Source organism: Gorilla gorilla, chromosome 1 (assembly GCF_029281585.2).
Source record: "Gorilla gorilla gorilla isolate KB3781 chromosome 1, NHGRI_mGorGor1-v2.1_pri, whole genome shotgun sequence".
Taxonomy (NCBI): Eukaryota; Metazoa; Chordata; class Mammalia; order Primates; family Hominidae; genus Gorilla; species Gorilla gorilla.
Genome location: NC_073224.2, coordinates 106,611,599 through 106,819,620, shown reverse-complemented (window position 1 = coordinate 106,819,620; position 208,022 = coordinate 106,611,599). Strand labels below are relative to the sequence as shown.

The 208,022-nt window shown below is 41.9% G+C and overlaps 2 protein-coding genes, 2 long non-coding RNA genes, 1 other non-coding gene and 1 pseudogene across 7 annotated transcripts; 4 read left to right on the top strand and 2 right to left on the bottom strand.

Annotated features, from left to right (window-relative positions):
- Positions 1 to 34,519: 34,519 nt before the first annotated feature.
- On the bottom strand, positions 34,520 to 34,590 carry TRNAA-AGC (transfer RNA alanine (anticodon AGC)). The gene has a single exon. It is a non-coding gene; the product is annotated as a tRNA-Ala (tRNA).
- A 79-nt stretch (positions 34,591 to 34,669) lies between these two features.
- On the bottom strand, positions 34,670 to 56,966 carry LOC129525817 (uncharacterized). Its single transcript, XR_010129736.1, has 4 exons — positions 56,230 to 56,966; positions 39,622 to 39,680; positions 37,567 to 37,663; positions 34,670 to 37,056 (listed from the first exon to the last, which is right to left on the bottom strand). It is a non-coding gene; the product is annotated as an uncharacterized lncRNA (long non-coding RNA).
- LOC101128881 (large ribosomal subunit protein eL6-like) lies at positions 43,090 to 44,252 on the top strand (annotated as a pseudogene).
- Positions 56,967 to 56,977: 11 nt separating the features above from the next.
- VPS45 (vacuolar protein sorting 45 homolog) lies at positions 56,978 to 134,512 on the top strand. 2 transcript variants are annotated; one of them, XM_063695357.1, is made up of 16 exons: positions 56,978 to 57,222; positions 57,902 to 58,036; positions 61,449 to 61,509; positions 65,858 to 65,937; positions 66,542 to 66,610; positions 66,720 to 66,857; positions 67,296 to 67,406; positions 70,948 to 71,082; positions 71,492 to 71,605; positions 72,329 to 72,496; positions 81,549 to 81,707; positions 81,914 to 82,021; positions 83,158 to 83,279; positions 99,626 to 99,757; positions 126,231 to 126,324; positions 133,894 to 134,512. In XM_063695357.1, the coding sequence occupies exons 1-16, from the start codon at positions 57,130 to 57,132 to the stop codon at positions 134,104 to 134,106; spliced, it is 1,932 nt and encodes a 643-aa protein (XP_063551427.1). In that variant the 5' UTR covers positions 56,978 to 57,129; the 3' UTR covers positions 134,107 to 134,512. The 2 variants fall into 2 exon arrangements, with proteins under 2 accessions (XP_063551427.1, XP_004026611.1); XM_004026562.4 differs by lacking the exon at positions 126,231 to 126,324.
- A 4,219-nt stretch (positions 134,513 to 138,731) lies between these two features.
- On the top strand, positions 138,732 to 148,833 carry PLEKHO1 (pleckstrin homology domain containing O1). 2 transcript variants are annotated; one of them, XM_019021645.4, is made up of 6 exons: positions 138,732 to 138,951; positions 140,071 to 140,217; positions 145,253 to 145,393; positions 146,098 to 146,202; positions 146,580 to 146,681; positions 148,020 to 148,833. In XM_019021645.4, the coding sequence occupies exons 5-6, from the start codon at positions 146,673 to 146,675 to the stop codon at positions 148,722 to 148,724; spliced, it is 714 nt and encodes a 237-aa protein (XP_018877190.3). In that variant the 5' UTR covers positions 138,732 to 138,951; positions 140,071 to 140,217; positions 145,253 to 145,393; positions 146,098 to 146,202; positions 146,580 to 146,672; the 3' UTR covers positions 148,725 to 148,833. The 2 variants fall into 2 exon arrangements, with proteins under 2 accessions (XP_018877190.3, XP_004026613.3); XM_004026564.5 differs by lacking the exon at positions 138,732 to 138,951 and adding an exon at positions 139,158 to 139,446.
- Positions 148,834 to 150,984: 2,151 nt separating this feature from the next.
- Positions 150,985 to 178,740, top strand: LOC129525823 (uncharacterized). The gene is made up of 7 exons (XR_008670319.2): positions 150,985 to 152,194; positions 153,402 to 153,508; positions 153,643 to 153,764; positions 154,131 to 154,278; positions 157,850 to 162,826; positions 162,956 to 163,039; positions 169,373 to 178,740. It is a non-coding gene; the product is annotated as an uncharacterized lncRNA (long non-coding RNA).
- Positions 178,741 to 208,022: the final 29,282 nt, after the last annotated feature.

The following is a 208,022-nucleotide window of genomic DNA, read 5'->3' as shown; positions in this document are numbered from 1 at the left end:
GTCCCTAAAGCTCCTGGTCTGGAGCATTCTTGAACAGGAGTTGGAGGAGTACAGGGTGGACTCTTAGGACTCTGGGGTAGAATCAGTTGGCTACAGCCGTTGGGAAGGAGCTGAAAGGGGTGGAGTAGTTGTAGAAAGGTGAGAGAGATGAAAATACTTCAGAATGAAAAGACTGAAATTCTAGTAACTCTACACAATCATTCTGGAGTGACCGGAGGAAAATTAGCTTCTTCTACACCAGTCTCCACCCAATTATATATTTCTCTTGTTCCTTCACTCTTGAAGTGAACATATCCTTCTCTGTAAACACTTAATATTTATTTACTTGCATAACAGTGATACCCTGTTGATACATCTGCTTTAGACTGCTAACAGTAAAAAAAAAAAACTTACATAGTGCGTTTGTTATGTCTTCTAGTGCGTTTGTTAAGTCTTTTAAAACATTATGGCATAATTCAAACATGTATTGTATCCCTGTGATGTGTATCACTGCACTCAGTGATACAGGGGGATACAAAAATTAACAAGACATAATCCCAGACATCAAAGGTTTTACAATTTAGTAAAATACATAAAACTATATTATATGTAGCAGAACTTGTATGTGTCCTACCTGAGTGACAATGAGCTATGGCTATGAGAACATAATAAGCCATCCTTGTCACATAGTAGACCTTCCATATTTGTTGAATGAATGAATAAGTATTAGGCCTGTGTGGACTGTTTCAAGAACGAAAGGCCATTTAATAAATACCTCTTTATGACAAACACAAAACGATGCCAACCCCGGCTATACTCTAACAAAAGACATTTGAAATTTTAATTCAGATTCCTAACATTATAGCACCTGGTCTGCATATTCAAAATAATGTATTGTCTAATTGTGCCCATTATGCCTATGTAAAAACAAATACTCTAGTCAACTTTTCTTTCCCCTCACTTCTTCCTCAGTTTCTAAAGGGGAGGCGTGGGGCATAGGCATTTTAGAATTGTCTAGCTCAGAATAGGAAACTGACACCTGAAACAGGGAAACTTCCTAGACAGCTATATCTCTTAGGGATACACCTGGGTTTACAATCGAAAATTTAGGGCTGGGCCCAAGGCTGTCCACACATACTAAGGCCAAACAAGTCAGAGTGCCTTGCATGGGGGCATATCCAAGACATACAATACAGGTTGACAAGTAAAGTCATTTGGCGTGGGCTTCAAGCGTATAGGGACCACAAATTTTAGCTACCGTTTAGTGGTAAATTTAAGGAGGAGAGCAGGATGAGATTTGGTCACCTAAATTGACTCTAACTGAACTGAACTGGAAGGGTACGGGGGTGGACGCTTGGGACTCTGGGGTAGAATCAGTTGGCTACAGCCATTGGAAAGGAGCTGAAAAGGGTGTCGTTCTAGAAAGGTGAGAGGGATGAAAATACTTTAGAATGAAAAGACTGAAATTCTAGTAATTCTACACAAACATTCTGGAATGATTGTGACAACAATCACTGACCACACCTAGCCTTTGCTAGTTAAATCTGAGATGGGAGCACAGATCTGTAGAAGAGGAGCCTCAAAATCTGAAAGTTGCCTTGTTTCACCACAGCTGTCCAGAACCAGGTTATACCCATATAAATAAATATGTCTTTCTAATCTTAACACCACTGCCACAGACTTAATAGAACCAGGCGTGGAGCTCAAAGGCACTCTACCCTCAATATAAGACAGACTTTTTCTTTTGGCAGTGACCATAGAAAGTCTCCAGATTTGAAAGCTGGGCCAAGTTGCTGGTCAAAGTCATTTAAGTGACCACACTTTATAGGCTTGCCTGGAAATTTAGGGGCCAGGAAGTGATGGGGTCACAGTTGCTTTGTGCCTATTTCTTGCTCTGACCATCCATCATTCATTGTTGTTTGTGCAGTTGCTCAATGGGCTGCTTGTCTTTGGTCAGCCCAGGCTGTGTGGGTAGCAGTGTGGTCAGCTGGGCTGGGAGCCAGGCCACCTGGGTTCTGGTCCCAGCTCAACCAGTCCCTAATCCATTAAGTGACTCCCTTCCCATTCCTGTGTCTCAGTTTCTCTGCCTAGAAACTAGAGGCTTCTTCTCTAGTGATATGCAGCCATTTAGGCTGGCACTAGGTTGGATGCTCAGAGGCAGCTGTTTAATGTAGACATTGGCAGCAGCCAGAACACAGTTGACTATTTCTTGCTGCTAGGTAGAATAGTAAGGGAAAAAAAGTAAAAGCACCAGACAAAATCCTACCGGTGTACACAGGGCCACACACCCTCAACTGCTATTCTGTCCAAAGTTCTTTTCCACCCTAGAGATCTGTTTTTGTTTACTCGTCTTAGCAATTCTAAGGGCTGCTTCAAGGAGCTCCCTGAGCTTTTACATCACTTTAAGCAAGAGCAGAAAAACCAGAGCTTTGCATTTCACCAGAGAAACTAAAAAGAGAGACTATTTCAATACTGGGGCTAATGGCTAGAGTTGGGGAAAATGTTCAGAGAAAGGTTGTAGCTAGGCAGGGAAAAAAATTATTTACATTTATATGCTTTTGTGGTGGAAAAGAAAACCAAACCAAAATAACTTCCTTTCCACCGCCACCAATATAATTTAGACCATTGGTTCTGGGGAGTTTTTAAAAACTACATATTATACATGCCTAGGAACCTCAGACTGACGCAGAATTCTTTCTTGGAACTGAAGACCATGAATCCATATTTTTTAAAAAAATATCTAGGGCTCGGCTGGGAGCGGTGGCTCACGCTTGTAATACCAGCACTTTGGGAGGCTGAGGCAGGCGGATCATGAGGTCAGGAGATTGAGACCATCCTGGCTAACCCGGTGAAACCCTGTCTCTACTAAAACTACAAAAAATTAGCCAGGCGAGGTGACGGGCGCCTGTAGTCCCAGCTACTTGGGAGGCTGAAGCAGGAGAATGACGTGAACTCGGGAGGCGGAGCTTGCAGTGAGACGAGATCGCGCCACTGCACTCCAGCCGGGCAACAGAGTGAGACTCTGTCTCAAAAAAAAAAAAAATATATATATATATATATATATACACACACACACACATATATATATACACACATATATATACACATATATATACACACATATATATACACATATACACACACATATATACGTATATGTGTATATATACGTATATATACATATATATGTGTGTGTATATGTGTATATATACGTATATGTGTGTATATATACGTATATATACGTATATATACACACATATACGTATATATACGTATATATGTGTATATATATATATGTGTGTGTGTATATATATATATAGGGCTCAGCCAGGCATGGTGGATCCTGCCTGAAATCCCGGCACTTTGGGAGGCCAAGGCAGGAGAATGGCTTGAGCCCAGGAGTTTGAGACCAGCCTGGGCAATATAGGGAGATCCCATTTCTACAAAAATAAAAAAAATTAGTCAGGCATGGTGGTGCACGCCTGTGGTCCCAGCTACTAGGGAGGCTAAGGTGGGAGGATCACTTGAGTCTGGGAGATCGAGGCTCAGGGAACCATGATTGCACCACTGCACTCCAGCCTGGGTGACAGAGAGAAAGTGTCTCAAAAAAAAAAAAAAAAAAAAGCTGTGTGAGGGGAAGTTTCATAATGTTAAACACATTCCTACCCTAAAACCTAGTAATTCCACTCCCTAGGAATTTACCCAATAGAAATGAAATCTATGTGTACACAAAAAACTTATACGTGAATGTTCACTATAGCTTTATTCATAATAGCTCCAAACTAGAACATTTTAAATGTTCACCATCAGAAAATTACTTATATTGTTCTTACAATGGAGTACAAATTTAAAAAACAAATGATCATTAAACACAACAATATGAATGAATCTTGGACTCATTTCTGGTGCAAAAAAAGCCATTTATGTGAAATTCAGGAACAGGCGAACGTAATCTTGAAGATAAAAATCAGAACTGTGGTTACCTATTAGGGGGAGGTGAAGATCAAATAGGAAGGGACATGAGGGAACTTTCTGAGGTGATGAGAATGTTCTGTGTCTTGATAAGGATGGCTGTTACACACAGACATCAAATTGTATACTTAAGATCACTATATGTGAATTTTACCTCAATTAAAAAAAAATCCAGGGTTTCTTGATAACATTTAACCAGGTTAAACATTTACATTTACTTGTGGATTATTTGATTGATATTTACTTCACCCATCAGATTCTGACGCTCCATTAGCTAAGTTTACCATTTTGTGTATAGTACCTAGCATAGTATCTGACCCACGACAGTCATTTATTAAATATCTATTAAGTGAATGAATGAATGAATGAATTGGCAGCCATTTGGCAATTGAAAGCATTGCTTTGGTAGATTATTATTTCATATTTAGTATCTTGTAATAGTATAGCTGAGCCTCCCTAATCCCAGGCCCTCTATCTGCTTGCACACCAGTGCTAAGATTATGGTTCCTAAATTCTTTTTTTTCTTTCTCTTTTTTTTTTTTTTTTTTTTTTTTGAGATGGAGTCTGGCTCTGTCACCCAGGCTGGAGTGCAGTGGTGCAATCTCGGCTCACTTCAACCTCCACCTCCCAGGTTCAAGCAATTCTTGTGCCTCAGCCTCCAGAGTACCTGGGATTACAGGCACGTGACACCACGCGTGGCTAATTTTTGTATTTTTAGTAGAGATGTTGGCCAGGATGGTCTTGAACTCCTGACCTCAAGTGATCCACCCTCCTCGGCATCCCAAAGTGCTGAGATTACAAGCGTGAGCCCAAAGTGCTGAGATTACAAGTGTGAGCCACCATGCCCGGCCACTTCCTAAATTATTTCATGGATGTTTTCTCTCTTTTCAAAAACTCTAGCAAACATGTTGGTTGCTTAACCAATGTCCATCCTCCTTCTTCCTCCATGCCTATAGAACCTTGATTAGGTTCAAGTAACCAGCCTGCTGTACATGGCTTCAGGGGAGATTGGCCTCAGTAGAGGGGGCGGGGGCTGAGTGGGAGGAACACAGGTGAAACACTAATGGATCATGGGGCTCCCTTCCCCTTGCCAGTGCTTGATCTAGGCATGTGATAGAGTTCTGACCAATTCGAGATGTGAGAAAATCCGCTGGAGGCTTTTGGGAAAGTCTTCTTTGCTCTTACAAAGAGATGAAAAGAAAGAATAAATTATTTTCCTCTGCTGCTGAAAGTTGTTGGATTTGGAAATGTTGTGCTGGTCAGAGGCCAGACTGACATACTAAGGATGACAGAGCAAAAATATTAAAAGAATCTGGGTCTTTGGTGCCCTGCTGAATTAACCAATCCCAGAGTGGTCCAACTTGAAATTCTTGTTATATGGGATAAATGCATCTTTCTTATTTTTTGAGCCATTTCAAATTTAGTCTTTCTATTGCTTGTAACCAAAATAATCTCAACGAATAAAATGTCATCAACAATACCTCAGTGTCAATGGATAAACTGAAAATTCCTTAATCTCCTTTGTAAGAGGGAACCCAGCCTGGTCTTAACTCCATTTCTACATTTCCATTTCTACATTTGTGTTCTACTTCCTTGACCACCAGTGGTGTGCTAGTAAATATTAACAACCGGTTCTCCAGGGTGAAAAAGCCCTGATTTGTAACATTTACTAATTTTCTTTCCCTTTTTTTTTTTTTTTTTTTTTTTTTGAGACAGAGTCTCGCTTTTGTCGCCAAGGCTGGAGTGCAGTGGCACAATCCTGGCTCACTGCAACCTCTGCCTCCCGGGTTCAAACTTCTCCTGCCCCAGCCTCCTGAGTAGCTGGGATTACAGGCACCCACCACCACGCCTGGCTAATTTTGTATTTTTAGTAGACACGGGGTTTCACCATGTTGACCAGGCTGGTCTTGAACTCCTGACCTCAGGTGATCCACCCGCCTTGGCCTCCCAAAGTGCTGAGATTATAGGAGTGAGCCACCATGCCCAGCCAGCAGTTACTAATTTTCATGGTGCAAATATTTCTACCACTGATAATTTCATGCTACCAATGTGATGTTGCTGAACAAGGAGCTGGGAAATGTGCAGTCGGCTCTAGCAAGTCAGTAAGAGACAGCTTGAGCTAACTCCAGCAAACCACCATGTTACCACCCAACTGTCTCCCCTGTCTCTAAGTTTTCTCTCTGGAGAGAGTTCAAGGCCCAATCTGTATCACCTCCTTTTAAAGTCTTCGTGTTAAATCCTAAACTATAAATGTGTTTATCAGTCAACTGGAATTTAGCAATTGCCTTGAATTGTTAATTTTCACAAGTATTTGCTCATAAGTGAACCGCTTAATCAATTAATGAAAAATACTTAGCAATAATAAAAATGTCAAAAGAGAGGAGTTTAGTGACACCATCTTACCTTCCTGCACTCCCTAAAGTGTTCCTAGGATTAGGCATTAGGAGAACTCCTAAGAAGAAAATCCCTGCCTCCAGGCCCTTAAAATCACTGGAGGTGCTTTATTGTAAATAAGATTTATCAGCTCCCAATTATTGCAAGTAACAGTTCCCAGGAGAGCTGGGTTGAGAGATTAAAAAACGGCCCTTGGCAAGATTGGGTGTGTTTCTAGTATGGTCCTGACAAATCCCCTGAGGATGTAAGAATGGGCTTCTAAGGCCATTACAGGCCTAGCAACAAGTAGGTAGAGAAAAGAAGCCAGTTCCTTAGGCTGTGAGGAGAGCAAGTGCTACCTTACCTAATTGGAATGCAGGTCAGGTGGGTCAGCTTAATCTCCACCTCACAGGTGACACACCCCAGGCTTGGAGGAAGCATGTACTCAAGACTACCAACACTTTAGCTCAGGCAATGAGGAGAGGCCTGGGAATGGAATGATGAAGTCACTCTGCCCCTGACTAGGTCAGCACTAGGAGGGAGGCCAAACTCAGGCTACTGGAAACTGACAGAGCATTCAGGGGATAGAAGATTGACACTACATCAGGCTCTGGTTATTGCTTTGGGGCATTTACTTGACACTGTCATTAACTCCCCTTTTTTCTTTGTGACTAATGGCCCAGGTTGACCTCAACAGGTACCACATACTAAGAACATTTCCTAAATTATAAAGACATGCTTTTTCTCCCCACATCAGGGAGCTTTGGGGTTCAGTGACTATATCTAATGGGCATCTACTAGAATCTCACTGACGTGCCCTCCATTTCCGTATTACTGTCCTGATCAGCACTGTGGCTGTTCCCATGTTGCTTATGGTCTATGGACGAGCCTGCAAAGCATAGCAACAACTCATAGAGATGTCAATGGAAGTCATTATTTTCAGTTGGAAAAAAATTTAGAATTGAAAAGTGTCACCATTACGTAGGTAACCTTCCTAGTTTAAAAAGAGATAAAATCCTGAGGTCCAAAGAAATTAGTGAAACAAGACCAAAACCTACGAAGGGATCCATGGATACGAGTAAAGTACTCTAGAAGCACCCAAGGAAAAAATATAAGAACTGAGGCACATTTAAAAATAAAACACTGCCTATAGCAGGAAAGAGGAAGGGAAACTGAGGGGCCAAATAATGAAACCGGGCAGAAAGAGGTCCCAAGCGCTAATCAAGGATGCTGGACCTGCAACACCTTTTAAGCAGACTAGCTGCCCCCAGGCAGTGCCCTTCCACTCCTTCCCCGGGCTACAGATCACACACAAGTGGCAGCTCTCCTCTTACTTGCCAATATATGATGCTGCAGCTAGTGTCATACTGCTTGCCTCCTTATCTAGACCCTCTATATGAGCAAAAAATACTCAGCAAAATGGGAATTAATGACGATTACATGAATTCTACTGATGTATCTAAGCACCCACTATGTGTAAAGCATGCAAAGATGCAATCATTGCCCTTAAGAAGTTTTCATGAAGACTAGCAGTTAGAGGTCCAAATCCTTCTCTGCTTGACATCTTTCATCTTATTCAGGAAAAAAGACAAAAGGTGTAAAGGACAAGGCAGCCTGTGACTGCAAACATTCATCCCTGAAAGGAGCTGAAAGGGCTGAGTCTTACTGCCCCAACAGTATATTCTGTTCTTGGTTTCCTACTTCCTACAAGACTTTCTTTTCAGTCTTTAGTTTCCTCCTCCCCTCTTTCTCTATATGAATGATATCTGCAGGCCTTTATGCAGCAAACAGCTTCTAACACTCAGCAAGACAGTATGGTGGCTACTCCTAAAAGTAAAGCACAGTCTAGTGAGTTGATGTTTCTCTAGCCTATTCCTGTGGAATACCCCAATGCTAGACATACACACATCTACAATAATTAGGTTACACTGTGGACACAGTTGTTACTAGTGTCCCTGCTCAGAATCTAGGTTAGCATTTTTGTTTTAAGGTCTGAATCCATTGTCAATACCTCTACATTGAATCATTATATCTATTCCTTTCTCAATTCTCGTTGCTACAATCCCCTAGCTCATTACCTCTGACCTAAACTATTGTAAAGTAACTCCACAACTGTCTCTTGCCTTTCCTGTCTCTCTTCTCCCATCTACTCTTCACACCCTGCCTGAAACTAAGATCTGGTCACATCATTTCCCAGCTCAAAAGCCCCCAATTGTCTTTGTTTTGTTTGTTTGTTTGGAGACAGGGTCTTGCTCTGTTGCCCAGGCTGGAGGTCAGTAGCACAATCTCGGCTCACTGCAACCTCCGGCTCCCAGGTTCAAGAGATCCTCCTGCCTCAGCCTCCTGAGTAGCTGGAATTACAGGCATGGGCACCATGCCTGGATAATTTTTGTATTTTTAGTAGAAATGGGGTTTCACCATTTTGGCCAGGTTGGCCTCGAACTCCTGAACTCAGTGATCCACCCACCCCACAAGTGTTGGGATTACAGGTGTGAGCCACTGGCGCCCTGGCCCAATTGTCCTTAAAGGGAAATTTATCTACTGCAAATAATAAAAATAATAGTAAATATTATTATCTTTGTTATCATTATTCACGTGGTTGGCACGATCCATCCCTAGGGGACTAAATGATTTCAGAGAGCTCATAGATTGCTCTGGGATCATTGTGTAACTGAGAAAGAAAAACTTGTTATTTAGAACCCAACCAGGCCAGGTGCAGGGGAAGCTGAAGCGGGAAGATCACTTGAGCCTAGGAGTTCAAGACCAACCTGGGCAATGTAGTGAGACACTGTCTCTACAAAATTTTTAAAATTAGCCAGGTATGTGCCTGCAGTCCTGGCTACTCAGGAGGCTGAGGAGAGAGGATCACTTGAGCCAGGGAGTTTGAGGCTGCAGTGAACTGAGATCGCATCACTACATTCCAACCTGGGTGACGGAGTGAAACCCTGTCTCAAAAACAAAACAACACAATCAACCCCAACTGTAGCTGCCTACTTTTAAGGTAGGTGATGTAATTCATACAGCAGGGAAAGAATTCTTCACACTGCCTCCTAATAGAATTGGAAGAAGGGAATGGCAGGCCAGGCGCAGTGGCTCACGCCTGTAATCCCAGCACTTTGGGAGGCTGAGGTGGGTGGATCATTTGAGGTCAGGAGTTCGAGACCAGCCTGAATAACATGGTGAAACCCTGTCTCTACTAAAAATACAAAGAATTAGCCAGGCGTGGTGGCGTGCACCTGTAGTCCCAGCTATTCAGGAGACTGAAGCAGAAGAATCGCTTGAACTAGGGAGGTGGAGGTTGCAGTGAGCCAAGATCATGCCACTGCACTCCAGCCTGGGTGACAGAGCAAGACTCCATCTCAAAAAACAAACAAACAAAACATTAAATATCTAGGTATATGCTGTATGGGCCTCTATTTGTACCCTTGCCCCAGGCCCCACAAAGTTAGAGGTAGTCCTATTTAAAATTAAAACTGCTTGAGACTAGAGACTATTAACAGAGAACTACTTAAAGGAAAATATGTTTCTCTGCTATTTCTGAAAAACTTTGATTACAAACTTAGATTTTTATTTAAAGCTACTGATTTATCTTGAAAATTTTCTCTGAAAGCCAAATAGGCCCCTATCATATAATTATGTGTCTAAAATCACATTTCCCCCCAAAATGTTTGGTGCACCTAAATAACGACTGACACTTGTTGATTGCTTAGTTTCCAAACAGGGTGCGGATCTTTGACCCTAACTTTATCTGGCCCTGTTCTGGTCTCTGCTGGGGCAGCGCCTTCCACCTTTTCTCCTCTGGTTGGTTCAGTCTCCATCCCCTTACTTCTGTTGGCTAGACTTCTAATACAACAAAAGCAATTCATTTTTTGAGTATATAGTTTTAAATTTTTTCTGTTATTTTGAAGATTTTTTTAATAGCAAATACATTGGCCCTTTTCTATTTCTTTCTCTCAAAACACACACACCCCTAACAATTGTTTTTAAAATGAGTCAGATTTTTCCCCTTTCGGGTCATATACTTCTAGTAGGAAACATGTTCCATTTTGCTATATCAGACAGTATTTTGTTAAGGCTTTTGATGTCTGTTTTTTTCCAGTGGCGGTGAGGAAGAAGGCAGGCCAGGTCTGGGCAGGGTCCTAGAGGCTGGGAGGACTGGAGTCAGGTTTTCACACACAGCAGCTGGGAGGGAACAAAGCCAGAGGGTGAATGTAAAATTATATTTGGGGAGGTGTGGCAAAGGTTAATATTAATCTGGAAAAACGAGATCTTGTCATCTTACCAAGTTCAAGGGTCAAATTCAGAGCCAAAAATAGGAGATGAAGTCAGAGATCAGGAACTCAGTAAACCCAAGTCCAGTAGTTAAAGCAGATATGAGGTGAAAGGAACCAGTGCTACAGAGTGAAACAGGTGGAGCCCCAGAGCTCCCTGTATGGGATGAGTGAACCTGAACTAAGTCCACATTGGATTTAATGAGAGAAGACACGACAGCACCAGCCCAGTGGAATCCAAGTTCTAGTGCTCAGTGAATACTTCTTGCATGATAAAATGGGTTTACTAATTAGTCAACAAGATTTATGAAGCATATATAAGATTCATTAAAATGTGCATATCACCAGCAAATTTAGCAGCTTTCCTAAAGAGAGGCAGAAGGGAGAAAAAAGGTGTGAATGTTAACATTTAAAATTCATTAACATTACAGATGCAGTGGTTACTCCAGACTTTCTCTTGCCACTGAAACAACATCTAATCCAATCATTTAGAATACAGCTTCTTATTCCAACATGAAGAATAATCTAAACTCTCTCTTTCTCTCTCTCCTTAATCATTCTTCCTGCTTCCCAGCCTGAGCCTGGAACTTTTAATGGAAGTAATGGGTCAAGTCAAGACTAGTTCCACAGTCTTTAGCTGTGTCAAATACTGTAAAATCTCATGCTGGGCCGGGCATGGTGGCCCACACCAGTAATCCCAGCACTTTGGAAGGCTGAGGCAGGTGGATCACCTGAGGTCGGGAGTTCGAGACCAGCCTGGCCAACATGGTGAAACCCCGTCTCTACTAAAAATACAAAGATTAGCCAGGCGTGGTGGCGCATGCCTGTAATCCCAGTTACTCAGGAGGCTGAGGCAGGAGAATCGCTTGGAACCGGGAGGCGGAGGTTGTGGTGAGCCAAGATCGTGCCATTGCACTCCAGCCTGGGCGATAGAGCGAAACTCTCTCAAAAAAAAAAAAAAAAAAAACTCATGCTCAAGGTCTGAGGCAGCTGATCTGGCTGAGAGAGCAACTCCAGCCATTGGTAACTGGGATTGTTGAAAAGAGCCGTAACCACATGTGATCACATGTGCAGAGCACACACTTCACGGATTCAGGGTGTGTTTCCCAGCCTAGCAGTAGTGCCTCACCTGGGAGCTCATTGGAAATGCAGACAGGAGACTTGTGGGCATCAAGAGACACCACAGGCCATCTAATGACATCACTATGTCTCGAAAACAGGCTTCTGCAAGCCACTACAACAAGTGGAAGTCTACCTGGGCCGATCAGTTAAGAGTCACTCTCCATTTACTTTTATTTAACTCTTTAGTATCCCACCAGATTTATCTTATATCCAATAGTATGTATTTTTAAGAACCCAAGAGAAAAAAGAAATATCTCAAAGTGCCCTATTTACTAAAGAGCCCAAGGAGTCTCTTTACCCAGCAGCAGCCACAGCAACCACAGCAACAAACAGCATTAGCATCCAGTAAGGTCATAGTGTTTGCCACCATTGTGGCAAGAGATTTATCACAATTAAATGATCACTGGCAGTGTGGAACTGGGTACTAGAAAAAACAGAAATCCCTCTCACCTGGTATATGTTCTGAAAGCAGAATTAAGAAGTATTGACTTCAGATGCACAAAGGTGAATCTTAGTCACTCGACTACCCAGAATGGCTTTTATCAAAAACATGAAAGGTAAGTGTTTCCAAGAATATGGAGAAAAGGGGACCCAGCCCACTGTTTGTGGGAATGTAAATTTGTACAACCATTTTGAAAAACAGTGTGGAGGTTCCTCAAAAAATAAATATAGAATTACCATAAAATCCAGCAATTCAACTTCTGAGTACATATCCAAAGAAATCGAAGTCAGTGCATCAAAGAGATATACGCACTCCCATGTTTGTTGCAGCATTATTCACAATAGCCAAGACATAGAAGCAACCTAAATGTCCATCAGCATATAAACAGACACAGAAAATGTGGTATATATACACAGTGGAATACCAGAGAGCCTTGAAGAAGAAGGAAATCTTATTTACAACATGGATGAACCTGAAGGACATAGGTTAAGTGAAGTGAGTCAGGTACAGAAAGACAGATACTGTATAATCTCACTTATATGTGGAATCTAAAAAAGTTGAATTCATAGACACAGAGAGTAGAATGGTGGTTACCAGAGGCTGTGGTGCAGGGATAGAGAAAGCAGAGATGTTGGTCAAAGGATACAAAGTTTCAGTTACACAAAAAGAGTAAGTTTTAGAGATCTGTTGTGCAGCATGGCGACCTTGGTTAATAATAAGGTTTTATATATTTCAAAATCGCTAAAAGAGTAGATTTCAAATGTTCTTGCCACACAAAAAAGGTAGGCTAGGTGATGGATATGTTAGTTAGCTTGATTTTAATCTTTCTACATGTATACATATATAAAAACATCACATTTTACCCTTATAAATATATAATCATTATTTGTCAATTTAAAAAGTTTTAAAGGTATTCCAGCTTCCTCCTGCCTATGTTAATGAGTAATGACATAATTGAACAAGCACTTTAATTGGCACCAGTACTATTACCTTCCTCATTTTGACACATCAGATAGTGGCCAGTGCTAAGGACATGAGAGACAATTATTTCTCAATAGAGTGCCACTATTTAGTTTATCAACAAAAACAATTTCTGAGCACTTATCTGCACAAGGTGGAATAAATATTCCATTCCACAAGTTAAATCTAGTTCCTCCTTAGCTTTTCTAAGAGCCTGTGATTTGTTTTAGATCACCAACTCTTAAGTCCTTTCAAATAAAGCCATTTTCATTTTTTGTTAAGAATGAGACCAGGGCATATAATAATGTCAAGGTAACAGTTTTTCTGGCAGGAGCTTGTTCCTGATTATCGCCTCTGCACTCCGGAATGAAGGATCTCACAGGCTTATGAGGGGACATTAGCTTAAATAGGAAGAGAACAATAAAGAGGATCAGGGATTTGAGTACAAGGTGATAAAGCCTAGAAACAGATGGCTTGATGAAGAATGTTAAATAGGGTTAAAGATAACTGATCTGCATGCTATTTTTAGTGTCCTTCTCAAAAACTGGAGAAATTAATATTTTAGGAGTTTAGCCTAAGATATACAACAAGAATTATAAATATATAAATACAGATATTGGAGAACAAATGCCTCAATAAATAGAACTAATAGCAGCTGCCATTTTAGAATGTGGTATATGTGTAGCACATGGAAAGCTAAAGAATTGATGGTTTCTCACTCAATCCTCTCAACAACACTTTCTTTAAAAGTCTTCAGTGAAGTTTTAGAAAACACAATTAGCCGGGCGTGGTGGCTCACGCCTGTAATCCCAGCACTTTGGAAGGCCAAGGCGGGCAGATCTCTTGAGGTCAGGAGTTCGAGACCAGCCTGGCCAACATGGTGAAACCCCATCTCTACTAAAAATACACAAATTAGCCGGGTGTGGTGGCACACATCTGTAGTCCCAGCTACTCGGGAGGCTGAGAGAGGAAAATCACTTGAACCCAGGAGGCAGAGGTTGCAGTGAGCTGAGATCACACCACTGCACTCCAGCCTGTGTGACAGAGTGAGACTCTGTCTCAAAAACAAAAACAAAACAAAACAAAACAAACAAAAAAACCCACCACAACCTTATCTGAACTGAGTTAGAGAAGATAAAATATAAGATAGGTCTCAGGGGCTGGGCGCGGTGCCTCATGCCTGTAATCCCAGCACTTTGGGAGACTGAGACAGGTGGATCACCTGAGGTCAGGAGTTCGAGACCAGCCTAACCAACATGGAGAAACCCTGTCTCTACTAAAAATACAACTGGGCATGGTGGCACATGCCTGTAATCCCAGCTACTTGGGAGGCTGAAGCAGGAGAATTGCTTGGACCCAGGAGGCGGAGGTTGCAGTGAGCCGAGATCATGCCATTGCACTCCAGCCTGGGCAACAAGAGCGAAACTCTGTTTCAAAAACAAGCAAACAAAACACACACACACACTCACACACACATACACACACAAATAGACCTCAGGAAAGACTGAAACCCAGGGCTAAAATGTTTCCAGAATTCTCTGTAGCCTCTATTACAACTTCTTTCTGCATGTGAGCATTATTCTCTCCCACTACAGACTGACTTCTTCCACACAAGAGGGGAATATCAACTTCAGAGCCTCACATCTTACAGTGCTCACCACCAGAAAGGACCTAAGACTACCCTTCTCTGTGTGAATTCAAAAATCTGATGGGAAGGCTCTGATCAGACCATATTGCGTCAGGTGACCATCCTCAGACAAATACATTATGTCTAATATAGGGGATAGTGAAATATTTTGTTTGGGTCAGTTTTCTAGCCCTAGAGCAATTATTGTGGCAGGGAAATAAGCCCCCACATGAATTACACAACTGAAAAAAGAAATGTGGTCAGGTGCTGTGTTCATACTTGAGACAAAAGAGCAGAGGAGACACAGAGCTCTGATAGTCTGTCAGGTTGCAAGAAGGATCTGCAGAGCTCTGGAGCATGAATGGCCTTGAGTGAGGGCACTTGGCGAACAGGACAAGTGACTACCAATATGAATTTTAGAAAATACAAGCATTCCTTGGAGATTCCTAGAATTTTATGGAGAAATTCTAGGCCTTCCAGTGTTTTCCAAAGGGAGCAGGAAGGACTGAGAAAGTGCATGACCCTTCAGTTTAAGAACACTTCCTGGAAGGTGCATACAATATTTTGCTTACATCCATTGGCCAGAACTTGGATCAGAACATGATCACACTCAGCTGCAAAGGAGGCTGATATGAGCATTATTTATTCTGGGTGGCCATTTGCCAGGTTAAAATTAAAAATTCTTTTACTAAGAAAGAAGGCCAGATGGAAATTAGAAGAAAACTAGCAACATATATCATAGACCATGCAATGAATATTTATTTATTATTTTGTCTCATCATAACAGTACTTTTATTCTTTGGAGAGAATGGTTCTCTCCTTCTGCAACCATGTGATTTTGAAGGGACTTGCCTATAACAGTATCGCACTTCCCTGATGGTAGAGATAAGTTCCTAACACAGCTTGTTTCAAGCATAATACCCCCATCTGCCTTATCCTCAGTGATTTGTGCAAAGGTAACACATAGTCCAAATGTGACCTATGAGAGCCCTTTCCTGGGATTTTCTAACTGAATTTTTCTCGGGTTACAAGGTCATAAATATATAAGCCCAGGGCTACTTAAGGCTATAGTTGAGATATGGTGACAGCAACTTAAAAGAATAAAGCCAGTACGGAAAGAGAAAAGTGAAAAGTGAAGAGAGAGAAATGAGAAATTTCTGGATAATATCCAAGCTCTTGGTGCCAGTCATCCATAAAAATAAATCCACCCTTACCCTTTCTGCAGATTGGCCATATAAACCAATATGTCTCCGATTACTGCTTAAGCTCATTCCATCTAGGATTCTGTAATTTGCAATCAAAAGTATATTTATATTTAGAATTTATATAAATTGTAGAAATACTTAGAAATTAAATTTCTAAACAGTTAAAGCTATACTATATTCATAATCAGTGGAAGCCATTAATCATGTGATGTGTTCCTGCTAAATAGTCTCCAACTTTCAGCCTTCAGATAACGTAAATCAAAGGTATTACATTGTATTGTATTGTGTTGTGTTCTGTTGTGTTGTATTGGGCTGTATTATATCAGGTGATTCTGAACAATCACCTACCGAACCTAGCACCTGTTAACTAGGCTCTAGGGATATAAGATTATAGCACTATCTCTAACTTCAAGGTCCTCATCTTCTATAGGGAATACAGAGAGGTAATAAATAATTATAATACCATGCAGAAATATAAAAGGTAAAGCCGGGCACAGTGGCTCACACCTGTAATCCCAGCACTTTGGGAGGCTGAGGTGGGTGGATCACCTGACGTTAGGAGTTTGAGACCAGCCTGGCCAACGTGGTGACATCCCGTCTCTACTAAAACTACAAAAAATTAGCTGGGCATAGTAGTGCACACCTGTAGTCCCAGCTACTTGAGAGGCTGAGGCAGGAGAATCGGTTGAACCTAGAAGGCAGAGGCTACACTGAGCTGAGATCAGGCCGCTGCACTCCAACCTAGGCAACAGAGTGAGACTCCATCTCAAAAAATAAATAAATAAGATAATCAATGGCACAAAAGCAGAAGTGATCAACTTGACATTTCTAACTTCATCTGCCAAAGAAGATTTCTTATAATAATCTGCTAGTATCCTTTAGCGCTAAAAGGATAACTGCTAAAAAAAAAAGTGTATTTTCTTAAAATTCCAAATTGGAAATATTTCTTTTCTTTATTATTTCCCTATGAAATAATTAAATTCTATTCTATTTTATCCTGAGATATTTTAAGTAGAATAATAAAAAAACTGACTAATTTGGTGAGTTCAAAATATTGAGATGATTAATTAGTCAAGACCATATGAATTTCTCAGACATTTTTAATACAAGGAAAAAATACAATTAAAAAAGCTTTCTGAAGTATCCAAAATAACATATCACTATCTGAATCACAAAACCATAATTTTAGGCTGAATTCCCTTAAGTAGGAAAATTAACTTTTTAGATAGTAGGTGGTATTCAATAATACTTATGTTTTCACTAGATCATCTGTACATAACTATTTTTCTCAAAAGAGTTATTTATTTAAATCAAACAGGTTTGACAAGGCTCTAGGATGCAGTTGTCAATAGTATCCTTAACACAACAGATACCATGAAACCAAACACATAGAGCCAAGCAAGCATTAACAAGTTCTGTAGAGCCCAGCTCAAGCTGAAGTGATCATTGGATTCAATACAATCAAGATCATTTGGCCTAATAAAAGGTTCGGGATTCTCAAGAGAACCTGGGCAAAGCCAAATTAAGAGAAAAGGCAATGTGAAAGAAAAATTAAACACTTCACTGTGGGGTTTTTTTTCCATTTTTTTATTGTGGTAAAATACACATAATACAAATGTACTACAGTATCTTAGCCATTTTTAAGTACCATATACAGTTCAATGGTATTAAGCACATCAATATTGTTGTGCAATCATGACCACCATCCAACTCCAGAATTCTTTTCACTTTGCAAAACTGAAACACTATATTCATTAAACAATAAGTCTCCATTCTCCCTGTTCCCCCTAACCGTTGGAAACCACTGGCAACCACCATTCTACTTTCTGTCTCTATATTTTTTATTGCTTTATGTACTTTGTGCTTTTTGAGATGGGGTTTCGCTCTTGTTGCCCTGGCTGGAGTGCAATGGCACAGTCTCAGCTCACTGCAACCTCCGCCTCCCAGGTTCAAGCGATTCTCCTGCCTCAGCCTCCCAAGAAGCTGGGATTACAGGCGTGAGCCACCACACCCAGTTGCTCTAGGTACTTTGAATAAGTGAAATCATACATATAGTATTTGTCTTTTTTTGTGACTGGCTTATTTTACCTAGCATAATGTCCTCAAGGTTCATCCATATTGTAGCATATGTCAGAATTTCCTTCCTTTTTAAGGCTGAATAATATTCCATTGTGTATATATAGCATATTTTGTTTATCAATTCATATGCTGATGAACATTTGGTGAACTGTACTGTTTTTATGAATTACAATTATATATTAATAATCTCTAGTATCGGCTATATTCAATAAATATACTAGAAAAATAGTTGAATTGATGGTGAGTTAGGAAATTCAGTTTTGTTTCCAAATCTCAAAAGATACCAGAGAGAATATATTTATCTATACAGTTAATTAGATGAATAATTTTTGTCAAAATTGTTATAAGTTTAATAGGAAAGTTTCAGTGATAAAACAACAACCCCTACTGTGGCATGTTGACAGAAGGACCCATCCACCCACAAACTGTTGCTTGATTAAACCCATTGTCCAGGGTTCTGATATCAGCAGGCTATGGAACACCAACAATTCTATCTATATTTGAATTGTGATTCAAGCGAGGTCATTCTTGATACTCAGAAGACTTATGTTTGGCACATAAGTAACTATAGTAAGTAACTGCATTTATGACCCTATTGCTTAAGGATGCTTTAGATTTGTAGAAGCAATAGCTCAAGAATGAACTTACTGGAGGGTCCAAGAGAAGTTTCAACAACTTAGCCCAAAGAAAGCTCAAGGAAAACATTTATTTGCCACTGTCTCCAGTAGAGGTTGTTCATTCTCTCAGAGTCCACAGTCTCCAGGACAAGCAATTTGGTGGTTGCATTCTCTTGGCTTCCCATTTTTCATATAAGAAACAGAGGATCCAAAATATTTCAGTAACTCACCCTAGGTCATATAGCAGGGAAGTTGCAATGGGTTCTCCAAAGATGCTGTCGTCTCTGAAATCTTAAAAGTCCGGTAATCCACAACCTATACAAATCTCCTGTCCCTCCATCTGTTTACCCCCATACTCTCCACACCCCTCTTTTAGCACCACAGCCAGCTCAAGTTCTAGATGTCTTCATTTTCTCTGAGTCTATCTAGGAGAGCCCAGGTCCCATAGTCAAACTGTTCATGCACTGGTTCTCTCTTGTCCTTACATACATAATTCATGAACTCCTAATGTTAGATCAGTCAAACTGATTTCTCTGCTACTGCATTCTAAGTACAGCTGGGGAAAATCACACCTGTGGATTGATAACAATACAAATTTTTAAATATCAAATTTAAGTTAGAAAACGCTTCTCTCATTCCTTCAGTCACGATTCTAAACTTTCACCACCATCTTCCTTTATGACCATCACCTTGCTCCTTCTCAAAAGATGACCTAATCTCCCAGTTCACTTAGAAAATTGAGGCCTTGGTGTGGATGGGAAGGAATTTCCTTACCCTCCAGGCCCTACATTTATAAGCCTGTTTACAGCTGAATCTATCCTTATCTCACACAAGTTTCTGAACAAAAGCCCTTCCCTCTAGCGTAGAGGAAATGCCCCTTCAAAATGCCCCTTCTGTTCAAGGTTAACATTCCCCATTATTGTTCATAGTTTTATCCCCTTCTGCTTCCTCAGGGAATTTGTGCCATTAATGTTTCATTTATCTTCTATATTTTCCATTTCTCTTTCTCTCCTGGATTCCTCCCTACAGCCCACAGCACCCTCATTTTAAAACAAATAAAGCAAAAGTCAGCTTCATAAAACATTTGTTGGAACCTGTGTCTCCTTTAAACTGCTGAGCTTCCTCACAAATGAGCTTCTTGAAATGTACACCAAATCTCTCCTCTCTACTTCCTCAACTCCCGTTTGCTCTTCAAACCACTTGAATTGGGCACTGAAACTGTTCTAGCAAATGTCTGTAGCAGCTGTACTTGTCACCCTTTCATGATTACTATTGTTTACCTATGCGTTCTGTTTTGTCATTGAATATAGCTTTGAATTCTTGTCTGTGCAGTTACTGCACAGTTTTTCTTGTTTTTGTTTTTTCAGAGAGTTTTGCTCTTGTCACCCAGGCCCGCCACCACACTGGCTAATTTTGTATTTTTAGTAGAGACGGGGTTTCACCATGTTGGCTGGGCTGGGTCCTCGAACTCCTGACCTCAGGTGATTCACCTGCCTTGGCCTCTCAAAGTGTTGGGATTACAGGCGTGAGCCATGGCACCTGGCCTCTATTTTTTATTTTTATTTTTATCCCCTTATCTGATTTTTCATTGTATTCTTGATTGTGCCCAGCAAGAAGAAATCTAATGAATATTTGTTAAATAAATTAAAGAAAAATTTAAGTAACATGAAAGAGCACGATGCCACCATATTTTAGATGAGGCACAAGGCTAGGCCTAAACAAAACTTTTCTCTGGTGACAACTACCTGCATTATACTCCTCATTAACCTCATCTTGCTGTTTCTGGCTCAGTGCTCTTCTGCTGTCCCACAGAGCCTGTTACTTTCCCTTCTACTGCCATAAAATTTACCTGTCCTATTTTTTATTTCCTCAGGGTCTAAGATTTCAGCCAGCAAGTCAGACAAACTAATTTTCATTAATAGAGAACAGTAATTGGAGAAGCCAAAAGAAGCACATGCCTAGGCAATAAATGTGCATTTTTAATAAAACGCTGTGCTTTTTCTAATTATAAAATACATTTTTATTATTGAAAAAATTTTAAGCACCAAAATATAGAAAATAAAAAGCACACACACACAAAAATCAGACAAGTCATAACATTTTGGTTTTAATATAGCATAGTAGTTAAGAGCCCAGACTCTGCTGCCTAAGCTTGAATCCCAGCTCTACCACCTTCCAGCTCTTTGACCTTGGGCAAGTGACTTAACCTGTCTATGTCTCAGCTTTATCATCTGTAAAGCAGAGATAGTGATAGTACCTCTTATTGCTATGAGAATTAAATGAGCTAACATATGTGAAGTGCTTAAAACACTCTCTGGCACATAATAAGGTCTATGTTAAGTATTTGCTATTATTGTTTTGGCAAATATCCTTCCAGATAGATAAGACAGACCAACAGAGAAGAGATATAACTATAAACACACATACTTTAAAAAGTATTGGAATCATTCTTTACCTATGTTTTCTTATTTGCTTTTGTCACTTAAAAGCACACCATAAGGCCAGGCGCGGTGGCTCACGCCTGTAATCCCAGCACTTTGGGAGGCTGAGGCGGGTGGATCACTTGAGGTCAGGAGTTCGAGACCAGCCTGGCCAACATGGTGAAACCCTGTCTCTACTAAAAATACAAAAAATTAGCTGGGCGTGGTGGCGCACACCTGTAATCCCAGCTACTCAAGAGGCTGAGGCAGGAGAATCGCTTGAACCCGGGAGGCAGAGGTTGCAGTGAGCCGAAATCACGCCATTGCACTCCAGCCTGGGCAATAAGAGCAAAATTCTGTCTCAAAAAAATAAAAGAAAAAAAAAAGCACACCATGAGGCCAGGCATGGTGGCTCAAGACTGTAGTCCAGCACTTTTGGCGGCTAAATTGGGAGGACTGCTTGAGCCCAGGAGTTCCGAGACTAGCTTGGGCAACATAGCAAGAACCTGTCTACAGAAAAAAAAAAAAAAAAAAAATAGCCAGGTATGGTGGTGCATGCCTGTAGTCCTAGCTACTTGGTAAATTGAGGTGGGAGGATTGATTGAGACCAGGAGTTTAAGGCTGCAGTGAGACATGATCTTGCCACTGTACTCTAGCCTGGGCGACAGAGCAAAATCCTGTTAAAAGAAGAAAAGAAGAAAAAGAAGAGGAAGAAGAAGAAGAGGAAGAAGAGGAGGAAGAGGAATAAGAAGAAGAAGGAGGAGGAGGAGGAGGAGGAAGAAGAAGAAGAAGAAAGTATACCATGAGTATCTTCCCACATTTTAAAATTCTTCAACAGTAGATGTTTCAAACTGGTAAACCTGTGGATAGAATTTAATCGTGTCTTGGCCAAAACAGTATTCTTTTATAATGTAAATTAATGCCTCCACGTGGAATATAAACTCTCCAGTTCACCACCGTCCTCACCAATCCCTAGTGTCTTCACACATATACTTTACTTGCTAAACAACTGAAGGCATTTGAGTTTTTAACCCCCAACATAATTTTTAGTAACTGCATATTATCTTATTACATGACTAGGACATTCTGTAATTACTCAGTTTCCATTGTTAGACATTTAACTTTTTTTGACCCACTATTATAAATAATGCTGGGAAGAACATCTATAAATCTTTGTTATACTTATTTTCTACATCTCTTTTCCTAAAAATAAAAATGCTGGGTCAAAGTCTGAATGCGTTTAAGACCTTTAATATGTATTGCTCAATTACCTTATAAAAAAATTGTACTGCTGTACATTTCTACCAGCCCACTTTTCTGAAGTTATTGATACCTGTATTATCACTTTTAAAACTTTTGCCCAAAAAAATCTAATAATAAAATAATATACATCTTTTAAATATGGCCTTTTGAGGACAAAATATTCTTCCCTCCAGCCTCCCAAACTCATTCTTTTCCCTGCTGCCCAGACAACTAAGTGAAATAGTTGGAGGAAGGCAATAATCCTAACTATAGCCATCAATATTATCCTTAACATCAACACTTCAATATTATCCAGTGTCTTTATGTCACAAAGAACTTGCCAGTGGTAAAAAAGAGGAGTTAAAATATAGGATATTTTTAGTCTCTGCTAATCTCTACCATGTAGTGTTAATAGTAACAGTAGTTATCATCTACTGCTCATTTTACTATGTTTAAGCACCGTAGCAAGCATTTTGCCTTCATTCATCCTCACAACAATACATACTAATATTATGACATATTATCAATATTAGTATGTACTATACATATTAATAATTTTTTTTGAGACGGAATCTCGCTGTCACCAGACTGGAGTATAGTGGCGCGAACTTGGCTCACTGCAACCTCCACCTCCCAGGTTTAAGCGATTCTCCTGCCTCAGCCTCCCAAGTAGCTGGGACTACAGGTGTGTGCCACCACACCCAGCTAATTTTTGTATTTTTAGTAGAGACCAGGTTTCACCATGTTGGCCAGGATGGACTCAATCTCTTGACCTTGTGATCCGCCCACCTCAGCCTCCCAAAGTGCTGGGATTACAGGCGTGAGCCACCGCACCCAGCCTAATAATATTATTTTAAGAATTATAATGGACAACACTGAGGATCACACAGGTTAAGGAGACTTGTTTAAAGTTACATGATAAGTGGCAAAGCCAGGATTCAAGCCCAAGCTAGTTTAACTCCAAAACCATGACATTAGAATGTCTCTAAGCAGTTATTACTAATAAATCTGTTTCATTTAGTACTTTTAATTTCTCAAAAGACTTTCATATACATAGTTTGGCCCTAATAAGTCTGTGGGATATAATTAAAGGTATTGGGATCAATTCTAGATTAGGGAACTAAGGCAAAGTCTGCTCCAATATAATAATAAACACATGTCCATTGCTGCCTATTAGGGTCATAACCAGCACCATACCTGCAGTTAGAACTCAAAAATTACTCACATAAGCACTTTAAGTTAGATGTAGATGACAGCCCTATAGATATCACACACACATAGTTTCTGCTAGCTGCAGCAAGAATGCCAGTGACAGAATTATGACAGGAGTTCTGGCCAACTCCAACCCATCCTCATTCAGCAAGCTTGTTCTTTCTCTGTTTCTGCTCCCAGCTGACAGAGCTACTTTAAAAAAAGAAATCATTTCTGCAAACATGTGAAGCAGCTCAACCCTCTGGCATTTAGCAGAATAGGACTCTGTCAGAATAATCTAGAAATCTGTTTTCTGATACTAGAATTAAAATGCCTGTGTTTTTAGTATTTTTTGGTATTGTTATGCCATTAGATTTGTCCAAAAATATAAATATATGCATAGGCTTTGACTTGTTCAAAATAGCATATTTTGAACATTGCGGTTTTATTATTTTATGTTTACTTATGGGCCTTTAAAAATGACATTATGAGCCAGGCATGGTGGCTCACACCTGTAATCCCAGCACTTTGAGAGACTAAGGCAGGAAGATCACCTGAAATCAGGAGTTTGAGACCACCCTGGCTAACATGATGAAACCCCGTTTCAACTAAAAATACAAAAAATTAGCCAGGCATGGTGGTGCGCACCTGTAATCCCAGCTACTCAGGAGGATGAGGCAGGAGAATCGCTTGAACCCAGGGGGCAGAGGTTGTAGTGAGCCGAGATCGCGCCATTGCACTGCAGCTTGGGCAACAAGAGCGAAACTCCGTCTCAAAAAAAAAAAGGTCAGTATGATTTAGAGTACTAATACAGTACACTGCATAACTGATTTTAACAGCTTTTTTCATAAGACCAACACCTGACAGCTTCCCAATACTTAAATATTTTCTGATTAGTGATATATTGGTAATACAGTAATCCAATCCAGAGCTAGGCTTGGGAGAAATTGAGCCCAAGAAACGAATGGGCATAACAGCAGGGGAGAAAAAGGCAGCCTGAGTCCGGGAGGCCTAAGCCTCAGAGACAGAGAGGGGAACACAGGGTTCAGGTATGGGTGGCATGGATGCCCTCACTGACAAAATACAGTGCTATTTAGAGCATCTAATGTCCTCTAACACAGAACCATCAGCTGCCTGGGTTCCAGTCTCTAGAAAAGAGAAAAACAATATGCCAACCACAACCCTAATGCAAGGGTTACCATATGTATATGTTTCTATTGTCTTCCTTAGGCTTACGTCATTTTTACAGTTGCAATAATAGTAGGTACTCAGTTAATATTAGCATTGTGTGCCAAGAACAGTGCTAGGTAGGGGGATAATCCTTATTTTCACACCAAACCTGCAGAGTAGCTAACAATATCCTCATGGGACAGATAAGGACACTGATGCCCAGAGAGTCAAGCCACACAACTGGTGAGGGGATAAAGTTAAGATTGGGACCCTAGTTGCTTTGGGTTCAAAGTCAGTATCTTTTAATGACATCACAACTGCCTCTCCCATAAAATATCTTTGCCTGCTACTTACGCATACATTGCTTTTTGGTGAGACTTTACCATGTTACTATGTGGTCTTCACCATTGTAACTTTTTTTTTTTTTTTGAGACATTCTCTGTCTGCCGTCCAGGCTGGAGTGCAATGGTGCAAACTCGGCTCACTGAACCTCCCCTTCCCGGGCTCAAGCGATCTTCCCCCCTCTGCCTTCCAAGTAACTGGGACCACAGGCACGTGCCACCACACCTGGTTAATTTTTTGTATTTTTTTGTAGAGATGGGGTATTGCCATGTTGCCCAGGCTGGTCTTGAACTCCTGGGCTGAAGCAATCCTCCCACCTGGGCATCCCAAAGTGCTGGGATTACTGGCAAGAGCCACCGTGCCCAGTTCATTGTAACTTTTTTTTTTTTTTTTTTTTTGAGACAGAGCCTTGCTCTGTTGCCCAGGCTGGAGTGCAGTGGCGCGAGCTTGGCTGACTGCAACGTCCACCTCCCTGCTCAAGTGATCCTCCTGCCTCAGCCTCTCAAGTAGCTGGGATTACAGGCACGTGCCACCACACTCAACTAATTTTTGTATTTTTGGTAGAGATGGGGTTTTGTCATGTTGGCCAGGCTGGTCTGAAACTCCTGGCCTCAAGTGATCACCCACCTCAGCTTCCCAAAGTGCTGGGATTACAGGCTGAGCCACCACACTTGGCCCATTGTAACTTTTTTGAAGTTCAGCATTCCAAGGAGTGAAGCTATCATTATTATGTGATCAACCATTTTTCCGTTGCTGAAATTTTTATGATCATAAATAAAGCTACAGTGAATATGAAAAATTTGTTTTAATAGAATGATCCACAAAGGAGTGGATCTAGAAATAAACATCATGACATTAAGAAAATTAAGATACACTTTAAGATCATTTCCATATTGATTAAAATCATTAGTTTTTCTTACTTAATAAAAAAAATCTTTGTCCCACAACAGCTTAATAACAACACATACACACACACAAAATTGAATAATGTGAGCTCATGTATGTCATTAACTCATTCTTAGAATTGAATTATTCATCTAGTAAGATCTAAATGGAAGCAATGTATAAACACTCAGCTGTCTAGCCCTTTTAAAATAATGGTAAACTGCTCTTTTACTGCTCCTATTCATCCTATAGACAAAAACTACAACTGTTAATTTTTAAATATGGCATGTCCTTTATTTAGGGCAATTTTCAAGCATATACGAGAAAATAAGAGCTAGCAAAAATTAGATCAGATACAGTCCGGTCAACTCAGCATTCTATCTAATGGAAGTGATGCTGAAGATCAATTCCTAAGAAAGCATGCTGGCTGTCCTTGATAGGAGAGATCACAAAATGTTCAAGAAGCCGCACAAAATACCCTCTTTTTTTTTTTTAAGTAAAAGCTTTTTATCTTATTGCCCATTCCTTAATCTGAAGAAAAGGACTATTTATAGATAGTGAATCAAATACAAGCATTTGCCTTGTATAAACCCCACTAAAATGGCAGTAAAGGCATACAGCTCCAAGAACAAAGAGAATGGGAGAAAAGATACACGGCATTTTGAAAGTTGGCTAATAAGTATCTATTTTAGCAGATGATACCTTATATAAATTTCAAGCCTCTTCATATATTTTCCTTTTTTATTAAAAATTGCTAATTACGAAAAATTCAAGACTCTGGTATAATCTGGACGGTATTGTTCTCTCACTGCAAATGAAGTTTGTATCTACTTTTCTTTTTTTATTTTCTAGATCGAGTCTTACTCTGTCTCCCAGGATGGAGTGCAGTGCCGCGATCTCAGCTCACTGCAACCTCCACCTCCCAGATTCAAGCGATTCTCATGCCTCAGCCTCCCGCGTAGCTGGGATTACAGGTGCATGCCACCATGCCCAGCTAATTTTTGTATTTTTAGTTGAGATGGGGTTTCAATCATTCTGATATCTTTTAAATAAAATATTTATTTTATATCTCTTTTTAAATCTAACAAACGAATATATTTATAAACTGGTGGCTTTGTTTGTTTTTTTCAGATGGAGTCCCATTCTGTTGCCCAGGCTGGAGTGCAGTGGTGCAATCATAGCTCACTGCAGCCTCCACCTCCCCAGGCTCAGGGCACCTCAGCCTCCCAAGTAGCTGGGACTACAGGCATGCCTTCACACCCTAATTTTTGTATTTTTGTTGTAGTGACAGGGTCTTGCTGTGTTGCCCAGGCTGGTCTCAAACTCCTATGCTCAAGCAGTCCACCCGCCTCAGCCTCTCAAAGTGCTAGGATTACAGGCGTGAACCACTGGGCCCAGCTAAACTGGTGCTGTAATCCATTTATCCTAATTATTGTGATTACTGACACATTTAAATGAGTTATTTTCCCCCACTTTATTTTTTTGCTTTTTAGATTTCTTTTCCATACCCTTTTCTCTTCACTTCCTGCTTTCTATTGGATTGACTATGTTTTCTTTATTCTTTCTTTCCTCTATTTAGTATCCAAGTTTTACATTTTATTTTCATTCTTTAAATTGTTCATTTATTTATTTTTACTTTTTTGAGGCAGGGTCTCACTGTGTTGCCCAGGCTGGAGTGCTGTGGCTTGATCTCAGCTCACTGCAATCTCCACCTCCTGGGTTCAAGTAATTCTCCCACCTCAGCCTCCTGAGTAGCTGGAACCACAGGCACACACCGCCACACCTGGCTAATTTTTGTATTTTTAGTAGAGACGGGATTTCGTCATGTTGCCCAGGCTGGTCTTGAACTCCTGAGCTCAAATGATTCACCCACCTCAGCCTCCCAAAGTGCTGGGATTACAGGCATGAGCCACCTCGCCCAGCCTAAGTTGTTATTCTTAATTTTTATTATGCATTCTTCAATTATAAAGTCTAAAATTACGGCACTTCATGATTTTGGAGTTTTATGTTTTGCTTAGAAAAGCTAATCTCAGTTTCAAGAATAAAAATTATTTTTATTTTCTGTAGTACTTTTATAATTTTTGTCTGTACATTTTAGTAATTAACTCATCTATAATTCTTTCTGTGTAGGGTTTCAGGGAGGGAATCTACCTTTATTTAGTGTCCAAATAAATAACTAATGGTCTGAACACCTCTTATACTGTCCATTTCTTCCTCACTGATTTGAAATGTAATCTTTATTATTAAGTAAATTTCCATATATATGGATCTATTTCGATACATTCTACTCTATTCCAATCTATTTAGCTTTCCTTTGCCATTACTAAACTATCTTAATTACTCTTGTCTTTCTAATATCTAATAGAGCAAGTTCTTCCAGCCCTATATGCTATTCATTGCTCTTTAAAAAAAGAAAAGAAAAAACTTTTACAATTGTCTATTCTTGTCTATATTCTCTCTTCATATGTCAAGTTCCTATCCTCAATTCTCTCTTCATATGTCAAATGCCTATCAAGGTTTTGATTGAGATTACACTGAATTTAATGATTAATTGAGAGATTGCCATAATCATAAGACTGAATATTATCCTAAGTTATATTATCTCTTCATTTATTAAAAAAAAATTTTTTTTTTGAGACAGAGTCTCGCTCTGTCACCCAGGCTGGAGTGCAGTGGCGCGATCTAGGCTCACTGCAAGCTCCGTCTCCCGGGTTCAAGCCATTCTCCTGCCTCAGCCTCCCAGTAGCTGGGACTACAGGTGCCCGCCACCATGCCCAGTTAATTTTTTGTATTTTTAATAGAGACAGAGTTTCACCGTGTTAGCCAGGATAGGCTCAATCTCCTGACCTCGTGATCGCCTGCCTCGGCCTCCCGAAGTGCTGGGATTACAGGCATGAGCCACTGCACCCGGCCTATTCAAAATGTTTTAAAGTGTCTTTCAGAAAATATTTATACTTTCTTTCTCATATAAGTGTTACACATTTCTTGTCCAGTTTAGGCTTTTGTTATTCTTATAAATGTAATTTTTTTCCTCTACATTTTTTCATTAGTTATTGTGGCATAAGGGCAGATATTGATTTTGTTTTCCTTATATGGAGCCACTTTATTGCACTCTCATTAATTCAAATTAGTGCTTCATTGGTTGTCTTAGATTACCTCTATTGCCTGTGTATATAATGATTTTTGTTGCTTCCTTTCCAGTATTTAACTCATTTCTATGTTTCTTTTCCATTGGCTAAGACCTCCAGAACACTGTTGAATAGCAGCAGTTATAGCAGGCATTTTTTGTGTTATTCATGAAAAGGCTTCTAACGTTTCATAATAAACAGTGATGTTTAAGTTTTTAAATAGATAGCCTACATCAAATTAAGGAAATTTCCTTTTCCTAGCTTACAATAGCTTTTATCAGGAATGGGAGTAAAATTTTATCAAAAGGTTTTTCAGTATCTTAGAAAGATGATCTTTTTTATTATTTTTCTTTCAGTATACTGAACATATTCCTTAATGTTAACCACAGTTGGATCAAACCTACTTGGTTAATTCAGTTCATTCAATTCAACAAATATTCATGTACTTAATATATGCCAGGCAGCTTTCTGGCCACTTAGCTTGTATTAAAGGAACTCACAATGATTCCTACCCTCATGGAGCTTATATTCTAGTAGATATCCATGATCTATTTTTCGTTTAACCTGTTGTTGAATTAAAATTGCTAATTTTTGATTTAATATTTTTATATTTACATTTATAAATGAGATTGATACAAGTATTTCTTTCTGTGCCATACTTGTTTGCTTCCCTTATTAAGATTTACCTTACAGAAATATATTGCAAATGTCTCATTATTTTCTATGCTATGGAAATGTGAAAGTAACAAATGAATTTGTCTCTTCTTTAGAGATTATCTATAACTTGCCCATAAAATCACCTAGACTTGAGACCTTTTCTTTTCCTTTTTTTTTTTTTTTTTTTGAGATGGAGTCTCACTCTGTTGCCCAGGCTGGAGTGCAATGGTGCAGTCACTGCTCACTGCAACCTCTGCCTCCTGGGTTGAAGCCATTCTCCTGCCTCAGCCTCCCAAATAGCTGGGATTACAGGTTCCCACCACCATGCCCAGCTAATTTTTGTATTTTTAGTAGAGACAGGGTTTCGCCATGTTAACCAGGCTGGTCTCAAATTTGTGACCTCAAGAGATCTGCCCTCCTCGGCCTCCCAAAGTGCTGGGATTATAGGTGTTTGCCACAGCACCTGGCCTCTTTTCCTTTTTTTAATTAAAAAAATTTGTTTAATCGTAGTTAAAAAAATACATGCAATTTACCACCTTAATAATTTTTAAGTGTACAGTTCAGTCATGTTAACTATATTGTGCTCTTTTTCTTCTTCAATAATTTTTTTTTACTATCTTAGATTCCCCACCTCTTTTGAGTCAATTTTGGTTTGTTATATACTTAGATAAATTTCACCCGAATTTTAAATGTATTGCTATAAGGTAATATGCAATACATTAGTATGCTTTTAAAATCTTCACTATTTCTGTGATTATATGTCCTTTTCATTCCAATGCTTTGTTGTTGTTGTTTTTGTTTGTTTGTTTCGAGACAGAGTCTCACTCTGTTGCTCAGGCTGGAGTGCAGTGGTGCCATCTCAGCTCACTGCATCCTCCGCCTCCCGGGTTCAAGCGATTCTCATGCCTCAGCCTCCAGAGTAGCTGGGATTACAGGCGCATGCCACCACACCTGGCTAATTTTTTGTATTTTTAGTAGAGATGGGGTTTCACAATGTTGGCCAGGCTGGTCTCAAACTCCTTGCCTCAAGTGATCCACCCACCTCGGCCTCCCAAAGTGCTAGGAAAACAGGCGTGAGCCACTGCACCTGGCCCTGATGCTATTTTTATATTTTCTCTCCTTCTCCATCTTTCTTTTTTTAATCAGACTTGCCAAAGATTGGTCTATTTTATTGGTTATCAAATAATCAGATTTTTAGTACACTAATTGAGTGTGCCTTTTATTGTTTGTTTTTTATTTCATTAATTTCTGCTTTATCTCTTTTAATTCCATCCCCCAACTTTTAAAAGAGTTGTTTGTAATGTTCTTTGCCTAGCTTATTGAGTTTAATGTTTGGTTCATTGATTTTCAATCTTTTATGTTCTTTGAGTGCATTTCTAAAGCTATACATCTTCTTTTGAATGCCACTTTCTGTACACTATAGGTTTTGCTTTGTAATGTTTTCAGTATTGTCTTTAATTTCCATTTTGATTTACCCTTTAACCCAAGAATTCTTTCTTTCTTTCTTTATTTTTTTGAGACAGAGTCTCACTCTGTCACCCAGGCTGGAATGCAGAGGTGCGGACCCTCCCTCCCTCCCTCCCTTCCTTCCTTCCTTCCTCCCTCCCTTCCTCCCTTCCTTCCTTCATCTCACTCTGTCGCCCAGGCTGTAATGCAGTGGCGCAGACTCGACTCACTGCAACCTCCATCTCCCAGGTTCAAGCAATTCTCGTGCCTCAATCTCCCAAGTAGCTGAGATTACAGGCGCCCACCACCACACCCAGCTAATTTTTGTATTTTTAGTAGAGATGGAGTTTCACCATGTTGGCCAGGCTGGTCTCGAACTCCTGACCTCAGGTGATCCGCCCCCGCTCAGCCTCCCAAAGTGCTGGGATTACAGGTTTGAGCCACCGCAACCGGCCCCAAGAGTTCTTTTTACCTTACAAGCAGATAGTTACCTTTTTAGTTACCTGTTGGCACTATACATATTTTTTTCCTCCCACTCCTCCCTTTACACTCATTTCCACCCAGAGAACTAGTCCTCCACTTTAGGGCTGAGACTCCCAAGACTGGCCCCATCCACTGGGCTAATGAGCAGCATGCCCTCATTTCACCCTGCTCCTTCTTGTAAGAGTCATTTTACACATTTGTCTTTCCCACTTAGCTGAGGCCCTAAGGTAAGGAATTTAGAGATCTTTCCCACCACTAAGGCCCTAAGGTAAGGAATTCAGAATGTATCTCTGAATACATTCAGAAATGTAAGAAACTCAGTTTTAAAGCAGAAAAATTATATATCACTACGTCTATATAGTAGTTATAGCCAATGTCCCTAAACAGAAAATTGTCCAGTGGTGCAAAGGAATTAGTAAGAATATCTAGAATTTCTAGATCCACATTTCAAATCTCATATTAAAATAGATAACATTATTTGTTTTTAAACTAAATTCTTCACATAAAATACATTCAGAAATGTATTCAGAGATACATTTCCAACAATGATTCTCAAAGCAAAGTCCAGAGACCTTTGCACCAGCATCGCCAGTGGTACTATTATAAGTATATATACTGAGCCCCATCTCAGATCTATTAAGTCAGAATCTCTAGGGGGAGGGCTCAGGAATCTCCATTTTTAACAAGCACCCGCAAGATGAGTTTATTCTAGCACACTGAAGTTTGACAACTATTTCTCTAAGTGATACCCTGATAAGCTTCAGGTAAGTACAGAGCAGGTCAGCTAGGTAAAAAGGTGTTAGGACCCGTGTCATATAAAGAATTTTAAAGGAACCTAGGATATTTAGTACTAAAAACAAACATAAAAAAGAATTGGTTGGCAGAACATGAGAGATGCCACTTATGTGAAAAATACTTTAGATTTATTCCATACAGTTTTTGGAGGGTAAGTTCAAAGGGTAGAAATTAGAAGGAGATAGATTTCGGCTTTAATGTAAGGAAAAGATTTCCAACAATTTGAGCTCTTCAAAAATGGAATAGACTTATTGTGAATTCGTGAGTTCACCCCTATTTGGACATAGTCAAGCAGATGATGAATGACTTTATGCCAGAGATGTTGAAGACGGACTTTTACATCAAACTAGTTGATCGCTACATTCCCTTGCAACTCAGGATTCTTAAGATTCTCTAATTTTAGGAATATGAGTTCAATATGGGTTATAATTATTATAACATTTTTCAGGTGATACTAGAAGCCCATTTCCTCATAGTCAAGGAGGCAGACACATTTAGTGATTTAACACAATGTATATAAAAACAAGCCTGAGGCTGGGCACTACGGTTCACACCTGTAATCCCAGCACTTTGAGAGGTTGAGGCTAAAGGATTACAAGATTACTTGAGCCCAGGAGTTCAAGACCAGCCTAGGCAACATAGAGAGCCTCCTCCCCTACAAATTTTAAAAAATTATTCAGGCATGATGGCACGTGCCTGTAGTCCAAGCTACTCAGGAAGCTGAGGTAGGAGGACCTCTTGAACCCAGGAGGTCAAAGCTGCAGTAAGCCATGATAGGGTCACTACACTCCAGCCTGGGCAAGACCCTATCTCAAAAATAAAATAAAATAAAATAAAGCAAAAACTGGTCTGAGTAAATAAAATCTCACCCAATTATATTTTTTTCAAATTTAAGAGTTTTTAAAGGTTTATTTTATTTTTTTATTTTTTGAGACGGAGTCTTGCTCTGTAGCCCAGGCTGGAGTGCAGTGGCATGATCTTGGCTCACTGCAACCTTCACCTCCCAGGCTCAAGTGGTCCTCCCTCCTCAGCCTCCCAAGTAGCTGGGATTATAGGTGCATTCCACAATGCCTGGCTAATTTTTGTATTTTTAGTAGAGATGGGATTTCACCATGTTGGCCAGGCTGGTCTCGAACTCCTGACTTCAAGTGACCCACCCGCCTTGACCTCCCAAAGTGTTGGGATTACAGGCATGAGCCACCTGTTATATTACAGGCATGAGCCCACCACCTGGGGTGGTGGTGCACACCTGTAGTCCCAGCTACTTGGGAGGCTGAGGTAGGAGAATCGCTTGAACCCAGGAGGCAGAGGGTGCAGTGAGCCGAGATCACACAACTGCACTCTAGCCTGGGCAACAGAGCAAGATTCTGTCTCAAAAATAATAATAATAATAATAATAATAATAATAAATAAAAATAAAGTTCAAGGATATGTAGCAAAGAAAATCACTTACAACAACCCAACATTATAGTCTGTCTATAAAATAAACACATCTACTCCTTCCAACTTCATAAGGGTGAAAAATAAGAGTTTAAAGTATATAGCAGAAACAAGATGTATTAGTTACCTGTGAAAATAGCTCTCTGATTGTGTGCCTTTAAATTGGCAGGGGAAAAAAAAGAAACTCAGTTTTAAAACAGAAAGCTTATATATCACTATGTCTATATACTTGTTATAGCCAACGTCCCTAAACAGAAAATTGTTCAGTGGTGCAAGGGAATTAGTAATAATACCAATAATTATTAGATTCAGATTTCAAATCCCATATGAAAATAAACAATATTATTTGTTCTTAAACTAAAATTTTTTTTTTTTTTGAGATAGAATCTTGCTCTGTCACCCAGGCTAGAGTGCAGTGGCATGATCTCACCTCACTACAACCCCCGCCTTCCAGGTTCAAGCGATTGTCATGCCTCAGCCTCCCAAGTAGCTGAGATTACAGGTGTGTGCCACCGTGACCGGCTAATTTTTTTGTATTTTTAGTAGAAATAGGGTTTCACCATGTTGGCCACGCTGGTCTCGAACTCCTGACCTCTAGTGATCTGTCCAACTCAGCTTCCCAAAATGCTGAGATTACAGGTGTGAGCCACCGTGTCCAGCCAGAAAACCTTTGTGGAGGTGCTGGGGATTGACCCAGGGCCTCATGCATGCTAAGCATGCACCCTACCACTGAGCTACACCCCCTTTAATTCTTAACATCAGAAATATTATTCAACAGACACATATCAGAGTTGAGGGAAATTATTGGAAAATTGAGACCAAAAAAAGCATACAGAAAGTTAATTTATTTTCTAGACAGAACTCTGCTAGTATTAGAATCAAATACTTTAATTAGATAGTAATTTACTTGCTTTCTTGTACCTTATGGCCATCTTCTCTAGTCTGTTTGTTACAGTCCTACATGTATTAAATAGCAAAAACAAACTATATATTTTGCATGATCAGTATGTTACAACATTAAGATCAGACTAATAATACAAGTCAGCTACTCCACTGCCAATTTTTATACTCCCTGCAATCTTACAGCACATCCTCATATGAACAAAAAGGCTTTATATTTATCTTACAGAGGATATAAACATCAATTTATAAAAAAGAGACACAAGCCTTATATAGTTAAAAGTAATATAATTAACATGATTACAAAAACATTTCTAATAAAGCAGAGGAAATAATTATATTGCTTGTAGTTCTAGTAAGAGTTTATTGAACCATTAAAAATAATTTCGAAACAATAAAATACAAAGGCAAATATCCAAATAGTTTTGTATGGATCTAGCATTCACTTTTCCTTGATCCAACCTAGTTTTAATTCCTATGGCCTACAGGATGGCTTAGATAAGGAAGAAGCTAAAAATTGGCTGTTACAGAGTTGCAGTTGTGTGGCATATGGGTGATCTACGTAACTGAAGTTGAAGGGAGAAATGCAATCTTCCCCCAAAACCTGCTTTTCCTTCAGTCCTCTGTCACAATCCTGAGTCCAGCTACTCTCTCAACATCTCCATCTCCCTGGCTAAAACCTCCCATCTCTCATCTGGGTTGTTGTAAAGCCTCCTAACTAACCTCACTTCTTTTGCCTTTGCCTGCTATGATTAATTCTCAACCCAGTAGCCAGACTGATCCTCTCCTCAAAGCTCTCCAGTGGCATTTTCTTTTTTTTTTTTTTTTTTTGAGACAGAGTCTTGCTCTGTCACCCAGGCTGCAGTACAGTGGGGCGATCTCGGCTCACTGCAACCTCCACCTCCCGGGTTCAAGTGATTCTCCTTCCTCAGCCTCCTGAGTAGCTGGGACTACAGGCGCATGCAACCAAACCTGGCAAATTTTTTTTTTTTTTTTAGTAGAGACGGGGTTTCACCATGTTGGCCAGGATGGTCTCAATCTCCTAACCTCGTAATCCACCCGCCTCATCCTCCCAAAGTGCTGGGATTATAGGCGTTAGCCACCACGTCCGGCCTCCAGTGGCATCCTTATTCAAAATAAAAGTAAATATCCTAGGGTGGGCATGGTGGCTCACGCCTGTAATCCCAGCACTTTGGGAGGCTGAGGCGGGCAGATCACTTGAGGTCAGGAGTCCAAGACCAGCCTGGCTAACATGGCGAAACCCCACCTCTACTAAAAATACAAAAATTAACTGGACATGGTGGCAGGTGCCTGTAATCCCAGCTACTGGGGAGGCTAAGGCAGGAGCATTGCTTGAACCCGGGAGGCGGAGATTGCAGTGAGCCAAGATCATGCCACTGCACTCTAGCCTGGGCAACAGAGCACAACTCTGTCTTGGAAAAAAAAAAAAGTCAATATCCTCAAAACTAGGTCCTACACCAACTATTCCCCATTTTCCATCTTCCGCTGTCAATCACTCAGCTACCCTGGCTGCTTTGCTGTCTTATGAACAGCCCACTCCCACCTCAGGGATTTAGCAATTGCTCTTTCCTTTATCCAAAAAACTTTCATCTGGATTACATGTATCTTATTCCTTTAACATCCTTCAGGTTTTTGCTCAATGTTCATTTTTCAGCAAATGATTCCCTAACCACCACATTTATAACTGCAAACCTTACGCATCTCAACACTCCCCCCAACCTCCTTCTTTAAACTTGTTTTTGCTCTATAGAACTTACTACCACATGATTACTATATATTATGCTTATTTTGTTTACTGTCTGATTGTCCTCACTAGATTGTAAGAGAGTTAGGGATTTTTGTCTGTTTTTTTCAATCCCATATTTCCATGGCTAGCACCTAATAGGTATTCAACAAATGCTTGTTGAATATATGAACATCCTCTGTAAATCCTCTAGTAACCAGTGTCGAGAACTACATGCCTATGTAGGTGACCCAAACACTTCCTCTAAGAACTGTATAGAAAAATAACTTCAGGCCAGGTGTGGTGGCTTATGCCTATAATCCCAGCACTTTGGGAAGCCGAGGCGGGTGGATCGCGAGGTCAAGAGATCAAGACCATCCTGGCCAACATGGTGAAACCCCATCTCTGCTACAAATACAAAAATTAGCTGGGCATGGTGGTGCATCCCTGTAGTCCCAGCTACTCGGGAGGCTGAGGCAGGAAAATCGCTTGAATCTGGGAGGCAGAGGTTGTAGTAAGACAAGATCGCGCTCCAGCGTGCACTCCAGCCTGGTGACAGAGCGAGACTACGTTTAAAAAAAAAAAATTCATTTAATTTAAACATCTTAATTAAAAATAGCAGCATTCAATTAAACATTCACATAATAACTACACAATTATTCTCTTTACTTCTTTCCTACTTTAAGCCTTGATGCCATCACTACTTCCAGAAAAAAAAAATAGTTCCTAAATATCCCACAGAAGAAAACAAGGTAATGTTAATATAAATACTCTGCCCCTACATTTATGCAGTCTTCCCTCATATTTTTGATAAATTCCACACCCTTCCACCAGAAGTTAAAGAAAGGAGACATATCCTCCCACTTTCGGAAATGCTTTAACCAAAATTAAAGAGAGAATGAACAAGCTATCCGTAGGAACCCATTTATCGATAGAAAGGAAAAACATTTCCTAAGAAATGTCAGAGACAAATGACTCTGGATCTAACACCATTTGGGGGGTTTCATACCATTGCTAACACAGAGACATAATATTATTAGATTTATATTAATAAGGCTGAGTGTAGTGGCTCATACCTGTAATCCCAGAACTTTGGGAGCCCAAGGCAGGAGGATATCCTGCTTGAGGACAGGAGTTCAAGACCAGCGTGGGCAAAATAGTGAGACCCCGTCTCTACACAAAATAAATAAATAAAATTAGCACAGTGAAAGGATTGCTTGAGCCCAGGAGTTCAAGGCTGCAGTGAACTATGATTGTACCACTGCACACCAGCCTGGGGAAGAGAGTAAGACCTTGACTCTTAAAAAAAAAAATTGTATTAATACACTACTTCCAGAAATTAAACAAGACATACACAGTATGTGGATATAAACAAAGAAAATGATTTCCATGTGCAAAACATAAAACTCATAGATTAATAACTCAAGTTTCCTAGTCTACTTTCTTATTTTGTTTCATTAAAAAAAAAAATTTGAGACGGAGTCTCACCCTGTCACCCAGGCTGGAGTGCAGTGGCATGATCTCAGCTCACGGCAACCTCTGCCTCACTGGTTCAAGCAATTCTCCTGCCTCCGCCTCCTGAGTGGCTAGGATTACAGGCGCCCGCCACCACACTCGGCTAATTTTTGTATTTTTTTTTCAGTAGAGATGAGGTTTCACCATGTTGGCCAGGCTGGTCTCGAACTCCTGACCTCAAGTGATCCGTCTGCCTCAGCCTCCCAAAGTGCTGGGATTACAGGTGTGAGCCACCATGCCCCGTCTACTTAGAGGTCTAGTAAACTTAAATCAGTTCTGAAGCTTTTCCAGACAGTAGTAGTAAAATACACTATAAATCAGATTACCTGGTTCTCAATTCAATGTTCTTTTCATTCTGTCATGCTACTCTCTAAATTTGAGTGTTCTCTTGACCAGGAATTAAATTATTCTCTATATCTGAGTTGAAACTACTATATCACCAGGAAATAAAAAAGTCTAACTTCCCAATATTATTCCTAAATTAAATCGTGGTTAGTCAGGATGTTGCTATATACTTTTAATAATAACTGAAAATTGAAGCAGAAAAAACCCCAATTCACTATTACTTGTATATTTTGTGCCATGAACAGAGGAAACTGTCATTTACAGTATAATTTTCTGGGCATAGGCATGGATTCCGGTGTTCACATCCCCAAGTTCAAATCTCAGTTTTGTCACTTATTAGGGGACATTATCTTAATGTCTCTAAGCTTTTATTTTCCTTCTCTCTCTCTCTCTTTTTTTTTTTTTTTTTTTTTTTTTTTTTTTTTTTTGAGACAGGCTGATTACAGGCTCGACCTCCTGGGCTTAAGCAATCCCCCTGCCTCAGCCTCCCGAGTAGCTAGGACCACAGGTGCAAACCACCACGCAACTAATTTCTGTATTTTTTTGTAGAGATGGGTTTTACCATGTGCTCAGGCTGGTCTTGAACTACTGGGCTCAAGTGATCCACCCGCCTTGGCTTCCCAAAGTGCTGGAATGACACGAACGAACCACCGTGCCCAGCCCTATTTTCTCATTTTTAAAAAAGAAAGGTTATTGTTTCAAAATATGTTGTACATGAGGCCAGGTGTAATGGCTCATTCCTGTCATCCCAGCACTTTGGGAGGCTGAGGCAGGAAGGTAGCATGAGCCCAGGAATTCAAGACCAGCCTGGGCAGCACAGTGAGACCCCCATCTGTACAAAACTTTAAAAAAAATTCTCCAGGCATGGTGTTATGTGCCAGTAGAGGCTGGAGGGTCACTTGAACCAGGGAGGTCAAGGCCGCAGTGAGACATGATTGCGCCACTGTACTCTAGCCTGGGCAATCCAGGGAGACCCTGTCTCAAAAAAAAAGCATGCTTTACATGATAAATATTACAATTTTTGCCAATTAAAAATAAATATTTATCTCTCATATCCCAGGAAATCAAGTAAAAATAAATAAAAGAAATAAATGAATAAAATTTAAACAATAAAAAGAAGATAGCACTACTACTTATGGTCTTTTGAGTTGTGAGAAAAATGCACAGAAAGTACTTAGCACATGGCCTAACACATATATATATTCATAGTGACAGATACACTACTGTCAATTGCAGTCAGACATGAATGGAAATCATAATCAGATTCTCACCTTTCAAACTTTAGATGTGACTTCATAGTAATTCAACAAATCTTCCAAGTCCAGAACACCTGTTGATTTGAATATTACAGCAATTACTTTTATCTAGTCTTTAAGAAATGAAAAAATAATGTAACAGTAAACTCATGCAGTGACTCAATAAATTTAAAGCCATAAACAGACTAAATCCAACACTAAACAAGCATTTTGCAATCTATTTTAGCCAAAAGAATGCATTTTCCCTCATTCACATAACAATTACTCAGTATGCCAGCTCCCAGTGTTACAGAGCCTGTTCTTGGTGATTCAAGGGCGCCCTCTGTCTGAGTGCTGAAAAAATCCAAACCCAAATTTAAAACTATGTAAAAACATGCTTTCTCAAGTAAATTCTTAATAAACAGTTCTATGAAATTGATCCTGTCTTTAATCACTGCTGGCAGATAGTCCTTAAAAAAAAAAAAAGAAAAGAAAGAAAAAAACGGCTGGGTGCGGTGGCTCACGCCTGTAATTCCAGCACTTTGGGAGGCCAAGGCAGGTGGATCACCTGAAGTTAGGAATTCAAGACCAGTCTGGCTAACATGGTGAAACCCTGTCTCTACTAAAAATACAAAAATTAGCCAGGCATGGTGGCAGGAGCCTGTAATCCCAGCTACTTGGGTGGCTGAGGCAGAAGAATCGCTTGAACCCAGGAAGCAGAGGTTGCAGTGAACCGAGATTGCACCATTGCACTCCAGCCTGGGCAACGAGAGCTAGACTTCGCCTCAAAAAAAAAAACCACCAACAAATGTCATGTCATTTGTTACAAGAGCACAAGAAAGTCATGTCTACATCTCTGTAATTTACCTGGAAATTTGGAAATTCCATGATATTTTTCTCAAAATTTATTCCATATTATTCAATGAAATTATTGACATGAGTCACCTAGATAAGTTTATTGCTCTCTTTTTTTGTTCTGTCCATGTAAAACTCTGTACTTTATTTAACATGTCATTGTAGCAGTTTGCTCAGTAGTAAGTATCACCAACATTAAATATTTATTGGGTATCTTCTGTATGCAGTACACAATACTAGGTGAAAAGGATGGAAAAAACCATTCTCTATCCTTAAAGAAATAACAATCTAGTTTCTAAAACAAGACACATAAAAAGGATGTGTACAAAAATATGTAGTGAAATGCCCACTAAAAAGTAGGTTTCTTTCCATCTGCTTCCACTTTAAGGAAGTTATTCAACTTCTCTGAACCTCAGTTTATCTGGAATATAAAAATAATATCCACCTTAAAGGAAAGTTGCAAAGGTTAATTCAGATATCTGTAAAGGTCTCAGCACATAGTAAAAGCTTAATGAAAGGTGGTCGTTATTATTTACTACTATTATTAAGAGAATAATCTTAAATAATAGTGTCCTACATTAAAGACATTTTATTTGCTTCAAATGGAAAGATATGTAAATAAAAAAGTTTATGATTTACTTTTACAATATTAAACAGTCTTTCTAGTTAAGAAAAACTGTGATCTTGATTAAACGCTTGACAGATCAGGAATGAGCCATTTCTAAAAGATTATTTCAATATAAAAATATTATGCTCTCTTCATGTTAAAAACTCTCAATAAACTATGCATTAAAGGAACATACCTCAAAATAATGAGTCATCTATGACAAACCCACAGCCAATATCATACTGAATGGGCAAAAGCTGGAAGCATTCCCCTTGAAACTGGCACAGGACAAGGATGCCCTCTCTCACCACTCCTATTCAACATAGTATTGGAAGTCCTGGCCAGAGCAATAAGGCAAGAGAAAGAAATAAACGGCATCTGAATAGCAAGAGAGGAAGTCAAACTATTTCTGTTTGCAGACGACATGATTCCATCTTTAGAAAACCCCATAGTCTTGGCTCAAAAGCTCCTTCAGCTGATAACTTCAGCAAAGTCGCAGGATGTAAAATAAATGTACAAAAAACACTAGCACTCCTATACACCAACAACAGTCAAGCTGACAGCCAAATCAGAAAGGCACTCTCATTCACAATTGTCACCAAAAAAATAAAATACCTAGCAATACAGCTAACCAGGGAGGTGAAAGATCTCTACAATGAGAATTACAAAATACTGTGCAAAGAAATCAGAGAAGCCACAAACAAACGGAAAAATATCCCATGCTCATGGATAGGAAGAACCAATGTCATTAAAATGGTCATATTGCCCAAAGCAATTTACAGATAAAATGTTATTCCTATCAAACTACCAATAACATTCTTCACAGAATTAGGAAAAACTATTTTAAAATTCATATGGAAATAAAAAAGAGCCCAAATAGCAAAGCCAAAAAGAACAAACCTGGAGGCATCACATTACCTGACTTCAAACTATACTACAGTGGCCAAAACAGCATGGTACTGGTAAAACAAACAAACAAACAAACAAAAACAAAAAACAAAACAAAAAAAAAACAGGCACATAGACCAATGAAACAGAATGCAGAGTCCAGAAATAAGGCCACACACCTATGACCATCTGAACTTCAACAAAGCTGACAAAAACAAGCAATAGAGAAAAGACTCCCTAGTCAATACATGGTGCTGGGATAACTGGCTAACCATATGCAGAAGATTGAAACTGGACTCCTTCTTTACACCATATACAAAAATCAACTCAAGATGGAATAAATACTTAAATATAAAACCCAAAACTATAAAAACCCTGGAAGACAACCTAGGCAATACTATCCTGGACTTAGGAACAGGTGAAGATTTCATGACAAAGATGCTAAAAGCAATCGCAAAAAATTGACAAATGGGATCTAATTAAACTTAAGAGTTTTTGCACAGCAAAATAAACTATCAACAGAGTAAACAGACAATCTACAGAATGGGAGAAAATATTTGCAAACTATGCATCTGACAAAGGTCTAATATCCAGCCTCTATAAGGAACTTAAACAAATTTACAAGAGAAAAACAACTACCCCATTAAAAAGTGGGCAAAGGACATGAACACTTTTCTTTCCCTTTTTTTTTCTTTTTTTTTTTTGAGACTGAGTTTCCCTCTTGTCACCCAGGCTGGAGTGCAGTGGCACACTCTCGGCTCACCGCAACTTCTGCCTCCTGGGTTCAATCGATTCTCCTGCCTCAGCCTCCCAAGTAGCTGAGATTACAGGCATGTGCCACCATGCCTGGCTAATTTTGTATTTTTAGTAGAGACGAGGTTTCTCCATGTTGGTCAGGCTGGTCTCGAACTCCCAACCTCAGGTGATTCACCCGCCTCAGCCTCCCAAAGTGCTTGGATTACAGGCATGAGCCACCACGCCCGGCTGAACAGACACTTTCCAAAAGAAGACATATATGCAGCCAACGGACATATGAAAAAAAGCTCAATATCACCGATCATTAGAGAAATGCAAATCAAAACCACAATGAGATACCATCTCACACCAGTCAGAATGGCCATTATTAAAAAGTCAGCTCTTTCCCATCTTACAAGATGGAGGGTGAACAAGTTGAGAAGCCAGATACTAAAGAGAAGAAACCTGAAGTCAAGAAGGCTGATGCTGGTGGCAAGGTGAAAAAGGGTAACCTCAAGGCTAAGAAGCCCAAGAACGGGAAGCACCACTGCAGTCAAAATCCTGTCATTGTCAGAGGGATCGGCAGATATTCTCCACCTGCTATGTATTCCAGAAAGGCCACGTGCAAAAGGAAGTACTCAGCTGTGAAATCCAAGGTTGAAAAGCAAAAGGAGAAGTTTCCTGCAACTATTACAAAACCAGCTGGTGGTGGCAAGAACGGTGGTACGCAGGTGGTTAAACTTTGCAAAATGCCTACATATTATCTTACTGAAGATGTGCCTTCAAAGCTGTTGAGCCAAGGAAAAAATCCCTTCAGTCAGCACATGAGAAAACTGTGAGCCAGGATCACTCCCAAGACCATTCTGATCATCCTCACTGAACGCCACAGGGGCAAGACGGTGATTTTCCTGAAGCAGCTGGCTAGTGGCTGGTTACTTGTGACTGGACCTCTGGTCCTCAATCAAGTTCCTCTACAAAGAACACACCAGAAATCTGTCATTGCCACCTCAACCAAAATTGATATCAGCAATGTAAAAATCCCAAAACATCTTACTGATACTTACTTCAAGAAGAAGCTGCAGGCGGGGCATGGTGACTCATGTCTGTAATCCCAGCACTTTGGGAGGCCAAAGCAGGCAAATCACTTGAGGTCAGGAGTTCAAGACCAGCACGGCCAACATGGTGAAATCCTGTCTCTACTAAAAATACAAAAATTAGCCGGGTGTGGTGGCATGGGCCTGTAATCCCAGCTACTTGGGAGGCTGAGGCAGGAGAATCTCTTGAACTCAGGAGGCAGAGGTTGCAGTGAGCCCAGAGCGTGCCACTGCGCTTCAGCCTGGGTGACAAGAGAGAAACTCAGTCTCAAAAAAAAAAAAGATGCTGCAGAAGCCCAGACACCAGGAACGCGGCATGTTCCACATAGAAAGAGAAATACGAGATTACAGAGCAGCACAAGATTGATCAAAAAGCTGTGGACTCACAGATTTTAACCAAAATCAAAGCTATTCCTCAGCTCCAGGGCTACCTCTGATCTGTGTTTGCCCCGACAAATGGAATTTATCCTCACAAATTGGTGTTCTAAATTTCCTTTTTTTTTTTTTTTTTTGAGACGGAGTCTTGCTCTGTCACCCAGGCTGGGGTGCAGTGGCCTGATCTCGGCTCACTGCAAGCTCTGCCCCCCAGGTTCACGCCATTCTCCTGCCTCAATCTTCCGAGTAGCTGGGACTACAGGCGCCCGAGTAGCTGTGACTACAGGCGCCCACCACCACGCCCGGCTAATTTTTTGTATTTTTTAGTAGAGACGGGGTTTCACAGTGTTAGTCAGGATAGTCTCGATCTCCTGACCTCGTGATCCACCCGCCTGGGTCTCCCAAAGTGCTGGGATTACAGGCGTGAGCCACTGTGCCCGGCCTGGTGTTCTAAATTTCTTAAGAAGAATCTAATTAAATAACTGATAACAAAAAAAAATAACAGATGCTGATGAGATTGCAGAGAAAAGGGAACACTTCTGCACTGTTGGTGGAGTGTAAATTAGTTCAACCATTGTGGAAAGCAGTATGGTGATTCCTCACAGAGCTAAAAGCAGAACTACCATTCGACCCAGCAATCCCATTATTGGGTATATACCCAGAGGAATTCTACCCTAAAGACACATGCACACAAATGTTCATTGCAGCACTGCGCACAATAGCAAAGACATGGAATCAACCTAAATGCCCATCAATGACAGACTGGATAAAGAAAATGTACATATACACCATGGAATACTATGCAGCCATAAAAAAGAACAAGATCATGTCTTTTGCAGGTACATGGATGGAGCTGGAGGCTATTATCCTTAGCAAACTAATGCAGGAACAGAAAGCCAAATACTGCATGTTCTCACTTATAAGCAGAAGCTAAATGATGAGAACTAATGAACACAAAGAAGGAAACAACAGACACTGGGGCCCACTTGAGGGTGGAGGGTGGGAGAAGGGAGAGGAGCAGGAAAAATAACTATTGGGTACTAGGTTTAGTACCCAGGTGGCTAAATAATCTGTACAACAAACCCCTGTGACATGGGTTTATCTATATAACAAACCTGCACATGTACCCCCAAACCTAAAATAAAAGTTTAAATAAATAAATAAATAAGAAAAAACTATTATACTCAAGACTCCTTTACCACCAATGAAATTTAAGGAGTTACAGGAATATGAATTTTCTAGTACTTACTTCATATGGCTTGCCTGTTCTCTTAAAACATCATCTAAGATGTTAAAAATAATTCAGTCACTTTTATGGTCATCTACATATCTAACACCAAGAGCAGCCCAAAAACAGAATAATGATAATAAAAGGGATCTTAGCAATTAATCTAGCTTGATCTTTTTTTAAGGAATAAAACTTATTCTGTATCTCCTTAACATTATAAGTTATTTTAAAATTCATCTCATGAATTGCAATAATTCTGGGAGGAGGCAAGCACAAGATAAATATTTTTATATTCCATTTGTTGATGAGGAAACTTATAAACAGTAAAACTAAGCACAGTATAAAATACTTGTTATGAAAAATTAATTATAGCTAGGCTAAAGACTACTTGTATTATCTCAATTCTCACATCAATCTGAGGTAGGCGTTATTTTCTCCATTTACAAATGAGGAAACTGAGACACAGAGAAGTTACATAACTTGCCAAGTTATGCAGCTAGTAGACACAGAATCAAATCCAGGCTCACTGATTCCAGAGCCTACACTCTTAGCCTCTATATTATATTTTTCCTAATACCTAAAAAGAACAATTTTCTTAAATATCCATGAGTCTATAACTGACACAAATAAATGACTGAATAAATAAGTAAATGGGGGAAGACAGGACAGGTCTTCTTTACAGAAAATTCCAATTAATACATACAGAAGGAATGAAGAAAATAATCACCATTAGATAAACACCAATTGTTGCAGGCAAGAACCATCAATGGATTACAGCTAAAATTAGGAGGTGAAAGTATGATGAGAAACAGAATATTTTCATAGCTTCAACACATCTCTCCATATGACATATGTTAATTACAAGGAGAAAAATAGTAATTTTACAGTGGAGAAAGCCTGCAGACACCAAGTAAACCAAGTGATCAAAGTTAATATCACCAATGATAAGATATATCAACATTATGTATGCCATGATATTGAGAAGGCTACATCACTTTTTTGATATTTCTGCCAAAAATGCACAATCTCAATCTAATAATGAGAAAACATTAGATAAACCCATATTGACGGATATTCTACGAAACAACTGACCTGTGTGCTTAGAAAGAGTAATTTAGTTAATAGTATTTTACCAATGATAATTTCCCGGTTTTGGTCTTTGTACTATGGTTATGTAAGAAGTTAATATTGAAGGAAGTTTGGTAAAGAGTATAAGGGAACTCTCTATTTTTGCAACTTTTCTGTAAGTTTTAAATTTCAAAATAAGAAGTTGAAAAAGTAACAATTTTCTTAAAATCTATAATCCAAACCTTATTGATTTATCTTCCTCTTTATTCTCAGAGAGGCCAAATTGGTAAGTTCTCCCATGAGTTGACTAGTGTCACTGGCAGAGGAGCTAAGAATAGTTCTCCATGGGTCAACTGTCTTCTCCATATACTACATGCTTCTATAAGGAGACTGGATGATGACGATACACAATAATCTTGTATTTGTAAGTAGTAAGAACAACTATTTTAAAATGAAAGGATTCAGTCTTTTCTCTTAGAGGTGTTCATTAGTTTTAAATCATGAAATAAAATTATTGCCCATGATTCTGAAGTTCTGTGTCTTGATACCCTAAAACATTATATACAGTGAAACAGCATTCTGTTAGGATTTGTCCAATAAAGTACTTTTCATTATCATAATGTTTTAAAATGTAGACTCAGTAATCCTTACTCTAAGAATGTAGAGATATGACTGTGCTAAGGCAATAAGTATGAATAAACAGAAATGTATAGCTAGCTAACATCACAGCTTAACTCAAAAGGTCTGAACCAAGCCTAAAACAGAAAAGTATGACAAGTGAAAGCACTGCCCAAATGCCCTTGGAGCATAATTATGAGCCCATTTTAAGGGGCAAATACTAATAGAATTGGATGAAGGATTGTGGGACAGAAGATTTAGGGGTAAAGAATAGTATTAAAGCTCAACGGGAAGAGAACAAAAACTACTCAATCTCCTTGTATTCGCTCAGCCCCCAATAATCTTGACCCTCTACTGCTTTGCTCCTCAAAATGTGGTCCATGGAACGCCAGCACCAACATCATCCGGAGCTAGTTAAAAACAAAGGATATAGGCTGGTGCCTTTAATCCCAGCACTTTGGGAGGCCAAGGCGGGGCCAATCACTTGAGTCCAGGAGTTCGAGATCAGCCTGGGCAACATGGAAAAATCCTGTCTCTACAAAAAAATACAAATAAATTAATAGGCATGGTAGCACATCCCTGTACTCCCAGCTACTCAGGAGGCTGAGGGAGGAGGGTCACCTGAGACCAGGAGTTTGAGGTTGCAGTAAGCCGAGTTATGATTGTAGCACTGCACTCCAGCCTGGGTGACAGGCTGTTTATTTTTTGAGACTGGGTGACCCTGTCTTGAAAAATAAAAATAAGTAAATAAATTAAATAAATAAAAATACATGATGTAATAAGACCTCATCCCAGATCCATTGACTAAAAAATCTTCATTTTAGCAAGATCCACATGTGATGAATCCCCAGGAGATTTGTACATGCACATTAAAGTTTAATCAACATTTCCCAAACACATTGAGTTTTAAGGAAATAAACAATAAGATATGTCATACCACATTAATCTCCAAATTGGTGGTTTAAGTAGCTTGGTATTTCATTAGACAGCCTTTCAATCTCACTTTAGAAGAGAAAAGCACAATAAAACATGCAGTATAAAAGGTATTTTAGGTATTCTTTATGCTTATCTGTCAGAGTCTAGTTAGGAAAAAATATTTCTTTTACAATAAATTTCTTATTTTATAATTTTCTTACAAAATATACCAAATCTGTGTTTTAAAGTAAATATATTATGTATTAGACATTTTTAAAGAATACTGACAAATTAAGGTACCGAATGCAAATACATACTTTCTTACTTTCTTTCTTTTTTTTTTTTTTTTTTTTTTTTGTGACGGAGTCTTACTCTCTTGGCCAGGCTGGAGTGCAGTGGTGTGATCTCGGCTCACTGCAACCTCTGCCGCCCAGGTTCAAGCGATTCTTCTGCCTCAGCCTCCTGAGTAGCTGGGATTACAGGTGCCTGCCACCACACCTGGCTAATTTTTGTAGTTTTTACTAGAGACAGGGTTTCACCATCTTGGCCAGGCTGGTCACCATCTTGGCCAGGCTGGTCTTGAACTCCTGACCTCATGATCCACCCCTGCCCCCCACCTCCCAAAGTGCTGGGATTACAGGCATGAGCCACCGCACCTGGCCACTTTTCATATTCTTTCTTTTTTTTTTTTTTGAGACAGAGTTTCACTCTTGTTGCCCAGGCTGGAGTGCAATGGCGCAATCTCGGCTGACCGCATCCTCCTCCTCCCAGGTTCAATCGATTCTCCTGCCTCAGCCTCCCGAGTAGCTGGGATTACAGGCATGCGCCATCACACCCGGCTAATTTTGTATTTTTAGTAGAGACGGGGTTTTTCCATGTTGGTCAGGCTCGGTCTTAAACTCCCAACCTCAGATGATCTGCCCGCCTCAGCCTCCTAAAGTGCTGGGATTACAGGCACGAGCCACCATCATATTCTTTCTTTAATGCCCAGTCTAGGTAGGGAAAATTAACATTTACTAATATGTTCATTAAAATAAACATAAAACTCGGCTACTCTGGGCACACTGCCTATGGAGCAGCCTTGCTCTTCAAAGAGAGGGAAAAAAAAAGAAAGAAAAATTATTTAAAAATTATTTTAAAACATAAACATAAAACTTAATAACAATGTAAATACAAAATATTTAGCTAAAAGTTGGAAGGGTTCAGACCAATATGAATTACATGATCCATTACATCTGTTTGCCATTGAAAACAAACAAAAAAAAACCAGCAGTCTTTTGATTTAGAATATTTTTAGTCATCTCAACCATTTCATGAAATAGAAGATAGTTTAAAAGAGAAAAAAAATCCAGGATAGAAGTAGGGCCATATGTTCCTATTTAATATTGGCATATAAAAGAGAAAATACAAGTAATATCAGCGTGACTCCTTCAGTGAGATTTCAATGCCTCATCTCACATATTTTCAGGCTATTAGGTGACATCTAGGGCTGAAGGATTTATTCACCAGTTAGCATCTGTTAGGTGATGAACTGTGTCCCCGCAAAATTCCTGTGTTGAAGTCCTGACCTTCAGTATCTCCGTATGGGATTGCATTTGGAGAAAGGGTCTTTAAAGAGGTAATTAAGGTTAAATGAGGTTATTAGGGTGGGCTGTAATATGATTGGTGTCCTTATGAGAAGACATTAGGACACAGACACCACATAGAGACCATGTGAAGTCACAGGAGAAGACAGCCATCTACGAGAGGCCTCAGAAGAAACCAACCTTTGACACTTGACCTTAGACATCTAGCCACCAGAACTATTGAGGAAATACGTTTCTATTGTTTAAGCTACTGAGTCTGGGGGTACTTCGTTATTGCAGCCCTCTCAAACTTACATAGCATCTGACACAGAAGATATGCAATAGGTATTTACTGAAGGAACGAAGGTTACAGTTTATCCAGCAATTAATTCTGCCCAAAGCTGAGGCTGAAGGTTGACTTTCCACCAGTAAAGTCAGATTAAATATTTATTATGCAGTAAGACAGGCAAAAAGCTATTATTAAATATGAGGAATATCCACATACCCTCTACCCATCTTAAGAAATGAAGCATCAGCATTATAGTTGAAGCACCTATGCTCTGGTTCCCAGTGGCATCCCACTTGCTCCCATGCTAGAAATAACCACTAATTGAATTTGGTTATCATTCTCATGTAGGATTTCTTTTTTCTCTTTTCTTTTCTTTTCTTTTTTTTCTGAGACCAGGTCTTGCTGTCCCCCAGGATGGACTGCAGTGGAACGATCATGGCTCACTGCAGCCTCAAGCTCATCGCACCCGGCTGACTAAAACAAAAAACAAAAACAAAAAAAATTTTTTTTTTTTGATTTGTAGAGATGGTGTCTCCTTGTGTTGTCCTGGCTGGTCTCAAACTTCTGGCCTCCAACAATCCTCTTGCCTTGGCCCGCAAAGTGCTGGGATTATAGGCGTAAGCCACTGTGCCCAGCCACATGTAGCATTTCTTCATACACCTATCTATAGGTTTGTAGCCCTAAACAATATACTATTATTTTTTGCATGTTTTCAAATGTTATATAAATAATATCATACTCTACAAGGACTATGTATGTTGTTTCTATACCCCTACCATCTTTTTGAGAGTCAACCATATGGATGCCCTTAACTCTGGTTTATTTGTCTTAACTGCTAAATATGAATGTAGTATTTTGTTATAAAATCATACCATGAGTTATTTATTTATTCTACTGTTGATGGACATTTAGGTTGTTTTCAACTTTTTTGCTGTTATCAGCAATACTGTTAAGAACATTCTCATACGTGTCTCACATACATGTGAGAGTTCTCTAGGGCAACGATTTCCAATTCCTTTCATGCCGCACATAGGAAATCTTGGAAAAGCATATAGGTAAAAAAAGGAGGCTGTTCATAGCCAGCAGTGACCTGCCCAGGGGCTCTGGCTGCCCCAAGACCTGCTTGGCTACTCCTAGCCTAATAACAAGTGTGGGGACAAGAGTGACTTTATTTTAAACGCTAATCTGCCACGTAACTTCTGACTAACCCCGAGTCTGGGAATGCCTCCAGAATGTCTAAATGATGTATTAGTCTTTATGTAAGAACTTCTATTCACTGTAAGTTTCCTCCTAAACCACACTTGATGCAATTGCAGAAATCATAGGCTGTGACGCCCACAGCCACCTACATACTCCTTCCAGATCACGTATACTTTCCCTAAGTTATAAGCCCTGTGTCTGGAAGGTTTCGATGCAGAGATCTACCTGTCATGCAGCTGCCCAGAACCGTATTTCTGTCTGTACATTCCCCTAATAAATCACTCAAAACTGACAAACTGGATTTGTCTGCCTCCTTCTTTGCCTTCTCAGCTCCTTCAGCATTTGCGGGCCACTTTGCACATATGGCCCTTTCACGGAACAAAGAAAGGAAGCTTCCTTGGGAGTTTCCATGGAAGGAAGAGGGATATATACCAAGGGGACGAATTTTTGAGTACAAGAGTATGTATAGTATATCTTTAGCTTTTTAATGTCCACATTGCTCTCCAAAATGTTATACCAATTTTTACACTTCTGCTGGCAATATATGAAGGTTGTTCTACATTTTCACCAACACTTGGTATTATCAGACATTTTAATTTTTGGATATGAAATGGTAATTCCATTGTTACTTTAATTTGCATTTTTTAGATTACCATTGAGCATCTCTTCGAATGCTTACTAGTCATTTATTTCATTTTCAGCGAATTCCCCTTTCTAATCTTTTGCCAAGAAATTAATGTCTTACTCTGAGCAACTATTCTTTTCTACCTGTGTTAGCTAGGAATCTCTCTTAAACAAAAGCACATTCTATTTTATATATCAGAGCAACTTACAAAACTACCATAGTGCACAGTCTACATTTTGAAAGCTGCTAATCTATAAAATGGTCTAGAACTGATTAAAAAGTGAAGGGGGAAACCTGACATACATTTGTTTTCTTTTTCTTCTTCTTTCTTTTTTTTTTTTTTTTTTTTTTTTGAGACGGAGTTTCACTCTTGTTGCCCAGGCTGGACTGCAATGGCGCGCGATCTCAGCTCACTGCAACCTCCACCTCCCGGGTTTAAGTGATTCTCCTGCCTCAGCCTCCCGAGTACCTGGGATTACAGGCATGCACCACCACGCCCAGCTAATTGTGTATTTTTAGTAGAATCAGAGTTTCACCATGTTGATCAGGCTGGTCTCAAACTCCTGACCTCAAGTGATCCACCCATCTCCGCCTCCCAAAGTGCTGGGATTACAGGCGTGACCCACCAAGGCTGGCCCTGACTTATATTTATAACAAGCTCAAATCACCAAAAATTTCACTCAGACTAGATCATTTCATCCTTGGGAATGCAAAGATCTTATTTAACTAAATTTTCAGTTACTCAGGTCTCTGAGTATATTACCTGTAGTTTCTGCAGATAGAAATGGTTCTAGGCCAGGCATGGTGGCTCATGCCTATAATCCCAGCACTTTGGGAGGCCAAGGCAGGCAGATCACTTGAGGCCAGGAGTTCGAGACCAGCCTGGCCAACATGGTGAAACCCTGCCTGTACTAAAAATACAAAAATTAGCCAGTTTGGTGGTGGGCACCTGTAGTGCCAGTTATTGAGGAGGCTGAGGCATGATAATCACTGGAACCCAGAGGCAGAGGTTGCAGTGAACCAAGATGGCACCACCGCACTCCAGCCTGGGTGACAGAGCAAGACCGTCTCAAAGAAAAAAAAAGAAATGTTTCTTGCTGTGGAGTGGTTGCAATACAGAAATCCAGTTTCTTTGGCCATCTCAAAATGCTACAAATGGTGAACTTATTTGTAATAAAAAGTATGAATTCAGGATCGTTATTTTAAAGGAGTCTGCACAGGATTTGATAGCTGGTTGGTAGTCATGCTACAAGCCAACTCAGCTATAATATTCTCACTGTGGCTATTATCAATTTACCTACTCAGAAAGGTGGAATCACTGAAATTATTGAATGTGCAGACAGAACTCTTCATGCAGATAATTTTTACTCAATGATTTAAAGCTATTAAATGCTTTTGCTACCATAAAGCTCAGCACATCACAGTTGGTGAACTGTGATGAAAATTTAACAAATTCTGTTTGATTTGAGGCTGCGTAGACACTAAGCCTCTGAAATCACTTGAAGCATATTTTTCCTGAGTTTTTTCTTTATAAAAATTGCATGTTTTACAAATTATGATGGAGCAGGTCAAATCTTCCCATTAGTATTTCTATTATTGTATAGTAATACAAGATCAAGTCTTAATGGAAATTATATTTAGAAGCTATGGATGACATTTTCTGAAATTGATTCTATGTTTAAATTTTCTTGTCAATGGGAAATACATATAACCATAAGTGAAAAATAAGCTAAAACACGTTTACCTTTTGATTTCTAATAATCGAAGCTGATATTTATTGAGCATTTACTATGCACCAGGCACTGTGTAAAATACTTTTTTGCACATTATTTCATTTAATTCTCACAAATTCATGAGGTAGGTTATGTTATTACCATTTATCTGATGAAGAAATGGTTAGAGAAGTTAAGAACACTACACAAATACTAGTTGTATGACACAAGCAATCCTTTCTTTCTTTTTCTTTCTTCTTTTCTCTCTTCTCTTCTCTTTTCTTTCTTCTTTTCTTTTCTTTCTGGCAGAGTCTCACTCTGTTGCCTGGAGTGCAGTGGCATGAACATGGCTCACTGCAGCCTCGATTTCCAGGGCTCAAGCAATCCTACCGCACGCTTCTCAAGTAGCTGGGACCACAGATGTACCCGCTACACCTAGCTAATTTTTAAATTTTGTGTAGAGAGAAGGTTTAGCTATGTTGCCCAGGTTGGTCTCAAATTCCTGGGCTCAAGCAATCCTCCTGCCTTAGCCTCCCAAAGTGCTAGGATTACAGGCATGAACCACTGTGCCTGGCCAATATTGCCATTCTTTATGCAAATATTTTTTTCAATTGTTATCAAGTAGGAAATCTAATTAACTTCAGTTTCATTGAATTTCATCTTTACTTCCTTCCTATCCATGGCTTATGAGAGAAGTGTTAACATGAAGCAACAAGGATTATAGTAAATAGAGAATTAATAATCTAAAATAACTGAGTTGGCCATATTGTTATTATAATTATGCTGAAGCTTATTTACATATTCTTTGTTTTGTGTTGAAGCCTTGAGCTCTGGTGGGGGAAAATCATGATTTTGATTAAACACAAAATGGGCAGTTAAACCTCTAAATAGTATACATGGAGAAAGCTGAAGTACATTTAATTATTTAGATAATCATTCCTGATTATTTAACTTACATATTTACAAGCCTAAATAAAATGTACAAATGTAAATAGTGCTTTTTTTTTTTGGAGACAGGTCTCACTCTGTCACCCAGGCTGCAGTGCAGTGGCACACTGTAACCTCAACCTCCTGGGCTCAGGTGATCCTCCCATCTCAGCCTCCCAAGTAGCTGGGACTGGAGGCGCTGGCCACCATGCCCAACTAATTTTTTGTATTTTTTTGTACAGACAGGGTTTCATCATATTGTCTAAGCTGGTCTTGAACTTCTGGACTCAAACGATTGGCCTCGCCTTGGCCTTCCAAAGTGTTGGGATTACAGGAGCAAGCCACGTGCCTGACCAATACTGCATTTTTTGACTTCCTGTTTTCTATCCTTAAAGCACTGATTTCTTGGACCCAGTGAAAACAAATTTTTCAAGTTGAAGATTTTAAGTTAATGTAGTCATTCATATTTGAAGGATGTCATGATTTATTTTTTAAATTTAATGTCCTTACTATTGAAAATATTTCTTGTTATTATAGTTTATTTATACCCTAAATTAAAAATAAGTAGGCACTTCATATTCTGGATTTGCTGTCACTTGCCTGCAACAAAACAAGTAACTCTGGGTTTATACTGGATGAGTCACAAAGCAAGAGCTTGGATTTTATCATTGGTTTCAGTTCTATTTTTAGAGGTATGGGGATACAAAAGAAGTTCTTAATTTGGAGACATTTAAAATGGCTTGTGTGGTTTTCTTCAGGAAGGAAGGATGCTGTCTAACTTCAGGACCGTCACAGCACCCTTTAAATATGTAATAATTATTTTGTTCAAAATGTTTATGTTCCATATCTTATCACTCAATGTATAAAATATCACTGCCACTGACATCAATGAAATTTTATGTGAAATGGAATGAGTTAGTAAGTGTCAAGTAGGTATTTTCCTCGTCCCTCAAAAAGTTATGTGCCCAAGTATAAATCATCAAAAGGATAAAGATTCTTTCCATCTATTGCTTACAGACTGACTATTGTTTAAAAAGGCACGAATTTCATAGACAAGTCTTTATCTCCTTCTTTCTTAAAAAAGCACAGAAAATGGGGAAAAAATCTTCTATACTGCAATCTAAATTATAGGTAAGAAAAATAAAAACCAAGTGACATGGGAGATTGGCAGTGAATTTTCAAATATCAGTAATTTACAGGATTTACAGGATTTTCATTAGCGTTGTTTCCATGTTTTCTGTAAGATACGAACATTTAAATTGGTAAGAATGGAATGTTCATATAACATTTCTTGTATCCATTTAAAGATTCACATTTTCACTTTAATATATAACTTAAGACTTTTCTTTCAAAACACATCTAAAAATTAGTAAAATGCCTAAAGGGAAGCTTTATTTACTTGGTAGAAAAGCTGAAAGAAAAAAAAACATATTCTTCACAATTTCAGAGGTGACAAAAATCTCTTATATTTCAGTAGTTTCTGATCTCCCTTAAGGGATTTGAGAATTATATATAATATTGTATAATCTTAAGCTGATTAATGTTAAAGTGCTATTGGTCTATTTTAACTGTGTACTTCTTACAATATAATGAAAGAATTTATTTGGTAATCCTGAATCTATTGACCTCACAAACACTGGTCATTATTTTGGTGGAAATATTCATAAGCATTTTTAGTTACTGATTTCTAAGAATTGTTTCTTATTATCTTCCTGATTTTACAATTCCCCAAAGTAAAGGTGCGAAAAACAAACATCTACCCTCCTTTTCGACAAATGCCATGATAGAGGGGAGACCTGTGTGGTGTAAAGACAAATGCAGACATTTGGAAGTTGATGGTTTTAAGATTCAATAAAAACTTGAGAGTTTTGGCTTCAAATCCCCACGCTAGTTTTAGTTCTACCGGATACGTGTCCCCTACCCATTTCAAAGGACCCAGTCACCTCGGCTCTTGCCTGAGTTTCAGAGTCCCGCCGGAGTTAGAGCTGGCAGAGTCCAATTGCTCAGAGCGCCGAGGCGGGGGCGGGGCAGGGGGACGCTTGCAGGTCCGGTGGTCCCGCGGGCTGCGAGCCCCCACGGCCGACCCTAGCTGCAGACCCTCCTGGAGAACCTTAGGCCTTTCCCCCAGAAACATCCCTAAAAGGCGTTCCCTTTGTTCATTGATTCAACAAATATTTGTTCAATTTCATATGCCCCTCTGTCTTGGGAAAACCAATTAGGGCCTCTGCAGCCTCAACACAGGGGCACTGTTCCCGCCTATTAATGACGCAATGAACCCGGGAAGACGAATCTCGACCACTGTTTCGCAAATACCGCGTGTGATTTATTAAATGCCGTCTCTCCGAGTCCCAAGCGGCCGGGAGCATTATGCCACCTCCCTTGCCCTCATCTCTCACTGCCATGCAAGAAAGCGTTAATGGCAAATAGGGCACGTAGCCACACTCCGTCGTTCCTGCTTCCAAGCAAACCTTGTGCCAGGTTCCTCATTTCGCGAGGCTCCACTCTCTTGGGCTTCAGGCTGCCGCTGGGCCTCCAGCACCAAAGGGCAATAGGGGTCTGAGAGTCCGGGCCTCAGGCATCTTCAGGCCGCAGGTGGGTGGAGAATAGCGCCCGCACGTGGCAGCGGCCCAGGCCGTCTCAGCCGGATTTTTCCATCCCCGGGGTAGGCTTGGTCCCCTGTACACTCCAGCGGAACTACAACTCCCAGCACCGTGGCGGCCCGGACTCCCGGAAGCCGAATCCCGGCTGGGAGGAAGCAGCTGAGACCCGGCCCACAGACTGGGGGTTAATTTAGCCAGAAAAGGGGGCGGGAAGGGCTGTAGGGTACTTGTCAATTCGCCGCCATGAACGTGGTTTTTGCTGTGAAGCAGTACATTTCCAAAATGATAGAGGACAGCGGGCCTGGTATGAAAGTACTTCTCATGGATAAAGAGACGGTGAGTTTGCTTTTGCTCAGCATTTGTGAAGGAACCCTCTCAACCTCACAATTGCTGGTCCCATTCCACTGTAGGACTTAGCATTTAATTAAAGATACGAAAATGAGGGTCGGTTTGTGTGGAATTGAAAAGTTGTTTATATAAAGCTTGCCCGGTGGGTTTTCAGTCTACATGGCTCCAGCCACTGCCCAGAGACTACTTCTACCCGGAACAATTTATTGGAATCAGAAATCCTTTTCTAAATGTCTCCACCAAGAAATCATTAATATGTCAGAGCACTTGGAAGACTTTGGGATGGGCCTACTGTTTCCACTCAACATTGTGTTTTTAAAGTAAAGCTGTTGGAGCTCAAGCTGAAATGACAGATTATTTGTTGGCCACAGACCAGAAAACAAAACTCTTTAAGGTGATAGAAAAAAATATTTTTGGAAACTTATGGATTGTTCCTGTTCAAAGAGACCATGTTTTTTGTTTTTAATCTTGAAGCTTCAGCTGAAAGGATAGAGCGTATTTTTCATTCTCGTATGTTACCTACCTGTTTGGATGTTCAGTAAATGTTTTCCGTATATTACTATTTAAGTTATCCAGCTAAGTATTAATGAAAAAAGAGGGTTAGATGTGCTACTTGTTTTTATTATTCCAGACTAGCATACTTTTAGTTAATCTTTTGTTTTTACAGACTGGCATAGTGAGTATGGTATACACACAATCGGAGATTCTACAGAAGGAAGTGTACCTCTTTGAACGCATTGATTCTCAAAATCGAGAGATCATGAAACACCTGAAGGCAATTTGTTTTCTTCGACCTACAAAGGTACTGCATAAACTGAGCTTCCATCTGCCCAGGCAGATGCAGAACACTCTGATCTGAAAGCATTAAGAAGGCAAAATAAATTTGTATTATCATAATTTGTGGCATCATAATTATCCTGGTTCATCAGTGTTATAACCTTCATTTTTCTTGTTTTGTTTCCATATTTCAGTTGACCCCTTACAGCCAGTTCTTCCTTCAAGATGTTTTTTAGGTTCACAGCCATTCCCATTGCCACTAATGAACTACTCTTAACGGAGACCCACATTACTTTATTCCTGGATTAACCTCCGTATCTGTCACATTGAACACCATCAACACTTAATTTTATATACAGCTATGAGTGTCTTGAATCTTTGCCACTTTATTCACATTTATGCTCAGGAACCTGTGGTGGCTTGATGTTACTTCCATGATTAAATCTATATTTAGCCCAGCAATTAAAGCCCTACTTTATTGGTTTGATCTGCCCATGTGTATCCAGCCTTCCTATGTCCTAGGTCTGCTTCTCCTCTATAGCCAGCTAGGCTACTGTTGGAATGAGCAATTCTACATGCTCATTCCTGTTCCTTGTTTGTTTGTTTTTTTCTTCCGCTGATTAAAAGTTCTTTGGCCATTTGTCACTTTTTATCCATCATCTTCTAAATCTAGCTTGAGTTTCTCCTTTAAAAAACCTTTCCTATTTTAATCTTATTTGTTACACTTTTTTTTTTTTTTTGAGATGGAGTCTCGCTCTGTCACCCAGGCTGGAGTGCAGTGGCGCAATCTCGGCTCACTGCAAGCTCCGCCTCCCGGGTTCACGCCATTCGCCTGCCTCAGCCTCCCGAGTAGCTGGGACTACAGGTGCCCGCCACCACGCCCGGCTAATTTTTTTGTATTTTTAGTAGAGACAGGTTTCACTGTGTTAGCCAGGATGGTCTCGATCTCCTGACCTCATGATCCGCCCGCCTTGGCCTCCCAAAGTGCTGGGATTACAGGCGTGAGCCACCGTGCCCGGCTGTTATACTTTCTTGATTCATATTCATGTTCTTCAACTCTAATGCATTTTATCATGCTTGTGCATATGAACTTTCCAAAATGCAAATTTGATCATGACACTCCTGCTTGAAATCCTTGAATGACTTCTCATTGCTTTTCTGATAAGGGCAAAACTCCTTAATTGTAGCCTTCAAGGTGCAGCATGGTCTGGTTTCTACCATTTTTCGAGCCTCATTTCGAACCATTCCCCTTTTGCACTCTGCACCTCAATCACCCTATATATATCAATCCGCTATATTCCCCTTGTCCCGTCATGCCACGGGACGTTTGCATAGTCTTCTTCCTCTGCCTGGAACTTAACTTCTTCAAGTAACCCTTCACTGTTTTTGCTGACCAGGTCAAACCTGCCCCTTATATGCGTTTACAACACCATCTTTATCTCACTATTGTGTGTAATGGTTTGAACTTTTATATGGTTTATGTGATTACCAGCAGTAAGCTCCATGAAAACAGATATGATATCTGTTTTTTCTCACCCTATATTCCCAATTCCTGTCACACAGTGGACACTCAATAAACAGTTGCTGAATTAATGAACACATGCTGTGTTATAATAGTTTCCAATTGTTTCATATTTGTAGCTCTTAGTGATGAAATTTTGGTTCAAGAGATATGTTAGAGATCATCTAGTTCATTATTTCCTAATGTTTTTTATTAGAGAAACTCTTTCACTGTTATGTACTGTCTCTCGAACTCTTTTAAGAATCTTTCCTTTTGGCCGGGCGCGGTGGCTCACGCCTGTAATCCTAGCACTTTGGGAGGCCAAGGCAGGCGGATCACGAGCTCAGGAGATCGAGACCATCCTGGCCAACATGGTGAAACCCCGTCTCTACTAAAAATACAAAAAAAAAAAAAACAAGAAAATTAGCCAGGCGTGGTGGCAGGCGCCTGTAGTCCCAGCTACTAGGGAGGCTGAGGCAGGAGAATCGCTTGAACCAGGGAGTCAGAGGTTGCAGTAAGCTGAGATCACGCCACTGTAGTCCAGCCTGGCAACAGAGCAAGACTCCGTCTCAAAAAATAATAATAAAATAAAAATTAAAAATAATTCTTAAAAAAGAATCTTTCCTTTTTCTTTTTCCTCTTTTGTATATTCTCTTTTGTCTTTTTCCACATTGTCTGAACTTTTAAGAATCTTTTAATTCACTTTGTTATTTTTGCCTAGCATATTACGAGGAAGTAATTGAGGTTTAAAAGATTTATTATTTAAATTTTTTGCCTTAAGATTATATTATAAAGTTAATTTGAAATCTAAATTGCATTTTAAAATCTAAATTACAATTTTTAAAACCCTTTCCCCATTAATAAGCAGTATACATTGCTTACTTTTTTTTAATTCTGTAAAGAAATGTGATTTTTAAAACAAATTAATATGTTTAGGGAACAATTTATATTGAAATTTAACCAGGTGTTATAGTATCAAAAATCAATAAAACCTGCATTATAATCTTATGTAATTGGAATCTTATATTTTGACCATATAAAAATCAACTTTTTTGTTTTAAACTTTCATACTTTATTTTAAAACAATGTAATTATAGAAAAGATCTTAGCCTGCTACTTGCAAATACTTCACAAACATTGTAGTTGTGGAGAGTCTTACATCCCAATAAATTAAAAGCCAAAGTGAATATAATTAACTTTATTTTCTCTTGAATGTTAATTTTTAAAGGAATAGACACATTTGATGCTCTATATAGGAATTTTGATCAGGCCAGGCGCAGTGGCTCACGCCTGTAATCCTAACACTTTGGGAAGCCAAGCCAGGTGGATCAGTTGAGGTCAGGAGTTCGAGACCAGCCTGGCCAACATGGTGAAACCCCGTCTCTACTACAATTACAAAAAATTAGCTGGGTATGGTGGCACAAACCTGTAATCTCAGCTACTTGGGAGGCTGAGACAGGAGAATTGCTTGAACCCAGGAGACGGAGGTTACAGTGAGCCAAGATTGTGCCATTGCACTCCAGCCTGGGCAACAGAGTGAGACTTAATCTCAAAAAAAAAAAAAAAAAAAAAGAATTTTGAGCAAATGAATACAATTTATAGACAAGCAGCTTGATGTGAGTTTGCAGAATTATAATCAATTTTATGTTGTGTTTCAACATCTGTGTCCTTTATATTCTTTATCTTAATTTGGCCAAAATGCAGCTGGTTAATATTTAATATTATACACATATTATTAAATAATATATGATTCCCGATCATTATATTTAATTTATCTCTTTTGTCTCCAGCCCTTACCCACCAACATAAGCACACTTAACCTAGACTTCAATATGCAGTAGACGCAGTAAATAAACAAATCAATGGGTGAATGCTTATTACTTTTTTCCTTAAGCAGCTCTCCTCATATTTTGTTTGCTTGTTCTTCATTTTCTAGGAGAATGTGGATTATATGATTCAGGAGCTCCGAAGACCCAAATACACTATATATTTCATTTGTAAGTATGTTAGTTCACTTTTTCAAACATGTAACAACGTATCAGTTAGTCTGTTTCATTGAGCCCTTCATATCATCAATAACTTCATTGAATCTGTCACTATAAAAGTCTAGTTTATTTAATGTCCTTCCAAAGTATTAAAAATCTTTTGACCTGCCGGGCGCGGTGGCTCACACCTGTAATCCCAGCACTTTGGGAGGCCAAGGTGGGCGGATCATCTGAGGTGAGGAGTTTGAGACCAGCCTGACCAACATGGTGAAACCCCATCTCTACTAAAAATACAAGATTAGTTGGGCATGGTGGTACATGCCTGCAATCCCAGCTACTTGGGAGGCTGAGGCAGGAGAATCGCTTGAACCGGAGAGGCGGAGATTGCAGTGAGCCGAGATTGCGCCATTGCACTCCAGCCTGGGCAACAAGAGCGAAACTCCATCTCAAAAAAAAATAAATAAATAAATAAATAAATAAATAAATCTTTTGACCAATATTCTGTTTCAGAGGGCTAAATGTGATTTCCATTCATCTTTGATTGCTTAAATTAAAAATTTTACATTTTACTTTGCCTTTCAAGATGCTTTGTAAGTCAAAAGTTTTAAGTAGACGAATTTCACATCTCACCCCTGCCAAAAAAAAAAAAGTATATACTTATCCCTATTTTACACTTAAAAATTGAGACATGGAAGCTGATTTATTTTTTGAAGTGGGAAGGTAATACTTGAGTTTGCTGGAAAAGCAGAAATTTACTTTACATACCAGATAAAAGCCTTTCACTTCTCTTTGTTACTATATTTAATGCACTGAAAGTATAAATCATCAGGTAGTGATCTCTTATGTGCACAACTTTCTTGGAGTGGGGGTTAGGTAGGGGAGGTCTGGAAATAAACTAGGTTTGTGTTTACTATACAATTTACATGGATTTTTTTGATCCAATACATTCGGCTGTAGAAGTTACATCCATTCTCCTCTAGATGTCATTATTTATCTTTATGTTAATAGTGTTAGTGTAGTCTATTTGGTAACATTTCCAAAACCAAGGACTAGATTTAACAGTAAGTAGGGCATTTGAGAAGTTTTAAAGCTTACTTAAAGGTATTAGAGTTTTAGGGTTTAGACTACAGTCTAAAACGTACATACTTTCTTCAGCATATACTAAAATAGAATAATGATACAAAAAATTAACATTTGCGAAAAGACTATATATATATAAGAGCTCTCTCATATTTTATTTCATTCAGTTCTGTGTAGAATTGAAAAGTTACATAAAGCTTGTCCAGTGGGTTTTCAGTGCACGACGCCCCAAGAGGTAAAAATAGGCAATTTTATTAATCTGTGGCAACTTAATTTTTGTTTGTTTTTGTCTGTTTGTTTTTGGCTAATAGTCACAGGTTTTCTTTTTAAAATTAAACTTTCTATTTTGAAGTAATTGTAGATTCATGTGCAGTTAAAAAAAACAACAACAAATAATAATACAGAGATCCCAGATACCCTTTACCCAGCTTCCCCCTGTGTAGTATCTTACATGATGATAGTACAGTATCACAACCAAGATGTTAACACTGATACAGTCAGGATACACAACATTTTCATCTCTATAAGGATGCCTTTTATTAGCTTATATGGACTTCTGTCCCACCCCAACCCCCTCATTAACCCTGGTAACCACTAATATATTCTCCATTTTATATTTTGTCATTCGAAGAATGTTCTATAAATGAAATCATACAGTATATAATCTTTTGGGACTGGCTTTTTTCACTCAGCATAATTCTCTGGAGAGTCATCCAGGCTGTTGTGTGTGTGTGTGTGTGTGTGTTTTTGTTTTTTTTTTTGTCCGAGAAGCAGTCTTGCTTTGTCACCCAGGCTGGAGTGCAGTGTTGCCATCTCAACTCACTGCAACCTCCACCTCCCGGGTTCAAGCGATTCTCCCACCTCAGCCTCCCGAGTAGCTAGGATTACAGGTGCACACCACCACGCCCAGCTAATTTTTGTATTTTTTTTTAGTAGAGACAGGGTTTCACCGTGTTGGTTGTCCAGACTGGTCTCAAACTCCTGACCTTGGGTGATACGCCGGCTTCAGCCTCCCAAAGTACTGGGATTACAGGCATGAGCCACCACACCTCACCTGTTGTGTGTATTAATAGTTCATTCCTCCTTTGAGCTGGAACTGCAAAAAAAAAAGTTTTCTTAATTTAAAAATAGTTCATTTCGGCCGGGCGCGGTGGCTCACGCCTGTAATCCCAGCACTTTGGGAGGCCGAGGTGGACGGATCACGAGGTCAGGAGATCGAGACCACGGTGAAACCCCATCTCTACTAAAAATACAAAAAATTAGCCGGGCGCAGTGTCGGGTGCCTGTAGTCCCAGCTACTCGGGAGGCTGAGGCAGAAGAATGGCGTGAACCCGGGAGGCGGAGCTTGCAGTGAGCCGAGATTGCACCACTGCACTCCAGCCTGGGCGACAGAGCGAGACTCCGTCTCAAAAAAAAAAAAAAAAAAAAAAAAAAAAAAAAAAATAGTTCATTTCTTTTTATTGCTGAGTAGTATTCCATGGTATGAATGTACCACAGTTTGTTTAACTATACACCATTGAAGGACATATGAGTTGTTTCCAGTTTTGGCTATTACAAATAAAGCTGCTATAAATATCTGTGTACAGATTTTTATGTGAACATTAAGTCTTCATTCTCTGGGATAAATAACCCCCAGGAGTGCAACTGCTGAGTCATATGGTAATTGCATGTGTGATCTGCCCACCTTGGACTCCCAAAGTGATGGGATTACAGGTGTGAGCCACCGCACCGAACTTTTAAAGACATACAAAAGTAGAATAGTATCATAAGTTCCAATGTACCTATCAGCTGGTTTCAACAATTATTGAGCCTCACCCAATCTTGTTTTAGCTATACTGTCACCTACTTCTCCAGCAATATTATTTTAAAGCAAATCTAAGACATTATATAATTTTATCCATAAGTATTTCAGTAGGCATCTCTAAAAGATAAGGACTCATTTTTTTAAAAACACATTTCCATTATTACATCTAGATTAAAAGTGAAAAATAATTATTTATTCTTTTTTTTTTTTTTTTTTTTGAGACACAGTCTCCCTCTGTCACCCAGACAGAGTGCAGTGGCATGATCTCGGCTCACTGTAACCTCAACTTCCCAGGTTCAAGTGATGTTGCCCAGGCTGGTCTTGAACTCTTAGTACCATTTTCAAATAACCATTCAGAGTTCAAATTTAAAATTGTCTTTTTTTTTTTTTTTTTTTTTACAGGTTTTTAAAATCGGGATCAAAGTAAGGTTCACACATTGCTGTTGGTTGATATGTTAAGTTTCTTAATCTTCTGTATAGGTCCTCCCACCCCTGCCCCTGCTGCCCCATGCAATTTATTTATTGAAGAAACTGTTAAGTTTTCCACAGTCTGGATCTTGCTGATTGCATCCCCAGGGGGTAGTTTAACATGTTCCTTGAAGTTTAAAATATTCCTCTGTCTTCTAGTTCCTGTAAATTCATAGGTGAATACAGAGCCTTAATTAGGTTAAGATTCGATTTCTTCTTGGCAAGAATACTTCATAGGTGGTATTGTGTGCTTTCATTAGCTGCTTATTCTTTTGATATTAGCAGCTGCTGATGCTCAATGCCTGGGTCCATTCAATTGATTCATTGGGGGTTAGAAAAAATGATGATATTCTAATTCTGTCATTAACATTTGTTAGTTATTGTTGAGCTGGAATGTTTTCACAAAGAAAAATTTTCCCTCATCTATTTGGTTACCTGGTAGTACAGTTTATATATAAAAGACAGCATAAAAGTTTACTTCTTTCTCCTTATTTTCAATAAAATGAGTTACTTCCCTAGTATTCTCATTCTCCAATTCCTCCGATGGAGTCTTGCTCTGTCACCCAGGCTGGAGTGCAGTGGCCTGATCTGGGCTCATTGCAAGCTCTGCCTCCCGGGTTCATGCCATTCTCCTGCCTCAGCCTCCCGAGTAGCTGGGACTAGAGGTGTCCGCCACCATGCCCAGCTAATTTTTTTTTTGTATTTTTAGTAGAGACGGGGTTTCACCGTGTTAGCCAGGATGGTCTCGATCTCCTGACCTCATGATCCACCTGCCTCAGCCTCCCAAAGTGCTGGAATTACAGGTGTGAGCCACCGCGCCTGGCCAGTCCTTTTAAAATATATATATATATATATATATATAATTATGAATTTGTGGATTAAATATATTTTTGCTACCCATTCCAATTTGAAGGTCACTTATTCATTAGGCTTTAACTATCAGGCCCTTTTACATATATTGCAGCAGAAATTATCTCCTTTGAGTCAACCCCAACTCATGTGTTTCAGATTTCAGTAATGTGATCAGCAAGAGTGACGTGAAGTCATTGGCTGAAGCTGATGAACAGGAAGTTGTGGCTGAGGTTCAGGTAAACATATTGGTCCTGTAACACATCTCGTATGTTGGCCCTTTTTAAATATTTGAGTCTAAAAATAAAAAATAAGGAAAGGTCTGTCTCAAAAGAAGTTTTATTATGAATACTTGAATATGTTCATCACATAAATGAGGAATATTGTTTTCAGAGGCAGCAAATAAACTAGTTTTGAATTTTTCAGAAGGATGTGATAGGTGATAAATGAATAAAAAGAATACCTGTTTTAAATTATATTCTCTCTCATGACAACACATTGGACAGCAAAGTTCTTTTTTATCTGAGTAGAACATTGTATCTCCTATTAGCAGTATTTTATTTTTACTAATTGATAAGTATACATAGAGGTCTCCAGAAATACAATGTGTATAACCTTACAACCTTTATTTGTTAGATTTATTATTATTGCTACTGTTTTGTAATTATTTTAATTCTCCCACGTTGACAGTTGTTACCCAATTATTAATTGAACAATTTTGTATCTCTTTACACCTGTATTTCACAAAGTTTGGCTATATCATATTATATCACTTATGAAAATATTACTGCTTGATACAATTGAAGTTTATGGAATGACTATTCTTGGTGCTTTAATTTGCAGGAATTTTATGGTGATTACATTGCTGTGAACCCACATTTGTTTTCCATCAATATTTTGGGTTGCTGCCAGGTATGGAAGGAAAGGTTTAATTTATCAGTCGAGAGTTAATTCAGCAAATAATTAGACTTGTAAGAGAAAATTCAAATATTTTCTCTGAATATATGTTTTTAACAAAAAGGGTCGAAATTGGGATCCAGCCCAGCTATCTAGAACAACTCAAGGGCTTACAGCTCTCCTTTTATCTCTGAAGAAGTGTCCCATGATTCGTTATCAGCTCTCATCAGAGGCAGCAAAGAGACTTGCAGAGTGCGTTAAGGTATGGCATTACCTATTCCTGGTTCCAAAACATAAAGGCCATTCATTTCTCTATCATATTTCAGAAACTAAAGGAATAGTTTATTTACAACCAAGGAGATGATTGTATGTTAGGTTTCCGAGAAAAGAGGTAGGTATATGTAATTTGAAACAAAAAGCAACAATTAGAGCTAAGATTCTTAGGTTTAACCCAAGAAACATTCACAAGCTATTTAACTTTTTTTTGGTCCAGTTAAACCACTTATAAAATAGGGTTTCATATCCTAACCTCTTAAATAGTATGCTACTAAACTTTGTGAGACTTTTGAATCCTTCATATGGAAGATCTATGTGGGTGTAGAGAACTATTGTTAAATGTAGCGTTTATTAATTTCCTATTTATATCATTTCTATATGTAACTAGATGGTTGCACAAACCATCTTTCTCTCTCACCCACAGCAAGTGATAACTAAAGAATATGAACTGTTTGAATTCCGTCGGACAGAGGTTCCTCCATTGCTCCTTATTTTAGATCGCTGTGATGATGCCATCACCCCATTGCTAAACCAGGTACAAAACCCTTTCTTGGCATAATAGAAGGATAATTTTAAGTGATATTCATCAAAATACAGATAGGGAAGTAAAAGCATGGTCCATTTATTTCCCTCCTTATTTTTAGCTATTCTTGGTTTTGCTTTGTATTTCCCGGTGTTTTGGTATCATGATTCTTCCATCCACTGTCATCATAACTCTTCTGCTTCATCTCTCCTGTACCTTTCTGCCAGTACCTCCACCCCTAATCAAGACAGCTTCTTAATTCTGTAGATTCTATTTCCCTGTGTTTCCTTCTGTCTCCTCATTTCCATGCTTACAGCCATTGCCTTGGTCTAGATCCTAACCTCTTGCAAGAATATTGAAATAGTCATCTACTTCATTCCCTACTTTTTATTTCTTCTCACTCCAAATGTTCCACAAATACGATTTCCTAAAGCACAGCTCTATCTTATTACTCTTGGCTTAAAAAACTTCATTGGTTCCCATTTGCCTACTAGGTTAAAAAGAAACTCCTGAACTTGGCATCCAAGAGCCTTCACAATGTGGGCTAAACCTCTTATAAAACCTAGAGTTCACCACTTACATAGATAATGCCACATGGTTTCCTGCCAGCATGCTTTTACTGTGACTGCTTTCTAAACTCTAGAATGTTTGGAATACCTTCTCTTCCCATCTTCATCTATCAAAATACTGCTGTTAAAACCACTCAATCTGGTCGGGCACGGTCGCTCACGCCTGTAATCCCAGCACTTTGGGAGGCCAAGGTGGCTGGATCACCTGAGGTCAAGAGTTCAAGACTAACCTGGCCAACATGGTGAAGCCCCGTCTCTACTAAAACTACAAAAAAATTAGCCGGGTGTGGTTGCACACACCTGTAGTCCCAGCTACTTGGGAGGCTGAGGCAGGAGAATCATTTGAACCCAGGAGGCGAAGGTTGCAGTAAGCTGAGATCATGCCACTGCACTCCAGCCAGGGCGACAGAGCAAGACTCCGTCTCCAAAAATAAATAAATAAATAAAATGATTTATATGAATAATAGCAAAGAGTAAAAAAAAAAGAGCCGGGCACGGTGACTCACACCTATAATCCCAGCACTTTGGGAGGTCGAGGTGGGTAGATCACCTGAGGTCCTGAGTTTGAGACCAGCCTGGCCAACATGATGAAACCCTGTCTCTACTAAAAATACAAAAAATTAGCTGGACGTGGTGGCAGACGCCTGTAATCCCAGCTACTCAGGATGCTGAGGCAGGAGAATCACTTGAACCTGGGAGGCAGAGGTTGCAGTGAGCCGAGATCATGCCACTGTCCTCCAGCCTGGGCAAAGAGAGCGAAACTCTTGTCTCAAAAAAAAAAAAAAACAACACTCAAAAGCCATCTCCAACATCCAGCCATTCTTCAACATCTCGAAGCCAGATATTGTTCTTATCTCCTGAAAATCCCTGTAGACTCGTAGACCTTTGTGTCTCTCTCATGTCTCATGCTGTACTTGCCATGTTGTAGCTTTGGTTGTTTACATCCTCTCCTACGTTACATATTTCTTCAAGGCAGACTGAGTCTCACCAGTGTTTTTTCTCCTTCAAGTATAAGAACAGTGCACATAGCAGGTGCTCTATTAATAGTGATTTTGTATGTATGTATGTATTTATTGAGACAGAGTCTCTGTCTGTCACCCAGATTGGCGTGATCTCAGCTCACTGCAACCTCCACCTCCCAGGTTCAAGCAATTCTCATGCCCCAGCTTCCTGAGTAGTTGGGATCACAGGTGCACACCCCCACACCTGGCTAATTTTTGTATTAAATATTTTTAGTACAGACAGGGTTTCGCCATATTGGCCAGGCTGGTCTCAAATTCCTGACCTCAAGTGATCTGCCCGACTCGGCCTCCCAAAGTGCTAAGATGACAGGTGTGAGCCACCATGCCCGGCTGTGACTTTGTATTTACAGAGAAAGGCACAGTCTGTGTTTCAGTTTCTTCCCAGCTTGTACTAATGTTAATGCTAAGGGAAATCTGTGGAGTGAAACTTCTCTGTAGTATAAAATAGCCTTGTATTCCTAAAATTCAAAGTAATATATGTTCACTGAAGAAACTTTTGATAATATCAAAAAGTAGAAAGAAAATTAATTGCCTATTATTCTGTCTCCCAAAGAAAAGCAACTATTTATCCCACAGATTTCACTGGGGACTTCTTTTGTGCCACGTACTAAACTAAGTACTAGAGATAAAAGGTTAAAAGTTACAATTTCTGCCCTCAAAGAGCTCATGGTCCAATTATGAGAAAAATAAACATAATTTTAATTATAGAGTAAGTGCTAGAAGCATGTACAAGAAGCTATCCATAAAAGCATAAAACATTTTGTTGTACTTTTTTTTTTTTTTGAGATGGAGTTTTGCTCTTATTGTCCAGGCTGGAGTGCAATGGTGTGATCTTGGCTCACTACAACCTCTGCCTCCTGGGTTCAAGTGATTCCCTGCCTCAGCCTCCTGAGTAGCTTGGATTACAGGCATGTGCCACCATGCTCGGCTAGTTTTGTATTTTTAGTAGAGATGGGGTTTCACCATGTTGGTCAGGCCGGTCTCGAACTCCCGACCTTAAGTGATCCACCCACCTCAGCCTCCCAAAGTGCTGGGATTACAGGCATGAGCCACCATGCCCAGCCTTGTTGTACTTATTTTAAGTGCGACTTAATGGAACTTGCTTTTTCAAGAATTCCTTTGGCAAATCTTTTAGGAAATAAGCACCTTCTTTTATAACCTTCTAAATTATTTCTTAATAAATCTAGTTTTCTTAAGATAAAATATGTATATAAACATTTCTAGCATTTAGATTCTAGATGCAGAAGGGAACGTGCTAGAAAATACTTCATTTTGTCTAACAGACCTATGACTGAAAGTAATCTATTCTCCATAATTGGTGAAAAGGGAAAATTTAGAGATTTCTCATTTCCAGTTTTACCAAATAAATTCTCAATTTGTGAGACTGGAAACCAGTCCTTCCTCTCAACTCCCCTTAGGTAAAAATATAAAATAAAATGGGTTCAAAGGTAAGTTTCTGAATATCCCAGTGTTTTGATCAACTCACAAGGTTTTTCTGATAATATTAGTGTTCCCAGGACAAATATAGTACCACTCAGATCTGCAAGAACACACTTCTCATGCTGCAGAAAACCATAGAAGCATACAGGAAATGGTACAGCTTGTAACTGCAGTACCAATATAGCTCTATCTGTGAAGCCAAAAATATGCTCTTAATTCACAGGCAAAAAATTGGAGCTAATGATAGCTCTAATTTGTTTTCTTTCTATCAAGAATATTAATCTTGCTGCCCTTTTTCCAAAAGTATGAAATCTAAAAGTATTTTGACTTTTCTTCAGTGTTTAATCAATTAAAATGACAGTCTTAATGCTTATAGCACAAAGTATGAATAAAATTTAACTCGAGAATCTTCATGTAAAGAAGACTAGTTAAAGAATGTTATCAGTTTTTATTTGTTTTCCTGAACGTTTACTATTTCCATATTCTGTCAGTTACCTTTTTTTTTCATAATTCTTTATTTAGTGGACATATCAGGCCATGGTCCACGAACTACTAGGCATAAACAACAATCGGATTGATCTTTCCAGAGTGCCGGGAATCAGTAAAGACTTAAGAGAAGTGGTCCTATCTGCTGAAAATGATGAATTCTATGCTAATGTAGGTGGTTTAAATTTTTTTAAATTGTCTTTAGTTGTTTTTATGTAAGAAGATCAATATTGGCTTGTTAGTATAGGGGCAGGCATGGGATTTCATGTGAAAGGATGATAGGGGCATCCTGTGCATAAACTGCCTCTCAAGGGAAGGCAGAAGACTTGGATTCTGACCCTTTAGCAATTTTTTTTTTCATAGAGATCACGTAGTTATTTACTTCTCTCCCCTCCAGTAGCTGTTTGTGAGAATAGTAATGGTATTCATCAACAGTGTCCCAGCTAATGTCCAAATTTGGTAATTAAAATAGAATTTCCCTGCCCTTCAATTCTGTGTTCCAAATTCTTTTTCACTTCTTTCAAGTTGTCTGAAAGTCAGACTAGTTGATGAAGTGTGCTTCCAACTTTCTTTTTCACAGAATATGTACCTGAACTTTGCTGAGATTGGTAGCAATATAAAGAATCTCATGGAAGATTTCCAGAAGAAGAAACCAAAAGAACAGCAAAAACTAGAATCAATAGCAGACATGAAGGTAAATTGAACATGTACATGAATGACAAACATGTGACAGTTTGGTACTATTCATGTAAGCAACACTTTTGGAATCTTCTGGGTCTAATTTCTACCTTGATTGATTTTATTTGGTTTGAGACTTATTTTCTGTAATGTCTTTAAACAATATAGTGAAAACTTTATGATAAGCCATGTGCTTCTTTCCATTCTTCAGTAATATCTGGACTATTTAAAGACTCAATCTATTGCTGGGAGCAGTGGCTCATGCCTGTAATCCCAGCACTTTGGGAGGCCGAGGCGGGCGGATCACCTGAGGTCGGGAGTTCAAGACCAGCCTGACCAACATGGTGAAACCCCGTCTCTACTAAAAATAGAAAATTAGCCAGGTATGGTGGCGCATGCCTGTAATCCCAGCTACTCGGGAGGCTGAGGCGGGGGAATCGCTTGAACCTGGGAGGCGGAGGTTGGGAGGTTGCAGTGAGCCAAGATCACGCCACTACACTCCAGCCTGGGCAACAAGAGCAAAACTCTGTCTCAAAAAAAAAAAAAAAAAAAACTCAGTCTACCAACATATACCAGTTCTTCTCTTCTTAAGCATAACAAAATGCCATGTGGCTGAAAGTTGTAGATGCTTTAATCTGGGCTGAAAAACAACCCCCGCTTTCCCCAACCCCCATTCAGTACATGCTTATCCTCAGTCAAAAAATAACAGAACCTCCCATTGATGTTTTTCCCATGGCAGGCGTTTGTTGAGAATTATCCACAGTTCAAGAAAATGTCTGGGACTGTTTCAAAGCATGTGACAGTGGTTGGAGAACTGTCTCGATTGGTCAGTGAGCGGAATCTGCTGGAGGTTTCAGAGGTTGAGCAAGAACTGGCCTGTCAAAATGACCATTCTAGTGCTCTCCAGGTCAGTCCAATTTGATGAGCACCTACTATATGTAAGGCACTGTGCCAGGCAGAGCAAGAGATAAAAAGGCAAGTAATCCTTCTTCATCAACATGGAATTTAGTCCGACAAGGAGCTGACATGAGAACACAAATTAATATTATTTAAGATAGATCTATAAAAAGAGTCACAAGAGAAGTGTAATGTGCAATTCCCAAGGGTTCAGTTAATTAGTATGAGGGCAGCCTAGTCTACTAGAAAGAGCACCAAACTAGAATCAGAAGATCTAGATTGGAGTGTTTGGTATACCACTTACAGGCTTTGTGACATGGAGCTGTTGACTTAATCTCTTAGCCAGTTTCATTACTTGTAAAATAGGTATATTAATACTCATCTCACAGAGTGGTTAGGAAGACTTTAAAAGATAAAACGTATATTAAAATGTATTATCTAAGTTTTTTCATTATTGAAGATCTGCTTTTCATCGCACCAACATATTAATGCCTGCTATATGTATATACTACTGCTGTGAGGATCTGAATACAAAGATGAATAAGATACCACATTACAGTAGGGGAGAAAGAAATTTAAACTAGCAATTGTAATACCAAGCACTATGTACTATATTAGAGGTATTTACAAAGGAATATGGAAATACAGAGGAAGGACAACTGTTTTCCCCAAGGATGAGGCTTCTTAGCACTTCTTAGGGAAAATAACATCAAACAGGGAAAAGGAAGAAACATCCTCAGCAGAGAGAATGCAGGCATGAAGATGTGAAGAAATAAATATTGATATATATATATTTTTTCTATATATATATAAAATATTTATATTTGAAATATACATATATTTAAATATATATATGGGAACAGAGAATAGTTCAGTGTGGCTAGTCCAGGGTACAAGATGACTGGTCTTAGACTGGAAAGACTGACTGAAGCCAGGTTATGGCCATTGGAAGGAAGTTGGGCTTTAATCTTAAAATGATGGGGGCTCCCGGAGGATTTTAGAAGAATAGCAACATAATCAGACTCTGGCCTCAAGAAATGTATAGTCTAGTTGAAGAGACAAAACTAAAGCACAAGAAAAAATTAGATAATGTTTCAAGATGAGAATTAAGTCATAATTGTAATACTGACTGTAACAGATTTTGAGGTTATTAGGAACAGTTCTTAGAGAAGGCAAGATTTGGATGGACCACAAAAGAATGAATAGAATTTGGGGGAGGAGTTCAGCCAGGAGCAGCAAAAGCAAAGATGTAGAAATATGCAGGAAGTAATAAACAGTTTGACCTGTAGAGAGTGAGTATGAAACAGAATTAGATAAAATTGAATTGGTAAACAAAAAACAGTTTACAAGTTTTATGAAGAGGCTTGTAAGAATTTATACCTGCTGAGATAAGCAAAGAGACCCAGTATAGGATCTTATGTAGAAAGTTGAGGTGAGGAAGGCAGTATTTTAGGAAATGTAACCTAGTAAGGATGCTTTAGAGGTGAAAAAACAGGTCAGAGAGACTTGTAGACTTACAGTGATAGTAGTAAAAATGTACAGCAAGGGGCAGAACTGAAAAACATTTCAAAGGGAGAAGAATTAGACGACAGGCTGGATATAAAGATAGAATAAATCAGAGGTAATTCCATGTTTCCTGAGAAATGACAAAGTATGATGTCACTGACAAGTAATTTAGGAATACGAGTCCTTTAGGAAATAGCCATTTCTAAGCCACTTATAAGAAGCACATTTCCCTGTTAATAGGGCCCTATATTCTAAAGCTTAGCTTCTTTCTTTCCCAGCTACAGTTCCACTTTATTCTATAAAATAATGCCAACCTGTTATATGGGAAACAACTCAGGTTTTGGACCCCGACTGGCTTGGCTTATATCCTACCTCTCCTTACCAAAGTTTCTTTGGGAAAATTACTTGATTTGCCCAAGTCTTGGGGATTATGATTTCAAACTTTCAGACTGTTATGATGATTCAATGAGATATGTAAAATGCTTCACATGTAATAGGTGCTTTGTAAATGTTAGTTCCCTTCCTCTAAGCATGATTTTTTTTTTACACATAGTGCAAACAAAAGAAAGAAGTCTACCTGTGGGTGCTCTAGTTATACCACGGTCTTTACTGGGATTTATTGTTGTTGGGTTTTGGATCAGAACCTAAAGTCGCATTCTTTTTAATCACTAAATAGTATCCTTTGTAAAGATGTATCCTAATCTATTTAACTTGGCCTTTAAACAACACTACTAATAGTATTTTATAGTTGTTTTGTGGGCCTAATAGAAATGTCCTGATATTTATCACAAAAAATGAGTTTTCTGCCTCTTATTAAATAAAAAACAAAATTGTGTCCCGTAACTAAATTTAAATTTCTTATATTTCTTTATCATTTGATTTTTCCCTTGAAAACAGTAGAACCAGACTTAATCACTAGCCAGTTTTACTGTCTTTATTTGTATCTCTCTACATGTGGAAAGCAATTAGAAAAAGTTCTTGTAATAACTTGTCTGAAACTTTATTTTTGTGTTCACTTTAAAAGAAAAATAGTCACTTTAAAAATATAAATTCTATTTGTGATCCACTTTTTATGTTTAGAACTTATCTTTTGAAGGTTTTCTTGTCTAGAGTATTGGGATTTTACAGTGAGCAGTTGATTTGGAGTCCCCCATCATAAACGACTTATTTGGCAACATAACTTAAATAGTCTATAAAGGGATCTTTTGTTTGATAGTAAGTGGATGTCAGGGGCCTGACTTCTAGAGGGATTATAGCATTCCTTGGCTTGACCTTAGATGATAATACGTCATGAAGCAATGAAATGAGGTTTGTGAGTAGAGATGGGGTTTGCTTTATTGAATAGTATCATGACAAGAAAAAAAAGTTCATGTATTGCTAAAAGTTAACTTAAAAATTGCTGCCATTCTAACCATTATTTTGTAGGCTAATGAAAATTTCATTTAGAAAGAATTTCACTAGAACCAAAGTGAAATTTACTACCACTGAAACATATACATATCCTCAGAAGAGATTTATTGATTAGTAATGAAGATTTGCCATACCATGAAGAAAAGCATCTTTAGAAAGTGAGCAATTCCACCCTTACCATCCTCCCTATACCCTGCCCCCCATGCCCAGCCTGTGTTGTCATATCACAGTTTTTCATTTGGAGAGAGGAACCAGTCTGTTTTATATTTTTTCCTAACCTTTCGTAAAGATCTCAAATCATCCTGTTAATGATACATAATAAGGACTCAATAAGTATTTATTAGAAAAATGAGGAGGAAGAGCTCTATTTGAAGCAGTATAGAGTAGTGGCTAAGAGCTTGGGCCTTTGATGGCTTGGGTTTGAAAATAATTCCTAACCACTCTAAAACTCAGTCCTTTTGTCTATAAAGGGGGAAAAATAATAGTACTTACCTCAAAATTGTTGTGAGAGTGCAATGAGCTAATACATGTAAAACACTTATGGTACTTGGTACTTACAGCTTTCAAGAAATATTAACTACCAACATTAAGAGTATTATTATTTGATGGTACATTTAATTTTCTTAATGGCATCCAAGACATGTTTTTTAGTTCAGTGATAGCCTTGTATCTCTCTGATTTCAGAAAAGTGTTTGGTTTTTTTGTGTGTGTGTTTTGTTTTGTTTTGTTTTGCCACTCATTAAAATTATAAGAAAAGTGGTTGGGATACATTGAACTGACTGACAATTTTACTTTGATTAATTAAATGTAAAAATGATCCTTTTACTCTAAAACAACATTTAGCCAGTATTTTAGAAACAGTATTGATCAGCAGAAGATCTACTGCAAAGCTCAATTTTATGTTGACTAGTCATTAAGAAAAGGAATACTGGCTCCGATGTATTTACCAGTCAGTAGAATTGGGTCTTGTCTGCTTTCTATCATTTTTCCCTGATAAGCTTTTTATATTCCCACAACACTGTTCTCTCAAACTGTTAGGCTAATTTTTGTCAGATCAGCATGTGGAAGACTTCTGCCAATTCCATCTTACTGTCCTAATCTGTTGGTTTATTTTGTTATTCTCTGACTTTACTACATTAATATAGTAGATAACAAAGAAGGGATCCTGTTCTTTAGGTTAAACTAAAACAAAAAAAAAATGGAGACTATCTTTATTACCAAGACCAACTATAATCTGTATAATAGTTTGAAATGTGTGTATGTCATAATGATTTCTTCTTGCTGTGCTGCTTTATCATAGTTTTGATAGAAGAAAACAGAAAAGTAAAAAAAGATTTAGCCAGAAACAATGGAAGAATCTCTAAATATCAGAAAAGAAGAATGGTTTTCTCGTTGATGTCTTATAAATGAATGTTAGTTCCTTTAGGAAACTTGATCTCCAAAGACACTATTTTTGCTTTGCTTTGCTTTGCTTTTCCTATTCCTTGATTAGGCCCACACAAATGTTAGAGTTCAGTGCAAGGTTTTCGAATCCTGTCTTCTTAAGTAGATGACAATTTTCTGTTTTGCTCTTTACTCAATCATTGTTATAATGTGACAGTGTTCTTTTCTAATAGTCACAAGGCTGATGGAAAATTTAATAAGAGAAACCAAAAAATTATGTAATTCAGTTAATTTCCAACAGATAAATACTACCGTGTAGCATATAACCTGCTTTGTAATTATAAGCCTCTCTGATTCTTTTTTCTCCTCTTCTCTGGTTAGTGCCCTGAAATCTCAATGTAATGTATGCCACTGCCAATCAAGTTGACAAGTCAAGTAGTTATGAGGGAAATCCTTCAAAATGAAGTCAAAGGATAAAGTGGGATCAAGGCAGACAAAAAGGTCCTGCGTCTCCAAGGACTGATAAAGCTGAAAGAAAAGAAAGAACTCAGCTTGTACCTACAGGTTTCTTTTCATGAGAGAATAGATGCCTCTAGCTAGAACATGGACCTGAGCCATGAGTTGGGTCCTAAGGGCTCAAAAGTAGGCAAAATAATTACTCGCAGTAAGCCTGGTCAGATCTGGGCCAAGTCCTCAGTAAAGAACTAAGAGTCAAGCCAGGCAATCTAAATACCACTACCAAGTCTTAAGGAATGGAAGTGAATTTTTTTTAGGATTGATGCATAATGATTGTACAGATTTATGGAATACAATGTGATGTTTCAATACATGTATACATTGTGTAGTGATCAAATCAGGGTAATTAGCATATCCATCACCTTAAACATCTGTCATTTCTTTGCGATAAGAACATTTAAAAACCTCTCTTCTAGCTATTTTGACATATATAATACATTATTGTTAACTCTATTCATGCTACTATGCAATAGAACACCAGAACATATTCCTGCTAACTGTAGCTTTGTACCTATTAACCAGTTTCTAACCACCCCTATCCTTCACCATCCCATCCTCTGGTAACTGCTATTCTGCTCTCTACTTCTATGAGTTCAATGAGAACAACTTTTTAGATTCCACATGTGAGTAAGATCGTGTACTATTTGTCCTTCTGTGTCTGATTTATTTCACTTAATGTAAGTCCTCCAGGTTAATCTGTTTTGCCACAAATGACAGGATTTTGTTCTATTTCATGGCTGAATAATAAATAATAAATATATATATATATATGCTGCATTTTCTTTTCCCTTTTTTTTTTTTTTTTTTTTGAGACAGGGTTTGGCTCTGTCGCCCAGGCTAGAGGGTAGTGGTGCAATCTTGGCTCACTACAACTTCTGCCTCCCAGGCTCAAGCTACTCTCCCACCTCAGCCTCCCCAGTAGCTAGGACTACAGGTATATACCGCCATGCCCAGCTAATTTTTGTATTTTTGTAGAGACAGAATTTCACCATGTTGTCCAGGCTGGTCCCCAGCTCCTGAGCTCAAGCAGTCCACCTGCATCGGCCTCCCAAAGTGCTGGGATTACAGACCTGAGCCACCGTGCCCGACCTAAATACTGCATTTCTTGATCCATTCATCTGTTGATGGACATTTAGGTTGATTTCATATCTTGGCTATTTTGAATAGTGCTGCAGTAAACATAGGAGTGCAGATATCTCTTCAACATACTGATTTCATTTCCTCTGGATATATACCAAGTAGTTAGATTGCTAAATCATATAGTAGTTCTATTTTTAATTTTTTAAGGAACCTTCATACTATTTTCCATAATGGCTGTACTAATTTACATTCCCACCAGTTGTGTGTAAGGGTTCTTATTTCTCCACGTCATCACCAACAACACTTACTATCTCTAATAAGAAACAGCCAAGAGTCAAGATCCAAGTGAAGGTAAATAGAAAAGGGCAGAGACTGATTACTGCAAACAGTCTTTGACTGTCATCATACCAGTTTTGTGAATTTATAGTTACTTGGATTTCTCAGATTTGCTTAAAAGTACAGAGACAGATCAGCCAGAAAAGGTGGTAAGAGAGTGACTGCAAGGGCAGGAAATGAGACATTGTGCCTATAAGAAAAGTAACAACAGAAATCCCAAATGGGATTTCTTTTCTTTTTAAAAAAATTTTTTAAAATTTTTATTTATTTATCTGAGACAGTTTCACTCTGTCACCCAGGCTGGAGTACTGTGGCACGTAATCTTGGCTCACTGCAACCTCCGCCTCCCAGGTTCAAGCAATTCTCCTGCCTCAGCCTCTTAAGTAGCTGAGACTACAGGCGCCCGCCACTACATCCTGCTAATTTTTTGTATTTTTAGTAGAGAGGGAGTTTCACCATGTTGGCCAGGCTGGTCTCGAACTCCTGACCTCAAGTGATCCACCTACCTCGGCCTCACAAATTGTTGGGACTACAGGCGTAAGCCATGGCACCCGGCCCCCAACAGGATTTCTTAATGTTTTAAACTTACGCTGTTGATTGAGATACATATATAATTTGTACCTGAAATTTCTTCATATTATAGTAGAAAATAGTGGAACATTTGAACAGATACCCTAAATGGGCTGTATTCCGTGGCTGCTCTAGGGGAAAGATCCCATGAAAGGAAAAAAATAAGAAAAATCTTACGAATTTGGGATCGAAATCTACAGAAGTTTCTCCCTTTTTGATCCCTTAAGGATGATGGTAGTGAAATAGTAACCCAAAAAATCAACAATAGAAACCTCTCTCAGAGAACTCTGTGCTTGAAAGCTACATGGGAGGTTCCCCATTATCATCATAGTCCCTAGTCAGTGTGAACAGAAGAGCTCTTAGACATTGGACATGGTTGTTGTCAGGTACAAAAGAGATAATGTATGTGAAAGCATTTTGTAAGTTGTAAAGTAATCATATAGTTGATAGTTATGTCCTCAGAATTCAGTGCCCTTCAAGGCTCTTGCCAACCTTTCAAACCAAGCCATTTCTTCCTCTGATTTCCATATTTATTTTGATAGTGCCACTGCTTTTGGTCTCTCACACTGGTTCCAATACTTACTGATTCTTCAGGACCTTTGGCAAGTGTCACCTCTGTGAAGTCTTTCCTAATTTCTCAACAACCCAATATACTTTCTCTTCCCCTTTCTCTCCCCTTCCTCTTTTGCACTGATTTTCAGCTTTTGCTTTTTGTTTTGTTTTTTGCATACATGTTTCTGTTATAACACCACATATTTGTTCCTGAAAAACCTCATATTCTGTGAAAACATGCACTAAAAAAAGGGTTATGAGAATATAGGGTTATAAGCAGACCACTTAAAATCTACATGACTATAGAAAGAAAGAAAAAATTCATATAATTTTTAAATCAGAGCCCTAATAAAAATAGTAACAATTATAATAAAAATACTAGCATGGTTAAATCTCCACCGGCATTTGCACCTAGAAATAGAGCCAGTCCATCCTCTGCAGCCTTATTCCTAGGGCTCATGTTTTCTTCAAATTATAAGGTCTTGAAAATACTCACTTCTCATAAAGACTACTTTGTCAAAATTAAAAATACCATATGGAGACAGCTTTCTTCATCAATCAGTGTTTGATTGTTATTTTGTTTTGTTTTGCTTTTTTACACAGTGCAATATATTTGCATCCTTTTTATTTATACTTGCCCTTTCCCCATATAGCATAACACAGTGGAAAGTGCAACAGTTCTTGAAGCTACAAAACCAGATACTTCTTGCAGAACACACTTCTGTAGGATTATCATCTTTTTTTCTTGAGGTATTGGTAAGGCTTCCCCTTTAATCATAAGAAAGCCTATCCATTCTGGAAAAATTACATGTGAACCAATATGCCTTCTGTGTTAAACTGACACCATTTCCATATTTATCCATCTCACAGAACTAAAGTACATTAAAGAAACATGTATATAGCAGAATAAATTATATTACTTTGATCATCCTTCACCCCATTGACTGTGAACTCACTGGGGACAGGAATTGTCTTTAACTTATCTGTGTGCCTGCAACAGTGCATGACATACTGCCTTATGGGGACTCAAAAGTATTTGTTGACTTGAATTAAATTATTTGTTCTGCTGCATAATAAATATAAATCTGTACTATATGGAAGGTCCTGAATATGAGGATTAAAAAATGTAAACATGGCTTCTCCTGGCCCCCTTTCCTATCGGTACCTGCCTCTTAAAATCATTAAGTACTAAATCTAGAGATTACATGCTATTACATACTCATCTCTGTCAACCATGTTGAGACATGTTCTGATGCTTCTTAGAGATCAAGCCCAGTCTGTGTAAAATTCTACCAGCTTGTCTCCATTTCACTGGTCAATCATTAATACTAAGAGAAAGCAGTAGGGTTTGCAAATCAACTAGTCAGTTTTGTTGTGCCGTATTGATTCAAGTCGTGGAAATAGTAAGTGTTCCTTCTTTCAGCAAGGAAATTACAACTTCAGCTATTGGAAAAGAAAAGTGGAACTATCCATTATTAAATTCATTTTTGTCCTAAAGCAATTACAATGGAAATATATTTCCTTATTTAATTCTTACCTTGGACAAAAGGCATTTAATTTTCTATAGTTGAGACAGTTGCTAAGTGTATGACTTATAATTGTCATAGTAGTGATGTATCACTACCATTCAATAATTATTAGATCTAAGGCATTGTACAACAGATGACTCAAGTGAAAGGGGGATAAATATAAGTTCTATCTTTCTTCAGAATATAAAAAGGCTTCTGCAGAATCCCAAAGTGACAGAGTTTGATGCTGCCCGCCTGGTGATGCTTTATGCTTTACATTATGAGCGACACAGCAGCAATAGCCTGCCAGGACTAATGATGGACCTCAGGAATAAAGGTGTTTCTGAGAAGTATCGAAAGGTAACCAGTTTCCATATTAGCTCACCAAACAGGAACCAACTCTGTTATTATATTCTTAGCTCTAACGAATGATAAATCATACTATTTTTATTTACAGAAATGTATAATTCTGTCTTTTCATTTTTGTTTCCTTAATAAAATTATTTTCTTATGAAATGGGCTTCCTGATGCCTAAGCAATCAAAATTTGCTTCTCTTTCTTAATAGCTCGTGTCTGCAGTTGTTGAATATGGTGGTAAACGAGTCAGAGGAAGTGACCTCTTCAGCCCCAAAGATGCTGTGGCTATCACCAAACAATTCCTCAAAGGACTGAAGGTATAGACATCTCCTCTATGCTCTCCTGAGTGAGAACAGTTGAAGTCCTTGAGGCTGAGAGTGAATGAATATGATCTTCAAAGTATCTTGAAGATTGCTGCTAATTTAGTACTGTGTCAGTTAAATGAAATTAAAACTGGCATCCTCTTGAAAGCTTTTTCTTTTAGTGCTGTCTGTCTTAGAGCTGTATCAGCATTGGACCAAATAGCTTAGCAGGAAATAACTGGAGATATTTCCAGGAAATAAGAAAAAGACAAACAGTTCTGTTAGTCACAGATATTTTACACCATTTGTTTATAATTAAAGATTTTTTAGGTAGTTTCTCTTTGAAGGAAATTAAAGATGAAGCAAACATTTGATCTTTTAAAAATACTAACCTGTTTTCTTAAAATACTCAAAAATTAATTCTAATCTGCTAGCCTTTCTTTTTTTTTTTTTTTTTTTTTTGAGACAGAGTCTTGCTCTGTCTCCCAGGCTGGAGTGCAGTGGCACGATCTCGGCTCACTGCAAGCTCCGCCTCCCGGGTTTTACGCCATTCTCCTGCCTCAGCCTCTCGAGTAGCTGGGACTACAGGCATGCACCACCTACACCCAGCTAATTTTTTTTTTGTATTTTTAGTAGAGATGGGGTTTCACCGTGTTAGCCAGGATGGTCTCGAACTCCTGACCTTGTGATCTGCCCACCTCGGCCTCCCAAAGTGCTGGGATTACAGGCGTGAGCCACTGCGCCCGGCAGCCTTTCTTATGTTTCCTGAAGTTTTTCTATTTTCCTGGGTATTTCCAGTCTTTTTTATACATAATCCTTTCCTTTTATTTGCTCTACCTATCATTTAACATTTCACAAAAGGTGAGAGACAATGAAGACATGATAAAGGATTTAAGCAATTCCATTTTTAAAAAATCCTTTACAATAACTAGCCCTAAATTACAGAGTAATTTTTATGAGATTAGAACATTTCTAGCTGATTAAAATAATTTTTAAATTTCCCACAGTTACTAAATCTATTTCCCACAGTTATGTAAATCTATCCCATGAAATCTCTATTGAGTGTATGTCCTTTTCTGATATGAATATTATTAATTCTTGTGTTGCCAATTTCCCAAAAATGACATAAGAACCATTTTCCCCTGTTTTAGGGAGTAGAAAATGTATATACACAGCATCAACCTTTCCTACATGAAACCCTGGATCATCTCATCAAAGGAAAGCTTAAGGAAAACCTATATCCTTATTTAGGCCCCAGCACACTCAGAGACAGGTAAGCTAACAAAGATATTAATAATAAAAGCCAGAAATACTGAACAAACAGAAAATTTAGAGTAATGTTAAGGACTAAAGCTGAGGTTATAGCATTCTGCTCCTCCTTTCTTCTGTTAAGATTCTTTTGGTTTTACATATGTCAGCATTAGATATGAATTCCCCTGCTAAGTCTGAAACATTTATTTCTTTTGTACTAAAGAAACAAGTGTTTTGGAGAGCCTCAAATCCTTCTGTATTTCAGTATCAGACCAGTTTACTTATGCCATTTAAGGTTCCGTTCGATGGCATCTGGCATTTGGTGTTTCAAACATTGAGGCCAAAAATAGGCTTGCTGCTTGATTGCCATCCAGAGCAGGTTGTTACTATTTTTGGTGAGAACTGGACTTTGCCAAATGTTGCCAGCACACAAACTGAGAGACCTAATTAATAAAGGCCATTTGTTACACAGGAGCAAAGGATGGCTTTCTTTTTGAGTATTAACTAAAGGAAGCAATAATTGTCATCTTAATCCAGTGGTTAATTTTTAATAAAAACAAAACTTGTCCAGAACAACTTATTTAGGCCAACCTGAAATTTTAAATACTGTATACATAAATTCTACCTAGTTAAAAATTATATTGTTATTTTTTTGTTGGAACACATGTTATCTAAGGGGCTAACATATATACTTGAATCCTATTGGATAGATTAATGTGAAAATTTTACTGTTGACATAACTCGTCTATTATTTCAGTTAATAAACATCTAAGAGCCTTGGAAGTATAGTGTTTTATAAACATAATGAGATTCTGAATGAGAAAAATGTTTTGAGATACATAGGTGATTCTTTTATGTGATAAAGTGTATTTTTTCACTTTGTCCTTTAAAAAATTTTTTTCTGTAATTTGGTACAGAACAGAAAAAAAAAATCATCTTTTAAAAGTCCAAGGTTGAGATGCAGAACATTTGGTGTTAAATTCAGAGAGTACACTCATTCAGATAAAATGTTTAAAGACCTTGGGATCAAGATTCAGAAATGTCAGCTAAGTGGGAAGAATGAACGCCAGCCCAAAGTTATACACCTATCTGAGAGGCTTTTTAAAAAACAACTATTCTTGAGCTTTTGCATTAATGTGATAAATAAAAACATTTATTTGCTTATGAATTTTTATAAGAATTACTGAACAAGGAATTATTTATTACCAAAGGGAAACCACAGGCCACCAGAAGAATATACTGTATATGATCAGTACACAGCAGAAAACCTTTCTAATTTACATAATTCATTCCCACACAAAGCTCAAAATTATATTCCTTGAACAAAATGCACATTTATCAGTTGTCAACATCTGTTACCATTTGTCACTATAACCTAAGTATGCATATAGTTAATAATTCAGTTGCTTTGTCCTTTTACACAACAGATGTTGATTGAATGCTTTCAGTATGTTAAGAGCTGTTGTAGATGCTGGCGATATAGAAGTGACAGGAAAGACAAGGTACCCGCCCTCAGAGAACTTACATAGAGACAATGAGTAAACAAGTAAACAAATGAAGAATATAATTTTAATAAGTGCTATCCAGGAAATAAATAGGGTGATGAGCTTCAAAGTAATTGTAGGGGTGGGGAGGACTACTTTAGATGGAGAGAGAATCTCTCTGAGAGGTGATATTTAAGATGAGCTTTGAGTCATAAGAAAGAACCAGACCAGGCACGGTGGCACACGCCTGTAATCCCAACACTTTGGGCGGCCAAAGCGGGAGGATCACCTGAGGTCAGTAGTTTGAACCAGGCTGGCCAACATGGGAAAACCCTGTCTCTACTAAAACTACAAAAATTAGCCTGGCGTGGGTAGCAGGCGCCTGTAATCCCAGCTACTCAGGAGGCTGAGGTAGAAGAATCGCTTGAACCTGGGAGGCGGAGGTTGCAGTGAGCTGAAATTTGCACTGTTGTACTCGAGCCTGGGCGACAGAGTGAGACCCCATCTCAAAAAAAAAAAAGCAGTCACATGATGATTAGGAGAGAAAGCATCCAAAGCAGAGGGAAACACCAGAGCAAAGGTCTTGAAGAAAGAGAGAATTTGGCAAGTTAATGGAACAGAAGGGAACCCTGCTTGGCTGGAGCATAGTGAATAAGGAGGAAATAAGAGGTTGAAAGATAGGTAGGGTTGGATCACATCGGTTCTCGAAGACCCTAGTAAAGAGATTTTTTTTTTAATGTCATAGGAAGCCATTGAAGAGTTAAGCATATGAGTAACATGAACTTAATTGTGTTTTAAAAGATATTTGTGGTGAGAATGGATTATTGAAGGCAAAAATAGAAGCAGAGAGACTACTGAGGAGATGACTGCAGTAGTCCAGGTGAGAAATGGAAGTGGTTTGGGTAGGAGGCTGAGAGAGAAGCCAGAATCAATAGTCATATTTAATGGCACAGATTTATGGAACAAGGGTAAGAGAGAAGTCAAGAATAACTCTCAGGCTTTGAGGAGAAACAGAGTTTTGTTGTTCAGTTGGAGATGTCTATTAGATAACAAGTAGAAATGTCACATATTGAGAGTTGACAAAAATATTAGTAATATTAAAACCTCTGGAAATGTTGAACTGCTCCAGATTAAACATGGAAAAGGCAACTAGTTGGGGAAATGGAAACAAGAGGAGAGTGTATTGGACCATGACAAAGGTATTGGTGAATGAATTGGAGATTTGATGAGGCCAAAGAATTATTACAGAAGAGTATTAGTATAGGTAAATTGGAAGTTGAGAGGTAGTTGTTGCATAAAGATATTTTGAATTCAAGATTTCATAGGGGGTTCAGATACTTGTAACGAAGAAGTTTAGATTGTAAGCATGGATGTGGGTGGTTGTAGTGGGTAGAAGAAAAGATCAGGATTGGTAAGGAGACCAGGACGTTAGATGAGTAATCCACAGTGATGTTAAAGTCACTGACAATCTTGAAAAGAGAAGGAGAAAAAGGAGGACAAGTAAGCCAGAGCTAAAGTCTTCATGGAATAAAAGTGACCAGGAAAGGAGGTCAGGAGAAAACGGTGCAGCTACATTATGAGCTTCTAAGATAGTGGAAATTTTGAAGGAAGAAGGCAAAGAAATGGTTACAAAACTACAGTGGGTGTCACAGAACATACCTATACCACCTCCTGGCCATACCTAACAGAAGGACTGGCTGGTCAGGCTGGTCTCGAACTCCTGACCTCATGATCCGCCCGCCTCGGCCTCCCAAAGTGCTGGGATTGCAGGCATGAGCCACTGTGCCCAGCCATAACATTTCTTTCGGGTAAAAAAACTGTGTAATCCTGGGTGCAGTGGCTTATGCCTATAATCCCAGCACTTTGGGAGGCCGAGCAGGCAGATTCTTTGAGGTCAGGAGTTCGAGACCAACCTGGCCAACATGGTGAAACCCTGTCTCTACTAAAAATGCAAAAATTAGCCAGGCGTGGTGGCATGCACCTGTAGTCCCAGCTACTCAGGAGGCTGAGTCAGGAGAATTGCTTGAACCAGGGAGGTGGAGGTTGCAGTGAGCTGAGATTATGCCATTACACACCAGCCTGGGTGATAGAGCAAGACTCCGTCTCAAAACAAAACAAAACAAAAAAAGTGTACATGTATATAAATATGTGCTTGACTATACATATGTATGTATATTATATATATAATATATTTTTACAAGCACATATATGTATAAATACAGTAACTCTTTTTTTTTTGTTTGTTTGTTTTTTTGAGACAGGGTCTGGCTCTGTAGCCCAGACTGGAGAGTGGTGGTGTGATTTCAGCTCACTGCAGCCTCCACCTTTTGGGCTTAAGCCATCCCACCTCATTCTCCTAAGTAGCTGGGACTACAGGCACATGCCACAGTACCTAGCTAATTTTTGCATTTTTATAGAGACAAGGTTTTGCTATGTTGCCTAGGCTTGTCTCAAACTCCTGAGCTCAAGCAATCTGCCTGCCTCAGCCTCCCAAAGTGCTTGGATTACTGGCATGAGCCACCATGCCCTGCCTACAGTAATTATTTCTGAAAGAATAATCAAGAAGTTGTTAATAGTCGTTACCTCTGGATATTGAGACAGTAGTTAGTTACATATCTATCCTTCTTATTAGTTATTGTATTAGGTATTGTAATCTTGAAGTAAGTATTATGTTTTGTTAATCTTTGGGGTTTTCACAATGTTTAACACAGTGATTTACAAATAGTAGGTGTTCAATAGATGTTTGGTAAATTCTATAGGCATCTCTTCTAGTTGATATGCCAATATTTATAGTTGGAAAATTTAAACCAGAGAATAAACTTAATTGATGCTATACAAAATTTAGATTTTTGAAGTTCATAAACAACCCTATAAAACATTCTGGCTCTGCATTCACTTGGCCACACTATCAGCTCTAGCCACTTTCTTGGCCCTGTATTATCATATTGAAAAGAGTCCTTGATTATAGTGGTATTTATTATTATTTGTCTCATCATAATAGAAATTCTAGGTTTTATTGTTGCTATAATAATAGAAAATATCAAAGGAAATGTGGCAAGAACACAACTTTGCAAAACCAGAACACTGGTGGAAATTTTTTTAGCCCTTAGCTATTAAATTAGTGTTTAAGCTGTTTGGCAGTATAGCTACATCCACAAACTGGATTTGATCATTCTGCAGATGGGATTCTTGCATACCCTATTTTTCAAGCTAATTTTTTTTCTCACTCTAGAATTGCCTCTTGTCTCTGATAAAGGCAAGCAACTTTTTCATTTGGTGAGGAAATGGAGCTATATGATCATGCATTCCAGAATCAGTCAATTCAAAAAGGAAGTACTTTTCATGTTTATACAAATGTAGTAGAATCTTGTTGCTACAGCTTATTTTTTGTTTCTGTGAAGCAGCAGTCATTTTTCATTGGCCTTTTTTCCTGCAGTAAATGCTCATAAGAACTGTACCATTTGTAAGTATGTTCAGAAATTACAATTTTAGCCATAAGTGTAATGCTCCACGAAATAGATAAAATGTTGCCTTTTGAAAGTTTGTGTTTCCATGTAACTTAACCACATATAGAAATAATGTTAAAAATTCTCAATAAGGTGGGCAATGTGTCTCATGCCTGTAATCCCAGCAATTTGGGAGGCTGAGGTGGGCAGATCAGAGGTCGGGAGTTCAAAACTAGCCTGGCCAACATAGTGAAACCTTGTCTCTACTAAAAAAAAATACAAAAATTAGCCGGGTGTGGTGGCAGGCACAGTGGCAGACGCCTGCAGTCCCAGCTACTTGGGAGGCTGAGGCAGGAGAATTGGCTGAACCCGGGAGGCAAAGTTGTAGTGAGCCAAGATTGCGCCACTGCACTCCAGCCTGGGCGACAGAGTGAGACTCCATTAAAAAAAAAACACCTCTCAACAAACTTGGTATTGAAGGAACATACCTCAAAATAATAAGAGCCATCTATTCCCAGTACTCTGGGAGGCCGAGGCGGGCGGATCATGAGGTCAGGAGATTGAGACCATCCTGGCTAACACGATAAAACCCTGTCTCTACTAAAAATACAAAAAATTAGCCAGGTGTGGTGTTGGCTGGCTGTAGTCCCAGCTACTCGGGAGGCTGAGGCAGGAGAATGGCGTGAACCCAGGAGGTAGAGCTTGCAGTGAGCCAAAATCAAGCCACTGCTCTCCAGCCTCGGGGACAGAGCGAGACTCCGTCTCAAAAAAAAAAAAAAAAAAGAAAAGAGCCATCTATGACAAACCCACAGCCAACATCATACTGAATGGGCAAAAGCTGGAAGCATTCCCCTTGAAAACCAGCACAAGACAAGGATGCCCTCTCTCACCACTTCTATTCAACAGAGTATTGGAAGTCTTAGCCAGAGCAATCAGGCAAGAGATAGAAATAAAGTGCATCCAAACAGGAAAACAGGAAGTTAAACTGTTTTTAGATGACATGATTCTATATCTAGAAAACCCCATAGTCTCAGCTCAAAAGCTCCTTCAGCTGATAAACAACTTCAGCAAAGTTGCAGGATACAAGTCAATGTACAAAAATCACTAGCATTCCTATACAGCAACAACAACCAAGCTGAAAGCCAAATCAGAAAGCAATCCCATTCACAACTGCCACCGAAAAAATAAAATACCTAGGAATACAGCTAACCAGGAAGGTGAAAGAGCTCTACAGTGAGAATTACAAAACACTGTTCAAAGAAATTAGAGAAGCCACAAACAAATGGAAAACATCCCATGCTCATGGATAGGAAGAATCAATATCATTAAAATGGCTATACTGCCCAAAGCAGTTTACAGATTCAGTGCTATTCCTATCTAACTACCAATGACATTCTTCACAGAACTAGAAAAAATTATTTTAAAATTCATATGGAACAAAAAAAACGCCCAAATAGCCAAGGCAATCCTAAGCAAAAAGAACAAAGCTGGAATAATCACGTTACCCAACTTCAAACTATACTACAAGGCTACAGTGACCAAAACAGTGTGGTATGGGTACAAAAACAAGCACATAGACCAATGGAACAGAATAGAGAGCCCAGAAATAAGGCCTCACATCTATGACCATCTGATCTTTGACAAAGCTGACAAAAACAAGCAATGGGGAAAAGACTCATTCAATAAATGGTGCTGAAATAACTGACTAGCCATATGCAGAAGATTGAAGCTGGACCCCTTCCTTACACCATATACAAAAATTTCAACTCAAGATTGATTAAAGACAAATGTAAAACCCAAAATTATAAAAACCCTGGAAGACAACCTAGGTAATACCATTCTGGACCTAGGAACAGGCTAAGATTTCATGACAAAAAAACTATGCATCTGAGAAAGGTCTAATATCCAGCATCTATAAAGAACTTAAACAAATTTACAAGAGAAAAACAACCTCATTAAAATGTGGAAGGCCAAGGCAGGTGGATCACCTAAGGTCAGGAATTCAAGACCACCTAGTCAACATGGTGAAACCCTGTCTCTACTAAAAATACAAAAAATTAGCCACGAGTGGTGGCTGGCACCTGTAATCGTGCCACAGGAGGCTGAGGCAGGAGAATCACTTGAACCCGGGAGATGGAGGTTGCTGTGAGCCGAGATTGTGCCATTGCATACCAGCCTGGGCAACAAGAGCAAAACCCTGTCGCAAAAAAAAAAAAAAAAAAAGTGGGCAAAGGACATGAACAGCTACTTCTCAAAAGAAGACATACATGCAGCCAACAAGCATATGAAAAAAAACTCTATCACTGATCATTAGAGAAATGCAAATCAAAACTATGGTGAGATACCATCTCAACACCAGTCAGAATGGCTATTACTAAAAAGTCAAAAAAATAGGCTGGGCGTGGTGGTTCATGCCTGTAATCCCAGCACTTTGGGAGGCCGAGGTGGGCGGATCACAAGATCAGGAGTTCGAGACCAGCCTGGCCAACATGGTGAAACCCCTTCTCTACTAAAAATACAAAAATTAGCCAGGCCTGGTGGCGCGTGCCTGTAACCTCAGCTACTCGGGAGGCAGAGGCAGGAGAATGGCTTGAACCCGGGAGGCAGAGGTTGCAGTGAGCTGAGATCGCATCATTGCACTCCAGCTCTGGGCGACAGAGCAAGACTCATACCTTGAAAAAAAAAAAAGTCAAAAATAACAGAACCTGGCGAGGCTGCAGAGAAAAGGGAACACTTGTACGCTGTTGGTGGGAGTGTAAATTAGTTCAACCATTGTGGAAAGCAGTATGGCAGTTCCTCAAAGATTTAAAAACAGAACTACCATTTGACCTAGCAATCCCATTACTGGGTATATACCCAGAGGAATATAACTCATTCTACCATAAAAACACATGCAGCTGGACATGGTGGCTCACGCCTGTAATCCCAGCACTTTGGGAGGCTGAGGCAGGTGGATCACCTGAGGTCAGTAGTTCGAGACCAGCCTGGCCAACATGGTGAAACCTCGTCTCTACTAAAAAATAAAAAAAATTAGCCAGGCATGGTGGCAGGTGCCTGTAATCCCAGCTACTCGGGAGGCTAAGGCAGCAGAATCACTTGAACCCGGGAGGCGGAGATTGTGATGAGCCGAGATTGCTCCACTGCACTCCAGCCTGGGCGACAGAGTGAGACTCCCTGTCAAAAAAAAAAAAAAAAAAAAACACATGCATGGCAAGGTGGGGTGGCTCATGCCTGTAATCCCAGCACTTCGGGAAGCCGAAGTGGGTGAATCACCTGAGGTCAGGAGTTCAAGACCAGCCTGACCAACATAATGAAACCTCATCTCTTCTAAAAATACAAAATTAGCGGAGCATGGTGGTGCATGCCTGTAATCTCAGCTGCTTGGGAGGCTGAGGCAGGAGGACTGCTTGAACCTGGGAGGCAGAGGTTGTGGTGAGCCAAGATTGTGCCCTTGCATTCCAGCCTGGGCAATGAACGAAACTCCGTCTCAAAAAAAAAAAAAAAAGACACGTGCACACAAATGTTCATTGCAGCACTGTTCACAATAGTTAAGACACGGAATCAACCTAAATGCCCACTAACGACAGACTGGATAAGGAAAATGTACATATACACCATGGAATGTTAGGCAGCCATAAAAAAATGAGATTATGCCTTTTGTGGGAACATGGATGGAGCTGGAGGCTATCACCCTTAGCAAACTAATGCAGGAAGAGAAAACCAAATACTGCATGTTCTCACTTACAAGTTGGAGCTAAATGATAAGAACTCAGGAACACAGAAGGAAACAGCAGACACTGGGGTCTACTTGAGCAGGAAGGGTGAAAGGAGGGAGAGGAACAGAAAAGATAGCTATTGGGTCCTGAGCTTAATAACTGAGTGATGTAATAATATGTATGACAAACCGCCATGACACATGCTTATGTAACAAACCTTCACATGTACCCCCAAACTTAAGATAAAAATTTTTAAAAAGAAATGATTTCCAGATATCCTATATATTATTTTTTTTATTTTTTAACAAAATAAGATATTATCCTTGATTATCCTTGTATATCTCTATACAGCATGAGCTAGCTGCTGTTTTCTAATGTTTGCTGTCTGCATTAATTAATGCTTTGGTTGCTATGGTGAATTACAAAGCACAGGAAGATGCATACAAAGAATTGAACTTGTGTATTCCACTTAGCTTCAACCATCATATGGAAAAGATTTGCTATGTGTTTTACCATTGGCCTCATCAGAACATCTACTTTTAAAATTTACTGGGAAAAGGAATGAAAAGGAAAAATGTCAGGGGTATTTAAACATTGTTTTTCATAGACGTTCTTCCTTAAGTCAGCTTGAATAAATGGTAGGAGGAGGCTCAGGAAAACATTTATTAATGTTTTCATAACCAAATGTGACATAGTCATCTTTGCGAGGTATACAATTGAGCCAAGCTCTAAGAGCCTATCCCTGTATCTAGGTTTTGTCCTTACATTTATATAACCTACACCCACAGTTTACCATCCGTGACATTTTCTTTCCTCTCCAGTAGTACAAAAATACCCTGCCACCCTGAAATGATCAGACTGAAGGACAGTGTTCTCTTACTATGCTAAAAGCCCACTTGAATTTGTTCCTTCCCAGTTCTTGCCTTTCTTTTCCGTAAGAGACAGATATATTCTCCAGGCAGGTGATGGTCAGAGGATAGCTATGGAGAAGCAACATCATTTTCCATGATGCTCTCATTTGTCTGCTCAATCGCTTTTTAAATTGACTTATCAGATCAGGAGCTCAAAACAAAGATGTTAACTATCTGATTCTTCCCATTAGTCACCAAGATGGTCACTGTACCCCTGCAAAGGAAAGATTCCCTCCCTTCTTCTTAATAAAATAATCTGCAATTCATTTATTTACTTAAGTAAATAAAATGTGTTTATTTGAGTAATCCATTATGCAGTTTATCTTGAGCAAATATATATATTACTTTCCTACATTTTTCATTTTTTTTGGTGAATATAATGTCCTTTCAGCCTTGAGTATTTTATTGTTTCCGAACACTTTAACTGCCTCTTATCTTCCAGCTTTTTACATAGTCTGTAACTATCTGGGTAATTTTTCAGTCATCTCCCTTCCTTCTTCCCCTCTTTTGGAGTCCCCCATAGTCTCTTCTCTTCATCCTTATGTCCATGTGTACCTGCCATGTTTAACTCCCATTTATAAGTGAGAATATGCTATATTTGATTTTTCTGCTTCAGATAATGGCCTCTTGCTCCATCCATGTTGCTGCAAAGGACATGATATCATTCTTTTTTATGCCTGCTTAGTATTCCATGGTGTATATATATCACATTTTCTTTATTCAGTCCACCATTGGTGGATACTTAGGTTGGTTCCATAGCTTTGCTATTGTATATAGTGCTGGGATAAACATGAGTGCAAGTGTCTTTTTTTATATAATGATTTCCTTTCCTTTGAGTAGATACCCAGTAGTGGGATTTCTGGGTCGAATTGTAAGTTGTTTTTGTTTTTTGTTTTTCCTTTCTTGAGACAGCATCTCATTCTGTTGAATGGAGTGCTGGATGGAGTGTAGTGGCAGTCACAGCTCACTGCAGCCTTCCCAGGCTCAAGTGATCCTCCCATCTCAGTGCCCTCTCCCTGCCCCCAGCCTCGCCAAGTAGCTGAGACTATAGGGGAAAGCCACCACGCTGGGCTAATTTTTAAAAATTTTTTTGCAGAGTTGGGGTCTCAAAATGTTGCCAGGTGGATCTCAAGCTCCTTGGCTCAAGCGATCCACCTGCCTTGGCCTCCCAAAGTGCTGGGATTACAGGCATAAGCCACCAGGCCCAGCCTTTTTTCGTTGTTGTTTTTAAGGAGGAAGAGGGGACATGAGCAAGGATGTACCCTGTGCATTCGCTCCCCTCCCTGTGGCTTAATTGCTAGTTCTATTTTTAGTTCTTTGAGCTAGTTCCATAATGTTTTCCACAGAGGTTGAACTAATTTACATTCCCACCAACAGTATATGAGCATTCCCTTTTCTCCACATCCATGCCAACATCTGTTGTTTTTTGACTTTTTAATAAACCAAAATAGTAAGAGTCATATATGACAAACCCACAGCTAACATCATACTGAATGGGGAAAAGTTGGAAGCATTTCCCCTAAGAACTGGAATAAGACAAAGATGTCCACTCTCACCGGTCCTATTCAACATACTGAAAGCCCTACCCAGAGCAATCAGGCAATAGAAAGAAATATAAGACATCCAAATTGGAAAAGAAGAAGTCAAATTATCTCTGTTCACATTCAATAGGATTATATACTTAGAAAACCCTAAAGATCCCTCTAGAAGATTCCTAGACTTGATAAGTGATTTCATTAAAATCTCAGGATACAAAATCAACATACAAAAATGAGTAACATTTTTATGCACCAATAACATTCAAGCTGAGAATCAAAGTAAGAGCTCAGTCCCATTTACAAGAGACACACAAAATACTTAGGAATATATTTAACCAAGGAGGTGAAAGATCTCTACAAGGAGAACTACTTAACATTGATGAAAGAAATCATAGATGACACAAACAAATGGAAAAACATCCCATGCTTATGGATTGGAAGAATCAATATTAAAATGATCATATTACCCAATGCAATCTACAGATTCAACACAATTCCTATCAAATTACCAACATCATTCTTCACAGAATTAGGAAAAAGAATCCTAAAGTTGATATGGAACCAGAAGAAAGCCTGAATAGCCAAGGTGCTCCTAAGCAAAAAACAAATCCAGAGTCACATTGCCTGACTTCAAATTATATTATAAGGCTACAGTAACTAAAACAGCATGGTACTGGTACAAAAAAAGACACATAGATCAATGGAACAGAATAGAGAACCCAGAAATAAAGCCACATACCTACAACCAACTGATCTTCAATAAAGTCGATAAAAATAAACAATGGGGAAAGAACACCCCACTCGATAAATTATGCTGGGAAAATTGGCCAGCCATATGCAGAAAAATGAAATTGGACCCCTATCTCTTAACCATATACAAAAATTAACTCAAGATGGATTAAAGGCCTAGATGTGAGACCTGAAACTGTGAAAGTCCTAGATGAAAACCTAGGAAAACTCTTCTGGACATTGGCCTAGGCAAAGAATTTATGACAAAGATCCCAAAAGCAAATGCAACAAAAACAAAAGTAGACAAGTAGGACTTAATTAAACTAAAGGGCTTCTGCACAGCAAAAGAAATAACCAACAGAATAAACAGACAACCTACAAATAATGCCTCCAACAAAGGACTACCATCCACATCCTACAAGGAACGCAATAAGTAAAAACAACCCCATTAAAAACTGGGCAAACGACCTGAAAAGACATTTCTCAAAAGAATTACAGGTGGCCAAAAAACACTTGAAAAAATGCTCAACATTACTGATCATCAGAGAAATGCAAATGAAAACCACACTGAGATATCATCTTACACTACTCAGAAAGTCAGATGCCACCACTCTGGTTTTACCTTCCTACCGGCTTTTCTGAAGCCTTTGTTATTTTCTCTCTCTTGCTCTCGCTCTTGCTCTCACTCTGGCTCTGGCTCCCCCCATCACCCCATTATTTTCAGCTTCTTCTCTGCCGACTTCTTTTCCACAGGCTATAATCACACTCAATTTTCTTTTGTTAAATAATAAATTTAAAGCCTTTGGTCCTAGATTTTCCTGTAAGTTATGTCCTTCCCTTCATAGCCAAGCTTTTTGGATAAAGAAGCCCACAGTCACTGTCTTCTGTTTCTCAACTCTTCAATCCGTGTAGCCTGGCTCCTTACTCCACTACAACACACTAAAACATTTCTTGCAAAATCACAGTAGTAAATCCAGGGGACTCTCAATTCCCACCTTATTTTCCCCACTGCTGCATTTCACACTATTAACCATTCTTTTCTTCTTGAGACTCAGTTGGCCCTCAACCTCTCCCTTCTGGTTCTCCTCCTACCTTTCTGAAAATGTCCTTCTCAGTTGCCAATGCTGGCTACTCTTTTTACTTGTTTTTTAGTTATTAGGGACTCAGCAAAAAATCTGTCTTTTGGTTTTCTTCTCATTCTACATGATCTCCCTAGATAAAACTCATCTATTCCCATGGCTTCAGCTACCACATATTCGGGGAAAGCACTAGACCTGAATATACAGATGTCTAGTGGGCATCTCCATTAGAATATTCCACAGGTATCTAAAACACAGCATGTTTTTGTCTTATGCACAGTAAATGTCCTTTTTCTCAAACCTAAACCACTACACCTAGTTACCAAAACCAGAAAACAAAGTTATGGACTCCCCCTTTACCCCTATCCTCCACATTCAGTCATTGACCAAATACTGAAGAATATGTATTTTTTTGTGACTGGACATCCAGTACCTCCTCTTCACCCTTTCTGGGATGTCTTTAGTTCTAGGTTTCATCATATCTTCCCAGAAGTCTTACACTAGCCTTTTATTCTCCAACTTTTCCCAACAGTTACACCCAATTCATTCTTGCACAGCTGCCAAAACTATCCTTCAAAAAAGCAAATTTGGCTGGGCATGGTGGCTCACACCTGTAATCCTAGCACTTTGGGAGGCCAAGGCGGGCAGATCACCTGAGGTCAGGAGTTCAAGACCCCCTGCCTGGCCAACATGGTGAAACCCCGTCTCTATTAAAAATACAAAAAGTAGTCTGGCATGGTGGCGCGCGCCTGTATTCCCAGCTACTTAGGAGGCTGAGGCAGGAGAATCGTTTGAACCCAGGAGGCAGAGGTTGCAGTGAGCTGACATTGCACCACTGCACTCCAGCCTGGGTGACAAGAGCAAGACTCCATCTCAAAAAAAAAGCAAATTTGATCATAGTAACCTGTGAGAACCCCATGACCTGTGAGATTTGAGGTGTGTGAGCTGGCTTATGCTTTTCCCTCTTTCTCTCACTATGTCCCCAACTTCACTTCTGCCCCAAAGGAAGAGTTAGGATGAGTCCAAAGTTTTTGGCCCAAGCAACTAGAAGGCTAAAGTGACCATCAAGTAAGATAGGGAAAGCTATAGGTAGAACAGACTTAGGGGAGATTGGGGATTTAAAACGTGTTGAATTGAGAAATAATTAAACATCCGAATGGAAATGTCAAGTAAACAGATATTTAAGTCTGGAGTTTAGAAGAAAGGTCTGGGCTGGAGATGGAGATTTGGGAACCATCAGCAGATGTATTTACAACCAAAAAATGGTGTGATTATCCAGGGAAGGAAATGTGCTGTTTCTCTGGTAACTAGTAATATAACCACTTGTCAGTGTGGCTGTTGAGCACTTGAAATGTGGCTAGTGCTACTGGGGAATTAAATATTTAATTTTATTTTGGTTAATTTAAATTTAAATAACCATAAGTGACAAGTGGTCACTATACTGAATGGAACAGATGGAGGGAATGAGTTTAGATTAAGAAGAAAGGAGGATCAATGTCTGGGCTCTGAGTATTCCACCATTAAGAGGTCACAGAGATGAAGTGGGACCATAAAAGGATACTGAAAAGTAGCAAGGGAAAAAATCAAATATGAAATTTTCTGGAAACCAATTGAAGAAGGTATATCCAGGAGGAGCAAGTGATCACCTCAGTCATATGTTGCTGATAAGTCAAGTAATATAAAACTGTTCTACCTCACCCATCATCAGGCAATAGTTTCATAAGGAACACACAACCTAGATCCCTCCCATGCGTAGTTCACAGTAGGATTTGCACTCCTATGAGAATCTAACGCCTCCACGGATCTAAGAGGAGGCAGAACTCAGGCCCTAATACTCACTGCTCACCTCCTGCTGTGCCCCCGCCCAGTTCCTAACAGACCACGGACTGGTATTGGTCCTCAGCCTGGGTTTGGGGACCCTTATCATAATTGACACTTTACCATAACAACCTCTTCATCATTGGTAGCTTGTATAACTGTTTTTAGGGGGAAGGTTTTTTTGGGGTGTTTTTGTTTGTTTGTTTTTGGAGATGGAGTCTCTGTTGCCCAGGCTGGAGTATGGTGGCACGATCTTGGCTCACTGCAACTTTCACCTCCCAGATTCAAGCAATTCTCCTGCCTCAGCCTCCCGAGTAGCTGGGATTACGGGCAGCTAGCACTACGCCCAGCTAATTTTGTATTTTTAGTAGAGCCTGGGTTTCACCATGTTGGCCAGGCTGGTTTCAAACTCCTGACCTCAAGTGATCCGCCTTCCTCGGCCTCCCAAAATGCATATAGGCATGAGCCACCATGCCCACCCTTGTATAAATTTTACTGGGAAATCTCTGCAATTTAGAGACTATCTGAACATTTTAAAATAGCCACAATAGCTGATTCTGTTTCAGTGAAGTCCCACAAGAACAAATACTCTCTCAGTTAATTCTTTCAAGGTATTTTAGAAAGAGAGAGAGAGACAAGCAGGAAGGAAATGTAGGGTTGGGGTTTTTTCATGATTTATACATAAGCATGTATATTCCTTGATTAAAGATGTTTCTGGTTAGTTTTGTGCAATAACATTCAAAACGGATGCTTCTGATTGATGTAGTTTTAGTGTCCAATGAGTGATTTAACAAAATTATTTGCCTAGTAATGGTTTTGAAAATAATTTGATCTCCTTCTTGGTGATATTTAAGGAAGGAGCTAATAGGAACATTCACTTTTGTTATGAAGCCATTTTGATAAGGATTGAAACAGGAAACAGTAAAACAACACAGTGCTACCCAAGTGAAGCTAGTGACTGAGCTGTGTTCGCATGTCCAGTATCAGCTACACTCATGGTTTTTTTTGGTTTCCATGGTTTCTTTTTCTTGGTTTATCAAAGGATTCAGAAAAAAGATTTCAAGAAAAGATAGAGTTCCTAGAAGCACCATTAATTTTTGTGTCCCGTTCTTTTTTTTATACTCAAAATACTAAATGTTTCTAGTTTCCATGTTTTGGGGACATCTAAATATGCTAGTTCTTTCAAAAATGCTTTGAGGTCCTTGGACAGAGGCCATTGTAATAGCACTGTATTAAGTATTTGACAAAGGCTTATACATGAAAGGAGATGTGTAGTATTAATACAAACATAAAATTCTGCCGTATTGATATCATGTCATGGTAAGGCACTCTGCACCCTCTTGAATATAAAAGAATATTTCTACATTTGGTTCCAGCAAACACTATTGTGCTATTCTGAAATCCACAGCACAGAAATTATAAGACATCCGCTCATAAACAGAAAGCAAATCACTATTCAGCATTTCCTGCTCTGTTTCCTGCCAATTTCAGATAATTAAAACTTTTTTTAAACCTTTTATTCTATTCTGCTTTAATTCTGCTTCCTCCACCAAAAAAAAAGATTTAGAAATTAAAACTCTGTGTATGTAAGTCACAGTCCTTTTTTTTTCTTATCCTGTGATAATATCTCATTCTTCATTACTGCAGACCTCAGGATATCATTGTGTTTGTAATTGGAGGAGCCACCTATGAAGAGGCTCTAACAGTTTATAACCTGAACCGCACCACTCCTGGAGTGAGGATTGTCCTGGGAGGCACCACAGTGCACAACACGAAAAGGTAAAGGAGAACATTCATTCTACAACTGTGTCCTCTTTCCCAGAGGATAAAGCTTAAATTCCCTTTATGTTGGAAAAATTTGGTCAATACTCACCAAACTGCTGTAGACTGAAATTCTCTGGTGTTTGCAGCTCCAGAATAATTTAAGAATTTGTGAGAGAAAGGATCTATAGTAGTTAAGTTCGTTAAGTTCATAAATCTCTTTATTAGGCCAAAGACCTAGAAAGTAAGAACCATCTTACACTGTTAACAATTTGTATTTCCTGTGTTCAAAAAAGGAGAAACCCTTGGACCTAATTCATAAGGAAGGGGGAAGAATTAAAAATTGGGTTTTTTTTAAAGAGGGAGAAACCTAATAGCCACAGCTTAGACTTTGAAAATACTTAAACATAATGGTATTGAAGTCTGTGAGTTTTTCTATTTTGTTGATTAACTTTATTCACTTAGCAAGTATTCAGTAAGAATACAAAGATGAATAATCTAAAGATCCTACCTCAAGTTATTGTCTATTAGGAAAGAACATTTAAAAATAAGAAAATAAGTGCCCAGAGAGGCAGATAAAAGGGCCAAGGATTCTCAGAGTGACTAAGGGAAATTAGCAAATGTTTCACATAGAAGATAGTATATTAGCTGAGCCTTGGGTGAAAACGGACATATGGAGGGAGAGCACATCCTAGGTAGAGTTAACCACATGAACAAGTTATAAAAGCTGTAGGCAACATACATACACAAAGAACAGCAAATAGTTGACTAGCTGGAATGTGTGTAATAAAGTGAAAGGATGATTGAATGCCATCATTCTGGAAGGCCTTGAGTGCCAGGCTTGGGAATTTCTACTTTTTTACATAGAAAATGGGGAATTATTGAAAGTAGTGATTACAAGAAACTCACGGTGTTTTAGGAGGATTAATTTGGCAGCTAAAGGTAGAAGAGGAAAAGACTGGAGAACCGTGACATGATTGTTGAATCTAAAGATTGGGGACCCTGAGAGATCCATGCTGAGCCATGTATTCTAGATAATTGGGAGTCATTAAAAGTATTTGTATACTTTTTAATTTTGTATGATTATTTGGTTTTTAATATAACTTTTCTCCTTTATTATGGAAGTAATATATGCATATTCTGAATATTTTTAATTCAGAAAGTACAAAGAGAAAAAAAGTTTCCATAATCTAACCACTGTTACGTTTTAGTGTTTTCAGGCCTTTTTTCTAAGCCTGTATAGACGTTTGTATGAGTGTGTGGGCAGAAAGGGATCTCATCGTACATTCTGTGTTTTAACTTTCATTTTGCAGTCTGATGTAAACATCTTCTAGTGTTAAAAATATTATCATTCATTCATTAAACAAATATTTACTGGATAAGATTTCTTGGGTTTGAATCCTGATTTCCCTCTTACTATTTTTGTAAACTTGGGCCAATTACTAACCTCTTTGTTAGTGTCCAGAACTCACTGGCTATTTATATATTTCTTTTGTGAATTGCTAGTTCATATTCTTTGCCCATTCCACAATTGAAGTATTCCTTTTTTTCTTAATAATTTTTTAATTCTATTTATATAAATAAGGTTATTGGCCATTTGTCTAGTATTTATTTGCAAATCTTTTTCCTCTATATTTTTGTTTTATACTATTCACAGTGTTTTGTTGTATAAAAGTTTTGTTGTTATTACTTTAATTTTATATGGTCACAGTTACCTGTGATTTCTGCCTTTGGTGTCATGCCTAGAAAGTTATTTCCTACACAAGATTATATAAATACTAAGATGCATTTTAAAAATTATTTTTAGGATACATATTTAACATGATATCTTTACAGTCTATCAGAATTTTAGTTTTGTGTAAACTGTGCTGTAGGGTTTCCTTTTATAACTTCTACAGAAATATTACAGTGAGGGGCTTTTTTCTTCTTGGCACCAAATACACCATGTCTTTCCCAACACCATTTTTCCAATTCTCCAGACACCGACTGGATATTTAGCAATTTGATTCAATTCTGACACGATTTACCTGGAGTTAGCATCTCATCTCAAAGTTAAAAGGGCTTAACCCCACAAGACCACCCCTACTTCAGATGCCAGTCACAAGTTCCAGACCACCCGTATTTCTGAGTGACTGGTTGTAAATCAGGGGTTCCCATGACCCCTTCCTCAGGTTTGATAATTTACTAGAACAGTTCACACAACTCAGGAAACCACTTTACTGCATTTGCCAGTTATTACAAAGGATACAACTCAGGAACAGCCAAATGTAAGAGATGCATAGGGCAAGGTATAGGGGTGGGGTGTGGAGTCTCCATGCCTGCTCTAGGAACACCCACCCCACCCCAGCACCTTGATATGTTCACCAACCCACAAACTCTTCGAACACTATTGGGTAGGGGTTTTTATGGAGGTTTCGTTATGTGGGCATGCTTGATTAAATCATTAGCCCCTGGTGATTGATTCAGGCTCCAACTGTTTTCCCCACCCTGGAGGTTCAGGGGTGGGACTGAAAATTCAAAGTTTCTTATTAAGGCTTGGCCTTTCAGGCAACTAGCCCTCATCCTGAAGCTATCTAGAGGCCCACCAAGAGTCATCTCATTGAAACAAAAGACACTCCCGTCACCCTCAGTACTCAGAAAATTCTTAGGGAATTAGGAGCTCTGTGCCAAGAATGGGGACAAAGACCAAATATCTTTCTGTGATACCACATACATACACTTACACACAGGTATTTCATTATGTACAGAGAAGTATATAAATGATAAACAGCTCAGTAAAACATTGCAAAGTGAATATATCTATGAGACGACCTCTGAGTGTAATGATCAAGAAATAGCACATTGCCAGCACCCCCAGCAGCCTTTCTTATTCCTCATGCTCCCTCCTTGTCACAAATCCGTGCAAAGTATTCATTATTATGACTTCTGTCACCGTAGATTAGTTTTACCTGTTCTTAAAAGATATTTTTTGAATAAAAGAAGAAATAGGCCAGGCGTGGTGGCTCCCACCTGTAATCCCAGCACTTTGGGAGGCCAAGGTGGGTAGATCGTTTGAGGTCAGGAGTTTGAGACCAGCCTGGCCAACATGGTGAAACCCCGTCTCTACTAAAAATACAAAAATTAGCCAGGCGTGGTGGCAGGCGCCTGTAGTCCCAGCTACTCAGGAGGCTGAGGCAGGAGAATGCTTGAACCTGGGAGGTAGAGGTTGCAGTGAGCCGAAATCATGCCACTGCATTCCAGCCTGGGTGACAGAGAGAGACTCTGTCTCAAAGAAAAAAAGAAGAAGAAGAAGAAGAAATAAAGGCTACACTTAATCTATTTCTGCCTTTCTCACAAATAATATAAGAATATTAAAATGTTTTAACTGTAATCACTTTCCTCCCAATTTGTACACTATCATTGTCCAGTGTTTTGGTTTTACCTTTTTAAATTCCCAAATTAATCATTATTTTCAGTAGTTAATGTTTATTTATATTTACTCACATATTTGCCCCCTTTTCCCCCTCCACTTTGTTTCTTTCCTCCTGGCTCTTTCTTCAATCCAATTTTCTTCTAACTAAAGAACATTCTTGCCTGAATCCCATGCCTGTACTCCCAGCGCTTTGGGAGGCCGAGGTGGGCAGATCACTTGAGGTCAGGAATTCAAGACCAGCCTGGCCAACATGGTGAAATCCCATCTCTCCTGAAAAATACAACAGTTAGCCAGGCGTGGTGGCACATGCCTGTAATCCCAGCTACTCAGGAGGCTGGAGAATTGCTTGAACTGGGGAGGTGGAGGTTGCAGTGAGCCAAGATTGAGTCACTGCACTCCAGCCTGGGCAACAGAGCAAAACACCATCTCAAAAAAAAAAAAATTATTGGCCAGTAGTTTAGGAGGCCATGGCGGGAGGATCATTTGAGCTCAGAAGTTTAAGACCAACCTGAGCAATATAGAGTGACTCTGTTTCTAAAAAAAAAAAAAAAAGGTAAAAATTAGCTGGGCATGGACTAGGCATAGTGGCTTACACCTGTAATCCCAGCACTTTGGGAGGCCAAGGCAGGCAGATTGCTTGAGCCCAGGAATTCAAGAGGAGTTCAAGGAGTTCAGGCTGGGCAACATGGTGAAACTTTGTCTCTACAAAAAAACACAAAAATTAGCTGGGCATGGTAGCATGTGTCTGTGGTCCCAGCTACTTGGGAGGCTGAGGTGGGAAGATCACAAGCCTGGGAGATTGAGGCTGCAGTGAGCCGTGATCATGTCACCACCCCCCAGCCTATCTGAACGAGACCCTGTCTTAAAAATAAAAAAAACTTTTTTTTCAGCTATTGTTCATTTTGATGCCTTTGTCTAAAAGTGTCTTAATTCAGCCAAGTTTAGAATTTCAGGTTGATAATTTTCACTTACTTAAAAGTAAGACAACAATGGAATGCTGTATTACTTGGTATGAAAAAGTCATGTTTGATATAATTTCTGGAAATTTTACAGTCTTTATTTCTTTGACTGTTGCTTCTCTTTCATCTCCTGTTGTCTATCCTTCTGGAATTACTGTGAGATATATGTTAAACCTTCATCTATTCTTCAGGTCTCTTAATCTCTCATTTATGTTATCCATCTGCTATCTGTCTGTGCTGTCTTCTGTATAATTTTTTCAGATCAGTGTTCCAGTTTAGTAATTCTTTCTTCAGCTATATCTAATCTATGTTTAATTTGTCTACTAAGTCCACTAATATTATATTTTTATGCTTACGAGTTCTATTTTGCTTCTTTTTCAAATTTGCCTGATGTTTTTGTTAGTATCCTCTTTTTTTCTCATGTTTTCAAATCCTTTATTTTTCCTAAACTACATTAACTCTATAATCTGAAGTATGTGGAGGTCTAATTCTGCTGTTATATCTGCTAACATTAACTCATGATGAAGCATTTCTGCATGTGTTCTGTGATTTTGACTTACGAGTTATCTTAAGAAGGATTTTATCTATAGCACCCATGAGGAGCTGACATTCAGGATACATCTCTCTTGCATATTTTTCTTTCATTTTTGCTAGGTACCCCAAGAGCATTGTCAGTCTGGAATCATTTTTATGTTAGTTTCTATACATAAGGGTTCCTGAACCTTGCAAAGCATATCTCCTTGTGCAGATAGATTTTTTTAGTCCACTTTTTCAGTGAGGGTCTCTATATTACATGGAAATCTCAATTTTGATTTATTTTCTTACCGAGGCCTAAGCCTTCTTTCCTGACCCTCTGTGGCTACTAAAACACAGTGCCCTTGTTTAATAACACTGGCACACACCTGTTAGATAGTTGTAGCATCAGTTTATACTTATCAAGCTAAGTTTTGGTTCCCTTTTTGTGCTGACCCTTAGCAATTCCTCTCACTTTCTAAAGAAGTTAGATATTCATTTAGAAGAATGTTTGTCATTTTTTATCCTGCATTTGTATGTGTTTTATTACAAGATAATTTTCACCTTATATAATCTGCCTTAATTCTAGAAATGGAAGTGTCAATGTGGTTATGATCTTGGGAGTGGATAAAATGGTAGTGACATTATAGAAACTCCATTTTGAACATCAGTAGATGATATGATTTGGAAGGATAGCCGTGCATCCTAAAATGTCAAACTGAGGGTTTTGTACCTAATTCAAGGGCACCTCTTGAATATTTTTGAGCACAGAAGTGACATAATATTATTAGAGCTACTTTTTCAAGTGTCTCCCTTTGCTGCTAATAAAGCAATAATAGTTCATACTTATTGAGTAGATACTGTATGCTAGGCACTGTACTGAAAGTACTTTAAATCTATTAACTCATTGAATCCTCACATAAAGTTTGTACTATTATTATCTTTATATATGGAAACTGAGGCACAGAGAGATTAACTTATTCAAGTAAACATGACTAGTAAGAGATGGAGCTAGTATTGGAAGCCAGAACCCATGCTTTTAACCACTATGCATTTCCTTCCTCAGTATTACTTGAATGCCTAATGCTGCATTATTCTCTAAATAATATTTAATAATTTAGGGTGCAAAAGGTTTTATTACTTGATGGTAGCCATATGGGATTTTGTCTTCTTGATCCAAATGAGTTCTTTCATGAATGTTTAGTTAATCATATGCTTTTAAATAGGCTTCCATATCAGAATTCAAAAAGATGAATTGACCCTTAAGTGATTCCTCTGAGAGTTAATATTTCTCACTATTTGTAGCCTTATGGCCAGTGACTAAGAATTGTAGCATCATCCCTTTAATCTGAAATATCAGCAGGTTAAAATTAAACATATATATCTCCATTTAAAAAAATAGGCCAGGTGCAGTGGATCACACCTGTAATCCTAGCACTTTAGGAGGCCGAGGCGGGCGGATCACAAGGTCAGAAGATCGAGACCATCCTGGCTATCACAGTGAAACCCCGTCTCTACTAAAAATACAAAAATTAGCTGGGCATGGTGGCGTGCACCTGTAGTCCCAGCTACTCAGGAGGCTGAGGCAGGAGAATCACTTGAACCTGGGAAGCAGAGGTTGCAGTGAGCCGAGACTGTGCCACTGCACTCCAGCCTGGGCTACAGAGGGAGACTCCGTCTCAAAAAATAATAAAACAATAATAATAATAATAAGTAGGGGGGCCAGGCATGGTGGGTCATGCCTGTAATCCCAGCACTTTGGGAGGCCAAGGTGGGCGGATCACCTGAGGTCATGAGTTTGAGAGGAGCCTGGCCAACATGGGGAAACCCCATCTCTACTAAAAATACAAAAATTAGCCGGGCATGGTGACAGGCACCTATAGTCCCAGCTACTCAGGAGGCTGAGGCAGGAGAATCGTTTGAACCTGGGAGGCGGAGGTTGCGGTGAGCCGAGATCGCACCACTGCACTCCAGCCTGGGCAGCAAGAGTGAGACTCTGTCTCAAAAATAAATAAATAAATAAATAAATAAATAAATAAATAAATAAATAAGTAAAAATAAAAAATTAAAAATAAGTTGGGGGCCAGGCATCGTGGCTCAGGCCTGTAATCCCAGCACTTTGGGAGACCGAAGTGGGCAGATTGCTTGAACTCAGGAGTTTGAGACCAGCCTGCGCAATGTGGCGAAACTCCATCTCTACCAAAAATACAAAAAAGTAGCCAGGTGTGGTGGCACCACCTGTGGTCTCAGGTACTTGGGAGGCTGAGGCAGGAGAATCGCTTGAGTCCGGGAGGCGGAGGCTGTAGTAAGCTGAGATCGTACCACTGCACTCCAGCCTGGGTGACAGAGCAAGACCCTGTCTCAAAATAAATAATATAAGTTGGATTTAGATAGAAAGATAGATTAGTAAAGATTTTTTTATATGTCTTTGTAATTTAGTCATAGTACATACAAAAATACATGTTTTAGATGTGTTTGACTAATTAATAGTGCTATGGGCTGGGCACGGTGGCTCACGCCTGTAATCTCAGCATTATGAGCACTGTGGAAGGCCAAGGCAGGCATATCACTTGAGGCCAGGAGTTCGAGACCAGCCTGCCCAACATGGTGAAACCTCGTCTCCACTAAAAAATACAAAAATTAGTTGGGTGTGATGGTGTGTGCCTGTAATCCCAGCTACTCGGGAGGCTGAGGCACGAGAATCACTTGAACCCAGGAAACAGAGTTTGCAGTGAGCTGAGATGGCACCATTGCACTCCAGCCTCGGTGACAGGGCAAGACCCTGTCTCAAAAAAAAAAAAAAAAAAGGTACTATGAATAAAACTTCATTTTCTGTTCAAAAAAGAAGGAAAAAGAAAAAAAAAATGAAACATCTAGGGTTTTCCTTAAATTAGTGTTCAAGTTCCTGACAAATGACCTTTTGTTTTTTGGGGGACGGAGTCTTGCTCTGTCGCCCAGGCTGGAGTGCAGTGGTTTGATCTCAGCTCACTGCAACCTCTGCCTCCCGGATTCAAGCAATTCTCCTGCCTCAGCCTCCAGAGTAGCTGGCACTACAGGCGTGCACCACCACACCCGGCTAATTTTTGTATTTTTGGTAGAGACGGGGTTTCACCATGTTGGCCAGGCTGGTCTCGAACTCTGGACCTCAAGTGATCCACCTGCCTTGGCCTCCCAAAGTGCTGGGATTACAAGAGTGAGCCACTGCACCCGGCCTCAACAAATCATCCTTATATAAAATTAAGAAGGTAAGGCAGTCCTGCGAAGGCTTTATGCTAGATTCTTCCAGCTATTGTCAGCGTTGGTATCTCTGTGTGACCTAATAGCATGCTAAGCAGTACACTGTATTACATTTGAGCAGATATCTTAGCAATAAAGATTCAATAAAATTTTGGACAGAATTGTTCACTGGCTTCCTGACCAAAGAAACTTTTGCAAAGAGGGAGTTGCTATGGCAATCACCAAACAGGAAAAAATATTAGTTGATTTTTACAATACATAAATGATTCAATATCAAGTGTTTATAGTTTACTTTTATAAATATATAGCCCTAGTCAATAAGTAAATAGTGAAATTTATCATACCAGTAAGAAGATTATGGAATTTATATTTCAGAGGCCAGTTATTGTGAAGGCTTAAGTAACTGAAAGCAATAGTTTCAGCTTTGAATGGAAAGGCTCAATTTTCATGATGAATGTAGGATATCTTGGGTATTACTAACATATTTAGTAAGTTTACAACTCTTAATACATATTGGAATCTTAGACTCTCAGTAATGGAAAGGCTAATATTTTTTAAAAATCAGTTTTATACCTGGATATAGTAGGGCTGCAGTGAACTAGCAATAATATGATATGGAGGAGAAAACATTGAATAATTTGTTTCTGTGAATTATTAGGGTTTAATTTTGTAGGAGTTTTAGTGTATAATTTTCTCTGTAATATATGGGTTATTTCTTAAGGAAACAGGCCAAAAGAATAAGTGACAAAAATGCAGCCTTGACCTCAAGAGCTCTGCAGCACAGAAGTCGCTTTTTGAGAGACTAGGGAGATTAGAAAATGGTATACGTTTAGATTTGCTGCGATATTGCTCTCCTTTTACACTTAGAATCATGTAAGTCATGGTATGGTTGGCCATGTCTTACATGTCTTACATCCAAATCCATGGATTTGGATTAGTGGGTACCCCAATAAACAGGAAAGAAATGATATCTTGTCACTGTGTGATGTATTAATACAGAAGCTACTATCCTTCCAGAATAGGAAATGTCTATTGTGGAATATTTCTGGAATACAGGTCACTTGGTTTCCCTATTACAACTCTTAAATAAAATCTGAGGCCGGGGGCGGTGGCTCATGCCTGTAATCCCAGCACTTTGGGAGGCCGAGGCAGGCGGATCACCTGAGGTCGGGAGTTCGAGACCAGCCTGACCAACGTGGAGAAACCCCGTCTCTACTAAAAATACAAAATTAGCCAGGCGTGGTGACACATGCCTGTAATCCCAGCTACTAGGGAGGCTGAGGAAGGAGAATCGCTTGAACCTAGGAGGCGGAGGTTGCAATGAGCTGAGATCGCGCCATCACACTCCAGCCTGGGCAACAAGAGTGAAACTCCATCTAAAAAAAAAAATAATAAAATCTGAGATTACTAAACAGATTTATTCTGCATGCAAATTTCAGAACTACCACTTACTAGTTTTTTTATTACTTAATCACTTAATGTAATGGGTAGATAGGTCAAAATTGATCTCCTGCATCCCAGAAAATAACAAGTACCCTTACCCGTCAGGTAGCAATTTTAACAACCTTAATCATGGTTTCTCTATTTTTATTTCTGACATATATCAAGATCGCTTTTACTGTAAATTGAAACAAAATCTTAGTTGTAAACAAAACTTAAAAATAAAGAAGAGAAAGCAATTATTCCTTTCCTCCCTAGTATATTTCCAAAAATGAACATAATTTTTAGTGTAAGAACAGAGCCTTTGTATAAGTAAGCTCGTCATCTTAAGCAAGAAGTTACCTGAAGATATAGGTCCCTTAGATCCTAATAGGAAATATACATTAGTTTAATCTGAAATTGAAGTTGCCATTCAAAGTTATCTTAAAGTGGCTCTTTCTTGCATACTTTATTTCTTTAAAACAGTTCTTTTGCGATAATATTTTTTAGTGATTCAGGCGCTGGTTGTAATGAAGCAGAGTTCTATATATGCAGGCCTTCCGTAGTTGTATGATTTGTTTCTATAGGGCCTGCTCTGATTAGCTGTAATTGTGATTATCTTTGTTTAGATTTAAACACCATTTAAAATAGAAGGCATGTATTTGCTGCTAAGACACCAAGGAACTTTGCAGAAGCAAATTATCTCCTTAGCAACATTTTTTTTTTTTTTTTTTTTGAGTCAGAGTCTTGCTCTGTCGCCCAGGCTGGAGTGCAGTGGCGTGATCTCGGCTCACTGCAAGCTTCACCTCCTGGGTTCACGCCATTCTCCTGCCTCAGCCTCCTGAGTAGCTGGGACTACAGGTGCCCGCCACCGCGCCCGGCTAATTTTTTGTATTTTTAGTAGAGATGGGGTTTCACCGTGGTCTCGATCTCCTGACCTTGTGATCCACCCTCCTCAGCCTCCCAAAGTGCTGGGATTACAGGCATGAGCCACCATGCCCTGCCCTCCTTAGCAACATTCTTAATAAAATTGCCTTCTAAATAAAGAGAGGCAGTCAATATTTCTTCTCTTTCCATAGCCATATGAAGTTTAACATGAATTTTGTATTACTTCCCTTTTTCATTTCATATATAATGAAATACACAGAAATAAAATGTAGTAACCAATTACAGAGACTTCTTTAAAGATATAACTGTTGTGCTTTTTTGAAGGCAAAGAACCTGCCCTGAAAAAGAATCTGACCTGAACACATGCTGTCCTAAGCAGTTAGTCTAGTGTGTCTCTGGGGTCTATGCAGGTTTGCAGTGTACAGACTGTTAACTCCTGTCTCAGTATTTGCCCTTCTTATGGAATTACTTTCCTTCCTCCTACTACCTTATTTCCTCCTCTTCATTTGTCTCATTAGTTGTATTAGCCAGATATATATTTACTTGTAGGGGAGGGGGAATGTCAAATTTCAGTTTCTAGGAATTATATATGGCATGAGTCATTGCTATAGCATCACATAAATTTTCATCAACGTCTATCTAGAACAGTCAGGAGTTCTAGTTACGAGTTCTGTAATAGATATTTATTGAACATGTGAGAACAATGTAAAGCCAATAGTTGGTTCACTCAAATATTTACTGAGCACTGGGATACCTCCATGAATAAAACAAAGATCCTAACCCTTGTGAAGCTTTCATTTTAATGCAGGGGGAGACAGAAATAAACCATAAACTTAACAAATAGGTATATTTTATAGTAAATCAGTATGTAATAGATGCAGTGGGGGGGCAGGGAATATGAAACTGTGTAAAGGGAAATTGATAGTGCTTGGGGACAGTGGCTGTAGGTTACACTACTCAGTATGGTATCAGGAAAGGCCTCCTTAAGAAGAGATGTGTGTAGGCCAGGTGCCATGGCTTACACCTATAATCCCAGCACTTTGGGGGGCCAAGGCGGCGGGATCACCTGAGGTCAAGAGTTCAAGACTAGTCTGGCCAACATGGCGAAACCCCATCTCTCCTAAAAATACAAAAATTAGCCGGGCCTGGTGGTGCACTCCTGTAATCCCAGCTACATGGGAGGCTGAGGCAGGAGAATCGCTTGAACCCAGGATGTGGAGGTTGCAGTGAGCTGAGATTGAGCCACTACACTCCAGCGTGGGCGACAGAAAGAAGAGCGTGCAAAGACTTAAAGGAGGTGGGGGGAGTAAGCCAAACAGATAGAGGGAAAAAGCATTCCAGGCACAGCCACAGCCATGTCCTAAGAATCATGCAATGCGTTGGAGGAGCTGCAAGGAGGCTGGTGAGTCTGGGTGGAGTGAGCAAGAGGAGTAGAAAGAAATGCAGTGCGAGAGGCATCAATACCTGGGGCTGTTCCTGGAGCACCTTATATACTGTGAGGACTGCTTTTCACTAGGAGTTAGAGAGCACTTTTGGGTTGGGGTTTTTTTTAATGTTTTTATTGAGCTAAAATTTACATACCATACAAGTCACCCATTTGAAGTGTAAAATTCAGTGGTTTTTAGTATATTCACAGATATATTCAACTATTACCACAGTCAATTTTAGAACATTTTCATTGGCTGGGCGTGGTGGCTCACACCTGTAATCCCAGCACTTTGGGAGGCTGAGGCGGGTGGATCACCTGAGGTCAGGAGTTTGAGACCAGCCTGGCCAACATGGTGAAGCCCCATTTGTACTACAAATACAAAAATTAGCCAGGCCGCACCTGTAATCCCAGCTACTCAGGGGGCTGAGGCAGGAGAATTGCTTGAACCCAGGAGGCGGAGGTTGCATCACGCCATTACACTCCAGCCTGGGCAACAAGAGCGAAACTCCTTCTCAAAAAAAAAAAAAAAGCATTTTCATTGTATCCAAAAGTCCCCCTCTCCAGCCCTAATAAACCACTAATCTAACTTCTGTCTCTACAAATGTCCCCATTCTGAGCATTGCATGTGAATGGAATCATATAATATGTATTCTTTTGTGACCGGCTTCTTTCGCTTAGCATAATGTTTTCAAGACTCCTCCATGTGTAACATACATCAGTACTTTATTCCTTTTTATGACTGAGTAATATTTCACTGTATGCATGTGCCATGTTTTATTTATCCATTCATCAATTGATGGACATTTAGGATGTTTCCATCCTTTGGCTATTATAAGTAATGCTGCTATAAACATTTATGTACAAGTTTTTGTGTGCGTTAATAGGGTTTTAAGCAAAGCCATGACACCTGACTTATGTTTTAGGAGGATCTATCAAAGCAATGTGAATTAAGAAATTATCCACCAAAATGAACATTTGCTTATTATAAAAATGCAAATTTCTAGATGTAGTTAAATAAACTATACCCATTATTTTATTCACCTGCAATAAACTGAGCCATTATCGTAGTTGGTTTTCTGAAGCACATGATCCTACCTTGCAAATAAACGAGCATCTTGGTTTGGATTTTGAGCTGGCCTGCCTTAGCACTTCACAGGTCAATCAATATTAAAGAGTTCTAGTCCCTGCCAGCAGCAACTGACACCTTTAAGTTAGCTGTGTGAGCTGAGAGGTCAAGAACCCAATCCATATAGATGGAATTGTTATCGTAATAGGCAAAAATACCTGTCTTCATGGGATTCAGGATAGGAGTAGAGGGAAAAAGGGTGGCTAGGTGAATTCATTAGCCAATAGCGCTGCCATTGCTTGAGCACTATGTGAACTTTATTTAGTCTCCAGTTCTTCTTAAAACTTTTGACAAATAGAAAGACATATCCTGCTAGAAGATGGCATGAGAGCAACAATTCTCTCGCTGCCAGATTCCCTTTCAAGCCAATAATAATTACTGCACATAGTATATTCTTTGTCATACTACTAGATCCAACTAAGCCCTCATTAGCTATAAACCTAAAGAATAATTAATGATCCCATTTTCAATTATTTTCCCCATAAGTAGCAAAGACAGATAGTGCTGGCAAACAGGTAAAGGAAAATAGGCATTCCCCTTGACCAAGTAATTCATGCTCATTGTTAAAAGGAAATGAGGCTGAACACGGTGGCTTACTCCTGTAATCCCAGAACTTTGGGAGGCCGAGGCGGGTGGATCACGAGGTCTGGAGTTCAAGACCAGCCTGGCCAACATGGTGAAACCCCATCGCTACTAAAAATACAAAAATTAGCCAGACGTGGCGTGCACATGTAGTCCCAGCTACTCAGGAGGCTAAGGCAGAAGAATTGCTTGAATCTGGGAGGCAGAGGTCACAGTAAGCCGAGATCGCGCCACTGCACTCCAGCCTGGGTGAGAGACCAAGACTCTGTCCTGGAAAAAAAAATGAATTATAAAAGTAAAAATCATTCATAATACCAAAGCTCAGAGCTAATCACTGTTAATATGTTGGCTTTTTTTCTTTTTTTCTTTTTTTTTTTTTTTTGAAACAGAGTCTCGCCCTGTCACCCAGGCTGGAGTGCAGTGGCACAATCCCGCCTCACTCCAACCCCCCCACCTCCCGGATTTAAGTAATTCTCATGCCTCAGCCTCCCAAGTAGCTGGAACTACAAGCCTGCAGCATCACACCTGGCTAATTTTTTTTTTTTTTTTTTTGTATTTTTAGTAGAGATGGGGTTTCACCATGTTGGCCAGGCTGGTTTTGAACTCCCGACCTCAAGTAATCCGCCTGCCTTGTCCTCCCAAAGTGCTGGGATTATAGGCATAAGCCACTGTGCCCAGCCCCTTCTAATATTTTTTTAACCTAAATGTTTTAGAATTTTGTTTATGTTTTGTTTTTAACATAAGATCTATAGAGTTTTTTCTTTAATCATTTGAGAACATTTTCCCATGTTACTAAAAAGTCTCTAAAACAATCTTAATGGCTATATAATTTTATTTTTAAGGATGGGTCTTTATTTAACTATTACCATTGGACATTTAGGTTGTTTACATTTTTTTCACCAGCATATTCAGCTGCAAGTTTACTTTTATTTTTTATTTATTTATTTTTTTGCTTTTTTAAATTTTTAATTGACATGTAATAATTTTACACATTTATTAGGTACAGAGTAATATTTTGATACATGTATACAATGTATACTGATCAAATCAGGATATTTAGCATAACAGCACATCAAACGTTTATCATTTCTTTGTATTGGGAACATTCAAAATCTTTTTATTCTGTATTGGATATGTATTTTTTATTTTTTTTACTTTTTTTATTTTTTTTAATATATATATATTTTTATTATACTTTAAGTTCTAGGGTACATGTGCACAATGTGCAGGTTTGTTACATATGTATACATGTGCCATGTTGGTGTGCTGCACCCATTAACTCGTCATTTAAAAAATGATGAGTTCATGTTCTTTGTAGGGACATGGATGAAACTGGAAACCATCATTCTGAGCAAACTATCGCAAGGACAAAAACCAAACACCGCATGTTCTCACTCATAGGTGGGAATTGAACAATGAGAACACTTGGACACAGGAAGGGGAACATCACACACTGGGGGGAGGGGGGAGGGATAGCATTAGGAGATATATTTTTTATTTTTTTTATTTTTTTAATCATTTTTGAGATGGAGTCTCCTCTGTTGCCCAGGCTAGAGTGCAGTGACACAATCTCAGCTCACTGTAACCTCCACCACCCAGGTTCAAGGAATTCTCTGCCTCAGCCTCCCGAGTAGCTGGGATTATAGGCGCCTGCCACCACTCCCAGCTAATTTTTGTATTTTTAGTAGAGACGGGCTTTCACCATCTTGGCCAGACTGGTCTTGAACTCCTGACCTTGTGATCCACCCATCTCAGACTCCCAAAGTGGTGGGATTATAGATATGAGCCACTGCCCCTGGCCAAGCTTACATTTTTAATATAAATAATGCTTCAATAAACATCTTACGTACTGATAAAACTTGGTCCCCATCTCGGTGGGGACAAAGGTTTAAGATAAACGTATAGTGAGGCAGTCTGAAATATTGCCAGTAGAAGGATAAATTAGTATAACTTTCCTAGAAAGCAATTTAGCATTATATATTCTAAGGTATGGGATTAATTTCATGGCTTTTGTTGTTGGGTTTTTGTTTTGTTTTGTTTTTTTGAGACAGAGTCTCACTCTGTCGCCCATGCTGGAGTGCAGTGGTGCCATCTCGGCTCACTGCAAGCTCCGCCTCCCGGGTTCACACCATTGTCCTGCCTCAGCCTCCCAAGTAGCTGGGACTACAGGCATCTGCCACCATGCCTGGCTAATTTTTTTTTGTATTTTTAGTAGAAACGGGGTTTCACCATGTTAGCCAGGATGGTCTCAATCTCCTGACCTCGTGATCCGCCCTCCTCGGCCTCCCAAAGTGCTGGGATTACAGGCGTGAGCCACCACACTGGCCTGTTTTTTGATTTTTAAGAAGCTCTTGCTCAAGTGATGGAAATGTTCTATATCTTGATTGAGGAGTTGGTTATACAACTGGATATATTTGGCAAACTCATCAAAGAATATCCTTGATATCAGTGAATTTTATTGTCTATGAGTTATAGCTCAATAAAAAAAATTTATATGTAGCTGAGCAGAGTGGCCCATGACTGTAATCCCAGCACTTTGGGAGGCTCAGTTGGGAGGATCATTTGAGGCCAGGGGTTCAAGAATAGCCTGGGCAACATAGTGAGACTCCATCTCCACAAAAAACGTTAAAATTAGTCAGGCATCATGGTACGCACCTGTAATCATAGCTACAGGTAGGACAAAGCACTGTAGTACCAAACTGACATTTTCTCCTTCAAATGTTCAGAAAGATAAAAAAGATAATTTAAAATGGAATAGTTTCTCACTGCATAATTCAATGTTATTTAATGCCATGCCCCAGAACCACCTGATGTCAACTGATGTTATGACTCACACACTTTGAGGAAAACTGGGCTATTACAATTCCTAAAGCAACGGGTATGATGATAATTTGGTAAAACACTTAACCAAATTTTAAAGACAGTACAACAAAATGTAAAATATCTCAGTACTTTTTTAAGTTGATTACATGCTGAAAGATAATATTTTGGATATATGGGTTAAATAAAATACACTACTAAAATTAATTTTACCTGTTTCATTTTACTTTTTTAATGTGGCCACGAGAACATTTGTGACTTGCACTGCTTTATCCATTTAATTTTGTTAATTCTCATAATGACTCAGTGAAGCAGATTTTTTTTTTTTGAAACAGGGTCTCGCTCTGTTGCCCAGGCTGGAGTGCAGTGGCACACACACAGCTCACTGCGACATTGATCTGGGTTCAAGCAGTCCTACCACTTCAGCCTCACAAGTAGCTTGTGCTAACTTTTTATTTTTTTCTAGAGACAGGGTCTTGCTATGTTGTCCAGACTGGTCTCAAACTCCTGGGCTCAAACAAACCTCCCAACGTGGCCTCCCAAATTGCTGGGATTACTGGCATGAGCCACCACACCCAGCCAAGGTAGATATTTTTATAATTGTTATCAACTTCCTTTTTCAGATGAGGAAATCAAAGTAGAGAGAAGTTAAGTACCTTGCCCAAAGTCATAAAGCTAGTAAGTGGTAAACCTGCAATTGGGCACAGTCTGTTTCCAGTATGAGTACCTAAGCACTCAGTTGAAATAATATTTTGGAATATTTATCTAGCTATGATATGTTTAAATCCTTTGTTTATAAATGTCACCTATAAGATAGGCAAAATATGTTTTTATCAAATGGATAATATGTGAAGCTTTCAGCCTACTAAGAAATATTGTAAACCAAAGCTGGAGAAAAAATAATACAGAACTGAGGGATCATTTACTTTTATTTTAAGAATTTTATCATTCAATGATGATTAAAAATGAGATTTAAGAGACAGTGTTGCTCTTTGAGTAAAAATGACTAACTTGGCCAGGCATGGTGACTCACACCTGTAATCCCACACTTTGGGAGGCTCGGGCGGGCAGATTGCTTGAGCTCAGGAGTTCAAGACCAGCCTGGGCAACATGGTGAGACCCTGTCTCTACCAAAAATACAAAAAAATAGCTGGGCGTGATGGTGTGTGCCTGTGGTCCCAGCTACTCGGGAGGCTAAGGTGGGAGGATAGCTTGAGCCCAGGGGGCAGAGGTTGCAGTGAGTCAAGTTCGCGCCACTGCACTCCAGCCTGGGTAACAGAATGGGACCCTTGTCTTAAAAAAAAAAAAAGAAAATTAACTTGATTAATTAGTGGAAGCTTTTAGTTTCATAACTATCTGAAATGATGCCTAAGTGTTATAATAATTTAACTTTGACATGGAGTAAGTGAAATTAATACTTTTTGTAGTGAATACAGCTAAGGGCCTAAAGATAGTTGGCATCTTGAATTTCTATACATAAGTTTGAGGCTGGTAGGGGGCTGATTCAATTCGTGTTATCAACAGGTACTTTATAGATTTCCACCTAAACAAGTAACACTAGAAACTTGGACCTTCTCCTGTAACCACCAGTAGGTTCAATCTCTGAATTATTTACAGAAAAATTAGGATACTATGACAGAATTTGCATTTCAAAGAGGCGGGAACCCAGAGGGGACTTTTCTTCACTACGGACGTTTCAGGATAAGTTTTGAAACTTTCCCAAAGAGATTTTCTTTCTTTTTTTTTTTTTTAGTGAGACGGAGCCTCGCTCTGTCGCCCAGGCTGGAGTGCAGTGGCACGATCTCGGCTCACTGCAACCTCCGCCTCCCGGGTTCAAGCGATTCTCCTGCCACAAAGTCCTAAGTAGCTAGGACTACAAGTGCGTGCCACCACGCCTGGCTAATTATTTTTGTATTTTTAGTAGAGATGGGGTTTCACCGTGTTAGCCAGGATGGTCTTGATCTCCTGATCTCGTGATCTGCCCACCTCAGACTCCCAAAGTGCTGGGATTACAGGCGTAAGCCACTGCATCCGGCAAAGAGATTTTCTTTGACAGCTTATTTTCCTCCAGTGACCAAAGGATTAGACATCATTGCAAGAGTTGTGATGGAGTGTGTCGCCTGTCACTGACAAGCATTTATTGAGTGCTGATTATGTGTAATGTTCTGTGCACGGTGCTAGAAAGATGAAGACATGTTCTGTATCTTTAAGGATCTCAATGTCTAATAGGAAAATAAACATATAAATGAACAACTCTAATAAGACGCCTTTTTAAAAGTTGAATTTAACCCAGGATTCAAATTTAGGCATGTCCCTTGATTCCAATTTATTTGTGCACTGTAACGTATATTTTTTAATTAAAAAAATAGCTTTTCATTTTACCTCTGAATTGTGTGTAAAAAAGAAATTTAAAAAAGAAAAATATCTTTTCATTACAAAATCAATATATAATTCCTGTAGGAAAAAAAATTTAATACAGCTAAGCAAAAAAATAGCCATACTGCCACCATAGGGAATGTTGTCAGCCTTTTAGATCTTTTGCTATGAATGTATACACATATTTTTTAAATTTTATTTATTTATTTATTTGAGACGGAGTCTTGCTCTGTCACCCAGGCTGGAGTGCAGTGACACCACCTCGGCTCACTGCAACGCCCGCCTCCCAGGTTCAAGCGATTCTCCTGCCTCAGCCTCCCGAGTAGCTGGGACTACACGCTACCACACCCAAATAATTTTTGTAGTTTTAGTAGAGACAGATTTCACCGTGTTGGCCAGGCTGGTCTCACAGTCCTGACCTCAAGTGATCCACCTGCCTCGGCCTCCCAAAGTCCTGGGATTACAGGCATGAGCCACCATGCCTGGCCAATTTTTTTTTTTTTTTTAAGATGGGGTCTTGCTCTGTCACCCAGGCTGGAATGCAATGGTGTGATCATAGTTCACTGTAACCTCAAACTCTTGGGCTCAAGCAGTCCTCCCACCTCAGCCTCCCAAGTATCTAGGACTATGGGCCACCAAGCCTGGCTATCTATCTGTCTAATCTATCTATCTATCTATTTATTTGAGATGGAGTCTCAAATATGTTGCCCAGTCTGGTATTGAACTCCTGGCCTCAAGAGATCCTGCAGCCTCGGTCTCCCAAAGTGCTGGGATTATAGACATGAGCCACTGTGCCCAGCACACATATATATCTATATATAATATACACACACACACTTTTTTTTTTTTTTTGAGAGACAGGGCCTTGCTCTGTTGCCAGGCTGGAGTGCAGTGATGTGATCTTGGTTCACTACAACCTCCTCCTCCCGGGCTTAAGCCATCCTCCCGAGTAGCTGGGACTACATGTGTGTACCACCATGCCCAACTAATTTTTATATTTTTTGTAGAGAGAGGGTTTCACCATGTTACAGCCTAGGCTGGTCTCAAACTCCTGGGCTCAAGTGATCTGCCTGCCTCAGCCTCCCAAAGTGCTGAGATTATAGGCATAAACCACCACACCAGGCCTAGCCCACATATATTTTTAAATAAAAGGAAACATACTCTACATGTGCTTTCAATGAAAATGCTTATCTATATCATTTTTAATAACTGAATTATATTCTATTAAGTGTAGCACAATTTCATCAATCCTCAATTTTTTGTTCATTCAACAAATACTTATTGAGCACCTACTATATTACAGGGGTTACCTTGAGACTGGAATATAGTGGTGAGCAAAACAAATATTGTTTGATATTGTTTGCAGTTTTTCACTCTTATAAACAGTACTGTAATAAACATCATTTTACATACATCTTTAAACACTTATTCAATTGTTGACTTGGAATAATAATTGAATATATACTATGTGCCAGGCAGTTGGTTGACTTCATTACATATATTATCTCATTTAATCTTCATGATCCAAGAAGTGAGATCATTATGATCTCAATTTTCAAACGAAGAAATAGGAACATAGAGAAATTAAGTAATTTGCTTTAAGTCATATAGCAGGGAAATACAGAGCTGGAACTCAAGCTCAGATTTGTGTGATGCTGGATTCCATGCACTGCTGGCAATGTTGGTTAGGCATCAGAGGGTGTAAACGTTTTTAAGATGCAAAATTACTAAACTGCCAGCCAGAAAAATTTTATTATACCTGTATAGTATATACACATAATAGTGTGTTTATATCTTCACATCATGCCCGTGCCAACCCTGAGGTTAGCTGCTGCTGATTCTTAAAAATAAAATTTAGGCTGGGCACGGTGGCTCACACTTGTAATCCCAACACTTTGGGAAGCCAAGGCAGGTGGATTGCCTGAGGTCAGGAGTTTGAAACGAGCCTGGCCAACGTGGTGAAACCCCATATCTACTATAAATACAAAAATTAGCTGGGTGTGGTGGCGGGCGCCTGTAATCCAGCTGCTCAGGAGGCTGAGGCAGGAGAATCATCGCTTGAACCTGGGAGGCAGAGGTTGCAGTGAGACAAGATTGCACCATTGCACTCCAGCCTGGGCAACAAGAGCGAAACTCCATCTCAAAAAAATAAAAATAAGGTAAAATAAAATTTAAAAATTATCAGCTAGGCACAGTGGCACATGCGTATAATCCCGATGCTTTCAGAGGTCGAGACAGGAGAATCACTTGAGGCCAGGAGTTCGAGACCAATCTGGGCAACAAAGCCCAGACTCTTTTTTTGTCTCTAAAAAAAAAAAAAAAGTCTTTTTAGCCATGCATGATGGCATGCACCTGTAGTCCCAGCTACTTGGGAGACTCAGGCAGGAAGATCACTTGAGCCCAGGAGTTAAAGGTTACAGTGAGCTATGATCACGCCACTGCACTCCAGCCTGTGTGACAGAGCAAGACTATGTCTCAATAAGTAAATAAATAAAAATTATCAAGTGTATGGAGAAGGTCAGTTAAAAAGCAGTTTACTTCAACCCAGATGCAGAGAAAGAAGGAAGAAACAGATTAATAGTGTGAAGCTTAAAGAAGAGACCAATGAATAAATGAGAAAGAAATGGAGGCAAGAGTCAGCAAGGTAGATGTTATCTAGTTTCAAAGCAGCCTTCCAGTTCCAGATTCCAGGGTTTTATGAAGCAATGATCTTCTTACATTAAGTCAGTGACAGACACCCCTGCCCTGTCAATGCCATATAATAATCATTTTTCTTTTGTGTAAGCTACTTTGAATGGGTTTGTTTCCTGCAGCCAGAATGTTGAGTTATGGGAAAAAGTTATTCTCTCTCACAAGTTTGTAGGATAGGCCTTTTTGTGTCATGTGGAAGATCCAATACAGATTTGCATATTTGTTTCAGGACTTGTGTAAAACTAAAAAGTTAAAAATGTAAGGAAAAACTCAAACATGCTTAACTCTGTATAGTGAGACAGAAGTGACCCGTTTACCTCGTTATTTCCAGTATTATCTATATTTCTGTTTTCATGATCAAAAAATATTAAAATGTTCTACCAGTTTTAAAGAGCCATCAATTTGATGCCACTGGAATTATTTAAATAATAAAGTGTCCAGTTGATTATATTCAACACAGCCCTGAGTTCCATTCCTCTGACAAAACGATACAGTATTACCTTCCCCAAATAAATGATGCATCCTTCAGGACATATGTTCTTTCACTAGGATTATCATTAGAGCTTCTGAGCCTAAGTGGAACCTGTTACTTATAAATCACCTTTTAGTACCCTTTGGTCTTGTAAGAAGCAGTGTAACATACCAATTAAGAGTATGGGTTTCAGTGCCAGACTACCTTGTTTAAATTCCAGTTTTGCCACATATTCACTTGTATGATCTGAGACAAATCATTTAGCCTCTTTCTGCCTCAGCTTTTTCAGCTGTAAAATGGAGGTATTAATAGCTCCTTCATACCATTGTTGTGATGATTAGATGATTAATATTTGTAAAATGCTTAGAGGTGATCTGGCAGAGGGTAAGCACTCAATGGATGTTACCTGCTGTTGCTGTTATTACTGTTACATTTTGGGGAGATAAAGTAAAACAGACTTTGGGTATTCATTATCACCACCTCTGTCATCACCCTTACTTCCAAATAAGTTGTCTTAAAAACCTTTACCATAATTCAAAGGCAGAATTATATTATTATTCCAAGTGGAAATATACTGAGGCAGTGATTAAAATGTACTATGAAGATAGTCCAATGTCAGATGACTTTGCAGTCTGTGAGAAGAAAAATTTTTAGTAGTTCCATTTCCATTTGTGTTCACTTAAAATTTCTCCTTTGGGGCCCCCCAGAGTCAGTACCACTATAATTAAAAGATGAAGGCCAGGCGTGGTGGCTCACACCTGTAATATCAGCACTTTGGGAGGCTGAGGTGTATGGATCACCTGAGGTCAGGAGTTCGAGACCAGCCTGGCCAACATGGTGAAACCCCATCTCTACTAAAAAAAAATACAAAAATTAGCCGGGCATGGTGGTGGGCGCCTGTAATCCCAGCTGTTCGGGAGGCTGAGGCAGGAGAATCCTTTGAACCAGAGAGGTGGAGGTTGCAGTGAGCTGAGATTGTGCCACTGCACTCCAGCCTGGGCAACAGAGCGAGACTCCATCTCAAAAAAATAAAGAAGACTTGCAAAGAGTCTTCACCATTCATGGTTGCTACAGCTGGGCTATTTGGGGCTTCGTTTCTTGCATTTTTTAATAGTGTTCACCATGCTGCCCCTGTAGTTGTGGTTGTTCTGACACATTGATGTGGGCTTGAATGTTCCCATACATCTACACCTCTTTTTATTCTCAGATGATAACTACCTTTCAGATATGTTCTCAGATGATAACCACCTTTCAGATCTCTGAGTTCTGTCCTTGAGGAGTCCATTTTTAACCCTGTGGACGATGAGGGTAATTTTTTCCTTTCTCTTCGCATGACATTCCAGTGAATGACACAAACAATGCTAGATCCATGCAGAATCTCATTGTTTGCTTTTCTTGCTGTTTCTTCTCAATAAGAGAGGAAATAGTGCCAAGGGCTCCTGTTTGCTTCTTTGTTTTGTTTTGTTTTGTTTTGTTTCGTTTCATAAATCAGGTGGCCAGTACTAAGGAGGGAATTCCGAAGGAATAGCTACATTTTTTAATAGGCAATTATATCATTTGTAAGAAAGTGTCATAGGGTAAAATAACCCCAGTGGAATTAGTTAGAATCAAGGAAATATCTTATACTTTAATTCAGTGTATTCCAAGACTTATTATATAGAAAATTTATTTGAGGAGATATTGATAGGTATTCCATTTTAAAAAGGGTTCTATAGCCAACTAAGTTTGGAAAACACTCTATCCTTCTCTTGAAAAGTCAAAACTCATATTAGCATATTAAAGATTCTGAGAAAATCTAGGGTAAAGAAACCCACTCCACTTTTGTGTTTTTTAATTGTATTTTAATATAATATTTGATAAAATATATGTAGCATGTAAGTTAGAAAGCGTAATATAATAAATACGCTTGAGCCTTTCACCTAACCCAAGGACTAGAAAATTGCCAGTAACATAGATGTATCCATGTGTTCCTCTCCAATTACATCCCTTATCTCCCTACAGCAGGTAAGTGCTAACCTAGATTTTGTATTTAATTCCCTTGCTTTGGTGGAAGAAGATTGTGTTTTTAGCACTTATCTATGTATTTCTAAATAACACATTGTTTAGTTTTGCTTGTTTTTGAGCTTTATAAAAATAGTATCATACTTTTTTCATTAAACTTTGCTTCTAAGATTCATCTGTATTGTTGCAGGTAACCTCAATCATTTTTCAGTGCTGTGTAACATTCCATTATGTGAACATACCACAGTTTACTTTTCCATTCACCTGTCCATAGACGTGAGGTTTTTTGTTATATTTTTTATTATTACTATTGCTCCTCTCAAGGAGAAACAAAAAGAAAATGTGAGCTAAGAATATTGACAGAATATTATGATTATATTGTTTGGGAGCATTAAGGAGTATATTTATTGAGTGGCTGCCTTTACTATTCAAGGCAGGAACTAAAACACAAACATAAATAAAACATCCCTGTCTTCAATGATCTTATGGTCCAGTGGAGGAGTCAAACAAATTCTGTATTTTTCATATTAGGATATGATTAGTCTCTAAGACTAATGGCACAAAATAAACATGATGCATCTTTTGAAGTGCCCAGTTTCTTATAATCGGGGGGATGTGCAGGGGTAGAATTAAATAATCTAACTGATAAGTACCTTAAAATATGTTTATGTCAAAATTTAAAAGGTCCTTTTATGAAAAATAATATAAAATTATTATGCATTTTTATTTTTTATTTTATTTATTTTTTATGACAGAGTCTCACACTTGTCACCCAGGCTGGAGTGCAATGGCATGATCTCGGCTCACTACAACCTCCGCCTCCCAGGTTCAAGTGATTCTCTAGCCTTAGCCTCCCCAATAGCTGGGATTACAGGTGCCTACCACCACACCTGGCTAATTTTTGTATTTGTTTTAGTAGAGACAGGGTTTCACCAAGTTGGCCAGGCTGGTCTCGAACTCCTGACCTCAGGTGATCCACCCTCCTCGGCCTCCCAAAGTGCTGGGATTACAGGCATGAGTCACTGGGCCTGGCCAGTTATGCATTTTTAAAACAAAATACTGAAAGTCAAAGAAAGATGTAAGCTGATATACCAATCTGGACTACACCCTTAGGACTCATAATTCATTTGCATCTTTTTGTCCTCTGTCGCCCAGGCTAGAGTGCAGTGGTGTGATCTCAGCTCACTGCAACCTCCGCCTCCTAGGTTCAAGCAATTCTGCCTCACCCCCCTGGGTAGCTGGGATTACAGGCACATGTAATCCCACCTGGCTAATTTTTGTATTTTTAGTAGAAATGGGGTTTCGTCATGTTGACCAGGCTGGTTTTGAACTCCTGACCTCAGGTGATCTGCCTGCCTCAGCCTCCCAAAGTGCTGGGATTACAGGCATGAACCACCACGCCTAGCCCTGCTTCTTCCTAGGTATAAAAATTTGAGGCCGGGTGCAGTGGTTCATGCCTGTAATCCCAGCACCTTGGGAGGCCAAGGCAGGTGGATCACCTGAGGTCAGGTGTTCAAGACCAGCTTGACCAACACGGCAAAACCCCATCTCTACTAAAAATTCAAAAATTAGCCAGGCATGGTGGTGCATGCCTGTAATCCCAGCTACTAGCAGGGCTGAGGCAGGAGGATTGCTTGAACCTGGGAGGCAGGGGTTGCAGTGAGCCAAGATCATCCCACTGCACTCCAGCTTGGGCAACAGAGTGAGACTCTGTCTCAAAAAAAAAAAAAAAAAAAAAAAAAAAAAAAAATTTGAGGCCGGGTGCGGTGGTTCACACCTGTAATCTCAGCACTTTGGGAGGCCGAGGTGGGTGGATCACCTGAGGTCAGGAGTTCAAGACCAGCCTGGCCAACATGGTGAAACCCAGTCTCTACTAAAAAATACAAAAATTAGCTGGGCATGGTGGTGGACTCCTGTAATCCCAGCTATTCAGGAGGCTGAGGCAAGAGAATTGCTTGAACTCAGGAGGTGGAGGTTGCAGCGAGCCAAGATCACACCACTGCACTCCAGCCTGGACAACGAGAGTGAAACTCCATCTCAAACAAACAAACAAAAAAAATCGAAAAGTGTTCATGTACAGAAGTTAAACAAAATGTATCCTAAATATAAATAATTAATTCTGACAGAGTAAACTAGGAAATGCCTCACAGAGGAGCTGGTTTTTGAACTAGACCATAAAGGATAAGTAGGATTTCCATAGGAAGAAAGAGCAGTCAAGGCTGAGGAAAAGCATGATTAAGGACAGGAGCAAGATTTAAAAAAAAAAAAAAAAGTTGTACCACATTTGAGAAATAATGAGAAGTTCTTCATAAGTAAAGTCTATCTCCAGTGAGGGGCAGGATGATCTCTGTGTGTGAGATGCCTGGTATTTCCAGATGTAGATTTGTTTGTTTGTTTTGAGACAGGGTCTCACCCTATCACCCAGGCTGGCGTGCAGTGGTGCCATCTCGGCTCACTGCAGCCTCCACCTCCCAGGTTCAAGCGATTCTCCAGCCTGAGCCTCCCAAATAGCTGGGACCACAGGTGCATGCTACCACACCCAGCTAATTTTTGTATTTTTTTGTAGAGACGGGGATTCACCATGTTTCCCAGGCTGGTCTCGAGCTCCTGAACTCAAAGTGATCCACCTGCCTTGGCCTCCCAAAGTGCTGGGATTACAGGTGTGAGCCACCACACCCAACCTCAGATGTAGATGTTGAATGCCAACCTATTCCCTTGCTCCTGATAAAACTGCTGTTGGATATTTAGAAAAAGTTTAGCATACTAGATGACATTTAAGCTTGGGTCTTCTTTTAAAAATCTGTATCTGAATCATGTTCATTTGGCAAACAATTCATCCACTTAATACTAAGGATGAAGAAGGTAATACTCAAGATGTGCACTAACTAGTAAGACAAACCATTAGAAGAGAATTAGGAGGAAGAAAACCCGCTCACTGCCTTCTGTCCTGTCATAGGGGATGAATGCTCCTAGCTGGGGCTAGCTCTTCCACTTGGGCACCAGAGCCCATCTACCTCACCTACACTGGGATATCTCTCCAAACTCCCCTTTCTTTCCCAAATCATTTTTTCCCACCTGTTGGATTATTCATAGAAGCATAGAAATATCCTGCTATGCTGGGCACAGTGGCTCACGCCTGTAATCCTAGCACTTTGGGAGGCTGAGGTGGGCAGATTGCCTGAGCTCAGGAGTTTGAGACCAGCCTGGGCAACACAGTGAAACCTCATCTCTACTAAAATATAAAAAATTAGCCGGGCATGGCGGCGTATGCCTGTAGTCCCAGCTACTCAGGAGGCTAAGTCAGGAGAATTGCTTGAACCCAGGAGGTGGAGGTTGCAGTGAGCCGAGATTGTGCCACTGCACTCCAGCCTAGGCGACAGAGTGAGACTCCGTCTCCAAAAAAAAAAAAAAAAAACAGTTTGAAATATCCTGCTATGTTCTGCATCTTTAAAAGCCCTCTCTTAACCCCCTTACTCTTTCAAGGCTCCATCTCATTTCTGTGTTCTCTTTCGTAGGAAAATTCTCCAAGAGTTGTTTACACTCACTGTCTCTAATTCCTTCCCTCACATATTCTCTTAAACCCACATATTCTCCTCAACTACTGCATTCAGGCCTTCACTCCCATCACTCTAAAATCGCTGTTGTCAGGGTCCCTAGGGACCTCCACATAGCTAAACATAGAGTCAACTTTCAGTCCTCATTTTGCTTGACCTATCAGCAGCATCTGACACAGTTCCTTTACTTATTTTTTTTAAAAAAATAGAGATGAGGTATCGCTATGTTGCGCAGGCTGGTCGTTGTTATCACTTAGCTTCCAGGAACTATACTGTCTTGGTCCTCCTACCTCACTGGCCATTCCTTCTCTGTCTCATTTGCTGTTTCTCCTATTTTTGGAATCCCTGGGACTTGGCCACCAACTCCCTTGGCCATCTCATTCAGTCTCACGGCTTTAAGTTGTATGTCTCGACTACTAACTCCCAGATTTATATTTCTAGTCCTGAGTTTCATTATTGCTATTTGGAGGCAGATAATCTGTTGTTGTGGAGGACTGTCCTTTGCATTATAGATGTTCAGCAACATTCCTGGCCTATACCCATGGGAAACCAGCAGCACTCCACCAGTTACGACGAGGAAAAACATCTCCAGACTCTGCCAAATGTCCCCTGAGACTAAAATCACACTCCTCACCCCATTGAGAACCAGTGTTTCTTGTCCGAACTTCTCCCCCAAACTCTGGACTTGTATATCCACTGTCTTTTTGACATCTCTACTTGAATGTCTAATAAATATTCATACTTAACATGATCAAAACCAAACTTCTGATCTTTGTTGCTCAATATAATCCTCCCTCCGACTTCCCACCTCAGTGGCACATCCATTCCTTTAGTTGCTTAGGCAAAAAAAAACTTGGCATTTTCTTGAATCTCCTCTTTCTCTCACACCTACATCCTGACTTATCAATAAGTCCTGAGAGCTTTACCTTCAAAATACACCCAGAATCTAATGCCCTTTCACCACTACTGCTCTGGTCCATGCCACCGTCACTTCCCACTGGGATTACTGCAGCTGCTTTACTCTTGTCCCCCAACACCCCCTTCTCAATATAGTAGTAGGGTGATCTTGTGAAAATGTGTCATTCAGGGTATGTCACATCTTTTTGCAGAACCCTCCAGATGTCTCTCATCTTACCCAAAGTAAAAACCAAAATTCTTACAATGACATGCCAGGCCTTATATGGTCTCTCCTTATAGCCCGCTCTACCCATTCCTTACCTCTCCAATCTCACCTCTTACTATCCAACACCTTATTCACTTCACTCTAGCCACACTAACCTTCTTTCTGTTCCTTAAACATACAGAGCCTTGATCCCTTTGCACTTGCTCTTTCCCAGATACATGCTCTGTTGCCTCATTCAGGTCTTGACTCAAATGTCAGTTTCTCAGGGAGGCCTTCCTTGGGTACTAGTTTTTGTTTTTGTTTTGGGGGGATGTTTTTTATGGTAGCATTTTATTCCTCTTCAAGAAAAGCTATTACCTAACATTGATGAACTCTCTTTTTTTTGAGACAGAGTCTCACTCTGTCACCCATGCTGGGGTGCAATGGGATGATCATAGCTCACTGCAGTCTCTAAATCCTGGGCTCATGCTCAAGTGATCTTTCCACCTCAGCTTCCTGAGGAGCTAGGACTACAGGTGTGCACCACCATGCTTGGCTAATTTTTAAAATTTTTTCTAGAGGGTCTTGCTATGTTGTCCAGGCTGGTCTTGAACTCCTGGACTCAAGCAATAGGATTAAAAATATCCTCCTGTTTCGGCCTACCAGAGTTCTGGGATTATAGGCGTGAGCCACCATGGGCAGCCAGTCACTAGTTTTATTTTATTTTTGTTGTTATTGTTGTTGTTGTTGTTGTTGTTTTGAGATGGAGTCTTGCTTTGGTGCCCAGCCTGGAGTGCTGTGGTGCAATCTCAGCTCACTGTAACCTCCGCCTCCCAGGTTCAAACGATTCTCGTGCCTCAGCCTCCCAAGTAGCTGAGATTACAGGCATGCACCACCACGCCTGGCTAATTTTTGTATTTTTAGTAGAGACAGGGTGTCACCATGCTGGTCAAGCTGATCTGAAACTCGTGGCCTCAAGTGACCTCAAGTGATCCTCCCGCCTTGGCCTCCCAAAGTGCTGGGATTACAGGCGTGAGCCACCGCACCCAGCCCAGTCACTAGTTTTAAAATCTCACACCACTACCATCTCCAATACTCCTTTTTTAAACCTGCTTTATCTTTTCCCATAGTATTTCTTCATCTAACATATTACAAAGAGGCAGTATAGCATTATAGTTAAGAAAACAAACTGAAGCCAGATTGCCTGGGATTATATCCCAATTCCATCACTTCTTGTGTGTGTGTGTGTGTGTGTGTGTGTGTGTATTTAAAGTGGAATGGTTTCTGTCCATTAGAGCAGTACTTTGCATATAGTAATATGTGTACACCATTATTATTGTATTATTATTATTAACTACTAATTAATTTTATTTTCCTTCTCTCCCATTGGAATATAAATTCCATGAGAGCAGAGGGGTTTTTTTTTACTTTCTTCATTGCTGTATTCACAGCTTCTAGAACAGTGCCTAGCACATAGTAGACACTCAGTAAATATTTGTTGATCAAATTATGTTATTTCTGGAGTGATGAGGATAAGGAGGGTCAAGGAAGATGAGGTATATGTTTAGAACTTTTACAAAGAGAATGTACAAAGAGAATGTATCCTTGTGCCACTAAAAGCTTCATAAGCTTGCATGGAAAATGGACATACAGACAAATAAATTACAACACAGTATATTTACAAGATATGGAAGAATGAGTACGTAACTCTAAGGGGAAAGCAATGCAGTTGAGGAAAGCTTCCTAGAGGAGTAATAATGTGAGAGTTGGGTTTTTAAAGATGCATAGTTCCACCAAACAAAGTGTGAGATGGATGGGACAGCCTTTGAATAGCAGGTGCAAAAGCAAAGAAGTATGAAACATAGCAGTGGCTCTGAAAACTGCAAGCCGTGGAAGTTGAGAGGTGAGGAGCGTTTTCAGTGTTTTAAGCTATTAATAATTTCATCTTATCCTTCTGCCTTACCCACTCCCATACTCCTAACATCTCCAAGTAAGTGTTTGGCTGTAATTAGGAGCTTATTACTCCATTAAGACAAATATCTTGGGGTTTTTCTCATTATTTTCCTGAAAGTCTTTTTCTATTTTTCTGCTCCCCACAAGTTCCATTTTTTTTATTATTATAACACTATTCAGGTTCTAGATTCCCCTTGGTGTCTTTGGTATAAGAAATTCACATGTAATTTTTACCTGTGGAGTATAGTGAAAAAGGAGGAAGACATATCCTTAAATTATATACACATACACACACATAGTTTTTGTTACAGTATGATAGCTTTGTTTAGGAATAGAAACACAGTTGTTCAGCTGAATTATTTTAGTAATTAATATTTTTAATCCTATAAACATTGGTCTCTAGTCCCTTACCAGTGATGTAAGTGGAGAAGCTTGCTTTTCAGTGTGTGACTCAAGACTTCTCAAGGTTGACTTTTTAAAATCAGGGTTGGGGTTCTGCTTTTTTCCACCCACCTTCCTTCTATACATGGAGTCAGGAAAACACCCTTGATGACAGCACAAACTAAAAAAAGCAGTAGCATTAATCCACTCTGTTAGTTTCTGGCACTGCCTCTGTTTATACTCATATTGGATTGTGATTGTGTATCTGTCTCTGAGAGTCCCTTAAGGTAGGAATCATAACTAAGGTGTACATTTGTACACCTAGCTCAACGCCTAGTTCATAATGGATGCTCATTAAACATTTGTTGAATTGGATTGAATTGAACTGAATTGAACTGGACTATGGCACCAATGGAGAAGGGGATTTTTGAGTTTGCTTTTAAGTGAGATTGATTTAAAATGAATTTAGAAAGAAAAATTATTCTTTTGTTTTTAAACATAGTATAAATTTGGGGTACAGCTAGCAATATGTTCATTCGCCATAATTTTTTAAGCATTCTGAGCAATGACTCATCAGAGTCCCCAAATAGTTTTTTTTTTAAGTCATAGTGGCCCTAGGAAACAAAATTAGGCTTGGTAAATATAAATAGTAAGTGTGTTCTCATTATAGTCAGGAATGTGGGGTCTTGTTGATATACAGAGGAGGATCTTTATTTCTTCCCTTTGTAGCAGAGTTGGAAATGAACCAAAGATCCCCTGATAAAATTCCTATAGGGCTTCCCAGCACATTTATTTCATTCTTTCTAGAAGTCATCGAGACTTGTTGTGTTATTGTTCAAAAAAAAATCAGTGCTACCTCATTTCCTAACACTTGTTTTCTGACCTCCAATTGTGTCTAGTCCAACTGGCCAAAAAGCCAGGCCAAAGATGTCTGTATTTCCATAGAGGAACAAATGAACTTAGCTTCTACTCCTTTCCCTCTACTTTGCAATTTTTTCTTTTGCAAAGGAGTTTGGAATTTAAATTCTCCAAGCCCAGAATCTTTCAATGCAAGATGGTAATAAAACTGCAAAACAATGGTAATAAGATAACTGGTCATTCCTCCAGTCCTCTGTCTTTTAAATATCTGTCTGCTCTGAGAGAGAGTCCTGAGCATCCAAATAACTTGTTGTTGTTGTTGCTGTTGTTGTTGTTGAGACAGGGTTTCACTCCTGTCGCCCAGGCTGGAGTGCAATGGCACAATCTTGGCTCACTGCAACCTCTGCCTCCAGGCTCAAGCAATTCTTCTGCCTTAGCCTCCCAAGTAGCTGGGACTACAGGCACCTGTCTAATTTTTGTATTTTTTATAGAGATGGGGTTTCACTATGTTCCCCAGCCTGGTTTCGAACTCCTGGGCTCAAGCGATCCACCCACCTCAGCCTCCCAAAGTGCTGGGATTACAGCGTAAGCCACCGCACCCGTCCATCCAAATAACTTTTATATTATAAAGAAGGCTGTCTTGCCAATGGGTAGCTATTTTATTCATTTACTCAGCATAACTTTATTGGATACCTCTGTGTTAAGCCCTGGAGATCTAAGGTGAGTAAGACTTCCCCCTACCTCCCAAGAAGCTCACAGTCTGTCTTGGCAACAATTATACAGTGCTAAGATAGGAGTGGGATAAAGTAATAACAGTAATTAGTTCAGCATGGAGGGGTCTGGAAGGGCTTTACAGAAAAAGTGACTTTTATGTTTATATATTTATGTATGTATGTATGTATGAATGAGACCATGCCTGGCCAGAAAAGTGACTTTTAATCCTTAGTATTGAAGAATAAGGTTCTTGCCAGGCGCAGTGGCTCACGCTTGTAATCCCAGCACTTTGGGAGGCTGAAGCAGGCAGATCACTTGAGGCCAGGAGTTTGAGACCAGCCTGGCCAACATGGTGAAACCCATCTCTACTAAAACTAACAAAAATTAGCCAGCATGGTAGTGTATGCCTGTAATCCCACCTAATCGGGAGGCTGAGGGAGGAGAATCGTTTGAACCTGGGAGGCGGAACTTGCAGTGAGCTGAGATTGTGCCATTGCACTCCAGCCTGGGCAACAGAGCAAGACTGCGTCTCAAAAAAAAAAAAAAGAAGATTTCAGCAGAGAAAGAATAGCCCTACATTTCAAACATAGGACATAGTAAGAATAACCACTTGAGGTAGGAAAGCTCATGATGTATTTAGGAACAGTGAGTAGTTGGGCATGGATGGCATAGAGGCTGCACTCTGAGAGATGGAACAGACAAGTGGGAAGCAGTATTGCAAGATGCTGAAAGGCACAGAATCTACAGCCTGGGTCTGAATCCCAGCTGAGCCACTTACTAGCTGTTGTGACCTTGGCAAGTCACTTAACCTCCCCTCTATAGCTTTGTTTCTTCGTTTTTTAAAATGAGGATAATAGTAGCATCTGTTTGACAGGGCCGCATGCATATATGCATATATACACACACATGGCTTTAAACAGTGCTCAGAACAAAATGAATATAAGTATTCTTTATTAGGGCACATTATGAAAGGCCTTGAACTGTACATTTCCATAAGTAAAAGAAAGGTTTTAAAGCAGAAGAAGGGAGAGTATACAACAGGATATAATCTGTATTTTGTTTTATTTTTTAATTTTTTTTTTTATTAGAGACAGGGTCTTGCTCTGTTGCCCAGGTTGGTCTCAAACTCCTGGGCTCAAGCAGTCCACCCGCCTCAGCCTTCTAAAGTGCTAGCATTACAGGCCTGAGCCACCGTGCCTGCCTGTAATCTGCATTTTAGAAAAGTAACTCTGGTGCCACTCTGGAGAGTAGATTGGATAAGAAAGAAACTATAGACAACATACAAGCTCTGAGACAGTTTCAAGAGTACAGATAACAGGTGCTGATGTAACATGGTAATGAGTTAATATAGTGGCCTTGCCCTTAAAAATTCTGGGATCCTAAATAGAAACTTCAAACTTGAAATGTTAGTCTTAATAGATCTTACAAATTTAATTCTAAAAAAAAAAAAAATGAAGACCCTGGGGAAGAGCACAGAAGGACTGTCCTTGCAGTATGGATGTTGTAGTGCTCAACTGATGCTTCCATTCTATACCCAAATATCAGACCAGTACCTCCTGCCTACTATTCATGATATATTTTCATCTGGTTAGATGTCCAGAGCAAGACATTCTATTTTTGGAGATGCTTTTGTTTTTTCCTTCAAGTAACCTCAAACTACTTATCAGTTTCCTAGAGGAAGTTCTGGCTTCTGGACTGCACAGCCGAAGCAAGGAGAGCTCTCAAGTCACATCAAGGTCAGCGAGCAGAAGATGAAACGATGGTTGGGGGAAGGGCACAGCTTCCTCTCTTGTCCCTACTACAGGCTTTCCCTACTAAACAAAGGTGTTGGAGAGCAGCTTTGGGTTCTGTGCTGGTTGTTAGAACTCATCTCCAGGTAGCCCACGGATACGTGGTTGGCACAGACACAAGACTCCCAGAGTTGTCCTAACAATAAGTCTGAGCCCATCTCAACCCACTTTTCTCCGGTAGTCTTTATGTATCTGTTAGCACAATCACTTCAGTTACTGATGAATTTTGTTGGGATCTGACTTGGGGAAAGGGTTATCAGAGCCTAGAGGGGCTTAAAAAGTGATCATTTGATGTACATACCACATTCCTTGGCTTCCTTTCTCTTCCCTTAACCCTTTCTGCTTTTCGTTAACCACATTCCTGCACAACTCATTTCTGAAAACCTACCATGTTTCTTTACAGAGCCATCCAAAAATTTTTTGTCCCTACATAGCAATTTTCTGTGGCACTGAGAAACCATGTATGACCACAATAAAAATCCATTTTGTGAAAGGATATGAGTGATTTAGTTTTATTTCTTTGAGGCTAATTTATGGGAATTTATGAGGTGGGACATGAGCTGGTTTCACACCAAACATAATGAAGGCATTACTTCTACCTGAAGGATATTTAAAGTATGTCAAGGCAAATAATAAATTCTAGTGTCAATTTCACCTCTCTTGAAAACAGGAGAAAGTGATAGTATCATTATTGCCAGGAAATTAAGGCATCCTCAAATCATCATAGCAAAAATACCAAAGCACAATCCCTCCCTGTTTTGTGTGTGTGTGTGTGTGTGTGTGTGTGTGTAAACTTGTATGTTGACAAATATTCTCTAGCATCAGACAGTAAGGGTCAAACCTATGTCATATTTATATGGCTTTGGGAATATTATTTAGCCTCTTTGTGGCTCAGCTTTCTCATCTATAAAATAGAACCTTCCTCATAGGATTAGAAGAATTAAATGAGATGAGATGATACATGAAAAGTGCTTAAAACACTGGTATACGGTAATCACTTAATAAAATTTGGCTAATAGTAAATAAGATTAATTTCTGTCTCTAAGTTAGGGTTACAGAGTCACATGTAAAATGATTGGACTAATCATTTTAATCATTGCACATCTAATCATTGCACTAATAAGCAGTTCAAAAAATAGAGGGAAAAGCTGAAAGGTCATTCTGTCCCTCTCTTTTCTCCACTCCTCCCAGCTCTCAGCTGTTGTTTCTTTTTTTTTATTATTTTTTATTTTTAGTAGAGATGGGGTTTCACCATCTTGGCCAGGATGGTCTTGAACTCCTGACCTCGTGATCCACCCGCCTCTGCTTCCCAAAGTGTTGGGATTACAGGCGTGAGCCACTGCACCCGGCCTCAGCTGTTGTTTCTTTACACGCACTCATGAAGTAAAATCCAAGTTCTTTTTTTTTTTTTTTTTTGCTTTTGTGGGTCCCTTTGGGTAATTTTTTCTTCATTTTTTATAAGTATTTAAGACAGCCTGCACTTGGGGATGGAGTATTTTAAATGCACCATTTTACAAGTTATATAGCCTTTTAAAATATGAAAAACTCCCTCCTCCAAGCAGGAATATCTGTGCTTCTCTTCCTATCAGCAAGATAACGCTGTGGAATAAAAAAAGCAAAAACAGAGACCTTCCTTATGTCATTTTCCTCATTATTCATCTGCTTCCATTGTGCCTACTCAACTGACAATATCAAGAAGTCTAAGAAATGAGCCCTACCATCAGGGTGTTTGATGTCAGAAGTTGGCATTTCTTTATTAAGAATCAAAGACACGTATTTTTGTGTAAGATTTACAGAGCTGATTCCATTTGTACTGGCCCTTTATTTTTGTGCCCTTTAAAAACATCACTTTAATTAAGGTCTTGTATGCTTTTAATAATCCTCTCCCCCATAGGTGGAAATGCCCTGGTCAAAACCTCTGTGTTCCATTTACTCCACAAAAGCCAAGGATATTTGTTTTTAGACAACTGTGTTTGAATAACAGTTTCTGTCCAGTAAACTTGCAAGCAGCAGTTGACAAGTTTTTATCTCTAATAGTTCCCTTCTTTCTCCCTTAAGTGAAGTTATAAAATATTCTGTTATAGAATACAGCTACTAGCAGTCGCGTCTTATCCTCAGATGTTGTTAGGGAGGTACCCCCATCATGAGGTCCTCCCAGTGTCTTATCTTCACCACAGACAGAAACTGGCTGAGAGTGATTTCTGTGGTTTATATGCGTGTAGTGTCAAGCTCACTGAGGAGCGCTGAGGAGACAGCGCTATAAAAATGTGTAAAGGAACACATACGTTCTCAGATTTCTCACTTAAGCATTGGTCTTTGGAAAACAGTCCCACCTACATCCCAATTCAGGTGCCATGAGGTTCACCTGGTGAGACAAACCAGCTTCAAGAATAGGCCAGGGGAAGCGGAAAGGGGTGAGTGACAGGACAAAGGGAGAACAGGTGAACGAAAGTAGGGGCAGGATCACAGGATGGAGCAGGGCAGAGAGAAAGAGAGGACACCAGAGATTTATGTAACATCTTAAGAGAGCAGACAGGCAGGGAAGGTTCTGCAGCCCACATGCATCTGCTGTGGAATCTGAAAATTACTTTAGAGGGTTTTTCTTTTTCATTAGCCACTCTGCCTGATGTTTCACAATGCTCTGGCACCTATCTGATGAGGCACGAAAGGAACCCTGGACCTTGCATATAGGAGGCACTCAAATATTTGTTTTATTTATCTATCTATGTATCTATTTTTGAGACGGAGTTTCACTCTGTTGCCCAGGCTGGAGTGCAGTGGTGCAATCTCGGCTCACTGCAACCTCTGCCTCCCAGGTTCGAGCTATTCTCCTGCCTCAGCCTCCCAAGTAGCTGGGATTACAGGCGTGTGCCACCACACCCAGCTAATTTTTTTTTGTATTTAGTAGATAAGGGGTTTCGACATGTTGGTCAGGCTGGTCTTGAACTTCTGACCTCAAATGATCCACCCGCCTCGGCTTCCCAAAGTGCTGGGATTACAGGCATGAGCCACCACACGCAGCCCAATATTTGTTGACTGATAGAAACTACTGGGAAAGGAGGAAGATGGGGCAAATGATGAATTACTTTTTTCCCATAAATCAGAATCTATTTAAATGATAACTCTAAACCACTCCTGTGTGTTTGTCCAGCAAGCCCTCAAAAAATCGTGCAGGCTATTTCCTCACCAGTACATTTGGACATTTTGCTTCCTCACATATGAAGACACCCTGGATTTGCTCATTATTTTTTCATCGCTCTTTAAACAGGGGGTTAGAAAATAGAGACGGTGGAAAGTGGACAAGATGGTTTGGGGAACGTGGTGTGTGCACACTCATGCCCATGGGAGGGGGTTACAAAATCTGAAGAGGAGACTGCAGTCAGGAAGCCTGGATTCTAATCCATTTAGCCAGTAACTTGATGTATAAACTTGGGCAAGTCAGTTGATCTGGCATGCCCTGTTTCCTCATTTTCCAAATGGAAATATTAATACTTACTCTATATACCTTATAAGGTGGCATTAAAAGTGTAAAGAAATGACATATAAGAGCATTTTGAAAGGATAAAGTTCTGTGTCAGTCTAAAATCGTGGAATTAATTGGTATGGTGAATGGAAAGAAGTTGAGAGGAATATCATTGGATTAGGAGGAAAGGTGGAACTGGAAAAGAGAGGGAGCCCCTCCTTCATTTGACAGACACCAGAAAAAGTCAAAAGAGCCTCCACTATTCAAACCACAAATTTAGCCAACACTTTTATCTTGAGACATCTCTGGAAAAATGATTTTTCCTTTTCCCTGCTCCTCAGTGCCAGGGATTTTTATTCATTTTGTTGTTACTGCATGCTTGCCATATGCCAGGCAATGTGTTTATTAGCTTATTATGATTTCAAAATTAGCCCTGGAAGACAACACATATCTTCAAAGGACTCTCAGAGGTCATCTCATATCTTCCCCTAGCTTTCCTTGTTGATAAAAATGGCAGTTCATCCCTCACCACTTAATACGTGGAGGGACACGGGCCTAAAGAAATTCAGTGACTTGACCAAAGCCCAGAGTGGATGAAACCAGTACCCGAGCGCGGGGTTTCTCACTCCCCTTTTCCATCACACGTATATATATTAAAAAGACATGAAGTTACTAAGATGTGTCCTGGAGGCTCTGAGGCAGATCTGCTGTAGGAGGGATCAGCAGAGGCTTCTCTAGTCAGGGTATTCTCTGGGCGTTCAGCCCTTCCCTCCACTGGGCTCCAGCGCTGTAGAGAGGGTGGGATTTTTACCTATCAGTATAGCGGGAAAAGATACCCAGGTGGCAGGAAGTTTAAGCCTCACCTGGAACTTATATTGAAAGCCACTTGGTATAAAGGATAATGGTTTGGAGACAGAGTTCTATTCCTGCCAGCATCGACACTGTGTCTGCAAATCCCTCAGCTATTCTGAGTCTCCGTTTTCTCCCTGTGAGATGGAGATCATAAAATCCGCCTCATCCTTGGGATTATTCTCCTGAAGCTACAATAAGGCCTGAGGCATTGTACGCTGGAAGAAACGTGTATTAATAGCAACTTCTGTCCCACCCCATCCCCCAACACGTCGATCCCCTCCGGAGCATAAAACTTTCCCCCAGCATCTGACCTGCCCAGGCCACCCTAGCACCTAAGAGCGTGAATTCCTGATGCGGGTTGTGGGTGGCGCGCCCTCCCGGTTCCCGCTCTCGTTTTTGTTTTTGGTCGGGTAAGGCGATGCTGTAGAGGCTGGCGATCTCCAGTCTTCACGAATCCGCACGTCTCTCCATTATCCACCGCGCCCGCCCACTGGGCCCCGGGGCGGCCGGCGGCCGAGTCTCTCGGGCTCCGCGTGTCGCCCGAGCCGCCGCCGGAGCGAGGGTCCCTGCCCCCTGGGGAGCGGTCTCCAGCCGCTTCGAGGCCGCCTTCTTCCCCCTCCGTGAGTCAGAAACAAAGGCGGGGGGGCGGGGGGAGCGCCCGAGCTGCGGCTCCGCGATTCGCCCTTTATTCTGAACTCGCAACGTCAGCGGCCCGCGGATGGAGCTGCGGGGTGCGGACTGGGCCGCCCACAGCGCACCGGGCCGGGGGAGCGGCCGCGCTGGGCCTGGCGGGCGGGTGGCGGGGGCGCGCTCGGGGACCCGGGCCGCGTGGGCGCCGGGATGGAGGGCGCCGAGGGGCGGGGAGCGGGCGTGCGTGTGTGTGCGAGTGCGAATGCGAGGGAGGCCGGCCTTGAGTGAAACCGGAGCTACAAAGAAGGGGAGAGTCCGGGAGCGGGAGGGCGCGAGGGAGGAGCGGCGGCGCCGGGGCAGCTCCGACGGCCTCCCGCGGGGAAGGAGCCCCCGCGGTGCCGCCGAGGCCCCGACGCGGGGCCGCCCCTCGGCCCGCCGCCCCGCTCCCGCTGGGAATGATGAAGAAGAACAATTCCGCCAAGCGGGTGAGTGCGCTTGCCCGCCCTGCGGCCGCCGCCGCCTCCGCGCTCTGACGACCCCCGCTCCTTCGGCGCCGCGGCGGCCTAGGAGACCCCCGGCCCGGCCGCGCCCCCGCCCCGGCGGCCCGGTCCCCTCGGCCTCGGCCCCGCCAGGCGCCCGCGGGGGCTTTTGTTTGTTTACTCGCCTAGGGGGGCTTCAACTTGGCTGAGTTTCCCCACGACCCGCACCTCCCCCGCCCCCGGGCGCCGGGCGAGCGTTTGCCTCGCGCTCCGCCGTGGCGAGGAGACAATGGGAGAGAAAACCAGAGAAACGCCGTTAGTCCCCGCGCGGCGAGGACGGGGCGGCGGGGGCGCAGGGCCTGGAGGGAACCCGGGAGCCTCTCCGCGCCCGGCCGGCGCCCCTGCCACTTGCAGCCCCGGTTGTTTATTCGGGAGCGGGGGAGGGGAGCGGGGGGAGTTCCTCGGAGTGAAAACCTTTCCGAAGTGGGAGCGAACCTGGGGCGGCCCCCCGCCCCCCGGCCGCAGCCTTCGGAGGAGACTGGGCCGCCGAGGCGGTCGTGAGAGACGGACGGAGATGAAGCCCCGGCTGGAATCTCCTAACCGCCCGCTTCTCATCTTGTCCTGGGGCAGGGGCCTCAGGATGGAAACCAGCAGCCTGCACCGCCCGAGAAGGTCGGCTGGGTCCGGAAATTCTGCGGGAAAGGGATTTTCAGGGAGATTTGGAAAAACCGCTATGTGGTGCTGAAGGGGGACCAGCTCTACATCTCTGAGAAGGAGGTGGGTGCCTCTTGCCTCTAACTCTCCGTTTTCTCATAGCCCCCACTTTGTCACTCCACAAGGGCTCGCCTAGCTTACTCCACCCGCGTTTTGTTCCAAAGGCAAGTTCAGTGGTCTCCTCTCTACCCCCATCTCATCTGCAGAGAAAGGCCACCCTTTAATGAGAAGACCAGAGTGAGAATTAGAAGTTGAGTTGGCCGCTTACTCAGTGTTTTTTTGTTTGCAAATACCTTTCTAACAACAATGATAAGCCCCTCCCAAGATGCCCCAGAAGTTCTAAGTGTCCCTTGCTGCCTCCCACCCTAACCTGGTCTCCTGCATATAGGATTTCTTTTCTATTTCTGCTGAAACAGTTTAGCCTATTCGCCACCCCTTCCTGTCCCCCCACCTTAACCCAGCCAGCCTCCCCTTTCCTGTCTGTGGCAGGAGCGTGCACAGGTCCTGTCCGTGGCGCATCCGCCCTGAATCACAGAAAACACGCACCCCGCCGTCAGGCCTCTGTGACCTCGGGTGTGTGAGTGGCAGTTATTTTCGTTGAAGCCATTGAAGCCAGTGTCCCTAACCAGTATGCTCTCTGTTCCCCACCCCCACCACATTTAAAAAAGGCAAGGAACCCATTTTCTACCCACTTCCTGCCCACCCCTCCATTTGTATCAGAAGGGAGAGAAATGGAGTTAAGAACCCCTGTATGTCTTTGGATAGCTTTAGCTGTGTAACCATGAAAACCACAGTCTACACTGTGTCAAGACCTGAGCTATGATAATTGAATCCAGACCCATCTCCCTTTTTTCCCTAAGTCTTGGGATCAATAACGTGTACTAATGTGGAGAAATCAGAATTGCCCCTACAGTGGTTAGAAGTCATTCCATTCCCTGCCTCTGTGACTGTCCAAAGGCAGTCAGTATAGCCTGGAAGACTGTCCTGTGTACCGGTTAGAGTGGCCCTTCCTCCCGCCCTCACGGGAGGTATTCTGTGTTCCCTCACCCAGGTCTAACTGGGAAGTCCTCCCTGAGTTCTAACCTCTTCTGCTTTCTGCAGTAGACATCCTTATTCAGTAGATTATATTTAGGTAAATAAAACCTTTTATGGTATTGAAACATACACACACACACCCTGAGACAAAGTACTCATCTAAAAGAACATCTACTGAGGCATCTAGGGAAGAACTAAGCTGTGCCACAGCCAAAGAGATCCCTCTTAAGGGTATTGAAACCTAGCTGTTTACACAAAACTAGCAAGTTGGTGATGGAAAGTCTTAGGAGTGAGGTGAGGGCACTTTTCTTGGTCTGTCATCCAGGCTGGAATGCAGTGGCTCAATCACAGCTCACTTCAGCTTCCACCTCCCAGGCTCAAGTGATCCTCCCACCTCATCCTCGGAGTAGCTGGGACTACAGGTGGGTGCCACCATATCTGGCTAGTTTTTGTATTTTTTGTAGAGACAGTGTTTCGCGTTGTTGACCAGGCTGCTCTCAAAACTCCTGGCCTCAAGTGAACCACCCGCCTCAGCCTCCCAAAGTGCTGGGATTACAGGTGTGAGCCACCGTGCCTGGCCAGGAGGATTTATTTTTAAGAGTTACCTCTGCCCAATCACAAATCCTCCAGAAAGTTTTCTCCACAATTTTCTGGCTTTCTAATTTAAAAAAAAAAAAAAAAAAAAAAAACAAGTGTCAAAGTGTATCTCCTGTCTTCCCCGAACTTCTTAATTGCAGGAAACTCTAGTTACGAATCAGGGAGAACTTCCTACACATCAAAGGGAAAAACATAATAGTGAAAGGGTAAGAGGAATAAGACATCCATTGCTTGTTTGAATTTGCCCAAAGAGCAGAGTCTGGGGGCAAAAGCGTAGTTGATCCTTGCTTTTAGGTACAGAGACAGAGGAAAGGATGGAATGACCTCAGCCTAGGATATCTGGTGTCCTATGAGTCAGGACCATCTGACTGGTCATGGAGCCAGCTGTCTCCTGCTGGGAAGGGCACAGGAAAGAGGGACTAGGCATATTGATACTATGCTTTTTTAGATTCAGTTTCCGTGCTACAGTGGGCCTGGTTAAAAAGTGAAATTGACAGAGTACTCTGGGCTTTATTTTGCCCACTTGTGAAAAGCTCCAGGGCCAATAGAATCAAGACACGGTGTTCTGTTTTGTTTTGTTTTTTAGAGACAGGGTCGCACTCTGTCGCCCACGCTGGAGTGCAGTGTCACAATCGTAGCTCACTGCTGCCTTGACCTCCGGGCTTAAGCAATCCTCCCACATCAGCCTCCGGAGTAGCTGGGACTACAGGCGTGCACCACCACACCCAGCTAATTTTTTTTATTTTTTGTAGACATGGGGTCTCACTATGTTTCCCAGGCTGGTCTCAAATTCCTGGCTTCAAGTGATCCTCCTGCCTCAACTTCCTGAAATTCTGGGATTATAGGCGTGAGCCACAGTCCCTGGCCAAGATTTTTTTTTTTAAGGCAGAGTATAATCTATATCATTTACTGTTAATGCAAGAAAATTTCTAACCCTATCTCCCAGAATTTTCACCAGTCTTTTTTGTTATTTCCTTTCTTAAAGGCAGGGTCTCCCACAACCACCTCTGCCGTAGAATTTCTTCTGTGTTCGATAGTAATCATTTTCTTCCTTCTCAAAGGGCATCCTCTCTCAAAGAGGGCTGGAGCACCTTATGATCACAGGCTGATGTGTAAGAACAGAAGCTAGACCTTAGGAAGACCTCATGGTGGAGGAAATTGGATTCGGGGCAACTCTTTGGACAGGCGTGGGAAAAATCCCTTTCTATAGTCAAGGACGAAGAATCAGGGGAAAGGAAGGGTTAATTTGGAAGATGGGTAGTTATAAATGAGACTCTGGGAATTAGATATGTGGGGAAAAAAAAAACAATATGGTGGAGAACAAGGCTGCTTGGCTTTGTCCATCTTCCCAGGCACTGGAATATACTTGTCCTACTGCTTGCCTCACCCCATCTCCCACCCTCTCCACCAAGGGCTAACCTCTATCAGTGTCTCCTGCTCCCCAGAGCTCCTTATCAGTCTGTATGCAAGGTAGAATAACTCCCTTTCCTTCCCTTCCCCTAAGGAAAACATAGTAAGTTAACTCTCTTCCCCTGGCTACATTCACACACCCAACACTTTCCTCTCCACGGTTTCTGGGCTCTGCTGATAGTCTTAACTCTGGAGAAGGAGGGGGAGAGGAGGGATGATGCATCATCTTGTATCCCTGTCCCGTGTTTCTGGGAATTGTTCTTGGACACCCCTTGCCAGCACCTTGTCCTACTTCCACCCGTAATCATTCAAGGCCTCTGGCCGCTTTCCAGCCCAAAGCCAGGGAACCCTGGAAAGTGGGAGGCCCTGGAGGAGCCAAGCCTTGCTGAAACAAATGGAGGTAGATGTATGAGGCGTCACTCACCTGAATGGGGCCATGTGGACATCTGTCCTCATCTGTCATCAGCCTCCAGGTCCAGCAGCAGTTCAGAAGGATGGGCAGATACAAGACTGTAGATGGTCTGGGTAATGGAAGGGAGAACCACTTCCCCACTTCCAGGTTTCCAGGAACCAGGAGGATAGATGAGTTCACCTCCATGCACACGAGTCCTATTTCAGAACTTGGGAAGTTGGGGACTGTTTTGGAAAATAATTTCAGTCAGGGTGGGTAGATGTCATCCAAGGAAGACGTGAGGCTACTTTTATCTGTTTGTTTAGTTTTAATGAGACAAGTGCTGGTGCTTTTAATTTCTCATTCCAGGAAAACGTGACCAGGTTTTTCCTGAGGTGTTCCAACCCTGGGCTCAAGTCACGGAGGGTGGACAGACTGCACGGTCTGGACTTGTAACTAAGTCTCCTCTCTGTAACTTTGGTCCTTGCAAGCCAAAACAAATCCATAAGCCACTGCTTCAGAGTCCCAGAGTTGTAGGAACACCACCTTAGGGGAAAAGAGAAAACATTGTGGTCAGTTTCAGATGGACCTGCGAAGAAATGTTCCTAGAGCTGCTTTGCAGTGCTCAGAAAAGGCTAGTTGGGGTTGGAGAATGTCACTAGGAATGCGGCCTCGATGAGACGTTCAGCAGGAGTGCTAAGAGCTAAATGTTGCTTAAACCTGCTAAAGGTGGAACCAGAGTGCGGGATGGAGACTATAGCAGGGAGGGCTAAGTTTAGATAGGAGGAAGAGCTTCCTGGCAGTAAAGGGGGCCCAGGCACTCAAACTGGAATAATGGCAAGAAGTCACAGAAGTCACTTTTTTCCAAGTCTAAAGTGTAGTCTTCCAGGGAGAGTCTAAGTGCATTCTTGCCTAGAGATAGGGGGATGAAATAAATGGCTTTTCAGGTCTGGAGGAGTTAGTTTGGATTGTCACAGTACCTTAGAGGGAGGAGGAAAGGGTAGGAACTGTAATTGTAGTTTTCAGCTTCTCTGGACAAATTCAGCAAACTGAACACGGGGCTGCCGTCCTGTGGTGGCGATGCTCCTGAAATGAACAAGGAAGATGAGTCTCTATAATTGTACATACCAGAGAAGGAAGCGAGGTGGGGTGGGAGAGCTATACTGCACACATGTGAGTGGGGAGGCCAGAGACCGCCCCTCGTTCCCTCCAGACACCCCGATAACTGGCCCTGCCTTGATCTTCTTTCTGTGGACCATCAAGGGCCATACAGGTCTGTCTTACTGAGGGCGATGGATCAACCATCTACCATGTCCCTTTAAGGACATGAGCCTTTTTAGAACATGTAAGCTGTGTCCTTAAGGAAAAGAGTGGGGCAGTTGGTAAAGATAGGCATAGTGGGACTCTGGAAATGGCAGCCTGGCTAAGGAGAGTGAAGAGAAGGGGTTTAAACAGAAACACACCTTAACATTCAAGACTTGGAGCTGCCCTAGCGTCCTCCTCGATGTGAGGACGTTGTAGGCTTTGGGCAGACGGCCCTCTCCTCTCCTGGCGTGCCTCCCTCTCCTCAGGCTTCCTCTGCTTCCCAAGATGATCTAAACTAACAGTCTGGGTGGAGGGGCTAAATAATTTTATCCTCCTCACCTCACCCCAACCCTCCCTTAGGTAAAAGATGAGAAAAATATTCAAGAGGTATTTGACCTGAGTGACTATGAGAAGTGTGAAGAGCTCCGGAAGTCCAAGAGCAGGAGCAAGAAAAATCATAGCAAGTTTACTCTTGCCCACTCCAAACAGCCCGGTAACACGGTATGTTTCTCCTGCCACCTTGGCCGCTGGAACATGGACAGGGTTGGAGGGGGCAGGGGAGAACTCCTTCCCCTCAGTTTCTCTCTCAGCAATCTTGGCTCAGAGTCCCTGAATTGCTCTCCTGCTGGCTTTTATCATTTCACCTGAGAATATTGTAGCCATTTCCTTCTTTCCAGGCAGGCCACCCTTTAACCTGTTCAGCCACAAAGATCATCTCTCTATATATCTCTTTATTTTTCTCTGTCTTATACACACACATCCACACATGTGCATATTTACATCCCTTAGAAGAAAATCCCTGTCCTTGTACCCTGATAGGTGGTTGAAGTTCTGAATCTAATTCATCTTGTCTGAGGGAACCCAGGGAAGTTATTCCTGTCACATTCTATTTCTTCAAACATTGAAAGATTTGTGTTTTAATACCTATCCTTCATCAGACTTCCTCTAATTATCTCTAATACCATACTAATATTCAGTATCCTTCTTAGCTCTTCCTTGGTCATTTCTAAAACAACCTCCTAGCTATGCATTTTGCAGGAATAGAAGCTGGGTTTCCTTAAGTTATGGATGACTCTGGAAGCAGAATATCTCTCCTTCCTGGAGCTGGGTCTAAGAAAGTGAGATTATAATCTCTTATTTCTTCATTGTCAAGGTGAGGCACCACCTCTAAAACCCTGGCTGAAACAGGAATCTTCCCCTCACAGGCACCCAACCTGATCTTCCTGGCAGTGAGTCCAGAAGAGAAGGAATCGTGGATCAATGCCCTCAACTCTGCCATCACCCGAGCCAAGAACCGTATCTTGGATGAGGTCAGGGGGCTCACTGTGGGGAGAGGGAGGGACGCTGGGGCAGAGGGAACAGCTGTGACCCACTGAAGGGGGAGGATTGTGCAGGCCCCGTTTACTCGCTCCTCCACCAGCTCTACTTCTTTACCGCCCTTTTAAAAGCCCTGATCTCTTTCTGCCTTCTCTCCAAATCTCATCTGACACCACCTCTTCCCCGCTTCATGATGCGGGAGCCAGCCTTGGGTCAGCTTAAAGAGCCCCCTTCGTGTCCAGTAAATCCCCTTGCCCATGGATTCATTCAGAAGCAGTGAATGGAGTGGGCACATGTTCAGGCCTCGGGATGCTGGGTTGGGACAGCGAGTCGCTGAAGAGCACTCATGACTCACAGTACATCTCTTCAGGTCACCGTTGAGGAGGACAGCTATCTTGCCCATCCCACTCGCGACAGGGCAAAAATCCAGCACTCCCGCCGCCCCCCAACAAGGGGACACCTAATGGCTGTGGTATGTAAGACTGTAATAAACATTGCCAAAGGGCCAATTCTGTGTCAGTCCATCTCAGACAGAACTGTATGCCACCAGAGGCATTTGTGGGAGGCCTCCTTGATGCCAAGATCAAAGGCGAGGGAAGTCCTTCCACCCAATGCTTCTGCCAGATCTAAATCAAAAGGATTTATTCAGCACCCATTAGGAGTTCAAAAGTCCCAGCTCCCAGTAATGTTACCCTCTTTTGGAGAAAATGAGTTATACTCACAGGAAAATGAAAAATAAGCTACTGTATGGTGGCTGTCTTGATGGGTAACAACATGTAGTACCGCGGGCGTTTGGAGGAGAAAGGATCACAATGAACTCCTGAAACATACAAAGTGCTAGTTTCTTTCATGCCTCTGAGCTCTTAAGTCTTTAGAGAGAGAGGCAGGCAGGTATAATGCAGAGAACACAGGCTTTGGAGTTAGAACCTGAGTTGGAACCTCACTGTAATCAGCTACCTGTGTGGTTCCCTGAAGTTGCATGTCTCCAACTGTAAAATGAGGCAGTAATCATGCCTGCCTTGAAGGGCTGCTGTGAGGAATGACTAAAACAACATATTTGGTATTGAATACTCATCATTTTTAGTATTCTGGAAATAAGAGAACAAATTTTATTATAAGGCAAGGGGGCTGAAGTGTGGGGCTCAGAGGATGCAGACGGAGGAGGACAGTCATTGTGCCATGGGGAGCATCCTGTGTGCGTCAGACGCAGTTTAATTGCTGAGAGTCCACAATACCGAGGAAGAGGACGCCCCTCAGGAAGCTTATGGTAGAGTGGAGAATACGGGAAACAAGTAACAGAAACTAAATCACAGAAGAAGAAACATTCAAGTCACTGTCAAAGGAATAAGAAACAGCACATTCAGTAGGAGGGTTCAGTCAAGAGCAGAGGGCTTTGCCAGGCAGGGGGGCTCACACCTGTAATCCCAGTACTTTGGGAGGCTGAGACGGTGTATCACTTGAGGTCAGGAGTTTGAGACCAGCCATGGCCAACATGGTGAAACCCTGCCTCTGCTAAAAATACAAAAAAAAAGAGCTGGGCGTGGTGGTGCGCGCCTGTAATCCCAGCTACTCGGGAGGCTGAGGCAGGAGAATGGCATGAACCCAGGAGGCGGAGCTTGCAGTGAGCTCAGATCGTGCCACTGCACTCCAGCCTGGGTGACAGAGCAAGACTCTGTCTCTAAAAAAAAGTACTTCTCATTCAAGGAAGGCTTGTAGAGGAAAATGACCACAGCTTGCATCTTTTAGGCAGTCATTCCGAAAATCCCTCCTGATGACAGCTCTCCCCACTCATTCCCCTCTTCTTCCACAGGCTTCCACCTCTACCTCGGATGGGATGCTGACCTTGGACTTGATCCAAGAGGAAGACCCTTCCCCTGAGGAACCAACCTCTTGTGCTGAGAGCTTTCGGGTTGACCTGGACAAGTCTGTGGCCCAGCTGGCAGGGAGCCGGCGGAGAGCAGACTCAGACCGCATCCAGCCCTCCGCAGACCGGGCAAGCAGTCTCTCCCGACCTTGGGAAAAAACAGACAAAGGGGCCACCTACACCCCCCAGGCACCCAAGAAGTTGACGCCCACAGAGAAAGGCCGCTGCGCCTCCCTGGAGGAGATCCTATCTCAGCGGGACGCTGCCTCTGCCCGCACCCTCCAGCTGCGGGCTGAGGAACCCCCAACCCCTGCGCTCCCCAACCCGGGGCAGCTGTCCCGGATCCAGGACCTGGTAGCAAGGAAACTGGAGAAGACTCAGGAGCTTCTGGCAGAGGTTCAGGGACTGGGAGATGGGAAGCGAAAGGCCAAGGACCCCCCTCGGTCTCCGCCGGATTCTGAGTCAGAGCAGCTGCTGCTGGAGACGGAACGGCTGCTGGGAGAGGCATCATCGAATTGGAGCCAGGCAAAGAGGGTGCTGCAGGAGGTCAGGGAGCTGAGAGACCTGTACAGACAGATGGACCTGCAGACCCCGGACTCCCACCTCAGACAGACCACCCCGCACAGTCAGTACCGGAAGAGCCTGATGTGAGGGCAGGGTGGGGTCTGGAACTTGTTGAGTTGGACAGACTTATCTCCGTGTTGCTGGATAAAGCTTTTTTATTTACCTCAATCAAAAAAAGAAAACAAAAATGAACTCATTGCTCTTGCTGATGCCTGACCCCACTACAACCCTTATTGCCCCACCTACTTTCCATATGCCCCTTGTATGCCTCTCAGGTTTGAGGAAGTGACCCCGCAGCAGTAGCAGGAAGTTTTTACCCAGCCAGAGAGAGAGAAGGCACGGTAAAGACACAGTCTGACCACTCCACACACCGCCCGCCCCCAAGACGGCATGGGGAGTCCACTGCTGCTCCCGAGGATACAGTGGGCTTCTAAGCTTAGAGCGGGAGGGGGACGAGGGTGTTTTCTGTTATGTCCCACCCCAGGCCTTCAGTTTGAGGATGAAGTTTCAGCTGCCCAACTCTAGTTGTAGGGATGTGGAGGCCAGTGTCACCTGTCCGTGCACATGGAAGTGAAATTTATCCCAGCCCTTGAGGAGGATTTGTGGAATTAAAATCTCCCCAGCCAGACACTGGCTTCTCATTCTTAGCAGTCTCTGATTGAGATCGAGCTGCCTGGATTTTCTTACATGAGGTGTTTCTTCCCTTCATCTTCCACACCCTTCCCAACCTTGACTCAAAGATCCAACCTTGTCGGGCGCAGTGGCTCACTCCTGTAATCCCAGCACTTTGGGAGGCCAAGGCGGGTGGATCACCTGAGGTCAGAAGTTTGAGACCAGCCTGACCGACATGATGAAACCCAGTCTCTACCGAAAATACAAAAAATTAGGCATGGTGGTGGGCGCCTGTAATCCCAGCTCTGCGGGAGACTGAGGCAGGAGAATCACTTGAACCTGGGAGGCAGAGGTTGCAGCAAGCCAAGATTGTGCCATTGCACTCCAGCCTGGGCAACAAGAGCAAAACTCCGTCTCAAAAAAAAAAAAAAAATCCAACCTTGAGTGGATGAGACTAGTTTCATTATTTGATTCAGGGCCCTAGCACAGGGGACCTAGAGACAGACCCCACAGAAGAACTGAACTAAGAATGAAACTGGTGTGTGATGCAAGCTGGGTAGGATGAAGGGGAAAACCAAACATCTGTCCAAGTTCCTCTTTCAGCCATGCTAAGGTTTCCTGTAGCCTCCCCCTCTCCTTCCTCAAACCTCTTCCATCACTAAGCAAGTCCCCACTTGAGAAAAGCATCTGGATGCCCACGCCACCACCCTCCCAGCCACCTCTGAAGTTGCCAGGCTTCCCAACATTCTTGTCTGTGGTAGGTCCCGCACAACTCACTGTTCACTCTTTCCTTGGAAGTGTGTGAGATCAGGTTTAGTAACAGTGGTGAGGTCCCCAGAAGAGCTATGAAGGGAATAATTTGATTTTGGGAAAGAAGGGGACAGAGTCTCATGAATCAAGTAAATGAGGGGTTAAAAACCACTTTGAAGTGTGCCTTGCTAGCTGCTTGATCCTCCAAGAGCAGCGGGGCTTCACTAGAGGTAAGAGGGGAGGAGGGGGAGGAAACGGGGCCAAGTTACATGTAGACCTGGCCATGACGCTGCCCCGATGTTATAGGAAGATGGGATAGGAGGAAGAGGGGGAAAAAGCTGTGGGAGAAACAGATTCTTCAGTCCGCATTCTTCTGCTCTAACGTCACTCCTACAACCCATGTGAGCAAAATGGGGGCCTCTGTCCCCTTTCCAGAAATCATCTCTTTCCTTCACAGCTCTTCTCTGGACCTTATCACTGCTGTTAAACCATCCCTAGGGCAGAGGAATTCTTGCTCTCTCTAGTCCCTTGCCACTCTGTCATGGAGATTGTCCCCAGCTCTAGACTGTAGTTACCTAGCCTCTTCCTTGAAGAATGTGTATCCCAGTTGAGTGAGGGAAAGCGTGCAAGAGTGCCACCTTCATGTCATTCTATGGTCTCTTGGGGTATGAGGTGAGGACCCAGGCTTCCAGACTTCCTGTCCTCCAAATAGCTGCACTCTCCACAGCCCTAAGCATGGTCAGCAGAGCCATCGGTTGTCACAAGTATTGAAGTCTAAGCTAAAATTATGCTTTCTTTTTACAAGTCTCTATCTTTGTATTTTACCAGCATTTTTCCTTTTCTTTTTTTCTTCCTTGTTGCTCCCACATAATGAAAAAAGACAAAAGCACAAATGACATGTGTATCCCAACATGTCAATTATCTGTGGCTCCCAGGGGAGCCAGAAGATGGAGGGAGACACTAGAGAGGAGAATGACAGGTGAGAGAAGCAGAAAAGAAAGATCGGGGACCTCACAACAGTAAGAGAGGAGCCGGGCACTGTGCTCCTGGGCTTCAGGCTCTAAAACCAACAGCTTCCAGTTCTCCAGCAGTTACTGGAACATCCAGGCCCTAGGGTGGTGAAATGAGCCCAGCTTTGAAACCAGATGGATCTGGATTCAAATTCTAACTCTGTTACTTCTTGATTATGAGGCTCTGGGCAAGGCACATGCTTTCCGAGTATCAGTTTTTTTTCATCTGCAAGCTGCAGAGCTATTGGATGGGTGAGGACAATATGGAAAATGCCTGTCAGTCAGAAAGTGACCACTGCAGCTACTGTTACTGGTTTGACTCTGGGCAGTGAGCTGCTAGCTCAGTTGGAAGGAGCACTGTGTGAATGAGGCCGCCGGGGTGGGGTCACTGTCACTTAGCTAGATCCAGGCCACAGGCTGTGCTGGACCTCTCTCTTCAGAGGAGAGAGCCAGAAGGGATGAAAGCATGGTCCCTGGTCTTCAAGAACTTTAGAGCTTAGCATGGAACCAGGCTTCCCACTAGAAAAATCGCTTAAGGTGCACCCTTGTGGTAGGCTGCTGGCATGAGTTCTGTTGAAGCATTTGTATTGAACCTGGGCACTGTGACAGAAGGATGGGAAGGTGCTTACGTTCATTTCCCTTCCTCCCAGTGCCTCTCTTCCCTCACTCCATCATTTTAGCCCCTCTGCCTGCAATATTTCCCTTCCGTGCCCCCGGTAACTGTGATGCATGGCAAATGGGCTGGCTCAGTAGCTGTGTGGGGCAACTTTCTCAGCACACAGCTGCCCCCAGACACTTTCAGGGTGCACTTATTCTCCCTCCCTTTCCACTCCCAACCGCTCTGCTCCCTTCTCTTCTTACACAGATGAAGCAAAGGGAAGTGCCCTCCGGAGGCCCTAGGTTGGGGAGACGGGGTAAGGGGTGGAACCCAGGACACAGAGTTGAGATGGGGTGAGGGGTAGAGGCAGGTAAAGAACGAAATCTTAATTCTCATTTCAGTGACATTTTCCTCAACTTTTCCTGTCCTTCCCCATCAGGTTGTTAGCCAGGGGCCTGAGGAGGGATAAAGGAACTGCAGTCCCGGCTCCCTCCATCAGGAAGAATGTCTGGGGTGTTGGCCTGGAACGCTGATGAGTTGATTTCCTTCTATCTCCACAGCATAGGTTTACCAGGGAGAAAAGAAAGGTGCAAATTTCTCTAACTCCTGCCCTGGTCCTCACATACCATGCGGTTCTGAGCCTAGAGCTCTGTCCCTGGGGAAACAGCTCTCACCTCCTTCCCCAGCCGCTCTCCCAACCCCTCTGCCAGTAATAAATTTGCCTCATTCTCCCAGGAAATGAGTCTCTAAGAATCTCTCTTCTATCTAAACCTCACAGGCAAGCAGTCCCAGCCCACTTCTGCAACCTTCTCAAGCTCAGCTACTGCCCCCACCCCCCACTTCGTCACTCCCTTCTCTACGCTGGGTTCCTTTCTCTTTCTGCTTTCTTACTACCTCCCTGTCTCCCAACAGGAGCAGCCAATCCCCAGCCTGCTCTAGAGCCACGCCATATATGGAGAGGTTGGAAAGAAACCCGAGTAAATGCAGGAGCGAACACACACACACACTCATACTCATGCACATACTCGTGCACACACAGCAGAGTTTGACCGCCTTTCTGCATGTGACCCTGTGTCTATTTGTCTCTGTGTGTGACACAAGTCCCACCCACAGAATGAGGAGGCTGTTTGCTATTCCCCACCTTTAGTCATGCCCCAGGAGACCATCACTCCAACCCGTTGCCTCTGACCTAGATTCCTTGCACTAATTACAAGCCTAACAAGAGCTAACAAACACCCCACTTAGAACAGCTGAGACCCTTGAGGTCAATTAGTGCAGCCCAGCTCTGCTCAGAAAATGAGAGATAGAGCCAGAAAGTCTTGTACATGGCCCACCCCAACCTCACCCCAACCCTGGGGTTGGAAGCAAGGATGGGGAGAATGCAAAAATTAGCAGGACCAGTTTAAAAACGGGATTTTGGAGGGTTAAAAAGTGTGGAGAACACACTTGTTAAGTGCATTAAGGTTGGGGAGCAATTGGAGAATACAGATTCCCAACTCCTCCTGAACTATCAGAAGTGTAGAGGCTGGTGCAGCTACAGAAACCATGGACATAAGGCGGCTTTCATAAGGACTTAATATGAGGAAAAGTAACTCATAGAAAGGCAAGTAGCACTAGAACTCTTGACCTGTGTCATGGTCTCCAACACCAAATCCCTTCTCCTCTTTGCTTCCTGCTGTGAACGAGTTGGGGTTATCACCCCTGTCCTTCCTGCTGGTTTGGGATGGCTCAGAAATCACCCCTTTCTTTCAAAAATATTAGGCTCATGTCCGTTCTTTCTTTCCCTTCCTCCAGATATTAAAGCCATGACAGCAAACAGCCCCTTTCTCCTAAGGTTCCTGATTTGAAGTGGCAAAACAAGGCAGTGGCATAGTCTCCTGTCCTATGTCCTTGGCATGCAGGTCAGTTGTCCTAATACCATCCCTAATGTTTTTGGCTCTATCAAGTGGGGGAGGCGGGGAAGAGAACACTAGTGGAATACTCTGTGCACAAATAGGGAAGTGGACTCAAAAACACAATGTTCCTCTTGCCCCAGCCTCCACCCAGCTCTGGCTGCAGAGGGCCGCACTCCGCTTGTACCGCAACTCATGCACAGTCCAGACTTATACAGCAGCCGGCAACCCTGAGGGCAGGATGATTCCGAGACACACCAAATCTGTATGTTGATGTGTTGTCCCAAATTTATTTCTCCAGCCTAAATTTCCCTCTCTGGCACTTAGAGCTAAGTGTCAACTTGACATCTTTACCTGGGTATCTAACATGCATCTTAAATGTGCTATAAATGTAATAAATGACTAAATAGTGATCCTCAGTGAACCAGCCCCACTGCAGGCTCCTTTGCAATATGAGTTTGCTGTTCCTCCCTTTTGAGAGGTATTGCTTTCTCTCCAACTGCTGCTTGAATCTGGGTTTGCCAGTGACTTGTTTTGCCCAATAGAACAAAGAACATGTGCTGTGTACGTTCCAGCGCCTAGGCCTTAAAGGGCCTTGTAGTTTCCACTCCTTTACTCTCTTAAAATTCAGGTGCTTCTAAGAAGCCTGGGCGAGCATCCTTACTATGAGCCCATGAAACCACATGGATCTGTCCCAGCATCCAAGCCTCCAGTCAGACACAGCTGGAGCAGCACACAAGCAAGACCAGAGACCAGCCGCTCGGCCAGCCCCCAGAACTGTGAGAAACTAACAAACCATTGCTGTCTTAAGTCACTAGGTTTTGGGGTGGTTTGTTACTCAGCAATAGATACTAAAACAAAGATTGTTTCTTGGAAGTGGGATGCTGCCCTAACTAAAACCTGAAACAAGTGGCATTGATCTTGGGACCCAACAGCAGACAGCCTAGAAGGGCAGCAAGGAGACTTACAGAGTCTGGATGAGCAGGGAGAAAACTGCTCTCAGAGAAAGCAGTTCTCTGCTATAGCACGGGAGAAAGACCACCCGTGTTATATGGCGGTAGAATCATTCACAAAACTGTCACCTGTGGTATCTTGGGAGCTAGAAAATATACCTAATAAATTTGTTGGAGGTAGCTAAAGAGACTTCCAGGCAGAATGTTAAAAGTAGCAACAGGCTTTTCTTAGCTGTGATTGGTAAGGTATTGCAGGAAAGAGGAACTAAAAAAGAAACTTTTCAGTTTGCAAGCAGAATTTGACAGAAAAATAAGAGACCACAACAGTCTCCAGCAAGAAAAACTTTCACCGTTGGTAATTTAGGAGAATGAGCTGATGGCAGGGACCACCTGGTCAGTGAAACGATTCAGGCTTTTGAAAAGTACAGAGATAAATTGTACCCCATAAGGATGGGCAATTACAGTGTGTCCATTTTTAACATTAAAATTAAAACACACCAAAAATGCGCAGGAGAACAAAGCACACAATGACAAAGGAATTGGCTGTTACTCAGCTGCACTGGTATCGTACAGAAAGATAAGGAAAGGCACTTAGCAAACAACTGAAACTAAGTGTGAGGGCCAGGGGCTTCTTTGGTAGCAAGAGATCGCCTGCAATAGAAGAGCCATAAAAGATAGACAGAACTCAGAAATTGATAGCAACCAGGAGCTTCAAAAACTAACACCCCACTGAGGCTGAGGCAGGTGGCTAGAAGCCTCAGCCAAGGTAGATCTGCCCCGTCAAGATCAAGGCCCTGGCTGAGAAAACCTGGGCTGGGATTCCAACACGCAGAATGGGGACATCTGGTACCTTGGATGGTGGAGATCCCTGAAGATTTTGGTTCCCAGATTCCTCTGACCCCACATACCCTGCTAAGAGGGCCCACCCCTCTCTATTAAGAGCTAGCACCACCTGCTGCCCAGGAAAGGCAATGCAGAGATCTCTCCTTGAAACATAACAGGAGTGCCCCGCCAGATCAGCCCCATCTCCTCTTCTGGCTACCAGAATAACTGGACATAAGTCACCACGTAATTCAGAGCCAAGAATGTGCTGGGCCTTACAAGGAAGAAAGGAACTAAACCAAGCATGTACCCGCAGGAGCAGGGGAGGTTCCCATGGACCTAGAATTTTTTTTTTGTTTTTTGTTTGTTTGTTTGTTTTTTGATATGGAGTCTTGCTCTGTCCCCCAGGCTGGAGCACGTGGCACGATTTCGGCTCACTGCAACCTCCGCCTCCCGGGTTCAAGCGATTCTCCTGCCCCAGCCTCCCGAGTAGCTGGGATTACAGGCACCTGCCACCACGCCCGGCTAATTTTTGTATTTTTAGTAGAGACGGGGTTTCACCATGTTGGCCAGACTGGTCTCGAACTCCTGACCTCGAGTGATCCACCCGCCTCCGCCTCCCAAAGTGTTAGGATTCCAGGCGTGAGCCACTGTGCCCAGCCGGACCTAGAGTTTTGAGAATATCAGAATAGAAACCTGGATAAGAAAGTTTATTAATTTAGGGGCACTTTCTTGGGATACAGGATTTACACTCCAGCAAGGACCCCATGTAATAGTTCAGATATATGAATATTATTGTGCTCCTACAAGCCTTGAAAAAGTAATGACCCACGCAGCCCAGTTGAAATGCTTGAACTTCAATGCTTCCTCCACATCAGCAGTGAGGAAGAAATTTAAAAGTTTAGGAAAGTAGACATGTTGGAATGTATTATTTGAGGTCTAAAGACTCACCGTGGGATTGTGTTCCATGGAAGACACACATCCTTTACCACAGCATTGGTGAGGGGGGCACCAGCATCAATAAACAAAATGGGAGCTAGACAGACAGTGGGCCAGGGATGAAGGTAGGAGAGGTCATAACAAAGCTGGGATTGTTGATAGCAATGGAAATAACCGACCCCCTCCCCAATGCCAAGCAATAAAGGCCAGGTGGTCACAGTTCTCTCAATGACCAGCAAAGTCAAAGAGCCAGTCAAGACCAGGTGCGGTTCATGCCTGTAATCCCGGTGCAAGGTGGGAGGATCACCTGAGGCCAGGGATTTGTGACCAACCTGGGCAACGTAGTAAGACCTGTCTCTACAAAAAAAAAAAATTAAAAATTAGCCAGGCATGGCCAGGCGCGGTGGCTCACGCCTGTAATCCCAGCACTTTGGGAGGCCGAGGCGGGCGGATCACGAGGTCAGGAGATCGAGACCATCCTGGCTAACATGGTGAAACCCCGTCTCTACTAAAACTACAAAAAAAATTAGCCGGGCGTGGTGGCGGGCACCTGTAGCCCCAGCTACTCAGGAGGCTGAGGCAGGAGAATGGCGTGAACCCGGGAGGCAGAGCTTGCAGTGAGCTGAGATCGTGCCACTGCACTCCAGCTTGGGCGACAGAGCAAAACTCCATCTCAAAAAAAAAAAAAAAAAATTAGCCAGGCATAGTTGCATGTGCCTGTAGTTCCAGCTACTTGAGAGGCTGAGGTGGGAGGATCCCTTGAGCCCAGGGGTTGGAGGCTGCAGTGAGCCTCCTAGGCTGGTGCCATTGCACTCCATCCTTGTGACAGAGTGAGACCTTGTCTCAATCAATCAATCAATAAAAAAGCCAGTCAAGGGGAAATTAAGTTGATTAATAGAACATGATATCCCTAGGGATAAAATTAACAGACAGCCAACAAGGGCAAATCAAACAAATGCAAGAATAGGCTGAGCACAGTTGCCCCCATAAAAAGTCTTGAAGTAGAGAAATTGGAAGCCTTGTGCAGTGTTGGTGGGAATGTAAAATGGTGCAGCTGCTGTGGAAAACAGTCTGAGTGTTCCCAAAAAATTAAAAATGGAATTACCGTATGATCCAGCAATCCCACTTCAAAAGTATTGAAAGCAGTGTCTTGAGATATTTGCACACCCATATTCACAGCAGCGTTATTCACAACAGCCAAAAGAAAGCAACTCAAGTGTCCATTGATGGGTGAAAGGATAAATAAAATGGGACATGTACATTATTCAGCCTTAAAAAGGAAGAAAATCTTGTCACATACTACAACATGGATGAGCCTTGAGGATATTATGCTTAGTGAAACACGCCAGTCACAAAAAGACAAAAATACTGTATGATTTTATTTATATGAGGTATCTAAAGTAGTCAGATTCATAGGAACATAAAGTAGAATGGTGGTTGCCAGGAGCCAGGGGCAGGGAGAAATTTGGAGTTGTTGTTTACTGGGTATGGGGGGGTCAGTGTTGCAAGATGAGCAGCTCTAGAGCTCAGCTGCACAACACTGTGAATATACTTAAAACTATGAAACTGTACACTTACAAGTTGTTAAGATGATCAATGTTGTTTTGTGTGTGGTTTTTTTCTTTTTTGGGGACAGGGTCTCGCTCTGTTGCCCAGGCTGGAGTGCAGTGGCAGTATCTCGGCTCATTGCAGCCTTGACCTCCTAGGTTCAAGCGATCCTCCCACCTCAGCCTCCCAAGTAGCTGGAACTACAAACGCACACCACCACACCCAGCTGAAAATGTTATGTTTTTATCACTATTTAAAATAAAATATATGTTTTAAGAACACTAAAAAAAAAAGTCATGATTCCTTCTCATTTCCTAGACCTGAGACATTTTTCAGACCTGAAATCTATTGAATGGGAAAATGTGACAGAGTCCCCGAGAGGAAGGTCCCTGCAACATCACAGCAAGTGTGCACTGTAATAATTCCACCAGTCCTGGGTGACTGTCGCCTGGGAGAGGAGGAATATCCAGACATGTTGAAGACTACTAGACACAGGGCCTGAAATGACACTGATATTCAAAGACCTGAAATGTCATTATGGCCCCTGTTACAATGATGGGCTATAGGTCAGGTAAAATGGGGATTCTGGCTGATGTCCAGCTTCAAGTGGGTCCACCGGGGCCATGGCTCCACCTGGTGGTCATTGCCCCAGTCCCTGAATGTATAACTGGGATTGGTATATTCAGCAGTTGGGGAAGCCCCGATATGGGGCCCCCTGCTTTATGATATAAGAGCTATCGTGTGGGGAAGGTCAGTGGAAGCCTCTGAAATTGTGTCCGTCCCCCTTCACCCAGCCAAGATAGCAAATACAAAATAATATCTCATTCCAGAGGGAAGATAGAGATCATTGCCACCCTTAAGTACCTCAAGGATGCAAGGATTGTGGTCTGTGTCATACCTCTGTTTAATTCACCAGCCTGGCCCCTGCAGAAAACACATGGATCCTGGGAAATAACCATAGACGATTCCTAGCTCAGCTCAAGCCCCGAGTGATCATGCAGGGTGTGGTGTCATTGCTAGATTATATAAATATGGCTTCAAGTACATGACATTTGGCCATTGATTTGGCAAATGCATTCTTCTTTATCTCGATCAAGAAAGAGAATCAGAAACAGCATTCACATGGACTGGATGACAATATTCATTTAGATTCCCCGGCCCCCAGGGTTGTTGTTAACTCTCCCAATCTATGTCATGATACATTCAGAAAAGATCTAGATCATCTGGACTTCCCACAGAATATCACAATGCTCCATTCATCAATGACATTAGGCTAATTTGGGAGAATAGCAAGAGGTGGCTGGCACCTGAAAGCCTCGGGAAGACACATGCACTCTAGAAAATGAGACATAAACTCTCTGAAGATTCCAGGGCTTGCCCCTCCCATAAAGTTTTTTGGAATCCAGTGGTAAAGGGTGTACTAGGACGTTGCCTCTGAAACAAAAGACAAAATGCTGCATCTTGCATGCACAAAGAAGGAACTAAAATGCCTGGAGGGTTCTGGCAGCAAACATATTCCATGTCTGGGAATAGTGCTCCAGCCTGTATTCTAGAGGGTGCAGCTTTGTGTGGGCCTGGGGCAGGGATATAGAGCCTGATCAACAAAAGGAGCTAGAACTGCTCTTGGACAATAAGGCAGGAATATGTGTGAAACTCAGGTCAGCCACTTGAGCACCTCTTGATGATACCCTTCATGCCCAATGGTGACCTGAATGGCAAGTGCAGCCCAGCCTGTGAAGGGTGACGTGATCAGGGACTCAGAGCCTCTCAGGAATCAGGGTTGTGCTACGCCACCTGGTAGGCTATCGAGACCAGCAGAAATGACAGTGGTGTCATCTCTAGCAGAGAGGGAGAGTGGAATTTAGAATGGATAATGGAGGAGGGAAATGATGTTACCTATTGCAAGACCAACTGCAGCAACAGCCTGTGGTTAACCCACTGACCTCCCTTAACTAAGTCCCTTCAAGAAAAGAGCCCATTGAAACCCCGGAAGAGCTACCCCTCAATGTGTGTGGAAAGTAGATCCACATGGTACAAAAGGAAGACTGTGGTAGCCATGAAGTTGCCCCACTTGGAATTGTCTTCAAGAAAGAACTTGCTGCTCAGCTGCAAGGAGGACAGTTAGCTGTCAGCCTCCAGCTGTTAGTGCTGAGGGATCTGTCTCAGTTTTCCAGCCAAGGCACACTGCTCTCAGCAGGCTCTGGCCAGTAACTGAGCAGAGTGGAGGGGTTCTTAGGGCCTGAACATTTCTGCCCTATGCGAACCCCTCTAATGAAATACCTTTGCTCTGGAGTTCCCCAATATGTTGCCCAAGATTCTATCTGCATTTCAGTCTGAGGCTCTCCTTGTTGAACCCTGCTTCCTGTCCCCTCTCATAGGCACTCCCTCTTAGGCCTCTTACACTCCTCATTCAGTATCTGCTTCCCAGAGGAGGCAGCTGACAAACGTTTCTTCCTCTTGTCTTCCCCATCCCCAACATCTAATCCATCAGCAAGTCTTTTTGGTTCTACCTTAAAGCATAGCTGGAATATGACCATTTCTCCATCTCTCCTCTGCCAGCTCCTTCCCTACATAGTCTGGTGATGTCTCTTTGCCTCCCCTCATCCCCATTCAGCAGCTGGAGTGTCTTCTTGTATGTGTGTGGGTGTTTTTGTTTTTGTTTTGTGTGTGTGTGTGTGTGTGTGTGTGTGTGTGTGTGTGACAGAGTTTCGCTCTTGTTGTCCAGGCTGGAGGGCCATGGTGTAATCTTGGCTCATCACAACCTCCGCCTCCCAGGTTCAAGTGATTCTCCTGCCTCAGCCTCCCGAGTAGCTGGGATTACAGGTATATGCGCCATCATGCCCGGCTAATTTTGGTTTTTTTTTTTTTTTTTTTTTTTAGTAGAGACGAGGTTTCTCTATGTTGGTCAGGCTGGTCTTGAACTCCGACTTCAGGTGATCTGCCAGCCTCAGCCTCCCAAAGTGCTGGGATTACAGGTGTGAGCCACCACGCCCAGCCTGGAGTGTCTTCTTAAAGCAGTTCATGTCACTTTACTTAAAACCATCCTAATTTCATGTCACTCTTAAAAATCCAAATATTTTCTTTGGCAAATAAGGCCCTTCTCTGCCAAGCACAGTGGCTCATGCCTGTAATCCCAGCACTTTGGAAGGCTGAGGCAGGCAGATAGCTTGAGCCCAGGAATTTGAGACCAGCCTGCACAACATGGCAAAACCTCATCTCTACTAAAAATACAAATAAATGGCCAGGCGTGGTGATGCATACCTATAGTCCCAGCTACTTGGGAGGCTGAGGTGGGAGGACCACTTGAGCCTGGGAGGTCAAGGATGCAGTGAATCAAGATAGTCCCACTGCACTCCAGTCTGGGCGACAGAGTGAGAGCTTGTCTCAAAAAAGAAAAAGGGGAAAAAAAAAAGATCCTTCTTCTTCTGACTCATGCATATCTCCAACCTTATCCCCAGGCCAGACACACAGATCTCTTTTCTGTTCTGTACACACGCCAGCTCTTTCCCACCTCAGGACCTTTGCCCTTGCTATTCCTTCTGCCTAAAATACCCTTGTTCTCTTTTTTAACTTCTTTATCCAAACATCAGTTCTTATGAGCCTTCTCTGGCTGCTCTGTCTTGAGAGGCACCCCTTCCAACAGAATTGTTACCTTATCATTCTGCTTCCATCACAACAATGACCACAGTCTAATTATTCTCCTCAGTTGCCTCTTTATTTTCTCTCTCCCTGGGTAGAATAGAAGCCCGCACAGGGCGGGGCCCTGACTTATCTCCCCAACACCTAAACTCAATCTTTATTTGTGTAATGAATGATTGAAGAAAGCCTTACCTAACACATGTACATCTCCACCACATTATCCCCACCATTTAGTTCCATTGTAATAAAAGTAATACCTTTTGATGGTCCTTTACAGTTTTAGATAGCATGTTCTTGTTTGCCATCAATAGCTCTCTCACACACACACTATTTAATTTTTGATCTTCATAATTAACCCTGTGAAGAAAATAGGACAAGTATGACCCCCAAATTAAGGATTAGAAAAATTGAAGCCGGCCAGGCACGGTGGCTCACGCCTGTAATCCCAGCACTTTGGAAGGCCGAGGCGGGTGGATCACTTGAGGTCAGGAGTTTGAGACCAGCCTGGCCAACATGGTGAAACTCCATCTCTACTAAAAATACAAAAAAAATTAGCCGGGCGTGGTGGCGGGCACCTATAACCCCAGCTACTCGGGAGGCTCAGGCAGGAGAATCACTTGAACCCGGGAGGCTGAGGTTGCAGTGAGCTGAGATCGTGCCATTGCACTCCAGCCTGGGTGACAGAGCAAGAATCTGTCTTAAAAAAAAAAAAAATGAAATCGAGAGAAGTAACCAAGCTAGAAAGTGTCAAAAAGTGTCAAAATCAAAATCTAAAAGCAGGCTTTGGGAAATGCAGTGATGTCTGACCCCAACTGCCTGGATTCAGGCCAGACTTCACAGGGTAAGGAACAGTCCTCCACTTCAGGCCACTCTCACTTCAGATACCAGTAGCCAGTTCAGGGGTTGGTTCCACTACCCCTGCAGGTTTGATAATTTGCTACAATGACTCACAGAACTCAGGAAAGCACTATACTTATGATAAATTAAACTTTTATTGCAGCAAAAGGGTACAAATCAGAACCAGCCAAGAGAAGAGATACAGAGGGCAAAGTCTGGGAAGAGCCACACGGGAAGCTTTGGGCACCTTCTCCTGTGGAGTTCCAGACATCACTGCCCCTCCCAGCTACGAGGTGTGGCAGTGCTTGCGAGTGCTGCCACCAGGAAAGCTTGCCCGAGTCTTTGGTGTCCAGAGCCCTTGCTGGAGCTTGACCACATGCTGCCTGCATGACTGACCTTTGCTCTCCAGTCCCTATGGGGGCTGGAACTGATATGGCGTGTTTCAGAGCCCCCATTATAAATCACATCATTTGAGCATCTGGTGGCCAAACTCCTCAGGCAAACAATGACATTCCTATTGGGCAGGACATTCCAGAGGCCTAGAGATCATCTCCCAGTAGCCGAGGGCCAAAGCCAGACCTCTCTTTGGGTAAAATCAATTCTTCACTACACAGGGGAGTTTTACCTTTTGTTTTTTTTAATTCGAGATCGAGTGCTATAACACACTGTTCTGTTTAACCTTTGCTCTCTTCTTTGACCTGTTTCTTCTCTTTCCAAGTTGGCTTCAGGTCACATGTTGCTCTGGAGAACCGGGAAGGGTGAGCAGACACCAATCATGACCCCAAACAGCAAGAGGACAGAAGTAAGTGAAGTCTTTATGATCAAGCAAGAAATATTCTGTTTACAATGGAAATTATTATAAATTATCTTTTTTTACATGACATTGAAATGAGTTCTAGTAAATGTATCTGTTAGTAAGGAAAAGACCAAAGCAATGCCGGGCAGTGATGTCAAAGTAACATAATACTGTAATCTACTTGACATTCTCTGATAATATACCACAACACTGCAGCCTATAATTTCCTACAGATTAATATGCCAAGAAGGTGCCAGTTACTTATTGAAATGTAAAATTCAGATGATTTCACTGGTGTGTGGTGGGAGCTTATGCACATGGGTATATAAACGTGTGGCTGCTTTCTCTCTTATTTCACAAAAGTCCATTGTGGGTTTTTTGTTCGTTTGTTTGAGATGGAGTCTCGCTCTGTTGCCCAGGCTGGAGTGCAGTGGCATGATCTCTGCTCACTGCAACCTCCGCCTCCTGGGTTCAAGCGATTTTCCTGCCTCAGCCTCCTAAGTAGCTGGGATTACAGGCATGCGCCATCACACCTGGCTAATTTTTTTGTATTTTTAGTAGAGATTGGGTTTCACCATGTTGGCCAGGCTGTTCTCGAACTCCTAACCTCATGATCTGCTTACCTCAGCCTCCCAAAGTGCTGGGATTATAGGCTTGAGCCACCACGCCCAGCCTTCATTGTGATTATTAATTTTGGAGTACAAGCTGTCATCACACTGTCATCAAAAACATTTATTAAGTCTCCAAATTGCAAAGTATGTTTTGTTTTTGTAACTGTTTGTTTATTTACCTTTCTCCCAACTAGATGGTGAGCAGTTTACACAGGTGCTCAACAAATGTATTTTAATGAATGTCTACAAGAGGTTAACTAATTTGAATTTTTAAAAACAAATTACCCGAGGCGGGCGGATCACCAGGTCAGGAGATCGAGACCATCCTGGCTAACACGATGAAACCCCGTCTCTACTAAAAATACAAAAAATTAGCCGGGAGAGGTGGCAGGCACCCTGTAGTCCCAGCTACTCGGGAGGCTGAGGTAGGAGAATGGCGTAAACCCCGGGGGGCAGAGCCTGCAGTGAGCCGAGATCGTGCCACTGCACTCCAGCCTGGGCGACAGCGAGACTCCATCTCAAAAAAAAAAAAAAATTACACAGCACAATAGAAACATAATAGAAGTATAACAACAATAATGAACCTATAAGAAGGCATTGAAGTTGCTGCCCAGAAAGTCAGTTTCCCGTTCCAGCTCTGCTCCTTGGTTGTTTGACATTGGGCAGGTCTCAATTCTCACATCTATTTCCTCATCTGAAAAACAGAATAACTCATGTTTGCTCTACTTACCCAGGAGGCTACTGTAAGAATCAAATGAATCCATCAATTTTAAGGTGTTTTACAAACGATGAAGTATTTTGCTGATGTTATTATTTCTTTTTGTTGTTGTTGTTTTGAGACGGAGTCTCACTCTGTCACCCAGGCTGGAGTGCGGTGGTGCCATCTCAGTTCACTGCAACCTCTGCCTCCCAGGCTGAAACGATTATCCTGCCTCGGCCTCCCAAGTAGCTGGAACTACAGGCACCCACCACCATACCCAGCTAATTTGTGTGTTTTTAGTAGAGACAGGGTTTCGCCATGTTGTCCAGACTGGCCTCGAACTCCTGGCCTCAGGTGATCCACCTACCTCGGCCTCCCAAAGTGCTGAGATTACAGGTGTGACCCACCGCGCCCGGCCTGCTGATGTTATTATTTCAACAGAAAAATTATTTTAGAAGTGGCATGCATTTTGCTAGGATGCAAAACATGATTGGGGAAACAGACTCAAGAATTCTAAACCTAGGCAGATTGAGGTCAGGGAAGGTACCTCTCACCTCTTTAGTCTTGAAGTAGTCTAGAAGTAATCTACTCCTGGTCTCTGCTCTTTATTATTTGTCTTCTTTGAGCCTCAGTTTCTTTTTTTTCTTTCTTTTTTTTTTTTTTTTTTTTTTTTGAGACAAGAGTCTTACTCCGTTGCCCAGGCCAGAGTGCAATGGCACGATCTCGGCTCACTGCAACCTCCACCTCCTAGGTTGAAGCGATTTTTCTGCCTCAGCCTCCTGAGTAGCTGGGATTAAAGGCACCTGCCACCATGCCCGGCTAATTTTTGTATTTTTACTAGAGACGGGGTTTCACCATGTTGGCCAGGCTGGTCTCGAACTTCTGACCTCAGGTGATCCACGCATCTCAGCCTCCCAAAGTGCTGGGATTACAGACATGAGACATGGCACCTGGATCTTTTTTTTTTTTTTTTGAGACAAGGTCTCACTCTCGCCCAGGCTGGAGTGCAGTGGTGCGATCTCAGCTCACTGCAGTCTCCGCCTCCTGGGCTCAAGGAATTCTCATGCCTCAGCCTCATGAGTAGCTGGGATTACATGCGTGTGCCACCACACCTGACTAACTTTCATATTTTTGGTAGAGACGGGGTTTCACCATGTTGGCCAGGATGGTCTTGAACTCCTGACCTCAAGTGATCCTCCCGCCTTGGCCTCCCAAAATGCTGGGATTACAGGTGTGAGCCACCGTGCCCGGCCCTCAGTTTCTTTATATCATTCTCTCTGAGCCTCGTTTATGTTATCTGTAACATGGTGATAAAATGTGCCTTGCCCCAGAAGGTTTGCTAGGGGGTTCAAATTAGATGATTGTTGCTAAGGTCTCTGTGACAGCTATAAAGTACTATACAAATGTAAAAAAATCTTGTATGAATTCCCTGAAAGTGATGAACTTTCAGAGACAGTTTCAGTAAAGCACACAGGCTGAGAGTATGGGAGGTAACATTGGCAGTCACACCCCAGGAAAGAATAGAACATTTTGGTATCTATTATCTTGGGTTGGATTACACATTGCCTTAGGAACTCCATTGTGACAAGGCCTTGCAAAAAAGTAAAATGAAACATAGGCCCTTTCACATACATTGGCTCAATAAATCTTCCCAACACTGTGCCAAGTGGGAATTATGATGCCCATTTGACTGATGGGGAACTGAAGCTTGGAGATGTTGAAACATACCCAAGATTATGCAACTGGCAGATGGCTGCATCAAAACAAATTTCTCCAACTCCAGCAGAAAAGTTAAGAGCATGCTTACATGAAAAGGAAGAGCTGGCCGGGCGCGTGGCTCACACCTGTAATCCCAACACTTTGGGAGGCCGAGGCAAGTGGATCACCTGAAGTCAGGAGCTTGAGACCAGCCTGACCAACATGGGGAAACCCCATCTCTAATAAAAATACAAAAAAAAGAAAAAAATTATCTGGGTGTGGTGTTGCATGCCTGTAACTCGGGAGGCTGAGGCAGGAGAATCATTTGAGCCCAGGAGGCAGTGGTTGCAGTGAGCCGAGATCAGACCGTTGCACTCCAGCCTGGGCAACAAGAATGAAACTCCGTCTCAAAAAAAAAAAAAAAGAAAAGAAAAGAAAAGGAAGAGCTGGTTGGGGGTGGTCTTAAACAAATGGCCCATTTATCATTCCTCCCTGACACAACTTTCTACTCAAGCCAGCAAACATTTTCTTTCACAAATACTTCTTTTCTCTTTTTTTTTTTTTTTTTGAGACGGAGTCTCACTCTGTCACCCAGGCTGGAGTGCAGTGGCACAATCTCAGTTCACTGTAACCTCCACCTCCCTGGTTCCAGCAATTCTCCTGCCTCAGCCTCCCAAGTAGCTGGGTTTATAGGCGCATGCCACCGTGCCCGGCTAATTTTTGTATTTTTAGTAGAGACAGGGTTTCACCATGTTGGCCAGGCTGGTCTCAAACTCCTGACCTTGTGATCCACCTGCCTCGGCCTCCCAACATGCTGGGATTACAGGCAAGCCACCGCGCCCGGCCAGTACTTCATATTTCTTACTATGGCTGGGGTTCCCAGAGAAACAACTATGACAACAGGTGGATTTAGGATACAACAGGGTGACGTCTGTGCACGGGCAGGAAGGCATTTTTACTGGAGCGGAGTATGATCAATGTTCACAGCTGTGGCAGCCTGCTCCCCTGAAAGATCTTTAATTGGAGAAGAAGTGGCTATAGCCAGCTTCACTCTGACCCTGTTAGAAATGCCCAGTTCTTAAGTCACATCCCAATTCTACACATAGACTCAAGGGTTTGCAGAAACACCCACTACTCTCCCACCTCCCTCCTCATAAATATGTTCATCCTATGGCCTAGGCAAGTCAAGAGTAGTCCGTCAGACACAAAGACACTAGTGGTCCCTATTTATGTGTAAATCTTTTTCACCACCTAGAATTCTTCCTTCATTATTTTGTGTCTCTTCCCTTATTTAAAAGCTAATTTTAAAAAATCTAACTCAAATATCAAAAATTAGAAACAGCCCCAATGTACATCAATTTGGAGACCAATTTGGCTGGACTCACACCTGTAATCCTAGCACTTTGGGAGGCTGAGACAGGTGGATCGCTTGAGCCCAGGAGTTTGAAACCAGCCTGAGCAACAGGGTGAAACTCCGACTCTAAAAAAAAATACAAAGATTAGCTGGGTGTGTTGGCACACACCTGTAGTCTCAGCTAATCAGGAGGCTGAAGTGGGAGGATACTTTGACCTCAGGAGGCAGAGGTTGCAGTGAGCCGAGATCACGCCACTGCACTCCAGCCTGAGAAATACAGTGAGACCCTGTCTCAAAAAAAAAAAAAAAAAAAAGGAGACTAGTTTAAATAAATAATGAGAGCACACATTCAAACAATGGACTATTAAAAGAACAAAGTAGACAGGACATGGTGGCTCACACCTGTAATCCCAGTGCTCTGGGAGGCCAATGCAGGAGGATCACTTGAGGCCAGGGTTTGAGACCAGCCTGGGCAACATAGGGAGAGCCCATCTCTATAAAAAATTTAAAAATTAGATGGGCATGGTGGCACACTCCTGTAGTTCTAGCTACTTGGAGGCAGGGGCAGGAGGAAGTCTGGGGTTACAGTGAGCTATGATTGCACCACTGCAATCCAGCCTGAGCAACAGACCAAGGCCCTGTCTCTTTAGAAACAAACCAAAAATAGATATAGCAAGACTGCCAAAATATAATGTTAAGTGAATTAGTAAAGGGAAGAGCAAGGTGTATAGTATGTTCCAATTTTTATAAAAAATAAATATTAAATATAGGCTTACAGTGGCACAAAAAGCTCTAGAATACACAAGAACTGTTAAGAATGGCTGACTCTGGTTAAGGAGACACTTTTTCATTGTATTCCTTTAGTGCTGTTTGAATTTTACCATGGCATATATTACTAATTCAATTCAAACAAAACAAAAACAACTTTAACTAAACATGTTTTTCTACTCAAAGCTTTACTTGTCCACCCTACTTCCTAAGTATCTCCCAAATCTGATTACCACCCCCTTCCCACTGCCTCTGCCCCAGCCCAAATACAGGAGTGGACTATGCTTTGCTCCTGAATTCCATAATCTCAAGGGGCATGTTTCCTTTAAAACATACTTGTTTAAAAAAAAAAAAAACACCTGGTTATCCAGACCATTTGGTTAAATTGAAAACTATCAAAAGGCATATTACCAGTCACACCTGGCTGTATCCTGCATTACAGAGCTGTTTGAAGGTCAATTTTGAGTTGTTTGCCCTGAGTGCCAACATTGCTACTCATGGTTTTGCCTCTACAGGTTCAGGCCATCAACCCCTCTCTCTCCAACGACTGCAACAGTCTTCTAATTAGTGTCACTAACTCTACTGTTTCTTATGTTCACACTGCAGTTAGAGTGATCTAAAATTTTAAATCTGGCTTGGCGCAGTGGCTCACGCCTGTAATCCCAACACTTTAGGAAGCCGAGGCGGGCATATCACCTGAGGTCAGGAGTTTGAGACCAGCCTGGCCAACATGATGAAACCCTGTCTCTATTAAAAATACGGAAAAAAAAAAGAAAAAGAAAAAATTAGCCAGGCATGGTGGTAGGCACCTGTAATCCCAGCTACTCGGGAGGCTGAAGCAGGAGAATTGCTTGAACCTGGGAGGCAGAGGTTGCAGTGAACCCAGATCATGCCATAGCACTCCAGCCTGGGCAACAAGAGCAAGACTCCATATCAAAAAAAAAAAAATTAAAATTTTAAATCTGATATTTATAGTCCCCACTGCCCTTGAGGTAGAGTCCACCTTCTTTAACACGGTTTACAGGGCCTCTGTGATCCTAGTCGCTTCTTTCTTTGGCCTTGTCCTTCCTCTCCATTCCCCTTATAGACACATCAGGGCTGCCCCATGCTCTAAACTCCAGCCAAACTGCATATTGGTGTACTTTATGCACTGAATCAGCATTGCTGTCTCTGGTCTCTAACACTCATACCTGCTGTTTGCTCTTTAGGGATCCCCCCTACTCCACAGCTTGACGGCAGAGCAGTGACCAGAATATATGCTCAGGAAGGCCAAAGAGATGAAGCCGCAGCTGCCTCTTTTTTTTTTTTTTTTTTTTTTTTTTTTTTGAGACAGTCTCATTCTATTGCCCAGGCTGGAGTGCAGTGGTGCAATCTCAGCTCACTGTAACCTCCACCTCCCAGGTTCAAGCAATTCTCGTACCTCAGCCTCCCAGGTAGCTGGAACTATACAGGTGCACCATCACACCCGGCTAATTATTTTTTGTCTTTTTTTGTAGAGATGGGGTTTCACCATGTTGGTCAGGCTGGTCTCGAACTCCTGGCCTCAGGTGATCCACGCACCTCCGCCTCCCAAAGTCCTGGGATTAGAGGCGTGAGCCACCGTGCCCAGCCAGGCTTGCTTCTCTGAGCCATACCGTTCTGTTGGAACAAGCATCCTTTCTATTAAAAGCAATAAATCTCCTCTTATTTAAGTGGCAGATGGTTTAGATTGTTACTTTTGCTTTCAGCAATCCTCTAGAAAAAGAAGGAACTTTAAGGTTGAGAACTAACTTCTAGCAGCTATGCAGAGGTTCTGAGAGGTGACTCGTGTTTTTTACATCAAGACCTCCACAAAGGCCCCTTCTGTCATTGAGTCAAAGTTCTAGCGACCTAGGTTCATCCTCAAATGTGTAATGAAAACCTGTGAATCACTTGGACTCCACTTCCCCTCCCACCCTGGGTCCTCCACCCCACCTTGCTTTGGTTTTGCTTGGGGAGAAAGTGTTCTCTACACAATATGTCTCTCTCCCTATCAGTCTGCAGGATGCTCAGCAGGGGCACTCCCTGAACATGCCTGCTCCCACAGCATGTGCAAAGGCTTCACACTTGGATTGAGGGTTATACATTTCTTCATGGACATCCCCAAACATCACAGAACAGAGACAAGGTTTCTGGTCGTTTTGGAATGTCCACACCATTCCCATTCTTCAAAATCTGTCACACTTCCAGATAGTTCCAGTGAACAATGAACTCTCCCCCTATGCAGTAACAGTTGATTATTCAATTTAACACTGAATTATATATTCTCTGGAACTGTTCTCTAACAACTATGAGGCGTTTTCAACGGTAGTTGAATGGAAAAATACCAAACTGGGAGTAAAAAGATCTGGCTTCCAGGCCAGGCGCTGTGGCTCATGCCTGTAATCCCAGTACTTTGGGAGGCTGAGGCGGGCGGATCACCTGAGCTCAAGAGTTCGAGACCAGCCTGGACAACATGGTGAAACCCTGTCTCTACTAAAAATAGAAAAATTAGTCAAGCGTCATGGTAGGCGCCTGTAATCCCAGCTGCTCGGGAGACTGAGGCATGAGAATCGCCTGAACCTGGGAGGCGGAGGTTGTAGTGAGCCGAGATCGGGCCATTGCACTCCAGCCTGAGCGACAGAGCAAGACTCCGTCTCAAAAAAAAAAAAAAAAAAAAAAAGATCTGGCCTCTCAAGAGGCCGCCACTAACTCTCTGTGTAACCTTGAGCAAGCCAATGTTCTGGGCCTTGGTGCTCCCTGCAGGGTAAGAGGAGGACTGCCGATCTCTAAGGATCTTCCGTGGTCTATGGGTTTATGACTCAAAACTCCTCAAAGTGCAGGAACACAAGCCACATCCCTTCTCAAGGCCAGACACATACTAGGAGCTCTATTAATACCTGAATAAAAACCACGGATGAAGAGCTTGCCTGGCCCTGGCATTTCTATACCAAACCAACACACCATGGATCATTGTGTCTTCCCTGGGACAGACCCTCAGAGCCTACAAGTGAGTCTACAACTTCACTGATATAGATCTATTATTCCTTAGCTTAGACTTCCATCTCTCCAGATCAGCCTTCAGGAAAACTAGGAAACTATCAATAATGATTTCAATTGTCGGCTTCAAATTCACCTTATTTCTTCTACCCCAGCATGCCTTTTTTGTGGCAGCACTTAGATTCTCATTCAGAAAACAAACGCATTCATGCCGTACCAGTGATTTGTTGGGGAAACTGCCTCAGCCCCACCACCCAGATCCCCCACGTTCCTACCAAGTAAGCCAAGTGACCATGTGAAGAACTGACTGACACCCAGAGGAAACTAATAAACAAAAACAAATAAAAGCAAATACCTTTCCAGGAATCTCACTTGGAAAACCAAGTATAATGGCAAAAAACAACCAAAAAAAAAAACCCGAATGTTTTCAGCTTTGGGGATGTTGGGGGTGTAGACATCTAGAGAGCTGGTTTCCGAAGGCACCGCACCTCAGACAATGTGCTACAAGAGCCTCCCGGCTGCTGTGTCAATGAAGCCTTTCAGGCCCTCCACACTGCTTCACTTGTTCCCTAAAGTAGTGCTTTCTGGAAGCTAAACTCTCAGCTGGCAAGAACAGTGAACTCTGTGCCATTTGTCTATCAACTCCTTTAAAAAGAAAAACCTCCTGTACGGCTCTCTTGTTTTGCATTTTCTATTCTGCACTCCAGTACGCATAACGACACACAGAAGAGGCAAGGGCCTCTTTTAAAACCGTGAAGAAAGAATAAATTTGAAAGCACCCAGAAGCCTCTGCTTTCAGCTATTAGAGAAAAGTTTGCATCCCATAGAAACCAGCACTAATTAAAAAAAAAAAAAAACTCAGTCCTCAACCCTGGGAATCAACAATAAGGGACTCTTCAGGGTGTGGAGTAACAAAAAAATTTAAAAACAAAAAATAAATGTGCACAGCCCATCTATCTTTTCCCAATCAAATAATACAGCCTTCCAAAATGTAAAAATAGAAATATTTTCACATGTGAATTTTACTTCAATAAAGTAATTTTTTAAAAATCTTTTTAGCCAGGCACAGTGGCTCATGCTTATAATCCCAGCATTTTGGGAGGCCGAGGCAGGCAGATCACGAGGTCAGGAGTTCAAGATCAGCCTGGCCAAGATGGTGAAACCCCATCTCTACTGAAAATACAAAAAATTAGCCAGGCGTGGTGGTGCACACCTGTAATCTCAGCTACTCGGGAGCTGAGGCAGGAGAATCGCTTGAACCCAGGAGACAGAGGTTGCAGTGATCCAAGATTGAGCCACTGCACTCCAGCCTGGGTAACAAGAGTGAAACTCAGTCTCACAAAAAAAAAAGAAGAAGAAGAAGAAAACAGGAAGTGCCTTCCATAATTCCAAATACAGTATTGTTAAATATTAATGTATTATATCCAAATAGTTCAGTGAATTTCAAGCTTTCATCCAGATGAATGGAGTTCTTCATATTCATTCAACTAATAAATATTCCTTGAGCATCTACTACATGCTAGGCATTTTTACAAGTAAAAACAAAAGTAGACAAAAATTGCTGTCTTTATGGACTCTATATTCTAGTAGAAGGCAGAAAAGCCAGTGACCGATAAAAGCCAGTGACCAACACTTGTGTTTTTTAGCTGACTTATTCTTGGGTATTTAAAAGAGATCTTGGGCCGAGCAGTGGCTCATGTCTGTAATCCCAGCATGTTGGGAGGCCGAGGCGGGCGAATCATCTGAGGTCAGGAGTTCGAGACCAGCCTGGCTAACATGGTAAAACCCCATCTCTACTAAAAACACAAAAAATTAGCCAGGCGAGTTGGCGCACGCCTGTAATCCCAGCTACTCGGGAGGCTGAGGCAGGAGAATTCCTTGAACCTGGGAGGCGGAGGTTGCAATGAGCTGAGATTGCGCCATGGCACTCTGGCTTGGGCAACAAGAGCAGAACTCCGTCTGAAAAAAAAAAAAAGATCTTGAAGTTCAAAAATTATACGAGTCTGTTATTTTCCTAGTCTTTTCTCCACTCCAAAGAAAGATAAACCTAATTGGTATTCCTTACCACTACAACAATCAGGACCACTGAAGTGAGAGGGAAGGAAGCTATACAAGGATGTATTTAAAGCTCATTACTTAAACAAAATGAAAACATAAGATCCAGAGAGTTCTTTTTATGTTCGTTTAAGAGCTTCAGAAAGGCTGGGCAGGCTGGCACATGCCTGTTGTCCTAGCTACTCGGGAGGCTGAGGCAGAAGGATAGCTTAAGCCCAGGAATTTGTATCCACCCCAGGCAACATAGTGAGGCCTCATTAAAAAAAAAAAGGAAAGAAAAAAGGGTTTTAGAAAATATAATCTGATGCACAGATTATAGAGTTTTGCATTTTTAAAAAATAGATCTAATTGATAAGACAGCAAAAAATGAATATGTGGAACCCAGCAATTTCATTCCACGTACACACTAGAGCAGTAATCAGCAAACATTTTCTGCATAGAATTAGATACCAGATATTTTAGGCTTTGCACGCCATCCAATCTCTGTTACAACCACTCACTAGGCCTGAAAACGGCCTTAGGTAATATATAAATGCATGAGCATGGCTGTTCCAATAAAACTTTACTTATGGACACTGAAACTTGAATTTTCATGTGTCATAAAATATTAGTCTTTCCATTTTTAAAAGCCATTCAGAAATGTAAAAAACACCTTAGTGTCTGGGTCATAACAAAAAAAAGGTGGAGGGTCCACGGGCCAGACCATGGTTTGCCAATCCCTGCTCTAAAGAACTCTTACAGGCCAGGCACAGTGGCTCGCGCCTATAATCCCAGCACTTTGGGAGGCCAAGGTGGGCAGATCACATGAGGCCAGGAGTTCAAGACCAGCCTGGCCAACATAGTGAAACCTTGTCTCTACTAAAAATACAAAAATTAACTGAGTGTGGTGTCGCGCATCCGTGGTCCCAGCTACTTGGGAGGCTGAGGCACGAAAACCGCTTGAACCCAGGAGGCAGATGTTGCAGTGAGCCGAAGTCGTGCCACTGCATTCCACCCTGGGTGACAGAGCAAGACTCTGTCTTAAAAACAAACAGACAAAAAGAACTCTCACATACACATAACTCAACTACACATGAGAATGTTCATAACATCATTATGTGAATTAGCAAGTATGCAGATACCAAAAATGTTGGTAGACAAAAACTGGAGTTACATGTATCAACCAACATGGATGATCTTACAAACCTATTTAAGAGAAAACACAAATTACAGAAGAACAGTTACAACGTCATTTATATACAAATTTTAAATATGCAGAAATTATATATTACTGAGCATATTTAACATATATAATAAAAGTCTGAACAGGCCATGCGCAGTGGCTCATGCCTGTAATCCCAGCACTTTGGGAGCTGAGGCAGGTGGATCACTTGAGGTCAGGAGTTCAAGACCAGCCTGGCCAACATGGCGAAACCCCATCTCTACTAAAAATTCAAAAATTAGCCAGGTGTGTTGTCACGCACCTATAACCCTAGCTACTCAGGAGGCTGAGGCAGGAGAATCACTGAACCCGGGAGCCAGAGGATGCAGTGAGCCGAGATTGTGCCACTGCACTCCAGCCTGGGTGACAGAGTAAGACTCTGTCTCAAAAAACAAAAAGGAATGTTCCACATCAAACTCATTTACCTGGGAATGATGTCAGGGGGAGGCAGGAGAAGGATACAACTGGAGAAGGGTGCACAGGGGGCTTCAACTGCATTGTTGATGTTTCATTTTTTAAACTGACAAGTCGATCAATGTCCATTCTTGATACCACTGTGTACCTTAAATATTTAATAATAAATAAAAAGAAATGTGCAGTTTTGGGGTTTTTTTTGTTTTGTTTTTTGTTTTTTTAGATAGAGTCTCGCTGTGTCACCCAGGCTGGACTACAGTGGCGTGATCTGGGCTCACGCCCAGATCCTGAGTATCTGGGACTACAAGCGTGCACCACCACGCCTGGCTAATTTTTGTATTTTTAGTAGAGTTTTACCATGTTGGCCAGGCTGGTCTCGAACTCCTGACTTCAAGTGATCTACCTGCCTTGATCTCCCAAAGTGCTGGGATTACAGGCATGAGCCACTACGCCCAGCCAGGAATGTGTAGATTTAATGTGAATTTAGCAAATGGTTTGTCCTATTTGAGGGCAGAGGTGAGGTCAGCTTATATTAACATATCCAAAAACTTGGTTTGAGCCCAGATTTCTGACACTAAAAACAAAAAATGCCCCATTTGTTTCTTTTCTTTCTTTCTTTCTTTCTTTTTTTTTAGAGATGGAGTCTCGCTCTGTCGCCTAGGCTGGAGTGCAGTGGGGCAATCTTGGCTCACTGCAAGCTCCACCTCCCGTGTTCACGCCGTTCTCCTGCCTCAGCCGCCTGAGTAGCTGGGAACACAAGCGCCCACCACCACGCCCAGCTAATTTTTGTATTTTTAGTAGAGACGGGGTTTCACCGTGTTAGCCAGGATGGTCTCAATCTCCTGACCTCGTGATCCACCTGCCTCAGCCTCCCAAAGTGCTGGGATTACAGGCGTGAGCCACCACGCCCAGCCTATTTGTTTCATTTTTTAAAATTGGACTGAACCTTAGGAGAAAACAGAAAATTGTACTACATTCTTGCATAGCTAGCTAATGTAAATAGCTTCAAGCAACAAACTAGATATTATTGATCCGTTTCAAAAGAGCTGAGTCAGGCTGGACACGGTGGCTCATGCCTGTAATCCCAGCACTTTGAGAGGCCAAGGCAGGCGGATCACCTGAGGTCAGGAGTTGGAGACCAGCCTGGCCAATGTGGTGAAACCCCATGTCTACAACAAAAAAATACAAAAATTAGCTGGGCATGGTGGCGCGTGCCCAGCTACTGTAGTAGTCCCAGCTACTGGGGAGGCTGAGGCACAAGAATCGCTTGAACCCGGTAGGTGGAAGTTGCAGTGAGCCAAGCAGAGATTGCACCACTGCACTCCAGCCTGGGCTGGAGTTTTTGTTTCCATCTCGAAAAAAAAAAAAAAGAACTGAGTCAGATTCTGACTTGTCTAACGGACTCAGTCGTGATGTTTTGCCTGTCTGCTCCAAGTTCCCCTGTTCCAGACACATCTCTCACAGCATTACAATGATCTACATGCCCTAGGAATAGCGACTTTCCATCATCTGCCTCATCAGAGCAAATAGTGTAAGTGGCAATGACGTTAGTGTTTGTGTGTGTGAAAACCTAGTGCGAATTTTCCCCTTTCTCTGGCAAAAGCTCACAAGCCATCATTATAGAAAAGCAGAAGAAAAAACTGCTTGTTCTGCTTTTCCTGACCTCAGAAGCAGTAGTTGTTAAAACTCTTTAAAAAAAAAAAAAAAAGGGGGGGTCTTGCTATGCTGCCCAGACAGGTCTCCATCTCCTGGGCTCAAGCAGAGCTGGGACTACAGGCACACCACCACACCAAGCAAAACTGTCTTTTGATTTAAAATTACTTAAATACTTCTTTAAGGGTCTCCTGTAGTCACTTATCTTCCAGTTACCTAAATCACTAACTTCTTTTTTTTTTTCCTTCAGAGACCCCCCCAAAGTCACATCCGTTGCAATTATCGGGCAGGTACTGCCCTCTAGTGTTTATACTTTTATAATAAAAATTTTACACACTACCCTTTTAACTGACCTCAAAGCATGGAAAATCTGTCAAAAACCTAAATAATATCCTATTAACCCAAGATTTTTCACCTTCACACTACTGGCATTCTGATCACCCTTTGTTGCGGGGCTGTCTTGTGCACTGTGGGACGTTTGGCAGCACCCCTGGCATCTCCCCACTTGATGCAGTAGCACTCCCACACACATCCCGGTGTGACAACCAAAAATATCTCCAGACACAGCTAAATGTCCCCAGGGGAACAAAATCACCCCTGCTTGAGATCCACTGTATTAGTCTAAAGGTTGTCCAAAACATTCACATTAGACCTGAAAATTGTAAGGGAAAAGGGCTTCTCTGGGCTAATTCCTTTGAATGAGATAAAGAACTTCATTTCTGCATGAAAAACAAGGAGGTAGAGAATTAAGATTTTCAGCTCCCCGCCTCCACGTACCCGCAAAGTCCTGGCCATTGGGACATTTTTTATGCCTTTAGCTTTCTGTTGCAGCTTTACCTCTTAGACCTCTTCACTTCCTTTCAAAGTGCATCACAAACAAAGCTTGCCCTTCTAGCCAAATGCAGAGAATGTGGTAGGGAAAAGGAAGAAGGGAGGTCTGAGCATTTGTACTCAAAAAAAGGGCTCTGGCTAGATGTGGTGACTCATGCCTGTAATCCCGGCACTTTGGGAGGCTGAGGTGGGCAGGAGTTCAAGACCAGCCTTGGCAACATGGCAAAACCCCATCTCTACTAAAAATACAAAATTAGCCGGGTTCAATGGCAGGTGCTTGTAGTCCCAGCTATTCTGGAGGCTAAGGCACGAGAATCCCTTGAGCCTAGGGGGCAGGGAGGCTGCAGTGAGCCAAGATTGCCCCACTGCACTCCAGCCTGGGCAACAGAGCAAGACTCTGTCTCAAAAAAAAAAAAAAAAGGAGGGGGGGCTCTAGCATTAATAATGCAGCCAACCAGGAACCTGAATTGATTGTCAGCCTAATATGAAAATTCTTATCAAATATCAAAATAAGTTTCAAATCTGGCTTTTAGAAAGACATTTAGGAGGGTTTATTCCAATCTGCTATGAATGATTATTCTTCATACAAATGCATTATGCTTATAAACCTTGGTTCTGTGATTTTTTTTTTTTTTTCCAGACGGAGTCTCACTCTGTCTCCCAGGCTGGAGTGCAGTGGCACGATCTCAGCTCACTGCAACCTCCGTCTCCCGGGTTCAAGCAATTCTCCTGCCTCAGCCTCCCAAGTAGCTGGGATTACAGATGTCCGCCACCACACCTGGCTAATTTTTGTATTTTTATTAGAGACGGGGTTTCACCATGTTGGCCAGGATGGTCATGATCTCTTGACCTCGTGATCCGCCTGCCTCAGCCTTCCAAAGTGCTGGGATTACAGGTGTAAGCCACCGTGCCCGGCTAGTTCTATGAATTTTAACACTTGCAAATTACTGAGAACTTGATATTTAAAAAATAAAAAAGGAGTTTGGACTGTCACTAACTTCCTCCCCTCATCAAATTTCTCACTGACTTAGTTGATTTCACTGAAGAACTAAACAAAAAATAAGAATAATCGGGCCAGGAGCAGTGGTTCATGCCTGTAATCCCAGCAGTTTGGGAGGCTGAGACAGGTGGATTACTTGAGGCCAGGAGTTTGCGACCAGCCTGGGCAACATGGTGAAACCCCGTCTCTATTAAAAATACAAAAAAATTAGCCAGGCTTGGTGGTGCATGCCTGTAATCCCAGTTTCTGGGGAGGCTGAGGCACGAGAATCATTTGAGTCTGGGAGGCGGAGGTTGCAGTGAGCAACCTGTATCAAAAAAATAATAATTTTTTTCTGTCTCAAAAAATAATAATTTTTTTTTTGAGACAGAGTCTCGCTCTGTCGCCCAGGCTAGAGTGCAGTGGTGCAACCTCTGCTCACTGCAACCTCCCTGCCTCCCAGGCTCAAGTGATTCTCGTGCCTCAGCCTCCAGAGTAACAGGGACTACAGGCACGCACCACCACGCCTGGCTAATTTTTGTAATTTTAGTAGAGACGGGGTTTCACCATATTGCCCAGGCTGGTCTTGAACTCCAGAGCTCAAGTGATTTGCCCTCCTTGGCCTCCCAAAGTGCTGGTATTACAGACATTAGCCAGCATGCCCGGCCTAAATACATTTGTATAATTAAAAATATTTCATTCTTTATTAACATTTTCAGACCTAATTTTTTTTATTATTTAGTGAAATTGAAAGTCGTATAGCTCTACAATTGTCAAGCTCTTATTAGCAGACCCTTGAAATGGAAATCTCTTTTAGCTACTGTAATGGTTAATACTGAGTGTCAACTTGATTGGATTGAAGGATGCAAAGTATTGATCCTGGGTGTGTCTGCGAGGGTGTTGCAAAAAGAGATTAACATTTGAGTCAGTGGGCTGGGAACGGCAGATCCACCCTTAATCTGGCACCCTAATCAGCTGTCAGTGCAGCTAGAATATAAGCAGGCAGAAAAATGTGAAAAGAGAGACTGGCCTAGCCTCCCAACCTACATCTTCCTCCCGTGCTGGCTGCTTCCTGCCCTCGAACATCGGACTCCAAGTTCTTCAGTTTTGGAACTCGGACTGGCTCTCCTTACTCCTCAGCCTGCAGATGGCCTATTGTGGGACCTTGTGATCGTGTGAGTTAATAAACTCCCCTTTATTCTCCCATTAGTTCTGTCCCTTTAGAGAACCCTGACTAATACAGCTACCCAGAGCAGTTTGTGATCACTGCCCGATCTCTTCTTCAGAGTCTGTGGCATTATTGACTCTGTTTTTACTGGGTTCATCCTATTCTCTTTCTCTCTCTCTCTCTTTTTTTTTTTCTTTTGAAACAGGGTCGTGCTTTGTCACCAGGCTGGAGTATAGCAACATGATCTCAGCTCACTGCAACCTCTGCCTCCTGAGCTCAAGCAATCCTCCTGTCTCAGCCTCCAGAGTACCTGAGACTACAGGCACGTGCCAACTCACCCTGCTAATTTTGGAGGGGGCACAGGGTGGGATGGATTTGGTAGAGACAGGTTTTGCCATGTTGCCCAGGCTGGTCTTGAACTCCTGGGCTCAAGCCATCCACCAGCCTCGGCCTCCCAAAGTGCTGGGATTACAGGTGTGAGCCACTGCACCTGGCCCCATTCTGATTAATGCAATTAGAAAGTCTTCTAATCATACAATAAAGCAAAGTGCAAATAGTTCTTATGCTTTCATCTTTAAAGGGCAACCAAATGATTTAGGATATATATATTTGCAACTATAACCTAGAAAAGTCATATGACTTGGAAGTAAAAAGCTAAAGCAAAACACAAAATCTGGAAATATATCATTCTGATCACAGAGAGATGAGAGGTATATGTCACCAGATATTAAAAGGATCTTTTTTCAGTTATATAAAAAAGTCAAGCTATTCTGGAATATGCAATTATTTAAAACATCCAGAAGTTTTTCTAAAAAACAAATTATGGTAGAAATTTGTTTATATATTCATTGCTAATTTCTTAGCGCTTTAAATCCCTTAGGTGAAGGAAAATTCCTTAGGTTTTTATATTAAGGAACTGTGGCAGGCAGAATAATCCCTCCTAACCCTAAGAAGTCCATGTCCTAATCCTCAGAGTGAATATGTTACCTTACAGGACAAAAGGGATTTTGCAGGTGTGATGAAGTCAAGGATTTTGAGACGGGGAGATTATCCTGGGCCCAATGTAATCACAAGAGTCCTTATAAGTAAAAGAGGGAAATGGGAAAGTCAGAGTCAGAGATGCTGGAAGTGGAGGTCAGCGTGGTGCAATAGTTAGCTTTGAGATGAAGGCGGGCCATGAGCCAAGGAATTCGGGCAGCACCTAGAAGCTGGAAAAGCCAAAGAACAGATTCTCCCATAGAGCCCACAGAAGGAACACAGCCCTGTGGACACCTTGATTTTAGCACCGTAAGATCCATTTCCATCATCTAACCTCTAAAACTGTAAGAAAATTAATTTGTGTTAAGTGGCTACATTTGTGGTAATTTGTTATAGCAACAATATGAAACTAATACAGGAGCATTTTATTAGTCTTTTAGTACTTTGACTATCCCGTTCAGTCAGAATTGTGGCATTTAAATAATTACATCTCGTATATATATGTATTTTTTTTTTTTTTAGATGGAGTCTTGCCCTGTCACCCAGGCTGGAGTGCAGTGGGGCAATCTCAGCTCACTGCAAGCTCCGCCTCCTGGGTTCACTCCATTCTCCTGCCTCAGCCTCCCAAGTAGCTGGGACTACAGGCACCCACCACCACGCCCGGCTAATTTTTGTCTGTGTGTTTTTTTTTTTTTTTTTTTTTTAGTAGAGACAGGGTTTCACCATGTTAGCCAGGATGGTCTCGATCTCCTGACCTCGTGATCCACCCGCCTCGGCCTCCCAAAGTGCTGGGATTACAAGCGTGAGCCACCGTGCCTGTCCAATTACATCTCATATTATCACGTTGGCTATAAAACTGTATGCACCCTTTTTATGGTTGCTAATAACAATGTTTTTGCTCAAATATACTTGCTATTTACCTTTAAGTGAATAATGTATTCCAGAATTAAAATCCAGGGCAAATATACACACAATAAGGAGCACCACTCTAGCAATGCAAGACACGTTTAGTAGACATGACACATGCATTTAAATATGTGGAAAATTCTAAGCAGCTACCTATCAAATCTCAAGAGATAAAGTCCAGCAGCCCAACCACACTGGCTGTCAAACAGGCTGAAATTTGATTCAGAAAATAGAATCTGATTCAGAAGACAAAAATGGTAACGTTAACAATGCTATTTTGATGTGACCCTTTAGCAGAAAGCTGACCTTTTCGACAGCTGTTAAAAAGCAAGGTATGTCTGTAGGAGAGAGCAGAGCTTGATAAATGAAGAAAACAGGTCTATCCCCATAATAGAGAGAGAAATCACTGACAATTTAGTCTCATCTTGTTCCACTGTCATTTTAACAGTGGAAGCTGCCACTGCGAAAGCTCGCTGCATGGCACCTGTTAGGCCTCATTCTCATCTCGCAGTTCCCAGAATTCCTCTTGATTGCAGCATCCATACACTCTTCATTTTCCTGCAAGGTATTATTTGGACACTCTTAAAGAATCCCTTTTTTTTTTTTTTTTCCCGAGACGGAGCCTCACTTTGTTGCCCAGGCTGGAATGTAGCGGCGCAATCTCGGCTCACTGCAACCTCCTCCTCCCGGGTTCAAGCGATTCTCCTGCCTCAGCCCCCCGAGTAGCTAGGACTACAGGCGTGCGCCACCACACCAGCTAATTTTTGTATTTTTAGTAGAGGCGGGGTTTCACCATGTTGGCCAGGCTGGTCTCGAACTCCTGACTTCAAGGGATCCACCCACCTCTGCCTCCCAAAGTGCTGGGATTACAAGCATGAGCCACCACACCCGACCCTCTTAAGGAATCCTAATTGCAACTTTTAAGGCTTGTAATTCCTCCAAATAACTAAAGCAATAGCACATACTCTAAAAAGAAAACTTTTCTTCCTTTGCCAATATATTGACAAATTTGGAAAAGATAAAATCCCAACATAATGTTCATTGTTCTTATGATTATGACTCTTGAATCTTTATGCAGATAACTCTGTACACAGACTAGTCCCTCATCTTTCCCAAAATGCTTAAGAAAAACAAGAATGTTTAATCCAGATGCTGTTTTCTAAATTGGCCAAAATGTGTTATTCCTTGATTTCAAATGCAAGAAATTATTTCAGTTTAGCACTTACATCTTAAGAAAGTAAGCTTCAAAAATTCTCCTGTTTCTCCTGTGATGCGTCAATATCATTTGGCCTTTGGCTTCGATTAGGACATGAGTTGATTTCTTCTTAGCCCTAACTAATGGTTATGTAGTAGACTGACTTTTCAAATAGTGTGTTTAGAATAAATTAGTTCATTACGGAACATTTTCTTTATTTTCAGCTGGCATCAATGTGGGCATCAAGGTGTCCTACTAAGCAGTTTAATCTGAATTGGTAACATGGATTATATATACCTATAGTAACTTGGAGATTTTACTGTATTTCTCTTTTGAGATGTTTTACATAATTTTTTTCTCCTTGATGTGCTACTAAACTGTCTGTAGAGAACTGTATGCTTTAAGTCTAAACATCAAGTACAATGTGGGTTGAAGGGATGATATCAAAAAAAGCAAACTCCATCCTTTTTTTTTTTTTTTTTTTTTTTTGAGACAGAGTCTCGCTCTGTCACCCAGGCTGGAGTGTAGTGGCACGATCTCGGCTCACTGCAACCTCCGCCTCCCAGATTCAAGTGATTCTCCTGCCTCAGCCTCCCAGTAGCTGGGACTACAGGCATGTGCCACCATGCCCAGCTAATTTTTTTGTATTTTTAATAGAGATGGGGTTTCACCATGTTGGCCAGGATGATCTCAATCTCGACCTCGTGATCCGCCGCCTCGACCTCCCAAAGTGCTGGGATCATAGGCGTAAGCCACTGCGCCCGGCCAACTCCAGCCATTTCTAAGCTATGCTTAAGATCTTTCTGTCTTACATTTCTGTAATGAGACAGCTAATCACAACTAAGCGGGTTGCTTATAAAGACCTAAACTGGCCGGGCGCGGTGACTCACGCCTGTAATCCCAGCACTTTGGGAGGCCGAGGTGGGCGGATCACGAGGTCAGGAGATCCAGACCATCCTGGCTAACAGTGAAACCCCGTCTCTACTGAAAATACAAAAAATTAGCCGGGCATGGTGGAGGGCGCCTGTAGTCCCAGCTACTCGGGAGGCTGAGGCAAGAGAATGGCATGAACCTGGAAGGCGGAGCTTGCAGTGAGCTGAGATCGCACCACTGCACTCCATCCTGGGCGACAGAGTGAGACTCCGTCTCAAAAAAAAAAAAAAAAGACCTAAACCGACATTGTAAGCAAGACAATGCTACAAAAGATGGAAGACACAAAGAGAGTTCCTACCCTCCAGAGAATTTCCCTGAGAGGAGTACTGCCTTTCAGTTTTCTCTGTTGTGGGGACAGAAAGAATAATGGTAAGAGGCTGAGTAATGGCTGCATCATGAGGGTAGCCAAGCAAGCAACCCATGGATATGCAAGAGAAAGACTGTCACCAGGGGTCCATGAAAGAGACCGCCTGAAGGTGGGTGGGATCTTGATGAGACGGAAAACATTCCAGGCAGAGGGAAAAGTGTGAGCAAAGACAGAGAGATTTGTGTATTCATTTCCCAGGGCTGCTGGAACAAGGTACCACAAACTGGGTGGCTTAAAACAGCAGAAATCTCTCACAGTTCTGAAGGCCAGAAGTCTGACATAGAGTTGTGGGTGGGGCAATACTTTCTCTGAAGGCTCTAAGAGAGGATTTTCCTTGCTGCTTCTTAGCTTCTGGTGGTTGCAGACAATTCTTGGCATTCTTTGGTTTGTAGACACACATCACTCCAATCTCTGCCTCCACTGTGATATGTTGTTTTCTTTATATGTCTCTCTGTTCACATGCCCCCCAGCTCTGCGTCTGTATCTATATCTCCTCCTCTCATAGGTACATAGCTTATACTGGATTAGAGCCCACCCACCCACTAGGACATCATCTTAACTACATCTACAATGACTCTATCTCCAAATAAGGTCACATTCATAGGTAGGCATTAGAACTTGAACACATCTTTTTGAAGGACACAATTCAACCCACAACATATGGTCATGAGAAGGTCAATGTGGTCAGAAAGTAGAGTATATCTAGGGAAAGAGTGGAAGTAACTCAGGAAGAAGGGGCTGGAGCATAGAGAACCTTGATGAATAGGCAATGAGGGTGCACAGAATATATATATATATATTTTCGAGGCAGAGTTTCACTGTTGTTGCCCAGCTGGAGTTGCAATGCACGATCTTGGCTCACCGCAACCTCTGCCTCCCGGGTTCAAGTGATTCTCCTGCCTCAGCCTCCCAAGTAGCTGGGATTACAGGCATGTGCCACCACACCTGGCTAATTTTGTATTTTTAGTAGAGACAGGGTTTCTCCATGTTGGTCAGGCTAGTCTTGCACTCCTGACCTCAGGTGATCTGCCTGCCTTGGCCTCCCAAAGTGCTGGGATTACAGGCGTGAGCCACCACGCCCAGCCATTAGGGTGCACAGAATATTTTTAAGTAAAGGAGTATTACTGGCCAGGTGTGGTGGCTCACGCCTGTAATCTCAGCACTTTGGGAGGCCGAGTGGGTGGATCCCTTGAGCTCAGGAGTTTGCAACCAGCCTGGGTGACATGGCAAAACTTCGTCCCTACTAAAAATACAAAAATTTACTGGGCATGGTAGTGCATGCCTGTGATCCCAGCTACTTGGGGGCCTGAGGTGGGAGGTTGCTTGAGCCTGGGAGGCAGAGGTTGCAGTAAGCTGAGATCATGCCACTGCACTCTAGCCTGGGCGACAGACTGAGACACCATCTCAAAAAATAAATTAATTAATTAATTAATTAATTAAATTAAAAGGAGTATTACTAACAAAGTTGTCCATTTGGGAAAATTGATTTGTCATTATTATTTAAAATTCATTATAGTAGAAAAAGAGAAAAGAATAGGAAAAGTCAGAGAGCTACTTCAGGAATAGAGGGGGTTCGTGATGCATCAAATAAAATAGTCCATAGATCTGTAAAGAATGGGACATACAAGACAGCCTGGTTATAAGAGATGAGGTATGACTGAAGTTGGGGACTAGGAGAATAGTGTTAGAATTATTATCATTGTTACATTAATCAAACTGCATTCTAACACCAATTCTTGGGTGTCAACTGGGTGTTCTACATTTCAATTCTGATACTACCTACTGAGAAATAAAAATGAAATCCTAAGTACTCCCAGCCAACTGAATGGGCCCCCTCTTGGTCAAGAGACCACTGTCCATGGACTTGTTCTGGCCACTTTACAGAGGCTGTGCACAGGATGCCTCTATGTCCTCCATTTCACTTTCTGACATTACAGCCTAATTTTAATTACTTTCTGACATTACAGCCTAATTTTAATACATTTAAATATTAAGTCATCACCCCAAAGTAAACATGTGACATTTGTAACATGCATTTTGACTTACTAGCATGTGCCCCCCTCTTTATGAATATTCACAGCTCCTCCTGTAACCTGTTGACTGTATACAAAGCCAATCCATTCAGCATAAATTCCTGCCTCACCCTCTCCTCCCTCAAAGTGCCTGCTTTCAGTTTCTACCAGAGGCTACACTTCCCAGCCTGCAGGCTGCAATCCTTCATAAAAAATAAAACTCTTGTTTCCAAATTTATGAACCTTAAGTGCAGAATCCACAGGTTAAGGACAAAGTCCTTCACAAAATTGCATCTTGGGTGTCCCCAAACCACCCAAACTTCTGCCCACACAACTATAAATTCGGGGCTTCCCACAACCTCCTCAGGTTCAATAATTTGCTAGAACAACCCAGAACCCACCGTTCTGGGTAAATAATACAACTGTTATTTAACATCACATTTGTATCATAAAGAATAGCATTCACAGCCAGGCGTGGTGGCCCATGCCTGTAATCCCAGCACTTTGGGAGGCTGAGGCGGGCAGATCATGAGGTCAGGAGATTGAGAACATCCTGGCTAACACGATGAAACCCCGTCTCCCCTAAAAATACAAAAAATTAGCCAGGCGTGGTGGCGGGCGGCTGTAGTCCCAGCTACTCGGGAGGCTGAGGCAGGAGAATGGCATGAACCCGGGAGGTGGAGCTTGTAGTGAGCAGAGATCACGCCACTGCGCTCTAGCCTGGGTGACAAGAGCGAGACTCCCTCACAAAAAAAAAAAAGAATAGAATTCACTCCAGATGCAGTGGTTCATGCCCGGAATCTCAACATTTTGGGAGACCAAGGCAGAAAGATTGCTTGAGCCCAGGAGTTTGATACTAGCCTGGGAAACATGGCAAGTCCCATCTCTACAAAAATTTTTAAAAATTAGCTGGGTGTGGTGGTGCACACCTGTGGTCCTAAGCTACTCAGACAGAGGCTGAGGTGGGAGGATCACTTGAGCCCAAGAAGCCAAGGCTGCAGTGAGCCATGTTTGTGCCACTGTACTCCAGCCTGGATGACAGACCTGAATGACAATTTTCTTTGCCTCAAAAAAAAAAAAAAAAAAAGGAATACAATTCAATAAAACAAAAAACCAGGGTGTGGTGATATGCACTTGTAGTCCCAACTACTTGAGAGGCCTGAGGCAGGAGGACTGCTTGAGTCCAGGAGCTTGAGGCTACAGTGAGCTGATTGTACCACTGCACTCCAGCCTGGGTGGCAGAATGAGATTGTCAAAAAAAAAAAAAAAAAAAAAAAAGCCAGGCACAGTGGCTCACATCTGTAATCCCACGTGATCCCAGCACTTTGGGAGGCCAAGGCAGGCGGATCACCTGAGGTCAGGAGTTCAAGATCAGCCTGGCAAACATGGTGAAACCCCATCTCTACTAAAAAAAAAAATACAACAAAATTAGACAGGAGTAGTGGCAGGCGTCTGTAATTCCAGCTACTTGGGAGGCTGAGGCAGAAGAATCCCTTGAACCCAGGAGGCGGAGGTTGCGGTGAGCCGAGATTGTGCCATTACACTCCAGCCTAGGTGACAAGAGTGAGACTCCATCTCAAAAAAAAAAAGAAAGAAAGAAACCAGGCATGGTGGCTCACACCTGTAATCCCAGCACTTTGGGAGGCCGAGGTGGGCGGATCATGAGGTCAGGAGATCAAGACCATCCTGGCCAACGTGGTGAAACCCTGTCTCTACTAAAAATACAAAAATTAGCCAGGCATGGTGGCGCGCACCTGTAGTCCCAGCTACTTGGGAGACTAAGGTAGGAGAATCGCTTGAACCCGGGAGGCAGAGGTTGCAGTGAACTGAGATCATGCCACTGCACTCCAGCCTGGCAACAGAGACTCTGTCTCCAAAAAAAAAAATACAATTCGAGAACAACCAATGAAAAAGACACTTAGGGCAAGGTCTGAGAGTGGGGGAGCAGGGAACAGGAACAGAGCTTCCCATGCCTTCTCCTCATGGAATCTGGGTACATCACCCTCCCTGTACATCAACGTGTTCACAAACTAGGAAGCTCCACTGAGCCTTGGAGTCTAGAGTATTTATTAGGTTTTCATTATGTAGGGCATGATTCATGAAATCATTGGCCACTTGATTGAACCCAATCTCTAGACTCTCTCTCCTCCAAGAAGATCAGGGTTGCCGGGAGTAGGGTAGGTCAGTAAAATTGAAAGATTGAAAGTTCAGTCCTCTGAACCTATGCTTGGTCTTTCTGGTGTGACCAGCCAGTCCCTTGAAAATATCAAAGGACTCACAGTGTGTTAATTCATTCACATCAACTCAGGTATGGTCAAAAGGGGATCATAAAGAATAACAAAAAAATTTCCCTTTCTGTCCCTTAGGAAATTCTAAGGGTTTTCGTCTGTTTTTAGAGATGGGGGTCTCACTCCATTACCCAGTCTGGAGGGCAGTGGTGCAGTCATAGCTCATTGCAGCCTCAAACTCCTGGACTCAAGCAATCTTCCTGCGTCGGCCTCTCAAAGTGCTGGAATTACAGGCGTGAGCCACTGCGCCCATTCTCCAAGGGTTTTTGAACCCATGTGCTGGCAACCAGAGACAAAGATCAGACATATAGGCAAAGCTCAGAGATGTTGCAGTTTGTGTTCCAAACCACAGCAATAAAGTGAATATCACAATGAAGCGAGTCACACAAATTTTTTGGTTTCCCAGTGCTTATAAAAGTTATGTTTATACTATACTGTAGACTATTAAGTGTGCAATAGCATTATGTCTTAGAAGTATACACATTTTAATTTGAAAATACTTTATTGCTAAAAAAAAATGCTAACGATCGTCTGAGTCTGGTGGAGAGTCTTGGCTTGATGTTGATGGCTGCTGACTGATCACAGTGGTGGTTGCTGAACACTGAGGTAGCTGCGGCAATTTCTTAAATAAAACAATGACATTGCTGCATCAATTGACCTTTCCTTTCGCAAGAGATTGCTCTGTAGCATGCGATGCTTTTTGATAGCATTTAACTACAGTAGAATTTCTTTCAAAATTGGAATCAATCCTCAAACCCTGCCACTGCTTTAACAACTAAGTTGTTGTAATATTTTAAATCCTTTGTTGTCATTTCCACTATGTTCACAGAATCTTCACAAGAAGTAGATTCCATCTCAAGAAATCTCTTTCTTTGCTTATCCATAAGAAGCAACTCCACATCTGTTAAAGTTTTATCATGAGATTGAGGCAATTCAGTTTCATCTTCAAGCTCCACTTCTAATCCTAGTTCCCTTGCTATTTCTACCACATCTGCAGTTCCTTCCTCCACCGATGTCTTAAACTCCTCAAAGTCATCCATGAGGATTGGAATCAACTTCTTCCAAATTTCTGTTAATGATATTTTGACCTCCTCCCATGAATCATAAATGTTCTTTTCCTTTTGTTTTTGTTTTTTTGAGATGGAGTTTCACTCTTATCGCCCAGGCTGGAGTGCAATGGTGCAATCTCGGCGGACTGCAACCTCTGCCTCCCAGGTTCAAGCTATTCTCCTGCCACAGCCTCCCAAGCAGCTGGGATTACAGGTGCCTACCGCCACACCTGGCTAATTCTTGTATTTTTAGTAGAGATGGGGTTTCACCATGTTGGCCAGGCTGATCTCAAACTCCTGACCTCAGGCAATCCACCCACCTTGGCCTCCCAAAGTGCTGGGATTACAGGCGTGAGCCACCACACCTGGCCTTGAATCATAAATGTTCTAATGGCATCTAGAATGGTGATTCCTTTCCAGAAGGTTTTCAATTTTCTTTGCCCAGATCCATCAGAAGAATCACTATCAATGACAGCTATAGCCTTATGAAATATATTTCATAAATAAGAAGACTTGAAAGTCCAAATTGCTCCTTTATCCTTGGGCGGCAGAATGGATGTTGGGTTAGCAGGCATAAAAACAACAGTAATTTCCTTTTACATCTCCATCAGAGGTCTTGGGTGACCAGGTGGATTGTCAATGAGCAGTAATATTTTGAAAGAAATCTTTTTTCTGAGGAGTAGGTCTCAACAGTGGGCTTAAAGTATTTAATAGGCCAGGTGAGGTGGCTAGTGCCTGCAATCCCAGCACTTTGGGAGGCCAAGACAGGAGGATCACTTGAGCCCATGAGTTTAAGACCAGTCTGTGCAACATGGCAAAACTCTGTCTCTACAAAAAATACAAAAATTAGCCAGGTGTGGTAGCACTTACCTGTGGTCCCAGCTACGAGGGAGGCTGGGGTGAGAGGATCACCCAAGCCCAATGAGGTCGAGGCTGCAGTGAGCCACAATCGTGCCACTGCACTCCAGCCTGGGTGACAGAGTGAGACCCTGTATCAAAAGCAAACCAAAAAAAAAAGTATTCAGTAAACCATGCTGTAAACAGATATGCTGTAATCCAGGCTTTGTTTTTCCAATGATAGAGCACAGGCAGAGTAGATTTTGCATAATACTTTAGGATCCTAGGATTTTTGGAATGGTAAATAAGCATTGGCTTCAACTTAAAGTTACCAGTTGGGTTGGGCATGGTGGCTCTCGCCTATAATCCCAGCACTTTGGAAAGCCAAGGTGAGTGGATCACTTGAGGCCAGGAGTTCAATACCAGCCTGGGCAACATAGTGAAACTTTATCTCTGCTTAAAATACAAAAATTAGCTGGGCGTGGTGACACACACCTGTAGTACCAGCTACTTGGGAGTCTGAGGCATGAGACTCTCTTGAACCTGAGAGGCGGAGGCTACAGTAAGCCAGGACCGCACCACTGCACCCCAGCCTGAGTGACAGAGCAAGACTCTGTCTCAAAAAAAAAAAAAAAGAAAAAGAAAAAACCTGTTGTTTAATGGAGCCACCTTCATCAGTGATCCTAGCTAAAGTTTCTGGATAACTTGCTGCAGTTCCTACATCAGCACTTGCTACTTCACCTTGCCCTTTTATGTCATGGAGATAGCTTCTTTCCTCATGAACCAACCTCTGCTAGCTTTTAACTACTCTTCTGCAGCTTCCTCACCTCTGTGGTTTGGAAACAAACTGCAACATCTCTGAGCTTTGCCTATATGTCTGATCTTTGTCTCTGGTTGCCAGTACATGGGTTCAAAAACCCTTGGAGAATGGGTGCAGTGGCTCATGCCTGTAATTCCAGCACTTTGAGAGGCTGAAGCAGAAGGATTGCTTGAGTCCAGGAGTTTGAGGCTGCAATGAGCTATGACTGCACCACTGCCCTCCAGACTGGGTAATGGAGTGAGACCCCCATCTCTAAAAACAGACGAAAACCCTTAGAATTTCCTAAGGGACAGAAATGAAGACAGGGCCTTGCTCTGGATTAGGGATTGGTTTAAGGGCATGCTGTGGCTGTTTTGATCTTCTATTAGGACCACTCAAACTTTCTCCATGTCAGCAATAAGGCTGTTTAGCTTTCTTATCATTCATGGCTAACTTATCATTAACTAGCTGCTTGGCACAAGAGACCTAGTTTTTGGCCTATCTCAGCTTTCTTGGCTTTTGAAATGCCATCTTTACTAAATTTAATCATTTCTAGCTTTTGATTTAACATGAAAGACATGCAACTCTTCTTTACAATTAAACACTTAGAGGCCATTGTAAAGTTATTAATTGACCTAATTTCAATATTGTTGTGTCTTAGGGAATAGAGAGGCCTGAAGAGAGGGAGAGACACAGGAATGGCCATTCAGAAGAGCAGTCAGAACGCACAAATTTATCCATTAAGTTTACCATTTTATATAGGCACAATTTGTGGCACCCCAAAATAATTACAATACTAACATCAAAGATCACTGATCATCTCTGTTTCCACTTGAGGGTTGGGAAAAGAACAAAAATCACTAATCATAGATCACCTTAAAAGATATAATAATAATTTAAGAGTTTAAAATATTATGAGGATTACCAAAATGTGACACAGAAACATGAAGTGACTAGGGCTGTTAGAAAAATGGCACCAATAGACTTGCTTGATGCAGGGTTGCAATAAACATTCAATTTGTAAAAAATATAACATCCAGGCCAGGCGCAGTGGCTCATGCCTGTAATCCCAACACTTTGGGAAGCCGAGGCAGGCAGATCACCCAAGGTCAGGAGTTCAAGACCAGCCTGGCCAACATGGTAAAACTCTGTGTCTACAAAAAAAAAAAAAAAAATACAAAAATTAGCCAGACGTGGTAGCAGGTGCCTATAATCCCAGCTACTTGGGAGGCTAAGGTGGGAGAATCACTTGAACCCGGGAGGCAGAGTTTGCAGTGAGCCGAGGTCGTGCCATTGCACTCCAGCCTGGGCGACAGAGCAAGACCCCATCTCAAAAAAAAAAAAAAAAAAAAATCTGCGAAGTGCAATAAAGGAGAAGCTCAGTAAAATATGCCTGTATTCTTTATTATATCACATACTTTTTTTTTTTTTTTAGACAGAGACTCACTCTGTTGCCCAGGCTGCAGTGCAGTGATGCAATCTCGGCTCACTGCAACCTCTGCCTCCCAGGTTCAAGCGATTCTCCTGCCTCAGTCTCCCGAGCAGCTGGGATTACAGGTGCCTACCACCATGCCTGGCTAATTTATGTATTTTTATTTTTATTTATTTATTTTTTTCTTTTTCTTTTTCTTTTTTCTTTTTTATTGATCATTCTTGGGTGTTTCTCGCAGAGGGGGATTTGGCAGGGTTACAGGACAATAGTGGAGGGAAGGTCAGCAGATAAACAAGTGAACAAAGTTCTCTGGTTTTCCTAGGCAGAGGACCCTGCGGCCTTCCGCAGTGTTTGTGTCCCTGGGTACTTGAGATTAGGGAGTGGTGATGGCTCTTAACGAGCATGCTGCCTTCAAGCATCTGTTTAACAAAGCACATCTTGCACCGCCCTTAATCCATTCAACCCTGAGTGGATACAGCACATGTTTCAGAGAGCACAGGGTTGGGGGCAGGGTCACAGATCAACAGGATCCCAAGGCAGAAGAATTTTTTCTTAGTACAGAACAAAATGAAAAGTCTCCCATGTCTACCTCTCTCTACACAGACACGGCAACCATCCGATTTCTCAATCTTTTCCCCACCTTTCCCCCCTTTCCATTCCACAACACCGCCATTGTCATCATGGCCCGTTCTCAATGAGCTGTTGGGTACACCTCCCAGACGGGGTGGTGGCCGGGCAGAGGGGCTCCTCACTTCCCAGTAGGGGCGGCCGGGCAGAGGCGCCCCTCACCTCCCTGACGGGGCGGCTGGCCGGGCAGGGGGCTGACGCCCCCCACCTCCCTCCTGGACGGGGCGGCTGGCCGGGCAGAGGGGCTCCTCACTTCCCAGTAGGGGCGGCCGGGCAGAGGCGCCCCTCACCTCCCGGATGGGGCGGCTGGCCAGGTGGGGGGCTGAACCCCCACCTCCCTCCCGGGCGGGGCGGCTGGCCGGCGGGGGGCTGACCCCCCCACCTCCCTCCCGGGCGGGGCGGCTGGCCGGCGGGGGGCTGACCCCCCCACCTCCCTCCCGGATGGGGCGGCTGGCCGGGCGGGGGGCTGACCCCCCACCTCCCTCCCGGACAGGGCGGCTGGCTGGGTGGTGGGCTGACCCCCCCACCTCCCTCCCAGACGGGGCGGCTGGCCGGACTGAGGGGCTCCTCACTTCCCAGTAGGGGCGGCCGGGCAGAGGCGCCCCTCACCTCCTGGACGGGGCGGCTGGCCGGGCGGGGGGCTGACCCCCCCACCTCCCTCCCGGACGGGGCGGCTGGCCGGGCAGAGGGGCTCCTCACTTCCCAGTAGGGGCGGCCGGGCAGAGGCGCCCCTCACCTCCCGGACGGGGCGGCTGGCCAGGCGGGGGGCTAACCCCCCCACCTCCCTCCCGGACGGGGCGGCTGGCTGGGCAGGGGGCTGACCCCCCCACCTCCCTCCCGGACAGGGCGGCTGGCCGGGCGGGGGGCTGACCCCCCCACCTCCCTCCCGGACGGAGCGGCTGGCCGGGCAGAGGGGCTCCTCACTTCCCAGTAGGGGCGGCCGGGCAGAGGCGCCCCTCACCTCCCGGACGGGGCGGCTGGCCAGGCGGGGGGCTAACCCCCCACCTCCCTCCCGGACGGGGCGGCTGGCCGGGTGGGGGGCTGACCCCCCCACCTCCCTCCCGGACGGGGCGGCTGGCCGGGCGGGGGGCTCCTCACTTCCCAGTAGGGGCGGCCGGGCAGAGGCGCCCCTCACCTCCCGGACAGGGCGGCTGGCCGGGCGGGGGGCTGACCCCCCCACCTCCCTCCCGGACGGGGCGGCTGGCCGGGCGGGGGGCTGACCCCCCCACCTCCCTCCCGGACGAGGTGGCTGCCGGGCGGAGACGCTCCTCACTTCCCAGACGGGGTGGCTGCTGGGCGGAGGGGCTCCTCACTTCTCGGACGGGGCGGCTGCCGGTCGGAGGGGCTCCTCATGTCTCAGACGGGGCGGTTGCCAGGCAGAGGGTCTCCTCACTTCTCAGACGGGGCGGCCGGGCAGAGACGCTCCTCACATCCCGGACGGGGCGGCAGGGCAGAGGTGCTCCCCACATCTCAGACGATGGGCGGCCGGGCAGAGACGCTCCTCACTTCCCAGATGTGATGGCGGCCAGGAAGAGGCGCTCCTCACCTCCTAGATGGGATGGCGGCCGGGCAGAGACGCTCCTCACTTTCCAGATTGGGCAGCCAGGCAGAGGGGCTCCTCACATCCCGGACGATGGGCGCCAGGCGGAGACGCTCCTCACTTCCCAGACGGGGTGGCAGCCGGGCAGAGGCTGCAATCTCGGCACTTCGGGAGGCCAAGGCAGGCGGCTGGGAGGTGGTTGTAGCGGGCCGAGATCACACCACTGCACTCCAGCCTGGGCACCATTGAGCACTGAGTGAACGAGACTCCGTCTGCAATCCCGGCACCTCGGGAGGCCGAGGCTGGCCGATCACTCGCGGTTAGGAGCTGGAGACCAGCCGGGCCAACACAGCGAAACCCCGTCTCCAAAAAAATACGAAAACCAGTCAGGCGTGGCGGCGCGCGCCTGCAATCGCAGGCAATCGCAGGCTGAGGCAGGAGAATCTGGCAGGGAGGTTGCAGTGAGCTGAGATGGCAGCAGTACCGTCCAGCTTCGGCTCGGCATCAGAGGGAGACCGTGGGGAGAGGGAGAGGGAGAGAGCATTTTTATTTATTTATTTATTTATTTTTTGCGACGGAGTCCCGCTCTGTCACCCAGGCTGGAGTGCAGTGGCTCAATTTCGGCTCACTGCAAGCTCCGCCTCCTGGGTTCACGCCATTCTCCTGCCTCAGCCTCCCGAGTAACTGGGACTACAGACGCCTGCCATCACGCCCAGCTAATTTTTTGTATTTTTAGTAGAGACGGGGTTTCACTGTGTTAGCCAGGATGGTCTCGATCTCCTGACCTCATGATCCGCCCGCCTCGGCCTCCCAAAGTGCTGGGATTACAGGCATGAGCCACCGCGCCCGGCAATTTATGTATTTTTAATAGAGATGGGGCTTCACCATGTTGGCCAGGCTGGCCTCAAACTCCTAACCTCAGGTGATCTGCCTGCCTCAGCCTCCCAAGGTGCTGGGATTACAGGCATGAGCCACCGTGCCAAGCCTTTATTATATCACATACATTTTAATAAATGATATTTATTAAGGATTAAGGACTTGATATATAACAGGCACATTTAACTCTCATACCAACCTTATTTATCATCTGTATTTTATAGGTGAGGAGATTGAAACGCAGGGACTATATAATGAGCCCCAAGATCGTAATATCAGTAATTGGTAGAGTAAGGATTCAAAGCCAGGTCAGTTCACTCAAGAGCCTGTGCTGGTAACAACTGATACTTCCTCCCTGTGTCCTCAAGCAAGTCACTTAACCCCACAGATTTTGGTTTTCCATGCAGTTAAGATAGAGAAGGTGGACTCCATGATTACTAATGTTCCTTTCAACTCTAGTGTTTCCCCTTTTCATTTAAATTGTTTCAAGGCTGGGCATCGTGGCTCACGCCTATAATCCTAATACTTTGGGAGGTCAAGGCAGGCAGATCACTTGAAGTCAGGAGTTCCAAACCAGCATGGGCAACGTGGTGAAACCCTGTCTCTACAAAAATACAAAATTAGTGGGGCGTGGTGGTGTGTGCCTGTAGTCCCAGCTACTCCAGATGTTGAGGCACGAGAATCGCTTGAACCCGGGAGACGGAGGTTGTAGTAAGCTGAGATTGCCCCACTGCACTCCAGCCTGGGCAACAGATCGAGACTCTCTTAAATAAATAAATAAACAAATAGTTTCAAAACACCATTCTTTTTTTTTCTTTTTTTTTTTTTTTTTTTTGAGACGGAGTCTCACTCTGTCGCCCAGGCTGGAGTGCAATGGCGCGATCTCGGCTCACTGCAACCTCCACCTCGGTTCAAGGGATTCTCCTGCCTCAACCTCCCAAGTAGCTGGGATTACAGGCACCCGCCACCACGCCCAGCCAATTTTTGTATTTTTAGTAGAGATGGGGGTTTCACCATGTTGGCCAGGCTGGTCTCGAACTCCTGACCTCAGGTGATCTACCCGCCTCTGCCTCCCAAAGTGCTGGGATACAGGCGTGAGCCACAGTGCCTGGACATTAATGTTCTCGTATGTAAAAGTTGTCAGAATCAAAATGGAGTCACTAATGTTAAGAAAACCGTCACAAATAAGGCCAGAAGAAGTCATAATGAAAGGGCTTTTACACTTGTATGCTTGAGAATGAAAAAGACTATACAAAAACCACAACCTTACAAAAAAAGCCATCACAGTCTTAGGCAAAAAAGACTTCTACAAGGACATCTGCCCAGCAACTACTTGTTCAGCCTCAGACTGGTATCACCCCTGTTATTAACCCTTGTAGCCAAAGATAATATTATTTCAAAACAATTGCATAATCCTCATGATTTTTCCCTTTAAAAACTTTGGTCTTCCTTTATCTCCTTGAATATGCACATCATTTACTATGGCATGCGGATTCCCATTGCAATGCTCTATTCCCAAATAAACATCATTTGCTTTTAGAGAGCCTCTCTCTCTGCTTGCTATTTAGGTTAACATATATCAGGTCTAGGCCGTGTGTGGTGGCTCTCGCCTGTAATCCCAACACTTTGGGAGGCCGAGGCAGGCAGATCACGAGGTCAGGAGATCAAGAGCATCCTGGCTAATATGGTGAAACCCCGTCTCTACTGAAAATACAAAAAAAAAAAAAAATTAGCCAGGTGTGGTGGCGGGCGCCTGTAGTCCCAGCTACACAGGAGGCTGAGGCAGAATGGCATGAACCCGGGAGGCAGAGCTTGCAGTGAGCGGAGATGCGCCACTGTGCTCCAGCCTGGGCAACAGAGCGAGACTCCGTCTCAAAAAAAAAAAAAAAGAAGGTACTTTGTAATATCCTACCCCACCCTTAAGAAGGTACTTTGTAATATTTTCCCCACCCTTGAGAATGTGCTTTGTAAGATCTACCCCTCTGCCTGCAAAAAATTGCTCCTAATTCCACCGCCTATCCCAAATCTGTAAGAACTAATGATAATCCCACCACCCTTTGCTGACTCCTTTTTTGGACTCAGCTTGCCTGCACCCAGGTGAAATAAACAGCCGTGTTGTTAAAAAAAAATTTTTTTTTGTTTGCATTTCTCTTGTTAAACTCTTTTGTTATGTGGCCTCAGCCATGAACCAATGGGTGAGGAAACAATATTATATATCCTTAGGTCTTGGACATGGAAATCAATAAATATTTATTAAATAAGTAAATTTGTCTTGTACTTTTTTGTTTACTCTTTTAGATAACCTTTAGAAAATTTCCATTAGCCAGGTGTGGTGGCACGTGCCTGTAGTCCCAGCTACTCAGGAGGCTGAGGCAGGATAATTGCCTGAACCCGGGAGGCAGAGATTTCAGTGAGCTAAGATCACGCCACTGCACTCCAGCTTGGGCAACAGAGTGAGACTCCATCTCAAAAAAAAAAAAAAATTTTTTTCTTGGTTTCCTCCCTACAAAAAAAATCCAGTGGGAATTTAGATGGGAACTGCATTGAATTTTTAAATTGATTGAGGACAGGCTAAAATCTTCACAATGTTTAGCCTTTTCATCTAAAACTTAGCATGCCTCTCCTTTTATTAACTGGTGAAAAATTAAGAGTGTTTCTATTAAAGGGTGTTTCTAATTTTTTCTCTCTAGTAATAGTTTGATAGTTTGTATTATATAGCTCAAACAAGTCCTCAGTAAGACTATGCCTATGAATTGTATTTGTTGATATGGTGCATGGGATCTTTTTTTCTCTACATTCTTTACCTAATTATTGCCAGAATATTAGAGTGCTTTGTTTTGTTTTGTTTTTTGAGACAGAGCCTTGCCCTGTCACCCAGGCTCAAGTGCAGTGATGCGATCTTGGCTCACTACAACCTCTGCCTCCCGAATTCAAATGATTCTCCTTCCTCAGCCTCCCAAGTAGATGGGATTACAGGCACCCGCCATCACGCCAGGCTAATTTTTGTATTTTTATTATAGTAGAGATGGGTTTTCCCCATGTTGGCCAAGCTGGTCTCTAACTCCTGGCCTCAAGTGATCTGCCTGCCTCGGCCTCCCAAAGTGCTGGGATTACAGAAAACAGCACCTGGCATGAGCCCCTGCACCTGGTCTAGAGTGTTTTTTTTCTGAACGACTTCATTAATTCAAATAGTTTAGTTGAGCACAAAGATTCCATCATCTGCTTTTCTCCCAGAATTTAAGCCACTTATTTATTTACTATCTTATTGTATTTGTCGGAATTTCTATAACAACGTCAAATTATAGAGGCTGAGAGACTGAATAACAAATGGACAATGGCAAGATCATATGAAAAATTGAACTTTGACCCATGATGTGCAACACCTTGCCCAGGAGATCAACCCTTTATCTACAATAAACAACTCAGGAAGCCAGCCTGCTATAAGTCAGACTTAGAGGAAGCCAGTTTGCTATCTCTAGTGACAATCCAAGAAGCTAAAAAAATAACTTCTGTAACAATTGGCCTAAAATGGCCAGGACTTGATCGATAACTGACGGCGTCCAGAATTGTAGTCCCCATTTCCAGCATAGAACCAACCAAGGAAAGCCAAATACGCACCACTAACCAATCACATAAGACGCCCCACTTCTGGTTAGCTCACCTACAGCTTCCTTATGCCAACAGCTTCCCATCAGGGCTTTTTTCCTCTATAAAGCTTTCCCATTTCTCTGCCTGCCTTTGGGTCTCTGCCCAAATGCCAGTGCTGGTAGCTGACTCCCTTGCTAAAGCAAGCTCAGAATAAACAGCCGTTGCTTCTCTCATTTGGTAGGTCTTTTTTCTTTTAAAGACAGAGTCTCACTCTGTCACCCGAGTGCAGTGGTGCCATCTCAACTCACTGTAACCTCTGCCTCCCCAGTTCAAGTGATTCTCCTGCCTCAGCCTCCCAAGTAGCTGGGACTACAGGTGTGTGCAGGAGCTCAAGACCAGCCTGGCCAACATGGTGAAACCCCATCTCTACTAAAAATACAAAAATTAGCCAGGCGTGGTGGTGGGCGCCTGTAATCCCAGCTACTCGGGAGGCTGAGGCAGAAGAGTCACTTGAACCCGGGAGGCAGAGGTTGCAGTGAGCTGAGATCGCGCCACTGCACTCCAGCCTGGACAACAAGAGTGAATTCCGTCTCAATAAATAAATAAAGTGGCCGGGCGCAGTGACTCACACCTGCAATCCCAGCACTTTGGGCGGCCAAGACGGGCAGATAGCAAGGTCAGGAGTTTGAGACCAGCCTGACCAACATGGTGAAACCTCATCTGTACTAAAAATACAAAAATTATCCCGGCGTGGTGGTGCATGCCTGTATTCCCAGCTACTCAGGAGGCTGAGGCAGGAGAATTGCTTGAACCCAGGAGGCAGAGGTTGCAGTGAGCTGAGATCACACCACTGCAGTCCAGCCTGGGTGACAGAGCGAGATTCCATCTCAATAAATAAATAAATAAATAAATAAATAAATAAAAATTTAAAAAAATTTTAAAAAGACAAAAAGGAGAAATATTATCATCTAATACAAAAAATGATTCGTATAATTATTATATTTAAAAACTGTGGCCGGGCACGGTGGCTCACACCTGTAATCCCAGCACTTTGGGAGGCCAAGGTGGGCGGATCACTTGAGGCCAGGAGTTTGTGACCAGCCTGGCCAACATGACAAAACCCCACCTCTACTAAAAATACAAACATCAGCCAGGGTGGTGGAATCCCAGCTACCCGGGTGGCTGAGGCACAAAAATTGCTTGACCTTGAGAGGCGGAGGTTGCAGTGAGCCGAGATCACACCACTGCACTCCAGCCTGGGCAACAGAGCGAGACTCTGTCTCAGAAAAAAAAAAAAAAAGGAAAGAAAGAAAAATAGAAAGTATGTTAATAGAATAAAGTAATTTACATAGAATCAAAGGAAGCAAGAATTTGGCAGCATTAGTCTGATAGTGCTGAGCATACTGCTGCCAAAGTGAGACAAACTGAACACAACAAGTACTAAAACCTCTAGAAAGAATACTCTAGTGTGGATCAGGGTAGGTTCCTCATACTTGTCAAACACATAAAATATCCCTCTAGCACCCTCTCCTCCGCTTCTATGCTCACCTGAGAGGATTCTGATTGTGCACTTGGCCTCTCAGTTACCTTTCCTAGAAGGGATACATGAGACCTTCACCTAGCAACATGACTACTGCACTTGAAATGTGGCTAATCCAGGCACTTTGGGAGGCCAAGGAGGGAGGATCACTTGAGCCCAGGAGTTTGAGACCAGCCTGGGCAACATGGTGAGACCCTATCTTTATAAAAAGAAAAAAAAAGAAGAAGAAAGTAACTAAATAAAAATAAAACTCTGTTAAAAAAAAAAAAAAAAGAAAGAAAAGTGGCTATCTGAATTGAGATTTGCTGTAAGCATAAAATCCATCCCAGATTTGGAAGACTTTGCATGAAAAAAATACAAAACATCTTACTAATGATTTTTTATATTGATTACATGTAGAAAGTATAACATTTTGAATATGTTGGGTTAATTAAAATACATTAAAATTAATTTTACCTGTTTCTTTTTAGTTTTTTAAATATGTCTACTAGAAAATTCTAAATACATCTGTGACTTGCATTTTTATTTTATTTATTTATTTATTTCTTGAGACAGAGTCTCATTCTGTCACCCAGGCTGGAGTAGAGTGGCTCGATCTTGGCTTACTGCAGCCTCTGCCTCCCAGGCACAAACAATTCTCCTACCTCAGCCTCCCGAGTAGCTGGGATTACAGATACCCACCACCATGCCTGGCTAATTTTTGTGTTTTTAGTAGAGACAGGGTTTCACCATGTTGGCCAGGCTGGTCTCCAACTCCTGACCTCAGGTGATCCACCCGCCTTGGCCTCCCAAAGTGCTGGGATTATAGGTGAGAGCCACCGCACTCCACCAACTTGCATTTTTGACAGAATTATATTTCTATTAAAGAGCGCCAATTTAGAACACTGAACAATAATACCGTAATCAATGTAAATATACGATCTGCCTGTAAATTAATAAATTGACAAGTTGATTTAGAAATCTGACTTTGGTGAATTTTCACGGCACAAGTCTGTCCCTCACATATTGATCGATTTTGTATTTACAAACTCAAATACATCTCCTTCTATAGCCCTGCAAAATGAAGGATCAAGCCTTCACTGAAGTGAGCAAATCAAAGTTTTGGCATCTTCTGAGCTTTCTGGGCACAGGCTGTCAGCTCAGCCATTTCTCTGCCTGCAATTTCACTCTTGGTTTATAATCTTGGGTTTAGGCTGTTTTTCAAGGGATAGAGTTGGTATCATTCATCTTTGTTTTCCTATCACTTATGTTCCTTAAACAAAGGATTTTAAAAGTTTGTTAAATATTCTACATTTTATGCCTTTGATCATAGCTGTAAGACTGCTTGCCTTGAAAAGGATTTGCACATAATTCTCCATGGTTTTTTTCTTAATATGTTAATTGCAAACTGCTTGTAAAGATTGAGTACATGAAGATCTGAAAGACAGCAGTTATTTACAGTCATGTAAAGTAAAAATGGCAAGTGATATCTAATTAATAGCTAATAACCTAATAATATGGAGTGGAAACTTGATAACCATTACAGCACGCTGTATTTTATTATCAAGGACAGAGCTTTAGAGACAGACCACAGAATTGATATTTCATCATTATGCGATGGCCTACATTATATGACCTCTTATTTGTCCCTCAACTCCAATAGCAACCTCAAGGCTGATATAGAATAGCAGTGGAAAGGAAAATAAATGACACAAAAAGAAAAGTAGGTTTATCATGGGACCAATGTAGTGCTTTGGCCTCATAGCAGAGACCAGATGGTAGCAGCTCCTCTCAGCAGGTAGCTCCTCAATGTCCTACGGGTTGTAAACAACAAATTCACATCATCTTCACCTGCTAATAATTATTTTTTAAAATATTGCGGCAACATCGAAACAATGCTGAAAATACAATCCCTCAATATAAGAAGAAAAAAATTTTTCCTAAATATTTAGTCTGTTAAAAGAAAAAGTCTTTTCTGAGAAATGCTATTACCCACTAGAAAATCTTGGCTTCTTAAAATCCAAGAATATTCTCATCTCTTTTTTTTTTTTTTTTTCTTTTTTTGAGACAGAGTCTCACTCTGTCGCCCAGGCCAGAGTGCAGTGGCGCGATCTCGGCTCACTGCAAGCTCCACCTCCCAGGTTCAAGCGATTCTCCTGCCTCAGCCTCCTGAGTAGCTGGGATTACAGGCACGTGCCACCATGCCCGGCTAATTTTTGTATTTTTTAGTAGAGACGAGGTTTCACCATATTGGTCAGGCTGCTCTCCAACTCCTGACCTTGTGATCCACCTGCCTCGGCGTCCCAAAGTGTTGGGATTACAGGCGTGAGCCACAGCGCTCGGCCTCTTATTTTTAAATAAAGTAAATGGCCCTCATTTTACCCAATTTTGTGACTTTGTAAAAGCCAATGAAAATGCCTGAGAAACTACTGACATTAGTTTCACTGCAGTTAAATATTTGTTAACTTTGCCAGGCGCGGTGTCCCGTGCCTGTGGTCCCAGCTACTTGGGAGGCTGAGGCAGGAGACGGCTTGAGCCCAGGAGTTCTGGGCTGTAGTGTGCTATACCGATCGCGTGTCCGCACTAAGTTCGGCACCAATATGGTGACCTCCCAGGAACAGGGGACCACGAGGTTGCCTAAGGGGAGGGGTGAACTGGCCAAGGTCAGAAATAGAGCAGGTCAAAACTCCCGTGCGGATCAGTAGCAGGATCGTGCTTGTGAATAGCCACTGCACTCCTCCCTGGGTAACAGACCCTGTCTCTCTCTCTAGATAGATAGATGATAGATAGATAGATAGATAGATAGATAGATAGATAGATAGATAGATAGAGCGTATATATATATACATATGCTAATTCTATAGAAACATGTAACTGTCCTTTGACATTTTAATAAAAATTGTGTATACAAGATTTCAAATTTAATTATTCTCTTCTCCTTCCATAGCATCAAAGACATCTTTTGGTTGCACAAGAAAAAGTGAAGCAAATATTCTCTGAAAAGTGACTGATGCCAATAAAACGTATAATTTTTGTATGTTTAATAGAGATGGGGTTTCACCATGTGTTGGTGCGCGCCTGTAGTCCCAGCTACTCTGGAGGCTGAGGCAGGAGAATCGCTTGAACTCAGGAGGCGGAGGTTGCAATGAGCCGAAATCGTGCTACTGCACTCCAGCCTGGCAACAGAGCGAGACTCCGTCACAAAAAAAAAAAAAAGTATAATTTGATGACAGTTTTTCTTCAATAGTTTAAGACACTTCTAACCAACTATAATTTAGTTGTCCTAATTAAAAGAAGAAAAATGTTAATAATCTCACACAGTGACCTCTACAAAATGTCCCTCAATGGACCCATTCTTCCCTTCGGAGAGAGAGGAAAAGGATCCTACATCTTATACCTTAAAGCTCTTAATCACTTTACATGTGGGCTACATGTCATTTTTCAACGGTTTCCCTCTGGGTAGTTGGTTGCTCCAATATTTTCCAGAATTGATTTGTTCTTAGGTACCAACTTGACCGTTCAATTCAGCAATTCTGGCCTTAAAATAGAAGAAAAGGCCGGGTGCAGTGGCTCACGCCTGTAATCCCAGCACTTTGGGAGGCCGAGGCGGGCAGATCACGAGGTCAGGAGATGAGACCATCCTGGCTAACACGGTGAAATCCCGTCTCCACTTAACATACAAAATATTAGCCAGGCGTGGTGGCGGGCGCCTATAGTCCCAGCTACTCGAGGCAGGAGAATGGCGTGAACCTGGGAGGCAGAGCTTGCAGTGAGCCGAGATCGTGCCACTGTACTCCAGCCTGGGCGACAGAGCAAGACTCTGTCTCAAAAAATAAATAAATAAATAAGAAAATAAAATAGAAGAAAAATAGGAGTAGGAACAACGTGGAATAGTAGGCTAACCCCTGGGGACAAGAAGAGAAGTTCACTTAAGCAAAGGTCACCTAAGTGCAAACTTGAACCAGACTGTGCACAAACAAGTGACAGAAGCGAAAGTGGCCTCAGCTGCAAACGCAGCACTTGATAAACCACACTCATGATCAGCCCTCATTTCCACCTTAGAGAGCTTGAAAACATACCTAACTCCACCATTTATAGCTGCTGAGCAGGGGGATGACATTCGTCAATGTGGGGTTTAGAATAATGCAATGTTTGAAATAAAATTAGAAAGAAAATAAGGCCAGGCACGGTGGCTCACGCCTCGAACCCCAGCATTTTGGGAGGCCGAGGCAGGAGGATCGCTTGAGCCCAAGAATTCGAGACCAACCTGGGCAACAGGACAAGACTCCATGTGTATTAAAAAAAAAAAAAAATTAAGAAAACAAAAGCTTTGTTAATCGTTAAGTAAGGATTGCAAAATGGAAGACAGTAAAGAAAAGGAAGGTCCTAAGAATCTGACCCACGAGTTTCAGTCCAAGTAACCTGGACCTGCCCAGAGGAAGCAAAGCGGAAGTAGGATCCAGAACGCTTTCAGCAGGCAGCCTGCGCCCCCGCGCATGCGCAGGTCTCTGACTTTGACCGTTTTGGCGGGTGCGCGCCAGCCCTAGTTTATCTAGAGGGGAAGGGCGGTGCGGGACCACGTGACTGGGGTTGCGGCATTTCTGGCCCAATCCGAGACGGTTTCGTAGAGCGCCCTGTAGAGCAATTCGGGTTGCCCGGGTCCTTTCCGAGTCTTGACCTCCTCTTTTGCTTCTGGCTTTTCGACTCTGCTCTTGAATCTAAAAATTTGCCTTGGCAGAAGTTTTTCCCTGTGTTCCAGGAATTACATTAGGGACACACTCTAAAGTGATCAGCACTTTTTATTTTTTTCCTTCATCAACTAAAATAACATTGCTCTCTCCCCAAGACGCTCGAATTCTGTTCTATTGCTTGAGATTCCAGAATCGCTGGAGGGCGCCCTGTTGTAAAAATAGCACTCCCCACAAAAAGAGAGAGAAAGTTTTATCTATATCAGGGGTTGAAGATTGGAGAAATAAAGATGAAAAATTTAAAGAGGCAAGTATCCCCTACGACTATGACAGATAACGTACCTCAACACGTACCCCCAAAGGTCACTTTGTCAGTTTAAGCATTTAAAATCTCCCAATCTGTCTATTCAAGCCTATCAAAAATCTGAAGTAGTGATGCTGAGATAATATGTGGTTGGTCCAACCCAGTGGAGTGTGACGGGGAAACAGGGCTTAGAGAAATTTAATCTTAAAACTGGAGTACTTTCCTCATTTCCCTGAAATAAAGGGAATTGGGGGAAAAGCAAAATAGATGAGGCTGAGTTCTAGAGCTCTAATCCTTCACATACTGACTGCTACAGCCCGGGAAGCTTAGCAGTGGTTCATGTCACATACCCCAATATACATGGCTTGGTAAAAATACGTGTTGACAGGCCGGGCGCAGTGGCTCACCCCTGTAATCCTATCACTTTGGGAGGCTGAGGCGGGCGGATCACAATGTCAGGAGTTCGAGACCAGCCTGACCAACATGGTGAAATCCTGTCTCTACTAAAAATACAAAAATTAGCTGGGCGTGGTGGCACGCGCCTGTAATCCCAGCTACTCAGGAGGCTGAGGCAGGAGAATCGCTTGAACCCGGGAGGCGGAGGTTGCAGTGAGCCGAGATCGTGCCACTGCACTCCAGCCTGGGCGACAGAGTGAGACTCTGTCTCCAAAAAAAAAAAAAAAAAAAAAAAAAAAAAAGTGTTGGTAAAAGTATCCAATTTACTGAAAAAATTTCTCACCCGTAATCCTTTTCAGAAAGATTTAACTAATTCCCCACAGATAATAAATCCTCCACACTACAAAAATTGGTTTGTTTTTAACTCAGCATATTCTCAGAAAAGTGGCTGGTGGTGGAGCAGAGTGCAACACAGCTCAAAGCGCTGGACTCACAGGAGCTTCGCTGCAGACTTGCAGTGACAGTGACTGCTGCTTCCCTTGGTTTCCTCTGGTGTTGCTGTCATTGGTAATTTAGTAGTTTCAACTGCGGTTCCTTCCATTACACTTACAGATTCTTCTACGGACCCCCAGAATTCCTCAGTCAGAGCTCTCTATATAAATGGCTTTGAAAGCCACTGATTACACTGTTGGTGTCTACTCAGTGCCAAGAGAAATGGACTCTGGGAGAAAATCCCTCCAAGTGGAGAAACCCTGTAGCCCCTTTGAGCTAATTCCGGGGAGTGACTCTAGCCAGGAAAAGTCACAACTAAAGCGGAAAACAGATCGTAGCCTTCATCATCGGCAAGATGGTGCAGTTTATTTAATAGAAAAATTATCAATATACTGCCATAAAAAATATTTTTAAAAAAAATTTTTTAAAGATAATAGGAGGCCAGTCGTGGTGGCTCACGCCTGTAATCCCAGCACTTTGGGAGGCCAAGGTGGGTGGATCACCTGAGGTCAGGAGTTCGAGACCAGCCTGGTCAACATAGTGAAACCCCGTCTCTACTAAAAATACAAAAAATTAGCTGGGTGTGGTGGCGGGCGCCTGTAATCCCAGCCACTCGGGAGGCTGAGGCAGGAGAATCGCTTGAACCCGAGAGGCAGAGGTTGCAGTGAGCCGAGATCATGCCATTGCACTCCAGCCTGGGCAACAAGAGTCAAACTCTGTCTAAAAAAAAAAAAAAAAAAGATAATAGGGAAGTCAGAGAAAGTAGGCAAGTGTTTACAGTGTCGAAGTTACTTCTTGAAGCTAGAACAGGTAGTTTTCACCAGAGCTGTGTGCCTATTTGGTGGCTTGTGTCAGTATTAACCATCAACATGGATGTGTCTATATTATAAGTGATCAAGTCCAAACAAAAATTTGAATTATTTGTAAATATTCGTGAAGTTAGAAAAGGTTATACCTGCTTCTGAGTATTAATCCGAGTTTTGGAGTATTTATTTATTTATTTATTTAAGATGGAGTCTTGCTCTGTTGCCCAGGCTGGAGTGCAGTGGCAGTCTTGGCTCACTGCAACCTCTGCCTACTGGGTTCAAATGATTCTCCTGCCTCAGCCTCCGGAGTAGCTGGGATTACAGGTGAGCCCCACCACACCTGGCTAATTTTTGTATTTTTGGTAGAGATGAGGTTTCGCCATGTTGGCCAGGCTGGTCTGGAACTCCTAACCTCAGGTGATTTGCCCGCCTCAGGCTCCCAAAGGGCTGGGATTACAGGCGTAAGCCACCGCACCCGGCCCCAGGGTATTATGGGATAACCCTCCTTCAGGGTCTTACTACCCAAAAATGTGACTAGATTTGTATGAAATAAAGTATTTTTGGTTGGGTGCGGTGGCTCACGCCCATAATCCCAGCACTTTTAGGAGGCCGAGACGGGCAGGTCTCTTCAGGAAAGGAGTTCGAGACCAGCCTAGGCAACACGGTGAAACCCCATCTCTACTAAAAATACAAAAAAAAAAAAAAAAAAAAGCTGGGCGAGGCATGGTGGCGCGTGCCTGTAATCCCAGCTACTCAGGAGGCTGAGGCAAGAGAATCCCTTAAACCCTGGAGGCAGAGGTTGCAGTGAGCCAAGATCGTGCCACTGCACTCCAGCATGGGTGACAGAGCGAGACTAGTCTCAAAAAAAAAAAAAAACAATTTTCTTGGAGATCAACTCATTTTGTAATTTCCATTTTGTGGTGTAACC

Bases quoted from the DNA above. Each gene is read 5' to 3' on its own strand.
- PLEKHO1 (XM_004026564.5), top strand. From the start codon at position 139,417: ATGATGAAGAAGAACAATTCCGCCAAGCGG. The intron at 140,218-145,252 runs GTGGGTGCCTCT...ACCCTCCCTTAG, and splicing joins TCTACATCTCTGAGAAGGAG to GTAAAAGATGAGAAAAATAT. The intron at 146,682-148,019 runs GTATGTAAGACT...CTTCTTCCACAG, and splicing joins GGGGACACCTAATGGCTGTG to GCTTCCACCTCTACCTCGGA.
- VPS45 (XM_063695357.1), top strand. From the start codon at position 57,130: ATGAACGTGGTTTTTGCTGTGAAGCAGTACATTTCCAAAATGATAGAG. The intron at 71,083-71,491 runs GTAGGTGGTTTA...TCTTTTTCACAG, and splicing joins ATGATGAATTCTATGCTAAT to AATATGTACCTGAACTTTGC. The intron at 72,497-81,548 runs GTCAGTCCAATT...ATCTTTCTTCAG, and splicing joins ACCATTCTAGTGCTCTCCAG to AATATAAAAAGGCTTCTGCA.